This window comes from Aquarana catesbeiana, linkage group LG13 (genome assembly GCF_042186555.1).
Source record: "Aquarana catesbeiana isolate 2022-GZ linkage group LG13, ASM4218655v1, whole genome shotgun sequence".
In the NCBI taxonomy this organism is placed as follows: Eukaryota; Metazoa; Chordata; class Amphibia; order Anura; family Ranidae; genus Aquarana; species Aquarana catesbeiana.
The window spans coordinates 97,591,676-97,880,033 of NC_133336.1; the positions used below are offsets into that span (position 1 = coordinate 97,591,676).

The following is a 288,358-nucleotide window of genomic DNA, read 5'->3' on the forward strand; positions in this document are numbered from 1 at the left end:
CAACCACTGTAAGGGGGACATTCTTTTACTTACTATCACAGTAAATGGCATTCTTACTACTGACCGCCAATTAGTTGGTTTTAGCTAGGGTTCCCAGAATTTTTTTCAAGGGTTCCTCTGGGGCACGAAGGTTGAAAAAGTCTGCTCTAGAAGCTGAAAATTGCTGGGCGCCTCTCCAAGAATGTTTTGCTATCGTCTCTATAATTGTAATTGAGAAAATTGCAAAGAATTCATTGAATAATCCCTGTGCTGAGCAGCCGACCTCCTGTGTTCACAATGCAGCAGTGCAGTTGCTCAGGCATGGGACCCATAAGTTAGTGCAGATTACTAAAGTAGCAGTGTCTAAAGCTGGCCATAGACAGTTCAAATTTCGGCCAGGTCAGCAGGGATTGGCTGAGATTTGAACCATGTATGGGCAGGCTGATTGTACCCAAGTTGATCAATCAATCAACTTGGGTACATCCAGCATGTGGGGTTTTTCATGTGGCTATAGCTGCTAGCAATAATAGTGCGCCCCCCCCCCCCACTGGGAGAACACAATAGCTCCACGGAGGGTTTCCCGCATCAACACAATCACAAATCAAACATTTTTCAATCACACCATTTATGGCTGGCTTAATAAAGTGATACAGCTTCCAGAGGAATCCCACGGGTATGGTATATGCATAGCTACATTGGTCCAAGCAATGTTGTACCTTCATTAAATGTAACCATATTGCTACACTTAGAGGCTCCTCTCTTCTTTTTTATACTCAGTTGTGACATGACGCTAGTCTTATATCAAGACATTGCTTGTATATCAAGGCAAAATTTATTAAAACATTTTGCTTGTCTTGCAAAACGCTCTCAAACCAAGTTACTCTCAAACCAAGGTTTTACTGTACAGCACATCACAACACGTAGTAATTGTGCAGTGACTCTAGTGGAGGTGCTTTCTCTGCTACCGTGATAGTTGTTCATGTGTTGTGGTCAAATGCGTCATATGTGTTTGGGCCCTTAGGGCTAGTAGACAGGTATCTGGATTACCTGGTCTCAAATTGCAGTATCCAAAAGGCAAAGCTACACACAAAAAAGGACATCAGGGACTTTTCACATTATCTCTCTTTGTCACACTACTTAACTATTCAATAACAATTACTGAACTATAAAAAAAGGACATCAGGTTCTGAACCCAGATTTTGGATGAATCTGGATGGAGCGGTGGTGGCATGTTCTGTCCCATGCTTTCATTTAAAATCTTTACCATGCAAATAAGAAGAAGAAATTGAGAGGTCTAGAGTAGGAGTTCTTAACCTTGGAATCCATGGACCCCTTAAAGGTACATGGATGGGTTTCAGTGGGTCTGTGAGGGTCAGACAACATGTCTTTTGACTCATTGTTGGAGGGGGTCCATAGCTTTCATCAGGTTCTTAAAGGGGTCCGTGATTCAAAAAAGGTTAAGAACCACTGGTGTAGAGACAATCTTTTACAATATATTTACGACAAAAACAGAAGCAACTCTCCTGCCAACATAAATCTTATTAATCCCTTTGATCTTGATGTGCCCATGGCCTAGCTGAGATAATTTTGCACTGAATGCACACATCCAAAAGAGAAATGAGCTTTAAAGACAGCTCCAGCCTAATTAGAAATATCTATTGAAAATTGGTGAATATAAACAAGTAACGCTTATATTTTTAGCATCTAGGGGGTATCTATGATGCAAACATAACACCCTCACAAACCTTGAACTTGTGCCCACCCGCTCTACTATGGCGTACTGATTAATAGCTTGTGACGGTTTAGGGAAGAGAAAGCTCCCATTGCATTATGGGTATTGAGTTCTTTCTTTTATTTTTCAAAGCAGCTCAGTTATTACGTGCAGAAGAGGAAAGGCCACAAACAAGCGCTAATAATTTCTGTACTTGTGACTGGCAGATCATTAAATCATATGCTTTTAACTCAGAGCACAAAGGTGAAATATAAGCACCTAACACGAATATCATTCATATTCCATAATGCTGACTTGCATAGTGCAATCGTTTTAACACATTGCACAATCACCACCAGCTAAACTAGACAAAATTCTGCTAGGGCAGATTACTCATCATATGACTTCATGTCACTGAGTCGTAGACAATGTTTGAATCTCACCACAGAGAGCAGATGATCTGTAATTGTAGAAAATATGCTACACAGTCTCCATTCACATTTTTACATGCTCAGCAAGGTTTTGTGAATTGTTTTTAATGTGTATCACAGATGCATGTCATCTGCCATAGGAAAAAATGCCATAGACAGCAGAATGAACATTAGCAGTAGGGGTAATGTTCTTTTTCTTTTTATATGTACTAGTACTGGTCATGAATTGAAAAATAACAAACACATAATAATTGCACACTGCTGGCCATACACTAGTAGAATTATGTTTGAAATTTCTCATTTAGAGAATATTTATTTGGTTTTCTAATGTTAGGTGGGGTGAAATAAAGGTTTGTATTTGACTGCAGTGATGAGAAAATTCAAAGGATCTCACTCTATTAGGACTCTCCATAATCAAGGACGTTTTAGAATTGAAATATTACAATAAGTTTACACTTATGTTGCATTGTTAGTCTGGTTGAAAAAAGACACAAGTCCATCAACTTCAACCAAAAGAAAAAAAAAAAAGAAAAAACACACACACACAAATATAAAATCTCCATATACACAATCCTATGCCCACAGTTGATCCAAAGAAAGGCAAAAAGAACAAAAACAAAACAATAAAACATGATCCATTTTGCTCCAGTGTGGGAAATAATTCCTTCCTGATTCCCCAGAAGGCAATCCCCTGATTCAACTACCCTTGGTGTTGTTACCTGTGATGACCTTAAAGTAAATAACTCTACACCAAGTTCACTATTTGGACCCCTTATGTATTTATACATGTTGATCATATCCCCCTTAATCTCCTCTTCTCAAGAGAGAATAAATTCAATTTCTCTAAACTTTCCTCATAGCTGAGCTCCTCCATGCATCTTATCAGTTTGTTGCCCTTCTCTGCACTTTCTCCAGTTCCCTGATATCCTTTTTCTATATGCAAACAATGTGCAGCGCTTTAACAAGGTAATATAACAATGACAAATCTGTATGATACAGCTCAATAATCATAATAATGTGGAAGGTTGTGACTGAGAGCAAAAGTCCATATAAACTTAAAAAGGAAAGTTCTTTCAATGTACAGTTGACAGTAGCACTATCAGCTCACCAGAAGTAGCAGATATTAACGCATAGCAAAACATCTATCCATAAGGTGCATAAGGACATCCCCACACGTGAGCCTTCACCCAAACGATGCACTCACCAGATAAAAGAAATGAATAAGCATCAATTGGTAGTTAGGACTCAATCCTCTTCGGAAAATGCCATAGGTTGGGGGATAGTATCCAAAACACCGCACTAGGTAAAAAAGCTCACCAACCAGGAGCCCAAGAAAATGTATATAGTGCAGTATTTATTGACTTTAAAATTAAATTTGCAGCAGTATTAGAACACGCTAAAACTTTACTTTATGTTCTTAGATTGTAAGCTCTAAGGAGCAGGGCCCTCTGATTCCTACTGTATCAAATTGTATTGTACTTGTACTGTCTACCCTCAAGTTGTAAAGCGCTACGTAAACTGTTGGCGCTATATAAATACTGTATAATAATAATAATAATAATGTACTACTGTCAACAGGGCCGGCGCTTAACTATTTTGTACCCTAGGCAAGACTAACAAAGGTGGGGGGGTGCAGCGGTGTCGTTAGTCTTGCCTAGGGCCACTTGGGTAACTACAACAGGATCAGAGAGAGCAGACGCTGACCCACTGGGACAACAGCTATGTTCAGAGACGTAGCGCCCGCCTGCTCCGCTGACCTGGCGCCCGCCTCCTCCGCCTCCCCAGCTGTGCCCGCCTCCTCCGCTGACCTTGTGCCCACCTCCTTCACCACCCCAGCTGTGCCTGACTCCTCCTCTGACCTCGTGCCATCCTCCTCCGTCTCCCCAGCTGTGCCCACCTCCCTCACTGACCTCGTGCCTGCCTCCTCCACTGTCACCCTTCTCGCAGGCTGAGCTGCTGCTGACCTCCTCTGTAGCAGCTGCGACAGATGTCCTCCATGGCTGCTGCTTTCTCTGCAAAGTCAGTCAGCACCCCAGCCCTGTGCAGGGCCCCTCGTGTTCCCCGGCCAGGCTAATGGGGAAGTCAGCGGCCGTAGCTGCACCCCTAGGCAGCAGTGCGCCCTAGGCAACTGCCTAGTTTGCCTAGCGGGAGTGCCTGCCCAGACTGTCAACTGTATATTTGAAGAACTTGCCTTTATATGGACTTTTGCTCTCAATCACAACCTTCCACATTAATATGGTTATTGGGCTATATTATAAAGATTTTTCATTGTTTGAATATACTGATTACAAAGATTACCTTGGGTGCTAGCTGCTGATGTAGGTGGAGCGGTCAATATATATATAGCTGTTTCAAATACCTTTTTTGTGAATTGGTGCCCAAAACTGAACTGCATATTCCAGATGAGGTCTTACTAATGATTTGTACAATTAGAAATGTTGGAATTTGTAAGGCAAAGTGACAGTTTCCCTGTGAAGAGGACTTGAACTTTTCTTATTTGTTTTCAGTCAAATATACCATTAAAAACTTTACACAGAAGCAGACACCCCTGGGTAATGAGATACCTACAAATACACATAACTAATGTGTTTGGAGCTAAATCACAGAATACAAATATATACTAAATTTTTGCTTTAAGTAATGGAAGTAGTGGAAATGAGAAGGCCTGGTGCTTATTTAATATCCTATTTGAATGCATTACATAGAGTTTCTGCCCTTGCTGCTTTTGGAGAATATCTTTCACAACAGTGAATCATTTCAACATAAATTATGAGGTAAAACGATGAAAAGAGGTTTTCCCTCTACAGCCAAAAATATTATTTATTTATTCAGTTCTGCAACTCCATACAGATTGGTATGTAACAAATTATGCTGTTCCATCACACTTGAAGGATGCTGGGTCACATTCCTTTTTAGAAGTTATGAACTATTTTCCTCTAAAAGCTCAATGACAGCTCCATTTTTACCTCATGAATGCATATTTTATGTCTTTTTAAGGAGACTCCAATGAGCAGTGATGCCTCTAATTCTTACTGCAAAGGTAGTCCACCAGGGGCATTGCTAGACCTTGACACCAGGTTTCGAGATATGGAGATGATACATTCTATGCATTATAAAGTTTTGGAACATTGTACAATTTATCTACTTCTCAATCCAACTATTATTTATTTTTTCATCATAAGGTGACATTACAGTACTTTGTTCAGTTAAAAATATTTATATTAGTTTTGGATTTGATCCATAGCGGTCATCGTGGTATCCTACCAGCTCTTCGACAATTTAAATCAGGGTACCAAGAGGTGCCCCGGGTCTATAAGGACCCTAGAAATTCCCCTGTAGGCCACATGTGGGGAGGTGCAGCATAGTGCAGTGGCAGAAAACACTCAGAGTCCAGGTTCAGAATACAAAACTGTATTAAAATTGAACTCTGGCAATATACAACAAGCTTGGCGGAAAGGAAACCTGTCCGGGAGCACTCACAGAGTATAACAGCAATGAGTAGTAGCAGAAGGTCTCAGGTGCGCCGACATTGTCTGTCTTGAGGGGCGGAATGTGGCCTGGCCAGTCCGTAGCCAAGGGAGGAAGCTTCCAGGTAGGATGGAGTGTCCCTGCACTTTCCCTACTCGCCAGGAACCTCTCCCTGACACTAAGCAATGTTGCTGATAGACGAGTGACCTGTCCCTACTCTAGTCACGTGCAAAATGCATGACAAACCGGGGAGCAAGGGTCATAAATAGACTCTGCCTGACCCAAGATGGCCACCAAAGTCACATGGGGTGCCAGCACCCAATCGGATGCTGCCTCTCTGTGACCAAAGAAACCATAGAGGAACTAGGCAGTAGAGAAAATAGACTGCACCTTCCTACACATGGACTGGATGAGAAGTAATCAGCTGATTCCTTCATCCATGATTACAGCAAGGAAGGAGGAATCTCCACAGACGGCTATTGTGTTCAGGCAGCTACAGCACCAGTAGATACAATAGTGCTGCTGCCTGCGTCTAATAGGACATATTCACTGTTTTTCTGATAATTTTCCATGCAGCTCAGTAGGTTTTTAAATTGACTTATGTCAAGTAGATTTTTAAATCGACTTATGTCAAGCTGATTGGAGCTTGCAGGGCCACCATGGCTCAAATTTCAGCTGATTCAACAAGAATTGGCTGAAATTCAAGTCTTCTATGATCAGCTTTGGTCTTCAATCACACAACGGCATGGAGGTTTTGTGGACACTTTACAAAAACATAAACACCCAAAAAATAGAACTTCCGCTTTAAGGGAAGGTGACCCCCTGACATGCCGTGTCATTTTTGGCATGTAATTTTTTTGGGGGGAGTGGAAACCCTCTTATTAGAGAGTCCCAGCTCCCACTTCCTCCCGGGGCACCGAGGCGCTGGAAGGAAGATCACTTCTCCCCCTCCCTCTCAGCAATCATCTGGGATACGTCACAGGTCCCAGATGATTGTCCAGCCAGTCACAGTGTGCCGCGTGGCTTGCGCATGCGTAGTGCATACCCAGCTGTGAACCCAGCCGGGCGCCCACAGTGACAATGCCGGCGCCACAGAGAGGAGGGGAGACAAGCGGGGCTTCGTTTCTCCGCAACGCTGGACCCTGGGACAGGTAAGTGTTCAACTATTAAAAGTCAGCAGCTGCAGTATTTGTAGCTGCTGACTTTTATTTTTTTTTTTTTTAATCGGAACTCCGCTTTAACATTAATGGTCAAGTAAATGCGGAAAATTCAGAAGGATTTTTTTAAATTTTATTTTATCTTGCCAGCTATGCTTGCCTCAATCCAAATCTGTAAACATACACCCTGAATATGCCTAAAGCCAGCCATAGACGGAGTGAATTTCTTTCTTGCAACCACGGTTTGCATAAAAAGAAAATTGCTAGATTCCTCCATCAACACAGTCAGAGTGTTGATGAAGGAATCCCTCCAATGCAGAAATTTTGTTCTCCCCGTGGGGGGGGGGGGGGGGGGGTTGAGCCACTAGCAATAATCGCATGTAAAATCTGACAGGGTGGATGTACCCAAGTACCCAGCTGAGATTTGAACTGTCTATATCCGGCTTTAGCTTGGTGTAGCACTAGCAGAATTTCAAACACAAATTTGTATGAAAATTCTAAAGAAAATTTGTATGAAAATTCTAAAGAAAATTTGTATGAAAATTCTCAGAACATTTGAATGTCGTTCGAAAGTAGTTCAAAATTTTGTTTGGTTTGAACATTCAATGTTGGAATGAATGAACTTTACCAAATGAAAACCACATACACTGTTTGAAATTTGTCTGTTTAAGAAACATCTTACATCCTGCTCCATGAATTTTCTCATCACTGCAGTCAAAAACAAACGTTAATTTAACCACACTAATGAGTAGAAAAACAAACATAGTTTCTTACAACATTCTTACAATGAAAAATGTTGGAAAATGGAAAGCTCTTCTTTTTAACAAATTTTTGTTCCAAAAGTTGTGCCCCCCCCCAGGTATCAGCGAGTGCATTCACTGATCCATAAGTCAGTTTGATGGGGGAAACTGATGTAAGGGTGCACTTCAATACTGGCAATTGATGTAAGGGGGCATTCTGATAGGGACAATTGATGGGGCACTCTGATGGGGATAACAAATGTAAGGGAGCACTCCGATGGGGACATTTGATGTAAGAGGGCACTCTGGTGGGGATAATTGATGTAAAGGGGGAACTCTACAGGGTGGCAGTTGATGTAAGGGGGGCACTCTGATGGTCGCAATTTATGTAAAAGGGCACTCTGATGCAGGGGGACACTCTGATGAGGACAACTTATGTAAGGGAGCACTCTGATAAGGATAACTGATGTAAGGGAGCACTCTGATAAGGATAACTGATGTAAGGGAGCACTCTGATGAGGATAACTGATGTAAGGGAGCACTCTGATAAGGATAACTGATGTAAGGGAGCACTCTGATGAGGACAACTTATGTAAGGGAGCACTCTGATAAGGATAACTGATGTAAGGGAGCACTCTGATGAGGACAACTTATGTAAGGGAGCACTCTGATAAGGATAACTGATGTAAGGGAGCACTCTGATGAGGATAACTGATGTAAGGGAGCACTCTGATGAGGATAACTGATGTAAGGGAGCACTCTGATAAGGATAACTGATGTAAGGGAGCACTCTGATGAGGATAACTGATGTAAGGGAGCACTCTGATGAGGATAACTGATGTAAGGGAGCACTCTGATGAGGATAACTGATGTAAGGGAGCACTCTGATGAGGATAACTGATGTAAGGGAGCACTCTGATGAGGATAACTGATGTAAGGGAGCACTCTGATAAGGATAACTGATGTAAGGGAGCACTCTGATGAGGACAACTTATGTAAGGGAGCACTCTGATAAGGATAACTGATGTAAGGGAGCACTCTGATGAGGATAACTGATGTAAGGGAGCACTCTGATGAGGACAACTTATGTAAGGGAGCACTCTGATAAGGATAACTGATGTAAGGGAGCACTCTGATGAGGATAACTGATGTAAGGGAGCACTCTGATGAGGATAACTGATGTAAGGGAGCACTCTGATGAGGACAACTTATGTAAGGGAGCACTCTGATAAGGATAACTGATGTAAGGGAGCACTCTGATGAGGATAACTGATGTAAGGGAGCACTCTGATGAGGATAACTGATGTAAGGGAGCACTCTGATGAGGATAACTGATGTAAGGGAGCACTCTGATGAAGATAACTGATGTAAGGGAGCACTCTGATGAGGATAACTGATGTAAGGGAGCACTCTGATGAGGACAACTGATGTAAGGGAGCACTCTGATGAGGATAACTGATGTAAGGGAGCACTCTGATGAGGACAACTGATGTAAGGGAGAACTCTGATGAGGATAACTAATGTAAGGGAGCACTCTGATGAGGATAACTGATGTAAGGGAGCACTCTGATGAGGACAACTGATGTAAGGGAGCACTCTGATGAGGATAACTGATGTAAAGGAGCACTCTGATGAGGATAACTGATGTAAGGGAGCACTCTGATGAGGACAACTGATGTAAGGGAGCACTCTGATGAGGATAACTGATGTAAAGGAGGCACTCTGATGAGGATAACTAATGTAAGGGAGCACTCTGATGAGGATAACTGATGTAAAGGAGCACTCTGATGAGGATAACTGATGTAAGGGAGCACTCTGATGAGGACAACTGATGTAAGGGGGCACTCTGGTGAGGATAACTGATGTAAGGGAGCACTCTGATGAGGATAACTGATGTAAAGGAGCACTCTGATGAGGATAACTGATGTAAGGGAGCACTCTGATGAGGACAACTGATGTAAGGAGGCACCCCATGTAATGAGGGCAACTGATGTAAGGAGGCACTCTGATGAGCATAACTAATGTAAGGGAGCACTCTGATGAGGATAACTAATGTAAGGGAGCACTCTGATGAGGACAGAGTGCCCCCTTACAGAGTCCCCCCTTACATCAGTTGTCCTCATCAGAGTGCTCCCTTACATTAGTTATGCTCAACAGAGTGCCTCCTTACATCAGTTGCCCTCATTACATGGGGTACCTCCTTACATCAGTTGTCCTCATCAGAGTTCTCCCTTACATCAGTTATCCTCACCAGAGTGCCCCCTTATATCAGTTGTCCTCATCAGAGTGCTCCCTTACATTAGTCATCCTCATCAGAGTGCCTCCTTACAGGACAACTGATGTAAGGGAGCACTCTGATGAGGATAACTAATGTAAGGGAGCACTCTGATGAGGACAACTGATGCAAGGGAGCACGCCGATGGGGACAACTGATGTAAGGAGGCACTCTGATGAGGATAAATGATGTAAGGGAGCACTCTGATGAGGACAACTGATGTAAGGAGGCACTCTGATGAGGATAAATGATGTAAGGGAGCACTCTGATGGGGACAACTGATGTAAGGGAGCACTCTGATGAGGACAACTGATGTAAGGGAGCACTCTGATGAGGATAACTGAAGTAAGGGGGCACTCTGATGAGGATAACTGATGTAAGGAGGCACTCTGATGAGGGTAACTGATGGAAGGGGGCATATTCCATGTAGGGGGAAACTCTGATGAGGACTCATGATGTAAAGGGGGACTCTAATAAAGACACCAGATATACAGAAGTGAACAGGGAATACTGGTTTCCTGCATCTCAGATCAGATAGGCTAGATCCAGCTCTGGGTGACACCATGGTATCACCCTTAATTCAAACCTCAATTTTTGTCGAAGGCTAGAAATGTACAAAACTCCACTTCTCTCCAAAAAAACAAAACCTTTAACAACGCAATCTTAAAGCTTTCCAAATGACACCTAAAAGCATCAATAATGTGTTCCAGTGCTATATTTGACTCACAAATGTGTCACATGCATTATTTTTGAATGCCCATGTGAGCGGAACCTAACAGTCTTGAATGGAGCATGTACCAATGGATCCATGCCATACATAGAAGAATACATGTCTGTGTCAATCCTGAAATGACTGTTTAGGAGGGTAGGAAGGCGAGCCCAAGCCTTCCTTTCCATTTGACAGACGTGTGGCTGTAATCTGGGTGGACATTAGGACCCTGAGGAGGATGAACTCTCTCTGCAGGACTGAGCTAAAACAAACAGCTGAGTGAGAGCAGAGAGAGAGAAGGGAGGGAGAGATACAGAGAGAGAGAGAGAGAGAGAGAGGCAAGGCAAGCAATACAGGGGGAGACTGAACCCTGGAAAGAGACAGCTTGAGAGGAGGAGGAAAGCACAGGGCGCACACAGGCGCTGCTAGAATGTAAAAGGAGCAGGCAGCCTCTCGCCTCCCCCCATTCATACAAATCTCTCCATCCTGCCTGCAGCATGAGAAGGATCAGAGCTAATGCCATCGCCATCCTGACTGTAGCCTGGATCCTGGGGACCTTCTACTACCTATGGCAGGACAGCAAGCCCCATCCTGCAACATCCAGCAGATCTCCGGGCAGGAGCCGGCCACCGGTGAGGCAGGAGGTGCACAGAGAGGACAGGACCAGCCCTGAGGCTGTGAGTATCAGCTGTACATTGGGAGGAACCTGCACCTTCTCATCACTCTGAGGGGGAGGGGGTTAGGGACCGGTCCCCTGTGACTGGCGGGGATCCTTTAACAACAATAATCCATTTCAATGGATGAAACAAGAGCGTAAGCAGCTACTCCTTGCAACCATTTAGCATCCTCCTCGCCGTTACCCATAGCAACCATTCTCAGGCTTCCTCTTGTTTCCTTAGAGCATGAAAAGTGAAGCCTGATTGGTTGGAAGATTGGCTCTACTTTTTGCTCGAATGTCTTACAACATCCCCAATCCGCTCGGTTAATAAGTCATCGCTCTTCCTCCGAATAACTTCTCTTTATTTTCAGACTCCCCCAGCCTCAGCTCTCACTTCCAATACATCCTGTCCGAATTACCCATCCTGACAGCCCCATTGATTCTCATCTCGCTCTATTACAGTATGCCATCCGTCATCGGTCCCTTCATTAAAGCAATTTGTGGGAATACGGGACTGTATAAACGTGATCAATTTAGTGCGTGTCATGGGATAATAAATAGGATGGAAAGCTGAATATCAAACAGGAGATTACAGGGAAAGTTTCTGGAAAGACGTGGGATTACTGGTGCGTTGTAAAACGTGACATGCGTTTTTTCAAAGCGCATATTGCGATTTTAGTGGGTCTCTAATGTGTTGTGTTTAGTTGAATTGAACGCAGCACTTAATGTGTTTTGCATGTGTTTTCATCCCTGCTAACCTGGGAAAAAATCGACACGTGACTCAAAAAAAACACACCTAAAAAAAAACACTATGTGCTTTTTGTACATTGACTATGACAGAAGGTGCATTTTTCTGAGCATTTTTCATATAGGGCACCAAAGATGCAGCAAGCAAGACTTGCACACTTTAAAAAAAACGCAACAGATAGATGGAATTTAAAGGGAACTATTTTTCATGCACTTTTTTTGTGCTGGAAAGGTGCATTTTAGCGTGGCAAATGTGTACCAGTGTGTGCTGAGTCTTGGGGTCCTCCCATAGCATACTGCACTTAAAAACTCGAACATGCATTGGTGTGCGTTTAACATGCATTGCGTTGTGTTACGTTGCTTGGCAATGTGCATTAGCAAGCATTCTCATGCCATCCGCTGTAAATGGACAGGTCCTGTCCCTGGAACGGTCACAATACTAACAATTTATTCTTCAGATCTTTACTTTGAGTTGCATTGCATTGAAACGCGTTCATCTGCGTGGTGTTAAAATGCAGACAGGTTGCTTTTTAACACAGTACACTTCGAAGCACAACATTGCAGTGTGAACAAGGCACATAGAAAACCATTGTTTTCCATGTGCCTGCCCTTGCGGTGACCTGTGTTGATCCGGTGTGGAAAATCGCAGGTCACTAGACATCGTGCGAACGAGTCCTAAAACATACACATGTGTAGGGCAAATGAAGAGATAGCATTAGAGTAGAGCATTACACATGCTGTTTTGGGTAATCCATTCACACCTATGTGTCTGTAATTCAGCTGTGATTTATTTATGGTTTTTAAATTGCGTGCCGTAGGGTGTTATAACGTCCTATCATGCAATTCCACACATGCATATTTCTCTTTTATCTTTTGAGTATATTTTTAAGGAACATTTACCAGTCAGCTTGATAGGAACAGCAATTCATGAAAACGCATCAAAACGCACATATGCATTGCCATAGACTGGTAGTCCTCACAACTCTGTAGAAAGAAAAATTGGATAAGGTCATATTTTCCAAATCAAACTGCAAAGCAGAGCAGGGATGTGAACAGCACTTTTTTTGTTTTTTATAACATTAGGACTATGTGCTATGCGTTGTAGTTCATTACAGCACTTGCACTGAAATGATACATTGTCAATCAGCCCGTAAACATCTATGAAGAAAAAGCTACAAGAATTCTAAGAAAAAAAAAACTGATGAGGGAGGTGTGTTTGTAACTGCCATAGGGTCCCCTCTGATTCCAGCTCTTATTTTGTTAGTGCAGGTTAGAAAATGAAAGGTGACATCTGAATGGAAGCTGTAGGCAACACAGACAGTTTCTCCTCCAGTTTTAGGAAAACAGCAATGAATGTATGCAAGCCTATTGCTTACTGAATGTATTAAATTCCATATAACTGAAAACTTTCATACCTATGTAACAATATTATTATTATTATTAATAATATTTTTAATGCATTACTTTTTTTATTATTGTTGTTGTTATTATTGTTGCATGTTTTGTTGGTTGTAACCAGGGCCAGGACAAGGGGTGGGCAGGAGGGACGGCTGACTTGGGCGCAATGGTTTATTGCAGGGATGGAGGCACCCTGACTCTAACCCTAAGGGAGTGGGGGGGGGGGCATAGTTTGGCATCTTTGCCCTTGGCGCTGGATGACCTTATCCCGGCACTGGTTGTACCATATAGCCATGACCAATTTTTTTATAGTTCCTGTGTCTGTCTGCCTATAAAGGTTTGATTAAAAAATAAAAAACATTAAGGGCCTGTGTACACCAGAACATGTTGCGGGAAAGGTGCATTCTGTGCACAATAGCCACTTCACTTTTTAACAAGCTGCCCTTTTGAGACTCGCATCAGTGGCAATTAATTGTTAATGGCACCCTAAATGCATCTCACAAACGCAGCACGTCTTTGGCCACCAAACCGCATGTACCGCAGTACTATATGGTCTGGTGCAGCAAGATGTTGAAAAAGTAGTGCTTGCGCTATTTTTTCCGTGTTTGGTACATTTGGCAGCCCATTGAAATAAATGGTCTACCAAAACTGGAATGTGCGGGACCGCACAGGAACATGTGCATTCCAGTGTGAACTGACCCTACTCTAATCTTTCCAACTTTACAAATGCAATATTTCCATAGTATTGGACCTCATTAAAGAGGAACTTCACATCTCCCTCCCACATTTTTTTTTACCTTTTTCGCTGGTGTTTTACATAAATGACATACTCACCCAACCAGCAAATCCAGTGGCGGTGCCTCCATTAAGGGCGCACGGGCGCCACCCCCTCTGTCACGCCACCCCCCTCTATGAATATTGGATAGATTCATGCATTGCATGAATCTATCCATGGCGGCCACCGCCACCCCCTATTCAATCGTCTGGCCCCTTTTCAGACGCTGGGCACCTGAATTCCAGCGGCGGGGGTGCTTTTTTTAAGCACCTGATTAGAGCCATAGGGTTTAATAGGCTTCAAAAAAGGTGGACTGCGAGCATAAAGCGTTGTGCTTGCAGTCCACCCAGATGTGTTAGCAAAGCAAATGAATATTTGCTTTGCTAACACTGAACCGCTTCTCCGCCAATCAGGGAGTGCGGGTCTAATACCTGTCACCTGATTGGCTGAAGGCACAGGTGCTCCTATTGGAAGCCTAGCAGAACGAGAAGAGATGAATGGAGGACAGAATGGAGGACACAGGAGCTGTCCCACACAGCTCGCCGCCATCACCCGCTACCTGACCCACCACCAAGATGGGGTAAGTGCCGGGCAGATAGCGGGTGGGGGCACAAGTGACAGCATTTGATGGGCACAAGTGGCAGCATTTGATGGGCACAAGTGGCTGCATATAATGGGCAAAAGTGGCGGCATTTGATGGGCACAAGTGGCTGCATATGAAGGGCACAAGTGGCAGTATTTGATGGGCACAAGTGGCTGCATATGATGGGCACAAGTGGCTGTATATGATGGGCACAAGTGGCTGCATATGACAAGCACAAGTGGCTGGAGTTGATGGGCACAAGTGGCTGCATTTGATGGGCACAAGTGGCTGCATATGATGGGCACAAGTGGCGGTATTTGATGGGTACAAGTGGCTGCATATGATGGGCACAAGTGGCTGCATATGATGGGCACAAGTGGCTGCAGTTGATGGGCACAAGTGGCTGCAGTTGATGGGCACAAATGACTGCATATGACGGGCACAAGTGGCTGCATATGATGGGAACAAGTGGCTGCAGTTGATGGGCACAAGTGGCGGCATTTGATGGGCACAGTGGCTGCATATGATGGAGCACAGTGGCTGCATTTGATGGGCACAAGTGGCGGCATTTGATGGGCACAGTGGCTGCATATGATGGAGCACAGTGGCTGCATATGATGGAGCACAGTGGCTGCATTTGATGGGCCTAATGGCTGCATTTGATGGACACAGTGAGGCTGCAATTGATGTTTTTTTTCAGTATTTTTCAGTTTGTTTGCGCCCCCCCAAAAATTTTGAGCACCAGCCGCCACTGAGCAAATCCATTGCTGGGAGAGGAGTGCAATGGCAATGGATATAGAGAGTGAAGCTCCACTTTACATGTTACATAGTCCAGTCAAAGAATATGTAAACCTAACATTTCATATTTCTGATATGTGCCTGTTGTACCATGTACTTGTATGAGAAAGCATCCTGTTCTCTTTGTATTGCTTCCTTTGTGTGAAATCCCTGGTGTTCCTGCCAGTCCCTCTGCTTTCCCTTTAAAAACTGACTACATTAGGCATGGGAGGACAGCATGGTCAGTTTTTTTTAGCTGTGCTGAGAACTCCTCCAATGACCAGACTTGTCCTGAAAAGCCCCCCCCCACAGCTATTCACTAGGAAGATCATTGTGCTGCTGTTTTTCCTCCCCCGGCTCTCTGAGATCCTTATGCAGTTGAAAACAGAGGGTTTGTGATCACTTATTAAAAAGGTGATTATAATGTTTTTTATATATGTTTTGCCTTTTATTACTATTTTAAACTTCATGGGTTGTTTTACAAGGTGAGGGTTTACATATACATTAAAAAGGCTCATGTCCATGAAGTCAAAAAGTGATTGCAAATTTAAAAAATAAATAGCAAACCTTTATCCACAGAACCCTAAATGCACAGCTGATCCAAATGGTATACCATTCCTTTCCCATCATATCTGCATTATTATACAGAATGATAAGTGTGTGTTTGTGTTTCTTTTTCATATGTATTTGACTCTTGGATGGCACTGTGTCCTTTTGAAATGTCACCTTTTTAGTTTATTCAGTTGAGAAATTTTATGTGTTGATTGGGGTTGGGAGCCAGTGAAGTGGCAAATGTCTAATTTCCTCGGTTACTACATGTTTCCAGGAATGTAAATGCCATTTCAGTCTTATCACCCAGACCACGTATTTAATCATGAGAAATATACTCAGTGTTCAGCCATGCTTGAAAGAAAAATCTCTTGTTACTCATAGTCGGGATGTGTAGCTTGCTCCTATCACACAGGTTGCTGTCTGAGCAGGCTGGATGTACATAGTGGAGGGATATTTATAATCGCTAATATTATATAGTGTTCCAGTATCCATGGCAGCCAGCATTGGAGAAATGTGCACAGTTTAATGGTGCTTGTGAATGGTGGAGGTTTCATGAAATCTGGTACGGGATTTGAAACTAAAGATTGGGAATAATACTTGTTGCTAAAATAGAAATAGAAATATTTTCCATTTGGCGCCCAGTCATATTTTGCGTTTTGCACATTTGCACGTTTCTTTATATGTTTGTGGTCAACATTTTCAGACATGTTTCTGTAGTGATTCTTGTGTCCAAACTGAATACTGCCCATTGTATGCTCACAGTGCAAACACTTCAGGGAAGTTCATAAAAACCATTGTAGATGCTCATTGGAAAACCGCCTTGTAGTAGTGACGGTAATGGTGATAGAACCATCTATGTGTCCCCTCTTTGGGGAATGATCTAGCTCATCTTCGGAGACAGGTGTCAGATCTTCTTTGTTTCAAGGCTAAAGCGGCATTGCAATCTTATAGGAAGATACCATATAAATCAGGCGATAAATGTGGTAAATTACTGGCCAGGACCCTCAGGAAACAACATACGGCCTCATACGTACCCCATATAAAGGGGAGAGATGGACAGATGCTTTCTCAGAGAAAAAATATTGTTCAGGCGTTTGGGGAATTTTTCTCCTCCTTATACAATCTTTCACCATCTTCTACACCTTTTTCTTCTCTGGAGGAGTATCTTTCTTCTGAACATCTTTTGCGTTTACCTCCCCGGTCTGTCGCTAGTTAGAAGTTCCAATTACAATTGAAGGACTACATAAAGCAGTGACAATAGTGTGATCCAGTCCAATCAAATGCTGCTTCATGCAATGTGACTCATAATATCCACACAAAAAAAGTCAATTGTAGTGTGCCAATAAAGGTGACTTAGTGCTGAATTCTTCCACTTAAAAATTGGTGCAGCAAACAGGTGTTTCCCCCAGCCTCTCACCTCCAATAGCGGCCCCCAATGGGCCAAGTCAGGTAGATGGTTAGTGCTTCTATGCAGAGGATGAAGGTCCTGAGGCTATCCCCCTCCTCCAGAGGGTGTGCATGGATCGGGCTCTCTGTAGTAATCACCACCGCTCACAGGAACCCCAGAATGGTAATGTGGAAGAAGAAGATACTCCCATAGTGTAGTAATTCAATCAAAGTTTAATGTAATAAAAGTAGCAACTTACATTTACAAAACGAAAATGTGATAAAGTCACGTGGTGTGACGCAACGCGTCAGAGTAGGAGGAGCCAGGTGCCGACGCTTCCCGGGGACGGCCGAACCCAGAAGCCTTATTGTTCCTGCTGCTATTTTCGTTTTGTAAATGTAAGTTGCTACTTTTATTACATTAAACTTTGATTGAATTACTACACTATGGGAGTATCTTCTTCTTCCACATTACCATTCTGGGGTTGCTGTGAGCAGTGGTGATTACTACAGAGAGCCCGATCCATGCACACCCTCTGGAGGAGGGGGATAGCCTCAGGACCTTCATCCTCTGCATAGAAGCACTAACCATCTACCTGACTTGGCCCATTGGGGGCCGCTATTGGAGGTGAGAGGCTGGGGGAAACACCTGTTTGCTGCACCAATTTTTAAGTGGAAGAATTCAGCACTAAGTCACCTTTATTGGCACACTACAATTGACTTTTTTTGTGTGGATATTATGAGTCACATTGCATGAAGCAGCATTTGATTGGACTGGATCACACTATTGTCACAGTTTTTTGCATTTTTTGTATTGCATTGCCTTTATGTGGGAGGGGGGTCTCTTTGAGGCGTTATTGGAGTCGCATTTATGTATGCATGATTATTGCACAACTGTCACTTTGTTTTGCACTTGTTCACTTTTATATGGATGTGGGGTTCAGAGCCACATCCTTTACCGTATATATGCATTTATGATTAGTTTGCACGGTGGGATTATATATATTATACTGTATTATAATAGGTATTCAAACAAGCATTGCATCACACTTTTTATGCTTATAATATGAGGAACTGTATTTAATTTATTCACTCTTTAGTACATATTTCATTTTTTGGTTATATTTTTACATATTGTGGTTTTAGGATCATTATGTACACTGTATGATTTGTTTAATTATTTTCACTAGGAATGATAACCAGCACTAAGCACTTTAATACAGTTCATTTTTAAACAGAAGTCAGTAGTCAGTACTGAAGTGCAGTGTTCATATAAGCCACCTTGAACTCTCATGCAGTTTGCACTTGCAGGAAGTATAGTAGATTGTACTCTATGGTAACTATTTGTAGGTGCTTATTGGACGTTACACTGACTCTAGGCACTATGTGCACCGTGTATTGGAGAATTGGAAGGTTATAGATCTATGCAATTTTGAGAGGTCCTTTCCGCAATTGTGAGTGGTACATTAAGGTAGATTAGCGCCACATACTCTTTTTTACCTTTAATTACGTATCCATCAGGGTGTGTGAGGACACCTTTTTATGTTGGCAGCTTTTGTATCTGGTACTATCGTCCATGCTCTTTGAGATTGTGGTTTTGCGCACTAGTCTTTGCATTTTTAATAAAGCAGTGAAGGCCGCTAAATCTGGGAAGGCACCTGGTCCTGACAGATTTACCATACAGTATTACAAGACTCTCCTGCCCTTGTTAGGCCCACATATGATTAAAGTGTTTAATGCATTGGGACAGTCCACTATGTTACCACCGACCTCACTTTTGGCACACATATCAGTCATCCCAAAAGAGGGGAAAGACCCGCCTGATTGTGGTAGGTATCGGCCGATCTCTTTACTCAATCTGGACTTGAAGCTTTTCGCCAAACTACTTGCCTCTCGTCTTTAATCTCAGCTTCCCCAGTTGGTACATTTGGACCAAGTGGGCTTCATTCCTTCTCGTGAAGCTAGAGACAACACTATTAAAGTACTCAATTTAGTGTACCATGCTAATCGAACTGGCATTCCTTGTGTTTTTCTGAGTACCCATGCAGAAAAGGCCTTTGACAGGGTAAATTGGACCTATATGTCCACAGTTTTGAAACATATGAGTTTTGGGGGGTCAGACGCTTCAATGAATTACTAATGTATAATCGGCTCCACAGGCCTCGGTTAAGGTAAATGGGGTGTTTTCAGAACCTTTTTTTTTTCCAAATTAGTGCTCGTTTTACTAAGTTTATATGGGCTCATAAACAACCCAGGCTCTGTAGACGCCTTCTGACGTTGCCCAAATGTTATCGTGGAACGGCTGTTCCGGATGCATTTAAATACTATCAAGCTGCCCATCTTGACAGAATGATTGATTGATGCAGACATAGAGATCCTAAACTTTGGACTGGACGGCCATTGAGCAACAGTTTAGCTCTGTTCCTCTGCATAGGGCGCTGTCGTGTTATGCAGCCTTTATGGCCTCTCTTAAGACGCATTCTACTATACGTCCTATACTTTGAGTAGGCTTTATGGCTTGTCGGCCCTTTAAACTTTCTTCTATACAATCGCCACTGTTCCCTATATTGGGAAATGCCGGGCCTGTTTCGTAGTCTTTCAGAAAAGGGATGTTTTCAGGCCTCTCATTTTTTGATCTCTGATACCTGGCCTGTGGTCACCACATTGACGCAGTTAGAGAGTCGATACGGATTACGTTTTTGGCAGGCACTGCAGTTAAGCCATTATTTTCAATCACTGGGGCCCCCTGGCAAACTTTCGACGTCAGCGGACACCATTTGAATTGTATTGTGAAGATGGGGATCCTCTCAGTAACACTCTTTCTAAGATGTACACCTTGCTATTAGCCCCTCCAGACGACTTTTTGATGCCGGGCCTTAACAAATGGGAAAGAGATTTAAATAGAACATTTACATCCGTCCAGCGTCAGAACATTATTCATCTTTCCCTGAAATCATCTATTTGTGCACATATTCAGGAAACCAACTATAAACTACTAATATGATGGTATTGCAACTCGTCGGTTCTTCGCAGGTTTTTTCCAGAGGCTTCAGACCGTTGCTGAAGATGCCGTGAAGAACAGGGTACCTTATTCCATATCTTCTGGCTTTGCCCAAAGATCAAACAGTATTGGTCGGTGGTACAGAGGATCTCTCAAAAATTCACAGATTTTCCAATACCAGAGGACCCTGCCTTTTTCCTGCTCCACTGTTCACAAATGTCGCTTCAGATATATAGGAGATCGGTATTTTGCCACTTGGTTAATGCCGCCAAAGCATGTATTACTCTGCGCTGGAAGAACCCTAATCCTCCTTTCATTGCTATGTGGCTTAATAAGGTCAAGAGTATCAATGCAATGGAAGACCTAGTATTTACCGCTCAAGACAGAACGGAACAATATACCAAAACATGGTACTGGGACAAGTTTGTATATTCAGATGAGGGGAAGTTACTCCTGGAAAGTTGTTCTGGGGATTAAGGTCTCATTGTCTCTTATTAATGCACGTACACAATCCATCGGCCCTTGGGGTTGGGGGTGGGGGGGGGGGTTCCCTTTTCCCTTTTTTTGCTTTTTTTGGTTTTGTTTTAGGTTATTCTTACTTTAAAAAAGAAAAAGAAATTGAAGTGTCCATTTGAGCAAACTCAATCACATTATTTTTTTTCTTCTCTTTTAGTTTTGAAGGAGAGAAGATAGCATGGGTCTTAGTGATATTCAGTATATCGGTAACTTTCTTTATAATACCAGGTTATTTTGAAACGTCTTTGTATTAGATGAATATGGTACCTGTTTTGCGGTATACTGTATTTGATGGATACTTGGTTCTTTTGTATAAATAAAGAATTATACATGTTTTTAAGATAGCACCAACATATACTTGAGTACAGCAGTGCACAGCCATTCAGGTCCATGGGAGGCTGTACACGGCACATAGGCTTTCCTAAGGGGGATGCCGGCATTGCCATTAAATGGGTTCACGCACCCATGTGCAAAAGGCCTTATTGAATTGCCACATTTTTTGCATAAGTGATCCAAACCTGGAATAAATCCAAATCTAAAGCCTAGTACACATGGACCGAATGTTGGACGTCATCGGCCTGTTAAATAGAAACAGGCCGACATTCGGGGTGAGTGTATGGCAGCCGGTCCGACAAAAGCTGGCTGTTCGGCCGGCTTCTGTCGAAGGCTCATATCCGTAAGAGGTCTGCCGACCGGCTCCCTATCAGCGCTCTCAACACTGGAGTGTTCTGGCGGGGGCTGCCCCCCTATCAGAACACAATAGCACAGCAGGGGCGATTTCTGTACTAACATCTAAGCTGTCAGTTTTATTTCGTTCAACCCAGCGGGTTAAACAAAACAAAAGTAGGGGTGTGTATGAGGCTTAAGGGTGGCCTATAAGCAATGTGCTTTCTTTCTAGCATTGTTTGCAATTACTAAGCAAGATGTGGACCATGTATTATTAATATTATATAGGATTTATACAGTGCCAACAGCTTCCGCAGCACTTTACAATATAAAGGGGGACAGTACAATTACAGCACAGTTCAATACAGAAGGAATAGGAGGGCCCTGCTCATAGAGCTTACAATCTAACATACAGAGGAGATGATTGTTCCTTTCTCTTTGAAGTCCTATGTTCAGGCCAATAATCTGACAAATTAGGTGGTTTTAGTTGTAATCTGCTGATAAGCGGCTTTTGTATTATTTATTTTATTCTTTTATATTAGATTATTAGATATACATATTAGATATGTGTTAGATTAGGATCAGTTTAATTTTTACTAATAACTTACCAGCATTTTAGCAAGTAGGAGGAAACTGTGGCAACCAACCTAAACAAACACAGGGAGAACATACAAACTCCATGTTGAAGCTGCATCCACATGCTCCATGATGGGAAGTAAACTCTGGAGTTAGCACAAAATTGTACTTTGCCTATTCTGGCTCAATGCGCAAAATCCCCCAACAGCGGGATTCTTAGAAAACAAAGGGAGGACACATTGTTTATCCACTTGAGGGCCTTTTTCTGACATTTGTTGCTTACACATTAAAAACAGTATCTTTTGCTAGAAAATTACTTAGAACCCCCAAACAGTATGTATTTCTTTTTAGCAGAGACCCTAGAGAATGAAATGACGGTTGTTGCAATATTTTATGTCACACTATATTTGCGCAGCTGTCTTTCAAACGCAATTTTCTGAGAAAAAATACACTTAAATGAATTAAAAAAAAAAAAGTTAGCCCAATTTTTTGTATAATGTACAAGATGATGTTACGCCAAGTAAATAGATATCTAACATGTCATGATTAAAAATTGTGCACGCTTGTGGAATGGCGACAAACGAAGGTACTTAAAAATCTCCATAGGCGATGCTTTAAAAATGTTTACAGGTTACCTGTTTAGATTTAAAGAGGAGGTCTTGCGATAGAATTACTGTAATGCTCTTGCTCTAATGAATGCGGCAGTGCCTCACATGTGCAGTTTGAACACTGTTTAAAGGGAGGGAGGTAAGTATTTAGCAAGCATTTAACCCTTGCAGTGTGGGGGGAGGGAGCCCCTGCAAGACGTCTTTTTCTTGTTCCCGAATTTGAGCTTTAAGATGAACGCCAGACAAGCAGTAAAAAAATACATATATGGTGACAATGTTAATTGCCAAATAATTTGTAATCCCGTTTAGAAAGTTCTGTGATCCAGGCACCCCTGTCATAAAGCTCAGCCAGGTCCATATCCTTCACTAGAGCAGTGGTACAGCTTAGACAGGAACCCCCCCCCCCCCCGACCTGGACTGGGAAACAGCACCAGCCCCCTTATACAGGTTATCTTTCTACTTTCTCCACTTCTCAGTATATGTGGATTGTGGCAATTCACTTTTGGCTGTTAGTGTCACTGTTCCCCTTCCAGACTACTGAGGAAGACATTATACTAGGTCAATATCAATGTTTGCACAGGTAATTACACTGGGAATATTTAACACCTTTTTTATTGCTTTTAATGATTTAACTGGTGCATTTGTTTTTAATATATCTGCATGAAGTTCAGCTTTAGGGACGTAGTTGTTCACAAATGTGTAAGCATTCTTTTTCTGGCAACACTAGAAATAAATTTGGCTTTTTATAGGATCACAGATGGTGAACTGGTCATTCACTATAAGTATACTACTGTATAATGTTTTACTATAAGTATTTTTAAACTGTGATAGGAAACACATAACATATTCTGGCTCTTGTGTACTGAGCGGCGTATCTGCTGACATATGTTTCTACTAAGTGGAAAATATAATACCATGATATGGATGCAAGCTGCATCATAGGAGTATGTGATTGATATATTGATGTACTGGGCTATACTAATGCACATAGGCTACAGACACATACAATGGAAGAATATGCAGAGTAAGAATGATTTCCAGAGCTGTGTTTGCAATGCTATCCTAAACATGATTGTATTCTTTTTCTTTTCATTTGAAGCACTTTTACAATGTGTATTTAGTTATTTGATCATCTCTGTTTCCGTTTAATTATGATTCTACCTGTACATTTAAGAAGAATATTAATTCACATGTAACCTAACCATAAAACATAATCCTGCTATGGGGTTGATTTACTATAACTGGGGAGTGAAAAATCTGGTGCAGTTCTACATGGCACCCAATCAGCGTCTAACTTCAACTTGGTCAATTAAAGTGGTTCTAAAGGCAGAAGGTTTTTCTTCTGTGTGCAGCAGCCCCCTCACCTTCCTAATATTTACCTGAGCCTCATCTCGATCCAGCAATATTGCATGAGAGTCTTGGCTGTCCGGGACTCTCCCTCCTCATTGGCTGAGACAGCAGTGGGCGTCATTGGCTCCCGCTGTTGTCAATCAAAGTCAGTGAGCCAATGAGGAGAGAGAGGGGGCAGGGCTGAGCCAAACCGCAGCTCTGTGTCTGAATGGACACACAGAGCAGGGGCTCGGGTGCCCCCCATAGCAAGCTGCTTGCTGGGGGCACTTGGTAGGAAGGAGGGGCCAGGAGTGCCGGTGAGGGACCAGTGAAGAGGAGGAGCGGGGCTGCTTTTTGCAAAACCACTGCACAGGGCAGATAAGTATAACATCTTTGTTATTTTTAAGCAAAGAAAGAAAACCAAGACTTTAATATCACTTTAAAGGCGTTGTTAACCCTCACGGTTTTTCACCTTAATGCATTCTATGCATTAAGGTGAAAAAACTTTCTGTACTGCAGCTGCCCGCCAGAGCCCCCCTTTTCTTACCTGAGCCCGATCGTTCCAGAGACTGTCTCGAGTCCTCATTGGATAGATTGATAGCAGCGGGAGCCATTGGCTCCCGCTGTTGTCAATCAAATCCAGTGACACGGGAGGGGGCAGGGCCCAATCCTGCTGTCAATGGACGCAGCAGCAGGACTCGGGTTCGTGCCTGCATGAGGGCCCCCCATGGAACGCAGCTCTCCGTGGGGGACACTTGAGGAAGAGGAGGAGCAAGGAGCACCGCCGGGGGACCCCAGAAAAGGAGGATTGGGACAGCTCTGTGCAAAACCCTTGCACATGGCAGGTAAAAGAAAACAAAAACAAACCTTTACAATCACTTTAAGCGCTGACAAAAAAACTGGAAGCTGATTGGTTTCTACGCACAGCTGCACCAGATTTTGCACTCTCCAGTTTTAGTAAATCAACCCCTATATTTTCAGAAAATTTACGGACCTTTAAAGATGAGGGAATGGGAGCAATTTTCTATAACCCCTGACTCATTATGATGCATTACATGTTAGGAGGAAGGCTCCAATAGCCGAAACGCGTTAGCATTGATCCTGTTTACATGATGTTGCCAATAAAGAATATTAAAAGGAGTTATCGAGTTGCCTGCTCAAATCTTTGCTTTGCCTGACTCATTAAGCAGATATACTACAATCGCTCCATCTGCCTGACTATGATCCATACTGGTCTCCAAAGCATATGATGTGCAAGAAGTCTGTGCGCAGTCTGACGCTATTTTTCAGTGGACTTCTGCGGACTTGTAAGAGGTTGTTGTAATAGGAGAATGCTGATAAGGTTAACTGCAGATCCTCTAATCAGAAAGTAAATGTATGGATTTGCTTATCTCTCCAGCTTTTTGGATTCAATCACACCACATGAGTTGGGTTACGTTAGGGTCAACGGTCACGGACCAAGCAAAAAACCCTCCTTAGCATTGTGTCAGTTGTTCTGCTTTGATGTGCTTGAAAAAAAGCGGCAGGCACCATTATGTTGAATTGCAGTGCATAACAACCTGTTTGATAAAACAAAAAGGAATGTGTCTTTTTTTTAAAGAAAAAAACGCACTGCAACACACAATAAAAATGCATTGCAGCGTAAGCAAAAATGTACTGAAACACACTTCATCAGCTCCTATCAATGTGCAGGTCATCACTACCTGTACTTTTTGGTCATGATGATTCCATGACAGGGTTGGAGATCAGCTCATTTGCATACCAAGGAATTTTTGAAAATCGTAATTCCTAAGAATGAGGGTGGGGTGGTGGGCAGGTCTAAATTGCACTAACATTGGGAGGGGCTTAAAGGATAGGTCCTGGATTCTACAGTAAGATGCAGATAATAGGTGTTGCCAAACCTAGTACACAATGCGCTCATATAGCCAGGCACATGACATCAGTATGTCATTTATGATGTATGCATTGTGCTGATTGGCTAAAACTGCCCTTAGTGCTCAGCTCATTGCTCGCCCCTCTCCTCCCACCTCTTCTTCCCTCTCCAAATGACAGCCAGGCTATACATACACAGCATAAAAGTGAGTGGCTCACTGATGTCACTTTGTTTACAAACATACCTTGACAGACCAATCAAGAGATCTGAGGGATTCCAGAAATGATTCTAGAAATGACCTGGCAACTAAAGTGACATTCCAGCATTGATGGGTAAATTCCGGCAAGTTCCTAAGTAGGCACATTTGCCAATTAGTAGCCCTTTCTATTTCAGAGAGCATTCATTATTTAATACTGAGCTCTAAATAGTTCTACCAATGGAAACTATATGCAACGTTGTTATGCACTTATTACTAAATATTGATCTTCAGATGACTCACAGCTACATTACAAATGTCTCAAGTACTAATAAGCACTAAGCGATAAGATCCAAGCTCCTTCAATCTCAGAAGTGGTTCTTTGCTCAAGATATACACAAATGGGTGTCACTCATTTTAGTAAACTTTAAAATAGAAAACTGGCTTATTGTGCATGGAAATATGGAAAGAGAGTTAGGTGTCGATCAGCATATACCAAAAAATACGGTTGATCTCAAATATCAGATTAGGCTTTAACCGCTTCAGCCCCGGAAGATTTTACCCCCTTCCTGACCAGAGCACTTTTTGAGATTCGGCACTGCGTCGCTTTAACTGACAATTGCGCGGTCGTGCAACGTTGCACCCAAACAAAATTGACATCCTTTATTTCCCACAAATAGAGCTTTCTTTTGGTGGTATTTGATCATCTCTGCGATTTTTATTTTTTGCGCTATGAACAAAAAAAAGCGACAATTTTGAAAAAATCGCAGTATTTTTTACTTTTTGCTATAATAAATATCCCCCAAAAATATATAAAAAAACGATTTTTTCCTCAGTTTAGGCCGATATGTATTCTTCTACATATTTTTGGTAAAAAAAAATAAATAAATAAATAAAAAATCACAATAAGCGTATACTGATTGGTTTGCACAAAATTTATAGTGTCTACATAATAGGGGATAGTTTTATGGGATTTTTATTTTTATTTTTTTTAATTATTAGTAATGGCGGCGATCTGCGATTTTTATCGGGACTGCGACATTATGGCGGACAGATCGGACACTTTTGACACTATTTTGGGACCACTGTCATTTATACAGCGGTCAGTGCTATAAAAATGCATTGATTACTGTGTAAATGACACTGGCAGTGAAGGGGTTAACCACTAGGGGGCGGTGAAGGGGTTAAGTGTGTCCTAGGGAGTGATTCTAACTGTGAGGGGGCTGGGCTTCAACACACAGGACAGTGATAACAGCTCTCGATGACAGAGAGCTGTGATCTCTGTCCTGTCACTAGGCAGAACGTGGAAATACTTTGTTTACAAAAGCATCTTCCCTGTTCCTCCTCTCCGTGACACGATCGCGGGCACCCAGCGGACATCAAGTCTGAAGGAACTGCGGTCACGGAGACCGCGGCGGCGCGCGTGCGCCCACGACACCGCTTCTTAAAGGGGACGTACCTGTACGCCCTTTTGCCTACCAGTGCCATTCTGCCAAGGTAAATCGGCATGCGCTGGTTGGCAAGCTGTTAATCGCTGTAGATTTCTTTCAAAGTCTCTCTATTGGTTCTATTAAACACGGACTATGGGGTTGATTTACTAAAACTGGTTCACAAAGAATCAGCTGTGCATGATAGCCAAACAGCTTCTAACTTCAGCTTGTTCAGTTGAGCTTTGACAATAAAACCTGGAATTTGGGAGAACCATCTCACCACTTAGATTGAGGCTAGTGCCCAGATCGAGGCCTGGCTGCCGTTTTGGGACAACCTTTTTGCAACTCACATTGGTTAGTCACTGGTAGTGGTTATAAACAGCGATGGTGCAGTATGGTGCACGTGCCCCGGACAATGTCACATGGGATGAAATGCGTACATGTTGACATCATTGCATCCTTGAGTTCCCAGAAGTGCGGGTGCTGTTTTGATTCTCGTCCATGGAGGATTTTACTGTATAGCGCTATGATGACTTATTTGATGTAAGTGTGATTTTAACTCTTAATAAATCTAATAGTAAGATTTTACACTATTGGAGCATTTTTTTCCATGTCCTTGCAGTAATCCTTATGGGATGATGCTGGGTTGTGAGTTACCAATTAACCATCTGCTGTATGGGGAGAACCTTTGGAACCGCTCTTTGATGACCTGAAGCCGTGTTTCCTGGTTTTAAGCCTTGATGACCTTTCTTTAATTAGAGGGTCATATACAGTTGGTAAGCTTATATTTTTTTCCATAAGAGGTGGTGGTTTCACAAGCTGATTGGTTTCTGTGCAGAGCTGCACCAGATTTTGCACACTCTTAGTAAATCCCCCCTATGACGGCTGGACTCTTGCAGAGCTACGGCTTCTTGGCAATGTAGGTTCTAGTGGTATTTCAGTCTTTAGGTTCTAAGGCATGTTCCTCTGTATACTTCCCACACCACTAGTCACTCGCCACATTTCCTAATGTGGGGGAACATTCACAGCTTGTTTGCTTTAGGTCTTGCTCTCTTTGCTCCAGCAGCCAAGACCTTTAGGAATACCTCCCAGAAAGGGAGATCCATATATTCTTCCATTCCTAGGTCAACACCTGGGAAAAGACACAGATGAGGTAGAAGCTCGTGATGGAAGATTCAGAATAGGAAGTGTCCCAGACATTTAACAGTTCTCCCAGCATGCATCATCAGCTCCCCAAGCCTGCTGATTGGCTATGCCATCTAGTATCCATAAAAGCAAATGATGCATCTCTAGCACTCCCTGCTGGAGCAAGCTAAAACAACATGTGGCAGAGAAAATGCACTCTTACAAATGAGCAAAACTACATCCCTACATATACAAAACTAAGTGCACATAGGGCAGTTGTCCCTTTAAGGAAAATATGGGGGCTGCCATTGCTGAATTGATTCTCAATGCCTGGCTTCCATACCCTTTACCTTTTTTTACAGTCTGTGTTAGTGACCCAGAACAAAGATAGTGCAGGTTAGGTAATTACTCCTGATCTGGATACATGTTCTGGGACAATGTGACAGCAAGCAACTTTTCTCATTTTCAGAAGAAGGTTTGCAACAGCACCCTTCATGTTTCTGTAATTCCATGGCAACAGCCACCTAAGAGACTAAAATATAGTTACTTTATGCACAGCATGTTTTAATAACATTAACTGCTTTTGGGAGTAACTACATATGAACAAACTGAGATGCCTACAAGAACCATTGGTCCTGGACGCAGACTGCCTGCATCTCCGGCTGATCACTTGCATGTGATCACTGCATGAGCGATTACGTGTAAGTGGATGTGATTACCTGCAGGAGACAGCTGCCTACCATTGCTTTCAATAGGGCTGCCTCATGCAGCTAATTGCAGGAACCCCTGCTGCGGTTCTCTCATACAATCGCAGGCATGGTGCATTCACAGGTGTAAATGCACCCTAAAGGAGTCTGACCTATAGTTCTGCAATCAGCAAAGCTGCACTGATTGGAAACTTCTAGCTCTAGCTGTGTCAGGGGCAGATCCAGAGTCTAGTCTCGGGAGGGGCACTACCAGAAAATTCTTTTTTTTTGCGGGCAATTTATTGGGACAAAGTAGGTGTTGGCGCTTCAATAATCACGGCACCATGGTTGATATGGTGTCAGGATGATTGAAGCACATTATTTCTATTATTACATTGTTATATAAAATGAAATAGTTCAACTCACCATAATGGGGTTGAAAGAGAAAACAAAGCAGAGGCCTCTCCAATAGGGTCCTGCCTCTTTCACAAAAATACAGGGACTATTGCGGTACCATAAGAAAAGAAATTTGTATATAAAAATATAAGTTTATTTCAAAATTAATAATAAAAAAGTCCTACAAAGGACATATATTGTACATAGTCATGATTACACATACACAAACAATGATAATTGTTTACAACATTGTTGATACTAAATTAATATAGCTAGTGCCCATATAGAGACATGGACAGAGGTTCTATAGTGTGATACTTGCAGACGTGACCTCTACGGTTTCGCGGTCACAGCCGCTTCTTCAGGAGGCGTCTGATAGTATGTGGTCTATAAAGACGAAAGACAATACAGTATCAACATGACAAGCAAAATACATATATAATTGTCACATGGTGCATGGATGAAATTGGAGAATATAACTAGGATATTAACATTTAAAAATTGCACTCACCAAACTATAACCCTGCAGGTTCTCTGGAGCGATGTTGTGAGACGCCCTCAAAGAGGCGTTCCCCCGGGGGCGGGCCAGGGAGGCAGATTAGGGTAATACTATTGTAGAAAATTTCAATGGGGTAAGGTTATTAAAGATTAAAATGGTGTGTTCTGTGTAAAGAATCACCCGGATGTGTCAAGGTAAGGAAAAAGATAGAAAAGAGGGGAGAAAACCGAAAAAAGAGAGAAAGAAAGAAGGGGAGGAGAGGGGGGGGGGAAGGGGGGAAGAGATGGGGGGAAGATAGAGTGAGAGGTAAGAAGGAAAGGGAGGGAGAAAAGGGAAGGATAAAAAGAGAAGGAAGGGAGGGGGAGGGGGAGGGAAGGGGGGGGGGAGGGGAAGGGGGGAAAAGGGGGAAAAAGGGGAAGGGGAAGGGGGAGAAGGGAGAGGGAGGGAAGGAGGGAAAAAAAGGAGAGAAAGGGGGGAAAGGGGGGGAAAAAAGAAGAAAAGGGGGGAGGAAACAGAAGGGAAGAAGTGTGGAATGAGGGCGTCTCACAACATCGCTCCAGAGAACCTGCAGGGTTATAGTTTGGTGAGTGCAATTTTTAAATGTTAATATCCTAGTTATATTCTCCAATTTCATCCATGCACCATGTGACAATTATATATGTATTTTGCTTGTCATGTTGATACTGTATTGTCTTTCGTCTTTATAGACCACATACTATCAGACGCCTCCTGAAGAAGCGGCTGTGACCGCGAAACCGTAGAGGTCACGTCTGCAAGTATCACACTATAGAACCTCTGTCCATGTCTCTATATGGGCACTAGCTATATTAATTTAGTATCAACAATGTTGTAAACAATTATCATTGTTTGTGTATGTGTAATCATGACTATGTACAATATATGTCCTTTGTAGGACTTTTTTATTATTAATTTTGAAATAAACTTATATTTTTATATACAAATTTCTTTTCTTATGGTACCGCAATAGTCCCTGTATTTTTGTGAAAGAGGCAGGACCCTATTGGAGAGGCCTCTGCTTTGTTTTCTCTTTCAACCCCATTCCTTGTTTATATTCATAATCGGGATGATGGTACCCTTCAATGTACTTTTACTTCTTTTTGTAAACCACGTGGCATATTTGTTAATTCAACTCACCATAATGCAGAATCAGTGGGAGTCCCGAGTGTGTCACTTGCCACATCACCTGCCTTCAGATGCAGATTGCCACTTGCCACGTTGCCTGCCACCAGATGCGGATTGTCACTTGCCACGTCACCTGCCACAAGTTTCAGACTGTCACTTGCCACATCACCTGCCACACGTTGCGGATTGTCACTTGCCATGTCGCCTGCCACATGTTGCGGATTGTTAATTGCCAAGTCACCTGCCACACCTTGCAGATTGTCCCTTGCCACGTCGCCTGCCACAAGTTGTGGATTGTCACTTGCTTGCTACAAGGTGCAGATTGTCACTTGCCTGCTACAAGGTGCAGATTGTCACTTGCTGTGTCCCAGAATGAAGGCAGGCAGCAGAGAGATGATGTAATCTCTTCACTGCATGCGGCTACACACTGAGGGCAGAACTGCGGTGATGCAGGGCAGGCGGTGAGAGATGATGTCATATCTCTGCTCCCCCACCCACCGGCCCGCTGACTGGCCTGCACGCCCGCTCAACCACTGACCCGCTGACTGGCCTGCCCGCCCGCTCACCTGCCGACTGGCCTGTTCGCCTGCTCACCTGCCGACTGGCCCAACCGCTTACTCACCCACCGGCTCGCTGACTGGCCTGCCTGCTCACCCGCCGGCCTGTTACTAATTTATAGGGGGGGGGGGCAATTGCCCCCTCCTGGATACCCCCTGAGCTGTGTGAGTTTATAGTTCTACAAGTCAAAATCCCCTATATCCTCTTAACCTGTTTTTAACTAGTCCCACTGCTTTATGTGGCCTCTATTTCCTAATTCATGTTTGGTAAAATCTGTTGCAGAGATAATAATGGTCAAATGTCCCATCACCGAGATCGCTCCATTCAGCTACACGTTTTAAACCAGGTGTGGGAGTTAAAGTGTATGTAAAGGCAACCTTTTCTTTATAATCTGTTTTCATTTTTAGGTAGAGAGGGGAATGGTGAGGCCAGGTTTTTATTGTTGTTCCCACTGGAGAGATGTACCCCAGTACACATATATATATATACACAGTATCTCACAAAAGTGAGTACACCTGTCACATTTTTGCAAATATTTTATTATATCTTTTCATGTGACAACACTGAAGAAATGACACTTTGCTACAATGTAAAGTAGAGAGGGTACAGCTTGTATAACAGTGTAAATTTGCTAATTTGCTGTCCCCTCAAAATAACTCAACACACAGCCATTAATGTCTAATTAAAGCCATTAAACCCCTAAGTGAAAATGTCCGAATTGGGCCCAATCGGCCATTTTCCCTCCCCGGTGTCATGTGACTTCAGGAGTCATGTGACTTCAGGTGATATTTCTTCAGTGTTGTCACATGAAAAGATATAATAAAATATTTACAAAAATGTGAGGGGTTAACTCACTTTTGTGAGATACTGTGTGTGTGTGTATGTTTATATATAAAGTTCTCCCCCACAGCAAATTTAAAGATAAAAGGAATCATGCTTATTTTAGACAAAGAATTTTCCTGTTGCTGCGATATACATTATGTGTATTATATGACATACTGATTTATATGATAACATGTTCTGTTGGAGGCATTAAGTTGCCTGTAGAGAAATCCCTGGGAAAATCATCTAAACTTGTTGATGCAATGTTCTTTTTTTTCCATTTACTGCTATTTTTAATTCCTAATGGATAATAAAATAAGTTGTTTATCATTGCAAAGCTACTGTACTGTAATGTATTATACATAGGGTTGTATTCGGAGATCATTGTGTTCTAGAGACTCACGCAAGATGACAACCATTTGTGCAGGCTCTGCCCCTTTTACAAGCAGAAAGCACAACTGGGAACAAAATAGCATGCCATCCACTTTATAGGTAGAATTAACATAGGTAAGATGTACCCATGTCATATAGAGCCCTTGGTGTAAATGTTTCCAAAGATGGTTAGAGAAAAGCAGAAATACCCACTTAAAGGGATTTTGCCATTAGAATTAAAGGGGTTGTAAACCCTCGTTTTTAAAAAAAAATAACAAACATATCATACCTATCTCCACTGTGCAGTTCGTTTTGCACAGTGTGGCCCTGATCATCATCTTCTGGGGTCCCCCAACTGTGCTCGCGGCTCCTCCTCGCATTGGTAAACATCCTAGGAGAAGTGCTCTCCCTGGGGGTTACCCTGCGGGCGCGCTCTCGAGTCCAGCATTTGCGTCCATAGACACAGAACACCAGACTCGGCCCCGCCCCTCGTTGCCCGCGTCATTGGATTTGATTAACAGCAGCCAATGGCTGCCTGCTATCAATCTATCCATCAATCAATCTATCAAGAGCCGAGAACCCTGGGCAGAGAGGTAGAGCGCGTCTCAGCTGAGGGAACGAACGGGCTCAGGTGAGTACAACGGGGGGGGGGGGGGGGGGGGGGGGCAGGTCAGTGACAGAAGTTTTTTCACCTTAATGCATAGGATGCATTAAAGTGGAGGTCCGCCCACCGTTGCAAAGATTAAAAACCAGCAGCTGCACATACTGCAGCTCCTGAGTTTTAATAATCAGACACTTACCTGTCCTGGAGTCCAGCGATGTCGGCACTGCAGCTGATGTTTCCATCAGCTGTCGGGTGCATGCCACCTTCATTGCGAGTAAGGGAACCCGGCAGTGAAGCCATACGGCTTCACGCCGGGAACCCTACTGCGCATGTGCGAGGCTCCGCTCCTCTCTCCTACTGGCCCGGCGACTGGGGAATGAGGACGAGGGAGCACAGGCAGTGACATCAATGCCTGCGGCTGAGGCTCCCGGGAGTGGGAACAGGATACCTGTGAAAGACAGGTATCCTGTCCCCCCTCCCCCCGAAAGGTGCCAACTGTGGCACCAGAGGGGTGTAGGAGTACAACGAGTGGAAGTTCCAATTTTGGGTGGAACTCCAATTTAAGGTAAAAAAACACAAGGGTTTACAACCCCTGTAAGGAAGCTGCAATAATAAATGCTCCTTATGAGAATGCTAGTTTCCTGGTTGTAGTGTAAAAGTACTTTATAGAGGAGATTCACCCCCCCCCCAAACCTTTACAGCTGTGTTGTCCTTAAAAAACATACTCACCAGCCCAGTGAACTTAGCGTTGTCTGGTGGCAGCCGCCATATAGTCTTAGCACTGTAGGTCCCGCACCTCTATCCTCTCTTCTGACATCATCTGGAGGTCGACTGTTATTTCTAAGTTCTTTGAGCCAGTCTGACGATGCATGAGATTTTCCAGAGCATGTGCAGTGTGACCAAGATTGACCTAAAGTCTCAAGGAATGCCTAACATGAGTATCCCAGAAGGCTTCTGGTGGGGAGTTGCCATTGTTGTCTAGGCAAGAAACCCAGAAGTGCAGAACTGGGATCTCCAATTCTGTAAGGGTTGGGGTTCTTTAATTCAGGCACAGCCAGGCAACTAGCATTTTTAGGCTCCATGCACACTAGCACTTTTTTCTTTAAGCTCCTAGAAGCTGTTTTAGCATTTTTAGCATTAGCATTTTTTGTTCTGCTCCTAGAAGCTTAATAGTGTTATCCTATGTGTACAGGCACACTACTTTAGGCTATTAGTGTTTTTTGAGCTTCAGCATCTAGGAGCAGAAACAAAATAGTTTTGTAGAGTTTCCTAGAGCGTTTTGCCAGCCAAATCGCGCCTAAACACTGCTAAACACTCATCAACCTCTAGACGAGTGAGGGGAAGATGGCGCCCACTCGTCTCCATGACACTGCAGGGCAGAAGCGACGTCAAAATGCCACTTCCGCCCATATGTCTTCATGCAGTTCAGTTTTGGGCACCAGTTCTCAAAAAGGTTATCGGGGAACTGGAGAAAGTGCAGAGAAGGGCCACCAAACTGATAAGAGGCATGGAGGAGCTCAGCTATGAGGAAAGATTAGAGGAACTGAATTTATTCTCTCTTGAGAAGAGGAGAATAAGGGGGGATAGGATCCCCTGCTGTAGCAAATTGGAGCATGCTCTGCTGGGGTTTTTTGCCTTCCTGTGGGTATAGAATTGGGTCTAATGGATTGTACGATATTTTTTTTTTGTTTTTTTTTTTTTATGGTTGAACTGGATGGACTTGTGTCTTTTTTCAACCTGACTAACTATGTAACTATCTAACTATGTCTTAAATGCACATTTTTTTCAATGTCACTTTTTTTGACCCCAGATCTCATATTTAAGAGGACCTGTCATGCTTTTTTCTATTACAAGGGATGTTTACATTCCTTGTAATAGGGATAAAAGTGACACAATTTTTTTTAAAACAGTGTAAAAATAAATAAAATCATGTAAAATAAATAAGAAAAATTAAAAATTTTTTTTTAAAAACGCCCATCCCGACGAGCTTGCGCGCAGAAGTGAACGCATAAGTGAGTAGCGCCCGCATATGAAAACAGTGGTCAAACCACACATGTGAGGTATCGCTAGAGCGAGAGCAATAATTCTAGCCCTAGACCTCCTCTGTAATGCAAAACATGCAACCTGTAGAATTTTTTAAACGTGGAGATTTTTGAGGGTAAAAGTTTGACGCCATTCCACGAGCGGGCGCAATTTTGAAGCATGACATGGGTATCAATTTACTCGGCATAACATTATCTTTCACAATATAAAAAAAAATTGGGATAACTTTACTGTTGTCTTATTTTTTTATTCAAAAAAGTGAATTTTTTCCAAAAAAGCACGCTTATAAGACCGCTGCGTAAATACGGTGTGAAAAAAAGTATTGCAATGACCGCCATTTTATTCTCTAGGGTGTTAGAAAAAAACAATATATAATGTTTGGGGGTTCTAAGTAATTTTCTAGCAAAAAAACTGTTTTAAACATGTAAACACCTCAATTTTAAAACGAGGCTAGTCCTTAAACGCTGCTGAAACGCTACTACAAAAAGCTATTACTAGCGTTTTTATCCAGCTTTTTTTTAGCATTTTTTTAGCTTATAAAAAATGCTAGTGTGCATGGAGCCTTTAAAGGAGTCTAGCAATGGCAACCCCCCTAATTCTTATATGAGTGGGTCACTTTAAGACTAATCAAGTTTTCTGCTTTGGGGCTGTCCCTGTTTACACATCTGTTCTGGATCCTCAAAGGCTTGGTAAATAGCTACACAGTAAGACTTTTACAGTTTGGTAAGAAAAAAAAAACACATTGTGTTTGTCCTTTAATACAACCTGGTACTTTGTGGTTACAATAGTATCCATAGTGTTGCATGTACTGGTGACCATACCTGATGGGATTATTACAAACACATTCACAGTCTGTAAAGCTGATATAATTCTTTGCTTTACAGAGCTGTCATGGTCCTAGAGCTTTAGTAGCTTTCACAGCAGCATTTTCTGTGGATGTATACGTGCAAATAAAAGCTCCAGCCAGTTATAATGTCCCTGGGCTCCAGGAGGAACATTTTGGGGCCCCGTTTTGCTTCTGCCCCTACATGAGCTTTGGCAGCTAGCCCCAAACTCAGGAGGAACATAAGCCCCCTTTTCCTCATTTTACTCTGTGTCTATGGATATATAAGAAGACAATTGTTTGTGTCCCAATGGTTTGTCTTCAAATTGAAAACAAATGAAAGTATATCTAAAAGGAAACTTCCTGTCCCAAAGGCACAAGTGAGGGAAAATCTGCTCTTAGACATTCTTCATGGGAACGAGTCCCCACTGGACTTCATCAACTGTTCCAGTAACAACTGTAACATTTAGGGTTTCCCATTACTGTTTCTCTCTCTGTGACAGTGGTCACCAGTACAAATAGAGAAGTTGAATTTCCCAAGCGGAGACACAGAGGAGCAATTAAAACCTGTGTTAAAAATTCCAGATGCTATCCAAAGCTAAACAAAAAAAATTGGCTTTAGATACACTTAATATATGATGTTAGAATTCATTTTAGTGATTTTTCTTTTTCTTTTGAAAGCCCATAGCTTGTGAAAAACATTCAAAAACTTCACCTGGTGCCAAAAAAAGTGCACACACATAAAGAGTGAAACACAAAAAAGTGCAACGGGTACACAATCCCTCTAAAATCAGAGGGCCTTGCCCTGAATCCCCCGGGGCGTTGGGCTCCTGATGGGGACAAGGGTACTTACACTTGGCCCATCTGGCCAAAACCAGACGGACCCCTTTCTCTGGAGGGACTGCCGAAGCAGACCCCCTCAAGTACTCGGTGGGGCTCCCCCAAAGGGAGACCCCATGAGAGAGGGTGGACCAAGCCAGAAGGCCATGTCCACCCCCTCCCAAAACTTTCAGGGTAATTCATTTTAGTGATAGCTTTATACTACAAACTTTAACGGGGTCATCAGCCAATCACAGCTCCCAGGGGGTGCACTCAAGACTGACTAATGGTCTCTTGTACAATCTAGTGAGACTTTTATTTGGATATATAATATCAAAATGTTACCAGTTCTGATCTGGCATTTATCAGGCATAAAAAAAGTTTGTAACCCGGAGGAGCTGCAAATCAGCACATCAGACTCTGAATCGCTCTTTTTTTACCATCATTTGGATGCATAACTGGATCTGATATCAGCAAATCATTTTACTACAATACCTTCGAATAGCATTTACAAATATGTTTATAAAATCTATAAAATGGAAAAGTAAAGCCCCATACACACTTCATCATCAGATTTTCTGCTGAGTTTTTCCTTCAGATTTACCAATACCATGTAGTGCAAGGGCCTGCCTGATTGCATACACATTGAAACTCCTAAGGTTTGACCTCATATTGTATGGTTTTGGTAAATCTGAAGGAAAAACTCAGCAGAAAATCTGATAGTGTGTATGGGACTTTAGGCTCGATTCACAATGGCACCTAAAATGCGGTGTGGTTTTGCCGTGATGATCCTACACAGCAAACCGCAAGATGCAATGTTTGTTGCCCAAAAAGGAGCAGGAGCTTATTTTAGGATACAAGCCCTGCGTGTTGTATAGTTTACCACCATTGCCATGCAATTTATCGTGCAAAAACCACACCGTGTTTAGATGCCATTGAAAACAAATGGCACCCGAACATGCATTTTGTGATTGCAGTGCGATTTGAGATCTCTTGTGAGTCTGCCCGTGATCCCAAACACCACATTTGAATGGAGCCTTACATAACTGCCTTTTGTGTTACTTTGATGAGCATCTTGTTGTTCTATGATGCTTGGCTGAACAAGGTTAAAAAGTGACAGTTGTTTATGTCCTATGGGTTTACCAGAAGGAAAGATAAATGTTGAAAATGTTACACATAAGACATTATTAATGTCCTATAAGCTCCAAAAAGATGTTTACATTTACATTTATCAATATGTGATATTAAAGGGAAGCGAATATACATTTTAAAACTGTTTTCTTATGTCTGTTTTCTATGATTTATATAAAATATTTGTTTTATAAAGAAACATGTCATACAGGATGTACCCATCCCAATACACAAGATTCACAGAGCAATTTGGAATTTCTAAAAAAGAAAATATCTGTATGAAATATTTCATAATCACCTGCGCATGCAGAGCCCAGACCACATTTACGGTCCACTCTGTGGGCCGCAGCGATTTGACTCCTGTGCGCATGCGCAGGAGTGATGTCACTGCGGCTTGGCCATTCAAGCAACCATTCAACCTTTTTTTTAAAATGTGAACAAGCAAAGGAAAAAAAATCCAATTGGCTGGGGGGAGAGATGATGTCCTGTGCATCCAGGTGGTGAAGAACCACTTTAATAACCATGGTACATTTAAAACTGGAGAAAAAGTTTCCTGGAAAAAATAAAAAAAATTGTCCCCCTGCAGGCTTAAGTCATAATGTATTAGCATGCAGCACATCCTAGCATATTATCACAGACTTACCTACAAACAGAGCCCTCCGGTGCTGCTTTGTCATGGATCCCCCGGTCCCCAGTGCTTCCATCTTTGCCTGGTCTTCTTTATGGGTTCCATATCTTCAGCCACTTGTATAGCCGGGCCACAGTGATGTCACAAATCGCTGCCGCACACAGAGCAGGCCGTATATTTGGTCTGAGCTGCGCATGCGTGCACTGAGATCACATTATTGTTGACAGGCAGGGGAAACATTTATGACAGAAGAAACCTCTAGGGTCTCTTATGTTTCTAAAAACCCTGCCTTGTCAGCGGTTTTTACATTTTTGACTTTGCTACCTCTTTAAAAGAGACGTATGGGTTTACATGTTTTTTCCAGAATCATACTTAGCTAGGTGGATGCTGCATCTGTCCCCTGCTGGCTCTAACACTGAGAATCGAACAATCAAACATTGCTGATTGCTCGGTTCTTAGGGCTCCCTGAGCAGAGAGCTGGTAACTGTCAGTCACCAGCTCTCTGCTCTGCCTCTTCACCCCCATGCTCACTGGAGCTCTGGGCTGTGGAGGGGGCAGGAGCAGCAGACTCAGGCACTCAGTGGCTCGCCGACAGGCTGAGCCAGGTGCCAGTCCAGGCATGTGGGCGGATTGAGCCTGGACTGGCACTGCGACATCAACTGACAGCAGGCTTCAGCACTGCTGTCTGCTGAAAATGGGTCACAGGAGTGCAGAATGAACTGCACTCCTGTGATCCACAGGAGAAGTGCAGCCAAGCAAGCTTTAGCTGTACTTCTCATTTAATGTGAAAAGATACTACTTTAAAAGTTTATGTAAAACATATAAAAAATGATCTGATCAGCCAGCTTCTCAGATGCATATAAATTATTGCTGGTTGTTATGATTTGATTGGTGGCATATTTAATGGCAGAGATGATCCCGACTATTCCAACCTTTTGAAAAAATCTGGGGCATCAGCTGTGAAAACAACCCAAGGATACTGCTTAAATACTGCATTTGCTATAGCTCGAAGCTTTTCCTTGCTCGGCCTGTGATTGTAGAATCAAGTTTTGATGCAGTAACGGACCCACGTGCCCACGTTGTGCAGCAGAGTGTTGCAGAAGTTGGGAAATGCCAGCTAGCTGGTGTAGCTCAGAAGTGGATTAAGCCTACTTACATGTGGACTCTAGTCCAGGTGCAAATAGTCCCTGCAAAGGGATGGGTTGGGTCTTGGGACTCTTGTTTTTATATCAGTAGACTGCAATGGAAGGTCAGGTGCACCATAGAGTGGGGGGAGTTAACACAGCTTAATATTATCCAGGAATATTTTTTTCATTTTTTTATTTTTATTTTAATTTAATGAGTATAAATAAAATGGATTGTTTCATTTATGAAAATTGGCTGATGGGCAGAGGTTATTTTGATTTATGATGCATTGTGGCAATTTTACAAAAGAGGTAGCGACATCTATGAATTTACACTGTCTTTATGTTTGATTTTAACATTACCACAATGCACAATTTTGAATTCAGCCTAAGGGAGGGAAGCTATATCTGTCAGTTTATATAATCAACAATCCCAAGTATTCAAGATCAAATAAAAAACTATATACATATAAATATGTTATTGTTATCTTTTATCAATCCAGTTCTACTTACCCAGACTAAATGAATGCTAACATCTTTTACCATCTTTTATGCTATTCCCAAAAATCTAAAATGCCCTTGCAAGTTGTATTTAGGTGAGCCAATTTATCTTCTATGTCTTTTTGAAAGCCCAGTTTCTATGGGCCGGTTTATGTGTTTATAAACCGAAACTGCTGCAGATATAAAGTGCAGGCATCTAGAGATTTTGGAAGTTACTGCATGTGCCTGCACTTTATATCTGCAGCATTTTTTTTAAGTCTTTGACCTCCGGAAGATTTTTCTCCCCTCATGACCAGGCCATTTTTTGCGATACGGCATTGCGTTACTTTAACTGACAATTGAGCGGTCGTGCGATGCTGTACCTAAACAAAATGTATGTCCTTTTCGCCCCACAAATAAAGCTTTCTTTTGGTGGTATTTGATCACCTTTGCTGTTTTTATTTTTTGCGCTATAAACAAAAAAAGACTGATAATTTTGGAAAAAAAAAATTGTTTTTACTTTCTGCTATAAAACATATCCAATCATTTAAAAAAAAAATCTAATTTCTTCATCAATTTAGGCCAATATGTATTCTGATACATATTTTTGGCAAAAAAAAAATCCCAAAAATCGTATATTGATTGGTTTGCGCAAAAGTTATAACGTCTACAAACTATGGGATCATTTTATTTATTCATGTATTTTTACTAGTGATGCCGGTGATCAGCGACTTACAGCAGGACCGCGATTTTGCAGCGTACAGTCAGCACACTAACTGAAACTTTTGCCACTTTTTTAGGACCAGTGACATAATACAGTGATCAGCGCTAAAAAAATATGCACTGTCACTGTACTAATATAACTGACTGTGAAGGGGTTAACATCAGGGGCGATTAAAGGGTTAAATGTGTGGCCGACCAGTGCATTACTACTGTGGGTATCGAAGCATCGGCGGGTGCCGGTTGACATCCAGTCTGCTGTATTCGCCGATCAGCTTCTGCTGTGTCTAATCACAGAGGGAACGGGCCACCAGTGGCGCACGCCCCAAGCCTAGAAGTGCAGGATCACATACTAGGTACGTGATCCTGCGCAGTAGAGCCCCCTTGCCGCCATATATATATATACAGTATACAGTTGACACGCGGTTAAAGTGCATGTAAACCCTAATAATGAGCTTCTATTAAGTGCTCCTTTTTTTGTCTGTTAAATATCTAGCTGCAAGAAAATCTACTGTATGTAGTGGAGGTGTGTGATAATAGTCTACAGTATACTCTTAGAGGTATCATCCCTGGAATTACAAGAAATGGAAGAAATGGGGACTTTGATTATACCTCCAGGAGTGTAATTAAAACGCAAACAATACAGTATTAAAATATTAACACTTTTATTTGGACTTAAAATTAACTACAGAAGTTGACCGTCCATAGTTTCCTGTGTGTATGGTCTTGAGATCAAACCCCACTTTGTCAGAACTTTCCCACCCAAAAGTGGAAGTTCTGCTTTAAGGACTCCCCCCTCCTACTGCCTCATTTGGCATATCATTTTTTTTTTTTTGGGGGGGGGGGGAGTACCTAGTTTTGACAGGAACCCACAGAGCCAGGTGGGCAGAAGGGGTGCCCTGTGCCAGTTGCTTCTGTTACATGGCTGACAGGAGTAGTGACAGCGACATCACTAATAACCCTAAGGGAAGGGGGGGCACAGTTTGGCATCTTTGCCCTGGGCACTGGATGACCTTGTCGGCACTGGGTACTTGCTCCCACTTCGATCCAGGCAGAAGTTCTCCTCTCCCTCCCTGCAGTCATCTGGGACACATCACAGGTCCCAGATGACTGGCGGACCATTCAGGACACGCAGCGTGACTGAAGTCACAGCCGGGTACACACAGTTGAAATGCCGGGGAAAGAGAGCAGCGATGACTCGGGTGAGCACATCGAGGAACAGGTGAGTGTGTGTTTATTAAAAGTTACATTTTTTGTAGCAGCTGACTTTTAGTAAACATAGAAATGACTGGACCTCCTCTTTAAAGCGGAGTTCCACCCAAAAGTGGAACTTCCGCTTTAAGCACTCCTCGCCCCTTGACATGCCACATTTGGCATGTCATTTTTTTGGGGAGGGGGAGTGTGTCCCACTTCCTTCTTCCTGTTCTCAGCCACCTAGACGATTCCTCCTCTCGCCCTAGGCGGCCCCTCCCTGTCAGCGATGACTGGCCAATAGCAGAGCGCAGCGCGTCTCGCGCGTGCGCAGTGTGCGCCCGGCCGTGAAGCCGTAAGTATCAATGGAGACGCCAAGAAGAGGAAGGGGGGAGGAGCGAGGCTTCGAGCGGCCGAATCGCTGGACCATGGGACAGGTAAGTGCCGGTTTATTAAAAGTCAGCAGCTATGCTTTTTGTAGCTGCTGACTTTTATTAAAATAAAAAAAACGGGTGGAACTCCGCTTTAGGCTGCCTGATAAAATGATCTGGATGACTTCAGTGCTCCTGGTGTACACTCTGAGAACATATTGATTACTGCTTGTTAAGAATATGTAAAAACATGTGTAGCCATAGCCTAGCCACAGGCTCACTTTAAGCTTTATCGTTAAAACATTTTTCTCCCTGAAAACTACTAATAGTATGATATCAACCCTCTTTTCATTGTAGTTGTAGATTCAGTACTACTCACTCTATTACATCTACTAATTATGACCTTCACTTTTAACCAGTTAAAGACTGCCCATAGCATATATACTGCGGTAGTGCTGCTCTATTGCGTGGAACAATGTACCTGTACGATGTTTCATGCAATAGATAGTGTGAGCGCATGCCTGCTGCACGCCGGGGGAGCGTGTGCGCGCGGGTCCCGCAGACTCAATGTCTGCTAGCCACCCGCAATCACTTCACAGAGAGGCAGAATGGTGATCTGCCTATGTAAACAAGGCAGATCCCCATTCTGACGGGACAATACTGAGATCTGCTGTTCCTAGTAATTAGAATCTTCTCTGTGTTGTGCCAGTGAGCCCAACCCTCACACAGTTAGAACACACACTGAGGGAATACAGTTAACCGTCTGATCGCCCCTAGTGTTAACCCCTTCCCTGCCAGTGTCATTTTTACAGTGATCAGTGCATTTTTTTAGCACTGACCATTGTACTGGTGTCACCGGTCCCCCAAAAGTGTCAATTAAGGTCAGATTTGTCTGACGCAATGTCGCAGTCCCGCTAAAAATTGCAGCTTGCCAACATTACTAGTAAAAACAATAAAAAAATTAAAAGTCCCTAAATCTATTCCCCTATTTTGTAGACGCTATAACCTTTCCGCAAACCAATCAATATACGCTTATTGTGATTTTTTTTACCAAAAATATGTAGTAGAATACATATTGGCCTAAACTGATGAATACATTTTTTTTGGATATGAATTATAGCAGAAAGTAAAAAATATTGGGTTTTTTTCAAAATTGTCGGTCTTTTTTTGTTTATAGCGCAAAAATAAAAACCGCAGAGGCGATCAAATACACCAAAAGAAAGCTCTAGTGTATAATTGAAAAACAGAAATAACATTGCACATTTATTTTTATTTTTTTATTAACCACTTGCCGAACGGCTCACGCTGATTTACATTGGCAGAATGGCTCTGCTGGGCGAAACTCCGTATGGGTATGTTGTACCCTTTAAGAGCCTCCAGGGGGCGGGGGAGCCGATGCGTGTGGCCGGCGGGTTCGATCTACAAAAATATGCAGAATAATATATATTGCCCTAAACTGATGACGAAGTTTGTTTTTTAAAAACTTTTTTTTTTTTTCAAAATTGATGCTCTTTTTTTGTTTATAGCGCAAAAAATAAAAACCGCAGAGGCGATCAAATACCACAAAAAGAACGCTCTATTTGTGGGAAAAAAGGATGCACATTTCATTTGGGTACAGCATTGCATGACTGCGCAGTTGTCAGTTAAAGCGACACAGTGCCAAATTGTAAAAAAGTGCTCTGGTCAGGAAGGGGGTAAAATCTTCCGGGGCTGAAGTGGTTAATGTAGACTTTTATTGAATCCAACCACAAAGCCGAACAATACGAAGTAATGACAGTGATAATCAACGGTCCCATACATCCCAAATCCAAAAGGTTATCAGCATAGATAAAAAAAAATCACAAAAATTGTTTTTATTGCAGAATTTAATATATAATCATTTTGTTGATCATCAGTAACTTGTCCTTGGCAGATATTCCAAAAATTACTAATGATATAAATTAACAAGACCTGCGGTACCAGTTGCTGGGACTTGTGATAACTGTAAACAGTTGTGCAAATGTTTGCAATTAGTTGCCGCTCACAGAAACCCTTCTAGATGATTACAGCATATTCATGGCAATTTGTTGGAGAGTAGCTGCAATTTTTATCTATGCAGTAATACTGTTGGCAAACACAATAGAGCCATAAGAATTGTTCTTTTTATTACAATTAGGAGAATGCAATGTACAAAGTTTTGTAAGCTCACAAGCAATCTGAACCAATCACCATTTGTCTCAATGTGAACATCTATGGGCTTTCCATCATAATTGCCACCAATTTTATTTAGTAAATCTGTAAAGAGTTATGTTAGCTTTTAATAATATATATCATTGTTGGAGATAGCTGGGTGGGTACATGGGCATTTTTTCTTCATCTAAACCTTTGCTTTTTATTGTATATCTCATATAGCTTCTTATATTCTGTAAGAGGCCTTTTTTGATAAAAAAAGTATAAATGCTATTTATAGAGGTTGTATATATATATTGTCTTTATGATAGTCGGGATTATAAAATAAAATTTCAGAAAAATAATTGTATTTTTTTTAATCACATGAATATAAAAGACTGCAGTTGAATATTGTATTGTATTGCATCGTATTGTTCAGCCAGCTGGTGGAGCTTTAGGCTTCTTTTCACATATCTTCCAGGCTATCCTTATCTGCTTTGCTAGAGAAAAAGCCTTTTGTTTACAGAGGTCAGTAGCTCCCAAAAAAAACCCCACAGCAGGTAGCAGGAACAGGTTCAAAATATGAGTAGTTCATATCTACTGCCCAACATGTTTTGTAATTTTTAATATCTTTTCGAAGCCAGCGGCTATTACATATAAAGCTTACAATTCCCTGAGAGACCCAACTCCTTACAATGACATGCCATACAAACATGGCGGTGACTCCAAAAATGGTGGTAGACCTCTGGGCCAAGAAAAATATTTGTGCAAATCATAACTCTGATATTCCTATTTCTAGTTTACTTTTTAATTTATTTTTCTAATAAAGGGTTTAATTAGGATATAATGGAAATGGGCTTGAACCGTAAGTGTTATTGGGTCAATGAATGTGCTAAAGTTAAGTTTTAAAAAATGTAAAACATTTATTTTTTTTTTGTAAATTTAAAATACATTTAAGTTTAAGCTTTAAAACTTTATTTCAGTCAATGGCTAAATCAGTGCAGACTAAATGCTCAGCGCCCATTCTTTTCTAATGATATGCAATTTTACTAATTGTTGACCTTGCAAAAGAGCAAAAAGCATGCAATTACAAATTACACCCACTTGGGAAACAATATGCAGAGAACTTAAATTGCCTGTTTTTTTCTATCCTGCATCGGTTTTTTAAATGCTATAGAACCCAGGTGTTAAGTCTTTTGTCCACTATAATTTTTGCTGTTTTGCCATTACTTTTAGCTTCAAGCCTTGGAAAATTAGTAGACACCATTGTAATCTGTCTTCTAACACAAGTTAGTGCTCTTTCTCTATAATGCGTTACCAAGGTATCACTGGAAAAGGTTTTATATATAATTCTCAACTTCGGCGATCATAGCCTCCACTTTCCTTACAAAGTAAATCCTAATGGAGGAAAATAATATACTGTGAGTATAAGATTTGCACAAGGACATAAGCATTATATGCATAAAATAGCCATAAACTAGCCATTCCATAAATTATATGATCATGTATATTTTAAGTCCAAGTGTTGATTTTCATGAAAATGTATAATTTTTTTTGTCGCTTTATAAAAGTGAACCCGTAATACATTTTTACCCAAGTTTGTGCATGTGGAAGGCTGACATGATATAGCAATTTATGTGATCCTCTTTCATTACATTTTTAAATCACTTCATATTATTCTGTTAAGTTCTTTTATATGATGGAAGATTTCCCAGTTTATTTCTACCTACCTACAAGAAAGAAGACCTCAGGTTTGGTTTGCTTCCTCGGTGCTGATGCTGGAGAGAGATACACACTCCAAAAGTGAAATAACAGTTGCACAGACTACATGCTTGTCCAACATAAATAAAATAAAATGGAATGTACTGGACACAGTACTACAAAGAGCCATATCTAGGGAAGCCCTCCACTAATGCATTTCAGCTACGATAAGAGAAAAGTTTCTAGCTACCAGTTAAGGGAAGAAGGACTGTTCATTGTAGCGTTTTGCTATGGTCCTATAAGGAAGCTGACATACAAATAGAGCGCTTCAATATGCAGCATCACATGTCTGGCAAATTATATTTTTCCAGGCTAAACTTTTTCCAGCTTCAAAAGGAATTAGAAAAAGTTAGAACCTTTTTTTTATTTTCTGTCCTAAAAGGAGAGTCCTGAATGATTTTATAGAATATTTTGGCACATAATTATAATTGTGTCTTAGTTGAAATGTCATAAAAATGAACCTCAAATTTCACCATGCCCACTGCTTAGGATAAATTTGCCTAAAATAAAATCAGATGACTTTGTTGTCAATGCTGACATGGTAAACACATGATTTTGTTCATAAACAAAACCTACCCTAATGCTTACCCTAAAATACTAACCCCAACCCGAGGATGATATGTTAAACCAATGGAAGTCGATTTACTAAAACTGGAGAGTGCAAAATCTGATGCATCTGTGCATGGTAGCCAATCAACGTCTAACTTCAGCTTGTTCAATTAAGCTTTGACAAAAAGAAAGCTGATTGGTTTCTATGCAGAGCTGCTCCAGATTTTGCACTTGCAGCTTGCTATGGGGGCACCCGTGCCGAGCCACCACTCCCTGTGTGCATTCAGACACGGAACGGCGGCCCAGACCCATCCCCTCTCTCTCCTTATTGGCTCACTGACCTTGATTGACAGCAGTGGGAGCCAATGACACTTAATTTTACCTGACATTGTGTTGAAGCAAACAACTTAACAAAAAATAAGGAGCTTCCTTAACCCTTAGGAACGATTTAAAGCCTATTGTACCCTTAAAACACCTCAGTTTTGCCTTTCCTGGAGACTCCAATATATTTAGTCAAAATGACAAATTTTTCTAAAATATCCTGGTTTTACCTGAAATTTGGCTGAAGCAAAAATGTCACGTCTGTTCATCCATACAGTGGGAATCTCCTTTCATTTCCTGTCTTGGTGACCTCCATCACTAGGGCAGGAAATTAGGGGAAATCTTTGAAAATGGGGACACGGGCAGCAACCAAAATGTAACAGAGGCTCTTACTCTTCCTCAACTCATCCAAAATTAAATACATTTTTGAGGAATAATAATAATATACTGTATTATATCATAATGCTAAATATGCTCTTGTGTGGAAAAGTAAGGTTTGGAGTAAAGATTAGGTTTAGGGGTTGTATTGAGATCAGGGTCAGATAGTCATAGCCAGGGGCGTTGCTAGGTCTACAAAAGATCTGGGGCTAGAGCCCATAGCAGCGAAGTAAAGAAAGTCATACGCTTGGGCGGGCATACACATGTATATAGTGTGTGTGTGTATATGTGTGTATAAACACATTATATATTATCATTACATCAGGGTCCCCAAAGCCTCAGAGAGCCTACCCATTACATTGGGGTCACCTACCACCTGATGCTGATTGTAACATACAGGGAGACAGGGAGGCAGTGGTGCAGTGGGTAGCACTTTTGCCTAGCAGTAAGAAGAGTCGCTGGTTCGAATCCCAACCACGACACTACCTGCCTGGAGTTTGCATGTTCTCCCTGTGCCTGTGTGGGTTTCCTCCGGGTACTCCGGTTTCCTCCAACACTCCAAAGACATGCTGGTAAGATAATTGGATCCTGTCTAAATTGTCCCTAGTATGTATGAATGTGAGTTAGGGACCTTAGCTTGTAAACTCCTTGAGGGTAGGGACTGATGTGAATGTACAATGTATATGTAAAGGGCTGTGTAAATTGACGGCGCTATATAAGTACCTGAAATAAATAAATAAATAAGATAGACTGGGATTATACAGTAGATAGTTTGGGGATATACAGAAGATAAGCTGGGGTAGTACAGTTTTCCCCCTCCTTCATAGTCTGCACTCACCTGCTCAGGAGCTCAGTGTGAGAAAGTTCCTCCCGACTCTATGATATGGGCAGAGTAAGGTAGGAGACTCACTTTTACACTCATCTCCCTTCTCTGCCTGTCACTGAAGCACAGACCAAGTGCAGACTCAGTGAGAGTGCCAGGGCTGTGCGGGAAGCGCTGTGTCAGGAAGCCCGGGACACTCTCATGGTAGGGCCATCCCTGGACTCGGGGCTATTGGCCCCAGATTCAGGGCTCTAGCCTCAATAGCCACCCCCTAGTGATGCCACTGGTCATAGCTATCAACTTTCCATCATTAGGTGGGACTGTCCTTTTATTGGAACTGAGTCTTCTGTCTCACTTTTCTTATACATTCTTACTCACCTTGATGTGATGCATGGACTTTTTATGCATTTACCGTATATTGAAAATCCAGTATAAAAGAAAAGGAGTGGTAAAAAAAATGAGCTCTGATCTTATCAACTGTCTTTTACATGTTAATTAATTATGCTTCTTGTAGCTGGAGACATGGCAGGGGTATCTGTTGCCTACATGCTTTGTGCTGCAAAGTGTCCCTCTTTCTCATAAAAAGTTTGGGAGGTATGAGAAGTCACCGTTACTTGTTTCAGGTCTAAAATGTTTTCCAGATAGGTGCCCATGTTGTTTTACTGTGCTGCAAAAAACTGTGGGAACTGAAAATAAGCTTTATTTTGTTTGTGGTGGCAGGCTTGGTAGAACCCTAGGAATACATATAGAGAATATGGTGCCACAGTCGCAACGGTAAGCTTCGCATTGTGGCTCCTAATTATATCTGAATTCACATATGCAGAATTAATTTTATGCTAAAGGACATTTTATATGCAAATATTCAAGACAGTAATCAAAAGAATAGATGGTCCTATTAGCACAGTTTTTTCTGCCTTTCCATCTAAGAAGTGCCATCAAGCAGAAAAGACTCACATCATGCATGGTTTTACTCCAAATGACTTTGTCTTGTACATCAAATTCTATAGTGGATGTAATTTCACATACAGTATTTCCACGCTTATTTTCAAACTATTGCTCTGTAGAGCATGAAGAATTTTAACTATGCTAATTAAACAATTTTTTAAAAAACGCTAAATGAATGTGAATGAATACACAGTGAATTTTAACTCTACCTAAATAAGGTGCAATAAATGGCCACATGAAACTTGGTTTAAAGATTATGTAAACCCAACATTTCATATTCCTGACATGTGACTGCTGTACCGTGTCCCCGATCACTGCCACACCCACACCCGTTATATAATAACACTGTACTACACTGGTGACAGTATGTAAAAAAAAACAAATTGTACAAAATATATATATTTTAATTCAATATTTTTCCTCAAAAATTGTGACAAAAAAATCACAATTTCAAAAAACTCACCTTGCCTCATACTAAATACCTTGGACTGTCTACTTTCCAATAAATGGTCTTTTGGGCGGGTATTTGTACTGTCCTGGTGTTTTCAGGCCTCAAAAATTGAGGTAAGCCGTCAGTACATCTGGATTGATTGATTTTCAGATATATATACCTGAATATATATAAATATATATATATTTTGGATATTTTCACGAAAATTTTTGACAAAATTTCTGAAGAAAGATTATTTATTTGCAACATTTTATTACAGAAACTAAGAAAAACATGTTTTTTTTTTTTTAATATTTAGTTTTTTTTTTTTACATTTTTTAGCAAAAAATAAAGAACCCAGTGGTGATTAAATACCACCAAAAGACAGCTCTATTTGTGTGAAAAAAAAAGATCTGTCATATGGGTACAGTGCTGCATGACCGCGCCATTGTCAATCAAAGTGTGACAGTGCTGAAAGTTGAAAATTGCCCTGAGCAGAAAGGGGGTAAAATTCTCCCTCTTTCTCTCTCCCCCCTTTCCCTCTCTCTCCTCTCTCTCCATTTTCGCTCTCCCCCTCTCTCTTCCCCTCTCCTCCTCCCTCCCTCTCCCCCTCTCTCCCTCCCCCTCCCCTCTCTCTCGCTCCCCTCCCTCTCTCTCCCTCCCTCCCCCTCTCTCTCCTCTCTCGCTCTCCCCCTCTCTCCCTCTCTCCCCGTCCCCTCTCTCCCCCTCCCCTCTCTCTCCTCTCTCGCTCTCCCCTCCCTCTCTCCCCCTCCCCTCTCTCTGCTCTCTCGCTCTCCCTCTCCCTTCCCTCTCTCCCCCTCCCCTCTCTCTCCCCCTTCCCTCTCTCTGCTCTCTCGCTCTCCCCCCTCTCTCTCCCCCTCCCCTCTCTCTCTCCCCCTCCCCCTCCCCTCTCTCTCCCCCCTCTCTCTCCCCCTCCCCTCTCTCTCTCCCCCTCCCCTCTCTCTCTCCCCCTCCCCCTCCCCTCTCTCTCTTTTTAGTAGCACTTCTTAACGCAGTATTAAACCCAAAAGCAAACATTTATTGTATTGCATCTTACCATTTCTTAGACTTGATGGCTGGGTTCGTTTTCTTTTTAGGCTTTCTTTCCTTAATTTTCACCTGGTGATCTGGGAAGTAAGTCTCTTGTTTTTCAACAGAACAAGCTGTCCTGCAAATGTAGCAGTTTAGAGTATAAAGACAAAGCATTTACCACTGACAGGGGAGCTTCCAATGATCAGCTTTTAATAATTTATGTAAAACCTTTATCCCAAAAGAAAAAAAAAACATTGTGTAACTGCTTATGATGTGTTAGCTGGAGTCTAGCTTTAATTTGTTAGTGTATCTAAATCTGCTAGTACATCTAATACTACTATCCCCAGACTGACAATGCTGCTCTCCAAAGGTGCCGCCTGTGCCCCTTCACCCAGGGTGTAGGCACTGTTAATACAGGAGGAGTGTGACTGACCAGATCACCGGGTAAAAGAAAGGAGGGAAAAAAAACTAAAAAAAAGAAAACTAATACAGCCACCACATGATTGGTAAGCTGCAATATATCAAATTTTAGGTTTGGGTTTTAATAAAAAGCTAAAGTAAATGCAGACATGCTGCGTTTTATCGCAGTGTACAGGAAGGGATTGCATATCACTGTACAGCAAAGCACTGCACTGATGTACGGTGACATAAATGAATTGTCACTTCAAATATAATTGAGTACAAAAGGAGAACTGTGTGATGCACTGAAACGCACATCACCCGCCCCCTACTGCCGGCTGTCAGAGCAGTGTGAGCGGCCCAAAGTCTAGGGGTTAGAGGAATAAGCTGTGAAACATACCTTATTCCTTGCTTGGACAGGCTTCTTCCCAGCTGCTTAACCTGTCCCCTAAAACCTCTTCACTAAGGCGCTCATTGTCCTGTATTGTATGTGAGGATGGTGAGACTCCGCCTACAACCTGGAGGGTAGGAGAGAGGAGAGGAGAGTGCCAGAGCAAGAAAAAAAGGTAAGTATGACAACTCATTCCTCCAACTCTAGACTTAACAAGCATTTAACCATTGCAGAACAGGGTCCTCAGTAAGGCTATCTTTTTTAATAATTCCAGAGATCAACTTTAACATACAATAAGGGAGCAGTTTTGAGCAGTTTTGGATTAATGTACAATATATATATATATATATATATATATATATATATATATATATATATATATATATATATATAAACTATATTACCAATAATATTAGGACTCCTGCCTTTACCCACACATGAACTTTAATGGCATCCCAGTCTTAGCCTGTAGGCTTCAATATTGCGTTGGCCCACCCTTTGCAGCTATACCAGCTTCAACTCTGCTGGGGAGGCTGTCCACAAGGTTTAGGAGTGTGTCTATGGGAATGTTTGACCATTCTTCCAAATGCAAATTTGAGAGGTCAGGCACTGATGTGGGATGAGAAGGCCTGGCTCGCCGTCTCTGCAATAATTAATCTCAAAGGTGTTCTATCGGGTTAAGGTCAGGACTCTGTGCAGGCCAGTCAAGTTCCTCCACCACAAACTCGCTTGCTTTGTGTAATGATCCAAATTATTTGGTGGAGGGGGGATTATGGTGTGGGATTGGTCCCTTAGTTTTAGTGAAGGGAACTCTTAAGCCGTCAGCATACTAAGATATTTTGGACTATTTTATGCTCCCAACTTTGTGGGAACAGTTTGGGGATGGCCCCTTCCTGTTCCAACATGACTGCGCACCAGTGCACAAAGCAAGGTCCATAAAGACATGGATGAGCGAGTTTGGGGTGTAGGAACTTGACTGACTTGAACAGAGTCCGTATCTTAATCCCAATAGAACACCTTTGGGATGAATTACAACGAAGACTGCGAGCCAGGCCTTCTCGTCCACATCAGTGCCTGACCTCACAAATGTGCTTCTGGAAGAATGGTCAAACATTCCCATAGACACACTCCTAAACCTTGTGGACAGCCTTCCCAGAAGAGTTGAAGCTGTTATAGCTGCAAAGGGTGGGCCAATTCAATATTGAATCCTATGGACTAAGACTGGGATGCCATTAAAGTTCATGTGCGTGTAAAGGCAATTTTCAATCTATGAACCTGTGTTTTGTATGTCCATTGTGCCAGTGGATGGACACATGCACAGAATGGGATGGATGTTTGGATTGGTGGCTACTCCCTGTAAAATGCTTGCCAGATGGGAGTTACCTTTCATACAGTAGAGTACGCTCTAAGTGCAGATGTAATGGCCAGATTAAACATTATTGGCTACCATTGTTTTTTCTGAATCTTAACCACTTCAGCCCCGGACCATTTGGCTGCCCAAAGACCAGAGCGTTTTTTTGCGATACGGCACTGCGTTGCTTTAACTGACAATTGCGCGGTCGTGCGATGTGGCTCCCAAACAAAATTGACGTCCTTTTTTCCCCACAAATAGAGTTTTCTTTTGGTGGTATTTGATTACCTCTGCAGTTTTTATTTTTTGTGCTACAAACAAAAAAGAGTGACAATTTTGAAAAAAACGCAATATTTTTTACCTTATATATAAAATATATATATATATATATATATATATATATATATATCAATAAACGCTTATTGCGATTTTTTTTACCAAAAATATGTAGAAGAATATGTATCAGCTTAAACTGAGGAAAATATATATATATATTTTTTTTTTCGGGATATATATATATTTATTAAATATCCCTAAAAAATATATAAAAAAAAACATTTTTTTCCTCAGTTTAAGCTGATACATATTCTTCTACATATTTTTGGTAAAAAAAATCGCAATAAGCGTTTATTGATTGGTTTGCGCAAAATCTATAGCGTCTACAAAATAGGGGATAGTTTTATGGCATTTTTAGTAATAATTTTTTTACTAGTAATGGCGGCGATCTGCGATTTTTATCATGACTGCGACATTATGGCGAACTGATAGGACACTTTTGGCGCTATTTTGGGACCATTCACATTTATACAGCAATCAGTGCGATTAAAAATGCACTGATTACTATGTAAATGTGACTGGCAGTGAAGGGGTTAATCACTAGGAGTGCTGCAGGGGTTAAGTGTGTTTTAGGGAGTGATTCTAACTGTGGGGGGAGGGGCTATGTGTGACATGACACTGATCATCGCTCCCGATCACAGGGAGCTGTAATCAGTGTCCTGTCACTAGGAAGAATGGGGAAATGCTTGTTTACATCAGCATTTCCCCGTTCTTCTTCTCTGTGAGACGATCGCGGGTATCCCCGCGGACATCGAGTCCACGGGACCGGTGATCACACTCACGGAGGTCGCGGCAGGCGCGCGTGTGCCCACAATGCCGCATCTTAAAGGGCAACCTACAGGTACGTTAATATGCCTGTACGTGCCCTTCTGTCGACATATATCGCTGTGAGCCGGTTGGCCAGGGGTTAAAGTGAATCTATGAGGATTATAATATAAGAGCAGCCACTACCAACTTGTTTTGTTTACACCATATGTGCATGAAACCTGATGGGAAATCCGTGCAGACTTCACTCCCAGAGACATGAGTTTACATCAATTTCGAATCCATTGTAATGCACGCTTCAGTGAGTTTTTATGCATGTTGACATCAGGTTTCATACACATCAGTTATGTGCCCTGTTCACACCAATGTTGATTTCATGTCAGTTTTTTTCCTGCAGAAAACTACATGTTGCAGATTTCTGCACAGAAAAAATCTGCACGTTGTGGTGTGAACAGGGCACATAGAGAACCATTGTTTTCTTTGAGCCCTTGCAGAACACGTGCAGAAAAACTGGCATCTCTGCACATGGTCTGAACAAGGCCTTAAGGATAAGTGTAAAGGCTAGCCGGAGGCTAGCCTATATTTGTGGGAGGAGTCTGAGAGGGCTATTTAAGCCTCCTCCTCTGTCAGGCCAGGGCTCGTTTGCGTTTCTGAGTTCCCACCCACCTGTTTCCCCCAATCTTCATACCTACTCATATTACTTTTTCTTACATTTAGGGTATGCCCTCTTTTCAGGCATACTGACCAGTCAGGCCAAGACACACCTCAGGCCTTGGTGCTTAGGAGTATCACTTTCTCACTCGAAGACTCTGACTACAACTGCTATTTTAGAGAAATTACGGTTATTCTTTTGTTCTAGCCCTCTGACCGGGACGTAGCACCCCTTCCCCAAATGCATTCCTTGAATTGGAAGGCTGCATGCATACACCTATCAGCAGAGTCTCTTAGCTCGCCTGTGTATTCAATCCCTATAGACTTCAATAGGGCCTTATCCCCATATGTGATTTGTGAGTCAGGGTTTGGGCCCCTTTAAGGCTTGGAGAACACTACAAATGTTACATGTCATGTTTTCAAGCTCTGAAACAGTCGAGTGTTTTTGTCTTTGGATCTGTTCTTTGGTGGACAAACGATTTCAAGTTTCTGTTGCTATGGTGATCTAAACAGCATTGCTGTTCTGTTTAAAGTGGTCTTGACACTAATTAACATTTCCCGATTCAGCCGTGAACAAGTGCTACCTATATATCATTTCAAAACTAATCGGTTTAGCTTTTCCATGTATACTGAGGACATTTCCTAACATGTGAGAATTGTATTATTACAGCTATAGATCACCCTTTTTAGTTAGTTTAATGCAAAAGCAATATCATATTCATATTTGTATATATAATTTTTTTTTTTCATTTTTTTTTCATTTTCCTACCACATTAGCAAACTCTGTTGAGAGACTTATTCAATTTTCACATTCATTCTCTGTCTCCTTCTCGGTCTCACATCATTGTGGTATTTTGCTGGGCGTTATTATTTAGTAATTTCTTTTATTATCAAAAAAAAAAAGGAAAAAACTTCTCAAAAATGAATGTTAGCATCTTAATTGCCAACGTTACCCTTTGTACCTATCTTATAGAATTCTTATTCTTCCCTGACCCGCAATCGTCCGTCCTCCCCCTGATTCTCTCCCCCCCCCCCCCCCCATTTGGTTTGTTTTCAGCCCTCTTTCTTATTCCCAGGTCTACTCAGGCCCTGCAGCCCTCCGCCATCTTTACTAGGTATTTCTCCAAAGTTTTAAAGGTTCTCCATCTACTCCAAATACTGTTGTATTTTTCTGAATATCCTTTTTCTCTACTACATAAGTATTTCATTCTGCTACAGTATTCAATTCGCTCGAACCATTCCCTTATATCTGGTTTTTCTGTACATAACCACTTTTTTGGAATTAGTCCTTTTGCAGCATTCAGTAGGACTGGAAATAATGTTTTCCCATATTGCTTATTTGGAGCTTTAAAATCATGAAATAAACACGTCGGCAGGCTATTGATAATCTTTTCTCCAGTTATCTCTTCTATGAATTCCAGGATTTCCTGCCAATATTCCTTAATTTTTGGGCACTGCCACCAGATGTGTATCGTGGTCCTCTGTTTACATTCCCTACAGCATTGTGGGGATTTGTCCGGTTGGTATTTGTGAATTTTATCCAGTGTCAGGTACCATCTTACCAGGAACTTATAGTTCAATTCTGTTGTGTTTATATCCGCTGCATGGTTATACACTGCTCCTATCATTCTCTCGACTTGTTGATCGTCTAGTTTCATACCCATTTCTTTTTCCCATTTCCCAATATATGAGGGCGTCTCTTGTCCTTCCAAATCTGTCAAAATTAGGTACACATTAGATATTCCGTGTTTCAGTGGGGTTTGTACACCACAGAGTTTTTCCAGTGGATTTATATTCTTTCCATCTCTAATTGGTTGTGTTTTAATTGAAAATATTCCCATTCACTTATCTTCCACCCATTTATTTCCTCTAATTCCATGGTGATTTCATCTTCCCATATGTGGTGATATCCCTTGTTTGTGCATTCCCCATTCTAACACCAAAAAGGTGTCTTTTTACCTGGGGAAAAAAAATTGTTCCGGTGAGTGCAATTAATGGTGAATTATATACCCAATTTTTTTGTCGATATAATGTGTCCCAAATTTTGAGTACATTTAAAGTTCAAATCATGTGCGTCCAAATGTAATATTCTAAACTTACGTGGTAGCCATATATTTTTGTGCAATATTATTCTACTCAACGTGTTTTCCATCTTAATCCACTTTTTTTCACTTTTTTCGTTAACCCATTCTACCATTTGTGAAATAATTACTGACTTGTAATATCTATTTATATCTGGTACTGTTAACCCTCCGCGTTTTCTTTTTCCTAGTGATTAGTGCAAATTTTACTCTCTGCTTTTTATTTTGCCAGATATATTTTATCATAATTATTTTTATTATTCTGAAAAAACTCTGTGGTATAGCTATTGGCAGCATCTGGAATTTGTACATTATTTTTGGGAGGATCACCATCTTAAACGTATTTATCCTTCCCATCCATGATATTGATTGCAATGAGCTCTTACTTAATTCAACTTTGATCTCATTCAGTAATGGGATGTAATTTGCCAGGTATAACTTCTCAACAGTAGGTGTCAATTTAATTCCTAGATATGACAGTTCTCTTCTTACCCATGTGGGAATTCCCTTTGTAGTGCGAGTTCTTCATTTTTTTCTACTCCTATATTTAGTAGTCTGTTTTTATGGGATTCATTTTAAAGTTCAAGAGTTCACCGTATTTTTTTATTTCTCTGATTATATTTGGCAGTGCCACCCTTGGGTTAGTCACATACATCAGGATATCATCTGCGTATGCCGCAATTTTGTGTTCCTCTTCTCCCACTCTCACCCCTCCTATATTCCGGTTAGTCGGTAGGGTCGCAAGGAAGGGTTCCATTGACAGTAAATATAGGAGTGGTGAGAGTGGGCACCCCTTTCTTGTTTCGTTATACATCTCAAAAGCCAGCGATAGTTTCCCGTTAACTTTAACCATTGCCGTGGGACTGTTATATAGATTTTTAATTCACCACATAATTTTAGGTCCCAGTCCCAGGTGTTGAAGTGTGTCCATCATGAACAGGGCCGGTGCTAGACTATTTTGCACCCTAGGCAAGACCAGCAACTTGTGCCCCCCCCCCCAAAAAAACAAAAAAAACAAAAAAAAAAACACACTGAATGGCTTTGTGCAGTGTCATTAAATAATAGCACAACACACTCTTTGATCACAGATCCCAGTGTGTATTGTGTGACAATATGACAGTGCACTTTCTAATTATTTCACTGTGAACACCAGGCCCTGATTGCAAGTGCGACCTCTGCGACCCTGGCCGTTTGGCCTGGATTAAGAGCATCATGGGCCTGGTGCTGAGGATTTTGGTGGGCTCTGGATCATGAAGCCCCTTGTCCTGTATGATACATTAAAATTTTCTCTACAGCCCCGCCTTAACCATCACTTGTGCCTAGGCATTCTTTCCATCACCACCCACTGCACCTGGGACCCCTTTACTCATCATCTACTGTGCCTGCAGCCTCCCTTGCCTTACCACCCACTGCACCCACAGCCCTCTTCCCTCACCACCTACCATGCCTGTAGCCCTCCTTTATTGCAGAAATACTACAGGAGATGATCAGAGACTGCAGACATAATACAGGAGATGATCAGAGACTGCAGACATGATACAGGAGATGGTCAGAGACTGCAGACATAATACAGGAGATGGTCAGAGACTGCCGACATACTACAGGAGATGGTCAGAGACTGCGGACGTAGTACAGGAGATGATCAGAGACTGCAGACATAATACAGGAGATGGTCAGAGACTGCAGACGTAGTACAGGAGATGATCAGAGACTGCAGACATAGTACAGGAGATGATCAGAGACTGCAGACGTAGTACAGGAGATGATCAGAGACTGCAGACATAGTACAGGAGATGATCAGAGACTGCAGACATAATACAGGAGATGGTCAGAGACTGCAGACATAGTACAGGAGATGGTCAGAGACTGCGGACATAGTACAGGAGATGGTCAGAGACTGCGGACATAGTACAGGAGATGGTCAGAGACTGCGGACATAGTACAGGAGATGGTCAGAGACTGCAGATATAGTACAGGAGATGGTCAGAGACTGCGGACATGATACAAGTGTGTCCCAGGCTAGCAGTGACCAGTGTGGAAATACATTGATCACTGCACTGTGTAAACAGGAGTTTACAAGATATAACAATGTGGCAAAAAAACAAAAGTCATTTCTCAAGCACAGGAGGACAGTAAATGGTTAACAGGTCTGAGAAACTTCTCCCAGCTTGACTAGATAATTCCTTCAAAGATAACAAATAAAAGGTCAAACAAATCCTGGATGAACTATATAGCTATAGAAAGAGCTGAAGTTGCAGCATCTTGCAGAAGTCTAATCAGCATTCTCTTGTCCTGTGTTCAGTGTAAATAAAAACACAGATAAGAAGCAGTGTGAGAAGATGGAGGGGAGATCAGTGTGATCACCGCATATTCTACACACAGGACGGGAGAAAGAGAAAACACTAATCCATTTCTGCAGCCAGCAATGCATTGTGACATGTTTGATCTCCATACCTTCTTCATCATACTCAGGTATTTTGGATCCTCTCCATCCCGCCCTGCTCTGGCCACTAGCATCTTCTAGTCAAATGTGGCGGGCTGGGCAATCTGATTGGCTAAGGAGGTAGTGGGAGGCAGAGCAACTTAGCAGTCACGCCCTCCCACTCAGAAGAGCAGCGCTATTGGCTGCCTGCCCTGTTACACAGACGTCCCTCTCCCTCCAGCATGTGTGAAAGCCGATGGGAGGGAGAGGGGAGAAGCTGCACGCCTGCTGCACCGAACTCCTTGCTGTCTGGGTCCCCTATCAGCGGCTCTGCCGGGAGCTTGGGGGGGCGACAAGAAGGGGGAGGCAAGGGTCAGATGCGCCCCTAGGCGGCTGCCTAATTCGCCTAGTGGGTGCACCGGCCCTGATCATGAATCCCCAGTCTACCCTGCCAAACGCTATTTTTCCCCTTTTGCAGCATTAACAGTGTTTTTATACTATTATCCCTGCCCTCTCTACCAGGAACAAACGCTGTCTGGTCTGGGTCCACCCACAGTGGTATCAATTTTTTTAATCGTTATACCAAAATTTTTGCATAGATCTTCGTATCGGCATTTAATAAGGCTATAGGCCTGTAACTAAAGCAAATGGTTTTATCTTTTCCCTCTTTGGCTATTATTGTGATATGGGATAATAATGACTCTCACCTTATTTCTTCATCTTCGCCTATCTTATTCAGGTAGTCACACAGCTTTGGGATCAGTTGATTTTGAAATTTTTTGTAGTATTTAATCGTGAACCCATCTGGTCCTGGGCTTTTTTCTGAAGGGGTTTCTTTCAATGCCATTTTAAATTCATTCTGCGTGATTAATTTTTCCAGCTCTTGCAATTGTTCTGCTTTAATTTTTGGCAATTTAGCCTTTATTAAGTAGTTTTGTGGTTTTTTTTTTTTCATTTCTTTTTCTTGTTGTGTCTCTTGATTCTTTATTGCATATAGTGCACTGCAATATTGTTGAAAAGCCAATACAATATCTGTTGTCTTATTTACTGTTTCTCCTCTCTTGTTCTTTATCTTCTCTATATAATTTAAGGTCTTCTTATTTCTTAAGATTTTTGCAAGGTACTTCCCAGGCTTATTGCCCCATTTGTCTCTCTTGTGTGAAACTCTGTTGAACTCCCTCCTGGTTTCCTGTTTCATCAGCTCTTTTAATTGGTCTCTTTTTATAATAAGGGTTTGGTGGATTTCGGCTTCCGCTTGCTTTTTATGTCTTTGTTCCAATTCATATATTTCTTTTACAATTTTCACCATAGTTTTTCCTCTCTCCTTTTTTCCTGCCCCAATAGAAATCAATTTTCTCCTTATAACAGTCTTATTTGCTTCCCATATAGTTGCCTTTGTTAACTCTAGCATTTCGTTCTTCCGAAAATATTGATCTATCTCTTCTATTATGATTTTTTCTATTTCCTTATCTTCTATTAAATCTTCGTTTAATCTCCATGGACCTTTCCCAGGGGATTCCCCATATAATTTCATCTTCATCATCAGTGGAGCGTGATCTGACACTGTTTGTTGTTCCTATTGTTGTTTCCGTTACTACTTCCAAATCTCTGTGCTCCACCAGCATATAATCCAGCCTGGAGTACATTCCGTGGACAGCCATGTGAAATGTATAGTCTTTTGTACTCGGGTGTTGGATCCTCCAGATATCCACTAATTGATGTTTGAATATTTTTTTTTTTTTGATCATCCTTAATTGTTTTATTTCTCTATCCTGTGCAACTGACATATTATCTAATTTATGGTCCATGTTTATATGATTTAATCCACTGTTGTGTTTCTTTCTATAGAATTAAAAATCAATGAAATTGTTCATAAGTTACCAGCATAGTGGAAACCTTCGTTAATCAAGAGCTAGTTTGGAATTTTGCATGCAGCTGGTCAAAGTGGTCTTTTTAGTAAGCAGTTAATTCTACAGATTGCATACCCTGATCATGCCATGTATGCCCCCTTAAAAAGTAAAAAAAATAATTTAAAAAAATACAGGGGATACATAGCATGGCATGTCCTTCTCCCCCTGCTGCCTCTTCCCCTATAGATCTTGCCAGCTACTCCTGCCAGTAATTTTTTTTTTAAATGTGTTTCTATTATTCAAATCCTTATTAACCAATAGTTATCCCTAAACAGACCAATTGTTATTATTTGTCATATATATATATATATATATATATATATATATATATATATATATATATATATATATATATATCCACACATATACATTCGCTGTTTTTTGGGCTATTAATTTATTTTTATTTTTTTTCTTGTTTTGTTCATTCTTTCATGTTGCATTTGTTTTTTTTACCCACACTTTTGTCTATAGATTGCATAGACATAAATGATGATTGCAAGGCAATAACTCCAGAAGAAAGCCATGTTTGAAAACAATATATGTATTACTTTGCTATCTCAAATCATGACAAAGTTATAAATTGATAAACATGTCTACTGCAGAAATGTAAAAAGTGCTCTTGTCCATAATGTGTGTGAGAGCTGGAAGTGGATAACAGAGCATAGGAGGGGATTTACTAAAACTGGAGCGTGCAAAGTCTTGTGCAGTTCTGCATAGAAAACAATCAGCTTCCAGGGCTTATTATCAAAGCTCAAATGAACAAGCTGGTGTTAGAAGCTGATTGGCTACCATACACAGCTGCACCAGATTCTGAGTGCTCCAGTCTTAGTAAATCTCCCCAATAAAATCTGAAATCTGTCATTATATAAAAAAAAGTGCTGAAACTGTACACTTCTTCATTTCTTCATGGTGCTACGTGTATTAAGAGAGGTATGGACTCCAGAGAGAGAGATATCATTTTGCCCCTGTTCAAATCATTAGTAAGACCTCATCTGGAATATGCAGTTCAGTTTTGGGCACCAGTTCTCAAAAAGGATATCGGGGAACTGGAGAAAGTGCAGAGAAGGGCAACCAAATTGATAAGAGGCCTGGAGGAGCTCAGCTATGAGGAAAGATTAGAGAAACGGAACTTATTCACTCTTGAGAAGAGGAGAATAAGGGGGGATATGATCAACATGTTCAAATATATAAGGGGTCCATATAGTGAACTTGTTGTTGAGTTATTCACTTTACGGTTAACACAGAGGACAAGGGGGCACTCTTTACTCCTAGAGGAAAAGAGATTTCATCTCCAAATACGGAAAGGTTTCTTCACAGTAAAAGATGTGGAATAGACTCCCACCAGAGGTGGTTCTGGCCAGCTCAGTAGATTGCTTTAAGAAAGGCCTGGATTCTTTCCTAAATGTTAATAATATAACTGGGTACTAGCATTTATAGGTAAAGATGATCCATGGAAAATCCGATTGCCTCTTGGGGGATCAGGAAGGAATTTTTTCCCCTGCTGTAGCAAATTGGAGCATGCTCTGCTGGGGTTTTTTTGCCTTCCTCTGGATCAACTGTGGGTATAGAATTGGGTATATTGGTAATATTTTTTTTTGTTTGTTTGTTTTTTTATGGTTGAACTGGATGGACTTGTGTCTTTTTTCAACCTGACTAACTATGTAACTACACTTGCACGCCTCTTCCTGCCTCCTGCACTCTAAAGGAAGCCTATCAGAGTGATGGACCACTAGGAATATAGGGGGGCTTAGTGGCAACTGCTGACACTACCCAGAACTGGCCATAAGCTGGCCATTTATTAATAGATTCCTATTTTAAAAGTTTTTGACATAAGAATGTGTGTTTGATTATTTAATCATCAGTGGAGATCAAATTGACATTCACTTTTGACCACAGTAAGGGGAGAATTCAAAGGTGCCAGTTAGAATTTTTTTCTCAAACGAATGAATTTCTTACAATGTATTTGGTATTCTTTCACTAGTCCGCCTGTTCCGTAATCAAAAGATAAAAGGACATTTTGAAGCACTAGTCAAATTATCAAATGTACTGAGAATTTTTGCACACATTTTTGTATTCCTGTTTTTTTGAATGTTTGTTCAAAAATCTACTGTTTCTCCAGCTTTACCTCCTAGATCCTGATTCATCCATGACAGAAGGTGTCTGTAGATCACGTTTATAACAGTTTCTTTTTTTACATTATTTTTATGACATTATGTGTCAGTGAGCTGCATCTGTATCAGTGCAGGATATGTCTAGGACTAACTAAAATTGTACATTTTATTTTATTTTGCACACGTAGCCTAATGCAGACTATAAACTAATTATCTCCACTGACAGATTAAATAGTGCCAGTGGATGAGATCTACTCATTGACGTGACCTCTGCAACATTTTCATTCAAATTACATTTACATCCTGACACATGTTCACTTATAACTCATGTTCACCCTTTTCACATATTCTACCCCTGTCATTTATTTTATTCATTCTCTCATATTTATTTTTTTATCTTTTTTTTTTCACCCTGTTATGAATATTTATTTTCTGGCGCCCATTTTAATGATTGCCATGGTTACTCTATACAAAAGGCCCTTGTATACAAGAAAATGGCTCTCGGAGCTCAAATAATATAATTATAGCTGCCATTTGTGCACAGCAAAGTTTACAGCAACCTCAGGAGAGGAGCAATGACATGCTGTGAAACCAAATGACTTTTTTTTTTTACATTTAGCTCCATTTACATAAAAATGGTCAAAGTATCAAATCAGATGTGCCGTTTTTATATTCTGACTCTAATTTCTTATCTTTCTCTAAAGACCATATACAGTATATTATGTCACCTACTCTGGAGAAGCTTGACCTAAACCTGCCTTTAGGGAAAACCAACAAGCCACGTTGTCCATAAATATTCAGAGAATCACAGGTGAAATTAAGTTTGCATCTTTTAAATTGTAATTAAATTACCTGGAAGCTTGGAAAACATGGTTTGATATTGGGTACTGAGGACACCTCTGGAGCATTTCTGGGTTTACTGGACTATGGTCAACCAGGCAAGAGAAGACACTGGAGATTTGGTCTGCAAACAATTGTATAATAAAAGGCTTTTTGCATAGACAGATATTAAAGTCAAATAAAATGAAGGACAAATCTAGCAGACATCAGCAGAACACAATATTATTGCAGCAACAGGCCACGCTGCATTATTACACAATGATTATGATTTATGAATCACACCATGCTGAAGCCAAAACAAGGTCCTATTTCCTGAAGTTAAGCAGACCCTTTCACTCCTGTGGACAATTTGGCTGTTGATATGATGAGGCTGGCTGATTTACAGCTTCTCTCTAGATAACTATACTGGATTTTGAATCTTTAGATACTATGCCTATCCTCATCATTAGCAGTGGCTGGGTGACATCTCAGATGGCATTTCTATCTAAAAAATGTGATCTTCCTGGAATGGCTGTGAAGTAGCCAATTATTACTTGTTGCCAGGTATTGTAGCTAGACCCAATGTTGTTCTTCTTTAGTTGAGGTAGTTTTCAACACTCACAACATCCACACCAATTATTAGAACACCCAAACAGTATTGGGTATGATTATAAAGCAGGGAATCTGACATTCAACAAATAATCACTGCAGGTGAATCTTCCAGGTGTATGTGTTTGGATCACAGTGATTGAATAAACATTCTTCTATGGGTGACCCTATTGCATAACTTAGGGTGCCACGTCAAGTGCTGATGGCTGTGCTCTGTTGATCCAATGAGTCTGGGTGCCGGCGTCTGTAGTGTTCATCCCGTTCTGTTCTATAATGTAATATGCAAAGATGCCGCACATCTAACAGCCCTTGTACACACTACAGTTAGCTCCAGTCCAGTCGGAGCCGCAGTACTAACTATGCAAAGTTATTATAGTGATCTACCCTGTTGAGCTGTCATGTTCTGACAGAGGGACCCCCCCCCCCCCACCAGAACACTCCGATCAGTGCTCTCAGCCACTGAGAGCGCTGATCAGGAGTTGGTTGGCTGCTGTTTTTTTCTGCTGTTGAACAGGGTGGGATACAGAGGGGCCGAATCTCGGACGTTTTTTCTTTTTTAACCGTCTGGTGCCTCCCGACATTTGGCCCATGTGTAGGCTTAAGGATAGAAAATGGCCTCAGCCTGGGCTCATTTCAGGCCATGCCCTCTGACTCATCCCACCAAACGGGGGTTAGTAAGTCTATGACTAACCCCAATGGGTGGGGGTGAAATATGTCAGGGGTGTGTGGCCTGGGAGGAGCCTAGGCTGAGGCTGCTTTCTATCCTTACTCTGTACATGGGTTGTTAGGAGTTCCGTGTCTTTGCATCTTACATGCTTCTATGTATATTTCATAGAGGTAGCAAGGGACATACAGTATACAGATCAGGCAGACAACGTAAGCCAGAACTATATATATATATATATATATATATATATATATATATATACTGTATATATATATATATATATATATAAAATTATGAGCAAAAAAAAGCGCGGTCATTTTGTGTTTGCCCCTATTTATCAAGATCTACGACTTTTTACACAAAAGGCCTATTTCTCTCAAATATTGTTCCCAAATCCGTCTAAATCTGTGTTAGTGAGCACTTCTCCTTTGCTGAGATAATCCATCCACCTCACAGGTGTGGCATATCAAGATGCTGATTAGACATAATGATTATTGCACAGGTGTGCCTTGGGCTGGCCACAATAAAAGGCCACTCTAAGGGTATTTTCACACTGGCAGTGCCCGGGAGTCGGCGGTAAAGTGTCACTATTTTTAGCGGTGCTTTACCATCGTTTTGCAGCTCTTTTCGGTCGCTGGCGGAGCGCTTTTAACTCCCCCCGCTAACGGAAGAAAATGGGTTAAAAGCGCATACAAAGCGCCGCTGCAGTGGCGCTGCCCATTGATTTCAATGGGCAGAGATGCTTTAGGAGCTGTGTATACGCCGCTCCTACAGTGCCTCAAAGATGCTGCTTGCAGGACTTTTTTTAGCATCCTGCCAGCACACCGCTCCAGTATGAAAGCACTCGGGCTTTCACACTGGAGTGAGAGGAGAGGCGCTTTACAGGCGCGTAGCAGGCGCTATTTTTAGCGCTATAGCACCTGTAAAGTGCCTCAGTGTGAAAGCAGCCTGAAATGCGTAGTCGTAGATCCTTGAGTTCAGCTCATGATAAATAGGGCCAAACACAAAAGTGTTGCGTTTATAAACACACACTATATATAAATATTTAGTACTTTGTATATACACTCTCCTCATTGGTAGCTGAGCAGGTGTCATGACTGTGCCTAAAAGTGTGATAAATGCATTCAGTCGATGGAAAAGTGGTAAATGTCGATCACCTGTGTTTCATTATTTTTTTTTTACGTTTTATGGGCTAAAATATTCCTTTTAGCCTGTCCCCAAAATTGAGTACATCCAGGACTGGAGTGAAATAGATGAATTTCCTGTTGGAAACAGTTTTCTGTACTGAGTAGGGCATGTGGTCTGGAACTGTCTTCCTTGGAATACCATAAAAGTCTGAGTTTATTCATCAAGATTTAAGACCTTTTATCTAGCAATTTAGGGACCTCTGAATAGTTTGAAAAACATTTGGTTGCAAACTAATGTCATGATGGTCTCAACATCTGTTTTTGAAAGTCATTTGCGTGCCAAACTATGCCGTTTTATGTCCCTTGCTTAATCTTAGACATTCCAATCTAATACAATTGCATTTGCTTTGCACAATTCTTTAGGCTGGGTTCACACTATCTTCGTATGTGGCTCATAGCAGGGGTCCGGTACGTCCCCGTTCACCGTTTCAGGTCTGATTTCAGCCTGAATTTTTGGCTAAATTCAGACCTGAAATGGACCAAAAGACGCACAGGACCCCTGTGGAAATTCACACCGGAGCTCCAGCGGAGATGTGTGAACCAGCTTCATAGAGAGCCATTTAAAATCTCCTGCTATTGCAAATTGGATGCAGTGAACCAGCATCCGGTTCGCAATAGTGTGAACCCAGCCTTAATGGGCTGTATTTCTTTTTTTTGCATTTGAGATCTACAAGTGTTAGAACTTTAATTCAGTCTGCTGAAATAAGTAGGCCATTGGCAATTCAGAGTAACTGATGCAGGGGTCAACATTTCTATATGCAGCATTCCTCCTTTTGGGGCAGTTTTGGGGCAAATTTGGGGCAATTTGGAATGACCCCCCCAATTACTGTGGTACACTAAGATTTTCACTTTTTTTTTCCTAAAATTCTGATGGACCTAGAAATAGAACCTGCTCTAAATATTTCCGACAGAGCCAACTCCTATCGGGAAACCCGCTCGTCTGTATGCTGTTCCGACGAACCAAAAACGACACTTGCTCTGAAGCAAGTACGAGATGGAAGCTATTGGTTACTGGCTATTGAACTTCCATTTTCTAGTCCCGTCGTACATGCTGTATGTCACTACGTTCTAGACGGTCGGACTTTGGTCAGACTTTGAATTGACTGTGTGTATGCAAGACCGCTTGAATGGAATTCCGTCGGAGTTCCGTCAGAGAAACCTTCGGAGTTTATTCTGACGGCTAAACTTGTCGTGTGTACGCGGCATTAGGAGAGGCCTACTGGTAATTGCTGGCCCTGTGAGGGCAGCCTTACAGATCTATGACCCTATAAGTGCAGTCATAGTCTTTATCAAGTTGTTGTGGATCTCTATCTATTCAATTTGTCCCTTTACATTCTGATAGCAGTCAAAGATACCTTTATTTGCAGCCAACAAATCCTTCTTACAATGTCCAGCAGTGGCTTCTATCCAGGTTCTCAGAGACACTTTTCACAGGAAGATTCTTTACAGATGCTCCTTCTTGGCATACATCCTTTAGCCCAGGTCCCTTCAGATATACACTGCAGCAGGGCAGCTAAATTTCTTGGGCCTCCAGCATATTGCCAGGGCTGAATCAAGGCTCAAGCACAGAAGACACTTTATGCAGGCATCCTCTTAAAGCAAAAACTTAGAGACAGAACACTCTGGAAAGGTACTCCAAATATTTATATTCTCCCCAAACTATATCTTTGAACCTCAGGGATTGGTTGGGTCATGCAGATATCCAGTGATTGTTCTTCCGACTTTGAATACTTGAAGCTCCTCAACAGTAAGGCTAGGTTCACACTGCTGCGAATTCTATTGCGAATTTGAGCCGTTGCGATCGCTCAAATTCGCAAGTCATTTAAATTACATAGATTAACATTAGTGCCGTTCACATCGACGCGTTGCGAATATAACCTGTGTGAAAAAAAGGTCCTGTGCGAGTTTACTGCGTTGCGTTGCGAATTTAGTCTCCATAGACATCAATGTAAATCGTTCTTGAATCGCATTGATTGGTTCACATATGTGCGAATTCCACCACACTACTCTCCACAAAAACCAGGAAGTACACAGGAAGTTAAGACCCTTTTTTTTTTTACATTATGATTCCATTGGCTAGACTATCAATCGCAGCTATATCCAACTCCTGAAATTCGCGGTAAAATCGCGGTAAATTCGCGGTAAAATCGCGGTAAATTCGCGGTAAAATCGCGGTAAATTCGCACTGCAGCAGTGTGAACCTAGCCTTACAGAGAAGTGGTAGGTTATGTGGTCAGAGATCAGTGTCAGAATTTACATGAAATATGGCACCAACCTTCTGTTTAGACAAGTAACAGAGAAGTGTTCGACACACTGAACCTATGAGAACCAGCAGAGTCTAGAAAAATATAATCAAAGCTTGGGCTGGTTACAGCCTAGCTGCCATGCACACTTAGTTTAACTACCAGCACTTCAGCTAAGGGCAGTGTCCCTACATGTACATTAAGGAGGAACACATTTTTCTCCCAAACAAGCAATCTTTCATGCAGCGTCTTAACCACTACAAGCAAGATCACACTCAAATAATCAGGAGTCCAGCTAAAAAGTCCCATAAAAAGTATTTCACATCACGGCAGGCAGCTTTGTTACAGATAGGGAACTCTGGTGTCATATACAAATAAAAAGAAAACACAGAGTGCACTAGCCTCAAGAAGTATGAAATGCTACAGTATTTATTTAAAATAAAATGTAATGGCAGCCAAGCTGCAGCAAGAAAGGCTAGAAGGCTATTGGCATAGAAGGGTCTACTCAAGAGGTAAAGCTATTATTTCACAACTTTACAAAATCTAGTTAGACCACATCTTGAGTATGCCATCCAGCTTTGGTCACCAGTCCTCAGGAAGGATGTGTTTGAACTGGAGAGAGACCAGAGAAGGGCCAAAAAGATAATAAGGGGACTGGAGGAACTCAGTTATGGGGAATGACTACAAACAGTAAACTTATTCCCCTGGAGGAGAGAAGCTTAAGAAGGGATATGATCAAAATATACTAATTTTTAAATGGTGACACTAGCATTGGGAGGGAACTATTTAACCTAAGACCTCTAAAGAAGACACATGACCACACAATGAAGTTGGACAAGAGGCAATTCAATTTCAAAATGCTTCCAAAGGCAGAAGGTTTCTTACCCTAATACATTCAATGCATTAAGATAAAAAACCTCCTGAAAGCAGTTCCCTCCAGCCCCCAAAATATTTACCTGAGCCCAATCTCAATCCAGCAATGTGCATAAGAGCAGAGGCTCTCTTGCCTCTCTCTCTCCCCATTGGCTCAAAAACAGTAGCGAGAAATATTGACTTCTGATGCTGTCAATCACAACTAGTGAGGAGGGAGCGGGGGCAGAGCATAGCCACGCTCTGTGTGTCTTATGGACACACAGAGCCACCTCGGGAGCGAGCACTCACAAGACCCCCATAGCAAGTGGCTTGCTATGGGGGCACTCGGCTGGAGGGAGGAGCCAGGAGTGCTGGTTGGACACCTGAGAAAAGGAGGATCTGGGCTGCTCTATGCAAAACTATTGCACAGATCAGGTAAGTAAGCCATGTTTATTATTTTTTTTAAAGTTTGCCTTTACAATCACTATAGCCTCCCTGGCGGTATGATTATGTCAGATTTTTGCGTCTCAAAGTGGTACAATTGTTTTGCATAGAAATTTGGCGTTTTATATTTTTAGGCCTGTAATTCTTAGCAATAACACACTTAAATCTGTCCAAATAAGAGTCCAGTAAATATGATAAAGTTTGAAACACAAAATCGTAAATTATAATATAATAAATAACTATAAATAATTATAAAAAATAATAATATAATAATAATAAAATGAATTTCCCCATGATTCACTATCTCTCAATTTTGCAAGTGTTCTAATTTACTTTCGCTGTTTTCTAGCTTTTCTAAAACCATTTTTGACGTAAAGGGACACTTTTTGATTGTTATGGACAATCCCAAGTTTCCAGGCAGAAAGAACAGTATATATAATATAAAACTGCATGCAGGGCATTGGACAAAGCACCAGGGACAAAAGGGATGTGAAATCATTTCATACAGTAATGTAATCTGTAAGATTACAGTGTACTGTATGTGTTTTGTTTTGTGTGTGAATTTTCACTTCTTTGAATTTGCCGCCGGGCTCTGCCCCCTGTGCGTTGCGCCGCTCACAGGGAATGGAGCCCAGCACACAGGACATCAGGGCGGAGGACAAAGCCCGCAGACACAGCAGGGGGACATCGCAGGATCCTGGGGACAAGGTAAGTACACTGCACCAGGATGATGCAATGCAATCTCGAGTGTGGCTCGGGGTTACCGCTAATGGTACTGAAATTTAACCCCGAGCCACACTCGGAAAAAATGCCAGGGAGGTTAAGCTGCATAAGGGGTTGTTTACTGTGGGAGCAGTAAGGATGTTGAGCTCCCTTCCACAGTCAGTGGTGCCTTCAGGGAGTGTAGATAAATTCATAAAAAATTAAGATAGGTTTCTTAGTAAATGCAAGATACAGGGATTTGAAAGTGGTAGTGACATAAACACACACATACACGCACTCAGGTTCAACTGGATGGACTTTATGGATGTCACAAGCATAAAAAAGGTTACATCGGATGTAAAATCTGCCAACACTAATAGGCTAGAAAGTGTTCACCAGGTCACTGGGACAAAAAGAAACATTGCCAAAAGTTTTCACCTGTAACACGGTGGAAGCCAAAAGTTCATGCTTTGAATGGTTGACATCTTTCTGGGACCTGCCCCATTCCTTAGAGGCGCTGAGCCTCCGGTTCCACTTTAAGTACCTTTTTCTAATGCATAAAAGTAGATACTGTAATACCCTTTATGTCCCATAGTAGATCATGTATTGAGGTGCTCCAAATTTGCAATCAGGTTTCACACCATTTGAATCTTTTAATACATTATACCATGTAGTTCTCTTCTTTCACCTAAAGGCATAGACAAACATTCAGGGTGCATGTATAGTAAATGACAGTTGATTCACAAGTGAATGTGCGGTGAAAGTCACATTCACTACTATATAAATATTCCCTCCAGTGTTTGAAATGTTTTTCTTTTGATGTTGAGTTATTTTGCTTGTTTCATATCTTTGTTTGTACAATATCATCATGTTCATGTTTGGTTTATAGCAGCTACAGCCATGTCATCTTCCATTATGTGGATGTTCCTAAAAGCTTTTCGTATATATGACTGCAGCTGCAGCTGTGTCGTCCCCAATGTGTGTTAAAAATGCACAGTACTGCTGACCTTTCTATTAGACAGGATTACCAGCAGCGATACGTCTCATCTGGGATGATAAAAAAATAGTTTTTGGTTAGTTTGGTTAGTTTGACGTGTACACTCTGCTGTGTAGGACTGAAAAATGTTGTTTGATAATTTGCTTCGCTAAAAAAAAAAAAAAAAAAAAAAAAAAAGTTAACAGTTTTGGGTCAATTGTAATGAATTTCCTTACATTTATTTATCTGATGTTTTAAAGCATATTTTGTTATCTATATAAACATTTAAAACAAAGTACACCATGCACATTTCTGTTTTTTTTTTTTAAATAAAGGTTTAGCAGTAGACTTTCTTTTTTTTTTTTGTTTTTGTTTTTCTCTCTCTCACCAATTTAAGCTTCGAATGGCCCGAGGTCATTCGCTTCTCTGACTTAAATAAAAGAAGAGCTCCAGGCTCCTTCAGAAAAAATAAAAGTCGGCAGCTACAAATACTGCAGCTGCTGACTTTTAATATAAGGACACTTACCTGTCCAGGGATCCTGCTATGTGCTCATTCTTCAATTGGCTTTGGGTGCAAACACAGCTCTAGTAAGGGAAACAGGAAATAAAGGCTTACGGCTTCACAGTCTGTTTCCTATTGTGCATGCAGGAATCGCGATGCGTCTTGGTGAATAGTCCTGTAGTCTTCTGGGACCTCTGACGTGTCCCAGAAGACTGTGGAGGAAGTAGAGTGGAGCTTTCCTGGGTGGAGCTCCGCTTTAAGCTATATGTGAAATTTGAACTTCAGTTAGTAAACCAGCTTTTTAAGCACAGCAATTATGTTTAGCCTGGTAGACATGTGATAAGGGTCACAGAGCTCTACTTGCTGCCCGGATATAACAAATATCAAATATTCATATGACATTATTCATAATAACCTACCTAAACAAATAGAAATAGTATTTTTAGGCCCCTTTCACACAGGGCGGATCCGTTGGACGGACTTACCCGATCCTATCTGATCTGCTGGACAGATGGCGATTGTATGGCCATCCATCTGTTTTGAGCTGATCTTGCTGGATTGGGTGGCAGGCGGCTGTCAGTGGACACATATCCGCTGACATCCATCTGTCCATAGAACTCAATGGGTGGCCTGCTCGGATCTGGGTGAAAAATGGATAGGCGGGTCCGATCGGGCTGATCGTGTGAAAGGGGCCTTAAAGCTTAACACAAAACATTTATAAAATGAATCTGTTACCTGTTAGACATATGGGATCTAAGCAGGCTCTGAGAAGACCTTTCTTATTTTGAGATTTTCTAGATTGGTTACAAGTTAGACAGGCAGATACAGTATTTATCGAATTGTTATTCTTAGAGAGTTATTTGCCTGGCTATGGTCAAGTCAGGATGCTGAAAACATTAAAAGAATAAGCTCAATAATAGCAATAAAATGTGAGGGGCACCTATATGTATGTTGAGATGCATTGCAGCTCATTTATTTTGAATATGCTGTCTAACACAGTGCATCGCAATGTGCATAAATGCATGAAAACGTGGTGGTGTGAATTGGCTCTTATTGGGAGTTCCATACAGTTGCATATTCACAAAAAATAGCACCTATGGCAAGGAACTGAAAATTCAACCCCTGTCCAAATATCTGAAAACCCAGCTGGCTGATTTAGCAACTCTCATGTTTCACTCTCCCCTGTCTCTGCACTCTCTCTGAGTTGGGGAACTTTTACATCAGAGTCCTCTCTTTACATCAGGAACCCTCCTCTTTACATCAGATTACCCTCTTCATATCAGAAGCCCCCTTCACATCAGAGCTCTCAAAGCCTCTCCACATCAGAGCCCCACCATCATAGAGAGAACTTTGGGCAATCCAAGATTTTACAATAAAACGAATGTTCTTTGATCTGCTAATCTGATAGGGGTTCAAGCAGAATTTTTGGGGGTGCTATAGCACATCAAAGCACCCCATGGTACACTCCTTTTAAGTGGCACATGTATCCAGACTCTGGATACACCACTGGTTCCAAGGCTTATGCATGAACAGGCTAATCAGAAATCTTTTCTATTGAGTAGATCTCTTTCTGGAAGACATCCTGTTAAAGGGAATGACTGAGAATGGTTTTGCATAAAGGAGTTTTGAAGCCCTTAAAGGGGTTGTAAGCCCTCTGCATTTTTCACCTTAATGTACTCTATGCATTAAGGTGAAAAACCTTCTTTAGTGCAACAGCCCCACTAGCACCCCCCTATACTTACCTGAGCCCAGTAATTCCCATGACGGGAATGAGCACACCAGCTCTGGATGATGTCTCGTGTCCTGATTGGATAGTTTGATAGCAGTGCAGCCATACAAATAGACTGGCTGGACATTATAATCTCTGTGCGTCAGAAACTGTTTCTTCTTTTCCTTGCTGCAAAGGCCAGTTATAGTTGAGGGCAGTGACCATTTGTTTGTAATGTTGCAAGCAGGGCCGTCTTTAATATTGACTAGACACTGGACAAACATTTTCTTGGGCCCCTTCTTCCATGCAATTTCGCTCTCTGCATGCTTTGAGACATACAATAGTTAGACTCAAAATCAGTTTACTGAATCAGATCAGGCAGCGATTGGGATTGGTTGCCAGAAGTTACAGTGTATCATTACCGCTCACTGACTGGCTGCTAGGGGTTACAGTACACATTATGGCTCGCTGTTATTTTCTGGAGGTTATAGCACATGACTTCTGCTTGTTGATTGGTTGCTAGAGATTACTGTACATCAATACTGCTCACTGATTGAATGCTAGAGGTTACTGAACATCTATACCACTCACTAATTGGTTGTTAGAGGTTACTGCACATTATTTCTGCTCACTGATTGGTTGCAAGAGGTTACTGAACATCTATACCACTCACTGATTGGTTGCAAGAGGTTAGTGCACAGCATTACTGCTCACTGATTGGTTGCTAAAGGTTACAGCACATCATCTCCTCACTGCCTGCTTGCATATTCACATGCACCAAAATTCAGGGTGCTGTGGCACCATGTTATTTTGAAGAAGGGTTCCACCTCCAATTTTCTTACTTTTGCAGAACATGATGTTAGGCTTAATGACCACAATTGTAGACAGGACTTTCAAGCATGCTCCTTTACCTCCCCAGTATGCAGCATTCAGCAGAAGTGATGGTGGATGTGACCTCAGGGGGACATGATATATATATTAATGCCGCCTCTAATTAAATATCAATGCCGAGGTCCACGACTAGTTCCATATTAATTCAGCCTCTATTTACATGCCAGTGCAGGTTATTTACATGTAAACACAAGGTCTGCAGGTGAGTCATCTGTACATGGCAATAGGGCAGAGCTGGGCAGCAGCAGCAGATATTTACACTGAGCTATTAGGACACAGCACAGGACTAAAACTTCAAAGGAAAGTTGGCAAGTATGAGGCAGCTACTTTGGGCCCCACTACAATGATGGGGCCCAGGGCAGCTGCCCCTTTTGCCATGCCTTAAAAACAGTCCTGGTTGCAAGGTAGTCTCAGCATTCAGCATCCTGCCTTGTTTTTGGTCCCTGTACAGAAGGACCCACGTGATCAGTAATGAAGCTGAAGACCTATAGGTGTTTTCTGATGGGCCCGCTTGCACTTATTAATTAACACTATGCTTTTACATTATGTATGGTACAAACCCCTTCACACACAGAACAGCAGTGACAAAAACACTAGAGAACCCAGAGAGGAGTACTGTGAGTCATGATTACTTGTTGGAGTGTTTAAGTCCTGGAACTGCCAGCTAGTTATCTGGATTCATTTAACCAATTATGTTTAACACAGAAAAATCAGATCTGAATACACAAAAGCAGCATGTGTGCACAGAGAACAATGCTGAGCGAGTGCTGCTCCACCCGCCTTCTCGGGGCTTAAACATCTGAAAATATATAAATAGTTCCCTCCTACATCAAGTAATAGCCATTGTATACATGTTACCATTAACCAGGGTATTTAAACTTAAAGAAAAACTCCAGTTTTCTGAAAATACTTGGTATATACGCTACTCAAGGCAATCTATAATTTAAAATTAATTTACCTTTCCTTTTTTTTCTGCAGTCAGCTATTATTTTCTACAAATTAGCAATTTCTTGTCCTTGCAACTAAGGCAACACTATTCATTTTGTACAAAATTTTACAAAACTTTTAACACTACGCTCCTAAAAGTGACTTGCTTCCTACAAGACTTGAGGTGACAGTACAGACATTATTTGCAAGGTCCGTAGGTTTACTGCACTGGTATTTAATCTATGGTGAAAGGCTGCATGTCTAAGGAAATTCCAAGGGTGCATTGGCGCAATTATTGCATTGGGTGCATTGGTGCATTATTGCAAAAGTGGGACTGATCGCTAACTGAAGAGATAGTAAGCACAAGAGTAGCACATCACTCGTACCGAAAAGCCCCCCTTCAATATCTACAGTACATAAATGGGTGGAGATCTGCAGTCAAATTTGTTAGAATGTTTGCAATTTTTTTTAATGACAATTATTTGGCGTTAAAGCTCAATTCTGTACTCTTTTCTTTTCTGGACATTCACATGATGCGCTGGGTTCTCGTTGGTCATCCCCAGTGGTGGATGGTGGATGATGCATGAGCAGTGCTGATGTGATGACACCCTGGAGTGAATTTACTAAAGGCAAATAAACTATGCACGCTGAGTTCAGAAAATGAGGTGAAGCTTTTGCAAAGAATACCCAATCACATGCGCGAAAATAAAAAAACAGCATTTTTGCTTGCACATGATTGGATGATGTAAGTCAGCAGAGTTTTCCCCTAGTTACTAAGCTCTGGAGCAGATTCCCTTGCAGAGTGCAATTGCACTAGAAAGGCGCACAGCTTTTTTGCCTTTAGTAAATCAACTCCAGAATTGGGATACCCAGCCAGGGCCGGCACAAGGGGTGGGCAGGAGAGGCGGCTGTCCTGGGCACTGTGGTATCATGTGAGGTGCGGGGGCACCACAAGGAGATTGAGGGAGAGGGTATTTGTGTTGGGAGGGAGAATTTGGGGGGGCAAGAGGAGCTAAGTTCTAGAAGGGGAAATTTGGGGAGGTGTGCTAGGAGTAGTGATTTGGGGGGATTTGTGTTGAGTGGAGGGGTGCGGGGAAGAGGATTTGTGCTAGAAAGGGGCATTGGTGCTATGAGGGGAAGTTTTTTTGGAAGGGGGATTTGTGCTTGTAGGGATGTTTGGGGGGGGGCATTTGACAGAGGAGGGAAAATTTAAGTGGTAGAGGATTTGTGCTAGAAAAGGGCAATTTTTTTTGGGGGGGGGGGGTAATTGTGCTAGGAACATATGCAGAATGAGAGGATTTCAGCTGGGGGGGGGGTGAGGGGGAAAGATTTGTGCTGGGAGGAGGGGGACTTAATGCTTAGGGGGTAAGCATGCAGATTAGTGCTCGATTTTGTTTTGGGGGGGGGGGGGATTTTTGCTGGCACATAATGCTCACACATCTTGGGGTGGGGGCGCAATTTGGCATTTTCGCCTTGGGCTCTAGATGAATTTGTCCCAGAACTGTAAACATCATTCAAAGTTTTTCCTCAGTCTTCCAGGTGGAGTGACTCAGCCCATCATTCAACCTGGGAGACAGAGGACATCTTGTGGTGAAGAGGAGGTAATGCAGGGAACATCTCTGGACCTAAGTTGAGTATTACAGCCAGAGCTTTATTTTGGATTAATCTTTTTTTACCTACGCAGACACTTAAAAATATAGCCAGGAGTTGGGCTTTAAACCTCTAGCAGCATTGTATTTAGACCATTCCTTGGAACGTTTGCCCATCTTTAGGATCTGATTGTGGATATAAATACATTTTGATTAATAAACTTAAATTCAATCAGGACTTTAAACTGGCATGGAGCTTTCCACACGTGTTTAACACAAACCAGTATAATGTCTTGAGGGCATTCAGGATGGCTTCCTTCCTGTAGCATATAACAGGAAGGGGGCCAACCACGCATGATTTTTCAGAGTGTAAATGTTCTAGTTTTAGCCTTAGTTTCCACAAGTCATGAGTGACTTCTATGAATAATGTACTGTTCAGTGTCATGTAAAAGCTGCATTTACTGTAAGTGTAATGAAAATATTTCTATTCCTAACATGCTCCAAAAAGAAGAAAATGGCTGCTCCTAGGTTTTTATTGCCACGTGCAATTCTTGCTAATTATTCCCTGCAAAAAAAAGAGCTTGTTTTCTTAGGATAATATAAGCATGGCAAATGTGAAGACTGAAGACAAACTGCTCAGTAGTATCTAATGTGGGAAATTGTTTGCAATGAATAGCTTGCTTTTAGTGTATGTACTGGGGGGAATTCAGATTCTTGTGAATTTCTCTGCATTGCCATCCATTTTTCCAGACATTTGCATTAAATAATAAAATAATACAGGATTAAGTTGTTCATTGGTCACATCAGCATGACTGGACAGTCATTTTATTATCTCCTGCACAGCACCTGTCTGGACCAAACGTTTGTATAGGCTCATTTACATTTGTGGTCAGGAGGTAGTAAAAACAGGCAGTTGAGTCACATTTTTCCTGCCCCTTGACTGCCTCCCTTTAAAGGCAAAGGCAGTCGGACGGGATTGGGCAAATGCTTCTGCAAAAATGACCACTCCTGTCACGTTCAGTGGGTGGTACTGTCGTCAAAAGGGACATATTCAAGTGAATGGAGCAGCGCTGAAACTGCCCTGCAGCCATGCACACAGTTGTTTCTCGATGGTGCAGCATTTACAGATCTCTATTAATGGAGGAGGTGGTACTTTTATTAAGCTGAAAGGTCCTCCATTCATAGATAGCTTTTCAATCATGGAAGCTATAGTACAGCTTCTATGAACATCTTGATAAATGCCGGCTCTATTAACCCCACAGCACAGAAAAATTGTAGCTGTGGGGCATTGGGGGGGGGGGGGGGCGGGGTGCAAAGGACAGAGGACTTCAACTATGACAGCCACCACCAGCACAAGGGACACTTTGGTTTAAATGTATCAACCCTTGTGCTTATTTTTTTAAAACTATCCAATGTAGAGTAACAGCAAAAGACTGTCCAACTCATCCACTCATTTTTTCCTCTGAAATTATTTGTTGAAGGCTTCCCTTAAATATGCAGATCTTTCATTAGGAACAGTGGCCAGCAGATAACTGAATTGCTTTCTCTTCCACAGATCTGCCAGTCATGCATTGACCTACCTCACTGACCCAGTGTTGTGCACACTTAATAAAAGTCTGGTGTTTTCTTGTGGCTAGAATCCTGAGTCACTTGCAGAGATTTTCTAGTTTGCTTCCTTTCCAAGATTCACATATGTTATTTTATTGCTGCTCGTTTAATATACCTGGTTGATTGTAGCTAACAATCCTCCAATCTGTTACTTACAGATTTCAGATCAGCTTCTAATACAGTATTTACATACTGTGATATTTTGAAGTTGTTAACTCAAGTGTAATGCTTCCAAGTGAGTTCAGTCTATGCCAAAAGTTCTGATTTGGGGCTTGTTGGTCCACTTTTATTAAAAAGAGGGAAACATGTAAAAAAACAGGTTTCCACCATTAATTCAAATTATAAAAAGACAAATGTCCTTTAAGCCTCCAGACTTTGCTGCTCAGTCCTTACGTTAAGGCCTTTAGTATGGTCCAGCAGACCATCTCACACAGCATTATTGTTATCTCGTGCTACCCCTGCACCTCATGGCCTGTACACACAATCAGAAAATCGTACAAGATATACCAATTTCGCAGCGATCATACGATAATCTGATTGTTAGTACACAGGTTTCGAGAACCAATCATGACAATTCAAGCGGAGTTCCACCCTAAAGCGGAACTTCCGCTCATCGGATTCCTCCCCCCCTCCGGTGTCACAATTGGCACCTTTCAGGGGGGAGGGGGGTGCAGATACCTGTATAATACAGGTATCTGCACCCACTTCCGGGTATAGCTAGCCGCAGCTAGCCACAAACCCCCCGCCCACCCCCGTTGTGTTGTGGGAAATACACAGTTCCCACAACACAACGGGGACCAGTGGAGTCGCGCTGCGCGGTAGGGAACTGGGCAGTGAAGCCGCAATGCTTCACTTCCTGATTCCCTCAGGGAGAATGGCGGCGGCAGCACCCGAGGATCGAGGGACGGTACGGTCTCGGGTGCCGACATCGCTGGACCCCGGGACAGGTAAGTGTCCTTATTTTAAAAGTCAGCAGCTGCAGTATTTGCAGCTGCTGACATCTAAAAAAAATTTTTTCGCGAAACTCCGCTTTCATATGAAATTATCTGATGGAACAAGCACCAAAATTTTTCTCTTACAATACTAGATTGTACGGTTATCATTTAGTCAGTACAGTTGTCATTTGAAAATACAATACAAATACACTTCAACACATTACGTCACTTTACATCACTTTATTATTTCGTAACTTTAGTAAACTCTTCATTTTTGATATGAGACTAGCATGCAAAAAAAAAAGGAGATCATTCTTCGTGTGTATCAGGCAATTAGGCTGATATCACACTGCTGCACTGCGGTTTGGTCGCAGCACAGGTGTACCCATGTATTTTGTGCAGTAAATATACTAAAGCTCTGATATGGACCTAATTAGTGATAGAAAAAATCTGGTGCAGCTGCATCTATTTAACATGCTCTGGAAACACAAAGGTACAAAGAATTATATATATATAATAGTACGCTTAAACCTAATGACAATAATATTAAATTATTGCACAATACCAATAATCCTAGAATTACATCCACAAAAAATAAACAATTATTAAACAATTAATTAAACAAATCCTGATGAAGTGGCCACAAAGGAGCCATAAAACAGCGTATTTTACCTTCTTTTATGACCAATCAACCTACCTTTTTGAAGGTTACACTTGGTATATTCTTTCCATACAGGCTATTCTGCTGACCTCACTGGTTCCTTTTGGGGCCTGATCCTCCATACCATTGTAAACAAAAATCTGCCTTTTACAGAGTGTAGGATCACCCTGTAAACCTGACAAGCATTGAGTGCAACATTCCAACACATTGTGTGTGCAGACAGTCCTATATCCACATCTCATTATTATGTTGCTTAACCCTTAGATGGATTTCTAGCAACCCCACAGATGTGAGTACACGCATACATTTCATTTTGCTACTCTACAATCGCAAACCTTTTAAAATGTACCATTACAATCAAAGGGATCTCTGGCTTGGCTAGCTGTCCCTCTTTTTTCCCCGTCTCCTGCTTGTCTGGAGCACCTCTACATCACAGAATGTCATAATAAATTAATGACAGCCACTTTGATGTAGAAAGTTATGTCAAGAAATTTTTGGAAACCCAAATTTCTGAATGCCCTTGATTAGCAACATAATGCTATAGCCTCATTTTTAAAACTGTGTTTTCAACTACCGGTCACGAAGTGCGACTGAACATCTGCCACCTTACGTACATCTTCATCTTCTTTTTCTATTTATATGTGTGAGGTATGTGACCTGCTGTGGTAATCTTTATATGAGATACTGACATGTAATCTGTAACATTTGATTTTATTTGCACAATGATTCAAACTAAAAGTTTTGAAAAAGGGTGTTTTCAAAGTTTTATATTTCATTATTTGAATTACATAGATAATGGAACCCTTTAACAAGGAGTGTAGAACTCATAGGATTCAATTGGAATGCATCTTTTACTAATATGTCTACAACATAGCTCCCAACTGTTCCTGATTTTGAGGGACTGTCCCTGATTTGGAGCAATGTCCCTCTGTCCCTCATTCCTCCTCATTTGTCTGTCATTTTGGCCTGATCCATATAGATGTATATAAAATGCCCTTTTTATCTATCAAAAAGTGTTTTCCAGCACTAAAGCTTTCATCTGATTTCTAAATGGCTGCATTTGTAAATTCCAAGAGCCAGTATAAAGGAATAGTAGTGGTAAAAAAAAGCTTTTGTGAGTTTAATCAATCTTGTTTTTTTATACAATTCTCCTTTAAGGGGGCGTGGCAAGGGGTGTGTCCTATGTCTGCATACTTTTGCTGATAGGTGTCCCTCATTCCCGTCTCAAAAAGTTGGGAGGTATGGCCTACAGTAAATTAAAACCTGGCTGTTATGGGTTACTGTAGGTTGCATAGATCCTTACTAGTCTAGTATATAATAAAGTCAGCCATGTGCATCAGTTTGCATTTAAATGTTAGTAAATGGTGCTTGCTTCGGCAGCATATATACTAAAATTAGACAATACAGAGAAGATTAGCAAATTGACATGCAAATTTGTGAAGCGTTCCATATTTTTTGGTCTTTTTTTTTGTGCTTCACCCGATTCCATATTTCTAGTGAATACTATGCCCTGTTCTTTATTCATTTCACTACTTATTATTGTTTGGATATCTATTACATTATGGCATTGATTGGCAGTATACAGTGTTACAGTCGTGGTTAGCCTCTTGAGTTAATGTTACGTTGAACTGTGATATCTTTTGCTTTCAATTAAAGCCAAATTGATCTTTTTTGGTTCTTTAGTTAGTTCCGATGTTATTCACCAATAACCGATATATGTTGCAGATGACCAAATTGCAAGGGGGCAAATGTAACTGTTGTTCTATGCTAAAGGTAACTATAATGCCCCTATTTTTCTGTACGAGGATTTTTTAAATGATGAAATCTGTGCAGCTTACTGCCATAAGGTTTATTTTTATTGTAAATTTGTATTTCCTAATAAAAAATGTTGATTAAACAAAATGTTAGTAAATGAAATAACAGAAAGCTTAAATCTTCTCGTAGCATGCACCTAAGCATACACAATCCCTCATATAAAGCATGCAATGACTGAATCTTTCAGCAGCACCTACCAATAAACAGCTGTTAAAGGAGTTAAAGCGTTTCTATTTCTATGGAACCTTTGAAATGGTTAATGAGTACTATAAATGGTGGTGCCAAGTAATACTATTCACAGTTTATATATTTTAGGTAAGAGTCCTGACCTACATTTCAAAACAAGGGGTCACTTGTTTTCCTGACATACAGAACCTCTTTTATCCAAGTTAAGTGGCCAAGAATGATGTATGTAGGGTAAACATTTGTACATTTTGGTAGTACAGCTGTAATTTGGGGCTAAAAATAGAAAGGGCTTTGTGAAGTGGGGATGCAACTTCATGAAACCTCCAGCTGATTGTAACCATTATCCCACAAGGAAGGGTGAAGGCTATGTTGCTGTGCCTTTTCCCAAACTGGAAGTAATTGGGGTCCCCATGCAAGTTATAACTATGTGTGATCCAATTAATTAACTGGCTTCAAAATTAGGCTGCATTGCCAAAGCCTGGCATGCAATGTCTGTGCCCTCTGTTTCTCGTCTGTATATGCCACGGCTTCTTCCTCTGCTTTCAACACCTGGGCTCCAGAAAGGTTGCCAGATATAATCTCTGATCCAGCCAAAACCAACCAAAAGTAATTTAAAAAATGAAACTGTACATATAAATATCTGTTATATACACACCTAAAAATGATGCAGCCAGTAAAATTTCAACTCTGACACTTAAAAAACGAACTCCAGACAACCCACATACTTCAGTTTTTAAACAATAAGAATGGCTGCTTACCTGTGATTGGTGGAGAACCTAATGATTGGCATCATATTTTGCTATAATGCCAAAAAATTTCCTGCAATTTGACATGACCTTTTGTTTGAGGCCATGGTAAACAGGACAGCCAGGATCTGACCCAAAACTAAACACACCCCAACTAGGTGATAGTATGCCACCTATTCTGAATGCTTAAAGTGGTTGTAAAGCCACTTTGTGTACTTTATAGATTCCCCTCTGTTAAATGTTGTTATGTGCCCCAGTGTATGTTCTATATAAAAAATATGTTGCTGTATACTTTTTTTCAGGGCATCTCTCGGCACTCACATGACTGCCCGCTGCTCTCCTCTCCTGATCTGAACAGTACAGCAGGAGGGGCTGAGAATCCCTTGCTGACGTCAGTGGGGAGGAGAGAGAAGAGCAGCGGGATGACGGATGGTGGCACGTAAACTGACTACCGTATCAGGGGCTCAGAAGCCATTAAAAACGCGGTCAGTTTACAGAGGGGAGGGCAGCACCAGGAAGGATCACCCAGGTATTTTAGATGATACAAAGGGCCAAATTACACAGCACAAGCACTTGCTGTAATTCATGCTTTAAAGCAGTGGTTCTCAACCCCTCTAGTGCCATGACCCCTTGATAAAATTTCCCAAGTTGTGGGGACCCCTAACAGTAAATCTTTTTTTTCGTAGCGTGGGTTGTCAGCAGTCAAGGCAAGACAATTAACCCACGGACATTTAGTGCTCCCTGAGTCCCTTCTACTCATACAGTATTAAAACCCATTATGGTACATTTTAGGATGTACCACTCTCTCTTTTTCTTTCTCTTTTATCTCTCTCTATACTAATTTCTTGTTCTTTTCTTACCATTCCTCTCTCTAGCTGTTTTTCTTGTTCTCCTATTCTTTCCCTCCCGTTTTCATTGTTCCTCCCCCTCTTTTCCTCTTTTTCCTTTACACCTTGGTGGGGGAATGGGATGAGTGACAGTGCTGGCGGGGAGTTGGGATGAGTGACAGTGCTGGCGGGGAATTGGGATGAGTGGCAATGCTTTTGGAGTTCTGATCAGCCAACTTAGGTGCTCTTGATGAAGGTCATCTGCTGATCTGAGAACTGTAGTGGGGACTTTTAATGGCAACTATAATCACAGGTAGTGTTACTCACGGTGTCTCCGGTTTCACTGTGTCTCCAATTTTGTGTTGTCTCGTAGCAGTGACACCTATTCCGAAATCAGGAGATAGGGTCTCCACCAGCCCCTTCCACTTCACATTCCTCACCAGTCAGCTGACCTCTATTCTCTGCCCCTAGCCATGCCGTGAACTGAATGGGTGGCTGCGAAGAGGCTGAATGGGCAGCCGCGGGCTCCAGGTACAGCCCAGCTGGACGACCAAAGGCTCCAGAAACAGCCCTGCTGGGCGGCCGCAAGAAAGGCTGGAAGAGCAGTGCGGGCTTCAGGAACAGCCCAGGATTCGGGGGCCCCTGGCAAATCATCATTCGACCCCCGAGGGGGTCCCGACCCCAGGTTGAGAACCACTGCTTTAAAGGAACAGGGTCCATTTATTTTTTATTTTTGTTAGGGTTACAACCACTTTAACCTCCCTGGCGGTTTTCCCGAATGTGCCTCGGGGTTAAATTTAATTACCATTAGCGGTAACCCCGAGCCACACTCAGGATTGCATTGCAGGATCCTGGTGCAGTGTACTTACCTTGTCCCCAGGATCCTGCAATGTCCGTCCGGGGGCTCTGTCCTCCGCCCGAAACCTCTGTGTGCCGGGCTCCATTCCCTGTGAGCGTCGCGACTTATGGGGGCAGAGCCCGGCGACAAATTCGAAAAACTGAAAAATCAGAATACATACAGTACACTGTAGTCTTACTGATTACAGTACTGTATGAAATAATTTCACATCCCCTTTGTCCCCAGTGCTTTGTCCAATGCCCTGCATGCAGTTTTATATGATATATACTGTTCTTTCTGCCTGGAAACTGGAGATTGTCCATAGCAACCAAAAAGTGTCCCTTTACGTCAAAAGTGGTTTTAGACGAGCTAGAAAACAGCGATAGTAAATTAGAACACTTGCAGAATTGAGCGATAGTGAATCGTGGGGAAATTTATTTTATTATTATTATATTATTATTTTTTATAATTATTTATTTATTATATTATAATTTATTATTTTGTGTTTCAAACTTTATCATACCCGGGATATCTACTAGACTCTTGTTTGGACAGATTTAAGTGTGTTATTGCTAAGAATTACAGGCCTACAATGTAAAGCGCCAAATTTCTATGCAAAATATTTGTACCGCTTTGAGACGCAAAAATCTGACATAATCATACCGCCCGGGAGGTTATAGTATAAACCCTAACAATGAGCTTTTATTATACACTCCCTTTCAGTCTGTTAAATATACCACTTAAAGTGTTTTTTTTTTCCCCCCAGAATTCCAGTGCTGCCCTGTGCACTTTGCAGGGTTAAATGAAGTAGTCTTATCAGCCCTGCCCAATTCACCCTTTGATCCTATTAAGCTGGCCAAACATTATACACATTTCTTATTCAATTTTAGATTTACCTTCCACTATATAGTGCATAGGGCCTGCCTGATTGCATACAAATTGAAAGTGTTTCGGTTTGACCTCATAGTTACATAGTTACATAGTTAGTCAGGTTGAAAAAAGACACAAGTCCATCCAGTCCAACCATAAAAAAAAAAAAAAAAAAAAAAAAAAACGTACAATCCAATATACCCAATACTATACCCACAGTTGATCCAGAGGAAGGCAAAAAACCCCAGCAGAGCATGCTCCAATTTGCTACAGCAAGGGAAAAAATTCCTTCCTGATCCCAGAGAGGCAATCGGATTTTCCCTGGATCAACTTTACCTATAAATGTCAGTACCCAGTTATATTATGTACATTTAGGAAAGTATCCAGGCCTTTCTTAAAGCAATCTACTGAGCTGGCCAGAACCACCTCTGGAGGGAGTCTATTCCACATTTTCACAGCTCTTACTGTGAAGAAACCTTTCCGTATTTGGAGATGAAATCTCTTTTCCTCCAGTCGTAAAGAGTGCCCCCTTGTCCTCTGTGTTGACCGTAAAGTGAATAACTCAACACCAAGTTCACTATATGGACCCCTTATATATTTAAACATGTTGATCATATCCCCCCTTATTCTCCTCTTCTCAAGAGTGAACAAATTCAGTTCCTCTAATCTTTCCTCATAGCTGAGCTCCCCCATGCCTCTTATCAGTTTGGTTGCCCTTCTCTGCACTTTCTCCAGTTCCCCGATATCCTTTTTGAGAACTGGTGTCCAAAACTGAACTGCATATTCCAGATGACCTCATATTATATGGTTTTGGTAAATCTAAAATTGTACAAGTGAATTGTACAATGTATGGCCAGCCTTAGGCTCTATTCACATAGGAACAGACAGCTGCCAGAGTGCTTTAGCTGTCCGTCAACTGTTTGTTCCTGACTGCGGTAGGAGACAGTGTGGTACTCCATTTGGCGCATTACATGGCTCCCTTTTTTTTTCTTACTCAACTTTATTTAGTAAAGTGCCTTAAAATGAAAACAAATGCAGTCCACACATTTAAGTACTAGTTGGGACTGATCAGAGAACAGTAAATTAAAAGAGATATTGCGATGCGACCAAGCTGAATCAAATTAGCTGCCCTCAGTGCCATCAAGTCATGCTCAGCCCTAATCCAACCCTAATCAAGGTTACTAAGATCTTTTCTCCCCAGTACCATTACATAATATTAAACAAGCCCTGACAAAGTGGGTGTCCAGTTACCCAAAACACGGCTATTTCTGAGATTAAAGTAAACAATTAAAAGAGACCTTCAAGCGGGATGACTGTCTTTCACTAAGCATTCCTAACCGCATGCCGCGCTGCCCATTTTACAGGGCAGCACTACCACGATCTACCAGTACCATACTGGATCAGCCAAAAGAGAACATCCCTGCATCCAGGTTTTCTCTTGTGTGTTTATCATACCAATAAGAATGGGACCTTTCTCTAGACCCACTCCATACCACAGTCCTAAACTCTTCATTATACTGAGTTTAGTATTTTCCATTTTTACCAGCATAAACAATGTGTTAAAAAACTTTGTAATGTAGAAAACCATCAATCATTTCATTTTACTATGTTCTTCAATATCTTTTGGTCTCTGTTATCACCCTGTTACTGGTGAATGTCTCAATTTATTTGATGTTGTAAAGAACCTAAATACCCTATGCAGCTATGAACAAGCTCTAGCTTGTAAAGGTAATAGCTGTGGTCGGTTGGAGAATCAATGGAGCTGCTGGCTGAGTAACCATAGATACTCCACATCAAATAAAAAAGAAATATTATGCCACAGAATATAGTAAATAGAATAAAAGCCTTTCACACATAAAAAAATTTGTCTTTTTATTGTAGCTAAGCAACCATTGTTTCCCGAGACCGATACATTATAACCATTCAGGTTGTGGTGAGAGACCAAAAGGAACAGAAAAATACACTTCTTCTGAAATACTATTTCCATTGTTATAACTTCCAACCCAAATACAAATGTGCATGTAGTTGGTATAATGCCTGGTGGTTTTGATTAAACAAATTAGTTATTAACGTATTCTGTTTGTTAAGGGTCCAGTTATAAATGTTTTCACCCGAAACTCACACAACGTAATATGACCAACACCCAGAAATGATAATGCCTGGAATCTGTGGGGACATCTTCTCGTGCCCAAGTGTGTCAAGTTCTGCTCTGCATTATATGCAAACTACCATTGTCATCGTAGAGAGTTTTCTACAAAATCCTGAAGGCAAATCTTTTGGCTTGTGTTAAAGATTACTTGGTCTGTCACATTCAAACTGGGGGGGCGGTCAGAGATCTTCCTGCTAAGGGCCAGAAGAGCCCTCAAAGAAGTCCCTAAGCTCTGTTCCAATCATTCAGGACTAAGATACCTGTTTTGGGCGCTGAATTTGCTTTTAATTTGCTATGTGCTTTAAAATATTTTTCCAGGCAAGAAATTGTTGTGAACATACAATGTTACAGAAATTTTCTAATACAATTATACCTATGCAGGCAATATTTGCATAGTTCCAGAAATACATACAAGTTTAAAAAATTCTGTCATATGACCATGCTGGTCTTCCTCCTGATAGGAAGGCGGGGTTACAGGACACTGTGCAGACACAAAGGGTACCTGTATTCCATAGTCCATTCAGCCTCAGGCAAGATGCAGGCTGTGGTTGAGCAAAGGGCTTGTTCAAAAGGCAGGCTGTGATTGAGATGGAGTGTGTGCCAGTGGCAGGCTGTGATTGGTTGGGGAGGGGGTGTAGTTGCTGAACAAACTACCCAATACAGGACACTGATAATCAGGACATTGATAATCAGTGCCCTGATTAACAGTGTACTTGTCCTTTTTACACAAGCCAGTTATCGGCTCTCTTCTCTTCTCCTTGTGTTACCAGCATGAGGAAAGGAGTGCTGATAACCAGCTTCTGTTTACATCCGTGATTGGACACAGCTGATCATGTGGCAAAGAGCTGCTGATTGGCTCTTTACTTAAATCTGAGATCACAGTGTCCTCCGGACACTGCGATCACAGAGCTCGCTCCCACTCCCTGCAGCAGGCACGGCGAGCATTCTCTTGGCCTTCTATGTTGGCCTCCTAGACTTAGTCGGCCGCACTGTACACGTTATTCAGCTATAGCATGGTCAGCAAGTGATTAAAGCCCAATTGAACTTTCATTTTAAATTAACTTATTGTTTTTCAGGTGCATTAAAACAAAAGATGTTCAAAGTCTTACAGTTCATTTTCATTAGAAAGCACAGCAGCTTTCACACAGCCAAAGTAGAAGAGCCTGTCCTCTGCTAGCTGCTTGCACACTGATGCGATGAGGTTTACCCATACTGTGGGTGCAGCGTAGTGCACCTGTAGCTTTCCTGCGGGTTAGCTGCACTTTGCCATAGACTTCTACTATATCCTGCAGGTGTGGTGCACTTTCTGAAAGCTCACCAAACCTGCAGGTACTAACAGAAGTCTATGGCTCAGAGCAGGTAGCTCACAAGTGCACTGCGCTGCACCTCTGGATCAGTTTCAAAGCAGCTCAGTAACCATACCTCTCAACATTTTGAGATGGGAAACACTTTTTGAAAGATATACAACTATATAGATCAGATCAAAATGAGGGACAAATGAGGAGCAATGAGGGACAGAGGGACATTTCTCCAAATCAGGGACAGTCCCTCAAAATCAGGGACAGTTGGGAGCTATGCAGTAACCACTGCAGAACAGATATGCCCATATATACACTGTGATTTTAGTAATAAACTTACCTTGAGGCTGGGTTTACACTGCGGATGGTGTGTCCCTGTTCTCCGTTTCAGGGACAAATCAGGGCCAAATCTTTGCCTGAATTGGGCCCTGAAATGGTGCCAAAGATGCACAGGACTCCTGTGCAAGCCGCTCCGCAGCCATCCTGGAGATGTGTCAACCGACTCCATAGAGAGCCGGTCACAATCTCCTGTCATGCGAATTGGATGCGGGGAAACCCACATCCAATTCGTGTGAACCCAGCCTTAAGAACAGAGAGATCAGAAAGAAACTGCGCTTAGGACACGTCTATAGGGCCAGAAACCACAGGTTGCTGCCTACCTTACACAAAGTACCCGATGAGGTGCTTTGCAGAACGTATTGAAAATAGTGGTATGGGTATAATGGCGCTACCTAAAGACTTGACTGGGATAGCCTTAGAGGTAATAAAACCGCTACTGATGGTTATGTCTTTATGGGTATTAAGCCTCAAGGGATAGGTCCCCTTGTATAAAGAGTATTAATACAGGAGCATAGGTATGTGCACAATGATGTGTAGTTGGAAAAAAACTATATTACAACCAATCAAATGTCGCACGGCAGAGAGTTGTCCTACAGCGTCTGGTAATAGAGCCAGAGGCTATATTCCATAAAGTGCATTTAATGAGACCACGTCCCTTATGCTATGAAGTACTTTCTATATATGGATATATACCCTCATCAGTAGTTGGATATATCATGAAGTTTGCGTTAATCATATATCAATATACATGCTACGCACATAGATAACACCGCTATGATCAGAGACCTTATGTGCAATATACCATGGGTTAAAATCGCATGTATGCAAGACAAAAAATATTATTCATGCACAAATTTCCAGCAATTAAAACTCAGATCAAGTATAACAGTCCCATAAGTTGTGCTATATTTGTAAAATTCCCAATGGTGACTTTGGTGCAGCAACAGTTGTCTGGTGACTCTAGTGCTCCCCCTCTTGGTTGTCTACTCACCAGCTCCCGGAACCCCAACAGGGGTATTACGCCTGTGGTGAATGAAGCAGGGTTGCTCCGCTTGCTGCTTGCTCCGGTAGTTACCTATGATGGGATCAGCTCCCCAAGCTCCATACAGGGGTAAAGCGTTTATGCTGGAAAATGGACACTGTGCTGCTGTGTTTAGTGGTAGGTGTCTCCTATGCGTCTCGGTCCGTAACGGTGTTACATCCCCTCATAATTTAAGAAAAGAGAGCTTCCATGGCATAATAAAGTATGACTATTTTATTTAAAAACATATATGTCCAAAAACGGGGATTTTAAACAAGAAAAGAAATAGACTATAAAAAATAAAATGAAAAAATAAAAAATAAAAAGTCCAAGACTATTGTGTTCCCACCCAGTCCAGATGGGATAGGGCATCAATAGTTCCCAGGCATTTGACAAGTTTAAAAGTCCCTCCTAGAAAGCATAAAGACGAGGTGGGGGTGTGTGTGTTCACCAGCTGCTGACAGCGTTCTCCTCTCTCGTATGCCTTAGAGGTGACGTATAGAGCGTGGTGCCGTTGTGCGCGTTTCGTCACATGACGTCCTCAGCAACGTTGCTCTATACGTCACCTCTAAGGCATACGAGAGAGGAGAACGCTGTCAGCAGCTGGTGAACACACACACCCCCACCTCGTCTTTATGCTTTCTAGGAGGGACTTTTAAACTTGTCAAATGCCTGGGAACTATTGATGCCCTATCCCATCTGGACTGGGTGGGAACACAATAGTCTTGGACTTTTTATTTTTTATTTTTTCATTTTATTTTTTATAGTCTATTTCTTTTCTTGTTTAAAATCCCCGTTTTTGGACATATATGTTTTTAAATAAAATGGTCATACTTTACTATGCCATGGAAGCTCTCTTTTCTTAAATTATGAGGGGATGTAACACCGTTACGGACCGAGACGCATAGGGGACACCTACCACTAAACACAGCAGCACAGTGTCCATTTTCCAGCATAAACGCTTTACCCCTGTATGGAGCTTGGGGAGCTGATCACATCATAGGTAACTACCGGAGCAAGCAGCAAGCGGAGCAACCCTGCTTTATTCACCACAGGCGTAATACCCCTGTTGGGGTTCCGGGAGCTGGTGAGTAGACAACCAAGAGGGGGAGCACTAGAGTCACCAGACAACTGTTGCTGCACCAAAGTCACCATTGGGGATTTTACAAATATAGCACAACTTATGGGACTGTTATACTTGATCTGAGTTTTAATTGCTGGAAATTTGTGCATGAATAACATTTTTTGTCTTGCATACATGCGACTTTAACCCATGGTATATTGCACATTAGGTCTCTGATCATAGCGGTGTTATCTATGTGCGTAGCATGTATATTGATATATGATTAACGCAAACTTCATGATATATCCAACTACTGATGAGGGTATATATCCATATATAGAAAGTACTTCATAGCATAAGGGACGTGGTCTCATTAAATGCACTTTATGGAATATAGCCTCTGGCTCTATTACCAGACGCTGTAGGACAACTCTCTGCCGTGTGACATTTGATTGGTTGTAATATAGTTTTTTTCCAACTACACATCATTGTGCACATACCTATGCTCCTGTATTAATACTCTTTATACAAGGGGACCTATCTCTTGAGGCTTAATACCCATAAAGACATAACCATCAGTAGCGGTTTTATTACCTCTAAGGCTATCCCAGTCAAGTCTTTAGGTAGCGCCATTATACCCATACCACTATTTTCAATCCAGCCTTAAGAACAGTCTTACATTCAGGTATCGCTGGGTGTTGCTGTACCAGGTGGAGTGCTTATGGTATCACACTGCTTGTGACAGTAGCAAGTGCTATACAGGAAGCAGAGCAGAAGGGTATCAGCAGAAGGGTATCAGTCCCCTTCCGTCTAGGTGGAGCGGATCAGAGGGCCCATAGAGTAGAGTGGGCTTTGCTCCGCTCTAGTAGGTGTCCCTCATTCCCATCTCAAAATGTTGGGAGGTATGGTTACTGAGCTGCTTTGAAACTGATCCAGAGGTGCAGCGCAGTGCACTTGTGAGTTACTCGCTCTGAGCCATAGACTTCTGTTAGTACCTGCAGGTTTGGTGAGCTTTCAGAAAGTGCACCACACCTGCAGGATATAGTAGAAGTCTGTGGCAAAGTGCAGCTAACCCACGGGAAAGCTACAGGTGCACTACGCTGCACCCACAGTATGGGTAAACCTCATCGCATCAGTGTGCAAGCAGCCTTAGGCCCCTTTCACATGATCAGTCTGACCCAATCGGACCCTCAGTTCACCTCTATAACGGACTTGTGCCTACCTCCAATTCGATTTGCTAAAAAAACAGAAGGGTATCAGTCCCCTTCCGTCTAGGTGGATCGGATCAGAGGGCCCATAGAGTAGAGTGGGTTTTGCTCCGCAGCTGCTTGCTTCCTCTACTGCCGCCTTCATTCACAACACTTCCGCCTTCATTCACAACACTGATGCTCTGGGATAGAGGCTTGGCAACCCTCGATCTGGACTTGTTAACCCGCCATCCTAGGTGCAGGAGGACGTGAGCCACATCAGAGGGCCATTGGTTGGGCCATTGGTTGGGCACCCCTGTCATACAGCAAGGACCAGACTTTGTTTCTCAGACACTGCTTTCTAAAGAAATGAGCTGTAAAACTTTGTACACCTTTTGTTTAAAAAGCCCCTGAATTATCTTTAGCTGATTTAAACAGAATGTTCAGTTGGGCTTTTAGGTGCGATTACACTTTTGCAGCCAAGTTGAGGTAACACCTATGTTATATTTGTTACATGTTCCCAGCCAAAAACCAGAACCTAAAAATAAAAATTCAAGAAAATGCTGCTTGCCCTTTTACTCACTACCTGGCTTTCTCCTTCTATGCAATGTTGTGGGGCTGTGATGTTATGTTTACCCTAATTAACTCTGTCCATATTGTGTTGGCAGATCTCGTTATCGGTTATAAGCTGGATGTGCATACTGTGTATCCAAACTAAAAAAAAACAAAAAAAAACCCAGTACCTTATTTGCATGTTGCAAGCTATTTAAAGCTAGGTTCCCATATGTGAGGATTGGGAACATGTGCATAATAGCACACATTCCCAACCTGCATAGAAATGCACTGCTCCTTAGCATGAATTCTTAAAGCGGTGTTCCGCCCAAAAAAAATAAAAAATGAAAAGCCAGCAGCTACACATACTGCAGCTGCTGGCTTTTAATAATAGTACACTTACCTGTCCTGGAGTCCAGCGATGTCGGCACCGCAGCTGATGTTTCCATCAGCTGTCGGGTGCTGCCGCCGCCATTGCGGGTAAGGGTACCCGGCAGTGTAGCCTTACGGCTTCACACTGGGAACCCTACTGCGCATGCGCGAGGGCCTTCTCTCTCCTACTGGGCCGGCCACAGGGAGAGGAGGAGGGAGCACCGCGGTGACATCATGGGCCACGGCGTGGACTCCCAGAAGTGGGAACAGGATACCTATCAAAGACAGGTGCCAATTGTGGCACCGGAGAGGGAAGGGAGATAAATGAGCAGAAATTCCACTTTTGGGTGGAACTCCGCTTTAGTCGCACCCCCATACATTGGCACCCATGCGTGTTTTTGTGTGTGTTAGACATGTTACATGCTGCTTGATCCCTATAATTTATGATCTCCGCCGTCTGGTAAGAGGCCAACATTATTATATTTTGGAAGAGCACTTTATAAGGACCAGAGCACTTTATATACATTTGTAGCACTCAGCACTTTGGAAATACTTGAACATACATGAATCCACTTATCGTGGACTTTTTTTGATTATACGGTTATTTATTTAACACATTTATGAAAAGTTGTTGTGCACGCTAATTTACGAGACACATCTGTATGCAATTGCTGTTTATTTTATTATTTTGCACATATTTAGGCATTTAAAGGGATAGTGCACTCATTTTTTTTCCACAGCATTTTTAATCCAGTATTCAGGTATTAGCTGCAGCAATCCCATTCTTACATCGTCTAGTGCAGGGTTTACTTTTAATTTATTGACATAACAACCATATCATGGGGGTTTCTCAAGTTTGACAGCAAAAATGAAAATACACTTTAAGGAAGTACTGCTATATAAAAAAAAAATCTGTCTTTTTCAACTGCTTATCAGTCGTTATGACACCAAATAGTTTTGAGATTGCTTTGATGACAGTTAAAGTACACTTGCTTACGTAGCTTTAGCAGTCAAAGCAATGTCCCTTGCGCAAGAGACACATCCAGCCTAATCTCTATTGCCATCCTTAAATCATGGTTTATTCCATAATTCTTTGCTTGTATCCTATTCATTTATTGATCTCCTTCTAAACCTGTTTTTTCTGTGTCTGTGTGATGAGTCAGGTAAAGATAAGGGCCCAATCAATAGTAAATGTGATCTATTGGCACAGCCATAGTTAATGTGGGATCGGAGCAGTTTAGCACAGCTGGGAGTCCTGGAACATCTGCTGAGAAGGAGAAGGGCTCGGCCCAGCCAGTGATTTCACCAAGAAACTATTTGGCCAGAAGAGAAATGAGAGATGTGTTTTAATTAGACCATTTAGGACATATCTTCTCATCTTTTTAATGCTTGTATTTATGGAACATTACTTGAAGCAATATACAGAAAGGAGCCAGAGAATGTTGCCTGATGTTCTGAACTTAGGAGGAAATAGGATACAATTACATAGATTATTGTTTTTATGTTTGTTTGGCATAAAGTGTCACTTGTTACTTTGAAACCTGATTTAATCCCTTCCTGCCTGCTTTAGTATCCCTTTATAAAGTTGGCTTCTACGATTAAGGCTGCTTTTACACTGATCCGTTTTCCTTCTGCTTTTGCGTTAAAAAAAGAAAGAAGTGGATGACCGTGTATTCCTATGAAACTCTTCACACTGATCCATTCCGGGTCACGTGCATCTTTAAAAACATACTTGGTGCATTGTTGGTGCAGGTTTGGTAAAAAAACCGCACTAAAACACACTTCCCCATTGAAAACAATGGAAAATGCGGCAAAAACATGGCAAAACGCCCCGTAGTGCATTTTTGGTGTGGTTTTTTGAATTCACATGTCATGAAAGAAAACACACCACCAACACGGTAAAAACGCAGTAAGAATTCAGCAGAAGCACATACAGTCAAGTCCATAAATATTGGGACATTAACACAATTCTAATCTTTTTGGCTCTATACACCACCACAATGGATTTGAAATGAAACAAACTAGATGTGCTTTAACTGCAGACTTTCAGCTTTAATTTGAGGGTATTTACATCTAAATCAGGTGAACGGTGTAGGAATTACAACAGTTTGTATGTGTGCCTCACACTTTTTAAGGGACTAAAAGTAATAAGACAGATTAACAATCATCCATCAAACTTTCACTTTTTAATACTTGGTTGCAATCCTTTGCAGTCGATTACAGCCTGAAGTCTGGAACATATAGACATCACCAGACGCTGGGTTTCATCCCTGGTGATGCTCTGCCAGGCCTCTACTGCAACTGTCTTCAGTTCCTGCTTGTTCTTAGGAAATTTTCCCTTCGGTTTTGTCTTCAGCAAGTGAAATGCATGCTCAATCGAATTCAGGTCAGGTGATTGGCTTGGCCATTGCATAACATTCCACTTCTTTCCCTTAAAAAACTCTTTGGTTGCTTTCGCAGTATGCTTCGGGTCATTGTCCATCTGCACTGTGAAGCGCTGTCCAATGAGTTCTGAAGCATTTTGCTGAATATGAGCAGATAATATTGCCACTTCAGAAATTCAGAAGAGCTTGTGCTCTTTTCAAATAGTGACAGCAGGTACAGGGAGAAGATCCCTGGTCTGCTGTCACAAGAAGTGTGGGGATTGGCTGCAGGATTGGGAACAAGTTACATGTTCCACCCTAAAAACGGGTGGAACATGTAACATGTTACCGAAGGTGAATGTATCCTTTAAGAATGTTTGTTTGCTTTTTGAATCATAAGTGGAATTAAATTGATGCTCTTTTTTGACCTTAGTGACAAGAAAATTCAAAGGAACAGAGTGGTAAAATTGTCTCAAACAAATTTCTACAAGTAAATGTGAATGTAGTTTTTGTTTGGGAAAGTCCATTCACCCCAAAATCAAATATTAAAAACAAAAGCTTTTGGACGTAATTTCGAATTACATTCACCATATCATCGAATGTACTGATGATAATTTTTATACGAATGTTCATACAAATGTTTGCTTGAAAATCTGTATGGTCAGCTTTACTGCTTTGAGTGTGTTCTTACAGTGGCCTATCAGTAACTTTACAGTTGGCTTCACACCTGTGTTACCGTATGCACATTAATGTGCATTACGTTGCGTAAAGCATGTGCTGTAGACTATTTTTTGTGCATGGTCTGCCAATGCACCCCAACACATTTTGAATGCAGCTGATGCAGCTGACTGTTTTTTGAGAAAACGCCACCTGGCAATGCACGGTAATACATTATAGTGTGTTACAGTAAAATGTGTAGATATGTTGGACATATTGCATAAGGTGCTCTTGGTCTTGCCATAAAAATTTCTCCTACTTGGGTGTACTGCATACACATATAGTTGTTATGCACAGGATTCAGTATGTGTATTGCTGCTATTCTGGACATTTTATATTGATGATGCGCTTTTATTTTTATTTTGGTTTTTCTTTGTCATTTTGCATTGCTTTAGTGTGTCAGGGTGCCATTAAAAACAGCAGTACCCTGCAAAAATGTGAAGCTGGCCTACAAGTTTGCGTGAATAAATGACTGATGTCACAGTATACAGCAACATGAAAAAAGGCACATCTTAGGCACATATTTTGCTTATTGTACAAAGCTAGGAAGTACAAAAAAATTGCCCTTGCAATGGAGCCCCCATCACTGCAAGGATTAAATGTTCACCAACTAGGGGATAAGGAACGAGGTGTAAAACTTGCCTTACTCTTTGTACTGGCATGCACTGGTTCTCTCCTCTGCTTTGGTTTGGCCCTGCAGTTATTATGACCCTTGGACGGAATAGTGTGCCGCTCAGGCTCAGCTAGTTTGGGAAGTGGTATGAAGGATGCAAGCATCCACTACTGCGGGAGTGCTGGCGGGGGAGTGGAGCTCTTCCTGGCTCCTGTAGCAGCTGGAGAAAGAGAGGAGGAAATCCCAGATGCAGCACATCCACACAGGTGTTCAATGGTGAAGTGAAAACTTTAACCTGGGCTCCTGCCAGGCCACGCCCTGCGTTGTAAATTATTACATCATCTTGCAACAGTGGCCCAGAGCTCCTTATTGAGGAGTCTCTGGGGACCCATTTGAACGCGAACTAGAGCATCAAATAAGGTATTTCACTTTATTCTTTATTCACTTTATTCTTCATACGCTAGACCTAGTGAGCATTTAACCCCCCACTTGCAGTGGGGGACCCAACTGTAAGGTTCATTTTTTTGTAATTCCAGGAGCTCAGCTTTAAAAAGAAGCCCTTGCATGTCAATCAAATTAAGTTGCCTAGACATAAAAGAGAAAGCTAGAAAAATTGTGTCCCCCACCGGTGTTACTATGTGTAGGCCTACATGTATACACAGAGGGGGTTATTTATGAAAGGCAAATCCTCTTTCCACTACAAGTGCAAACTACAAGTGCAAAGTGCACTTGGTATTGCACTGAAAGTGCACTTGGAAATGCAGTCTCTGTAGATCCGAGGGGGATATGCAAGGAAAATAAAAAAACAGCATTTTAGCTTGCACATTATTGAATGATAAAATCAGCAGAGTTTCCCCTCATTTCAGATCTACCTCTCAGAGTTACAGTGACTGCACTTCCAAGTGCACTTTCAGTGCAATTTCAAGTGCACTTTGCACTTGTAGTTTGCACTTGTAGTGCAAAGTGGATTTGCCTTTCGTAACTAACTCCCATAGTCCGATACATAGCCAGGACTTACTTTATTATCATCCCTGTGTCAGAATCATAGTCCAGAAAGTAAATACTGACACGGATCACATGAAAAGTGGCACACTGTCTCTTTAAAGAAAATGCTGCATGTGAAAAACGATCAACAAATATTGAATATATATTACACCTAATTAAAGTGCTGTAAACTCATGAAATAATAAAGTGCCCTTACATCAATCTTTTCAAATAGCAACCAAATAATTGTAAACACAATATAAAAAAATCATAACTCAATAAAATACAATAGAGCAGAAAAAAATAAAGTGCTCTTGAGTCAATAATTTCATATAACATCCAGCAAAGATTGCAAAAACAGGTACATGTCCATGAGTGATTATGTGGCATAAAGTTCAACTGTTACCCTACTGATGCTGTGATGAATTATTCAAAGGAAGCACCTCCAAATGCAAGACCACCACCTTCAATAGAGTACGCTTACCAGAAGTCAACCTCCATATTATAAGAAGTTAAAGCAGCATGGTACTCCATTCATCCACGACACAGCAGTCAGCATCTAGTAGAATCTTTAAACATATCCACTCCCCACAGTCTCAGCAACAAGAGGAGCACCAAAAATAAAAAGACCAAGAAACCATGGCCCAATATCATCCATAAATGGGTATTTATTAATTAGTATGGTACTCACAAGTGTGGGATTGGACAGGCATATAGTACAGCATTGCTCGCCCAATGGCGGCGTGCATAATAACGTTAATAACTGTACTGTAGGGTGCTGTGATTTTTTCAGAACACTATGTACAGCACTCAGCTGGAGCCTCCCACCAGCCACGATCTGCCTGCATTGTATAGAGAAACACAGAGATGGACACGGTGATGACATAAAAAAAGAGGGTCCTAAATATTGCAAGTAATGAAAGTAGAAGGCTTTTTTTTTTTAATGCCACTAGCTTGTTGATGAGGTTTAAAGTAGGAACTATGGAAGGCAAAACAGATTAAACTTCAGCTTAATTAAATTAATTTAATTAATGAAATGATGTGTATTGTACAAGGCATAGCAAAAAAAATAACAATATGTTCACTTGTTTACATTTTTAGAGCAATGCTAGAAAAAAAATATTACATAAAATTTACAAAAACAAAATGTTTGCTCACAAAGATTAATAAAAAATAAAATAAAAATAAAAGCTGAGGAAGGAGTGCAATTAATTACAGCGAATGGTTTAGTGGTTAAACAAGACAGTCATTTATGTAAAAACAAACATGTGTGGTCTGTATGACCTAACATAAAATGTAACTCTGTTCAACTGGTTTCCTAATCCAGACACTCCTGCCAAATGCTATACCAGACCATTGACTTTTCTCCACTTTAGTCAGAGCAATACAGCTTGTTCAGAATACTGGATAATGAAGGAACATCAGCTCATTGGTCCCTGTGTTCTCTTCCCCAATTAGCAAACTGCATTTGCAGAGCTGTGCAGTGCGGTAAAGCCTGATTGGCTAACAGTGCTGCCTATTCCTCTCCCTGCCTAAACCCCAAGGGAAGGGGATTACGGGAGGCTGGCAGACTGATGCACTATTTAATATGCATTTATGTATTTTAATAAACACATAACTAGATTCAATTGGGGTCTTTTATATCTGCCAACACTTACTGCATTCTACCTACGAAGAACATTCATGGTCAGAGACTGCAGACAAGGTACAAGAGATTGTCAGAGACTGTGGACATATTGCAGGAGTCTGTCAGAGACTGTGAACATGTTATAGGAGTTGTTGGGGACTGGGAACATGCTTCAAGAGACATATTACACATAGGCGTGCGCAAGGGGTGTGCCAGTGTGCCTGGGCACACTCTAATCCTGGGGTTTGCAACCTGTCAATGGTGGGCAGATGACAGGTAAACCACAACCCTTCCTTGCCGACCCTCAGAACCTGGACAGGAGAGGTGGCGTGGGTGGAATTTAGTGGAACCGATCTGTATTTTCCTCCTGCAGCAGCTGAAAGTAGGCTTCTCCTCTCCCTTTTGTCAACATTCAGCTGCCACAGGAGAAAAATATAGGGGATTGGTACTAATATATGCCAACCCCGCCACCCCTCATTTCCCTGTTCCTCTTCCTTCTGTTTCCCGGGTCTCCCATGTGCTCCCATGCTCCCCCTTCCTCCCATTGTTTCAGGATGGAGAGTGGGGAAGAGGCCGGTAAATATGTCAAATGCATATGTGTTGGAGCTTTGAGGTGCACACCCTAATGAAATAGGCTGCGCACACCTATGATATTACATGAGATTGCCAGAAATCACTGCTATGACATGGTAGTAGGGAAACATAGATTAGTATCTGCCACTCAAAAAGTGCCATAGGGCTGTATTTGGCCCCCGGTTGGGAACCAGTGGCTTAAATAAAGTGAAATTACAAATAAAATCTGGATAACTTATTCTTTAGAGATATCTTGGTGTTGCTCTATTTACTGTTTCTGTATATTGTTCGAAAAAAGCTACAGATTCCAATCCCAACTCCGAAAGATTATTAGGCAGAAGAAGGTTAAATGGACCACCCTTGGCTGATGTACTTAGAATGACTCACAGTTCCATGCACAAGGCATTTGTACTCCGCACATCAGTTCCGAATAGAGAGTTTTAGCATGCCTTCCAACACATAATCAAGTAATTTAAGTAATTTATGTGTTTTTTACCCAAGAATTACAAAGGATGTGGCTATTTTTTTTTAATATCTTGGCATTCATAGACATAAATAAATGTTTTCCCAACACCCTATTTACTGTACTGTAAACAGCATCCACATGTTTAAAGCGCAGACATGTACAGAGGGTGTGCATGCTTATGTAAACTTCTAGCTTGCAATAACTAATTTGATACTTTCAGCCATGCTTAGAGTGAATGGGCCGAGTGCCAAGCACATTGGCTTCCAGCTGGTCATCACTTTCAATTTCCCCTGATCTCCTGACAAAGCAGTGTTGGCTAAACTGAGAGACAAAATGATACCCAGCTTAATGGTAAAACAAATTTATAGTCGTACAAAATGGTTAAGCCCTCTTGCTCAGAATGACTCAAGAGAAATGGACACATGATCATAAAGTGGATAAAGTGTATCTACGGGCAGAGTTTAACCACTTGCTTATTGGGCACATATACACCCTTCCTGTCCAGGTCAATTTTCAGCTTTTACACTTTGAATGACAATTGAGTGGTCATGCTACACTGTACACATATGAAATTTTTATAATTTTGTTTTCACACAAATAGAGATTTCTTTTGTGGTATTTAATCACCACTGGGTTTCTTTATTTTTTGCTAAACAAACAAAAAAAGACAGAAAAAAACAGGTTTTCATAGTTTGTTATAAAATAAAAAAAAAAAAAAAAAATTCTCCTTCATTGATGTGCGCTGATGAGGCTGCACTGATGGGCACTGATAGGCGGCACGGATGGGCACTGATGAGGCGGCACTGATGGGCACTGATGAGGCGGCACTGGTGGGCACTTATGAGGTGGCACTGATGAGGCTGCACTGATAGGTGGCACTGATGGGCACTGATAGGTGGCACTGAAGGGCACTGATGAGGCTGCACTGAAGGGCACTGAGAGGTGGCACTGATAGGCAGACTTGATGGGCACTGATAGGCACTGATAGGTGGCATTGAAGGGCACTGATAGGCAGCACTGAAGGGCACTGAGAGGTGGCACTGATAGGCAGCACTGATGGGCACTGATAGGCACTGGTAGGTGGCATTGAAGGGCTCTGATAGGCAGCACTGAAGGGCACTGAGAGGTGGCACTGATAGGTGGCACTGATGGACACTGATAGGGTTCAAAATTTCAAGTCCTGAGCTACTAGCCAGGCCTCAGGGGTTACTCGCCACCAGTTGCTTCACCCAACCCCTACCCTGCTCCGCCCCTAATCCCACCCCTAAACATGCCCTCATAAATTATCTCATGAAATGACACTTAAATGTTTTATGCAGAATTAAGTTACAAAAATAAATATTAACAACAACTTTATCAGTGCCAATCAGCACAGGCTCACCAGTGCCCAATGCAGGCTCACATGTGCCTATCAATGCAGCCTCGTCAGTGCCCATCAATGCAGCGTGACCTGTGCCCATTATTGCAGTGTGACCTGTGCCCACCAAAGCAGCCTCACCTGTGCCCACCATTGCAGCCTCACCTGGGCAGAGGAAGAGAGAGAGAGCAGCCTCACTGTGTCCACTATTGCAGCCTCACTGTGCCCATCATTGCAGCCTCACTGTGCCCACCATTGCAACCTCACTGTGCCCACCATTGCAGCCTCGCCTGGGCAGAGGAAGAGAGAGAGAGCAGCCAGATCATGACTGGAGAAAGAGGAAAGCCGCGGGATCAGAGAACAGGATAGCCTTACCCCGATCCTGTGATAGACAGAACACTTCCCAGCATTGGACCCGCATTCTGTCTATCACAGGCACGGGGTCAGGAGGAGGTGGGGCTGTGTGTGATGGTGAGCAGAGCAGAGGCAATTGTAATGTAAGCTGTTACAGCGGGCTATCCTCCCTCTGTGATCCCGCGGCTTTCCTCTTCCTCCACGCTCTCTTCCCCCAGAGTGATCGCTGGGAGAACGGCTCCCGATCAACCGCGCCCACTGGCGGTGCTCGCCTCCCCCCCCCCCCCACTCCCAGGCAGCCCAGCCCTTCGCCAGTCCTCACTTTCCCCTCGCAAAATGCAAGTAGGCGAGTGGAAAATTTGGTAGGTGGCACTGATAGGCAGCACTGATAGGCGGCACTAATGAGGCACTGATGGGCACTGATTGGCAGCACTGATGGACACTGATAGGTGGCACTGGTGAACACTGATTAGCAGTACTATGGGCACTGGTAAATTGCACTGGTTGGCACTGGTTAGCACACTGGTGAGCACTGTGTGGGACCGATGTCCCTTTTACAGAAGCCTGTAATCAGCTTTATTCTTTTCTCCTCACTTTGGCTGACAGCTGATCACGTGTTAAAGGGCCGTGATTGACCTTTTACTCTGATCTGTGATCAGCCGAGTCCCAAGGACTCATCGATCACAGAGCGTGCTGCACGCCGCATGGACGCCCTTCCGCCATTTTAACCCTGCGCTGTAGCTGTCTTTCCGATATAGCGCAGGCGCCAAGTGGTTACAATCATATTTTCTTTTCCACTTCGAATTTTAAATATTTATAGTCTAATCCTTGATGTTTGAAAGCATAAGCTTTTTTAAAAAATACCCCAAATTTACTTCATTGAATTCTGTGATATGAATGGGATTACTATGCCCTGTAAGTATATACTGTTGTGGCACAGAATTCACAGAGCCTGCCTTCTGAACTACAGAGGTGCTGAGAGGAGGAGTTTTGGTAGGCAGATCCAGTACAGGAATCACTGCTTGCAGGCAGCAAGGTACCATGGAATATGTAGTCCTTAGAAATTAAATGTAAATGGCATAGGGGAAACTGCAAAGTTGTGGAAAGAGATGGCCAGCAGGCAGGCATAACTCACAACATTTTAAAATTAAAAATAAATTGCTGTAACTCTATAATTAGATTGTTAGGTATATGTAAACCCCTTACCTTGTAAAACTCTTTCAGTTTAAAATAGAAACGAAATGCAAAACATTTGTGTATAGTTATAAAAAAACATTATAAATACCTTAGTTTTTTCCTCTTTTTTATAAATGATCACATAATCTCTGTTCTCAGCTGCAAAAAGAGCTCTGGGAGGAGAAACAGCATCACACTGGTCTTCCCAATGAATAGATGTGCAGGGGTCGTGTCAGGACAAGTCTAATCATTGGAGGAGAGCAGGCTGAGTTCCCAGCACAGCTAGAGAACTGACCATGCCGTTCTCTCATGCCTAGTGTGGTCACATTTTGATAGAGTGACTGGTAGGAATACCAGGGATTTTACACAAAGGAAGCAATACAAAGAGAACATGATACTTTTTCATACATGTATGGTAAAACAGGCACACTGTATCAGGAATTTGAAATGTTGGGTTTGCATGTTCTTTAAATCACACTATAAATTTCATATGGGAACTTTAGATTCCCTAGACCTATACAGTGCTAATGTGCCGTTTTAAATGTGCATATACAATATAAATAAATAAAACCAGTATCCCTTCATCCAGTCCATATGTGCACGTCCTTATTGTGAAGCTGTCTCCAATAATAAAAGTGTTCTTTTTTCACCAATCTGTAAAGTGCTGACTATAAAAGTGCTATTTCTTCACAAGCCTGTATTTCAATGTATTCCAAAGTAAAGTGCTCGTGCATAAACTCCTTCCACCTCTCCCTTTGTTCAAAACACTCACCAATAATAGGTGACCCCTTATGAAAAAAGAAGGTCTCTTAAATACAGGCTCCCTTCCATCCAAGTATCCACCTCGCACTTTTTTCCTCCAATACCACCAGCCTCCAGGCCAAACCACCAAGAGAGAAGACTTGCAATAGCATAATACATTTTTTTTTCTTTAAAACCACATAAAACAGCAGATTGACCACTCACCTATAGCTTATAGAGATTGAGCATTAATGTTTTCTTCTGGCAACTTTTTCAAAATTGTTGTGTGCTCCACCACAATGGAAGTGTAGTCACCGGAGAGACGATACTTTTGTTTTGTTCTCCACATCCACCCCCAATTGTGATCATCTCATGTCCTTTACCTTCCACACCATGCACTCAGCTTATTTTGCGACCCATAAAAATATAGGTTAGGATGCGCCTTCCCCTTCAGAGGGGTTATAGATTTCTGGCGTTGCTCGTTCCCCTCTTTCCGGGTCTGGTAATAGGTCTCCATCATACCACTGGTTCTCCATTCCCTGTCCCCATCAGTAGTGGTTATCACTTCTGTAAATAAGGCTCTTTATGTAATCCTCATCTGGTGCTCACGTTAAAAATGAATAAAAATCATAGTGTTTTTCTGTTAAATTTCCCAACTTTCTTTAAAGTGCTTGTAAAGGCTAAAGTTTTTTTAACCTCAATGCATTCTCTGCATTAAAGTGATAATAAAGGTTCAGGTTTTTTTTCTTGATAAAATAACAAACATGTCATACAACCCTGCTCTGTGCAATGGGTTTTGGCCACAGCAGCCCCAATCATCCTCTTCTCAGGTCCCCCACCAGTGCTCCTGGCTCTTTCTCCTAGCTGAATGCCCCTATACCAAGCCGCTTGCTGTGGGGGCACTTATGCATGCTCACACCTGAGCCTCATGGACACACAGAGGGGGGCCAGGCCCCACCCCCACTCCCTTGTCACTGGCTGTGATTGACAGCAGCAGGAGCCAATGGCTCCTACTGCTTTATCTGAGCCAATGAGGAGGGTGAGGGCGGAGAGAGCCTGGGCTCTCATGCACATCACTGGATTGAGAATGGGCTTGGATATGTATTCAGGGTGCAGAATGCAGTAAGGTAAAAAACCTTCTGCTTTTACAACCACTTGAAGGTAATAAAGGTTTTAGGAGCAGCTCCTCTCCAGCACCGCCTCCCTCCACCAAGTAACAACCTGATCTGGATCTCAATGCATCACTGTGCCCAGGGGCAGTGGCACTGCTCACTATCTCCCTCCTTACTGCACTCAGTGAGAGCAGCCGGTCCCATTGGCTCCTAATGCTGTCAACCAAATTCAGTGACAACTGAGCTGGGGGGGGGGGCAGGGCCAAGCTGCACTGTGCGTATGTCAATAAATGCACACAGTGAGGCTTGGGATCAAGTCTGCATGAGTGCCTCCATAGCAAGTGGCGTGCTATGGGGGCACTCAGCAAGGGGGAGGAGCCAGGAGTGGCGGCGGGGGACCCCAGGAGAGGAGGATCAGTGCTGCTCTGTTGCAAAACCATTGAACAATTGGGGATGAATGTGGAGCACAACACTTTAAATATAGAAGACACTTAATCAATATGAGACTATTATTATATCTGTGATGGCATTAATATTTAATGTAAAGAGATTCCAGTGCACAGGAATTTTTGAAAACATTTTTTTGTAATTTTTTGATTTATTTTGTTGTGTATCAGCATGCATACTGTATGATTGGTTTTATTGTGTATATTACTGAAGATTGAATGCAGCACTGCATCATAAGACTTAAAGGAGCAGCCCCTGTACATCTTAGTACAGATTCCCTTAAAAAATAAATCTATGTACAGGACACATCTACATATACTGAGGTAAGAGGAGATGGCGAAGGTATTGAATTTATTCTTCGCCTCAGTCTTCACGAGGGAATCGGGGGGCTTCAGTAACCAAAACTGCAGTGTTTATCCTCATGACACAACACAGGAAGCACCTCCATGGTTAACAGAGGACAGAATTCAAATTAGACTTGAGAAACCCCCTTCCACAGGCGGTGGTCTCAGCGGGGAGCATTGATAGCTTCAAGACACTATTAGATAATCACCTGAATGACCGCAATATACAGGGATATACAATGTAATACTGACACATAATCACACACATAGGTTGGACTTGATGGACTTGTGTCTTTTTTCAACCTCACCTACTATGCAACTATGTAAGAGGATGGAGACTGACAGTATAAATAATTGGTGGATATATAACTTGGTTGGCAGCTCCTCCCTAACCTTTTCCATTCACTCATCCCTATCCGTCATCCACATCCACTCCCTGCCTACCCTTGGAGCTCTGATCTTTCAGTATATAACTCTGATTATTAAAGCCATAGTGATCTATTAGGTAAAAGGTACCGGTATTTTATTCAAGGTGTCAGAAAACCCACCACAGTATTTCTATGACACATTTTTACAGGAATGCAGCGCCGTATTGTGTCCCAGAAAAAGATAAAAACACAAGGACAGATATTACACAATGTCCCGTGTCACTTAGCAACCTTCTTTCAGTTTGATGTTATTACAGAGATATTGCAATGAACACTTTTATACTGACACTTATATAAAGCACTCTTTGGAATGGGAACAATTGCAGCAGATAAAAAGACATAAAACTATTTGTCTAGAATAGAAGCTTATATTCACATCTGTATACACTTTATACATGTTTTGTTTAAAGCATATTAAAGCAGAACTTCACTTTTTAAATTGTCGGCGCTATATAAGTACCTGTAATAAATTAAAAAAAAAAAAAAAATATGATGATACATATCAGCAATAGAGGGCTGGATTTGGCAAAAGGCAGACTTGTTTTAAATTTTCATTAAAAAAAAAAAAAATATATATATATATATATATATATATATATATATATATATATATATATATATATATATATATATATATATATACACAGGGCTTTTTTTCAGCAGGAACTAGGGGGAACTCAGTTCCACCATCTCTGGCTCAGGTCTTCTGCTCCCCACCAGGGGCGTCGCTAGGGGGTGGCTTTTGGGGCTATAGCCCCGAATCTGGGGCCAATAGCCCCGAGTCTCTGCAGGGGTCCCCAAGGGGAGGGGAGGCTCTCTGGGAACCCCTATGTAAGTGGGGGGCTCTCTGGGGACCCTGATGCAAGGGAGAGGCACTCTGGGGACCCTGATTTTAAGGCAGAGGCATCTCTAGTGACCTAGATTTAAGGGGGATGCTCTCTAAGGACCTAGATTTAAGGGGGAGGCTCTCTGGGGACCCTAATGTAAGGGGGGCTCTCTGAGAACCCTGATGTAAGTGGGGGGCCCTCTGGGTACCCTAATGAAAGGGGGAGGCTCTCTGAGGACTCTGACGTAAGGAGGAGGCTCTCTGGGGACCCTGATGTAAGGGGGGGCTCTCTGGGGACCCTGATGTAAGGGGGGCTCTCTGGTGACCCTGGTGTAAGTGGGGGGCTCTCTGGGGATATATATATATATATATATATATATATATATACACACACACACGTATATTACTGTATATACATGTGTATGCCTGCCCAAGTGTATGACTTTCTTTACTACGCTGCTATGGTCTCTAGCCCCAGATCTTTTGTAGACCTAGCAACGCCCCTGCTCACCATTATCACTTGGTAACACTGAAATCCAGCTTCTGCATGTACAAGTGATAGCTCATCTCCCAGTAGCTCCCACAGGTCAGAACTCCTGCGCAGATCCCACTGAGTGCCGGACAGGTACAAGAAAGATACAGAACAGGTGCCCAGGGTTCAGTGCAGTCATGGGCAGGAGAGAGTGCGTGGTAGGCTGCACCCTCTGTGGTCTCCATTTTTTCCCTGGTGATCAGTTGTCGATGCTCCTACTGCATAATCTCCCTTGCAAATGACTGTAGTATCAGAGGCGTAACTAGAATCTTCAGGGCCCCGATGCAAGAAACCATGAAGGGCCCCCCTGACCCCCGGACAGGGCTCTTTTCTCTGAGCCCGATGGCGGAACACCAGGGCCCGGTCGCAAGTGGGTGGCTGCATGTAAAGGAATCGATTTCTCCTCCCCCCGCTTCTCCTCCTCTCCCTCCCACAGGCATTCAGGGGCTGCAGGAGGAAAATGGAGAGATGGGTTCCTCTATGTCGGTGTTTCTCAATCTTTTTCCAGTCAGGGCACCCTTGAAGTGGCTGCACTGCAACCACCCTGCAACTGTGTGCATTGCATGCAGTTGCAGCATAGTGATGATGCATTTAAGGGGTTAAAACAGGCGGGTTAAACCCTGTTAACCTCCCTGGCGGTATGATTATTCAGATTTTTGATGCTGAAAGCGGTACAATTATTTTGCATGGAAATTTGGCGTTTTATATTGTAGGCCTGTAATTCTTAGGAATTAATATAATAAATAACTATAAATAATTATACCAAATAATAATATTATAATAATAAAAATTATTCAATAATGTAATCAAATCAAAAACAATAAAATTTGCTCAGTTGCAGAATTGTCACTGTCATTACTTTTCAGTGTTTGATGACGGATTTCCCCACAAATCACTATCTTTCAATTATGTGAGTGATTATAATTTATTATTGCTGTTTTCTAGCTGGTCTAAAACCCCTTTTGATGTAAATGGACGGTTTTGGTTGCTATGGACAATCTCCAGTTTCCAGGCAGAAAGAACAGTTTTGATAATATAAAACTGCATGCAGGACACCGGAGAAACCACTAGGGACAAAAGGGAGGTGAAATAATTTCATACAGTAATGTAATCTGTAAGATTACAGTATACTGTATGTATTGTGTGTGTTTCACGTTTTGAATTTGGCGCCGTTCTCCGTCCCCTTGCGTCAAAACGCTCGCAGGGAACGGAGCTCGGCTCCTTGATGAATCGAGAGGAGGACGAGCCGCTCACACTGCGGGGAGACATCGCAGGATCCAGGGGACAAGGTAAGCAAGCTCTTCCTGGATCCTGCGAAGCGATCCCGAGTCTGGCTCGGAGTGGAATTTGAGAACTAAAGGCGTAACCCCGAGCCAGACTCGGGAATACCGCCAGGGAGGTTAAAATGGCAGGCCTAATGGCTTAATGTTACTGTAGGTCTCTTGACAACCTCCCTGACCAGTTTTCTTCTCGTCTTTTCATGAATTTTGGATGGACGTCCAGTTCCACTATTGTGCCATATTTTCTCCACTTGATGATTGTCTTCACTGTGTTCCATGGTATATGTAATGCCTTGGAAATTCTTTTGTACCCTTCTCCTGACTGATACCTTTTAACAATGAGATCCCTCTGATGCTTTGGAAGCTCTCTGCGGACCATGGCTTTTGCTGTAGGATGTGACTAAGAAAAAGTCGATCTAGACCTACTAGAACAGCTGAACTTTATTTGGGGTTAATCAGAGGCAATTTAAATGATGACAGGTGTGTACTGACTCCTATTTAACATCAGTTTGAATGTGATTGCTTAATTCTGAACATAACTACATCCCCAGTTATAAGAGGGTGTGCAAACTAATGCAACCATATTATTTTATTTTTTTAGTTTTACTTCTCTCCACCGAAAAGATTTCAGTTTGTTGTTCAACTGAGTTGTACAGGTTTATAGGTCACATTAAAGGTGGAAAAAATTCTGAAATTATTTATCTTTGTCTCATTTTTTTACATCACAGAAACCTGACATTTTAACAGGGGTGTGTAGACTTTTTATATCCACTGTATATGTATGTATGTACATATGACTTCACTAGACCTCTGAAGGTATGCTGTGGTATATTGCACCAAGCTGTCAGTAGTCTTGTATGTTGCAAGGTGGGGCCTCCATGCATCTAAAAAACTCACATTCGTCATTCCTAAAACCATTCTTAAATTCAGAAGACCAGGCCACCTTCTTACATTGCTCCATGGTCCAGTTCTGATGCTCACGTGCCCATTGTAGGTGCTTTTGGCTGTGGACACAGGTCAGCATGGGCACCAGACCGGTCTGTGCCTATGCTACTCCATGTGAGAAAATAAAAAATGTAAAACCTGACTAAGGCCAACCATAACACAGTGCAAATTTCTTTCCTGCAGTGAAGGAATTTGCATGATTCCCTCATCACGCGAATAGTACTGACAGGGGAATCCCTCCTGCCGAGGGTGGGTAGAGGGCGGGGGAAGCTGTCCGTGACAGGAGAAGACAGAGATTATCGCTAGTGGCTATAGCAGCCGCTAGTGATAATCGTAAGAGAGTTCAGCAGGCTGGTTGTACCCAAGTTGATTGATCGATCAACTTGATGCATTCAGCCTGCCTACTAACGGTTCAAACCTTGGCCAGTTACGAGATTCGAACTGTGTATGACCAGCCTATGGCTCAAGCCCTTTCAAAATAATTATTACCTCAAGATTCATAGGTGGAGGGGCTTGAAGGACAACTAGACACAATATCCATAGATACAGTATGTAATTCAATTGTAACAAAAAACACAAAAAATATCAAAAACCACAAGATGAAAAAATAATTGGGCAATTATAGACTAAACAACCCCCCCCCCGCAGCTGCACAAGGAAGGTCCCCTAAAAAACAGGGTATATCATCAGTTGCAAACAATATAATGAGGTCATGTGGAAAGCCTGCATAAACAAAGAATGGTAGTAGCCGGTTCCGGCTGTGCTTTTATGTGTTAGACAATATACATCTCCAACTAAATGCCTAACCCCATACAAAAAAAAACATAGAACCCAATATTTTTGTCTTTATTACACTTTTGTGAAGGACCATACACTCAGGGACCACGTGTACAACTGTTCGATAATGCTAATAGCCAGACTGCAAATACCTTGGCCTGCAGCTTAGTACGTAATATATGAAGTCAGAAAAAACCTGGCCAGACTTGATGCTACTGACAGGACATCAGATGAGCACTTCTTACAACAATGGTGCACAGAAGAGCATAGAAGAGTGTGGAATACAATTTCCAGGGTCTACTCCTATCAAGTAAACAAAAATAAGGTTACACTAAGCACAAGATAACCAAATCTTAGTATCTTTCACCATGGAATAATTGTTGGTGTTAGATATGGTGGCTTACAGCATCTCACACTGCTGACAACCTAGGAGTTTCACACACTACATCATCTGAAGTTTACATACAATGGTACAAAAAAAGCATCCAGTCAGAGGTGTGCGCAGCCTATTGCATTAGGGTGTGCACCCCAAATCTCAAACACACATGAACGCCACCTGCCGTCACAGAAAGGAGGTTCTGGTGGTGGGAGACAGTTGATAGGGAGCATATTATGTTACGCCCTAAATATGGGTGTAACGTGTTCCTAGTGTTGAACCTAGCCTTTAATATAATGAGGGCATTTACACTGGTCACTGGCACCCTCAACCACCCACCTGGTGCTGTCCCTGGATAATGCTAATGCACATGGGGTGATTAGGGTGTGCCCAGGCACACCTGGCACACCCTGTGCGCACGCCTATGCATTCAGTATATAGAAGTTCATTGACAAAAAATACCTTGCTCATGTGAGAGGTCAGAGGAGAATGGGCAGACTTACTGAAGCTGATATGAAGCCGACATGACTACTCTTTGTAACAGTAATATGCAGAAGGGCACCGAACCCTGAAGATAATGGGCTACAATGAACAAAACACAACAGGTTTCACTTCTATAAGAACAACTAAATGGGGCTTTATTTGGCACAGAAGCACAAAACTGGAAGATTGGGAATATGTTGCTTGGGCTGACACATCCTAATTTTTGCTACAGCAATAAGAATTTGGCTTTTTCAGCTTGACTTCATAGACCCATTTTTCAATTTTGTATTAATGGATCATGTTGGTGCTCGTAGTGTGCATTATTATTATAATACTTCAGCATATGTTAGATTCCTTCATACCTAGTGAGCATTATTTGAATGCCACAACAAGCTTCAGTAATCACCCTAACTAAGTGCATATCTTTATGTAAACTAGTGAGGCTTACTAAATTGCTTAAGTGACTACTGGATATACATGCAGCATTGTACTGTATACAATTTGTAAATAAACTCATAAGCTGTGACTTTCTGTTTTCTTCTATTGTTTTTAGTTTTATAGACCCTAAAGGACCGTACACACGATCAGAAAATCTGACAAAAAATACTGCTTTCAAAACGATCGTGCAATAATCTGATCGTTAGTTTACACAGCTGTCATCTGAAATTATCTGAAGGGGAAAACACGAAAATTTTTCTCATATAATACCAGATCCTACGATTTTCATTTAATCAGTACAGTTTTCATCCGAAAATACAATACAAATGCAATACAATAAATTACTTTACTTACAAATTTTTATTCTGTCATACAAGACTTTTCATACTTTAGTAACCTCTTCTTTTTAATATTGAGACTAGCGTGCAAAAAAAAAACAACAACCGGACAATCATTAGTCTGATAATCTCATTGTTTGTACCAGGCTTTAAGCCCCGTACACACAGGCAGAATGTTGGGAGACATTTGTCAGTACAAAAAATACCGACCGACATTCTGCTTGTGTGTATGTTTGTCTGTCCACAGAAGCCCGCCGTTCTGCCGGCTTCTGTCAGACGTGCATGCTGGAAAACCAGCAGCCGATCAACTCCCTATCAGCACTCTCAGCCAATGGCAGAGAGCGCTGATCTGAGTGTTCTGGTGGGGGGGATACACAACAGAACGGCTCAGCAGGGAAGATCGCTGAACTAACATTGCATGGTTAGTACAGCGGCTCCGACTGCAACTGTCAGTTTTCCTGGTTGTATGAAGAAAAACTGTAGCGCGTACCAGGCTTAACTATCCTGGCAGTACCTACAAGGATATGGCTTACCTAATTATGTCAAATGTATCCTTTAAGAATAGGCCACAATCCTTAGCTATTGTGAGAGGATAATCACATTAACAGCACAGCACCAGTAGAGGAGGAAATTTAGAAAAGAAAAAGCAGACTAGGTTTAAGCAAGCCATAGATTATGCAATTTTCTTTCCTTCAAATGTGGGTTGAAGTCGGTGTTGATGGGAGAATCCCTCCCGCCATGCTATTGACAGCTGGAGGTGTCCCCACTATCGTTATACAAAGATCACTGCTATTGGCTATAGACACCGACAGTGATCGCACAAGAAAAACCCAACAGGCTAGTTATACTGCAGTTGATTGATAGATCGACTTCAGTACAACCAACCTGCTCATTTCTGCTGAACTGAATGTATTTTGATCAGTCTATAGCTGGTCTTAGAGAAAACAGTTTATTTGTTTGATCAAATAAACATTTGAGTAAGGGCCCATAACGTACACATGCTGGTCTGCATTTTTAGATTGTACTTTATTTTGAGTGCATACCAGCACAGCGCTTTGATGTGAACTAAAACCATAGGAAATAAGGCTGCATGCACATGGTCGCATGGGGCCATATATTGTAAACTTTATGCATATTTGCCTTCCAGGGATCCACAGTTGCTGCATACAACTGCCCATAGAAATCAATTACAAGAATGCGCTGTTTCAGGGTATATGCTGGTACATGTATAAACATGCTCATGCATACGGACGTACAAATCTAGATGACGACTGTCTCTTGAGAATGATTTTGTGGCATTCTGGAAAATCAGTCATTTCAAAAATTATCAGTTTGTTTATGATACATTTTGTACAATAGATGTTATGATTATTGTGGTCATTTGTAAAATCTTCTTTAGATAAGAAATAATTTATTTTATGGCAATCTTAATAGCATTGAGTGAAATATAAGCTAGAACATATTCTTGGGGTGTGATAATCTTCGTTATAAAATTGCTTATGTTTGCTTGTAATGATGTCATTTTTGGGTATAACTGAAACAGCTAGATACAGAATGTCGTGTGTATGGAGTAGAATAGGAGGATATACAGTGCCTTAAAAAAGTATTCATATCTCTTTGACATTTGCCACATTTTGTCATGTTACATCCAAAAATGTAAATGTATTTTATTGGGATTTTATGTGATAGACCAACACAAAGTGGCACATAATTGTGAAGTGGAAGGAAAATGATAAATGGTTTTCAAAATTTATTTACAAATAAATATATGAAAAGTGTGACATGCATTTGTATTCAGCCTCCCAGACCATCACTGACCCACCACCAAACTGGTCATGCTGAATGATGGCCATGTCAGTATAACATTCTCCATGGCTTCTCCAGACCCTTTCACATCTGTCACATGTGCTCAGAGCGAACCTGCTCTCATCTGTGAAAATCACAGGGTGCCAGTGGCAGACCTGCCAATTCTGGTGTTCAATGGCAAATGCCAATCAAGCTCCACGGTGCCAGGCAGTGAGCACAGGGCCCACTAGAGGACGGTGGGCCCTCAGGCCACCCTCATGAAGTCTGTTACTGATTGTTTGGTCAGAGCCATTCACACCAGTGGCCTACTGGAGGTCATTTTGTAGGGCTCTGGCATTGCTCATCCTGTTCCTCCTTGTACAAAGGAGCAGATATTCATCCTGCTGATGGGTTAAGGACCTTCTACGGCACTGTCCAGCTCCCCTAGAGTAACTGCCCATCTCCTCGAATCTACTCCATGCTCTTGAGACTGTGCTGGGAGACACAACAAACTTTCTGTCAATGGCACGTATTAATGTGCCATCCTGGAGGAGTTAGGCTGCCTGTGCAACCTCTATAGGTCCAGGTAACGCCTCATGCTACCAGTAGTGACACTGACCCTAGCCAAATGCAAAACTAATCAAAAACAGTCAGAAAAGATGAGTAGGGAAAAAAATGTCAGTGGTCTCCACCTGTAAAGCCATTCCTGTTTTGGGGGTTGTCTCATTGTTGCCCATCTAGTGCACCTGTTGTTAATCAGTTTCACCTGCTTTGGTGTTAATGAAATTAACAACCCCCTCTGCTACATAACTGACCAGACCAATATCCCAGGAGTTTAATTGAGTTGATGCTATAGTATACTCCAATTAAAACGTGATTGGGAGTTTTTTTGCACTATGAATGCTTATACAGCCATGATAGCTATGTAAGCAATCATTCCTGACAGTTCTTCTCTGCATTCATTTAACCATTGAGTACTACTGTAATACATGTGATTGGCCACAGCTTTCACATGATACAGGGTCTCTGTGATTGGCCCTGTACCATGTTATCACTGTGACCAATCACAGAGATCACAGTAGTAAGCAGTGTTTACTACTGGACAAGTGATTGCTGTGATTGGTCACAGCCATCACATGGTACCAGGGCACAGCAACCAGGAACATCCAGCAGTGACCCAGGGGCATGCACGAGGCACAGTTCTGGGAGGACATAGAGGTACATCCCCTCCAGATGACACTTGTCCCATCCGTTTGTATATATACAGTGGCCAGGCAGTGTCAGGAACCATGAATCAGACCGAGACAGAAGTAGAGTTAAATCACACTTGTTTAATAATAAAAGTAAATAGAACAAACGTAGTCAAAACATAGCCAAAGTTTGGTAACTGGAATGGATAGTCAGACAAGGCAGAAAGTCAGTAAGCCAGGGATCAGCATAGTGGAACAGCAAGCAGGATCTGGAGCCAGAAGGAATGTCAGCCAAGCAAGTCTTTAACCGCTTCTGGACCAGCCGTACATGGTCTCGAGGGGTCCAGATAGCAGGCGTGCGCATGCCCGCTGCACAGCGGGGGTGCCGATGCTCATGGCCGACGGTCGCGATGACCGCCGGCCACGAGTGATCGTGACCAGGGGACACAGAACAGGGACGAGTGTGTGTAAACACACACTTCCCTGTTCTGTTCTGACAGGAGTGACAGATCGTGTGTTCCTATTAGCTAGGAGCTATGATCTGTCACTTCCTCTAGTTAGTCACCTCCCCCTTCAGTTAGAATCACCTCCCAGGGAACACAGTTAACCCCTTCACCGCCCCCTAGTGTTAACCCCTTCACTGCCAATGACATTCTTACAGTAATCACTGCATTTTTAATCGCACTGATCGCTGTATTAATGCCAATGGTTCTAAAAATGTGTCAAAATTGTCCGATGTGTCTGCCATAATGTCGCAGTCACAATAAAAATCGCAGATCCCCACCATCACTAGTAAAAAAAAAAAAAAATAATAAAAATGCTATAAATCTATCCCCTATTTGGTAGACGCTATAACTTTTGCGCAAACCATTCAATATACGTTTATTGCGATTTTTTTAACCAAAAATATGTAGAAGAATACATATCGGCCTAAACTGAGGAAAAAAATAGTTTTTTTATATATTTTTGGTGGATATTTATTATAGCAAAAAGTAAAAAATATTGCTTTTTTTTCAAAATTGTCGGTCTTCTTTTGTTTATAGCGCAAAAAATAAAAATTGCAGAGGTGATCAAATACCACCAAAAGAAAGCTCTGTGGGGAAAAAAAGGACGTTAATTTTGTTTGGGTGCAACGGCGCACGACCGCGCAATTGTCAGTTAAAGTAACGCCGTGCCGAATCGCAAAAACTGCTTTGGTCAGGAAGGGGGTAAAATCTTCCGGGGCTGAAGCAGTTAAACTATGCTTCATACAGCACCGATTAACCATTAGAGCCAGGCAATTATTTTTAGAAGGATTTTTTGCAATAGCCTCCCCAATTAGTTTGGTTTTCTTTAAAGGATAACTAAAAGCAACCTTTTAGATTAGAGTGGAGAGGGATTAGAACACCTGCCATGGTTTTAGTGCTGTCTGTGCCCCCGTAAGAGAGATTCACTCTATCTTTTTGTTCTGCTTATCATTATCACCAAGAGTCAAAATTAAATAAAATCTCAAATTCTGGGTTGTCACCAGAACAGGAATAGACTGGACACTGGTTCTGGCGACAGGCAGGAATTTTTCTAAGTTGTGTCTAATGGACAGGAAGTGAAGAAACATCTTATAAATGGACTACAGACGGGCAAAAAACATACAGAGGTTAAACCCACCTTTACATTATAGAAAAAGATGTATTTTTTTCAAAATTGTCGCTTTTTTTTGTTAATAGTGCAAAAAATAAAAACCGCAGAGGCGATCAAATACCACCAAAAGAATGCTCTATTTGTGGGAAAAAAAGTAAACTTTGTTTGGGTACAACGTCCCACGACCGCGCAATTGTCAGTTAAAGCAACGCAGTGCCGAATCGCAAAAAGTGCTCTGGTCAGGAAGAGGGTAAATTCTTCCAGGGCTGAAGTGGTTAACAGGAACGCAGGAGTCAGTCTCTGTGATGTTGACCAAGGCGAAGGCAGAGATCATCTGGGCTGGACGGCTTTAGTATGCAGGACTGACGAGCAGGATATCATCAACAGGTGAGTCACTGTGGAGAGCTAGGAGCTGGCAGTTAGCCAACAGCTGAGTGGCCAGCTCAGAGAAGGAAGGGCTGAGCCCAGCCCTGACAGACAGGAAGCGGTTAACAAAGAATTTGATTTACTTTGTGTGATTTGTAAATGGTAATGTTAATAACGTACATACTCCTTTCATATTCTACAGTGCTTACAGTGCAAAGCTCATTCCCATCAAACCTTGTTCCTGGAGGTCCTCAAAATTCAGTGCCCATACTACAGTCCTACAAACACAGATCCAGTCTGAGAGGGAAACAGTTAGCCTAGCAGTGTGTTTTTGGTTGTAAAAGAAACCATTAGCACCACAGGGAAGCTCATGCTAATACAGGGAAAATATACAAACTCCATACAGATAGTGAAAATCATACTCAGAGGACCCCATTACTGCAAAATAGGAATGTTGATCACGTCACTACCCTGCTGTTTAATAAAACTATTAGCACTGAACTACCTAAGATTTCCATTCGATTTGCTAATTCTGTACTTTCTCTTTAAGTCACAGCTATTAGAGCACAGTCAGTCTTGGAAAAGCTTTGTATCTCCAGTTGCTTCACCTTTTGCATCTGCCAAAAATATCCAGGCTGTGTGAACTGTATAGGGATTTGCAGGATGAAAAGCAGTCAGAGCACGTTTCATGAGATGGGTTTTGTTCCAGGTGACGTCAGTCCTCCAGACAGAGAAGGGGAAACTGAATGGCTTTGATGAGAAGACCTATCTATCCTCAAAGTATCTAAAGACTGGAGAGGATCCCTACCGTCAGCATGCTTTTAACCAGCTGGAAAGTGACAAGCTGAGTAGTGACCGGCCCATTCGGGATACAAGACATTACAGGTGAAGCGGGTCTTTTGTTACCATATACAAGTGCATAAGAGGACATTGTATTAGGGTGAAAGTAGAGGTCACTCTACTGTAAGCAAAAATCTGTTGGCCGGCCTACGTATCCAACAGCTGCATGTTTTACACTCTTTGGCTGCACTACTAAGAATTAATCATGCTGAACCTTGACCAGGACTTAGCATTACCATATCATTTCTTCCTAACTTTTGACCATTGAAGCATCAGAAAACAAAAAATTCTGCTTTATGTTCAGTGCTGCATAAACATAATCTCCTTTCTTTTTAGACCTCAGTGCTGCTGTATTAGTTTCTGATTTGATTATCACTATCTTCATGCTGAGCATACACATCCAATCACAATGACGGCAGGCAGTACAATCAATATTGAAGTTTCTGTTGCCCTAAGATGGCCTTTATGTCCAATACTAAAAGGATGGGAAAATTATTAGACATCCAGGACCAAAAAGTGTGAAGTTTGTTGATTTTAAAGATGTCTTGGATTGAGCTAGTTATAGATGGCTCGATAAAAGCAAGTAATTTGCCAGATTTCAAGCTTTGTTTGCAATTATACTTTTTGTTATGAGGTAGAAGCCATCAATAAGTGCATTAAGCAGGTGTTTGGTATTGCAGCAAGAGATTATCGATCCTTTTGGGAAAATCTTTCTGCGAGCAGGTCCTTATCCTTCATATATATGGAGGAGGATGAAGGAATGGGTAGAGCAAGTGTGCTACCCTGCCAGCATTGGGCAACTATTGGAGCTGGTTCTAGGACTCAAGCACAGTGAGGAAGTGCTCATTTCAGTGTGTTCTGGACAGACCATTAATAGTGGGCTTTTCAGTAAATTTATCCATTTCTGAAATTTCCCAATAAACGGCAGTATTGGTTTAAGAAAAGGTAGACCTTAAAAACCAGTTCTTGATCTCCAGTCAAGTGAATTAGCCTAGGCTGAGCTTATGTAATCCGTTCTCTCCAAACAAGAAGTATTCTTCTCTTCTACAGTGATCATATGCAACATTGTAACTTATGCTTTTCACAAGGTAAGAACTTGCAGCAGGGGGCTGATATGTGTTTTATATTGATGAACACAGTTAGTAACTACTTCATAAAGCAGGGGTGTCCAACCTGCGAGCCAAGACGGCCCAACACAAAATCGTAAACTTACTTAAAAAAGGAATTTTTTTTTTTTTGCTTTTCTAAAAATGCGTTTACACTTAGCGAACACAGGTGTCAGAAGAAAAATTTAACAATTTCTCTTTACTGGACTTTTATATGTTTTATCTTCCCAAAGAAAAGTATTCCCACTCTTCACAATCACGCCTTATTCATGTCATCAGTTTTTAGCAGAACCTTTATTCGTGAGTAACTATTTTCAAATATGAAGCAGACGAAAGGCAAAATTAAAAACAAAATATCTGATGAGCACCTTGAGAATTAATTGGGAAATTGCTACTACATCAATCAAACCAGATACTGATGCGTTAGTTTATCAAAAAATGTAAAGTGTAAAATATCGCACTAGTTTTCTGCTGCCCCCTTTTCACTATCAGTGATTGTTAACTTGTGATCTGCCCGACTTTTCTGCTCATTAGTTATCCTTATTGTTAGTGTATTTTATGTGTGGCCCAAGACAATTTCCCCTTTTTTCAATGTGGAAGATCAAAAGGTTGGACACCCCTGGTATACGGTCACCAGGATTTACATGATTGTGCCTTCTGTGAGCCAGCATCTCAGTACAGGAAGGAAATTCTAAGCCTTGGATGATGCCTGAATAAAATGCTGCCATTCGTATGGAGAAAAAAAAGCAGAGGAAGACATGGTCAGGGAGAGTACTGTGATCTTTGTGAGAAGTAATAAATACCTGTAAATGTTACACGTACACCTAATTGTTACACTTAGCATGCATGCAGTTAACATTAAAAAATATTTCTGAAGAAATGCATCACCCACAGTGTAGATTGGCACCAGCAGTGTTACACATCCCACGCTTTGGCAAACAAAGCCATAGAGGAATACTGAACTTAGTTATATGATTTTTATTAAACATATTAATATTTCTTGTGCAATGGTTTTATTTCTAAGCACACTCTGACTGCAAATAATCAGCCCCTCTTCCATTTTCTACCAGGTGCACCTCTCTGCATTACGATGTTGACCTTCCATCTACCAGTGTTATTATCACTTTTCACAATGAGGCTCGTTCTACTCTTCTTCGCACTATCAAAAGGTGAGAACACGCTAATGGATGATTTGTACATATCAGGAACCTTACCGTGCGTGCAAGATCAAGCATACAGTAAATCATTTAATGGGATTAGAAAAGCAAGTACCATACTGGCAAACAAGTCCCATAGAGGTATACAAGCAGCTATCTACGGAAGAGGCACCATAACAAAATTGGACAATTGTGGGTAAATCCAGCAGCAAAACATAGTGGAAGAGTACTGAAACCATGCATGACCAATCATGACATGTCCTCTTCATAGGTTCCAACAACTTGCTTGTATAACACCTTCTTCCAGAGAGTTAAGGGTTGCTGGTGGGGACTTTGCAGAGGAATGGAGGTTTTGCTTCAGGGAGAGTTTTGCTGAAGTTGGGGAGAGATTGTTGGAGGAGAGGACATTTTTGGAGGTGAATGTTTTTGCTGGGGGAGGGGGGATTTATGCTGGTGTGGGGGGGGGGATTTGGCTTCAGGGGACGGAGGGGGAATTTTTCACAATATATTGCCATATTTTCCTGTTTGTTGTCTACATGTCATGATTACAGTTTTTTGCCCTCATATATGCCTGTTTGTGCATTTGTTACCTGCATATTGTCACAATCGGCTGTTTTTGGCACAATCTTGTAATGATTGGCTATTTGCAGCCTGCGTATTGTAAATATTGACTGATTGTTGTTTGTTTATTCTATATAATTGCCAATTAGAGGCACATGCATTGTCAGGATTTCAATTGTTTCCCTCTGTATTGAGCAGTCAACACTGTTTAGAGGTTCATATTACTATAATGTAATTCCCTGTAGACCTGTCACCATCAAAGCATGCCACTATTATCCTTACGTATCGCCATGGTGCACTATGTGCACCACTATTAAGACCTTCAATCTTATATTATATTCAATCTTATATTTTTTAGCATGTGATTATTATCCCCATATTTTGCTAGAGGCATGGAATATGTGCCACTATTAAAACCTTCAATTTCATTTTATTTAGCACACAGATATTTCCCTCTTTTTTTTCACCATGGTTCATTACGTGCAGCATTATTAAAACCTTCAATTTGATTTTTTTACCAACCCCATTATTTATTAAACATTCAGGCAAAGAAAAATCTTCACTGTATCTATTTGTTTCTGCTAATTATTAGTATTTGGTTTTATAGTTATATCTTTAATTTAAGGATTACCACTGGAAATAATTTTGACATACAGAGGTACATTGAGTGGAGATGGATTTAAAAAATAATCTGCCCCGGCATTACCCACTTGCCGACTGCTGCACGCCAATATATGTCGGCACAATGGCAGCAGTGGGCAAACGGGCGTTCCTGTACGTCCCCTTTAATTGGCAGGGCTAGCGGGCACACGGGCGCCCGCCGCGTACAGCATGACCGTGCCCGCGGGACCTGCGGACTCAATGTTCGCCGTTGTGCCAGCGATCTTGTCATGGAACTGCGGAACGGGTAGATGCCTATGTAAACAAGGCATTTCCCCGTTCTGCCTTGTGACATGACAGAGATCACTGCTCTCTGTCATCGGGAGCAGTGATCACTGTCATGTGAGTTGAAGCCCACCGCCCCACAGTTAGAATCACTGGCTAGGACACACTTAACCCCTTGATTGCCCCCTAGTGTTTACCCCTTCCCTGCCAGTGTCATTTACACAGTAATCAGTTCATTTTTATAGCACAGATCGCTGTATAAGTGACAATGGTCCCAAAATAGCGTCAAAAGTGTCCAATGTGTCCGCCATAATGTCACATTCACAATAAAAATCGCAGATGGCCCCCATTACTAATAAAAAAATAATAATAACAATGCCATAAAACTATCCCCTATTTTGTAGACGCTATAACTTTTGCGCAAACCATTCAATATACGTTTATTGCGATTTTTTTAACCAAAAATATGTAGAAGAATACATATCGGCCTAAACTGAGGAAAAAAAATATTTTCTTGTATATTTTTGGTTGATATTTATTATAGCAAAAAGTAAAAAATATTGCTTTTTTTTCAAAATTGTCGGTCTTCTTTTGTTTATAGCGCAAAAAATAAAAATCGCAGAGGTGATCAAATACCACCAAAAGAAAGCTCTGTGGGGAAAAAAAGGACGTCTATTTTGTTTGGGTGCAACGTCGCACGTCCACGCAGTTGTCAGTTAAAGCGACGCAGTGCCGAATCGCAAAAAGTGCTCTGATCAGGAAGGGTGTAAAATCTTCCGGGGCTGAAGCGGTTAAACTATGCTTCATACAGCACCAATTAACCATTAGAACCAGGCAATTATTTTTAAAAGGATTTTTTTTGCAATAACAGCCTCCCCAATTAGTTTGGTTTTCTTTAAAGGATAACTAAAAGCAACATTTTAGATTAGAGTGGAGAGGGATTGGAACACCTGCCATGGTTTTAGTGCTGTCTGTGCCCCCGTAAGAGAGATTCACTCTATCTTTTTGTTCTGCTTATCATTATCACCAAGAGTCAAAATGAAATAAAATCCCAGGAATAGACTGGACACTGGTTCTGGCGACAGGCAGGAATTTTTCTAAGTTGTGTCTAATGGACAGGAAGTGAAGAGACATCTCCCAAATGGACTACAGACGGGCAAAAAACATACAGAGGTTAAACCCACCTTTACATTATAGAAAAAGATGTTTTGCCTTTAGTTCAACATTAATATTAAATTGTCATGTTCTAAATAGCAGTCAAGATTGATCAAGCAGATCACTGTCTATAAGGAATACCTCCGCCTTTTTCCTTTTTTTTTTTAAATGTGAAATTATACTTTTTAAAATTACCTTTTAAAGAGGACTTCATTGTTTTTTTCAAATGTTATTTTAATTACAGAATTAGGCACAGCCCCAGACATAGCAAACTTCTACGATAAACCTTTACATAATAGGAAACTAGTCATATCTAAGAAATATATGGTATAAAAAGTTTATGTTATTGTAGCTGAGCTAATGTCTACACTGGACCCTACCCCATTCCCTCACTATTGTATGAATTTCCTGATGTAATGTCTATTATAGTTAATTGGTGAAGTTGATAACCTTTGTATGTGTAGCAACAGTGATGCTTTAAGTTACATACTGTAGAAACACATAAACATAAAAGATTGTCAGAAGTGAAAGATCAAGTGGTCCACTAAGTCTGCCACTTTTTGGACTTTTTTTTGTTTTTTGGAGGGGGGGGGACTTAAGTTCATTGTTTTGCATTTTAAAACTTTGAACTTCAGTTTCCTTCACTGATTTGACAAGTCTCCAGCAATACCAAATCATGTTTCATGTTAGAAACTCCTCCAGTAACATCAACCCTATGGCACACCTTTGTGTCATCAGCAAGAAAACATATATTACCCACTAAAACTTTACTTATATCACTTAGCTGACATGATCTGTCCTTAGTAAAGCCATGCTGCTCTGGGTACAGCAGAGCATGTTTTTAAATCAGCATCAATCATTCTTTTTAGGAGTAATTCTCTTAATTTTAATACTACAAATGTTAATCTCACTGGCCTGGAGGTACCAGCTTCTACCTTGCTACCCTTCCTGTGGATAGGTACAATATTAGCTGCCTACCAGTCATAGGAAACTTCTCCTATTAGAAGAGATTAATTTAAAAGATGAGTTAATGGTCCAACAACTATATGTCAGAGTTCTCTTTGCTTGTCATGAATACCATCAAGACCCTCTGCCTTTAGAAACTCTGAAAATGAACCGTCACCTCTTGGACCAATATGATCCTCCATATTGTTTTTGTTAGAGTCATTTACTTGCAAGAAGCCTGAACAAGGGTAGTTGTTTAAATGGTTTGCTATATCCAGGTCTCCCTCAACATACGTTTTCATTTTTGTGATCTCATAGCATCTTTCCTTTGTGTCATTGATACAGTGCCTTGAAAAAGTGTTCATACTCCTAAAAATTTTCCACATTTTGTCATGTTACAACCAAAAATGTTAAGGAATTTTATTGGGATTTAATGTGATAGACCAACACAAAGTGGAACATAATTGTGGAGTGGAAGGAAAATTATCAATGGTTTTCTAAATTTTTTACAAATAAATATCTGAAAAGTGTGGCATGCATTTGTATTCTGCCTCCCTGAGTCAATACTTTGGAGAACCACCTTTCATTGCAATTACAGCTGCAAGTCTTTTTGGGTATGTCTCTACCAGCTTTGTACATCTAGAGAGTGAAAGTTTTGCCCATTCTTAATTGCAAAATAACTCAAGTTCTGTCAGATTGGATAAAGAGCATCTGTGAACAGCAATTTTCAGGCCTTGCCACAGATTCTCAATTGGATTTAGGTCTGGACTTTGAGTGGGCCATTCTAACACATGAATATGCTTTGATATAAACCATTCCATTGTAGTTCTGGCTGTATGTTTAGGGTCATTGTCCTGCTGGAAATTGAACATCCAACCTCTCAAGTCTTTTGTAGATGAGCGGACACACGAGCGGACTTTTCAACCGGACTGGTCCGACGGACCGAGTCTGGCGGACAATCCGATCGTGTGTGGGCCTCATCAGACCTTCAGCGGACTTTTCCAGTCGAAAATCTGACGGACTTTAGATTTGGAATGTGCTTCAAATCTTTACTTTGTAACTCCGCCGGGCCCAGAAATCCGCTTGTCTGTATGCTAGTCCGACGGACAAAAACCGACGCTAGGGCAGCTATTGGCTACTGGCTATCAACTTCCTTATTTTAGTCCGGTGTACATCATCACGTACGAATCTGTCGGACTTTGGTGTGATCATGTGTAGGCAAGTCCATTCGTTAGAAAGTCTGTCGGAAGTCCGCCAAAAGTCTGTTGAAAGTCTGTTGCTGAAAAGTCCGCCCGTGTGTACACGGCATAACAGGTTTTCTTCTAAAACTGCCCTGTATTTGGCTCCATCCATCTTCCCAGCAACTCTGACCAGCTTCCCTGGCCCTGCTGAAGAAAAGCATCCCCACAACATAATGCTACCATAACCATGTTTCACAGTGGGGTTGGCTTGTTCAGGGTGATGTGCAGTGTTAGTTTTCCACCACACATAGCATTTTGCTTTTAGGCCAAAAAGTTCAATTTTGGTCTCATCTGACCAGAGCACCTTCTTCCACATGTTTGCTGTGTCCCCCACATGGCTTCTTGCATGCTGCAAATAGGACTACTTATTGCTTCCTTTCAAAAATGGCTTTCTTGCCACTCTTTCATAAAGGCCAGATTTGTGGAGTGCATGACTGATAGTTGTCCTGTGGACAGATTCTCCCACCTGAGCTGTGGATCTCTGCTGCTCCTCGAGAGTTACCATGGGCCTTTTTACTGCTTTTCTGATTAATGCTCTCCTTGCCTGGCCTGTCAGTTTAAGTGGACGGCCATGTTTAGGTTTGCAGTTGTGCCATCAGTGGCGTCAATTATGGGCACACGGGTGCCGCCCTCTCTTTCCAGCCACCCCCCTCTATGTAGATGGATAGATTCATGCATTGCATTGCATGAATCTATCCATGGCCGCCGCGGCCATCCCCAATCCAGGCGTCCAGCCCCTTTTCAGGTGTCGGATGCCTGAATTACAGCGCGGGGGGGGGGGTTGTTTTTGAACCATCTGATTAGAGCCATAGGCTCTATTAGGTTTCAAAAAAGATGAACTGTGAGCGCAATGTGTGGTAGAAAAGCGAATGAATATTTGCTTTTCTAACACTGAACCGCCTCTCCACCAGTCAGGTAGTGCGGGTGTGATACCCATCACCTGATTGGCTGAAAGGACAGGCGCTGCGATTGGACGCCTATCAGGAGGAGGGGAGGAGATGCATGAAGGACACAGGAGCCGCTGCAAGGTCCCACAGCCCGCCGCCATCACCCACTGCCTGACCCGCCCCCGAAATAGGGGGGTCGCAGTGGCAGCATTTGATGGGCACAGTGGCGACATTTGGGGCATAGTGGCAGCATTTGACGGGGCACAGTGGCTACGTTTGATGGTCACAGTGGTTGTGTTTGATGAGCAAAGTGGCTGCGTTTGATGGCACAGTGGCTGCAATTGATGGCACAGTGGCTGCGTTTGATGGCACAGAGGCTGCAATTGTTTGTTTGCGCCCCCCCAAAAAATTTTGAGCACCAGCCGCCACTGTGTGCCATACTCTTTCCATTTTTGGATGATGGATAGATGTTCAAAGCTTGGGATATTTTTTTTATAAACTAACCCTGCTTTAAACTTCAGGAGGCTGTTTGTTCACTAAGGTTCTCTAAAAAAACCCCAGAGGGCTTCACAGAACAGCTGTATTTATACTGAGATTAAATTACACACATGTGGACTCTATTCACTAATTAGGTGACTTCTGAAGGCAATTGGTTCTGCTAGATTTTAGTTAGGGTATCACATTAAAGGGGGTTGAATACAAATGCATGCCACCATTTTCAGATATTTATTTGTACAACATTTTGAAACCCATTTATCATTTTCCTTCTACTTCACAATTATGTGCCACTTTGTGTTGGTCTGTCACATAAAATCCCAATAAAATACATTTACCTTTTTGGTTGTAACATGACAAAATGTGGAAAATGTAAAGGGGTATGAATACTTTTTTAAGGCACTTTGTATATCTATATATATAGATAGATAGATAGATATAAATATCTATCTATCTATATAGATAGATATATATAGATATATATATCTATCTATATCTATGTATAGATAGATAGATAGATAGATAGATAGATAGATAGATAGATAGATAGATAGATAGATAGATAGATAGATAGATAGATAGATAGATAGATAGATAAAGTATCTCACAAAAGTGAGCATGCCCTCACATTTTTGTAAATATTTTATTATATCTTTGGGGTGTACTCACTTTTGTTGCCAGTGGTTTACACATTAATGGCTGTGTGTTGAGTTATTTTGAGAGGACAGCAAATTTACACTGTAAATCTTTTTTTCATGGATTTAGCTGTTTCCTTCTTACTTTGTGCTTTAGCAGCACTGATAATATGTTTGGCCTACTTTTGTCTGTTTTATACACTTTGTTATTAGCAATTTCTGTTTCCTTGTATCTTGTATATACAGATTTTGTCTCCGTTACATTCTGCTTATCTCTGTAGTGAACTATAATGTTTTTTATTCCATCTATTCTTACTAATTTGCCTGACATATAATCCAGGTGCCTCCAGTGGTAGTTTTTTAGTTTAACCCATCTCATCCCCAACTTATGGTATTACATGTAACTGGAGCTGTAATTAAATCAAAGTACAGTGCAACCTCCTGGTAAAATCTCACAATTCAGGTAATAGTTCCTAGAGTATTCCATAACTGTGCAATAGTAGACAGGAAGTGACTACAGTCTACAGAAAGAGTCCACCAAAATGTATTCAGTACTTCCTCTCAGCCTCCTACAAACAGAAGTGAGGGGGGAAAGAAGGATATTACTAGGAGACAGAAAAACACATTAGGCTTCATGTGCACTACAGCTCTCAAACTTGAGTTTAGGAGCTTTTGGCATTTTTTTGCCAAAGCTCCTAAACTCAACTCCATAAAAGCCTATGTGTCCATGTACACATAAGGCTTTTAGGGTCGTTTAGGAGCTGCATTGGTTAGGGGAGGTTTACCTCCCTCAACCTCCCTCTCCTGGACGTGGAAGAATCACATTCAGGATAGGAATGTTTTGACTGCTGGCCGCAAATCACTGCAAAATTGCTTCGCAATTTTCTTCGCTGCGTTTTCATGCACCCGACGGTCAAAGTAGGCTATGTGTACATGAAGCCTAAGAAACAAAAAGTTTCATGAAAAGTAGATTTCAGGGCCATTAAGAATTGGTTGTATGGATTCTTTTTGGAGAATAAGGCTTCATGTACACTAGCAGCTCCTAAACTTGCGGACTTTTGAATGAACGGACTTGCCTACACACGATCACACCAAAGTCCGACGGATTCGTACGTGATGATGTACGACCGGACTAAAATAAGGAAGTTGATAGCCAGTAGCCAATAGCTGCCCTAGCGTTGGTTTTCGTCCGTTGGACTAGCATACAGACGAGCAGATTTTTCGACCGGACTCGAGTCCGTCGGACAAATTTGAAACATGTTTCAAATCTAAAGTCTGTCAGATTTTTGACCGAAAAAGTCCACTGCAGGTCTGATGGAGCCCAAACACGGTTGGATTGTCCGCCGGATTCGGTCCATCGCACCAGTCCGGACGAAAAGTCCACCCGTGTGTACACGGCATTAGGGTGTCATTTAGAGGTTTATTTACTAAAACTGGAAATCTGGTACAGTTGTGCATGGTAGCCAATCGGTTTCTATGGTTTTGGTTTCTATGCAGAGGTGTACCTGAGTTTGCACTCTCCAGTTTTAGTAAATCAACCCCTTAGTGGCACTTTCTAAATGCTGAGGAATATTTTTACTTTTTTTGCGCTAAAACACCTGTCATCTGTCTGAAGCACCCTGTTCACTGCTAGCTATTGGCGGCTGTTGTGTTATCACTAGCAATCCCAATGAAAAGTCTCAGAATCCTCCAAAGTCTATGATTAGTGCATCCCAGAGCTTCACTCTTCACATCACTGATGCGTTCAAAAGCTCTGCCCCTTAATTAGGGTGAGTGCTAGGATATAAACAACTACTATGGGTGTGAGTAACTGCAGTACATTAAACAACATTGATCAAGGAAATTAGCATCACAGTTAGATGCAAACCAGGCTACCTTTCATTAGCAAAGTCTCTGCAACAGATTTACAATGTATTTGGGACCCGTGCCAACTGTGACAGATTTGCAAGGCCAGCTACAGATTTATTACTGAAGATGTCCCTCTAAACAGACGCATAATTAAAAAGGAACTTAACCCTTTTATCATTTTTCTTACCCAAGTCCCCATTACCTTTTTGGGTGGATTGTCCCTCATTATCATTTTCATGCACCCAGCAAATCCAGCATTGTGCTGCAGTACCAGCCATTTCACTGCTGCTCACTCGGTCCTGTGCTGTCATCTTCCTCTCTAAGACCCCTTTCACACTGGGGCGGTTTGCAGGCGTTATTGCGCTAAAAATAGCGCCTGCAAACCTCCCCTAAACAGCCTCCGCTGTTTGTTCAGTGTGAAAGCCCGAGGGCTTTCACACTAAAGCGGTGTGCTGGCAGGAGAAGAAAAAATCTCCTGTCAGCCGCATCTTTGGAGCGGTGAAGGAGCGGTGTATTCACCGCTCCTAAACCGCTCCTGCCCTTTGAAATCAATGGGACAGCGCGGCTATACCGAGGGGTTTTAACCCTTTTTCGGCCGCCAGCGGGGGGTTAAAACCGCACTGCTAGCGGCCGAATACCGCGGTAAAATAGCGCTAAAAATAGCTCTGTTTTACCGCCGACGCCCCCTACCGCCCCAGTGTGAAAGGGGCCTTACATCATACTTCTCTTCTGGGTCACAGGAGTGCACATATTTCTGACCAAGATTCAGGTTTAACCTGATGCCAGCTGATGTCACAGAATCGATCCAGACTCTGCAGGGATCCCAACAATAATGTCGTGATCCATCCACATGCATAACTGGAATCTGGCTCAGCTTCTCAGCGCCGCTAAAAGTCTCAGCCAGCTGGTCCCGCACCCTATACAGCCCGACATTCCAGTGAGTGCTGGAGGGGCAAAGCAGAGAGCTTCTCAATGAGGAACTGAGAAATCAGGAGTCATGTGATCACTAGGTTCTCAGTCTTAGAGCTGGCGGGGGAGAGCTGTAGCATAAGACCTATGCTGCATCCACATAGGCAGGTATGTAATTGTGTTTTTTTGGTAATCCTGCAGTTCTCCTTTTAATATACCTCTGATACTTTAAAAGCTCCTGTACTCTCAGAAGTCAATAAAGTGGCAGAGGTACATTTTTTTTTTGTGCTCAGGAATAGCAGCGCCTGGCACAGATATCATATTTATGAATGAAGAAAAGTAGTGTAGTCACTTTTCAAGGACCAATTCACACAAAGGCCTTATTTATAATTTGAATGTATACATATTATAGTATATAAATACAATTGTGTTGTACTATCAAGATAAAGTGCTAGTGCACCAAAGAAAAAAAAAATCTATCAAAATGGCTTAGATAAGTATACTTAGCATCAACATGTGCAAATACTGTGTACGAATTCATAAGCACTCAAGAAAAGTCCATTAAAGAGATAAAAGTGAACAGTGCAAAAACAGTCCATCAGTGAATGCTCAGGGCAGACAGTCCATCAATAAATGTATGTGTCGCCCAAATCCAGTAATCCTGTGTGACTATACACCACTCCACACCCAGGTGCACACTCCACTCACAAGCTGCTTACCAACAGGTAAGACCTCAAAGATCGAGGTCTAGCTGCACTTTTTTGGGAGAAATCCCTACTGGAATGGATGGATGGCACAATCCAGGACTCAGGGACGGTGTTTTCAAATTAACCAGAGTAGTCCACAGATGAAGCTGAAGAAGGGATAGGGGCAAAGGAGGTACTCATAGTGTATTAGTATAACATTCCACCATTTATTAAACATGAAAAACTACTTACATAAGACAGGTAGAAAATAGCATGTAAAACAGATATGCATGATCAGCAACCCGGTGGGCTTGATTATGTCACTGCTGTAACTTCACCCAATGCGTTTCGTCCAATAGGATGTCATCCAGGGGTAAAGGAGTATCTTGATAGTGCCACAGGTTTGTATTTATATTTTTTAACTATACGTGTGTGGGTATATAGTGAGTGCAGCTATCACTATTTGGTTATTTATTTCAGATTATTTAAGATGATCTTATATATTATATATTGCACACAGTGTGAATCATCTTTAAGCCCTATAAACAGTGTAATCCCATAATGCACTGAAAACCTTAAAAAAAACTGAGAGAATAAATCACATAAATTAGGCGTAATAAAACACACCTTATTGAACCAAACATAGATATTGCATTCATATTTTACCAAAGATAGGGGTGCTCTATACACAACCATGTGAAGGGAATTCATTTTCTTCTTCATGGTTGTGTACAAAGCGCCCCTACCTTTGGTAGAATGTGAGTTCAATATTTACCTTTAATAAAATGTGTTTTTATGTGCCAGATCTGTGCACTTTCTTCTCTCTGTTTTGTTTTGTTTTTTTTTTCAAAGTTATATGCTGCCTGAAAAAGCTGCAAATTGATCTGGGACTGATGGAGGACTTTATGGTCAATAAGTAGTGGACTTTGCTAAGAAGGGCCATGCTTAGCATGGATTGATATGTTTTCTTCTAATCCCATAATGCGCATGCTCCTTTCTGTCAGCTGTTACTTGATTTGTTTTCAAATATATAGAATTGAAGAAATAAAGGTCTACCCATAAATGAGTTCACTCTGAACTTAGCAAAGGAGAGTGCATACATATTTGTGGTTTTATGAAGTACACAGAAAAATAGACCTGTTCTCACAAGCCCTGCATGTTTGGGGGGTCTCATTTATCAAAACATCTGAGAATCTCCTTCAATACTGTCTAGTTTGTTCAGTTTGTTCAGTAAGGCAAAAGCAAAGTGCTTTATTGGTATAGTAACAGCAACAGTTCTGGATCCTTATTACAATCCATGCTAACTTTTTAAATGTCATTTTAACAAATTACCATGATTTCTGTAGCAACCAAGCATTTTTTACAAGTTCCTTCAGCTTTTTTCACACTTTCATCCAATATATCAATTCTGCTAACACTAGAAGGATCTACCACTTTTTCTCTGTGTTGTCAGATATACACTTGTATACATGCTCATCAGCTAAGACTGTATTTATGTGATTAATGAGGCATAAAATGCGTACTGTTATTTTCCCAATATGGGTTTGCTATGTCATGGAATGTTCTATAATAATATTTAGTGGCTGTTACTAATGTTGAGAGATATATTTTGCAAATAAAAACTCATTGTCAAATCTATTTTAGGGCAAAATTCTAAAATCACCATCTGTTCAGGAATCGAGCGTTATAAATTAGGTCTACCTTCTGTGAAAGAAGCTTAAATTAACTTTAGGCATTATTACATTATAGAACTTGTATTCAACACAATACTTTTTGTGTGTCAGTGTTTAATTCACAGGGCTAACTGTTATCTCCTTTATTTGATACAGCGTTTTAATTCGAAGCCCTCCAAATCTAATTCAAGAGATTATTTTAGTAGATGACTACAGTGCGGACCGTAAGTACTCCTCTGCTCTTTCCCTACTTGAACTCATCACCCATAATGATGCGTGAGAGAGATGAGCTAAGTCTTCCATGTGATTAGAGGGTGTTATTTTGCACAACAGATGGCATCTATTTATGGTTTTTCACTTATCGTGTAGCTTTGAGAGTTTAAATCCCGTGTACTCTCTTCATTTCACATTAGTTAAGACGTTGATCATTATATTACCTATTATCTGTAGGCTTCCAGATTTGTGTTTTCTTGTTTCAGCATTAGGTGCAGGTTCTTGCTGGCAAGCTGCCATTTTTCAAAGCCATCAGATATAGCAGTGGACTTACTGCCTGTGACACCTTGGCGTTTGTACAGATGCTGGGTCTTTTCAGGTGCTACATGGATGTATTATGCATGAAAAATATATTTTGTTAAAAATCTTTTGTTTATTAGAATAGTCATGCATTTAAAAATGTTCATTAAACGAAAAAAAAAAGAACAAGTTTCTTATGGGAGCACACTCAGGCCTTAGTACATCGATAGATCTTGGTGTGCAGCTGGTGTATATCGATGTACTAAAGCATATGCAAGCCTCCTAGGGAAACGTATTCTTTTTTCCATAAAAAAAAAAAAAATACTAATTGTTTGATTATTCTAATAAAACAAACAATTAAATAAATATATTGTTTATGTGTAGTGCTTTCATGTTGCACCTGAAAAGATCCAGCATGCCCCCATTATATTAGAAGTACTAACAATTAGAGATGCAGTACACTAACATGGGTAGCCAGCCAAAATCTAGAATTTTGTACAGATGCCCAGAACGTCAAGGTGGTGCAAGCCACAGGAGGGAAGGTAAGGACTATTCAGAACAAGGGAGGACCTTTCTTTCTGATGCTGATTATCAAGCAGTCATTGGTTAAAGTTTTTGTCCCATTGGGGGTATTTTTCCTTACCTCTTGTTCTGAGGGCCCAAAAAAAGTTAAAACATTTTGCCAAATTTAAAGGAAAATCCCCTCTTAGTTGTCTCTAGATGTCCTATTGGAAAATTTCCCATTCTGTTCCAGCAACCATGGTCACCAGCACAAAAAAGGGTACATTATCATAGTGGGGACAAAGACAGCTATACAATTCTGACAAAGGTACCAACTGAACTGTAGTAGAAGAGTTGGAGAGCCCTTCAACTTTTGGCTGTTTTTTCTTTTTAAAGTTTTGTGTCCCCTCACTTATTGTCCCAGTGACACCCTGCACAGGAGAAAGGAGATAATGTCACTATGACAGGAGCTGAAGAGAAAACTCCCCATTTGGCAGTTGACACAGAAACTGGTGTCACCATTGGAAGAATTTCCTTCCCCTTCTGTTCCAGAGATAATGGTTACCAGGACAAATATATGTGGAACATCTGCCCAGTTGAGGCAGGGATAGACAGCATGCAGACAGCAACAAAACCTGATAGGGGTTTTAACCCTTTCCTTTTCTAACAAATGTAGCTGTTTAAAGGACCAGTCCCCCTAAAATCAATATTTCTAGGTCAGCACACCTGCAGCTGTAGTTATGAAGGGGTCCCAGTTTCCCTGCTTGGGTTTATCAAGAGTTCAGCAGAAAAAGTCCCTGTTGAACTATAATTCCAGGGTGGGTCAAGAAAGCAAAGTCCCCAGGAGATATACAAAGCCATTAAGTGAACCACGAACAAGCTGCATTTACAACTGAAGTGCCACTTTGGCAGACTAACCCTTTAACAACTGTGACATGTGATTGGATGCATTAGGGATTGTAATTCAGCACAAAGTAGCTCTGATGGTTATGGCAGTGCCAGTGAAGGTGCAGCTGGAAGGAATGGGGTATTGAATGGCAGAAAGTGGGCAGGGTACAGAAAACAGATGAGTGAATTTGTAATCACAATATTCTGTAAACGCCCAGTGATTTCTTGGTGTAGAGTGACTGGTAGCATCATGGCCATGGAACACAAGAGGGGGACCACCGATAACTATCAAAAGGGAACTCCACTCTGTGTTTTGCACATGAATATCTAGCAAGATATGTAGATGTATGCCAGTGTATTCCGCAATCTTTTTGTGAAGCCTGTCTGCTTAGAACTGTTCTAATAAAATAAATAATATGCGCACATCTCTCTGCCATAAGGTATTTACAAATGACAAGGACTGATGTATTACTTGCTCAGCTGAACAGATTGCGGAGGTGGTTCATAGTAAAAGAATGTGGAATAGACTCCCTCCAGAGGTGGTTCTGTCCAACTCAGTAGATTGCTTTAAGAAAAGCATGGATTCTTTCCTAAATGGACAAAATATAACTGGGTACTAACATTTATAAGTAAAAGTTGATCCAGGGAAAATCCGAATGCCTCTCGGGGATCAGGAAGGAATTTTTTCCCCCGCTGTAGCAAATTGGATCATGCTTTGCTGGGGTTTTTTGCCTTCCTCTGGATCAACTGTGGGTATAGGATTGGGTACATGGGACTGTAGAATATTATTTATTTATTTATTTTTATAGTTGATTTAGATGGACTTTTTTTCAACCTGACTAACTATGTAACTATGTAATATTATGATCTCACGTTTCTGTTTCATACAGATGCCAGGGAGAAAGTAGCTCAAATATTGTGCACAGTCCCCCACACTGATTATAATTAAGACATTTGACCAGTCACATTCTGTATTCTCTACAATCTCACGTTAGACCCTCAGTGCACTTGAGGTGCAATTTTTAGACCCTGCCCAAGCTAGGACCAAATTTGGGCCAAATGATGCCCTAAGCAAAGCCCAACAGTGGTGCTACCTCAGCCCTTCCATTGCCTAAAGCTGAAATCCAAATATGAATTATATTGCATAGTTACATTTGTCCACCTTGGACTTTAATAACAATGCATACGCCATACCTCTGGGATCCCTGTGGAAGCTGGAAAGCACTGTAGTAGTCTCCAGTACTACAGTGAAGACCACTCTTTTCCAGGCCTCATCACGTCACCACCCTGCCTTTCCACATAGTCCAATCAGAAAATGCCTTGCATTCATTGAGAAAAATGCAAAGTATTCTTTGATGGCACCAGTGCGAAGCGGTGAAACCCCCTGAGTTCACTATGCAGCAGGGCAGCCACTCTGCACAGGAACTGGAAGACAGTGGTGATCACTGTAGTAGTAGAGAGTACTGCACTGATTTCTACCTTCCACAGCAGTCTCACAGGTATATTAAAAGCAAACTTACATTGGTCCAAGCTGACCCAATGTAACTATACAATACAAACCATACCTGGTTATAACTAGAGAAAATTGTGCATACAAAAATGGATTGAAATCTATTTTTATTCACCTTGTCAATAATTACAGTATATGAGACAATCTGATCTTAGATTATCTCAAACCAGACGTTTTAAATTTTGGTCATTCTTTAAATGAAAAGAAAACATTTGATCAATGCAGATTAAATCCGAAAATGGCAATTAAGGACAATTACAAATAACGCGACTAAAGTCGAATGTAGTAGTGAAAGAGTTAAGAACATGATAGCTTAAAGGAAAACCTCTATAATGCCTTCTACACTTGACTCCCTAAGCACATGTTTGTTTTTTTGCTTAAAGCCCAATTGAACCTTCATTCTTCATTACTGCTGTGCAGCCAGGCTGCATACACATTATTAAATATGGGTCTATTTCAGGGGTCTCCAAAATGCAGCCCAAGGCAGCCATTTGCTAGCATTTATCTGGCCCTTTAGGCACTATTTCTCCCAATGATAAGAGGCACTATTCCTCCCACTGACACCTACTGTGGGGCACGATTTCTTCCACGGATACCAATGATGGGGCATTACTCCTCCTCCTGTTGGTCACCAACCCTCCTGCCATGTTTCTTACTGATGTTGGGCGCAGGACATCTTCTACCCCCAGTGGCCACAACCCACCCCCTAAATTCGGTAGAACAGTAAACTGCCCCTTTGTTTGAAAAGTCTGGAGACCCCTGATCTATTCTATTATTTTACACTACCTGCAGCAGCAAGGGTTTAAAACCTCTGTGATGCCAGTGCATAGGAGAGTAGGACTGTGGCTCTCTCATACAAAGCAGCCAACCAAGTCTCAAATGGTCCAATATCCTCCCCAGCCTGAACACTCATCTAATTAGCAGAGCTCTCACTTCCTGAACAGCCCTGTTGATTAGAGCAGTGTTTGGTGGGATATGGCAGACTGCTGGGACACTGCTTTGTGTGGGAGAGCTGCAGTCCAACTTTCCTATGTGCTGACTAAGGATGAGCTCAGGCGTGTTCGCAACCCACATGTGCAGAGCCCACCGGGAAGTCGGCACTGCACAGCGCTAATCACAGGCAGTGAGACATTTCTTGATTTCTGCAGCCGCGGAACGGGAAAATGTCTCACTGCCTGTGATAAGCGCTGTGCAGTGCCGACTTCCTGGTGGGCTCTGCACGTGCGGGTTGCGAACACTCCTGAGCTCATCCTTAGTGCTGACAGCACAGGGTATTTGAACTTTTGCAGCAGCAATTAGCAGTGTAAAAAAAAGGTTCCATATTGTTTTGCTGTATATGCAGTCTTACTGCATTAGGGTATTACGGGTTCAATTGGGCTGCAATGGTTAATCAAACACTGACCCAAACCTTGCCATACATAGTCCAACTACCAGAAACGGGAGCTGATTAGCAGGTGCAGCAGTACTTCACTCAGACTGACAAATATGCAGCTTTCCTGGTCTTCTGGACTAGGAAAAGTAAGAATTAGGTAGTGTTGCAAAAATCCAACAGCATTGGTAAATAGGTATTTGAATATTTTTAAAGTACAACAAATGGAGTAAATTAAAGATAAAAGCTATGTTCTCACAAGGAAATGAAATATTAAGTGCATTTTACTGTGCTGCGTGCCTAAATAATGAAGAAACAAAGTGGAAATGAGATTTCAGGCTGTCATGGAGAAAGTTTTATAAAAGCTTTGAGAAAGCTGCAGAATATGGCTTCTAACACCTATGATCATCATTATTTATTGAGACTCTTTATATAGAGCTCACACTCAATACAATTTATTTGCATCAGTCACCCCCACAAACACATGTACACTAGAGTCACTTTGGTCAAATGCCAATTTAATAGAATACATGGAGAAAACTCACTCAAGCACAGGGATAGCATATTACGTCAATGCAGACAGAAACCCTGATGGGAATTAAAGCCAGGACACAGAGCTGCAGAACACCATTGCTGACTGCTTAGCCACCAAGCTGCCCGGTGATTGAGATTATTTTAGTACATGGCTACTGTGTGCACCACAATACCATTTGTCTCTCGTTGGTTCCTCTTCCACAGAGAAGTGAATATCATGGATAAAGGTTGCCAGTAGTTTTAGAAAGGCGTCATAGAGGTATGACAGAGGTATGGAAGTTCAAGAGTTAAGTGAGTGCACGCGTGGAACCCGCGCAGAGTGCACGATGGGGCCCACTCTGCTACCGGGGATTGTAGTGGAAAAGGCTGGACAGGTGGATGTGGACATTGGCTCAGCGTGTTCCTCCAAAATGCAAGTTACTGTGAAAGTGTACATTGTCACCGGAAACCATGAGTTAACTGGGGAACATTTTCAGTGTCAGTGTACATGGTGTACTTTCATTTTTAAAAGTAGAGGCTTGCCTTAAGGTTGAGTATTCCCCCACGATGACCTCAGCCTTGTCCCAGGACATTGATTAAGATAGAACAAAGCAAAGGTAACCCATATGTGACTCAGTACTTGGCTCCCAACAAGTTAGGGAAAACATAGAAGACGGGACAAACAGCCACACTACCACCCCGCCTGCCCACAGGCTAGCCTTAGTGTAACACTGAAGACCTGTTTTAGTTCTCTTTAGAAGGGTTTTGCATTCACACACAAGTTTACAGGAATGCAAAACATGCTGGAAGCAGGGTAGAAGGAGATCAATTCCAGGTCAAATGCTACCATTAAAGTGGATGTAAACCCAATATTTTTCTTTTTTTATGTCATAATGTAGAGCAGGGATATGCAATTAGTGGACCCCCAGGTGTTGCAGAACTACAAGTCCCATCATGCCTCTGCCTCTCGGTGGTCATGCTTGTGGCTGTCAGTCTTGCTATGCCTCATGGGACTTGTAGTTCTGCAACAGCTGGAGGTCCGCTAATTGCATATCCTTGATGTAGAGTATAAGATTTCCTATTATTTGAGCCCAGTCTTGCCACAAAGAGTTAATCCAGGTCTGAGCAATCCTCTTTTATTGTTCAGTGAGATAAATCTTGACAAACAGAGAAAAACTTTGTCAAATCCTCCCCCTTGCTGTGAGTGACAGGTGATTTACATATGTCGTGCACTAGCCTAAGAGACAGGCATTATTTTTTAATTCCCTCCCCCACTCCTTTCTTCTGCTGCTCTGCCAGGATTGGATGTACAACAATTTCCAATCGTTCTGCCTCTCTGCCTCTCCTTCTCATGCTTCTTGGTCTGCACATGCACAGGAGTAACATGAGCGCGCTCTGCTTTCATCACAGAACACGCTCTGTCACTCCTGCACATGCACGCGAGTCTCACCAGGCACGAGGCTCATCCTGGCTGGCCGTGGGAGTGTAGTGGTGGGCGGAGGTGTCCTCTGACGTCACGACTCTGCCCACCGAGCGCAGAGAATTAAAACGCCCACACAATCGGGAAGATTGCAGGGCTCCTAGCAGGTGAGGGGGTAACTATTTAAATATAAGGATACATGCAGGAGGCATGTAAAGCCTTATATATATTAACTCTGCTAATGCTTTCAAATTGATGACAGTGGGTTTACATCCACTTTAATGAATTCTAAATAAGCTCAGAAGCATCTCAAATTGATGGTATCAACACAAGCCCAAAGGGCGGACATTTTGCCCTCTCTGCATCAGTAAACTTAGAACCAATGGCTAGGGTATCGGTGGTTTGGTTTAATGTGTACATATCTAGAGAGTGAACTGTATGTACACAGTATACTATTTTGCTAAAGAAAATTTGGAAGGAAGGGGCAGCAGAAATGAGCACACAGCTGGATGGCATTGTCAGGCAGGGCATCCATCTGAAACACTTTATTATTTATTGGCATGTGCTACTAACAGTAAGCAACATGTGTGGGTGGCTGTGTACCACACTATGCCACAGCTTGTGTTGGCTTTGCAGTTACCTGGCTTGGACACAGTATGAACGGAATACCAATATTATAACCTCTTTCTTCTTATTCCCCTCCTACTGCCTTCATTTAGGTATCCCATCTATAAATGATAACTAAACCCAAAATGTAAAACAGTATTTTGCAGCTTACCAGTTCTTAGATATACTGGTTGCATTATTTTGACTTCCTGTGAGCTGAATCGCAAGCAAAAACAATTGTAGCACCCTCTAGTGTGCTACTAGTGTAAGTGTAAGAAAATTTATGTTATGAAATTTGTAGAGGCTAGAGGGCGTAGGTCAGGAAGGTTGATCTGTATACTTAGGGGAGCTTGACCAATCCTCAGGCAGTGAGCCTGGTAGGGTCGTTGAGTCAGCCCATAAATATGGATGAGTCATGCCAGCAGGGGAGTTGGGTGGAAGATAGAGTGCTGAGGAGACAGGCTGGAGCTCGGGCTGGCTTGGGAGGATCCTGACCGCTGTTCGGGTGGAAAGAACCCCGATCACCTGACCTTCTCCAAATAAATACCTTCTCCCAGCATCCTCGGCGGCCCAAAAACTCCTGCTGATAGGCTGAGAAAAGTATATTCACTCATAACCTGAATCCACTATAATTAATCACACTGATGCCAAAGGTAACAGTGCCATCCATTGACAAAAGGGAGAAATCATAGTTAACACCAGGCTTAGAAGAAACCCATTTGATCAATAGACTACAAATTAGCCAGGCTAGCTACCACCTAGCACATCTAAATTTACTAGCAGCCCTGATTAGGACAAGGGTGCCACATCTATTTCCCATCCAAGTTATTACCCCCAAAAAACAACAAAAACCTAGCTCAAAGACTCTTTCTTGTGTCTGGATGAAAGTAAAAAATGCTTGTTGCCTGCCTGTGCAAGAGCGGGGAACCCAGTCATCTGCAACCCCTGTGTGGGTAGTGCTACACAATGTTATTATTCTTGTGTAAACTACTAATCTACTCCCAAACCCCATCCCCTCCTGTAATGAAAATAAACAAAAGATGACTTGTGTGGCAATAATGACTGCCTCCATAGATAAAGTAGATTGAGTTAGCAAAACCACACAGGGACAGGAAGTATGTAATTTGTAGGAAAACAAATGAATAAAAAAAAAAAAAACGAATGCACCCCCCACATCTAAAGACTGATAAGCGGCAATGTACATTATATTTAACTTTTGTTTAGATACACTTTATGAATCTAAAGGGTAAACAGAAACTAAAAACTCCTATTTGACATGAATGTGTTGGTAAAATTCACAATATTGAAAGCTAAGTTTGTTTTACTTGAGATATTGCAATTCACATTTTATTAAGAGCCCTTTCACACTGGGGCGGTTTGCAGGCGCTATTGCGCTAATAATAGCGCCTGCAAACCGACCTGAAAGTGCCGCTGCTTTCATTCCAGTGTGAAAGCCCCAAGGGCTTTCATACTGGAGCGATGTGCTGGCAGGACGGTAAAAAAAGTCCTGCTAGCAGCATCTTCGGAGCGGTGAAGGAGTGGTGTGTATACTGCTCCTTTACCGCTCCTGCCCATTGAAATCAATGGGATGGCGCGGCTATACCGCCGGCAAAGCGCCTCTGCAGAGGGGCTTTGCGGTGGTATTTAACCCTTTCTCGGCCGCTAGCGGGGGGTAAAACCGCCCCGCTAGCGGCCGCATACCGACGGTAAAACGCCGCTAATAAAATCGGCGTTTTACCACCGACGCCGCCCCCCGCCCCAGTGTGAAAGGGCTCTTAAGTATAGCATTTGTTTTATCAATATAAATAAATGCAAATAGTTCACTCCATAATCACAGCTGAGCTTCAAATAACTTCCCCATACCTGTGAGTTCAATCCATTATTATTTTTTTCAATATGCTGAATATTGTTTTAGGTTTATTGGCTTAAAATGCATAATTTACAATCCTAAGCACTATAATGAAAACAAAGTAATAAATTGCTGTTGTAAAGAAAAGATCTTGTCAAGCTTTTGAGTTTGCACATGTCATTCCTTCCAGTATATCTAAACGTTGTACAAACTACCATCTTTCACCAGCAGTGGCGGACATAGGCTTGGTTCAGATCTATGCATGTCAGGAACACGTGCAAAATTGTGCGCTTTCCCGGCATACACAGAAATGCGCTGCTCTTTAGTAGAAGAGTGGGGTGCCATTAATTCTTAATGGCACCTCCACACATCGGCAACTGTGCAATTTTACAAGACTTCTTTCACACTTTCACTTCTTTCACACTTTCACACTTCTTTTACACTTCTTTCTATGCTATGGAATCTGGGTCAGGGCTCAGTGAAGTTCAGGCTTGGGTGACTCATCCTGACAGCTCCTCTGGTGCCTCCCCCACTTTTTTATAGACCAATATGCAAGGTAAGACCACTAACACCTAAGACTTGCCTGGCCCACGTTTATTATAAATGGGCCACAAACTCCCAGAAGGCCTTTGTGTAGCTGCACGGTCTGCACCTATGGTATGTCTATTAGTTAGATCCAAGCCTGAGCTGAAAAGTGATGGTTGGAATCTAAAAGTCTGAATCTTCTTGTTAGCTGTAGGGAAATGGAAACAGTTTTAGTCCTAACTGGCTGATATACTTTGAACTTCATTAATTATAGAGATAATCACATACACTCTGTGAATATTAAAATTGTTTACTCTTCAAGCCCAAAGCTATCGATATAAATTTCTTAGGTAATTACCACAATATTCCATACACACTCAACAGCAACAATGCAATAATGGCACATCACAAGTAAAAGGAAGTTTTTATATTATTGCTGTGTTTAACTCAAAGTCATTTTTTATTTGACATATCATATTTTTTACAAGCTTGCGCTCCCATGTATTTGGTATTATATAAAATATAGAGAATTTTAGATTAGCGAATAGAGGCATTTCTCATTGGCTTAGTAAATTTGCTAAGCATCTCTAAACCCAAGAACAAAAAATGATAGTATTGCAGCTTACTGATCCTTAGATGTGGTGGCTGCATTTGTTTTTTTCACACATTTTAACTTGATAAACCTGCCAGTAACACTTCCTGACCTACGGTGATAACTGTACTGAGCAGCATTGTCACCCTAGAAAGGGGAATGTGTTAGGTCTACATAATCCTACATTACAATACTAACTGATAGCATTTCTAGGGCAGAGAGCACAGCGAGTTATTATTATTATTATTATACAGGATTTATATAGTGCCAACAGTTTACACAGCGCTTTACAACTTGAGGGTAGAGAGTACAAATACAATACACTTTAATACAGTAGGATACAGAGGGCCCTGCTGCTTAGATCTTACAATCTAAGAGGGAAGGTCAAGAGATACAAGAGGTAATAACTGTGGGGGATGTGCTGATGGAGAAAGTACATGTACAGTTGTTAGGCGGGGGCCAGATAGGCTTCTCTGAAGAGATGAGTTTTCAGGGATCGTCTGAAAGTGGACAAAGTAGGAGAAAATCAGACAGATTGGGGTAGAGCATTCCAGAGGATGGGTGAGGCTCTGGAATGCTCTACTCCCTTGTCACCTCATCCCAGGCAAGCACCTCATCCCAGGCAAGCTGGGATGAGGTGACAAGAGAGTTAGAGAGCAGGAGGTCTTGGGAGGAGCAAAGAGAACTATTTGGTTGGTATTTTGAGACTAGGTTAGTGATGTAGCTGGGGGCCAGGTTGTGGATGGCTTTGTAAGTTATTGTTAGTATCTTGAATTTAATTTGTTAGTTGAGTGGCAGCCAATGGAGGGATTGGCAGAGGGGTATAGCAGTCACTGAGCGGTTTGTGAGGTGGATGAGCCTGGCAGCAACGTTCATGATGGACTGAAGTGGGGGTAGCCTATTTAGAGGTGAGCCAATGAGGAGGGAGTTGCAGTAGTCGAGACAAGAGATGGCCAGAGAGTGGATTAGAAGCTTTGTGGTGACATTGGTTAGGAAGGGGCATATCTTGGAGATGCTGCGGAGGTTGAGGTGGCAAATTTTGGATAGCGATAGGATGTGGGGCCGAAAGGTTAGTTCAGAGTCCAGGATTACACCTAGGACCTTGGCATGGGGGGGAGAAGTTGATAGTTGAGCTGTTGATATTGACAGAGAAATCAGGGGAAGTGACACCTGGTGGAGGAAATATCATGAGCTTGGTTTGGATAGGTTGAGTTTGAGGAAGTGATGTGACATCCAGGCTGATATGTCTGCTAGTAAGTTGGTGATGCGTGAGGAGACAGGTGGAGAGAGCTGGGGGGTGGAGAGCTAGATTTGTGTGTCATCAGCTTAGAGATGATATTGAAAGCCATGTGAGGCAATCAACTGACCCAGGGAGGTGGTGTAGATTGAGAAAAGGAGAGGTCCAAGAACAGAACCTTGGGGGACCCCGACTGGGAAAGGAAGAGGAGAGGAGGAAGTAGAGTTGTAATTGACACTGAAGGAGCGATGGGATAGATAGGATGAGAACCAGTGAAGAGTACAGTCATGGAGACCAAAAGAGTGGAGTTTTTTGAGGAGGAGGGGTTGGTCCACTGTGTCAAAGGCAGCAGAAAGGTCCAGGAGAAGTAGTACAGAAAAGTGTCCATTGGTTTTAGCCGTTAGTAGGTCATTTGTGAGTTTAAGGAGAGCAGTTTCCGTGGAGTGTTGAGGGCGAAATCTGCACTGAAGGGGATCAAGAAGTTTGTTCATGGTCAGATGGTCGCTCAGCCGTTTGCAGACCAATCTTTCAAGAAGTTTGGAGGAGAATGCGAGTAAGGAGATGGGGCGTAGGTTGTTAAGATTGGTGGGATCCAGTGAGGGCTTTTTAAGTATGGGGGTGACTAGCGCATGTTTTAGAGAGTTTGGGAAGATGCCACAAGAGAGGGAGAGGTTGAAAATGTGAGTTAGAGAGTGTAGAATGGAGTCAGAGGGTGAGCGTAGCACTTGCGAGGGAGCAGGATCGAGGGGGCAGGTGGTTAGATGAGAAAGTTTAACAACCTTGTTAATACTAGCAGGGTTGAATAAGGGAAGTAATGATTGTATCTGTGGGCATGGGGTGTTGAGTGGGGGAGGTTTCTGCGCATTGGAGATCTCCTCATGAATTGTATCAATCTTATTTTTGAAGTGATTGGCGATCTCCTGGGCAGTGAGTGAATTAGAGGGTGGAGGCAGTGGAGGACAGAGTAGAGTGTTAAAGGTAGAGAAAAGTTGACGTGGACTGGATGAGAAGGTGTTAATGAGTGTGTTAATGAGTCTGTTTGGCAGTGTGGAGGCAGGAATAGTTAGGAGGACAGATTTATATTGTTTCAATTCCTCCTGGAAATTAGTCTTATGCCACAGACGCTCAAGAGCGTGGCTATGTTTTCTGAGACTTCTGTTGTCATCTGTTTTCCAGGGTTGTAGCGGTTGGGGCCTGGTTCTGTGTGTAGTGAGGGGGGCAAGCTTGTCTAGGGAGGAAGAGAGTGAGCTGTTGTAGATGAAAGTGGCTAGGTTGGGGCAGGACGGGGTGAGATTTTGTCTTAGAGGTGATCAGTAGCAGAGTAGACAAGAGAAGGGTTAAGGTGGCAAAGGTTATCAGCACAAAAGATTTCTAGCCGGATCAACAGCTATCTTTTTTTTTTTGCACTTGTCGAACAGATTAATAACACGCTTATCATGGTATATTTAACAGACCAAAAGGAAGAAAATACAAAAAAAAATATTGTTTACATACACTTTAACATCTTTAACAATTTTAAATCAATGCACTCCACACAGGGAGTGGATTGATTTCAATGAGTCAATCACTCAGCTGACTTAAAGTGGTTGCAAAGGCAAATGGTTCTTTTTTTTTCCTAATGCAGTCTATGCATTAAGATAAAAAAAACTTTTGTTTGCAGAAGTCCCATCTTAAGCCAGGGATGAAGCCCCATCTCGAGTGATCTACCTGAGCCCCATCTCGATCCAGGGATGTTGTACGAGAGACTCGGCTGTCCAAGTCTCTTCCTCCTGATTGGCTGAGACACACAGTGGGCGCCATTGGGTCCCACTGCTGTAAATCAAAGTCAGTGAGCCGATGAATGGAGAGAGGGCGCAGGACCGAGCTGTGGCTCCTTGTCTGAATGGACACACGGAGCTTGCTTTGGGGGCACCCGACAGGGGGGGCGGGTCCAGGAGCGCCGGAGAGGGATCCGAGAATAGGAGGATCTGGGCTGCTCTGTGCTAAACCACTGCACAGAGCAGGTTAGTATGACATATTTGTTATTTTTAAATTTAAAAAAAACAAGACTTTAGTATCACTTTAAAGACTTGCATTTCCTGTATTGAACTCTATTGTAACTGTACTGTCTGCCCTCATGTTGTAAAGCGCTGTGCAAACTGTTGGTGCTATATAAATCCTGTATAATAAGAAGAACAATAATTGTGAGAAGAAGCAGTAAAGCACAACCACCAAGCAGCACTGAAAAGCAGAAAGATGAGTTTCTAATGATTAAATATGGGTACACCTATGTAGATATATCTATTTACAAATTATACAAACAATACAGTAATAAAACTTTAGTTCATATTAATATGATTATTTATTGTAAGCCGATCTATTTTACATATTTACGCTTTTTTGGGGTTTTTTACATACTGTGACCAGAGCAGTACAGTGTTACCATAGTGACACTGTACTGCTCTGGGGAGGTGAATCTATTTTACATCTTAATTAATATAAAAGAAGTTGAAAAGATTCCTTTTAAAACTAAACTGACAGGTATGAAACAGGATCATAATGTTCTACAGCAGGCTGTGACAGTAGAGACAGTTTTCATTTTAAATTTAAGCTATTGTGTTATTGCCAAATATTTACAAGTAGAAAAAAAGGGTTGGTAGAAAAAAAGGGTTCACTGCAGAGAATTAGACCCCTTTCACACTCGGCGGTACACGTCAGCTATTTTTAGCACCACTTTACCGTCATTTTAGCGGCGTTATTCGGCTGCTAGCGAGGCGGTTTTAACCACCGCATAGAGGCCGGAAAAGGGTTAAATCCGCCTGTAAAACGCTGCTGCAGTGGCACTTTGCCAGCGGTATGGCAGTGCTGCCCCGTTGTTTTAAATGGGCAGGAGCGGTGGAGGAGCGCTGTATTCACCGCTCCTACGCCACTGCAAAGAAGCTGCTGGCAGGACTTTTTGTGACTTTTTAGCGCTGTAGTGCCTGAAAAACGTCTCCAGTGTGAAAGGGGTCTTAGTCAGGATCACCTTTCCTCTGATTATATTATTATGCTATAACACCAATCTGGACACTGAGGTCCAAATAAAATATTTTATTTTGTATAACTGGTGATGTGCTGCACCAAATGTTCTTTTTTTTTTAGGTGACAGGCTCTCTTTAATTGCTTCCAGTTTACAATATATTTGTATACAATGTTTGCATTTTTTAGAAAAGCACAGGAAGCCAATGTGAAAATATAGACACTCAGACACTATTTTGGTATCAATCTATATTACTGCATTAATCTAGGTATCCGCATTTAGTGAGCTGCTAAATAAATCAAAGAAGACATTCCAAACCAACATAATATTCCAATGTATTACTGCATCACGTTCAGCTCAGAAACCAAAGGGACCAGAAACACAGAACAGGAACATTTTCTGGTTTTGTGAGATGAATATTAGGGGAGCCCTTGTATAGATGACATGATAATATATATATTCGCACCACATTGCTGTGCAGATCACATGCAATGTCTGTGCAAGTTAAATTCAGCCATACAGTTGTATGGCTGAACTCGCATTGGATTCGCACAAAAAAAAGGTGCAGGAACCTTTTTTTCCCTGCACTGTAATCGGATCACATGGGTGTAATTCCTGTCCGAATTCCCAGTTCACACTGCGATCTGTGAACCGATCTGGGGGTGTCATTAACTTTGTATTGAGACCCGCAGTGGTTCGCAGAGGGCAGTGTGAACTGCCTGCGAGGGAGATGCGATGGGGGAACCTGCACTGGAATCGCACTGGTTCCCGCATTACAATAGTGTGAACCTGGGCTGAAGGTTTTTTGGGGGGGAAAAATGTATTAAAGGTTGAGGTGCTAGTGTTGTTCAGTGAATCAAAAATGCAAATACAAATAAATAGCAAGCTAAAAGTCCATATATGATAAATCCCAGCACCAAATTGTGATGCTCAAAATCGGATTCCTAGTTCTTCACCACAAGTGCGCAAGAGATGGGTGGCCACTCACCAGAGAATTATGACCCATTTTTACACGAAGGTCAAACAGCGCTTCTGGAATACCAATTGATTCCACTGACAGCACAGTTCCGCTCCACTGGCCAATCGAGATGAAACTAGGATGGGAAAAATGACTCCACAAGAGACATAGAGAAAGGTCTCACAGTGTAGTATTTTATTAGATAAAAGCAAATGACAACAACAAATGGCAATTACACTCACATGTTACAGTGCCAATCCGGGCACCAGGTGTAATCAGCATGTGCAAGTCGGCTAGTCCTAAAGGGATATCGTCCGTATCTCTCCTAATGCCAAGCCTACATAGGATGTGGGATCAGAACCTGGAATGGCGGCTCCTCTGCTCCGACATATGTTTCGGCATATTAGCGTCTTCAGGGAGTCACTGAAGTTTTTTTTTTTACCTGCATTTTATTCATTAAGGTAAAAAAAGCTTCTGTTCCAGATGATCCCCTCAGCCTCCTCTTATACTTACCGGTGTCAATTTTCAATCGAGTGCTGTTCACGAGAACAGCGTCTCTCTCCTCTCCCTCCTTCCTTACTATGCAGATTGATAGCATTGCCATTGGCTCCCACTGCTGTCAATCAAATTCTGTGACAAGGGGGTGGGGGGCAGGGCCGAGCCACACTGTTTGTGTCTATAGACAGTGCAGCTTGGGATTGAGCCCACACGAGTGTCCCCATAGAAAGCACCTTTATATGGTGGGCACTCGCTGAAGACGAGGAGCCTGGAGTGCCAGCAGGGGGGACCCCAAGAGAGGAGGATCAGGGCTACTCTGTGCAAAATCATTGCACAGAGTAGGTAAGTATGACATGTTTATTATAATAATAAAAAAAAAATCTGAAGCTTTACAATCACTTTAACCCTTTCGCTGCCATTTTTTATTTTTTTGCACACTTGTTTAAAAAAGAATTTTAGGCCTGAAGATTAATTAAAACCAGCAAACATGAAATATTTTCTGAAAATTGACACCCTGGAGTTTAAAACGGTAGTAGTTCCACTAGGTAGGTAGGTTTATCAAGTGCAAATGTTCATTAAAAAATACACTAAAATTAATTGCCCTAGAATGGCCCTAGAATTATTGCTTTCACTGTGATGTGTGTGACAATATGTAACGTGTAGCATAAGCAATATGCTCATACATGGGCACCCCGATGGATGTGTTCACATTCACATGTGTTCAGTTAGACCCCTTCACTGCCAGTGATATTTTTACAGTAATCAATGCATTTTTAATCGCACTGATCGCTATATTAATGCCAATGGTTCCAAAAATGTGTCAAAATTTTCCGATGTGTCCGCCATAATGTCGCAGTCACGATAAAAATAGCAGATCGCCGTCATTACTAGTAAAAAAAAAAAAATAAATAAAAATGCTATAAATCTATCCCCTATTTTGTAGACGCTATAACTTTTGCGCAAACCAATTCATATACGCTTATTGTGATTTTTTTTACCAAAAATATGTAGAAGAATACATATTGGCCTAAACTGAGGAAAAAAAATTGTTTTTTTATATATTTTTGGGGATATTTATTATAGCAAAAAATAAAAAAGAATGCGTTTTTTTAAAATTGACGCTTTTTTTGTTCATAGCGCAAAGAATAAAAACCGCAGAGGCTGATCAAATACCACCAAAAGAAAGCTCTATTTGTGGGAATAAAAGGACGATAATTTCGTTAGGGTACGACGTCGCACGGCCGCGCAATTGTTAGTTAAAGCGACGCAGTGACGAATCACAAAAAGTGCTCTGGTCAGGAAGGGGGTAAATTCTTCCGAGGCTGAAGTGGTTAAAGGGGTATGACTTGTATACAGTTTGAGCAGTCCGCGTGGAGAGGACTGATGTATAGTGCTCTCAGGATTGGTAAGTCCTCATTTGGAACCCAGAATTCAAGGGTTTGGCAAGACTTCTGGGTGGTAAATAGCCTCCCATCCCTAAATACAGTGTTAGGGCACCTGCAAGGCAGGCCTAAAGAGGAGCTGAAAGCTGTGGGCAGGTGTCTATAAAGTGGAGTGTGCAGCAGGACACACTACTACAGAGTCAGAGTGGTGGACTGCTTGTGGCTGAAACTCTGCATAAGGGCTGGAAACCTCTTGTTTGGGACCCTCTGAGGCAGGCGGGGACCTAACCCTGTTAGGGGATCTGTTGGTGGGCGGTGAGCCAAGGATTTGATTTTGTTATACCAGGAGTATGGGCCAGTTTTTTATTTTTGATGAAGGAAGGTGTTTTTGTTTGCCGGTTGTGCGAGTTCAATAAAGACTGTCACACACATATATAATGTTTCATTCATTAGTATATTTATGGTGTTATGGTGCAGCAGCCTCCTACTGTGCAGGAAAAGTTTGTTGATCCAATGTACCTCCAAATGATTATGGTTTCTGCATGATTGGACCTAAAGGAGAGACATGCGGCCTCTCTTCTTGTGGAGAGGTTTCTATTTGAGCAGATGAGCATGAGTGCACTTTAGTTGAGAGGATTAGTGCTGTCAGTCTGATTAATACGATAATAAGTGAAAGCAGATTCTTCCTATGGAATCACTCCTGGGAGCTCTAGCTTTTGAGGTGAATCATAATTGCAATGCACCAATTATTTGTTTTTGCCTCTTGTCTTTCCGCAGCCGATGATTGCCAGCTACTCACGAAAATTCCGAAGGTTAAATGCTTGAGAAACAGCCGGAGAGAAGGTGCGATATGGATTTCATTGTGACAGAAACTCCCCCTCGTGTTGTGATTTGTATAAAGATTTCACAATTACTCTGGAGTGGTTGTGAATCCCCAAGATAATGTCAAATGTAGTAGAAACTATTCCTACATTAAAAAAACGTAATACTGTCTTTCAACTGATGTAGAGTATATTTACAAGGCAGTAAATGTGACTTTTACCAAACATTCACTAGTGGAGAATCAATCACTGGCATGTAAAACACACCAGTAAAATACATCTGCAGTGAATGTTCGCTGAGTGTTTGGCCTCTTGCACACGATACTCCTGTTTGAGCATCAACTTTTGCAGACAGTTTTTTTTTTTGTATATATTTGCTCGCATTTTCACGCACATGTGTTCGTGCAATTTTGCGCAAATTCGCGCACGCGCGCAAAAACCTGTTCTCCTGTTTTTGTTCTGCACAATATGTAAATGGGCATCTGCACACATTTTGCACGCGATCGTGCGCATTTGCGCGCATTTGTGCATGTGAGGTGTAAATTACTGACCAAAAGTGCAGATTTTTCTATTTTGTTTTTACTGAAGAATGCATGGCTTTTGTTTACGCGCCTTTGTGCATAGGCACATTACAATTAATGGGCTGAATTTTAGCTCCGGAAAAAAAAAAGCTGTACTGAGCTTTTTCAAGCTGCAGTGTGCAAGAGGCCTTAGATTTACTGCTTTAAAAACACGTCCCTATTAATTTCCCTGCATTTGCACTGTTGACCAATATACAGTATGTGTAGACCTTCTTAATATAGCACCAAGAGAAGTATGGAAATTTTTTATTTATTTTAGAATCATACCTAGGTGGATGCAGCAGCAGTCTGCTGCTGCAGCTGTCCCCCACTGGCTCTAAAGCTGAGAACCGAATGATCAAACACAGCCGATCACTCGGTTCTCAGAGCTCCCTGAGCAGAGAGCTGGTGACTGTCAGTCACCGCTGTCTGCTCTGCCCCCTCCTTGCTCACTGGAGTGCTGGGCTGTGGAGGAGGTGGGAGCCCAGGCTCTCGGCAGTTCACTGAGAGGCTGAGCCAGGTGCAGGTCCTGGCATGTGGGCTTTAGCCCCCTGTCTGCTGAAAATGGTCACAGGAGTGCAGAATGAACTGTATTCCTGTGATCCACAGGAGAAGTACAGCCAAATAAGTGGCTGTGCTTCTCTTTTAAGGTATATCTAAAGGAATTTCTTTTTGTTTTGGTTAGACGAATAAAAGATTTCTCCTGTTCTGGTGAAAACTCAAAGTATGGATTTTCTATCATATTCTGTCACAAAGACAGCAAAACAGGACAAATAGAGAGGGTGAATCTTTACAATGGAAACAGACACAATGGAGGGGATTTACTAAAACTGGTGCACACCAAATCTATTGCAGCTGTGCATAGCAACCATTCGGCTAACTTCAGCTTGTTTAATTAAGCTTGTTCACACTGGGCTGATTTGACATGCGATTTGACAAAATGTCAATCGCAAGCCAAATTGGAGCCTATTGCTGGCAACGGCACTGTCCGAATTGGTGCGACGACGACTACCAGCAGCCCTGGTGGATGGTCACACTCAACACATAAGGAGAACCAGACTTTAGTCCCTCAGGTTGGGGTATGTCAGAAGTTGTTGATAGGATAAAAGTTCTGCAAAAAATGGTCCCAAAAAGCTCATGTTGCAGAGGCCCCCAATAATGGTGGATTTTACATATGGAGTGGCTAAGTAGAGGATTATTGGGGTTGATTTACTAAAACTGGAGAGTGCAAAATCTGGTGCAGTTGTGTATGGTAGCCAATCAGCTTCTAACTTCAGGTTGTTCAATTAAGCTTTGACAATAAAAAAAAACCTGGAAGCTGATTGGTTTCTATGCAGAGCTGCACCAGATTCTGCCAATTTTAGTAAATCAGCCCCATTGCATTTATTGTAAGGATCCATTTACACACTTGCAGTGCAGCAAACCACAATGTGTAGTTGGTGCGCTGCAGTGCCATTGGATTGTGAATAGCACCGCAACGCATCTCCAAAATGAATGCTTGCTGCATTGTGTCCTATGCATTGCAGTGCAATGCAGCCTGCCCAATTTTCATGTACATTGCAACCCATTCATTTTGAATAGGCTGTTTAATGCACTGCAACATGTGTCAACACACAATGTTGTGAATGGGCCTATAAATCTATTTTATTTGCCTAGTTAGGTTAAAATTCTATTTAACATGTTTCATGACTACTTGCCACTTCTTCAGAATAGGTGAAGTTGTCCAAATACCAGATTAGTATGACTTTGTTTACATAGACACTTCCCCTTTGCTGAAAAGCAATCCTCCCTCCCTGTACCAAAAGATACTAGTGCAATGGTACCAGCACTGGAACTCACTGCTTCATCTCAACAATGTCTCTTTGGGTTTGTATTTTACCTTATAGGACTGATTCGATCTCGTGTTCGCGGAGCGGAAGCAGCCACTACAGGAATTCTCACGTTTTTGGATAGTCACTGTGAGGTCAACAATGAATGGCTCCAGCCTTTGCTTCAGAGGGTCAAGGAGGTGAGCCAAGTCATAATCAAGCATCACCCTTTAAAGTGTTTTTAAACCCAAAAGTAAAAATATTATATATTGCAACTTACCAATCCTTAAATGCGTTAGTTTTCTTTTTTAAGCTCACACCGTCTAACACTGACAGTATTAAGCTGGGGTTAGGTTTCAATTTGTTAGTCACTTATGTAAAGTCAATTTAAATCTATTAGTCCTTCTAACACTATCCTTCCTAGACAATGCTGCTGTTCAATGGTATCTCTGTTGCTCCTTCATAGATAGAGGAGCCACCCTCTGTCTATGGATGGATTAACAGGTAACAAATAAGGAACAAAAGCCTAAAAACAGAAAACGAATGCAGCGAACACATCTAAGGATTGGAAAGCTGCAATGTATTCCGTTTTTGTTTTTCGGTTTAGATACCTTTTTGTCTTTCTGCAGATAATATGCACAGTCTGATTTTTTTTTTGGATAGTCAAAGATTTATTGATGTCAATGTGGCAGGTAGCTTAGTAATGGCTAAGCATCTTTTGAGCCCAGAAGCCATCTAGCTGCCTCTGTTATCTGCTTGGAATCAATAAATCTTGACGTGGCAGAACCTGTATCTGCCAGCACCCTTTCTTGCTTGATAGCTGATTGGGACATACAGCACTGTAAAATTTAGCTTGTTTCTCGCAAGGATTTTTATATGATCAGCAAGTTATTTTTACACTATAAGAACAAGAGGTGCTAAAATCCTTTCTGCTCATGAGCTAAAATAGTGAATCATCTGTGACGGGGCTGCCAGTATTCAAATTAAGTTTTTTTGGACGCCTTGTTTTTCTAGGATCACACCCGTGTTGTCAGTCCAATAATTGATGTCATCAGCCTGGATAACTTTGCCTATCTGGCAGCTTCTGCTGACTTAAGGGGAGGTACGTGATGCATACAAATATTTAAAGGGTCAGGCCACCTAAAACTGATATGTTTGTATTTGGCAGTTGGTGCGTCACCCACCAGCACCCTATGTCATAGACTCAAGCAGAAAGATTTTCCTGTTAAAGTCTCACTCCTACTTTATTCTCCCTAACATAAAACTTATAAAGAATTACTCAAGTAGACATAAAACAGTCTGGACAGATGGACAGACATAGGAACTCTGGATCATGCCACTGAAGTATCAAGAGACACAAGAAGTCATAGTTTCATTCAACTTGCTGCAATCTTCACCCCTGGCCCTTTAATCACTATATGATACCTCTACCTGACACCCCTCGCCCTTTAAGGTCCATCCCCTCCAAGGCATACATAAATTCCAATCAGAATTCCCTCATTGTTTTAAAACCTCGAGGAGGGAAGTCATATTTTTAATTTTTTTCTCTTCTCTCTCTCCCTCCCTCTTTTCTCTCTTCCCCCTACACTCTCCTCCTTTCATCTTCTCCATTCCTCCTCCTATCACCCCCCATTCCCACCCCACTAATGTATCCAGTTTTTAAAACCCACAGATTCTCCCTACAACTTCACTTCACATAAACCTCAGCTACGCTCTTTAGAAGCCAGGCACGGACCTAACACATAGCGAACCCCTCCCTACTACTAATCGCAACTATCTCCAAAAGGGATTAAACAATAACCATGCATCTTACTTAAAACACCTACCTTCCCTATTCTTTGCCAGAGAATCTAGTAGTCGAACTTTACATGGACACCCGTCTTAGATAAAACTCACTGATGAAATGAAGATCTTACTGAATTGAATAGTAGGTCCAGATCTACCATGTAAAGGTTTATGCTGAAGTGACAGAATCCTACATGTAATGTAATTTTGTTGTTCTAAAACTCCTTTATGTACAACTGTTGATCAAGATTTCTGTAAATGTTTATTTTCCTTCAATAAAAAATTTTCTTGGAACAAAAAAAAACTATATGATACCTCTTACATTTTATCATTTATTTCTTCTTATTCCCATTTGCTTGTGTTCACTTTCCTAGTGCCTGCTGAATAATTAAAGTTTATTACTTTATACTAATAGGTTTTGACTGGAGCCTTCATTTTAAATGGGAACAGATTCCGATTGAACAAAAGATGTCCCGCACGGATCCAACCTCCTCAATAAGGTAACAATTGCTTCTCCTCTCGCAAATAACATACAGTCATTTAATGTAGACACAAAGATAGGACTGCGCCACTCCAAGTCCCAAGTGTGTTCCTCAGGTCCCTCCATGCACTGCGTGCTGGCTTTAGAAGCTTTTTCTGCTCAAGCATATATGAAAAATATGAAGAACAAAGCAGGACTTCCATGATGTTTCTCCATAAAGTTTAATCAAAGCCAGTGGCTTCCAACATAGTCCCTGCCCTAGGCCATTCCTCACTAACACATTTTACCCCAGCCGAGCTTATTTGTAGACATTTATGAATAAGCCCAGCCAGGGTGAAACACATCAGAGGGGCATGGCCAGGAAGAGAGACTATGTTCTATGCCAACTGCTTTGTTTAAACTTTATAGTAAGACTTTATGGAAGTGCAGCTTTGTTCTTTGTTTTTGCCATATACAAGTATTTATGACATTGTGAAAATGGATGAAAGGATGCGCCAGCCAACTAAATATAACGACTGCTGCACCTAAAACTGCCTGAATATCGGGAGATAAAAATGGTGAAAAAGATATATAAAGTGCGGTGTCTCAATATAAATATATCAGTGAGTATAAATACACAAAGAAAGCAAAATATAGTGAATTAAATTAAATCAAAAACCTGTGTATAACAACACTACATATGACATGTAAAACAAATGACAAAAGTATATATAAAACTATGTGCGTAAATGCCAATGAGTGAAATCAGATGTGCAAAATTAGAAAACGCCCCAATTAAACTCCAAATAATTGCTTGATTATTCAAAACAGTCCAAAATCGTGAATGTTGAGACTCAATTGGTGCTCAATTCATAGCATTTTGTCATTTGTTTTACATGTCATATGTAGTGTTGTTATACGCAGGTTTTTGATATGCAGTAAGATCAGTGCACATGTTCATAATTTTGATTTAATGCACTATATTTTGCTTTCTTTGCGTATTTACTCACTGTTGTACAGTATTTATATTAAGACAGCTCACTTTATATATCTTTTTCACCATTTATGCCATTGTGCACTTGTGTACTACAGTTCAAAAGTTGCTTGTTGGCTGAGCATAACTCACAGATCAATATTTAAAGTGAATATCAAATCAAAAACTTTTTTCTATCTAGTTTTGGATAGAGTGGAAAAGGATTAGATCTCCTGTCGTATGTTTACGTCTATCCAGGGCACCTTTAGGGGGGCGTTTATTAAAACTGGAGCACTCAGAATTTGGTGCAGCTGTGCATGGTAGCCAATCAACTTCAGCTCATTCAATTAAGCTATGGCAATAAAACCTGGAAGCTGATTGGTGTCTGTGCAAATCTGCGCCAGATTTTGCACTCTCCAGTCTTAGTAGTAAATAACTCCCATAGAGAGATTTCCTTTCTGTTCTGTCCAACTGACAATGGTTTCACCAGACAGGAAGTGAAGAACTATCTGCAACAGGGACACAGGTAGAAATAAAAATCTTGACAGGGATTCTAGCCTTCCCTACTCTACTCAAAAAAGTAATTTTATTTGTGATGTGATGCTATTGGAAAGTTGCCCTTACTTCTTTTTTTTTTTTTTTTTTAATTATTGTTTTTATTAAGGAGTAAAAATTGGAAATACACGGTACAATGTATTACAAACAGTACAAGGAAAAAGTATATAAGTGGGGAAGCATGTTATGTCTTATTATAGCAAGTAGTTATAAGGATATTGTAACCACTAGCGTTACACAAAGTGTACAAGACTTTTAATAAGTTATCAATAGAATATTTGTCCCATCAGATATGATATGAATATTCGTGTCTTGGCCACATTATGATTATAAATTGACAGAGTACCAATACAAATCTGAAACATAATAACAGTTGAGTACCAGAAAAATAGTGTAGAAAGAGTAGAGGAAAAATAGTAGGGTTGGGTGGGGAAAAGAGGGTAGGGAGGGGAGGGGGGGGGATTATCCCAGGTCCGGGCTTCTGTTATACACTGTTAACCTACTAAAACAGTTTACTTAGGGTCTGACATAATTTCCGCAAATGCAGATGTGTATTTAAAGGCAAACCAGCAGGACCATATTTTTCTAACATAATCAGATTTATTTCTAAGGGAGAGGGTGAGATCCTCCATATAATATATGCGATCAACTTCCATTAGCCATTGGCGTAGAGTAGGTATATTTTTTTGTTTCCAGAATCTGGGGATAAGTGCTTTAGCAGCATTAAGAAGGTGAGGAGTTATAGATTTCCTATACGACCCTACTGATTTGCCTGTACAATGTAATAATACAACGAATGGATCATTAGGAACCTCATATCCTTGAATCTCTTTGATCCAGTGAAGGATGGTCAACCAAAATGGTCGTATCAGCGGGCAGGACCACCAGATGTGGGCATGGGTCGCATGTTCCCCACAGCCCCTCCAACATAGGGGGGGGATGTGGGGAAAGTATTTATGAAGAAGTGCTGGCGTATAGTGCCATCTTGTTAGGAGTTTATAGTTTACTTCAGCTGTGTTTGTGGCCGAGGAAGAAATATGAGACATTATGAGGATAGTGGACTTTTGGGTTGGAGACAGTTCTTTCTGAAGTTCCTTTTCCCAGTTATATAGGAAAGCTGGATCTTCTGCAGAGTTTTGTGTTTGCAATATTTGATAGAAATGGGAGATAGGTCTCTCTACTGGTTGTGGTTCTGCCAGAGCAGCTTCAACGGGTGTCAGTTCAGTGAGAGGCCTAATGGGTTTAGGGAGGGAGTGAACAAAGGCCGCAAGTTGCCTGTATCTCCAGTGATCCATAGGAGTAGCCACAGAGTCTTGTAAAATTGTAGTCATGGGGGTAATTCCCGTCGATGTAGTGACCTGGTGTAGCTGAGTCGCCGTTCCCAGGGACCATGTATGGGTTTTGGGGTCTGGGTTCCCCGGCGGGAAGTAGTTGTGGCCTGTCAAAAGCATGAGGGGGGAGTTATAAAGCCAATTATTTGTTTTGCAGAGAGTGTCCCACATCGCAAGGGTGGAATGAGTGAGCGGGGAGGTCTTGGATGATAAGGTTCTGCATTTCGAAGGAACCCATAGTTGCGTAAAGAGATCAGAGCCACTTAACTCAGTTTCCAGTTCCACCCAAAGCTTAGATGTTTTGTGGAATCTCCAATCAGAGATTCTGGATAAAATAATCGCCAGGAAATACTTTTTAAAGTCTGGTAAGGCCAGACCTCCCTCTCGTTTAGATCTGTTGAGAAGGAGTCTGGCAATCCTTGGGCGCTTTCTGTTCCATATATATTTGCTAACCAGCGATCTCAATATTGTAAAGAAACCTATTGGTATCCCAAATGGGATCATTTGAAATAGAAACAGCAACCTGGGTAGTATATTCATCTTAATAACCCCTATCCTCCCTAGCCAGGAATGGGCCATCTGAGACCACTTTTGTAAGTCAGTTTTAATCGTGTTTAAAAGAGGTAAAAAGTTTGAGCGGAACAGGGCGTCAGGGTTCGGGGTGAGATAAATACCTAAATATTTCATTTTATGTGCCTGCCAGCTAAAGGGAAAGGAACTTTTCAATTGGAAAGCAGTCTGTGCGGGGATAGATATGTTTAGTATTTCTGATTTGGACATATTGATTTTAAAATTGGAGATGGTTCCATACTTAGCGAATTCTGACATGAGATTAGGGAGAGATATGAGAGGTTGTTGTACGTAGAACAAAATGTCGTCTGCGTATGCGGCATATTTATGTTCGGTTGGTCCTATAGTAATCCCGTGTATAGAGGGGTTATGTCTCACCGTGGACAAAAAGGGCTCAAGCGATAGGGCGAATAAAATAGGTGAAAGAGGGCAACCCTGTCGAGTGCCGTTGTGTAAAGTAAATGGGGCGCTAAGGGTGCCGTTCACTCTCAATTGGGCCGTAGGAGAAGTATACAATGCCTTTATTTGGGACAATAAGGGGGCTCTAATGCCCAAGTGGGTCAGTGTTGCCAACAGGAAGTCCCAGTCCACCCTATCAAACGCTTTTTCAGCATCTGTTGATAATAAGAGGGTGGGCTGGGACGACCCGCGGACGTGCGTTATTAGCGATAGGGTACGAAGGGAGTTGTCCCTTGCCTCCCTACCCGGAATGAATCCCGTCTGGTCGGAAGTGACCCATTGTGGGAGCAGGGGAAGGAGTCTGTTCGCTATAGCTTTAGCATAAATTTTGGCATCAATGTTCAACAATGAAATGGGGCGATAACTGCCACATGCACTAGGATCTTTGCCAGTTTTAGGAATAACAGTTATGTGTGCATGGGTAGTTTCAGGCCTGAGGAACTCACCGTCGGGAATCGCGTTAGCATAAGAGGTTAAGTGCGGGAGTAGAATATCTGCAAATTTACGGTAGTAAGCTACAGTAAAGCCGTCCGGGCCCGGAGCCTTACCATTTGCCATGGCTTTTAATGCAATGCGTAATTCTGCAATAGTGAGCTCCCCATCCAAAGTGTCAAGTATATCAGGTGACAGCCTGGGTAGGTTAGCTTGAGCTAAGTATTCCCTAATGAGCTTAGACTTAGTGTCTTGATCTGTTACTGAGTGTTGGACGTGATATAAGTGTTGGTAAAACTCCCGAAATTCTTTGGCAATTGAAGGTGTATCATGGACCAGATCATCTGCAGAGTTTTTGATTTTAGCTATGAAGGTGGCTGTTTTCTTTTGTTGCAGTGAACGTGCCAGTAGTCTACTCGGTTTATTACCCCATTCATAGAAACTTTGGGCCACTATGCGGGCTTGTTGTTTTTGTTCCGTGTGGAAGAGGGACTTTAATTCTTCCCTTTTCAGAGTCAAGCTATGAAATACCGCTTGAGATTGGTTCGCTTTATGTAATTGTTCGAGGTCTCTAATCTCATCTAGCAACTTAGATTGTTGGAATAATTGTTCCTTCTTTTTCCTAGACCCCATTTCTATGAGCCTCCCTCTAATATGGGCCTTGTGTGCCTCCCATAGTGTGCCTGCTGAAATGTCAGGATGTTTATTTTCAGCAAAGTAAAGGGATAAACTCTCGCCTATTTGTTTTCGATCTATTTCCTCTTCAATGAGGTGCTCGTTAAGCTTCCAATTGGGGGACCTGTGAGGTAGGGAGGGGATTTTAATGGTTAGTGTGATCGGGGCATGATCTGATAGGGGTGATGAGTCTATATGAGTGTTAATAGGGAGCGAGAGATGGTGGTGATCAATGAGAAAAAAATCTATTCTAGAATAGGTGTGATGGACCTGCGAAAAATGGGTATAGTCTTTCGCCCGCGGGTGCATAATTCTCCAAATGTCAACCAACTGGGATTCGTGTAGGCGTTTGCGAATAAACAGTAAACGTTTATGTGAGATATTGGTTCTACCTTTAGATGTGTCTATGGCAGGTTCTAACGGGGTATTAAAATCGCCAGCAAGGAGGATGCACCCGCGTGCGAAATCTCTAAGTTTTGTGAGAGTGGAGGCAATGAAGCCTGCTTGGTCGCGATTAGGTGCATATAGGGTTGCCAGAGTACATGTCATACTACCCAAGCTGCCTCTAATGAACAGAAAACGTCCAAGTGGGTCGCTTAACATGGTTTCAAATGTGAACGGGGTGCCTCTGCGGAGCCCAATGGCTACACCTTTAGCTTTATGTACATCCGATAGGCTATAATACCACATGGGGTATTGTGGGGAGTAGAGTTTCACCCGTGTGGAGTGAGTAAGGTGGGTCTCCTGCAGGAAAACAATGTCTCCCCGCAGGCGCCCCAGCTCCCTGTATAAGTTGTGTCTCTTCCCCGGTGCATACAGTCCCCGTACATTAAAAGAGATAAGATTTACCTTAGCCATGGAGACCAGCGAGAGAGCCCACGTTCACTGTATTCTGAGGGGCCGGACCTGGTTGGGTAAGAGGAGTTGGAGCGGGGGATGGGCAAGGTGGGGGGGGATGGGAGAAAAAGACAGGTAAAGTTATGAGAAAGAGAAGGAATAAAGAACAAACATCATCCATTACCAAATGAAGTGTAGACCGCTCAGGGGGGTGGTCAAAAAGTGCACGCATAGAACTGCGGTGCATGGTGGGGCACACCGACGGCCGAACACCCCCACACCCGTCGCCCAAATAAGAGCTGGGGAATGGGGATGTCAGCCAACACTGCACCCCATAGACAGGGGGGTGAAGGTCTCCGTGCATATGCACACGGAGACAAAGTTTGGCGTGAACGTCATCGGATTGCTCCGGCGCCAACACAGAAACATTCCGAGGTGATAGATGCAGGCGACTAAGTACTCCTGGCGTGTCATGACCGGAGTAGCCCGGTCATGCCAGGCCGGACGCCCAGCTACCCGGAGGATTCCACATAGAACACATGTAAATTAAGAAAAATCCCATAACGGGGCAACATGGGTATATAAAAAACAAACAGGAAAAGCAAGGAAAAAAGGACCCAAAAAAAGAAGATTTAAAATATAAAGGACGTGGCAAAAAATTGTCGTTGCCACGCCGTGTAAACAAACGGCTGTGGGTCAGAACCATAATCAGCAGGGCCTGTGTTATTGCCAGGCTACATAAAACCCACTAAGAAGCAGATGTGACTCTGGTCGGTCAACTGTAAAGTGGGCCAGGAACTTGTGCCATCTTTTTCATAGTGTCAGCCCATTTCAGGCGAACCTCCAGATGCTGAAGAGCGATTTTTACGGTCGACCTTTTGCCATCTTGATTCGGCGTTCGCGGGCAGGGGTGGGATGTGATCTTGCCATCCAGGGAGCTCCGGTGGGGAGATGTTAACATCCATACAGAATTTTTCCAGTTCCTCAGGGAATCGGAGAATTGCAGTCTTACCATCCCTGTTAGCGATCAGTGCAGCCGGGAACCCCCATCTGTATTTAATCGAGGCGGATCGTAATTTCTCTGTCAAGGGGCGCAGGGCTCTGCGGCGTTCCAGAGTTTCCCTAGCAAGATCTGGGAAAAAAGATAGCATGGCGCCGTCAAAATCCAGTGAGGTAGCATCTCTAGCTTTTTTCATGATGAGTTCTTTTTCTTCATAGTAATGAATCCTGCAAATGACATCGCGGGGGACATCTGAAGAGAGATTCCGGGGTCGGAGGGCCCTGTGCACTCGATCTATTTTCAATGGGTAGTCTGCGGCCTGGCCCAGTAAGCTGTTGAATATGCCCCGAATGGAAGGGAGAAGATCTTCATCCCCAGTAGCCTCCGGTAGGCCTCTGATCCGGATATTATTCCGCCTATTGCGGTTCTCCTGATCCTCGATTTTATACAGCGCCATTCTGTGTGCTATAGTAAGTGCGCGGGTAGAGTTTTGCAAGTGTCTAATGGCCGCCGCGTGGCGATCAAGACGCTGTTCCGACTCTTCTACTCTCTCTAGGACATGTGAGAGGTCGGCGCGGACTGCGGACACCTCCTTCTTAATGGCGCGTTCTAGGCCTGATAACATGGAGGCCAGTTCAGCCTTAGTTGGGAGATCGCTTACCAGTGCCTCTACCCCTGAACGTCTGGGGGAGTCCTCCTCTCCATCCGAGCCGGCCGAGGATACCGGAGAGCGGCGTCTGTGTTCAGGCCTGCATCGGGGGGCGGATCCCGCACCAGAGCCCACGCCGCCAGGAGGGCGGCCTAGGCCGTCCATGTCCTCCGGATCCTCTGGTTCTGCGGACAGGAACCGTTTGATCGATCCCACGGCAGCTCCTTTTTTAGGTAAGGGTTTTCCGGACCTCTTCCGCATCTTTATATGAAGGCTGGGAGTGAGCAGATCAGTAAAATTGCTGATAATAGTGTGTCGGCGCCGGAGCACGAGAGAGACACGTCCTCACCGCTGCATAGCCAAACCACGCCCCCAGTTGCCCTTACTTCTGGTCTTATAGAACATTGTCTACAGAATAGGAAGTGAGGGAAAATTGCTCTTTGGGGGTCTTGCATAGCAGTAAAAACCTGACAGGGGTTTTAACCCTTTAGCACCCTGTCCAAAACTAGAAAAATATTTTTGTCTTGACATACATTTTAATTCCATTGTCACCACATAGCACTTTAAAAGTGTCACTTACTTGATGATGATTGATGAACGCTGACAATTTTCAAAGTGATATATATTGTTTATACAATGATTAAATGTGTTTTCTGTCAGTCTGCCAGCAACATAATGGTTGATAAGTCTACATTGTTGTTAGCAGATAATGATTAACGGTCCTATTAAAGTATAATTACCATTTCATTAAAAAAAAAAAAAAAAGGAGGTGATACAGTTGAATTAAATAAGAACTTAACTTCACCCCCTCTCTGTTTTTTTTAACCCCTCTTAATCTGCCATGCTAAGTTATCCTCAATACACATACAGACCTGCCCAGCGATCCCAGCATGTCTAGCTGCTTAGAGCCTGGGTCTTGTATGGTAATCATGATCATCCTCAGTCATCGGATGCCAGCTACCTCTTTCCAGTTCAGGCAGCAGCTAAAAAAAAAGGGTTAAAGACAAAGAAAAGAAGCAGTAAAAAACAGTCATTTTTATCGCAAATAGGGGTGGAAGTGCAGAGAACTAAAGTGGATCTGGGGAGTGAATTGTGAACACCTATATGTATGAAGTGATTCTTCAAACATATATCCAAAAGTCCTCTAAAGGTCCTTCTGCCAGATGTGAAGAAAGGAGGAATCCAACAATAGCAGCTGTGACACCCAAAAATTATTCACACAGGGGGGCTTACCGAATAGCCAGTGATCCCCCTTATTCAGGGAGATCAGTAAGCTCTTAAACCAAAGACTCCACTATAGATAGATGAGACACCAGCTCCAATGACTCTAAGCAGCCCATTCACAAGTCTAGTCCCCATATAATTCCAGATAGGACTATCCAATGGTTTCTCGCTCACATCAGAAGTCACATAGGCATAAAACAAAGGCTCCACATAGTGTGAAATTGTAAAAACAATCCCTTTTTATTAAAATACATTGCACTTACATGTAAACAGCAGTAATTCACGTATAACAATTGAAATACTGCAGACGCATCATTTTCCAATAGTAAAGATTGCCAAATAGTGATTGCGCATGCACTGTGGCGTGTGTGTGTGTGTGTGGCTCTGCCCTACGCGTTTCATCATAAATGACGCCCTATCCTTTAGACTTATGTAGAGTAGGCTAGCCATACATATAGTATGAGAGGAAACTATGCTACAATGTATATCTTGGTATAAACACTACCAATAAAATAAAACTGTATAAATAATAAAAAAAGGTGGTCCAGGCTCCTTAGGGATCCCAACAATATTGTCAGGATCCACCCAGATGTCTGACCCGGCAGTTGGCCTGGCTTCTCAGCGCACTGCTCAGAGCTTGAACTATTCACTCCCAGTGAGCTCTGGAGGGGCAAAGCAGGGAGCCGATGACTGACAGTCACCACATCTGCTCAGTGAAAACCGAGAGATCAGCTGTCATGTGATCACTCAGTTCTTGGTGTTAGAGCTGGCAGTGGACAGCTGCAGCATTGGACCAATGCTGCCGCCATGTACTGTAAGTGAGTATAAATGTTTGTTTATTTTTAATCCCTAAAACCAATCTCTAAATATATCAGAATATTCAGCTATCTGTACTGTGCCAAATAAAATTGTTGCAACAATGTACAGTATTGCATCTTCATAAAAAAATAACTGTTCCTTATAAAAAAAAAGAAGTTTTAATAATATTCTGCACAGCTGGTTACAAAAGAAAATTTGCATACATCCAAGATGTCATTCCATCTGTATACACACATTTTTAAGTATTAATCCATCCAGAAGCCAAAATAATCAAAGGAAAACACAGTCCAAACACTGCGTAGTATACAACCCTAGCAGGTTGTACTTATTACTGCACTGTCTATACACAACAATGGAGAAAACTGTTATCCATCTCTCATGTTCTTAAAGAATCTACTGCAATCATCTGTAGAATGTTCGCTGTCTATATTCCTATGTGTCACATTTGGTATTAATGGATAGCAGGCACCCAGGGTGTGGAGGAAACTGATCATTTTCTTTTCCACATTATAAATGTATTTCCACTTTTTTCTGTGCCATGTATGATGTATAGGCTTGTTTAAAAGCTTCAGGAATGACTCGTTTTATATTATTTCTTCTCTTTGAATTACTAATTTGTGGGTCTGGGCAGTGTAGAGCCCCACAACATTGTAGGATATTAGTAAGAATAAGTGTGGCCATACTTTTCCCAGTAAATGCAAGTGATGTAACACTTTAAAGCCCAACTCCGGTCAAAAATGTTTGCATGGGTTAGCTGCTGGGTTTATCTAGGGGTGAACACAGAGCTTATACTTACCAGATCCTTCCATTCTCCAGAAAATGACACTCACCCACATCCAGCGGTAGACTATTCCTGACATCTTCACGTCGAGAGCTGGTCTATGGATGTGATGATGTCAGGAACATTACATCACGCAAGACTGCTAGAGTTGGGCAGGCGCCACAGGGATTGGTCTTGCTCTGGGTGGATCGGAGGATTAGGTGACTATATCTTGTCTCCCCAATCCCCTAGACAAAAAACTAGCAGTTAACCCATGCAGTCTGGGCACAGCCCCACTGCATGGGAAAAAAACTGCAAATGAATGGTTCTGTACGGTGTAACAACAGAGCAGTGCTTGGAAGATTAACAGAATAGTATAGGTTACTGACCAAATGATCAAACAGGGAGTAACTGTAGCTTTCAGTTTGCTAAACAAGTGCAAAGTTAGAAGCAGATATTAATTCTCAAAGCTGCACAAACAGGGAATATTCACTGCAATTTCTTTGTGATTCATGGTCATGTGGTTGCACAGCATAATCTCTATTAGGCTCTATAAAAGCAGAGAGTCAAGCTGAGAATCACTACTTCGGTAAAACAGTACCAAACACAAACAGCTACTTATGATACAAACAGATACTGATGATTATCCTCATAAAACGTGCCCCTCACAGCAAAGTCCAGGGTAGCTCTTGCAACACAGGTGAGCAGCTGGAGGGATCCAAGGTTCAAGGACAGAATGCCTCACCACTGGAACTGGATTACTCTGGTAGCAATTGAGGAGGCTTTCCCCATAATAACTGGGTCATCCAGAGGAGCTGTTATTTCTATTAGGCTCCAGCCTGGCTAGTTTTCACAGTGGAGGGCCTCTCGTCTAGCAGTAGATCACTTCTAGCTACCTCTGCCTCACCACGTGTAGCCTGTGTGAGCTTTTGAGGGAGGAAAGTTGGGGAATTAATATTACTCAAGAATTAGCAGTTATCTAACCTGCTGTCTTTCTTCATATAAGAGCCATCAATCTACCAGTCATCTAAAGTGCTATATATTGTGTTTTGGGGTTGATTATTCTGTTAGTAAGGGAAAACTCCAATATTGGAGGTCTTTTATCAAAGGCTTCATCGTGTGGTTTTCCAGACAGATATCTACCGTTTTGCCAGCCAAATGCCCTTTACACTTATAACTTCACTGAGAGCACTTGAGCAAAAGTAATTGGCACGCTTACTAAAAATTATTTAAATGGATTTAATGGAATATACTTATCTAGATTGGCGCTGATTTACTAAAATTGGAGAGTGCAAAATCTGGTGGAGAGCCAGCTTCCAGGTTTTTGTCAAAGCTTAAAGTAAAGCCTCATACACACGGTTGGAGTTTCCGACGGGAATTGTGTGATGATAGGCTGTTGGCAGAAAATCCGACCAATTGTATGCTCCATCGGACAATTGTCGGATTTTCCGCGGACAAATGTTGGATAGCAGGCTTTAAAATTTTACGTGGACAAATGGCTGTTTGTCTGATTTTCCGAGCGTGTGTAGACAAGTCCGTCAGAGAAAAGTCCAAAGTACAAACATGCATGCTCAGAAGAAAGGATGAGCTGGAAATGGTCGGTCTTGTAAACTAGAGTTCGTAAATGGAGAATTAACATTTGTGACGTGGCAAATTATGAAATCTCAAAATGCAGCGTACAATTCTCTTCTTCTACAATGGGATAATAATGAAGCTGCTTTGCAGGTGATACTGATGGAGTTATTGCAAACAAATTTTCAAAGGCTTTTTTTTTCTAGTGATATCAAGAATAGTATTTGATGTAATCGCTGCAATATTATACAATCTAATATATCCTATATAACTATTGCATACATGTATTAATTTGTCTAGTCCCTATAGTTGCTACTCTGTAAGAGTCTGATTATGCTTTTTTTTTTGGGAAAGTTACCACATCACCATTATCCCGTAGTTTTTAAGATCAAAGATACAACTATATTGGTGTCCCTTGTCAATTTTACATACATATTTTTTAAAGCCCAGTAAATGAGGTGAAGCTCTGATGACTTCCATCACCCAATTATGTGCATGCAAAAGTGCGTTTTTTTAAATTTTGCTTACATTGGGTATTCTTTGCAAAGTGACTTTTTTTAACCACATGGTTTAGTAAATCAGCCCCATATGTGTCACAGACAATTTAAGTGTCATATGTATCATAAATTTTAAAAAGTTCAGGAATCACTAGTCTAGAGTGTACACAAGATAAGTATTTTCAATGCATGAGAGCTGTATACACACTATACAACTTTTGTTGTTTGATTCCTTTAGATTTACCTTCAACTATGTAGTGTAAGGGCCTGCTTGATTGCATACAAATTGAAAGTGCTTAGGTTTGACCTCCTTGTCGATCCAAAGAACATCAACAATGAATGAGCACACTAGACATCTGCAATTCGTTTTGGTCCCAATATAAATTTGGACGAATCTTTGGTTATTTGGAGATTCAGATGCATCCAAATCTCCAAATAAAATAGTAACGGATTTAGTTGAAATTTGTTTTGTTTTGTATATTCTTTTTCTAATGAATTATAATTTTCAGAACAATTTGAATTGATCACAATTCGAGCGATGATCCAAAGTCTATTTGAAGAATAGCTGGCTGCTAGGGAGCGGGCTGGCAAGCCCGTCATGGCATCTTTAAAAACTGATGACTCATCAGCTGTAAATGGGGTTCCCCGCTGACAGCTGCATGTAAACAAAATAATTGCCAGTAATTAAAAAATGAGAAAAAAAATGGATTTTGAGACTCCCTTAAAGTCCATAACGGACCCTTATCTGAGCATGCAGGCCAGGAAAGGGGGGGTGAGCGAGCGCCCCACCCCCCCTTTTGAACATACCAGGCCACATGACCTCAACATGGGGGGATATTTTGGGGCAGGGGGGCTCCCCCCAAAGCACGGTGCAAGCAAAGGGCCACATCTGGCCCCCAGGCCGCAGAGACCACTGTGCTAAATTATTGATTATGCTTGCAAGATTGACAAATTTGAACACTCTTTCTCTCGTTATTTCTAATACTCTGGCTCAATGTCTGCTTCCATTTTGTTATTAGGACACCTGTAATCGCCGGTGGTATATTTGTAATGGACAAATCCTGGTTTAACCAACTAGGAAAATATGATACGCAAATGGACATCTGGGGAGGAGAGAATTTTGGTGAGTCCAAAACCTGATAAAGTTACTGTAAATCCATCTAACCTTCTGAAATGATTATCTTTATATTGTAGCATAAGGGCAGTTTATGTCTGATGTCTTCACTTTAATCCATAAGAGAGGGAACAAAAGATCCAGTGTGTACAGTGAGAGTAGGTGTGAAGTTGCTTGGCAGCAGAAGAGAGTTTGTACAGCCCAGTATCTTTGAGAGCCATAGCGGTGTAGGCGTAAACAGATCACTACTGAACTCAGCCTTGTAATAAAGTGACATAACCAATTTATTTTTATCCTCTGATGCTTTCTTACATGAACATACCACAAGGCAACATTTTTACGTTGGAATATACTGTAATTTATGTACAACAAAATTGGATATCTGTTGAATCTTTGTACTTTCTCATAATGGACGTGAAGAACATGTTTTTGATTCTCTATTTAATTCTCTTTGATAGGCCTAAATTATTGTAAAATGTATCTTAACCCTAAACTTTTTTTTGTTTTGGATAAAATAGAGAAGGTTTAAAACTTCTGCCATGTTCTACTGATTTCATGAGTATCCAGGTGTGTAGCACACCCTTTGTTAGAGTATAGAATGCTAGGTAAATTTATCCTGGCTCCTCTGTAGCCAGTGGAGCAGTGGTTGATTGCTTTAGCCTGCTCAATGTTTCACAGACTGCTGGTCTGATTATTTCCCCCTGCATTTTAGAGGGTTCTGGAATAAAAGTCTAAGGAGAGGCAGAAGGGCAGTCTGAATATTGATGGGGACCCAGTCAATCCCTGGGAAGGTGTTCCCAGTAGGGGGTTAGAGAGGATTTAAATAGTCTAAAGTCTAGAGTAGGGGTTAGTTGGTCCTGGGATCCAGTCCTGCAGGAGGAGTCCCCAGCCTGAGGGGGCTCTGCCCTTAAGGGCAGTTTGCTAGAATGCTGCTGTATGCTTAGCAAGGTCCCAACTGTTGCATATCTGGGGGATATCAGGGTTTCGTATTGGATCTACAGTAGGTCCTGAGAGATCGCATAAGAGTGCCTGGTGGAAGTTGAAAGGAGGTGTCTAGCTGTCCTTTGGCATTGTGAGCCTTGTATCTCCCTCACTGAAGAGTGTCAAGTGGATATCAGAAGGATGCAGCCTGAGATCCTGTAGCATCGGGAGTACTGACCTGAACTCAAAGCCCTAGTGACTGTAGGGTTGATTTACTAAAATTGGAAAGTGCCAAATCAGCTTCTAACTTCAGCTTGTTCAATTAAAGTACTTGTTAACTCAAAAGTAGAAATCACTGCCAGCCCCTTTATTATAGGCAGGCATACCACACTGTACATGTATTTTAATAAACAAGCCATGGAAATACCTTTTAGGGCGATCTTCAGGCCAGTCACGCGACTCATGTCTGTTTTACTGCTCCGATATATGGATACTGCAGGAGGTGCCGAGATCTCCCTCTGATGTAAGTCTGGGAGGTCACGAGGCTGCTCAGCCCCTCCCGCAGAAGCCTTGTCTCAGAGATGTAAAGCGGCCGACAGTAACGTGACCGCCCTGAAGATACCTCTAAAAATGTATTTACATGTCTCATTTTTATAAAAAAACTTACACAGTGTGGTATGCCTGCCTATAATAGAGGGGCTGGCAGTGACCATTGTAGTTTTTTTATTTTTACTAATAGCGGTGGCGGTGGGGGGAAGAGACAGAGACACAGAACACAGAGCTGACAGGCAGGGAGGAGGGGGTGAGGGGGAGAGAGGAGAGCAGAGAAGACAGCTGCGGATGACGGAGGGACGTACGCTCACCACGGTGGTCAGGGCTCAACAGCCCTGATTATCGTGATCAGCACAGAGAGGGGGACACAGGAAGTAGAAGGATTAGCCAGGTTTTTTACAATTTAGAGGGGGCAGATTACACAGCAGAAGCACTCTGCTGTGTAATCTGCTTTAAGAAAACAGGATCTTAAGTTTTTTCTTTTTTTGGGAGTTAACAAACAGTTTAAGCTTTAAAAAAAAAAAAAAAACTTGGAGCTGATTGGTTTCTATTCAGAGCTGCACTAAATTTTGCACTCTCCAGTTTTAGTAAAACAACCCCTGTGTGCAGTTTCTCTTATCTTAAGAGGGCACCTTGTGACTACTCTAATGGTGCCCCTAAACAAAAACTTAGTTTCAGCTACTTTTTCTGCCCTTTGTCCAAAGACCCTCTAGAAGTTAAAGTGTCCTCTTGTTATTTAGTGTTCCTGGGGTATCCCATGCCACCCGTCTCTGCATCCAATTTCATCAGCATTAAAAATGCATAAAAGGCATCCCCTGGAATACTTATTGAGCCAGAGAGTGTGGAAAAAGTTGTGTTCCAAGCTGCCTCTGCACCAACTTCTGGGAAAGAATCAATCAAAATCTAGCGGCTTCTGCTAACGCTACACCTTAGAGAGGTTTCTCCTTACTTTCTGTTTAGGGACAAACTTTAACCAGACAGGAAGTGAGGGTAAAATAGCATCGGGGGAACAAACAACAATAAAAGCTGATGGAAATTCTAGAATACCCCTATTAACGTAGCCTCCCTGACGGTAATCCCGAGTGTGGCTCGGGGTTAAATTTCAGTCCCATTAGCGGTAACCCCGAGCCACACTCGGGATTACATTGCAGGATCCTGGTGCCGTGTTACTTACCTTGTCCCCAGGATCCTGCGATGTCCCCCGCAGTGTCCGTGGGCTCTGTCTCCTCCGAAGCCTCTCTGTGCCAGGCTCCGTTCCCTGCGAGAGGCGCGATGCAGGGGGGCGGAGCCTGGCGGCAAATTGAAAAAAATGTAAAAATCATAACACATACAGTACTGTAATCTTACAGATTACAGTACTGTATGAAATTATTTCACATCCCTTTTGTCCCCAGTTCTTTGGCCCATGCTCTGCATGCAGTTTTACATGATATACAATGTTCTTTCTGCCTGGAAACTGGAGATTGTCCATAGCAACCAAAAAGTGTCCCTTTATGTCAAAAGTGGCTTTAGATCAGCTAGAAAACAGCGATAGTAAATTAGAACACTTGCAGAATTGAGCGATAGTGAATCGTGGGGAAATTTATTTTATTATTATTATATTATTTTTTTTTGTAATTATTTATATTTATTTATTATATTATAATTTATGTTTTTGTGTTTCAAACTTCATCATACCCGGGATATCTACTAGACTCTTGTTTGGACAGATTTAAGTGTGTTATTGTTAAGAATTACAGGCCTACAATATAAAACGCCAAATTTCCATGCAAAATAATTGTACCGCTTTCAGCACCTAAAATCCGAAATAATCATACCACCAGGGAGGTTAAAGTAATTGTAAAGTCTCATTTTTTTTTCCTATAAAAATAACAAACATGTTATACTTACCTGTTCTATTGCGGGGCCCTCTTCGGCTCTCCTGGCCCCACCCTCCTGTTCAGTGCTCCCACATCAAGCAGCTTGCTATGGGGGCACCTGAGCAAAGTCACAGCTTCCTCTGTCCATTTGGACATGGAGCCCAAACCTGACACCACCCCCTCTCCACCCTGATTGGCTAGCTGACTTTGATTGACAGCAGTGACAGCCAATGGTGCTGCTGCTGTGTCTCAGCCAATCAGAAGGGAGAATCTCAGATGGCTGAAACACTTGTGGACATCGCTGGACAGAGAGGGACCTCAGGTAAGTATTAGGTGGGCTGGGGGCTGCTGCACACAGAAGGTTTTTTTATCTTAATGCATAGAATACATTAAGACAAAAAACCTTCTGCCTTTACAACCCTTTAAAGGTTAAATTCACCTTTTTCCAGGAAAATAGCTTATGCAGTCAAAGAGCCACACAATATATAAAAAACTACGAAGCTTTGTAAAAATGTTCATTAATTTTAATGCCATACCTTTAAGCCTCCTTAAAAGCCTTGCTGAGAAACCCCCACTTAACAATTCCCATGTCTTATCTTGTTGCTAGGAAGTGAAGTCTGTTGGACAGACCAGCATGTCTTTCATCCCCTAGCAACAAAGCAAGACACGGGATTCATAACTGAGTTTTTTGGCCAGGTTTCCAGTTGGGCCTAAGTGACCTACATGTATGAGATTAAAATCACAGGCATATCCCACTTTTAAGTACACAATGGGGTTTATTTACTAAAGCTGGAAAGTGCAAAATCAGGCTCACTTCTGCATAGAAACCAATGAGCTTCCAGCTTTTATTACCAAATCTTAATTGAACAAGCTGGGGTTAGAAGCTCATTGGTTTCTATGCAAAAGTGAGCCTGATTTTGCACTTTCCAGCTTTAGTAAATAAACCCCATTTTGTACTTAAAAGTGGGGTATGTCTGTAATGAACATTTTACAAAAGTACCCATTTTTTTTCTTTTTTTATATATAATAAATATTTTGCTATATGCTGGAAAAGGTAAATTTAGCCTATAAGATATTTTTACTTCTTTCTGTGATGCTGTTAGAGAGATTTTCCCTCACTTTCTGTCCTAATATTTTTACTAGAAAGGAAGTGAAAGAAAACCTGACAGCAGTTCTAATCTCTCCCTATTCTATTCAAAACTAAAAAAATAGTTTTGGGCATAAATACACTTAAAGTTTTTGTCATCTTTAGTTTCAAAATAAAATATTTAAGTTGTGGGTCATTTTTCTTGGCATTTACCAGTCAAAGGGATACCACAGATAGCTGAAAAAAATACCTGGTATAGGGAGTCCGTAGCTGTGTGACTTAGTAGAAACTCCAATAACTCATATTTTACACAAAACATTCTTCTTCCTCTAGGTGGAGGAACAAAGCAGTAGGGTAGTGAAAGGAAGGAAAGTGTAAGGCAGGCCACACACAGTTCGATTCTCAGCCAGTTCATCTGGAACCGGCCAAGATTTGAACCGTGTATGTGCAGGCCGAAAGTACCAAGTTGAATGATTGACGAACTTCGGTACAATCAGCATGCTGGGTTTTACCTGCGATTATCACTAGCGGCTGCTATAGCCGCTAGCAATAATCACTGTCTTCTCCCGACTTCCCCCGCCAAGAGAAGACAATGGCCTGGCAGGGGGGATTCCCGCATCAGCACAACCTGTGTTGATGGGGAAATCAGGCAAATTTCTTTCCTGCAACTCTTGGTTGCAGGAAAGAAATTTGCTCTGTGTGGCTGGCCTAAGCTACTGGGAAGAGGGATGGGAACATTATTATGAATCTGATGCTTTTCCCTGCATAGGCAAAGCACAGGCTCACATTAAAGTGTATCTAAAGCCAAAGCATTTTTTTTTATTTTGGATCATTACCCTTTCTATTTGTATTCACCATTATCACCTGGAAAGAAAGTGATGGAAATCCAAAATGTTTCACCTGTCACTAGAACAGGAGGTAAGGAGAAACCCAGCAGTGATGACTATACCAGTGGCAATTGTCACAATCTGGAGAGATTTTCTCTCTTTTCCTGCTGTGTCTTTGAGTAGAGTGGAGCTTCCTACTCTTCATATGGATCTCACATGGAGCCAGGTGCCAGCCTTTGAAAATCCAGGTTACAGGGCATCTCAGTGGTTCAGTCCAAACCAGTACTATCACGTGCAAAGATGGTGGCCTGAGGCCTAAACTTGCGATCCTCATGGCCCTTACAAAGTTAACCCCCCTCTTCCACAGAAGTAATCACTCACCTGGTCCACATGTGAGTTTCCAGGACCTAGATGATCAGGTTTGCACCAGTAAGCACATTACTCACTCCACCTCCCAAGCATTGGCTGTGTTAAACACTTCACCCATTAGATTATCACATAGAGGCTTCTTGGTGAAATAAACTCTTGGTGAAATAAACCCTCTGTCTTTGTGATCTCCAAAGATGGGGTAGACAACCTCAACCCCTCCCCTAAAGGGGAGAGCATGCACCCTGAAACAGGTCCCCTTAAAGTTTCTCTAACTCCTGGCCAACAACCCCAGCCCAGGACTCCACCCACCTTAAAAAAGAGACTTTCATAGTGCTCCAGGAAATAGGAGGAACAGACCTTAAAGGGAACTCCACCAGTCTGCAACCAGGATAGCAATTGAAGGCAAATCCCCCTAGTGGGCACAGAACCTTCACTACTCAAAGACTACAAAAAAAAAAGGGGTGGCTTTAAAAACAACACAGAATTTGCAGTTTGATGAATTAAGGTTTTAATTTTATAAAACAAAATACTAAATATATAAATATATGTGGAATGACACACCAATATAAAACAAGCATCAGTAGCCTGAACCTGGTATTGGTTTGGTTGCCTTAGCGACTCAAAACAGCCATTTAGAAAAGAATACAAAAGAAAATGAGAAGAATGAACCGACTTATATGGAACAAGTAATATTCCCCAGTTGTTTATGTTATTCTCTTACAGTGTAATAAAATCAGCCTGCTTGAAGAATTTTTCGAGACTAGCCTACTATGTGAATATAATTATGTTAATGCAGGATATAGCTTTATGAGTGTCCTTGGGTAAAGGGAAGGTCTGCTGTCTTTCAGTTTTATGCTACTTAATAAATTCTAATAAAGCAATTAGAGTTGAGCTCACAATGTGGTTGCAGTATGTACATAAAGGCTTGGGTACACTATGATGCATCCATGCTGATAATCTTGAATAAAAAGTCCCAGATTGAAAGAAGAAATAAGTAAGAATGGTCTTATGAATTATTGAATGTTGGCCATTATGTCAGATATCTGATTCTGTCAACGTTCCAGTACAGAAGAAGCTAGAGTATTAGTGGAGAGTCCTTTCAATGATTATATTCCTCTCCATACAAGGAAGGAGTTTTGAATCAAAGACCATTTTCAAGCCATGAAGGCCATTTGAAAAGGTCTCACAAGTAGTAATGTTACTTTTATTTTTACCTATGTCTATAATTTGTAGATATAGTTTGCTTTTACCAATCAATATGTGATGCCAGTTGCCGTTTTCATTAGCCTTTTTACATGTATACTGTATTTATTAATGTTAGTGGTGGCACTGAAGCACAGGTAAGCTGAAATCTATGTTCTGTGTGCAGGGAATGAAGGATCATACACATTTTTTTACAAACATGTGTCAGTTCTTCTGGCACTAACCTGCATTCACCTAAAAGTGTATGTCGGGGGGGGGGGGGGGGGGGGGGGGACGACACATTCAGTAGATCTCAGTAATACATGCACATTACCCCATGTTTTGTCTCTTTAAAACACTGCAAGTGCAAAAAATACCTGTTGAATTGTCAGAAATCCAGTTTTCTCCTAGGTACATACACCTAAAATACATCTGACAAAAATCTAAGTTCGCGATGATTGAATTCTAGAGCCATTTGTTGATCTGTTGCCAGTTTAAAGTTTATGTAAACCCCAAACCTTTTTAAAAGGGTTTAAAAATAGAGTTCAAGGGGTTAAAACCGCTATCATTTTATTTTTTTCTGCCTGTTTGTTGCTGCAGGAGATTTGTCTTCCCCTTCTCCAAACAGGAAATAGGAGGAACCCTCTCCAAATTGAACAAAATTCCCATATTATCATAGGAACAGGTGTCCCCTTTAGTTGATTAACCCTTTATTCCTGTACTGGTGACAACAGAAAAAGTTGGATTTACACAATAATTTCATGATAACAGTGGTAACAGGGCTAATAGAGAGAGTAAATCTCCCTAAGGCCCCATTCACACTAGCGCGTTTTTTGATGCATTTTGCATTTTGCAGAAATGCACGGGAATTTTTTAACATGGGTTCCTATGGAACATGTTCACATCAATGCTTTTTTGTATCTCAGCGTTTTTGGAAAGGGTCGGGGACTTTTTTTCATGCAAAAAGCAGCGTTTTGCATGTAATGGTTTTCAATGGACAAGCATCAAAAATGCAAGTGCTGCGTTTTTGCAGCGTTTTTGATGCGTTTTTGATGCGTTTTTGGTGCGTTTTTGCCGTTTTTTTTTTTTTTTTTTTTTGTAATTTTTTTTTAAGACTGTAAAAAAAAAGAAAAAAAAAAAAAAAACGCAAAACGCAAATCGCGGCAAAAACGCGGCAAAAACGCCGCAAAAACGCGGCAAAAACGCGGCTCAAAAACGTGGCAAGCATGAAAAAAAAACCTCCAAAAACGCTCAAAAGCAACATGCATAGGTGTGAATCGAGCCTAAGGCCATGTTCACACTGATCTGACATGAAAGTCATTGGACTATCGATCCGACTTTGCCCTGCGACTTTGATCCGACATCGACCCGACTTTAATGCACAGGATCCAACTTCAGACGAGTGCAACTTGTGTCTGGTATGGATTTCCACGCCAAATTTACAAAAAAAATGATGTGAGCCCCCCCCCAAATCCATACCAGACCCTTATCTGAGCATGCAGCCCGGCAGGCCAGGATTGGGGGGCCACATGCCCTCAACATGGGGGGTGCTTTGGGGCAGAAGGGACAAGGGTCTCTTCCCCACAACCATGGGCTGTAGTGGTCTGCAGGCAAGGGGCTTATCAGAATCTAGGAGCCTCCTTTAAGATAGGGGGCCCCCAGATCCCACCCCCACCCCATGTGAATGAGTATGTATGAGTATGAAAAGTACCCCTACCCATTCACCCAAAAAAAAAACTGTGTAGTGTAACAAAAAACATGAGGCAGTTTTTGACAAGTACTTTATTAAAAATGAATACTGTCCCCTGATGTAGATCCAACATCAATCACAATGTCTTCCACCACTGTTATCATGACTGAAATTACTGTGTAAATCCCCCCCCCCTTTCCTGGCCTGCTGGGCTGCATGCTCAGATAAGGGTCTGGTATGGATTTCGGGGGGGACCCCACACCAAAAAAAATGTTAAAAACGGAGTGGGGCCCCCGAAAATCCATACCAGACCTGAAGGGGGGACCCCACACCATTTTTTTTCCAATACATTTTGCATTGCTAACATTGACTCTGAGCACAAGTTGCATGTCACAAGTCAGATCAGTTAAGATGCTGATCCGACTTGGATGCGACTTTTATTCAATTCTATGGGCTGAAATTGAATAGAAGCCTGACCAAAGTAGTGCAGGAACCTTTTCTAAAGTCGGACCAGTTAAGACGGCTCTCAGGCTCTCATTGGGAACCATACATTTTTACATGTCATGCGACTTGTGCTCTCAAAGTTGGAGCGATTGTAGCACCAGTGTGAACTGGGCCTAAAGGAGATGCAGACAGCAAAAATAACCTGAAAGGTAAAGGAAAAATGTAGGGTGCTGGATTGTTTTGTTTTTGCTCCTATTCCAATTAGAACTCATGTCTTAGAAAGATTCCAGTTGGTATTTTGTTAATAATTAATCCACCTCTCAGGCCTATTCCCCATCCAGTAATTCCCCTCAAACTGTCAGCTAAGGTCATTATCTTTAAGTACTATTGCATGTGAATATACAGTATATATGTGCATATATGTAGTATACAGTAGCTTTTTCCCAAGTCACCTTGAGAAGAATGGGAGGTCATAGACTCTACACATGGATCAAGGTTCATTTCTTTAACAGATGAATTTGTAGTGATACCTTTCCAGGGTGATGCCTATGTGGAAAAGGGATTTAAAGGCTAAAGCACACGATCAGATTTTCCGACGGGAATTGTGTGATAACAGGCTGTTGGCAGAAAATCTGACTGCTTGTACGCTCTATCGGACAGTTGATTTTCCACAGACAAATGTTGAATGGCAGGCTTTAAAATTTTTCACGGACAAATGCCTGTTGTCGGATTTTCGGAGCGAGTGTACACAAGTCCGTCGGACAAAAGTACAAAGTACAAACATGCAGGCTCGGAAGCAAGGACCAGCCAGAAGCGGTTGGTCTTGTAAACTAGCATTCGTAATGGAGAATTAACATTCGTGACCCGGCAAATTATGAAATCTCGAAATGCAGTGCAGATTCTCTTCTTCATTATTGGGATAATAATGAAGCTGCTTTGCTGGTGATACTGATGGAGTTATTGCAAACGAATTTTCAAAGGCTTTTTTTTTATTTCTAGTGAGATCAAGAATAATATTATTATGCTTGTTATTTATTTATTTTTTTTTTGGTGCAAGTTACCACAACACCATTATCCCGTAGTTTTTAAGATCAAAGATACAACTATGTTGGTGTCCCTTGTTAATTTTACATTGTATTTTTTAAAATGTAACTGCCTACTCCCAAACTATCATTTGAAGTAAAATACATAGCCATGTATTATTCTCCACATTTTTTTTTATTGTACATTAAAAAAAGAAAACAAATAAAATTAGCCATGCTATCTGCCAATAGTACTTAACCAAAAAGTGCATTCTATGCATCCAAAAATATAGAAAATATATCAAATCAAATCAGTATTCAACCAAAAAATAAAATAAGCCTCATGTGTATGTCCTGCTTCTTAACCTCCCTGGCGGTATGATTATTTCAGATTTTTGCGTCTCAAAGCGGTACAATTATTTTGCATAGAAATTTGGCGTTTTATATTGTAGGTCTGTAATTCTTAGCAACAACACACTTATATCTGTCCACCAAGAGTCTAGTAGATATCACGGGTATGAGGAAGTTTGAAACACAAAATCATAAATTATAATATAATAAAGAAATATAAATAATTAAAAATATATATATATAATAATAATAAAATAAATTTCCCCACGATTCACTATCACTCAATTCTGCAAGTGTTCTAATTTACTATCGCTGTTTTCTAGCTGGTCTAAAGCCACTTTTGACATAAAGGGACACTTTTTGGTTGCTATGGACAATCTCAAGTTTCCAGGCAGAAAGAACAGTATATATAATATAAATATAAAACTGCATGCAGGGCATGGGCCAAAGCACTGGGGACAAAAGGGAAGTGAAATGATTTCATACAGTACTGTAATCTGTAAGATTACAGTACTGTATGTGTTATGATTTTGCCATTTTTTAAAATTTGCCGCCAGGCTCCGCCCCCATGTGTTGCGATGCTCGCAGGGAACGGAGCCTGGCACAGAGAGGCTTCGGGCAGAGGATGGAGCCCGCATACAGCTCGGGGGGACATCGCAGGATCCTGAGGACAAGGTAAGTATACCGTACCAGGATCCTGAGATGTAATCCCGAGTGTGGCTTGGGGTTATCGCTAATGGTGCTGAAATTTAACCTCAAGCCACACTGGGGAAAACCGCCAGGGAGGTTAATATAGGGGGTCAACAATGCCAATAGTTGGTGAAAGCAGGGGTCCGTGATCCGGAGATAATTCCGAAAATAATCTGGATTATTCTCCTGGAGCTCCCGCAGCAAAGGCATATGACATAATTGGTCACAATTAATAAAGCAACCAATTTTTGGTCCAAAAAATCCTCCTCCTCCTGTTCCTGGACTGGACTTGGGTCAAAGCAATAACTCCAAGGCCAATAATAAATAACACATTATCTCCTCCAATTCTGCAACATGGCTGATTGACGAACAGCCGTTCAGAAACTAACTGAAAAGCGTGAACCGAAAAGTGTAAACGGAAAAGCGTGAAATAAAAAGTGCGACTCAATATTTACCAAACTTCTACTAACACGAAATTAGCAGAAGGAGCCCCAAGGGTGGCGCTAAAGAGCTGAAAAAACACGTAGTACGTCACTAGGTTCGTGTGTGTGTTGGCCGACAATTGTGTGCCGTTTGTATGCAAGACAAGTTTGGGGCCAACGCCCTTCGGACAAAAGTCCACGGTTTTGTCTGTGGAAAATCCGATCATGTGTACGAGGCTTAAGTCTACCTTTTATACCATATTTAGGGTGTAATATGTAACAAGGTGCCAAGATGACACAGCCAACCCCACCCTCACCCCTCTCCCCCTCACGGAGTCCAGGAATTCTTCTCACTGCTGGCTCCTGTCTTTTTTTAAATTGTGCACAGCTATGTATGACTGCCCGCACAGCCACATCATTCATTCACAGAGGTCTACAAGACCCATCTACCACCATGGCAGAGGGACTTATACTTATCAATGGAATGCAAGTGTAGTGATTACCACATTGATAGTCCATTAACACTTTCTCCAGATCCAGAGCTGGAACTAGGGGAGAGACTCCAGGTGTCTGTGCATTGCACCCATGATCCACTGATTGCAATTGCAAATGCTTTTTAGGCTTATATGCAAAAAAATAATAAAGGCACTTTTTATCTCCAAAAGTTTCCAAGATAACACTATGTGGTGTGTAGGACTGTCAGTTATGGCCATGGTTAGTCTAGGCACCTGTGTGATCTGTATGTGTTTACCAAGCTTCCAAATTACAGTCCAGGGTGGTATTCTTCACCATATGGTTATTATTCTACAAGCCCTGATGAAGGGGGAGTGTTGAGCTCCTGAAGTGCATTTGCTGTTGAAAAATAAAATCTTTTAATGTAACAAACTAGAATATACAAACTAGTGTGTTGCTCCCATCTTTTGAATACTTTAGCAAACTCCTTCAAGGGTCCAACAGGACACCACGGTTTCTGATGAGCAGCCTCCTGAAACACACACCAAATATTGCATTATAACAAATCACCATAAGGTTCAGTGTTCCTATACCAAAAAAAGAAGGTATGGCCATGGAGGAAGCAGGGGACATTAACTGGGGTTTTTATGTTTCAAATCACTCTAGCAATTATTGTTGCAGAGATTAAGTTTAAAGCTTTGAAATCAGTTGTGGGCCTTAGAACAAGGGGTGGACAAGGACCATCCATAAGTTTTCATCACAGACCCTTGATTGTAGGAGTGCAGAGTGGACCAGAGCACTAGTGGTCTAAGTTGGGGAGCAGAATATAATTTAATGATGTTGGGGAATGTTATCCCCTTTGCAATATAAGGGTTGTGAGAATGGTTTTTGCAACTTTGTGAAGTCTGTGCTGCCCCAGATAAATGAAAGAAGATCCTGTAGGATTTTTTTAAGGTTAGTTAAGGGAATTTTCACTGGGATTATTTCAAACTTGTTGAGTACTTTAGGTTAAAAAGTAATTTTAATGGATGCAATTCTGCCTATCAAGGAAGTGTTGGTGCGGTGTCCAGTGGTGCAGTAATGTGATTTCCTGAAAAAAAACCGACAGCTCAGGTCGAAGCCGCTGTTCTGATTTTAGTACAGCGATCCCCCTGCCAGAACACTCCAATCAGGCATTGGCTGAGAGCTGATCAGGAGCCAGATGGCTGCTGGTTTTCCAAACAGCCGGCTTCTGTTGGACCCGCTGCCATACACACAGGCTGAATGTTGACTGGTTTTTATTGAACCAGCCAATGTCGACTCATGTGTATTAGGCTTCAGATAATTATCATTGTACAAACTTCGGGAAGTGGGTGTCAAATTATTGCCTAAATATTAAATGCTTTGTGTGTTCTAGGAAGAGCAGTATGAGGACTGAAGTATTTCTATTGCTTTTGATTTAGAGTAATTTCTTAGAACATAAAAGAGATGCAAATTCTTTGATGAAAGCATGTAAGGCGGGGGAGTGATCAGAGGTTGAGTAAAGTTGGGTACACATTAGCAGCGGGCTCAATGAAAAAAACGAAATAAAAAGAAAACAGATTACTGCATTCACACAAGCGGAGGGAGAAATGCTCCCCGCTGCCTTATTGTATGCTGACAGTAGGGATTCCTCCACTATAAAAACACTCTGATCAGCGCTGCAGTGGCTGATCAAATGCAGTTTTTCCAGCAGTCCTATTCAACAGAAGCTGATCCAACGATTGGCTTATGTCTGACAGAGAGGGTTACACACAGATTAAAATTTGGTCAGCTCCTACTAAACCCGCCTAATTATGATCTGTGTGTATCCAGTTTAAGCAATACCATTAGGTCATCAATGAAAACAGATAATTTAAAAGACTGTTTGCCGATCGAAATTCCTTGGATGTCATGAGTAGGAATAAGCAAATGTGCCTGGGATCAGTTTGTGAGGAATTCATCAAACCCATCATAGAGTTTGAAAAATGCAACCTTAAATCCAAACCCCGCAGAGTTCTGCAGTGTTGGGGGGAAATCTTTCAAATTAATTCTAGACATTTTCAAGGCTATGGAGAATTGTATTGGTCTCCAATTTGAGCACTTCTCCCATGAGAGACCATGCATGACCAGCCATCAAAACAGTATCCAGTTTACCATATATTGTATACTAAAGAATCACGCTTTATTGGTACAAAATTCCCTAAAAATATTAAAAAACACATTGCAAGGCTTGTACTCTTTATAATACTTATTATTTTTCAATGCCATATATCTTCATTATTCTTTTATACGTATAGGTATCCACAAACAAGTTAAAGCAGAACTTCAGTCAGTTTTTCATCTTTCCATCTATCAAATCTTCTGCCCTTGTTGTTTTGATTTTGGATAGTAAAACATTTTTTTTTTTTGCCAGTAAATACCTTATACAGCCCACTTCCTGGAAAAAATAGGGAAAGGGATCACCACTCCAGGTAGAAATGTGGACATAGAACTCTCCTCGGAACTGGAACACCAGGTGCCGGCTAAGCATACAGCAACATGAGGCAAAAAGGAAGTTCTGGACAGCCGCACTCCGTAATATAGCCTTTATTAGTAAAAAGTCCAACAGATACAAGCCACAGCAAAAAATGGGACAAACGAGCTGATGCTTTTCACATTTAACAGTGCTTAGTCATAGCTGCCCTACCACCAAAAACAGTGCAATATATATACTAAAATGTTTCAAATATGTGACTCCATCTGTAGTTAATTGAGTCTAATTGAGTGTATTCCCCCAACTCACACACGTTGAACATATTTGTTAATCAAGGGTTTCTTCCAATTGAAGATCTAGTTGAGTAATTATTAGGTGAGTGGTCATTGCACTAGATCAGGGATATGCAATTAGTGGACCTCCAGCTGTTGCAAAACTACTACCCATCATGCCTCTGCCTCTGGGTGTCATGCTTGTGGCTGTCAAGAGTCTTGCTATGCCTCATGGGCCTTGTAGTTCTGCAACAGCTGGAGGTCCGCTAATAGCACATCCCTGCACTAGGTGGTGGTGAAGTCACGATAAGTGGTGGATTAGAAGCACTTTTTATTGAAGAGGAACGCTATTATTGCACAGAGGTGATCATTCACTGAGGACATCCAGTGTACTGTGGTGCACACGCACATGTTGGGGACATTTTTTTGCACTGTACAATACACATATATATTGATATATAATTGTATGATTACTAAGTAATATTGGCACACTGTATATTTTCAGTTTTTATATTTTGTTAGCACTAGCACTTTAAACAGTGATTGTTAGCACCATAAGATATTTTCACTAAGATACCTAAAAATTAGGATTATCATGTGGGGAAAGATTAATTTTTTGATATAAATACAGTTGGCATAAGAAAAGCACTTTATTTTAGGACATTTTTTTCTATTTTGTACATTTTGAACATTCTACATTTCAGGAGGGAGATTTCGGCAGCATATTTGGCAAGTACAGAATCACAGTATATATAAAATAATATGCAAAGTGGTTGGAGGGAAGCGTCAGAATGGCAAAGATATTTTTATTACAAATTATGTGAGCAGACTGCAGTTCCTCTTTAAATATGGTTTATATAAAGCTAGCATAACAAAGTATCCCCTTAGGCCCCTTTCACACGATCGGACCATTCAGGTCTGCCTGTCAGTTTTGACGGCGGACCTGAACGGGCGCTCCATGTTAGTCTATGGAGCGACGGATGTCAGCGGAGACATGTCCACTGACATCCGACCCGCTACGATCCCCTAAAAGCAGACGGATGGCCCTACGTCCAGGTCCGTAGCTGGCGGATCGGATCGGGTGAGATCTGATGAAAACGGACATGCTGTCTGTTTTCATCTGATCCCTCCATAGGCGGCAGCAGCACCTGACAAGCCCCTCCCCTCTTAGTGAGCAGAGAGGGACCTGTCATCCGCCGGCTCAGCGGAGATCAACGGAAAGATCTCCCGCTGAGCCGGTGAACCGAGGCGGACTCCGCTTCCACGTGTGAAAGGGGCCTTATACTAACATTTGTTGCTAATCTACATTTACTGTTAATGAATATGGTAATATGTCATTCTGACCTGAAGACACTCTAGAAAAATGTATCAATCTTGCTGTAATCACTATAACGCCCCAACCCCCTCCCATGAGGCAAGAATATTGCATTGCACAAAATCTTGTGTGTAAAACATTTTTTAATGTAAAGCCCTTGGTGGATCCACAATATATATTTTTTCACAGCACTAAAGTTGGTAAGCAAAGTATATCTTTTCTAGCAGAAGATGCTTCACATAAATTGAGATAAGTATTCCCCCGGGTGGATGAGTTTCACACTCCGCAGTTCCATCATACAATAGTACACAAACCTGCCAAAACCATCTCTATACTGTTTGTCCAAAATCATGGGGCTAAGCTGGGGGAGACGCTCACCATTAATGTATTACATACTGCGATAAGGTTATTGGTTTCATGAGCAAGATGGTAATTCCAGTATACTGGATTCTATCAAACCATATGAATTGTAGCCATATGCATATGTATATTCTAGGGATGCACCGATACCAGAATCGGTGCTGATACCAAGCATTTGCATGAGCATCGGTACTCGCGTAAATGCTCCCGATACTGAAACCGATACTTTGTGGTGCGATTTGCATCCATACAAAATGAATAGTTGCAAATAGCACTGAAAAGAACCGCATGCGATTTGAACAGGAATGCGGTGCAACCCCTGTCTGAATCCCATGCGATTTCCTCCACCACTTCTCTGTGTGTGTATAGTAAGGGAAAAGTACCAACTAGTGGGCAGTTTATTAAAAATGTTAGAACTCACAGTACACATCCGGTTAATGCAAAATCTGCATAGTTATCCCGGTCCCACCAATGATAGCAAATCACGGCTGCTGAAGGTGCTCACATGGCTGGAGGAGATGTAGAGGCGGTCTGCCCCCAAGCTGATATCACTTCTGCCCTATACCCACGGGGTCCCGGAACTTCTCCTCCAGCCCTGTGAGCTCTCAACCGCGAGACTGGGACACCTATGCAGATTTTGCATTTGGCTAGATATGTATCTTTCTATAAACACAGGAGTAGTGGGGGAAATCGCAATTTGGACAGGAATCACACTGCATTTCTGTACAAATCACATGTGATTCTTTGCTGTGTGATTTGTGCGTACTCACCGATAAAAAAACGGTATCGGAGCAGCCTTAGTATATTCCCCTGTGCAACCACCCACAGGTCAGCCATTCAACGCAGGTCATGCATGTATTTGCTGCTTTAAGTTCCCTCCTACAGGGGTCACGCTATCCACATGCCCAATTCTGAACCTCCCAGTAAAATTAATAGGCCATTCCCCTGTACATGCTCAACGTAAGTTATTGCATGCCTTAGATGTAGTGAGCCCTACCACATATATACCAAGGGATTCAATACATGTATAATAGAGATGTACATAGTATAATGTATTGGATGGAACCTAAAGCAGCCAATACATGCATGACCTTGGCTGTTTTCATGTGATTTAATAATAGAAGACCGCATTTTGTTGACCCACCAGGGTGCCAACTTTTTCTCCAGTGGATTGTATCTTGTGAAGGTATCAGAAGCCTCATAGTCTGAGCACTGGGAGGTTTTGATTGAGAGGGTTGTAGCAGTGTTGCACCTGTTTCCATTGCTCTGAATGACTAACCCGTGGGGGGTGGCACATGGAGATATACAGTACATATGAACACGGCCACAATTCATCTGTTTTTATTGCATCCAGTATACTCCTTGGAATCACATTGCTGTGGTGCACCAGCTATTTCCAGGTCACCACAGAGGCTGCCAGGTCTGACGTGGCATCAGGCGATCCTTTGACAGCTGTCTGGTAGGAGCCTGGTGTGGCTAGAGTGAGTCCCGCAGCGTCAGGTGGGCAGATAATGCAGAGCCCCATAAGTCTTTTGTAGGAAAAGAGTGGCCAGAAATGGTACCCCAGCTGTCTGGCCACTTAAGAAAACATTCACACAGGGATTAGTGGACCTCAGATTTGGAGTTCCCTGGGGGGTTCTTGGAGGAATTTTACTTCCACATTTTAAATAGCTACAGTATGTTTTTCCATAAAAGTGGAGTGGCAGCAGAGGTCTAGAATGTGTATGTTACCAGCACAACATCCTGGTATGCCACTCTAATTTTGGACTTTACTAAATGATTCTTTTTTCTTATTACAGCAATAAAAACAAAATAGAGGTTCTCACACTTCCACACTCCATCTAAAACCAAAAAAAAAACATTGATACACTTTCATTCTAAACCATATCCTGCCAAATTTTAACATTTGTGAGCTGCAGTATGGTCATATTTGGGGCAACCAAAACCCTTTTAAGACACAATCCTTTAGGGACTAAATTAGGAGTGTATCATCAGATAAGCACATACAGTAGATATGTGTATCAGCATACAATTCTCCTTTAGAGCCAAACTTCCTTCCTACTTCTTTAGGGACACCATTCTTCTCCTCCAGCCATGCTTGTGCATCTCCCTTCTTTAACATTCATGCTTTGAGCATAGCTGGCAGATGATACAAAGCTATGCATGGAAGACCCTACCAAAACCTTTCCTGGATTTTCTGTATCTTCATCAATCACCTTTCATCTATACTGTGCCAAAGTATAATGCAATAAGTGCCAAGTGTAATCAATATTAGATATTCTTTTCTTTTTTTGCAATGGTTTAAGATCTATGGAAATTTGTCAGTTTGAACCGATTTATCTATGGCACTATTAAATGAGAATGAGTCACTTTTTAAACTATTTATCTGCCTGAGTCTTCCTATAAATCTCTTGATTTGCAGCAAGTGTGTGGGTGAGCCGGCTGTCTCCGGTGTGTGTCTGTGATTTTATGAAGCTTGATTAACTTGGCAAAAAGAGAGATTTGAAGCACTATATCCTGCAGAATATTAAATGTGCACAGTTTACTCAGTCTGTAGATAGTAAAAACAAACAGCCGAGTAACCCCTTCTGTGCCTGTGCATCTGGAAATATCAGTTTGTGCTCTACTGTGGTTTTTGGTGCCTCAGAATTTTGTTAGATATGTTACTAAATAGAGCAGTGCTTGGAATAATCAAGTATCATAGAGATAGCCTTGCAACGTATAATAAGCATGCACCAATATCAGAAGCACTCCTTAGTGTCTGAAGACATTTTCCCACATGCTGGAAGGATTATTTTATTTTCTTGATACCAAAGGTTGCTATCCTTTCACTGCATAACCACTAATGTCTCATTTGAAAGTCATGACAGGTCTTGTTTTGTGACGGGCACTATGACTATAAGCAGAACTCCCAACTCCAATTGCTGCTAACTCTTTTGGTACATTGCAGAACTTTGGGATATTTTCAACAAATGCACTGAAGTCAATTGGCGATGATTTTCACCAACATTTTGAAATGCAAACTCAGCCATCAAATTTTACAGCCCATCTTTACTGCAGAGATAAAGTATCAACTGTACAGGGAGTGCATTGCTGTCGTGAAGCAGGTTAGCACATAGACTTACACAGGGCTTTTCTTCTCAAAGTCACCCCCTGCCTACCTCCAAGTACTGTCCCTTGTTTCCACCCCATACTCACCTCCCAGTACCCAGTTTTAGAGAAAACAGTACCAAGTATCATTTTGTTGTGCTAAGTAATCTGTATGGAATTTGGTAATTATAATAAGAAAAGCAGTAAAATGGATCCCATGCAGCCAGCAACAATAGCCCCCCCCCCCCCCCCCAAGCAAAAATAGACCCGCCCCCAACAATAATAGACACCCTCAACAATAACAAATTCCCCCCAACAGCATAAGACCACTTGCAACAAAATACCGCCTTGCAACAACCGGCGCGCCCCAGGAACAATAGACCCCACTAGCAACAATAGATCTCCCAGCAGCCAGCACTAATACATCCAGCAGCCAGCAACAATAGACCCCCTCAACAGTAGATCACTCCAAGCAACAATTGACCAACAGCAACATAGGAACCCCCAGCAACAATAGACCCCTTACTCAACAATGGATCCCCCCAACAATAGATCCCCCATATAAGAATAGGAGACCCCTTGTATTATTGCATATTCACAATTACAATTAATATATTGGTTGCTTCATTTGTACATTATAGTCCAATGCCTTTTGCAGAAATAGTTCTCTGCTTCTTCAGGGAACTTCAGTGCATATCAACGTCAACCACAGTACCCACTTCTAAACCTCCCAATGTGTGAGAAGAGATAGGGACCATGAGATGACCGTTTGGCCCATAGTATATGTCCTAGGACCAAATCTGATGGACATTGGACCACATAGCCGAGGAAAGGTGGATAAAGTCTGCAACACCCACAGTGCTTCTACATGGAAGCTGACTGAATGGCAAGGTCGCCGCTGGAGCTATGTGTAGAAGCACTGTGAGTGTTGCAGAATTTATCTGCCTTTCCTTGGTTGTGTGGTCCAATGTCCATCAGATTTGGTTCTAAGACGTATACTGTGGGCCAAACAGTTGTCTCGTGGTCCCTATCTCTTCTCACACATTGGGAGGTTTAGATATGGTTGAAGTTGATATGCATTGAAGTTCCCTAAAGAAGCAGAAAACTATTTCTGAGAAACGCGTTGGCCTACAATGTACAAATGAAGCAACCAATATATTCACTGTAATTTGAATATGCAATAATACAAGTCGCTGTGCTATCATCTGTATATCATTGCATGTTTTTATACTCAACCGTTGTTTTTAAACTATTTTTGTACAATAAAATATATTTTTATCTTAAATATTGTGCATGTGCTCACCTCAGTGACAACTTTAAAGCCTTTAAAGTCCTGCTTTCCTTCTGAAGGGGTCTCCCTTTCTTATATGTGTTCTGTCATGTACCAGAATGTGGATATGGGGAGTTGTCCCTAGAACTGGTTAAATATAGATTAACAATAGATCCCCCAGCAGCCAGCAACAATAGACACCTAAGCAGCCAGAATTAATAGACCCTCCAGCAGCCAACAACAATAGACCCCTCCCCTTAACAATAGATCCCTCCCAGACAATTGACCCACTAGTAACATAAGACCCCTCAGCAACAATAGATTCCCCCAGCAACAATAGACCCCCAGACAGCCAGCATTAAAAGACCCTCGAGCAGCCAACAACAATAGACCCCTCCATCAACAGTAGATCCCTCCCAGCAACAATTGACCAACTAGTAACATAAGACCCCTCAGCAACAATAGATCCCCCAACAGCTGCCATTATTGGGCCCTCTGCATGCATTCAGTGCTGGGGGTGCCAGATCTGTGTTCCTGCTGAAAAAAGTCCTAGACTTACATTGGAGCAGTGTGCTCAACTATTGTTGTAGATCTGCAAAACAGGAAGCAAAGCCTGTATATGTGAAAAAAAAATCGGATACTCAATGCACATGTATACAGGAAGTCCCAGAGTTACGAACACAATAGGGACTGTAGGTTTGTTCGTAAGTCGAAGTTGTTTGTAAGTCGCAACACTGCATTTGTACGTGTAACTTCCGTTCGGAACACTGCATTCGTAAGTGTAACTGCTGCTTGTGCATGGATGCGGGATGTTCCAGGCGCTTGTTATGTTATCTGGGGTGTAGTACGGCAGTGTGGGATGTGTCCGGAGGTGCTCGAAAGGTATCCAGGACCAGCGTTGAGCACAAGTGGCTGGCATTTGAGGCCGTTTGTAAGTAGAAGTCGTTCGTAACTTGGGTGTTCGTAACTCGGGGACTGCCTGTAATAACAAACTTTTTAAAACATTAAAGCAGAAGCTATCATTTTTTATTGTTCTGATTCCTATGGTACATCGTACATGCAGTTCTTTGTCCCATGTTGATATATGCTTTCTAAGACTAATTATGAGGTCTAACCTGCACCCCCTCCCCTCCTGTTGCAGCTGGTCCAAAGAAAACAGCTAGGAAGGAGACGGATTATTCATAATGTTATAAACTAGCCGTCTCTCTCCTAGCTGTTGCTGTGATTGGCTGCTGCAGGAGCAAAGGAGGGGAAGGTTAGACCTCATAAGTAGACATAGAAAGCACCTATCAACATGTACATTGTCCCATTGGACAAAACAGAAAATAACAATGATGATAGATCTTTAACTTCAATCTGTAGAATGGGCTCCTTCCAAAATATATAGGTGTGTAAGACATGCCTGCACATTAGACTGCTCTCCTTCCTCCCTGTCAGCAACATACACATCATTGATCATCCACTGCTGCCATCGTCTCCACTGCTTATTCTTGGTGTCTTCCATCTTTTACCAATGGGATGCCACTAAATGATGTAACTTCTCTGTATGCATGCTGGACTTACATTATCCTGACGACCGGATCCATTCTCTTTTTATAAATTCTGGGAGTGGATGAGTGTAAACTGTATTGCACATGCCCCATAGGCAGTGTTCATTCAAAAAATATCCTGGAAGAAATGGAAAGGGATTTTTTGGTAGAGCAGACTTACGATTTACAAAAACTCTTACTAGATTTTTTTTTTTAGTTTATTTCCATGCTAACACTTATTAATAACATTAATTAAAAAAGCTTGTTTTTCATGTATATAACAAAATCATAAAAAGGACTATATATTCCTTTTACTGCCACCTTGTCAACGCAGACCTATTGTCATGGATTTTGTCATGTCTCGGTAACTGATCAGTCAGAATTTAACAAAAAATGTACTCTGATTTGTTGTCTTTCAGAGCTCTCCTTCCGCGTCTGGATGTGTGGCGGTAGCCTAGAGATTGTACCTTGCAGCCGTGTTGGACATGTTTTCAGGAAGCGACACCCATATGACTTTCCTGATGGCAATGCTTTAACCTACATCAAGTATGTAGCAACAAATAATTTCTGTTTCTGAATACAGTACATGTAGAGAATGTTCACAGTATTCAATAAGTCAGACTGGCCGTGATTATTTAGTCACTGAAAATATTCTTGCTGACAAAATGAATACTTTTTTAGTTTACTAAAATGCGACTAAAACCATTCAGATCACTAAAATATGACTAAAACTAAAATGGAATTTTAGTAAAAAGACTATGACTAATGCCACGTACACACGACCGGACTTTCCGTCAGAAAAGGTCAGACGGAATCATTCCGTCGGACATTCCAATCATGTGTGGACTTCATCTGACTTTTTCTTTCTAAAATTCTGACGGACCTAGAAATAGAACAAGTTTCAAATCTTTCTGATGGACTCAATTCCTATCGGGAAAACCGTTCGTCTGTATGCTAATCCGACGGACCAAAAACGACGCAAGGGCAGCTATTGGCTACTGAACTTCCTTTTTCTAGTCCCGTTGTACGTCATCGCGTTCTAAACCAACGGACTTTGGTGTACTCGTGTGTAGGCAGGTCCATTTCAGCGGAACTTCATCGGAACTCCGTCGGCAAGACCATCAGAGTCTATTCTGATGGAAGGTCCGGTCGTTGTGTACGTGGCATAAAACTAAATAGAAATTTGCTGTCAAAATTAACACCGGTTATATATATCGCAATGGCTAAATCTGTGTCTGTAGTGCATGTTCAACCATTAATACCATGAATCAATGTTTCTCAACTCCAGTCCTCAAGTCCCCCTAACAAGTCATGTTTTCAGGATTTCCCTCAGATGAAATGCCTGTGGTAATTACTAAGGCAGTAACACTGATCAAATCACCTGTGCAAAATAATGGAGAGCCTGAAAACATGACCTGTTGGGGGTACTTGAGGACTGGAGTTAAGAAACTTTGCCATAAATAATAATATGTTATTAGATTTTTACTCCAGGAGTGTATAATGAGTTTGGAAATTCTAGAGAAATGCTTAAAGAGGACCCCCCCAAAATAAAATAAAAGTCAGCAGCTACCAATACTGTAGCTGCTGACTTTTACTATCAGGGTACTTATCTGTTCAGGCATCCATTGGTGTCCCCACCCGAGCCAATTCTTGAATCGGCTCTCGGTTGCTGGTGCCACCATCTTGGTGCTGCCGATTTCCTAATGCCCATGCACAAAACACGCTGCGCTTTCTGAATGGGCCAGCTGCGGGGGGAAAGGCTCACTTCACCGGTGCGAACTGAGGCGAAAGTGGGAGCGGGTACCTGTCAAAACCAGGTACCTGTTCCCCCCCAAAAAGGTGCCATATGTGGCAGCGGAGGGGTGGAGGAGGCAGACAAGCGGAGCTTCTCTTTTTGAGTGGAGCTCCTCTTTAAATAATGCATTACAATCTAACTAAACCCATTCGATTTTATTCAATTAAAATGAGTTTAGTCGACTAAAATGTACTGGTGATTTTAGCCGACTACAATACGACTAAAACTATAACAATTCAGATTACTAAAATACAACTAAAACCAAAATGGCATATTAGCCAAAAGACTATGCCTAAAACTAAACTGAAATTTGAAGTCAAAATTATCATTGCAGACTAGCATTAGAGGAGAACCTGTACGAACCAGAATGCCAGATTATAGAATGGCCGTTGTATCCCAGGGGATCTGTGGGTGTATGAAGCTACAGCGGGCCATATGGTTTTATGTCCTGTTTGAATAAAACTGCAGTGTAATAAAATTTCACTGTAAAGTTTTTATATCTTGAAATGTATGTTTGCCAACATTTTACAGAACAAAAAGTGGTGCCAGTTTCTAAACTTTAATACTTTTATTGGACTTGGCAAAATGTAATCATACATGTTTGGGAAAACATGCTTCATATGCCATGGCTGCTTTTTACACCAAGTTTAATGTAACAAAAATGGAAATTGAAGCACCACACCACTGCTAAGAGATCCAGATACAACTTTCAATAAAAGTCAGAGGGACAATCCAAAAAGTAGTCAATGCCAGTATTTGGGGTCCAAAAGCACCCTCTTCATCAGGGCTTGATTGTCAACAATGTGAATAGATTAGAAGTGAACTGGACCTTTAATGTTATTTTTTTCCCGGTGTGATTGCAAGCACAGGGCTTGTCATCAGCTAGTTTAACTGCCAAACATCAATACTTGAAAATAACAATATCAGTGAGATAACCCTACAGGTTCAGCTCTATTTTTGCACTTTCCTCAACTGTTTTATTCCAGTTATAATGTTCCTCCAGACAAATATCTAGTAGTGTAGAAAATGTGGTCCTTGAGATCATCAAGGTTGAATTCCGATCGTCTTTCTCAAATTTTCCATTATATTTCTTTCATCACAATAAATAACTCTTTTATTTCCAGTGAAGAATATTTAGCAAATGCACTTTCAAGAGATATTCTGAAAACCAGAGCCCTATACAAATCAATCAGCCTTGGAGATTTTGTAAATGTAATCAGGGCCATCTTAAGAGCATTATAGGCCCCCGGGCAATACAGTGCACTTGGGCTCTGTGTACACAATCATGCACGAGAATAAAAATGCAAATTATCAATAAGGCTATATTTATTGGTACTTCCAACAAAATCAGTGTTTAAACATTAACACAACGTTTGGACAATATAACACGAGTTTGATGGGCACAGTGGCAGCGTTTGATGGGCACAGTGGCAGCGTATGGTGGGCACAGTGGCAGCTTTGATGGGCACAGTGGCAGCTTTGATAAGCACAATGGTTGCGTTTGATGGGCACAGTGGCAGCTTTGATGGGCACAGTGGCTGTGTTTGATGGGCACAGTGGCAGCTTTTGAGGGGCAAAGACAGTGGCTGTGTTTGATGCACAACTTGAACGTACTTAAGTAGACAGTGTTAGACTTACTTGAGGCCGCCGGCCTGGTGCAGTACAGTGTGTCCCTCACAACAGCAAGGCAGCGCCAGCTATCAAGGGCCGTCTTTCCACTCCGCTCTCTCTCCACACTGTCTGAAGAACATGGCAGAGGTGGGCGGAGCTTGTCCACTAGCAGCTGGGGCGGCCGCGGCACGCTATGAATGCTGGGGCAGCCGCGGCCTCTGACTGACGTCACTGGTTGCTAGCTAGACGCCGGGCGGCTGACGATTCTAGCAAGGGAGCAACCAGTGCAGTCAGTCAACTTAAGCAGCAGATTGCAGCACTGAGTATCGGCCCTGGATAGGGCCCTCCAGACAAGTGGGACCCCTGGGCAACTGCCCAGCGTGCCCAGTGGAAAAACAGCCCTGAATGTAATGTAAGATTAGATTATCCACATAGGATTTTAAGGTAGGTTACAAGGATATACAGTAAAACCTTGGATTGTGAGCATAATTCGTTCCAGAAACATGCTTGTAATTCAAAGCACTTGTATAACAAAGCGAATTTCCCCATAAGAAATAATGGAAACTCATATGATTTGTTCCACAACCATTTATTCATAGGTCCTTTAGTTTATAGCCCATATAAAAAGATTATAGCAATGTGACCAGGTTGTGTAACTATAAAATGTCCATCCACAATCGGCAGCCTCCACAAGGGGATTAGAAGCAAAATCAGTCAGGAGCTACAGAGAAGAGAGGGGCCTCTAAGTGTAGCAATATGTTGCTAAATGTTGTACCTTCATTAAATGTAACCATATTGCTACACTTAAAGGCTCCTCTCTTCTTTTTTATACGCAGTTGTGACATGACGCTACTTGTATATCAAGACATCGCTTGTATATCAAGTCAAATTTTATTAAAAAATGTTGCTTGCCTTGCAAAACACTCTCAAACAAAGTTACTCTCAAACCAAGGTTTTACTGTATAACAAAAACCTATCTTTTTTTTTTTCATATTTTTCTTATATTTTTTGTATTTAGCAAATAGGATATAAATGTATGCAGAGAACTAGTTATTCACCATTTTTGATAACTGAAAATAGTAAAACTGTTGTATTCCAGGCATTTGTCCCTGGGCGCATACTGCCCTAAATGTAAGTACTGCTTGGTGTACTGTCCAGCCCCGTCAAGTCTCAGCTGTTTTCAGCTTCTCATAGAGTTTCACAGACTGCCGGCAGTGGGACTGGATGTTCCTTCCTTCCAAAGCCAAATGGCAGAACCTCATGCATTGAGGCTAAGCATCCAGTGTGCATGGGGCCGTGAAATTACAGTAGGGTATTGTAATCTCTCCCACGGTGACAGCTGAGAGTGATGAAGACAAGTGTAGATGACAGTTGAAGATAAACATGGAATCATATGATTTTTAATGTATAGCATATGTTAAAAACTGTGCATTAGGGATGAGCTTCGAGTTAGAGTCAAACTCATGTTCGACTCGAACATCGGCTGTTCGCAGGTTCGCCGAACAGCGAACAATTTGGGGTGTTCACGTCAAATTCGAATGCCGCGGAACACCCTTTAAAAGTCTATGGGAGAAATCAAAAGTGCTAATTTTAAAGGCTTATATGCAAGTTATTGTCATAAAAAGTGTTTGGGGACCTGGGTCCTGCCCCAGGGGACATGGATCAATGCAAAAAAAAGTTTTAAAAACGGCCGTTTTTTCGGGAGCAGTGATTTTAATAATGTTTAAAGTGAAACAATAAAAGTGTAATATCTCTTTAAATTTCGTAGCTGGGGGTGTCTATAGTATGCCTGTAACGGGGCGCATGTTTCCCGTGTTTAGAACAGTCTGACAGCAAAATGACATTTCAAAGGAAAAAAAGTCATTTAAAACTACTCACGGCTATTAATGCATTGGCCCCGCCCCCCGTTATTTAAGAACCGTCAGAAGAGGAGAAGCGTCACACAGCAGGAGCCTCCCTCCATGCCAGCATGGGTGCGGAGCGGCCCGGAGAAGAAGATGAAGAAGAGAAGAAGAGAAGAAGATGAAGAAGAGAAGAAGATGAAGAGAAGAGCGGGAGCCTCCCCCCATGCCATGGGTGCGGAGCGGCACGAGGAGAAGAAGATAGAAGACGCCGCGGAGGAGATGCTGGACGAGAACACCGGAGGAAGAACCAAAAGAGCCAGAAGAACCAGAAGAAGAAGAAAAAGAAGAAAATGAAGGAAGATAGAAGAAAGAAGAAGCATTTAAATAAAGGAATTGTCAAAAACTGTCTCTTGTCATTTTTAACATTTTTGACACTTTTTTAGTGAAATGGTAGGGGTACTTTTGTACCCCCTTACCATTTCACACAGGGGGGAGGGCCGGGATCTGGGGGTCCCCTTGTTAAAGGGGGCTTTCAGATTCCGATAAGCCCCCCTCCCGCAGACCCCCACAACCACCGGCCAGGGTTGTGGGGATGAGGCCCTTGTCCTCATCAACATGGGGACAAGGTGTTTTGGGGGCTACCCCAAAGCACCCTCCCAATGTTGAGGGCATGTGGCCTGGTACGGTTCAGGAGGGGGGCTCTCTCTCGTCCCCCCCTCTTTTCCTGCGGCCTGCCAGGTTGCGTGCTCGGATAAGGGTCTGGTATGGATTTTTGGGGGGACCCCATGCCGCTTTTTTTTTTTATTTTGGTGCAGGGTTCCCCTTAATATCCATACCAGACCTGAAGGGCCTGGTATGGAATTTGGGGGGACCCCCCACATCATTTTTTTTTTTAATTTTGGTTCGGGGTTCCCCTGTAGGGAATTCCCAAGCCGTTTTTATCAATGAACTTCTATGTGTATTGTCGGACCGGCAATGCATTAATAGCCGCGAGTAGTTTTAAATGACTTTTTTTCCTTTGAAATTTCATTTTGCTGTCGGACTGTTCTAAACACGGGAAACATGCGCCCCTTTACAGGCATACTATACACACCCCCCAGGTACAAAATTTAAAGGGATATTACACTTTTATTTTTTCACTTTAAGCATTATTAAAATCACTGCTCCCGTAAAAACGGCCGTTTTTAAAACTTTTTTTTGCATTGATCCATGTCCCCTGGGGCAGGACCCAGGTCCCCAAACACTTTTTATGACAATAACTTGCATATAAGCCTTTAAAATTAGCACTTTTGATTATTCATGTTCGTGTCCCATGAACTTTAACGGTGTTCGCGTGTTCGAACTAACTTTTTTCCTGTTCTGGTGCGAACCGAACACGGGGGTGTTCGGCTCATCCCTACTGTGCATTATGTAAAAAAAAAAGAGCCTAATGGAAAAGGTTTTTTGTTTTGTTTTTTTTACATTGCAACAGATAACGAACAATGTAAAATGGCACACTGAATACAACACAGAGCATTTTGATATATGGAATCCTGTACGACTGAGCTTCATTTAGGTGGCCTCATTTATCAAAGTGTTCTTGTAAGACCCGTCTGCAGCTCCCAGCAACCAATCAGCTTCAAGCCTGCACTGGAAAGTGACATTTCTACAGTGAAACTATGGGTCTGCTTTGTTGCTTTGGGGAAATACTGACCTTATAGAGGACAATCTGATCAATGAGGATCCATTGAATAGAGATGAGCAAATCAATCAGCAGGCAATGATAGAGTGTTCTAGTAAATTGAATCTGAAAGTTTTTACTTCAGTTATTATGTAGTATTCAGATTTTGGGAAAACTGTAATGCGAAAAATATGAAGGCTGCCATTGCTAACCTTCTTCTGAAAACACTCATTCCTAGTTGTGACGGGAGGGCCCGTGGAACTCAGAATCCCTTGGAAAGTAGGGGATGCCCTTGTTTCAGCTCCCCATACACCTCTTATGTCTAAGTCACCCTGTGCTATCCTGGCACAGGGTGAGTGAGAAAATATATCTTGGACTACTTAAAATGGGACAGTAATATTTGTCCACAATATCTCCCAGGATGTATGTAGAGACTATTATTGGTTTGTTTGATTCTGAACTCAACCTGTTAATTGAGTGAGCTGATCACATTAGCCTCCAGGACTGGCTAGGAGATGAACAGTCTACTCCTACTATAGTTTGTTGATGACTAGGCTGAGGAGGAAGGAGATTGTTGTTTGTTTTGTTAATTGTAATTAGCTCCTGCTATTGTGTTTATACTACTGTGTGAAGCTTGGTGCCCACAAGTCTGTGTCCTACAGGTCATGTCTCTGAGTCATCTGGTCTGGGTAAATGATTTAGTAAACTAACTCATGTTAATTAGGTTAATTAGGTTACAGGTGTATTGTTAGAGTAATATGAGTAGGAGGGGGGAACCTCATCTTCTACTGTATATAAGACTGTATTCTGGTTCTAATAAAAAATAGTCCATGTTAGCAGTGAAACAAGTGTCGTCTTGTTTTATGCTTGGGAGCGGTTGGAATATCTGATATCTAGATTCAGACTGAGAGGAAGTGGTATACTGACGGAAGCACTCAAGCGGAGTGGGGGACGTTCCGTGACACTAGTCATTCCTCATTCCTAATCATTCCTGTCACTGGCATTAATACTTTCTAATGCACTGACCCGGAACAAGCATGCAGTTTAAGAAAGTCATACTCATAATTTGCTAGTGACTTAGAAAGTATTAAAGCCACTGGATCAACATGACAAGCCAGGGAACTAGTACTGCTATAAGAAGAGGTCAGCAGTGGCAACATCCATACTTTCTCAGCACAGGTATTTTTAGGGCCCATTTACACTTCGTTTTCAGTGGGCTCTTAACATGTATATATGAGCCTAAAAGTGCACCTGTTTTTTCCCAGCGCACTGCAAGGTTGCACATCTGCTTCTTATTGCATTTGTTGCAGTATACTGAGGACTGAGCTAAAATCAGTCTCAAAGAATTTAAATTGACTGTTTACAGCCCTGGTGCCCAGCCTGCAGCCAAATGTCGCTCTTTGGTACTTGTTGTGCTGTCCAGGGACCCCTGCAGTCTGTGGATGGGGCATTTATTTGTTAAAGCGGAAGTAAACCCATCCATAAAATAGTTTCATTTCTGGCACATGCCCAAAATGTAACACTCCCATTGGTTGTGCTCTCGACCAAGCTGTCAAGCCATCAAATGGCTGGTGTCTAAACTGGTCACAAGTGCAGAATTATGGCAGTTGTAGATTAAACAGAAGCAAAGATGGCAGCTTCCTTGGCTGAAAACGATAGGGGGGTTTACTTATACTTTAAGGGGTAATGTCAATGGGCTCCACTAAGCTAATTTTACATGTCTCCAGCTTCTCCCTGCCCTCTGCATCATGCCTTAAGTTTCCAACCACTCCTGTAGCGTGTCTTTAACCACTTGCCGACCGCCACATGTACATATACGTCGGCAGAATGGCACGGCTGCACAAATGGACGTACCTGTACGTCCCTTTGAATTTGCCTCCATGTGGTCGCGTGCACGCCGCCGTGCGACCCTGCCGCGAGCTCCGTGAGGACTCGATGTCCGTGGGTATACCCGCGATCGTCTCACGGAGCCTAGTGACACTGTCACTGATCGTAGCTCCCTGTGATCGGGAGCGGTGATCAGTGACATGTCACTCGTAGCCAAGCCCCCTAACAGTTAGAATCACTCCCTAGGACACACTTAACCCCTTCCTAGCCAGCTAGTGCTTAACCCCTTCACTGCCAGTGTCATTTTTACAGTAATCACTGCAATTTTATAGCAATTTTATAGCACTGATCGCTGTAAAAATGACAACTGTCCCAAAAATGTGTAAAAATTGTCCGATGTGTCCGCCATAATGTCGCAGTCGCGATAAAAATCACAGATTGCCGCCATTACTAGTAAAAAAAAATTATTATTAAAAATGCCATAAAGCTAACCCCTATTTTGTAGACGATATAACTTTTGCGCAAACCAATCAATAAACTCTTATTGCGATTTTTTTTTTTTTACCAAAAATATGTAGAAGAATACGTATCGGCCTAAACTGAGGAAAAACATTTTTTTTAATATATTTTTTGGGGATATTTATTATAGCAAAAAGTAAAAAATGAGTTTTTTTCAAAATTGTCACTCTATTTTTGTTTATAGCGCAAAAAATAAAAACCGCAGAGGTGATCAAATACCACCAAATGAAAGCTCTAGTTGTGGGAAAAAAGGACGTCAATTTTGTTTGGGAGCCACGTCGCACGCCCGTGAAATTGTCAGTTAAAGTGACGCAGTGCCGAATCGCAAAAAGTGCTCTGATCTTTGGCCAGCCAAATGGTCCGGGGCTTAAGTGGTTAATCTCTGACTATCATTTTATATATAGTATATTCAGCCTATGACAATCCTCTCTAGGATTACATTTACTGAACAAAATATCTGGTCCTTTGGTAAAGTTATGGCCCTCACACACGACCAGAAAATCGTACGAAAAATACAGCTTTCAAACTGATTATACGATAATCTGATCATTAGTACACAGCTTTCGAGAGCCGATCATGACAGTTCATCCGACATCTGATGGACAAGAACGAAAATTTGTCTTATACAATAACAGATCATACGATTTTAGTTTAACCACTTAATGGCAGGTTGGCTCTCCTGCGTGAACCGCCGTCATTGCATGTCGGCTCGCGCAGGCGTGCCAGAGGCAGCGTGCCCCCGGGTCGGGGGGACGCGATGTCCGCTTGCGGCCCGCGATCACCTAATACAGAGGTAGAATGGGAATCTGCCCTTGTAAACAAGGCGGATCCCTATTCTGACAGGGGACATGACAGAGATCTACTGTCCCCAGTGATCGGGAACAGTAATCTCTATCATGTCCCAGTAAGCCCATCCCCCCTACAGTTAGAACACACACTGAGGGAACACACTCCTTGATCGCCCCCTAGTGTTAACCCCTTCCCATGCCAGTGTCATTTTTACATTGATCAGTGCATTTTTATAGCACTGATCAATGTAATAATGTCACTGGTCCCCAAAAAGTGTTATTTGGGGGTCAGATTTGTCTGCTGCAATGTCGCAGTCGCAGTCTAAAAATCGCCGCTCTCCGCCATAACCAGTAGAAACAATAAAAAATAAATAAAAGACCCTAAATCTAGCCCATAGTTTGTAGACACAATAACTTTTGCGCAAACCAATCAATATACGCCTATTGCGATTTTTTTTTTTTTTTTACCAAAAATATGTAGAAGAATATATATCGGCCTAAACTGATGAATAAATTTGTTTTTTATATATTTTTTTGGATATGTATTATAGCAAAAAGTTTAAAAAATGTTTTGTTTTTTTTTCAAAATTATCGCTCTTTGTTTATAGCGCAAAAAATCAAAACCGCAGAGGTGATCAAATACCACCAAAAGAAAGCTCTATTTGTGGGCATAAAAAGATGCAATTTTGTTTGGGTACAGTGTTGCACGCCCGCTCAATTGTCAGTTGAAGCGACGCAGTGCAGTATCGTAAAAAATGGTCTGGCTATTAAGGGGGCAAATCTTTCTGGTCCTTAAGTAGTTAATCAGTACAGTTGTCATTTTAAAAATACAATGCAAATACTCTACAACACATTACATCACTTCTGAATTTTTATTCTGTCGTACAAGAATTTTCATTACTTTGGTAAACGTTTCATTTTCGATATGAGATTAGCATGCAGAAAAAACGGTCGATCCATCGTATGATTATCTCATCGTATGTACCAGGGACTGCAGCTGAGACCACCTATACCTAATAAATTGACAACCACTGGTATAAACTGTAATTTTACAGAAAACAGCAAAATAACAATTGGAATGCAAATGCTTTCTGTTTATATGTTATAGAAAAGTTTTGCAATGAGTACTTTATTCTCATTCAGATTAGAAAAGAGTAGACTGTTTATTCAAAAGTACAGAATGATCACAGACAAGCAGGATGGAACAAACCGTACATGAAATATGATCAGCTACATGTTGTATTATGAGACATGGCAAACACAGGTGTACAGAGTTTGCATTTATCGTTAATTAACATGAGGATAAAGTCAGTAGATGGGATGCAATTCTAATTAAAGAGCCCTTTAAGGCCTGTTGTACACGGACTTCAGCTTGTATATGAGTAATGTGGAATAGCAAGCTTTGACAAAGCATTTGCAGAGCTTTCGGCATGCTTTGTTGAAGCTTTTAAAGTACAGCTCAGCTCCAGTTTATAAATGTTAAACACAGAACCTAATGGGAGTGTTGATTGCCACTTTAAGCAATGGCTAGCAGGATTCAGCAGGCTTTCAACAAGCTTCAAAAGGTTCTGAAGCCTGCTAGCAGCTAGCTTAACTACCTCCTGCCCGCTGTATAGACAAACGACGGTTTTGGTTTTGGTTCTCTTTCTGGGATGACGTCATATGACATCGCCCCAGTCTCACCGCACTCACAGCGAGCGTGACCCCGATCTCTGTAAAGAGACTGTACAGTCTCTCCTCACAGGGGAGACTGTACAGATAATCATTAGTGCCCCGATTATCAGTGCAGCCCCAATAGTGCCCAACAGTGATGCTAGTCAGTGCCCAGGAGTGATGCCAAGTCTGTGCCAAGTCTGTGCCCAGAAGTGATGCCAATTTGTACCCATTAGTGATGCCAATCAGTGCCGCCCATCAGTGCCGCCTATCCGCGCCATCTATCATTGCCCATAAATGATACCTATCAGTTGTCTTTTTTTAGCAAAAAAAAAAAAAAAAAAACAGCGGTGATTAACCACTTCAATACCAGGCACTTTCGCACACTTCCTGCCCAGGCCAATTTTCAGATTTCAGTTCTGTCACTTTTTAAATGACAATTGCGCGGTCATGCTACACTGTACCCAAACTAAATTTTTATCATTTTGTTCCCACAAATAGAGCTTTCTTTTGGTGGTATTTGATCACCTCTGCGGTTTTTATTTTTTGCTAAACGAATAAAAAAAGACCGAAAATTTTGAAAAAAAAAAGGTTTTCTTTGTTTTTGTTATAAAATTTTGTAAATAAGTAAGTTTTCTCCTTCACTGATGGGCACTGATAAGCTGCACTGATAGGCACTGATAAGGCTGCACTGATGAGGTGGCACCAATGAGAAGGCACTGATGAGGTGGCACTGATGGGCACTGATATGCAGCACTGATGGGCATTGATAGGCGGCACTGATGGGCACTCATAGGTGGCACTGGTGGGCACTGGAAGGCTGCACTGATGGGTGCTTATGGGTGGCACTGATAGACGGCACTGCAGAGCACTAATAGGCGGCACTGATGCGCACTGAAAGGTGGCAGTGATGGGCACTGATGGCTGGCACTGATAGATTTCACTTATAGGCATCACTGGTGGCACTGGCACTGGCAGGCATTTTTCATTGGCACTGATTGGCAGCTGCCTGGGCACTGATTGGCATATCCCTGGTGGTCTAGGGTGGCATACCTGGTGGCCCTGTGTGGTGGCCATCCCTGGTGGTCCTGGCGGCATCCTGGTGGTCCTGGGCAGGCATCCAGGAGGGGGGCTGCACTGATAAACAATCAGCACAGACCCCCCCGTCAGGAGAGCAGCCGATCATCTCTCCTCTACTCGCATCTGTCAGATGCGAGTGAGGGAAAGTCGATAAACGGCTCTTCCTGTTTACATCGTGATCAGCTGCGATTGGACACGGCTGATCACGAGGCAAAGAGTCTCTGTCAGAGACTCTTTACCTGGATCGAATTTGAGGTTTGTCAGACTGACATACCGCAACAACGACTGCTGTGATGCGCGCCCCCACGGGCGCGCGCCTGCAGTTTTCTTACTGGACGTCATATTACGCCCAGTCAGGATAACTGAACCACTGCCCATCCGTCATTCTGCTATAGACCAGGTGGGAAGTGGTTAAAAGAAAGAAAGCTCTATTTATGTGAAAAAAAATGATAAAAGTTTCATTTGGGTACAGTGTTGCATGACCGCGCAATTGTCATTCAAAGTTAGACAGCGCTGAAAGCGGAAAATTGGTCTGGGCAGGAAGGGGATAAAAGTGCCCAGTATTGAAGCGGTTAAAGTGGCAAACAACACTCCCTTTAGGATCTGTGTTCAACACTTACAAACTGGAGCTGAATGGTACTTTAACCACTTGCTGACCGCCTACTGCAGTACTGCGGCAGGTCGGCTCTCTTGCGCTAAACGACTTACCTGTATGTCATTTCGTGCAATAGCGGGGGTGGCAATCAGTGGGCCCCACAGACTCGATATTCGCCGGCCACCCACGATCATTCCCGGGAGAGGCAGAGCGGCGATCTGACTATGTAAACAAGACAGATCGCCGTTCTAACACGGAAGAAGATGGAGATCTCGTGTTCCTGCTAAGCAGGAATACCGATCTCTGTCTTCACCCAGTCAGAACAATCCCCACACAGTTAGCAAGCACTCCCTAGGGACATATTTAACCCTGATGAACGCCGCTGATGTTAACCCCTTCTCTGCCAGTGTCATTAGTATAGTAACAGTGCATATTTTTAGCACTGATCACTGCATTCATGTCACTGGTCTCCAAAAAAGTGTCAAAATTGTCAATTAGGTTCCGATTTGTCCGCCGCAATGTCGCAGTCCTGCTAAAAATCGCTGATCACCGCCATTACTAGTAAACAAATAAATAAATAAAGATTTCATAAAAATATCTCATCGTTTGTAGACGCTATAACTTTTGCGCAAACAAATCAATATATGCTTATTGGGATTTTTTTTACCAAAAATATGTAGCTGAATACATATTGGCCTAAATTGATGAGGAAATTAGATTTTTTCAATTTTTTTATTGAATATGTATTATAGCAAAAAGTAAAACTTTTTTTTTTTTTTCAAAATTGTCCTTTTTTTTGTTTATATCGCAAAAAATAAAAACCGCAGAGGTGATCAAATACCACCAAAAGAAAGCTCTATTTGTGGGAAAAAAAGGACATCAATTTTATTTGGGTACAGCATCGCACGACCACGCAATTTTCAGTTAAAAAAAACGCAGTGCTGTATCGCAAAAAATGGGCTAACCATTAAGGGGGTAAAACCCTCCAGGGCTGAAGTGGTTAAAAGCTTCAGCTAAGCTTGCTGAAAGCTCTGCAAATGCTTTGTCATGTCTTGCTGTACACACTGCTTTTATACAAGCTGAAGCCCGTGTGAAACAGGCTTAAACATAAATCACAATCTGGTTTATGGGGGTTTAACAATAAATTCTGTGGATATTGGGAACAGTTCTATATTCAATAAAAGTACATACACATCTAGTGGTTTTGTACAACTCTTGTTCCCTTCTTTAAGCAGAACTACACTGCATCTGAGCACCACAAATAATATTCAAAGCAAACCCACTATCCATCCATGTCTCCATGCTTTAATTTGCTGGTAAATTACTTTGAAAAAACTCCATTAGCATTTCTGGCAATGGCCATCTTGAGTAAGAGCAGATGATTCATGTAGAATTTACTTCCTGGAATCCTTCTGCCCTTTGCGCAAACATGCATGCATGGGGGTGTGCTTAGCTGAGAAAGCCCCTCCTCCCCTCCTGAAGACTTCTAGGATGTATGACATAATTTTTCTAGGCCTGGAAAACAGAAAGTAACCAGAAAGTAAGAAATGTAAAAAACAGGTAAATATAATATACCTTTCTAAGTATTTTCTAATGCTAGCAGCATAAGACTTAAAAATAGTCAATATTGATTGAGAGGGTGAAATTCCACTTTATTCACAGCCAGTCTGTAAAACCCCTTCATTACCAGGCCTTTTTTCAGTTTATAGTGCTGTGATAGTTAGGCTGACCATTACTCTGTCATTCAGCACTGTACCCAAATACATTTTAGATTTTGTTTTACTTCAGAGCTTTCTGTTGGTGTTATTTAATAACCACTGGGTATTATTGACTATAAAAAGGAAAATTGACCAAACATTTCGAAAAAAAAATGTTTCTTTGTTCTGATAGAATAAAAATGCCAGGGCCATACAGACACATCAAAAATGACAATTTTTGGGAAAGTAGACACCGCAAGGTGATCTATTTTTTTTTGCCACAATTTTTTGTAAATGAAGAAACATGCTGGTGTTCAGGTGGTTAAAACTTGGAGCTTAGTAATGGTGCACTAAATACAGCAGCATTACAGGTCATACACAAAGGGAGGAGGGATGAATGAGGTTAGTGTAAAGGTCACATATAGTGGATGTATAGGAGAGTGGGGGGGGTAAAAACTTTACAAAAAAAAGTTACTTGAATCTGCTGTTGCCATAATCTGTGATGTAATCTGGAAATAATCAATAATTCATTTATTTATTGGTTCCTATTACCCTGTAAGAAAAAAGGGGAGGGCTCACAATTGTAAACACTACACTGTTTACATCTGTGATCGCTGTGATTGGTCTCTCTATGACCAATCACAGCGATTCCCAAGGTACAGAGTCACTCAGATTAGCTGTCTTTGCCGTGTATATGAACAAAAACCATCACAGGCATTAATGGGCACATTAGCTGCCCGATTTATAATTTATAAATGCCATTGGAGAAATAAGCTCCCACCACTTCACCATTTTTAGATGTAGGGCAATAAGCAAGTGGTTAAAGTGTGTCAAGTAAAAAACGTTTTTCTTCTAGTTTTGGATTAGAACTCATGTCTGGTTTGTGCTATTTTCCGAGGCTCCGTTTTCACCTGACATGAAGTGAGAGAAAATCTGCTACAGGGACATAAAAAAGCATCTGACAGGAGTTCTAGCCTTCCCCTAGTCTATGGATGTAAAACATTTTTATTACTATCTGTGCTGCTGTCAGAGAGTCCTCCACACTTCTTACCTGGTAAAGCGTTGTCAGCAGGACAAGTAGTGAGGGCCTTTCTAATAATAATTTTAAATCTTTCTTTTACTGAAATTTTATTAATGTTTTTCAATATAACAAGAGAAGTAAAGCAGTACAGAAATAAAATGTATACGTGAAATATCAGTTGCACATTATACAACTATTGCTCCCCAGATACAAAATGAGAGCGGCATCAGTCTGATACTGTGACAGAATATGTATGAGACAGGACTCACAGAACATCAATTTTTTACAAACAGGTTGAGCGTCTAAAACATAAGTCGTTTGTGCTCAAAATAAAAAATTGCCAAAAGAACAGAATCCAGGCAATCGAGGCACAATCAAGTAGTCTAAACCAGTGGTCATCAACCCTGTCCTCAGGGCCCGCTAACAGGCCAGGTTTGCAAGATAATCAGGGCCGGACTGGCCTACCGGGATACCGGGAGATTTCCCGGTAGGCTGCCTGAGTTGCGGCTGCAGTGCTCCCCTCCTGCTCCTGTGTGTCACGGAGCTGGCTGGATCTGTGTTCGGCGGCCGCGCTGTAACACGGTCCCGCCCCCCTAGACCGGCTTGTGTGATAGTGGATAGAATCAGTGTTCCGCCTATCACACGAGCCGGTCTAGGGGGGCGGGACCATGTTACAGCGCGGCCGCCGAACACAGATCCAGCCAGCTCCGTGACACACAGGAGCAGGAGAGAGGGATCCAGTAGATGCCCGCCCGTACAGTCCGCCCTGTGTGCCTGGATAGGAGGATCGGCGGGGGTGCGCATATAGAGGAAATTAGCTTTCTATATTCCTCCATGCAGCCGCTGAATACTTGCAGGAGGGAGAGGAGGAGAATCAAGTATTCAGCGGCTGCATGGAGGAATATAGAAAGCTCATTTCCTCTATATGCGCACCCCCGCCGATCCTCCTATCCAACTTCTTTTACTGGCCCCCCCAGTTTTCCTTGTGCTCCCTGGCTTCCCCCATGCTCTCCTCCCCCCACCACACTCTCCAGCCCCCCCCCCTCACAGTTCTCTCCACCCGTTTTTTTTCTGCCCCCCCTGCTCTCCAGCTCTCCCCATCCTACTCTAGCCACCATCCCAGTGCTCTTCACTCCCCCAGTGCTCTCCACCCCTGTTCTTTCTCCCCCCCCTAGTGCTCTTCAGCTCTCCCCATCACTCTCCAGCCCCCACCCCAGTGCTCTCCAGCCACCCATTCTCCGCACCCCTGTTTTCTGTCCCCCCTGGTGCTCTCAAGCTCCACCCATCGCTCTCCAGCCCCCCCCCCGTGCTCTTTGCCCCCCGTGCTCTCCACCCCTGTTTTTTTTTGGCTCCCCCTCCAGTGCTCTCAAGCTTCCCCCCCAGCACTCTCCTCTCCCCACCCCTGTACTCTCCACTCCCCCCTGCATTTTGCCCCCACCCATGTGCTCTCCAACCCCCGCCAGTGCTCTCCAGTCCCCCGTGCTTTCCACCCCTGTTCTTTCTGGCCCCCCCTGGTGCTTTCAAGCTCCCCCCCATTGCTCTCCACTCCCCCCTGCTCTTTGTACCCCCCAGTGCTCTCCACCCCTGTTTTTCTGCCCCTCCCCCACTGGTGCTTTCAAGCTCCCCCCATTGCTCTCCACTCCCCCCTGCTCTTTGTATCCCCCAGTGCTCTCCACCCCTGTTTTTCTGCCCCTCCCCCAGTGCTCTTCGCCACCCCACACTCTTAGCCCCCACAGTGCTCTCCACCTCTGTTCTTTTTGGACCCCCAGTGCTCTCAAGTCCCCCCCCCCCAGCGCTCTCCGCTCCCCATCCCTGTGATCTCCACTCCCCCCTGCTCTTTGCCCCCACCCATGTGCTCTCCAAACCCGCCAGTACTCTCTGCTCCCCCTTCTTTCCAGCTCCCACCCAGTGCTCTCCACTTCCCCAGGACCAGAGGACAGGCTGACTGGGGCCGGAAAATGAGGATGGCTAAAGGTGCAGGTGGCCAGGGACCACTCCATCTCACAGCAAACAGATCCTCTGGAAGGAGCACTGTCCCCATCCAAAACGAGAACAGACCCTGCCTGCTGTTGGCCATCATGAATATCCTGCTGGCATGCAAGGTACCGTACCGAGCATCAACAACACACCTTCCCACAGACAGGGACTGCTGACTGGGCCATGGGGCACAGGAGGGGCTGCAATGATGGGCACAGTGAAGCTGCATTCCTGGGCACAGTGAGACTGCATTCACTGGCACAGTGAGACTGCATTTGATGGGCACAGTGAGGCTGCATTGATGGGCACAGTGAAGCTGCATTGATGGGCACAGTGAAGCTGCATTGATGGGCACAGTAAGGCTGCATTGATGGGCACAGTAAGGCTGCATTGATGGGCACAGTGAGGCTGCATTTGATTGGTACTGATGAGGCTGCATTTAATGGGCTCTGGTGAGGCTGCATTTGATGGGCACTGGTGAGGCTGCATTGAGCTCCTGTATCATGTCTGCAGTCTCTGACCATCTCCTGTATCATGTCTGCAGTCTCTGAGGGAGTCTGCAGAGGACTCAAGAGTGGGAGCACCGCCGGGACGGTGCACCTGAGAGGAGGTCAGTGACAGCACCGCTAGGCCAGTCTGAAGGGGGGGGGTCACTGATGTAAGGGGGGAGTGAATACGATAATGTAAGGGGGCACCGATATAAAGCACAGCCTTATATCAGTAACCCACCCCCCCTTACCTTAGTGTATTCTTTCTGCGGAAAGGTGGTCCCCCCCCCCCACGTTCTGAGTTCCTGGGGTCCCCCTTGATGATTGATCACTTACCACTTTTAACTGGAATTTGCTTTTATTTATATATATATATATATATATATATATATATATATATAAAGCCCTATGTGATTTCATATCTGTCTTATCTATATATAATACACTCTTCAAATGTGCATTTTATGGTTTTCCCTTTCATGAACAAGAAATCAATGACGTTATGCTGTTGCGGTGGTATAATAATGCTGTGGGGCTGGTATGAAATTTTTTCCAGGGCTGGATGTTATTCCCAGTCCGGCCCTGAAGATAATTGAAATACATCTCAGGTGATATCATTTGCTGCTCAGTGATTGCAGTATTCTAGTCTGCATCTCCCCAAGGTAATACATAAAATCTGGCCTGTTAGTGGGCCCTGAGAACAGGGTTGATGACCACTGGTCTAAACCATCGATATCTTCACATCTCTAAAGGAAGGATCTAACCGAGAGGCCTAGCCAAAAAGAATAAAAAGGGCCTACCATATTCATCCGGAGCCTGACAACAATAAGAGAGGGAAATTATGTGTTAAAATTGGGGTTGTGACCTGTCCACTTATTTTTGTATATATGCACCAACATGCCTCCATCCCATAGTGTGCAGAAAAAATGAAGATAGAAAGTAGGACTTTGTGTGAGGCATGTTGGTGAATGGGTCCACATGACAAGAATTGTTGAGAGGGAATATCTGAGGTAGATCCTATATTGAGTGATGATACCCACAACATATATTACAGGAAAAATGATGTATACTTTAATACAAACAAATGAAAAACAAAATACAATATAAAAAAAGAGTACATTTGAGCTACAATGAGACATGTTAGCATACGTCAGTTTACAGACATAATTGGAATAGTAATTGTACATATACATGTCACAATAAGATGGTATAGTATATAATACAGTGGATAAGAGTATGCATCAATAGATGTTAACTCTACGCGTTTCTTGGCTTGGAACCAATCGTCAGGAGTCTGATGCAGTATAGCTACATTGAAAAAATGACTATGTGTCAATAAAAATGTGGAAAAATGGACACCAAAAATTGCAAATATGTTTTGATATACTCACAAAAAATGCATGGGTAGATGATATCCCATACATTGTGGTGCAATGTTGGCCCGGGTACATTGACTCTCCCCCGGGGTTGAGGCAGAGAGCACGCTCCGTAAGACCGTCGGCCCCGACCGACAAAATGGCCGGAGCACCTGCAAGGGCCACCAAGAGGGAAGGTGATGAGGCCCAGGGAGTGGGAAACACACTGGGAATGAAAAAAGATTATATGAGTGTAAGTGGCATGAGTGAGAGATGAATAGTGAAGGTGGAAAGAAGGACAAGGAATAGAACCCAAAGTGTGCATAGATGTGGAAATGTGACATTGCACCACAATGTATGGGATATCATCTACCCATGCATTTTTTGTGAGTATATCAAAACATATTTGCAATTTTTGGTGTCCATTTTTCCACATTTTTATTGACACATAGTCATTTTTTCAATGTAGCTATACTGCATCAGACTCCTGACGATTGGTTCCAAGCCAAGAAACGCGTAGAGTTAACATCTATTGATGCATACTCTTATCCACTGTATTATATACTATACCATCTTATTGTGACATGTATATGTACAATTACTATTCCAATTATGTCTGTAAACTGACGTATGCTAACATGTCTCATTGTAGCTCAAATGTACTCTTTTTATATTGTATTTTGTTTTTCATTTGTTTGTATTAAAGTATACATCATTTTTCCTGTAATATATGTTGTGGGTATCATCACTCAATATAGGATCTACCTCAGATATTCCCTCTCAACAATTCTTGTCATGTGGACCCATTCACCAACATGCCTCACACAAAGTCCTACTTTCTATCTTCATTTTTTCTGCACACTATGGGATGGAGGCATGTTGGTGCATATATACAAAAATAAGTGGACAGGTCACAACCCCAATTTTAACACATAATTACCAGGGTGGTAGACACCCGTTCTCTGTGACCTGATAATCCACCTGTTTAGTTCAATCCTCACAACCCTATTTATTTCTCTTGCCATACTCACCCATTCCCATTCTACTCACCCTTTACTCCCTTTCATTACTCATCCCTTATTATTGTTTTGTCTTTGTCGTCTTCCTCTTCTCCTTGGTATCTTTCTTGTTATAGAGACCGATGGTCCCCCTCTCGCCTACTGATTTATTTCAGTGCTAGAGTTACATTAACACTATTATCGATACCGCCAGCATATCCTTTTTTAGCTAAAATAATACTGATTCAATTCAGGGCTAAAAATCTATGTTGCTATTGTTCCCCCTTTAGTCAGGTAATTACTGATTCAATTCAGGGCTAAAGTTGTTCTTCTTCTTTTTTGTTTTTTGTTTTTTCTTTTTGTTTTTTGTTTTTCTTCCTTTAGTCAGACAATATAAACTGATTCAATTCAGGGCTAAAGTTGCTTTTTGTGTTTTGTTTGTTTGTTTGTTGCTTTTTTGTGTGCGTTTTTATTTATGTTCTCATCTTTATATACCTTCTTCCCATTTGTTCCCTATTCTTACCCTTTTATTTCGGTTTTCCCCTTAGTCATACCCTACAATTATTCAGAGCTATAGCTAATTATCTCCACACTCTCTTGCTCAATGATTTTCTTCATTGCAAGATTTTGTGGCCCTTATGTTATTTTCTCCGCCCACAAAGGGGAGACTACTCGCCTTTTATAAGGCTTGCTCATTTTGTTTACTTCATTTTTTCTTTCTACTTTATTATTATTTATTTTTCTTTCTTTTCTCATAATATTTACATTTTTATTCTCCTCGCTCATGCATATTATGTTTTCACTACCCCTTGATGCAGTTGGTGCCGGGACCTATCTGGTCCTCTCCCGGGGTTGCGCTGCGTCCAGCCCACGACCCGCCACCCGTCCTACCCTTGACGGGGGCGGGCCCTGGCCTCGACGCATCGGCGTCATGACTCCCAGGTCCCGCCTCCGGCTGCCAGAGGCGGAGCTCCTTTGGTGAATCACCATCTATGGCTTTGACGCTGCGGGGTTGGGAGGTTGGCCGTACGATGTTTCTGGTTGCCCGCCCCCCCTCACGTCATCACGCCTGCTCATGACGTTGGCGTGAGCACGCCCCTAGCCCTCGGCTTTAAAACGGCCGTCACTGGCCGGGCACCTCAAGCGCTCATCATGTCTCCTTGGGGGCACGTCACCTGGCCCGGCAGTCTCACTACAGGTAATTCCCCCTGCATACCTTCACAATCCTCCACTGACACCTGCAGTGGCTTCCCATTTTGCACATTCACTTTCTGCCTCACACACCCCTCCCCTTGGTCTTGGGTTACTCACATTTCCACATCTATGCACACTTTGGGTTCTATTCCTTGTCCTTCTTTCCACCTTCACTATTCATCTCTCACTCATGCCACTTACACTCATATAATCTTTTTTCATTCCCAGTGTGTTTCCCACTCCCTGGGCCTCATCACCTTCCCTCTTGGTGGCCCTTGCAGGTGCTCCGGCCATTTTGTCGGTCGGGGCCGACGGTCTTACGGAGCGTGCTCTCTGCCTCAACCCCGGGGGAGAGTCAATGTACCCGGGCCAACATTGCACCACAATGTATGGGATATCATCTACCCATGCATTTTTTGTGAGTATATCAAAACATATTTGCAATTTTTGGTGTCCATTTTTCCACATTTTTATTGACACATAGTCATTTTTTCAATGTAGCTATACTGCATCAGACTCCTGACGATTGGTTCCAAGCCAAGAAACGCGTAGAGTTAACATCTATTGATGCATACTCTTATCCACTGTATTATATACTATACCATCTTATTGTGACATGTATATGTACAATTACTATTCCAATTATGTCTGTAAACTGACGTATGCTAACATGTCTCATTGTAGCTCAAATGTACTCTTTTTATATTGTATTTTGTTTTTCATTTGTTTGTATTAAAGTATACATCATTTTTCCTGTAATATATGTTGTGGGTATCATCACTCAATATAGGATCTACCTCAGATATTCCCTCTCAACAATTCTTGTCATGTGGACCCATTCACCAACATGCCTCACACAAAGTCCTACTTTCTATCTTCATTTTTTCAATAAGAGAGGGAAGCGTGTGAAGACAGGCAACAAAGAAAACAGAGAAAGAAAGAGAGCAGGAGAGGGGAGGAAAGAAGAGAAGTGTCTTTAATCTGTAGCACATAGAACCTTTACAGTTCTAAGAATCGAGAGGTCATTTGAGAGGGTGGGAAATTATCTATCCAGGGCTGCCAAGTCCGTTGGAATTTGTCATACTTGCCCTCAAGGATCGCCATCAATCTTTCGTTGATGAGCGTACCGTGAACCCGGTTCTTAACCTCTTCCAAGCTAAACGGTGTCTTCCTTTAAATCTTTCTAACAGACCTTGTTTAGCAATTAAAATGTGACAGGGATTTTACCTTTCCCACTCTAACTCTATCCAAAACGAAACAAAGTTTGGGATTGACATATACTTTATTACCATGCTTATAAATATACCATTCTTAAAAATGTTTTATTCGCTTTTAATCAGGTAAACGTGTAATTTTGAATTTTTTTGGATTCTACATATGAGCCAGCAAGTGGAGCTGTTTTTTACAGAGTTCAGTAGCTCAAGGTGAAATTTAGCCACACAAGTAAATGAGCCTGAGCATCGACTCATCCCCATCATCTCACCCCCTCCTTCTACACAGCTCAGTGTAAGGTTTTTAAAAAAACTGAACTAAAGGGTGCGATACTTACCTTTCCTTCAGCAATCACCATCCCTCTCTGGCATCTTCTCCTAGGTGCCGGTCTTCAGCTGTCTTCAATGGCTTGCATGAGATGAGATCACTATTGCTCATGCGCATAATGTCTTCATCCTGGCACACAGGGATAGTGCAAAAGTCTGCCTGCTCGCTGTTTGTGACAGCGGAACTTTAGCCTTTCTTTAATGAGACAGAATGCTTTGGGAATCCTTTGTCATGTACTATATACAGTACATCAGTTTAAAATAATATACAGTATCTCACAAAAAGTGAGTACACCCCTAATTTTTTGTAAATATTTTATTATATCTTTTCATGTGACAATACTGAAGAAATGACACTTTGCTACAATGTAAAGTAGTGAGTGTACAGCTTGTATAACTGTGCAAATTTGCTGTCCCCTCAAAATAACTCAACCCACAGCCATTAATGTCTAAACCGCTGGCAACAAAAGTGAGTACACCCCTAAGTGAAAATGTCCAAATTGGGCCCAATTAGCCATTTTCCCTCCCTGGTGTCATGTGACTCGTTAGTGTTACAAGGTCTCAGGTGTGAATGGGTAGCAGGTGTGTTAAATTTGGTGTCATCACTCTCACTCTCTCATACTGGTCACTGGAAGTTCAACATGGCACCTCATGGCAAAGAACTCCCTGAGGATCTAAAAAAAAGAATTGCTGCTCTACATAAAGATGGCCTAGGCTATAAGAAGATTGCCAAGACCCTGAAACTGAGCCGCAGCACGGTGGCCAAGACCATACAGCGGTTTGACAGGACAGGTTCCACTAAAAACAAGAAAAAGAGCCGCTGCTCCAGGTGTATAAAGATAAGGCTGATTGGAGTATCTTGCAGAGTGCTAGCCCCGGCCTGCCTCCGTGGGAAACTTGGAAAGAAGAAAGAAATGGCTGCACATCCAGAACTTCCAATTGCCTTTTATTTGCTTCACAAAGATAACACCAAAGACACCAAACTGTGGTCACGTAGATGCGTTTCACACATACATCTTGTGCTTAATCAATACCAATATTAATCATATAGTAATGATTAAGCACAAGATGTATATGTGAAACACGTCTACGTGACCACAGTTTGGAGTCTTTGGTGTTATCTTTGTGAAGCAAATAAAAGGCAATTGGAAGTTCTGGATGTGCAGCCATTTCTTTCTTCTTTCCACTCAGAACAGGCCTCGCCATGGTCGACCAAAGAAGTTGAGTGCACGTGCTCAGCGTCATATTCAGAGGTTGTCTTTGGGAAATAGACGTATGAGTGCTGCCAGCATTTCTGCAGAGGTTGAAGGGGAGGGGGGTCAGCCTGTCAGTGCTCAGACCATACGATAAATTGGTCTGCATGGCTGCCTCTACTAAAGATAATGCACAAGAAAGCCCAAAGTTTGCTGAAGACAAGCAGACTAAGGACATGGATTACTGGAATCATGTCCTGTGGTCTGATGAGACCAAGATAAACTTATTTGGTTCATATGGTGTCAAGCGTGTGTGGCGGCAAACAGGTGAGGAATATTAAGACAAGTGTGTCTTGCCTACAGTGAAGCATGGTGGTGGGAGACTGGGCCGCAGTGCAGTATTCCAACATGATAATGACCACAAACACACCTCCAAGATGACCACTGCCTTGCTAAGAAGCTAAGGGTAAAGGTGATGGACTAGCCAAGCATGTCTCCAGACCTAAACCCTATTGAGCATCTGTGGGACATCCTCAAACGGAAGGTGGAGGAGCGCAAGGTCTCTAACATCCACCAACTTTGTGATGTCGTCATGGAGGAGTGGAAGAGGATTCAAGTGGCAACCTGTGAAGCTCTGGTGAATTCCATGCCCAAGAGGGTTAAGGCAGTGCTGAAAAATAATGGTGGCCACACAAAATATTCACACTTTGGGCCCAATTTGGACATTTTTAATTAGGGGTGTACTTACTTTTGTTGCCAGCGGTTTAAACATTAATGACTGTGTGTTTATAATTAAAATGTTTACAAAAAGGTGAGGGGTGTACTAACTTTTGTGAGATACTGTAAACTGAGAAAAATAATGAAGTAAAACTGACATAAAACCATTTTCAGTTTTTCTTTAAAGCAAAGGGAGCAATATGGCCAACTTCTGTCCTTTGATACCACGCAACATAATTACCAGCTGTCTTTTTTGTCACCTTTATGGCAGCAAGAACAATAGTCTTCATAGCACAGCAACATAAATGTTATATTTCCTAGTCCCTGTACAGGCTTAGGTCATTTTACATTTACAGTTGTAATTGCTATTAGCAGCTCTTTTACACACACTAATATTTTTGATAAATGGTCAAAAGAGAACAGCAGGCACATAAAAGGAATGTTAGCTTTTTGACAAATAGACAGATGTCCATTTTGTAATAAAAAACCTGTACAGAATAAAGCCATATAAATGTAACAACATGTTATTAATGGCTGTGCTTGCTGTAGAACATTAATTGGCCCAGCTGTCAAAGATTGCAAAACATTTGTTGATCAATCAAATCTGACTTCAGCTTTGGGAATAGAGAATTTGTAGTACTCTATTTGCATTGTAATGTAAAAGTGTTGCATGAAATAATATTTTTTAGAACACAGAGGCTCCACGTTGCTAAATAGTTTTCAGAAATCTTACTTTAGAAATATCTTTTTTTTTCTCATCGCTTGCTAGTAGTTCTAGAAGAAGAAAGTAGTAGATGTAGTTGAAGAAATATTGTAGCAGACTAAGAATTTACATTTTTTTTTTCAAATCATGTTGGCAATTTATTGATTGAATTACACCATTGTGGTTTAGGTGGAACAGGAAATTATTTTTTAATAATTTATTAGACATAAAGTTTAAAAATAAAGTCATAAAAATTGTGGTCTGCTCTTTCAGGAACACCAAGCGCACCGCTGAGGTTTGGATGGATGAATACAAGCAGTATTACTATCAGGCACGTCCCTCTGCCATTGGAAAATCATTTGGGAGGTGAGTTAAATATACACCCCTGTCTTAATCACACACCATACAACATTTATGATGTATTATATTTAAGATAATGTGGCCAATTTAATAAAGGAATATAGTATGTTCACCTTAAAAAGTGAGTTTTTACTTTGTAAGGTATTTTTCACTGAGCTTTTTGAAAGAGGTGAAAATTCACTTTGCAAAGAATACCCAATCACATGCAAAGTAGAAGTGTATTTATTGCACTTGATTAAAGCTTCTTATGCTCTATGTATATTTGGTTTCGGTACTGTCCATTCTGTGAAAGAACTGAATAAATAATTTTGCAAGAATTTACAGGATCAACATTCACTATTGACTACATTAATCAATATTGAAATAAAAAATGTATAACACCACGAAACCCTAAAAGTCAAAGAAAGTGGAGCCCCATCATATTTTGATGTCAATGGTGGAACAGCATAACTCACATCAAGTTCCCATCACTTATACTGATTTAACACTGAAGTACAAATAGTTTTTTTTTTAAAGTCTGATATAATGATCAACAGTTGGAAGAATTAAGAGATATGTGCTTCATCATACAATTTATTATTACAACTCTGAGTTGAAAGACTGAGATTGTACAATAATGTGAGTAATTGTAAGCACTTTTAATGCTGACCCAGCCTTTTTCTGACAAATTACCCCAAACATTATATATATATATATATATATATATATATATATATATATATATATTAGCAGAGATCCTAGAGAATAAAATGGTGGTTGTTGCAATATTTTATATCACACTGTATTTCAGCGGTCTTTCAAACGCAATTTTTTTGGAAAAAATACACATTAATCAGTAAAAAAAAAAAAAAAAAAAAAACACAACAGTTACCCCATTTTTTTCTATAATGTGAAAGATGATGTTACACCGAGTAAATAGATACCTAACATGTTATGCTTTAAAATTGCGCATGCACCTAGAATGGCGACAAACTACGGTACTTAAAAATCTCCATAGGTGACGCCTTAACATTTTTTTACAGGTTACCAGTTTAGAGTTACAGAGGAGGTCTAGTGCTAGAAATATTGCTCTCACTCTAACGATTGTGACAATACCTCACATTGTGGTTTGAACACCGTTTACATATGCGGGTGCCACTTACGTATGCGTTCGCTTCTGCACGTGAGCACGGAGAGATGGGACACTTTACATGATTTTATTTTTTTCTTATTTATTTTACTTTTTATTTTTTATTTTTACACTGTCCCTTTTATTTTTTATTTTTTTATCACTTTTATTCCTATTACAAGGAATCTAAACATCCCTTGTAATGGAAATAAGCATGACAGGTCAAAAAGTCCCCAGATCTCTCATTTACCTTTAAAAGCAAAAGAAAGAAAGAATAATTGGACATTTTGACTTTAAAGAAAAAGAAAAATCCTTTGTTTATTCCCAAGAACCAGAAGTGATGTCTGAGGTCGGCATAGAGCTGAGTGGGGGCCATCTTGCCCTCACTTGACTTCCTGCCCAGCAAACGGCAGCATCGCATTGTTTCTGGGCTTAATGGATGGATCTGGTAAGCTCAAAAATGACTGGGAAGCGGCAGGCGGGGGGCACCTCTCCCGTCGCCTATAAAAGTGATCTTGCGGCTGGGATCAAATCAAAAACATGACGTACATTTACAGTTAGGCAGTCGGAAAGTGGTTAATATAGTTCCTCTGGTTCAGATCACGTGACTGTATAATGCCGTGTTGTTGGTGTACCAAACCTGATATTGTTCATGTGTTTTGTGCTCCCTGCAGTATAGCAGACAGAGTGGAGCTGCGGAAGAAGTTGAGTTGTAAATCCTTTCAGTGGTATCTCCAAAATGTCTATCCTGAGCTAAAGTAAGTAAATCAAGAGGGTAAGAGCAGAAATTCATACTGGGGCATTAAAGTATTAATAGACATTCTTTATGACAGAATCGTATTCTTATGTCTTTGGAAATGTGGTTGCATGTGATAGTAGTTCTCCTAGAGCTCCATCAAATCCTGGAACAATGTATCGATAGCTCTATGAGTATATGCGCTGATTGCTTTTCCCTAGCCATCAGGGTGTCTCATAAAGGTTGACAAGGCCATAGTTCAATCATCTTTGCAGTGCCTGTGTACCGGCACCCTCTTAGTTTTATATTGCAGTCTACATTTGTATACAGTATATCTATACATAAAGAGGAACTGAACTCTGGAAGCTGTGCTCAAAATAAGGCAGACAGAGGGCAAAGAACTAGTCACTAGGATTGCATGTGGTCTCCCTGCAGATGGTCTTTCCACATTACTGACTTACCATGCCTTGTTCTGCTTTCTGTTGTGTGTAGGGTGGCCATCTTGGTCGAAGCAGGGCTTTGTTTCCCCATATCAGAGTCTCCAGCATGTAAAACAGTGACATCACCAAATTTCACTTCAAAACTCCTGAGACTAGCAGTCAGGGGCAACAGTGCCTTAGATATCACACTGCAGATATAGAGCTGTTGAAGCTGCAGGCACAGGAGTGCCTAGGCATACTCACATACCAGGAAGAACATTATTTTTTAGGAATTATAGACTTTTTCAGCGTACTGCTAAGGCACAACTAACATTGGTATATTTTCCTTATAGCACAGCAAATCTTGACTTGAGTTCAATTCCACTCTAAAACACAAGGCAGCCTTGCATGAGCATAAAACCAAAAGAGTGAATAAAAGGTTAAACTTGTAAACTTGACTCCTCATATATATCACTCTAAATCAGCCTTTCTCAAACGTTTTACCCTTGAAATAATTTTCAGGTCTCAAGGAACCCCTGGTAAGATTAGTCAATCAGGGGTCATTGGGAAAATGTCCCTTTACATTGGTTGTGGTAAGTGGGAAGAATGCCTTGCTTACAAGGGTGGCCTGAATGACACCCTTCCGGTCATGAAGCTGGCTCTTCCAAGTGGTGTTGGACCTATACAGGTACCATCAGATAGGAGGTCAGTTAGGTAGAGCTCAAGGAACCACTAGCCACCCTTGGAGGAACCTTAGTTTTCCATGAAGATACTAGAAGATCAAAGAGCAGATAGAACACAAATGGGGTTTTGGAGGCAAGATAACATTTCATTCTGTACAGAGTGATTAGAGCATGCAGCTGGTAAATAAAGGGTGGGAAATGATTGTTGAGCTTTTTGGCCCAATTGATCCAGATGCATTACCTTCTCCATCTCCTGTAGCTGTTAGCTTATTGCACAAACATTTGCTAAGATGATAAACTGTCTCTGCCGTAATAACTGGTATTGCAGCTTTTTTCTTTGCATCTACTGGGCAATATTTGTGGCATGTATGAATTCTAGGATTTTTTGATATGCAGCTAGTTTTATCATACATGTGTTTTATTCTTAAATACACTAAAGCATATCATTCTGCATGCAGGATCCCAGAGAAGGAGGTGATCACTGGGATAATAAAGCAGGGAGCAAACTGTCTGGAGTCTCAGGGACCAGATACAGCAGGGAATATTCTGGCTGGTGTGGGAGTCTGCAAGGGAACTGCAAGTAATGCACTGGCCGCACAGGTAACAGAAAAATAGCTTGTCTATCTGCGCTAAAAAAGTGTTTCATATGATGTCACTGTAGTAATGCAATAAAGTTACAGAAGATCCAAGGCCGATTTAACAAAAGGACATTTTAACCTTTGGCCACCGATAGACATGCAAGTAATAAACTGGAGAGGATATAAAAGTGTCTTTTAATCCGTAAAGTGGTAGTAAAGCCTGCTTTGTGATTTTAACCTACAGGTAAGCCTATAATAAGACTTACCTGTAGGTAAAATGAATATCTCCTAAATGTGCACTGTTTAGGAGATATTCACCCTGTATGCAGCTGATGACGTCACCGGCGCATGCGCTCTGAAGCTCCAGCATACCGTGACGGACCTTCAGAGCTTTGTGCTGGAACCGAGGGCTCCTGGAAGAAGGACTGGGGGAAGATGTCAGCCCTCTCAGTGGTGACAGCGCGCTGCTGGAGGGCTTCGTTCTAAGGTAAGTATTTCATAATGTGCTAGTATGCGATGCATACTAGCACATTATGCAATTGCCTTACAATTGTTTTTTTTTAAAACTCTGCAGCTGTTTACTACCGCTTTAAAGCGATATTAAACCCAAAACCAAAAATGTGATATATTGCTTATTGGATGTGATGGCTGCGCTAGTTTTCCTTTTTTTAGGCTTTTTTCCCCTCTGTTTTCACCTGTTGATCTGGCCAGTAGCACACCTCCTGTGTTATAGGGCGTACACACGGTCGGACTTTGTTCGGACATTCCGACAACAAAATCCTAGGATTTTTTCCGACGGATGTTGGCTCAAACTTGTTTTGTCTACACACAGTCGCACAAAGTTGTCGGAAAATCTGATCGTTCTAAACGCGGTGACGTAAAACACGTACGTCGGGACTATAAACGGGGCAGTGGCCAATAGCTTTCATCTGTTTATTTATTCTGAGCATGCGTGGCACTTTGTCCGTCGGATTTGTGTACACACGATCGGAATTTCCGACAACTGATTTTGTTGTCGGAAAATTTTATCTCCTGCTCTCCAACTTTGTGTGTCGGAAAATCCGATGGAAAATGTCCGATGGAGCCCACACACGGTCGGAATTTCCGACAACACGCTGCGATAGGACATTTTCCATCGGAAAATCCGACCGTGTGTACGGGGCATTAGAGTGCCTACATTCCCTACATTCTTTAATGAAGGAGCACAGAGATATCTTTGGACAGCAGCATTGTTAAACTGGGAGGGGGGTACACACATACTCAAATTTGGCTGGTCCATGTTCAATGGGCCGGATTTCAATTTGTGTATAGCCAGCTTAAGGCTGCTCCCTCCATATTTGGTTTATAGAACATCCCCTCTCTCCTCCATAGCATTGGGTAGATGTGTATCTTAATTCATAGACGTGAACTGGGCAGGGCTGGTAACACTACTTGAGATTTCAGGGTTGTAGAGGCAACTTGTACTGGAAGTTAGAAGATCTCTGGATTTCTGGTAGTATCAATGGGTATTTGTCTGCACTTAATAAACATGTTCATATTACATAACACTTGGTATATTTACCAGGCCAAAAGGGAACAAATAGGAGAATTTCACAGTTAGGGTTTATCAACACTTTAACTTAAATCCACTGTTCACATCCACAATGGTTTTATCAAAGGTTGATGCACCATGCTGTAATACAGATACCACCTCTTTGAACCTATCTGGGTCATCTGCTGCTGACGCTGCAAGTGTCCGGTATATGAAAGTTTTTCTTTGAAATTTTGTTCTAGGCAAAGCTAATTTTACCAAGTCACCAGAGTTCAGTATTCGTCCTCAGGGTACACTGAACAATACAGAGAGCACCAGTCTGTTCAAAGCTATTGAGCTAGGAGATTGCAGTGGCCATAATTAAATAGGAAATTGACCTGTTGACTCACTCCTGATAATGTTTCCAGACATCCTCATACACTGACAGGTGCACTCCTCATAATTTATATTTATCCCTACAATCAACAAAAGCTTGGCTCAGTTTATCCAGCAGCAGCTGGAGCAATGCAGCAGAATACAGAAATGTGCTTATATTCACAACTTTTAGAATTGTGACAGTGATAATTTGTTAACAGGAATGGGGTTAAAGGGCATTGTTGGGTGTCATCATTTGCACATGCCCAAGGCAGCACAAATTAAATAAAGCCATGGGGAAGAGACCTCTCCTGTTTTCTTTGAATCAGTGCATTGATATCTTACAGCAACTCTGCTGATAGTGATGAAAATAGCTGTCATAATCTCCCTTGCATTACCCCTTCCCCCATCTTGTCAACACTGATAAATCCTAGGCTATCTGACCGAAATAAAGCTATGCTAACATGGTTAAAATAAATGTTAGAATGTATATTTCCCTTCAATGCTATATAAGGTTTTATTTCATATTGAAGGTATATAATGATAGTATGGCTGCATCACCAATGAAAAAATGCATACTTTAGATTCAGACAATACATGGTCTGGCCACAGGGTCAGTAATACTAATCAGTGAAGTTAAAGTGTAGTTTACCTCTAATAAGATGTATTATGACATACTACACATATGAGTACTAGTAAGATGGTTTCACCCTGAACCAATGACATATTATCTCTTCATTACACTGATTCATGCCTTGGCTTGGCAGAATTTTCGAATTAATCCACATCGAACCAATTAGCTGTTTGGCGTTTAATGTTAGTTTAAAGGAGAATTCCAGTAAAAGCCATTTTATTTAAATCAATAATTTAAGCCTCCCCATTCAGAACTATCACATTTGGGTTGCAAGAAATGAGTCATTTATCTTAATGGGTCCGTCTACCCAAAAGTGGTATTTTAATCACAAGAAGTATCTAATGGATGAAGTCAGTCGGCTTTTTAACTGTCTTGTATACTCCAACAGCAAGATCTCCTTGTCATATTTCCCACCTCTATTCCACCTGGAAGTTTTGGGTGTTCCAACCCACTTTTGTGTGTTTAGCACCTCTTGTTATATTCTCCATAATAGAATTAAATACAGAATCTAGCATGATGAGTGGAGACCCCCTTATTGGTCACAGCAGAACATATAAAAAAGAAATAACCGCGCTAAATATAAGTGAAACACGTGAAGCAATCTCAAAGACTTCCGTGAGGAAGTACATATATAAATACAAAAATGTTGAAAAATATTAAAAATTAAATTATGAAAAGTACATGGGTCAACACATGTATGTATGAATCAAACATGAGTGTCCATATGTAATATTTGCGAATAAAAATAAGTGTCCATATATAGTAACAGAAAATAAAAATGTGAAGTAATGATCTGAAAACAGTCCAAGAAAGACCCCTTGGGTGAATCCAACCAGAGTCAATGGTGTAAAAAATATGAGTGACAACCCATACAGTATCCGCAAATACCCAATAATTGCGCTTACCGCAAAGCAAGCGTACACCAGCCTGTATCACGTCTTGGTGTGGAGAATCCAGATGGTGCTCTTAGAACTAGTGCATAAAGATACAGCAGGAAAAAAAGGGAACTTAGAGTGAACACTAGCAAACTCAGTAGTGAAGATGAGACCCCACACTCCGTGCAAATATTGCGCTTACCACAAGGCAAGCCAACAACAGCCAGACGACGCCATTTGTGGTGAAACGTACGTCGGGAGGTTGACGCTCTTAAGTCATCGCCATTTTCAGTGTGGACGGGTGCTCGCTATGCCGGCCGGCTGTTTGCTGTATTTTTACATACTCATGTGAGTTTTCTACCTTTATCTATTAAATCGTTTTTATCAGTATTACACTATGGCCAGTTCCTTTTTATTTACATGCTTGTGAGATGTCATTTTGGAGTCTCTGCTGTATCCCCCGGTTCCTGCCGCAAGCAGTCCAGAACGCCAATGGATCTCTCATACTGCTATTGAACATAAGCTGTGGTTGGCTTGCCTTGCGGTAAGCGCATTATTTGCCTGGTGGTGGATCACGTAGTGTGGTGTGGTTAACCAATACTGAACACAAACTGTTGTTGGCTTGCCTTGTGGTAAGCGCAATATTTGCACGGAGTGTGGGGTCTCATCTTCACTACTGAGTTTGCTAGTGTTCACTCTAAGTTCCCTTTTTTTCCTGCTGTATCTTTTTGCACTAGTTCTAAGAGCACCATCTGGATTCTCCACACCAAGACGTGATACAGGCTGGTGTACGCTTGCCTTGCATAAGCGCAATTATTGGGTATTTGCGGATACTGTATGGGTTGTCACTCATATTTTTTACACCATTGACTCTGGTTGGATTCACCCAAGGGGTCTTTCTTGGACTGTTTTCAGATCATTACTTCACATTTTTATTTTCTGTTACTATATATGGACACTTATTTTTATTCGCAAATATTACATATGGACACTCATGTTTGATTCATACATACATGTGTTGACCCATGTACTTTTCATAATTTAATTTTTAATATTTTTCAATATTTTTTATTTATATATGTCTTTGAGATTGCTTCACGTGTTTCACTTATATTTAGCGCGGTTATTTCTTTTTTATTAGTTATTTTAGTGCACATCTCACTGTTTAACTGCTGCTTTTTGGGGGGATATTTTCTATAGGTAGCGCAGTATTTTTTTTTTTTTTTTGTGTTTTCCACAGCAGAACATACATAGGAAACTGTTAGGCTGGGTTCACACTATAACACGCAGCGGCTTACAGCAGGAGTCCGGTGCGTCAACATTCACAGTTTCAGGTCCGATTTCAGCCCAAATTTTTGTCTGTATTCGTACCTGAAATGGACCAAAAGATGCTCAGGGCTCCTGTGCAAATTGCGTTGGAGCCGCTACAGAAATGTGTGAAGCGGCTCCATAGAGAGCCAGTCACAATCTCCTGCTATGCCAATTGGATGTGGGGAAAACTCGCATAGGTGTAAACCCAGCCTTAGACGGTTTAATTGTTCATAATCTGTCGATAACCAAAGCAACAGGTTTGAGGATTGGTGAGAGAAGATGATTCAGAAATATTGTGGCCATAGGAAGCAGTAATATTACATGCAGTGCTCCCAGTTTAGTGTCACAATGCTCCCAATTTTTTTAAATAATTTGACCATTTTAGCTTACATTGGAGGTCAACTAAAACCTCCATGCTGTAGGAGAGAGGTTGCAGCGTGAAAATTTTAGTTTACCTGCTGTTTAGCTTCTGTCACAGAGAAAGCAGAGAGAAGCAGAGTCCTGCTGGAGACATTCTCCTGCCTGCGTTGGACACAGCTAACCCTCCTGTCCCTGGTGCTGCAGGATTGGTCAGATGTGGAGGGATTGTGTGGGATGGGGGAGGGGGTATCTGGGGTGTGTGATCAGAGTGAAGGGATGGGGGGGGGGGGTCTGGGGGTGTAATCAGAGTGGTGGGAGCTGGTGGGGTATCTGGAGGTGTGATCAGAGTGGAGGAATTGGGGGGGGGGGGGTATATGGGGGTGTGAGCAGAGTGGGGGGTATCTGGGGGGTGTGACCAGGGTGGGGGTATATAAAAGTCCATGAGTTAGGGGGAGCAAATTACTTGCCTTGCCCCAGGTGTTGAAAACCCACGCTTTGCCACTGCTGCCAAGTGAAAAACTCAGTTCATATGCAACTGATGGTGTAACCCAATCTGCTGCTGGTGATTGGCTGGCTTTATGGGGACAATTATTTGTAGGGTTATGTGTGACCATGTCATACAAAATGGTAGTTTACTATTATACATGACAGAAAATGCCTAGAACCTGGACTCTTTTAAATACTGTACAGGACGCCGGGAATGCGTCCTGGACAGCAGGTATTTTTCCCCACTATTTGAATTGTGATCCCTTTAAGGGGGATGATTTGAAAGCAATATTGAGTATTCAAGTGTTCTCACCCATGCAGGGTGAAGAGTTCTGGGGGTAGTCCAGCTATAGAAGACAGGACTGATTTTTAGTACTCCCTGGATTTCTAAGGCCTCATTAGGGGCTCAAAATGTTGGAGGTTCAAAGAGTTTTGGGAGGGAAGAACCTCCAAACACTTTGGTCCTAAAGGGGTTAACCCAGGTGGATCAAAGTCCAGAAAATGAAGAGGAAACAGTTGGCACGTGTCTATAAGGAGATAGCATGACACACTTAAGTGAGCAGGGTGGACTAGCTTGAGACTGAGCCATGGTTGCTGAACTGTGAAAACCTCCTCTTTGGGACCCCAAGTAGACGGGAAACCCCTAAACTTCAGTGTGGAACTAGTATAGTGGTGGTGAGCCCCTCAATTGTTTTTCTGTTGCACAAGAATTATGGACTACTTTATGCTTGTTTGCTAAAAAAAGCTGTTTTGTTTTCTGGGTTGTTTGCAAATTCAAAAAACACTGTCACTTTCACAAGTCACTGGCGATGATCCTGAGCTCCCATAGCTCAATGCATATTATTCAACATGAGGATATTAAGGGAATGAGAAACGTTCTATAAGGTCTGTCAGTAAAATCATCTTTGGGATGTTGATGTGTTTTAACTTGGTGCATTACTCTGGGGTTCCTGGTTGGTAACATTTCCCATGTAGATCTAGTTTTTTTTTTTTTCCAATGCTTGTTATCTCTTGTATGCTGTCTTTTTGCTCTGTTATCTGATTCCTTTCTAACTCCAAATCTCAGGAGTGGGTCCTCAGTGATGCCTTGATTCGACAGCAAGATAAGTGTCTGTCCATCACATCATTCTCCACTGGAGCCCTCGTCATGCTTGAACACTGCAACCAGAAAGACAGCAGACAGGTAGCTATGGTTTTAAGCATGCAGTAGATATTAATAAATAATATATCTAGTACTTTTATTACATTGTGCAAGTACAGTGATGTTTTGTAAGCTATAACAGCAAATTATGTCTTTAACTGTAGCAGTTTATATTTAAGAATAATAAAAGCTAATGTGTGATTAGTTGTAATGCTTATCACCACATATCCATCCTGTTGTGAAATCATGAAATAGAGTTTTAGTCAATGTAATTGTGAAATAAGGTACAGTAATGTTCAATAAGCATGTCATCACATTTCACAGAGGTGGAAAACATTTAAATATAACAACAAACAGGATATATATATATATTTATATATATATATATATATATATATATATATATATATATATATATATATATATATATGTGTGTATTTATAGCCCTGTATTTGACTTATACTGTGGGCTGTTGCTGTCGGCAGAGGTGTAGGAGCAAAGGTCGCAGTGTGTCACTTCTGTGTCCAGACCTCTGTTCTGGCTAAATGTTAGGGGAGCTTATTCCCACTCCTTCTCACTCCTTGCCCCTAACTGCCAATAGAAAAGCATGGAGTTATGTAGATTGCACCTCTGACAATGGGAGATGTGCTGTCTAAAGGTGACAACTGTGCAGGGAAGTTGCACAGTGAAGTGAAACTCAGGAATGCTAAACCACGATTTCTTAGTACAGATCGCATGACCAAGTGACATCAATCCATGGGGAAGTATCTCTGTGTTCTGTAGTGGCCACAAAGCTCTGTTCTGGAAAATATGCATTATTCACATTATTTAGAAATGCAGGTCCCATCTCTATTGGTACTTCTTGCTACACTGCAGGTTTTATTCCTGGGCAGCAAAAGGGAGGGAGACTGGAGAGTATAAAGCTGGGGAGGAACACAATAAATGGGGTTGTGTAAAGGCAAAATGGGGTTGTGGGGTTGTGTAAAGGTTGTGTAAAGGCACCTTTAAAGTGACCTATAAACTGTACAACTCAGTTGAACGACAAACTGAAATCTTTTAGGTGGAGGGAAGTAAAAATTAAAAAAAAAAGAAAAAAAAAAAAAGGGTTGCATAAGTGTGCACATCCTTTGTTGAAGCACCTTTTGATTTTATTACAGCACTCAGTCTTTTTGGGTATGACTCTATCAGCATGGCACATCTTGACTTGGCAATATTTGCCCACTCTTCTTTGCAAAAACACTCCAAATCTGTCAGATTGCGAGGGCATCTCCTGTGCACAGCCCTCTTCAGAGCAACCCAAAGATTTTCAATCATATTCAGGGCTGGGATCTGGCTGGGCCATTCCAAAACTTTAATCTTCATCTGATGAATCCATTCCTTTGTTGATTTGGATGTATGCTTTGGGTCGTTTTCATCCTGAAAGATGAAGTTCCTCTTCATGTTCAGCTTTCTAGGAGAAGCCTGAAGTTATTGTGCCAATATTGACTGGTATTTGGAACTGTTCATAATTCCCTCTACCTTGACTAAGGCCCCTGTTCCAGCTGAAGAAAAACAGCTCCAAAGCATGATGCTGCCACCACCATGCTTCACTATGGGTATGGTGTTCTTTTGGTGATGTCCAGTGTTGTTTTTGCACCAAACATATCTTTTGGAATTATGGCAAAAAAGGTCAACCTTGGTTTCATCTGACCATAACACATTTTTCCCACATGCTTTTGGGAGACTTCAGATGTGTTTTTTCAAAATTTAGCAGGGCTTGGATGTTTTTCTTTGTAAGAAAAAGCTTCTGTCTTGCCACTCTACCCCATTGCCCAGACATATGAAGAGTACGGGAGATTGTTGGCACATGTACCACACAGCCAGTACTTGCCAGATATTCCTGCAGCTCCTTTAATGTTGCTGTAGGCCTCTTGGCACCCTCCCTGACCAGTTTCCTTCTTATCTTTTCATCAATTTTGGAGGGACGTCCAGTTCTTGGTAATGTCACTATTGTGCCATATTTTCTCCACTTGATGATGACTGTCTTCACTGTGTTCCATGGTATATCTAATGCTTTGGAATATCTTTTGTACCCTTCTTCTGACTGATACCTTTTAACAATGAGATCCCTCAGATGCTTTGGAAGCTCTCTGTGGACCATGGCTTTTGCTGTAGGATGCGACTAAGACAATATCAGGAAAGACCTACTAGATCAGATTAACTTTATTTGGGGTTAATCAGAGGCACTTTAAATGATGACAGGTGTGTACTGACTCCTGTTTAACATGAGTTTGAATGTAATTGCTTAACTCTGAACACAGCTACATCCCCAGTTATAACAGGGTGTGAACACTTATGCAACCACATTATTTTAGTTTTTTTATGTTTACTCACCCCCCCCCCCCCCCAAAGGATTTCAGTTTGTTTCTCAATTGAGTTGTATAGTTTATAGGTCACATTAAAGGTGGAAAATGTTCTGAAATGATTTATCTCTGTCTCATTTTTTTACATTACAGAAACCTGACATTTTAACAGGGTTGTGTAGACTTTTTATATCCACTGTATATGGTCTCTGTTATCAGATATAATGTAGTCTTGCTTTGTCATTGACATTCAGGTAGGCCTCATAGATTACGCAAAACGGCATCCCGTGTGTTCTGCCTGTTACAGTCAGGGGAGAAGGTATCTTCAATCAGGTCTCCGATGTAGTAACTCGGAAGCAACATTACGTCACTTCTGGTTTACTGCAGCCAACGGTGCTGCTTTAAAAAAATCCAAGGTATTCAAAAATGCAGATTTTGGGGTTTTGAATACTTTGAAGTGCAGAGGAAGGGTTTGGGGTCTTTTAGACCCCAGCCCTTCCATAAAGAGTACCTGTCACTACCTATTACTGTCACAAGGGATGTTTTTTAATTTCCTTGCGACAGCAATAAAAGTGATCATATTTTTTTTTTTTTAAAGGAACAGAAAACATAAATAAATAAATAAGAAAAAAATTCTAATTTTAAAGCGTCCCGGTCCCCGCTCGCTCGCGCACCAAAGAAAACGCATACATAAGTCATGCCCGCCAGGGGCGTTGCTAGGTGGGTAAAAGACCAGGGGCTTCAGCCCAAAGTCTGAGCCGGACAAAGGGGGAGGGGGGGGGGTTAAGCTCACCTACTGGTTGCTGCCTGGCTTACCAGTGCGCATCAATGCTGACCACTAAAAACTGACCTACCTGACCCACACTGACCTACCTGATACACACAGACCATTACACTGACCTACCTGACACACACTGACCTACCTGACACACACTGACCTACACTGACCATTACACTGACCTACCTGACACACACTGACCATTACACTGACCTACCTGACCCACACTGACCATTACACTGACTTACCTGACCATTACACTGACCTACCTAAAAAAACACTGACCTACCTGACCCACACTAACCTACCTGACACACACTGACCCACACTGACCTACCTGACCCACACTGAACATTACACTGATCCACACTGACCTACCTGACCCACACTGATCATTACACTGACCCACACTGACCTACCTGACGCACTCTGACTTACCTGACCCACACTGTTCATTACACTGACCCGCACTGACCTACCTGACGCACACTGGCCTACCTGACACACACTGACCTACCAGACATATACTGACCTACCTGACCATTACACTGACCTACCTGACCCACATTGACACACACTGACCCACACTGGCCATTACACTGACCTACCTGACCCACACTGACCTACCTGACCCACACTGACCTACCTGACCCACATTGACCTACCTGACTCACACTGATCATTACACTGACCCACACTGACCTACCTGACCCACACTGATCTACCTGACATACACTGACCATTACACTGACTGACGCACACTGACCTACCTGACGCACACTGACCTACCTGACAACATACACTGACCTACCTGACACTGACAAACACTAACCATTACACTGACCCAGACCCACACTGACCTACCTAACACACACTGACATGCACTGACCTACCTGACCTATTATAAGTGACGTCAGACTTCAGGTGACCATGACCTCCGGCTCCTCCTGCAGCTCAGCCGTAATGTGCGGCGCTGGCGCGCCCATCCCAGGAAACAGCAGGCAGCCAGAGACAGGAGAGGACGGGAGAGGAGAGCCACCCGCCTGAACGCCGAGTGGGGATCTTCTCATAGTGACGCAGCCGCATTGTAATTCCCACCTTCTGGAGCCTGCAGCGCCTATGATGGATGTCACAGCATTGGACCAGTGGGATGTTCATCATAGGCGCTGCAAGCTGCAGAAGGCAGGACCTGCTATGTCACTCGGCCGCGCTTCGAGTCAGATCGGTCCCCGCTCGGGCTCGGGGCAAATAATACATTTGTGAATGCCCGAGACCCGGGGCTTTTTGGGGGCCCACTCGAGGCTCCAGCCTCCTTAGCCCCCCCTCCAGATGCCACTGACGTCCGCAAATTTAAACAGTGTTTAAATCATACATGTGAGGTATCGCCACATTTGTTAGAGAAAGAGCAATAATTCTAGCAAAAGACATCCTCTGTAACTCTAAACTGGTAACCATTGAAAATTTTTAAAGCGTCGCCTATGGAGATTTTTAAGTACCATAGTTTGTCGCTATTCCATGAGTGCATGCAATTTTAAAGTGTAACATGTTAGGTATCTATTTACTCGGTGTAACATCATCTTTCACAATATACAAAACAATTTGGCTAACTTTACTGTTTAGTTTTTTTTTTTATTTAGTGAAGTGTATTTTTTCCAAAAAATTGCGTTTGAAAGACCGCTGCGCAAATACCGTGTGACATAAAATATTGAAACGACTGCCATTTTATTCTCTAGGGTCTTTGCTATAAAATTATATATAATGTTTGGGGGTTTGAAGTAATATTTTAGCAAAAAATACTGATTTTAACTTGTAAACAGTTTTTTTTTGTGTATAATTCTCCTTTAAAGGGGTGTGGCAGGGAATGTGTCCAATGCCTACATACTTTTGCTAATAGGTGTCCCTTGTTCCCATCTCAAAAAGTTGGGAGGTATGCCAAAGCTAGTGCAAGGGGATAAACGCATACACAAATGTAAACCCACACATATGTAAATGGTGATTGCACCGCACATGATGTATCACCATCAGCAACGGCATGAGAGCAATAATTCTAGGGCCCTAGTTCATGTTTAACTCCAAACTGATGTAAACGCTTTTAAAGCATCACCTATGAACAAATTTTGGTACCATAGTTTATTGTCATTTTCCAGACATGCATAAATGTTGAGATGTTTGACTCCATGCATCATCATCATTTATATTTTACAAAAAACAATTGTGTTTGGGTGCACTATTAAAATTAATTTAATTTAATTTGAAAGGCCAGCACAAATATTGTGTGACATAAAAATTTGCAAAAGCCACTTTTTTATTTCCTGGGACTTCGGTTTCCAGAACATATACTGTATAATATTTGGGAGTTCTAAGTACATTTTCTAGCAGAAATACTGATTTTACCTTGTGGGTAAAAAAATATCAAAATTGCCCCAAAATTGGTTAAATAAAAAGTATAAAATGCTTGTTAAATTGCATTACCGGATAGCTGATCCTCCAACCTTCTACTGCTGTCCAACAACACTGGACGAAGGAGAGAGCAGTTCTGATTGACAACTCAGAAAAAAGAGTGTGACAGAGAGTGCACATAGAGCCCATACATTCCATGCTACCCCCTCCTCTGCAGGCTGCCAGCTCTTCTTCTAAGCATACAGGCCTGTACTGCCTCTGCTTCCCTACATGTATAAAACATAGCTTGGCTGAGCCCAGACCCTCCTGCTATTTCAGAGATGAATTATCAAACTGTGAATTCTGCAGCTGCTGTAAGAAAACAAGCCAACAGCTTGATAAACTATCTCCTGCAAAATAGCACATGGGTCTGGGCTCAGTTAAGGGGGTTGTAAAGGCAGAAGGTTTTTTATCTTAATGCATTCTATGCATTAAGATAAGCCTGTTGCAGCAGCCCCCCTCAGCCCCTAACACTTACCTGAGGTCCCTCGCTATCCAGCAATGTCCAAGAGGGTCCCAGCTGTTTGAGATTATCCTTCCTGATTGGCTGAGACACAGCAGCGGTGCCATTGGCTCCCGCTGCTGTCAATCAAAGTCAGCTAGCCAATCAGGGGAGGGGAGGGGCAGGGCTGGGTCGGGCTCCGTGTCTGAATGGACACAGGGAGCTGTCACTCAGCTTGGGTGCCCCCATATCAAGCTGCTTTCTGTGGGGGCACTGAACAGGAGGGAGGGGCCAGGATCACAAAAGAGGGACCCAAGAAGTGGAGGATCCGGGCTGCTCTGTGCAAATTCACTAAAACAGAGTAGGTAAGTATAACATGTTTTTTTATTTTTACAGAAAAAAAAACAAGACTTTACAATCACTTTAAGCTAGTGTTTTATATACAAATAAGGTAGCAGAAGAGGCACAGATAGGGCTGCAATATTACAGTGATGCAGAATGTAGAGCGGTTGAGGGTTCAGTGCTGGCTGTACAGTAACTTCCAAATAGGAATGCCCATAAATTTGGCTTCAGCCTGGGGAGGTACAGCAGCCAGCCCTAAAAGTAATAACAATGACATTTTATTTCCTAACCATTGCTCAGACTGAAATGAACAAAAGTGTGATGTGCACTGGGTCCCTGGGTGATTTACAAGCAGGTTTACTTGTGATGATACTTCTTTGAACAGAACAACTTTCTACCAAGTTTACTACATGGATCTTTTATGTACAGTATATGTACAAGATAATTGTCTATGTTAAGTCTTCCAAGAGTTTTATTAGTAGACCCAATGCAAACCTCTTTAAACTTTCATCGCAAAGGAACAAGACAGAAACAGATACAGATGAAACAAGCAATCATTTATATGCAGAAATGGCATAAATACAATACAGTAATGCATACAATAGGCTATTGCAAACTCTACGATCTGGTGGTTGAGAGTCCACTTCCATTTCAAACCCGTAACCCCTAGGTAGTACAGTCCCACCCAGTAGGGGAGATGTGGATTCTGCCCGTCTGGCAGGGCTTTCCACAAGTCCTGAGATAGAAGTAGCAGCACTTTTTAAATGCTATTTGGAAAACCTTATATTTAACATATAACTGTACATAAATTAAAAAAAAAGGTAAATAAATATATTTAGGGCTTTTGTGAACGGTCTTTGGGTTTGTATTGATGGCATTCGTTAGAGACTTTTTCTATTATTACAATGAAAAGGATATTATACTTAACTGCTCTGTGCAATGGTTTTGCACAGAGCTGTCCCTTACCTCCTTTTCTGGAGTCCCTCGCTGGTGCTCTCCGCTATGGGAGCACCTATGTGGGCATTCTCCCAAGCTGGATTGTGTGCGTCAATGGACACGCACAGCATGACCTGGGCACACCCCTGCTCCCTCTTCACAGGATTTGACTGAAAAAGTGGCTATGGGGCCTGCTGCTGACTGTGTCTTCTGTGAAATCAGGAATTGAAGGGAGAAGAGCTGCAGCTGTCAGATGATGGAAGTGTTTGGGGAGGTAGGGAGAACAGTTGGGGGGGGGGGGGGGGATTTTACCTTAATGCAGCATTAAGGTAAAAAACTGTTAGACTTTAGAACCCAAAACAATCCCCACCTACCCTAAGGTGCTACCTATACTCAAAACCACATATAAACATTGTTATATATGCAATCATAAATCATATAATTAATAGGAAGTCCAAATGTGATCACATTCACTGTAAATCAATATAATCAAAGTGTTGTTCAGGTGACAGACCCACTCCTCAACTACAATCCACCAAACACAAAGATAAGGACAGAGTGTACTCCACAGTGTGTTCTCTATAGAAGATCCGGTACACAGACCTCACACAGCACTCACCGGAGGATTTTGACTCCCTGCATCAACAAGGGAGTCAAAACCAGCATGCATAGTTATCCAGGGTGTTATGGCTTCCATGTACTCCAAACGAATTTCCCCTCTGTTCCAACATAAGTAGTTGTTCCAGCTTATATCAGAAAAATTCTCCATATGCAGCATTAAGGAAGAGAAAACGACATAGTGAAAAGTACCGCTTTTTTTAATCAAAAAATATAAAAACAATGCACATGCAGAGTGAAAAATAGTGTTTGCCTTAGAAAAATATTGAATTCTAGTATTAAAAATGGATGCCGCTTATTTCCAGTGGAGGAAGCAACGTCAAACCAGAAGTAACCGTCCACTGCGCTTCCTTTTAGGAAAGGACATCATCAGGTGCTAGGAAACCTACGCCCATCATTTCAGCTTATTTATATACAACAAGGACTTCCTAGTACACCCAGATCGGTTCATCTTGGATCTCCCCTATCTTCCTAATGTTTATTATAGGCAACAACAGCCACCCAAGACACCCGGATTGACCATGTTGTCACTTCCCTATCTGCCTAATTCTCATAACGAACACTGTTAAAATTTCTATGAAACCTGGTAAATGCTCCTATCCTTCAGCAGCCACCACTAGTTGTTGTGGTTATTTCCATTAATAAATGCCACGAAGGCTTAGCCCATATCATCTATACAAAATCAATGTTGTAATATATGGATATGTAAATATAGCAGCCCCTAGTGGTCATATCTAAAAACGACATGCCCTATTATTGTTTGCCTCCTTCTGACCTGCAAATGACTTGCTTCAAGCTGGTTTTGTATGGCTATAGACCTGTATGGTAAGGAATGCAAAACCTGTTTAAAGTAAGCAAAAGCAGTGTGTCATACAAAATGTAGAATTGACTGTTTAAAAAAAAAACAGCATTCTAACACAATTAAGCCAGGCATCGCAGTTCTCTGTCCAAGGTTAATATTCTGATTTGGGTTCGATAATCCAGTTGGGATTTGCAGTTTAGTATGATTTGCAGAGCAAAGCCACTCTGTCTTTCTACAGATGATGATATATCATGTTGTGCATGTGGTCATCATGGCACCAGTTGTGTTATGTCCCATGTTCAAGTCAAACTGCTGTATATTTCTTGTACAGAAAAATACAGCCATTATGACAACATGGCCGGACCAACTTTAGGGCACATATTTTGCATGTCTAAACATTACATTTAGACTGTGGTTTAGCTATTTCTTGGTAAGGGCAATATGGAGTCTTTCCATCGACTATGGGGCTCTGTATTTTTCAATATCCAGTCAGTTTAGCCTTTGTCCAACATTATTCTTCAGCTACTTTGCTATTAAACTGACGTTAGAATGATGTTGACCGTATGTTATTTTGTCTTTTCCAGAAATGGAAGTTGAAAGGGCACTTCTTGCAGCATCTAAGCAGTGCCCTGTGTTTGGACACTCACACCTCCAGAGTTATGATCAACCCTTGCCAGTCAGATCTGGGGAGCCAACAGTGGGAAGTGATCCAGGCAACATGAATACTCAGAGCAACACTTTCTACATGGTCCACGGAGATGGGATCCTGGGACATTTCATGGACCACCAGGTTCTGAACATTAAACTCCAAGACTTTTCGCAGGTGGTTAGGCACTGCCAGTCCTTAAATGGCATCACTTGATGTCTTCATATTTGTCCCTGGGGTCCAGCTGCCTCTGGATATGGCTGACATTTGGAATTCTATTTTATCCAGTGAGATTTCTTATAAAGTGATCCAATCATGCTTTTTCATCTCTGGCTGCATTTTTCATCTCGTCCACTGCAAAGCAAGTCTTGTGGATCCTCAGTGAAGATGTATTGTGTTATCAACAGACCTGTAAAACCTCAAGCACATTTCCATTTAGATCATTCAATGACTTGATTAGTAATTTATTATCATGCAGTGTTAAAAAACTCCTATACGGTAAAGTTTCTATATGGACAAACAACATGACATCAGAAGTACGAGTTAAAGACTAATGGGCCAATAATGCTGAGTTGCATGTCACATTATTAGAAATGTTAGACTTAATTTCATATTCTTATATCTAAACTACCTTATAGCTGTCTTTCTTACATGTAGTTCTGAATGTTAGAGGCTCAATTATGCAACACTGAGCATCATGTGTCTCTCTGATATTTAGTTCTTCATGTTATCAGATGTAATGTATGTGACATGTAGCTCTGCAATCCACAGCTTTATGTTGTGCATAAATCTGATTGTGTTTCATATGGTTTCTTCATCCAAGCTTTACCCCTTACACCTGTTTCCCGTTTTAGGATTGGAAAAGGTTCATAACTATTTTTAAAATGCCTTTTCAAAACATTCCCTTATAATTATCATTTCTTTTTCATCCATTTAAGTGAATTGGGTATAAGACTTTCCTTGACAACCATTGCCGTGATGTAGTTCACAGACTACAGCTTCATCAGTGGCTTTTCTAGCTTTTCTTTATTCTATCAGTTAATGCAAACTGTACCTAATACAAGAGACTACCTAGCTGGATGTAATAAAAATCTGCTGACTAAATGAAAATGAATGAAAATTTGAAAAAAGAATAGTGGATAATCTAAACTATGATTTCATACAAGAACAGGGGCTTAAAATGTTACTAAACCCAGGACCCTGCATTCACTTTATCTGGTCTCCCACAGTACACAGAACATGGAAATGAGATTATTTTAGTAAATATAAACTGCTAAATAACTTTTCTCATCAGCAGTAAATAGTAGTCTTGTGAATTTTATTAGTGTCCGGCCGAGCACTGGTTAAAGCTTGTAGGAGGAGTTTTCATTCTCCTGTGACTGTTCTATGAGGCTACATGACCGCTCATCCTCTGTCTGGACAGTGCTGATTGGCCCTGTGCCGATCACGTGCACTCCCAAAGAAAAATAAATAAACCTCCCTAGCAATACACACCAAACTAAGCATGTGCAGAGTGCCCCCAACACTCTGTACTTTCAGAAGATGTATTGGGGACTGTGGAAAAAGGATAGGATCAAAGAAGACAGGATCAAACAGCCTTTTTACACAATGCAGAGGATTAACCCCTTAGGTTCCACAGTGAGTATAACAAGCATGCTTTACTGCATATACAGACTGATTTTACTGTTGTGGGTTTAGTAACACTTTAAAGTACATGTTCACCTTAAAAAAAAAATCTACCAGCCCCTTTCTCTACCCCTCTCATTACCCACATTGCAGGTCCGTAGTAATCTCATCTGATTACTGTGGAATCCCTCACTGTCTGCAACCCAGCCAGTAAAAATCATCACATAAACCTAAAGTGGATGTACCATAATGTGCAGGTGCAGGCAGCCCTACACTTGGCTTTTACCAGTCAGGCTGCAGACATTACAGGAGGCAGCAACTGGTGGAGGCCTTCAGGGGAAAGGGGTGATCACAACTAGTGATATTGAGGGGGATAAGAAGGAGGGCTGGGGGATTTTTTATAGGTGAACTTATTTTAAAAAATGGTCTTCTTTAAAGGAAAATATAGTACATATTGATTAAGTACACATTTTTAGTTGTTATTGTAACATTTACCTAAAAGTAATTATGTGATTTTCACATTTAGCAATAGATTGCTGGTCAGTAATTGTTGTATCTCATATACAGATATGTAAATGCTTCCTTTAGTGGTCAATGGTGTATTAGATGATGTGATACTAGCATTCTTGCTTTAGGACTGCAGGGATAAGCCCTGGCGGCCTTATAGAGAGTTCAGAGTTTACAAATAGTATATAATTTGTTTTTTAATACTATAGTTTCCTTTAAAGGAATCCTACCCAACCCCTGTAGCACAGAGCTATTGAGCTACATAAGTATTTAGGTTCTATTTAGTTTACACTATATGGCCCCATGGCTGCCAAAACACCATCTGCCTTATTCGGTAAGAGATTAAATTTTTAGGTGCATCAACCTATAGCAACCAATCAGAATTTATTCTGCTGAGGTCAGTCAAGGAGAAGATGAATTATGTTTGCTATGAGTTTTGAACCTAAATCTGAACTCCAGGCAGATATAAAAGACACATATAAATGCAGCTCTCTATTGTTGAATAAGCAGTGCTTGTACCTGAATTTGACAGACACATTAAAGGAGCCAAGAAGTTGTGGTTCAGGGCAAAAAGCATGCAGACAGAAGAGTGGTAGAGAAATGAGCTCACCAGTATGCTGCTCCTTTCACTGTCCAGTCACAGACTGGAAGGAGAGATAAGACTCTCCAAGTGTTGTGTAGCTGTGCCATGGAGCAGAGTGTTGAAAATCTCATGACCAGATAGGCAAAACTACAAATTCTTCCACAGGTAAAACAGCTCCCTTATATGCAACTTTATCTTTGTAGTTAGACATTTGGCTGGAGTTCGGCTTTAAGAATTAGAATTCTTCATTGGAAGGACCAAAGGTGACACCATCATATAGCTTCACAATATTCTGTCTCAAGTCTTGATAATTGTGTTGACTTCTGCTGAAAGGTGAAAACACGTACCAGGGAGTTCTGCAGATACCCATGTAAATGTAGTTAAAGTAATGGCCAGTGTTAGTAAGGTGGGATCAAAAGTTTGGTATTAACTGGATAAAATACAATAGCGAAATATAATTTTTACTTATATTAGAAATCAGAAATCATAAAAGCTGTTAAAATAATCTCAAAATTGAGCCGATGTATCCAACTGTGAGCAGTCAGTACTAGAATTATATGCCATTGATGCCAAGTCTTTTAAATGACCCACAGTATGAGTTAAAACTCTGTATCTGAGACCAGATATGTTATAATAATACTTTTGTTTTTGGTTATTCTGCCCCTTTATTCTACAGATGTCATATTGGATGAAAACCATTGTTGGTAATTCATTGTGACGTTAGAATGCATTCTCTGCTTGTGTATAACTGTGTAATAATTTATTCCGATTTTACAAGCTGTCTGTAGTCATTTTTTCCATATCTGTTGTGCATGAAATTACCAAATATAAAATTAATAACAGTCTACAGCAGCCCTTCACAACAAAAAGTGATTCCAAAGATAAACGTTTTAGTTTTTATAAAATAACAAACATGTTATACTTGCCTGCTCTGTGCAATGGTTTTGCACAGAGCAGCCCTGGTCCTTCTCTTCTTGGGTTCCCTGCCAGTGCTCCTGGCCCCTCTTGGCACACCGCTGTCTTCAAGAGAGCCCTGCTACAGCTGGCAGTCTCTCTCCTTGTCTGTCCCTGCACGGTGTTGATCTACTCACTGTCTCTCCTTGCTCTCTCTGCTGCCTCTCTGGTTAGGGTCCCTCCAACTGCCTCCTGTGGTGGGATCCTTCCAGGCCAGCCTCCCAAGCTCCAACCCGAGGCAAAACCCCTCAAGGTCCAACGACAGACTCCCCTCAGCACTGCTTCTCCATCTTCCACCCGACTCCCCTGCTGGCATGGCTCGTGTCTATTTAGGGGCTCCTTAGTTCCCTGCCAGGCCCCCAACCTGGGGATTGGCTAAGGGCCCCTAAATATGCAAGACAGCCCTCCTAGCCTCCACCCACTATCTTCCGGAACATTCTCCAACATTCTAGAAACAGGGGAGGCATACACAGTAATCAATTCTATAAGTAATGTTTCCATGCAATCTCAAGAGATTCAGCAAGATTTTGCACAGGCGTCATCCATGGCCGACTAAAGGAATCTGGAAAACAAAGCCGACTGCGCTTTTTTGTTTGTAATAAGTTTCTCCAATATCTCCAATAAGATTTAGGAAAATTTTGACAAATCTTGAAACGAGATATCCTGGGAGGGCAGTTATAAGGTTCCTTGAGAAATCTGGAAGTGCAGGTAAAAAACAAAAAAGTAATCTTTAAAAAAATACATCTTGTAGATGATTTTAGATCCGCATGAGGAGTTGAATGCAACAGGAGATTCTGTGTTTGAGGGGGAAAGATCCTCTGTCTTATATTGAACAAAGCCGATTAAAAAGTTGCAGGTTTTCGGCAAATAATTAGTCAGTTTACAGTAAAGAAAGGACAAAATCCCCAAGTTTTTTAAGATGTTTCAAAGACTGACTGATCACAGCAGAATTGCAAAAGAGACAAAGACATATGGAAAGTGTTTGCACAAGGCACAAGAGTGTGCTGAGAACCTTAATAATCTCTACTAGTCTTTATTCTCTGAGTCAATATTTACCGGAGGATTTCTGGCTGTGAACATGAGAATAAGAGGCTGATTTCACCAGCTCCAAATAGCTGCAGCTGTCGCATTATACTAATCTCTAATTCTTATGTTCTTGACAGTTGCTTTGGGCAACAAAACCATGGAAACTGCTGGGAAATCCAGTGAATGAACATGATGAAATATAACCATCCTGTCACCTGCTTGTGTTAACTGCTTCCTTCTAGATCATAAAACTGACCAATCTACGTTGAACTGAAATGAAAGTCCTTGTGCTCTTCCAGAACTAAGAGATTTTTTTTTATTTTTCATAAAAAAGATGGCTTAAAGCGGAGTTCTGACTAAAAAAAAATTATTAAAAGTCAGCAGCTACAAATACTGCAGCTGCTGACTTTTAATAGTCGGACACTTACCTGTCCCAGGGTCTGGCGATGTGGGTGAACGAAGCCCCACTCGTTTACCCCTCCTCTCTGCGGCACTGGCATTGTCACTTTGGCGCCTGGCTGTGGCTTCACAGCCGGGCACGCACTGCGCATGTGCGAGCCGCGCTGCGCGCTGTGACTGGCCAGGTAATCATCTGGGACCTCTGACGTGTCCCAGATGATTGACGAGAGGGAGGGGAAGAGGTGAACTTACTTCCAGCGCCGCGGTGCCTCGGAATATGACATGCCAGATGTGGCATGTCAGAGGATTACCTTCCCTTAAAGCGTAAGTTCCATTTTTGGGTGGAACTCCACTTTAAGTTACTCTTTGGGTAGGTTTACAGAAGAACCTCTTATAATAGTAATTTTATTTTAATTGCGAGCTAATGACCCCTGCATGGAAGTCAACAGGAAAAAATAAGTCGTATTTTGAGGGTCAGTTGTCTTGTCCATTAGGACTTCAGGCAGGAAAAGATCTTGGCTTATACATTAAATTGCGCTAAAAAAACAAATTCCTTACATCCCTCAAATACATGCTTTTATCAATCCTGCAAATACTTAAAAATACCTTCTGATCTGCTAAAAAAAGAGGGGTAGTGTTGGGTAAACGGTTCGAGCTGAGCAAACGTTCGGTCCGAACATCGCCTGTTCGCCTATTCAGCAAACACCCGAATTTGAGGGTCACTCGGCGGAATGTTCGCCTGCTGAGTGCCCCACAATGCATTCTAGGGCTCTAATTGGATAAAGCCTTGCACCTGAACGCTGGTCAGGTAAAAAGCTTCGCCACCTAGGGCACCAGAGCACTGTCAGAGCCCTGACTGGACAAAGTGATGATGACTTTCTCCAATCACGGCTCAGTGCTCATAGTCCCACTCCACACTATAAAAGGTAATTTCCCATAGGAAGCTTTTGCATTGTGTTGGAGTGGAGCTAGATACAGCAGAGCTCAGTTTGCTACTAGCGAGTTAGTGTGGTCACTTATTGTGACTCTGAGTGTAGAGTGTTAGTGTAGTGTTAGTATAGTGTGAGTATAGTGTAGTGTGTTAGTGTAGTGCAGTGTTTAACACAGCTTTACATAACATTTGACTCTGAGTGTAGAGTATTAGTGTAGTGTTAGTATAGTGCGTGAGTATAGTGTGTCAGTATAGTGTAGTGTCAGTGTACTGTGTTAGTGTAGTGCAGTGTTTAACACAGCATTGCATAATATTTAGTGCTGTATACAGTGCTTTTTTTTTAAACTGTCAGCTGCAGTTTTTCTGACTGCGATGCTGGTGTTTCCCCTTTTTATTTTTTTTATAGTTTTTACATTTTTGTCAGCATCAGACCTCACAGGTCGCACCAAACACCACTATTCATCCAAAAAAGGTTCATCCAAAAAAGTGCATCCAATCACACTATTTTTACAATCACATCTATTAAATTTGAGTAATAAGCTCCCCATCGTGTCTGGGAGGCCAGCAAGGAGAGGCAGAGTGTCCCATGTCACTATAAAAGGGCCAGTAGCATCTGTGTCCACTGGCAAAGGTGGACATGGTCCATCCTCAGGCAGGGCACTTTTGCCTCTGTTTAGTGATGTTGCCTGTGCTATCCACTAGACCCTAATTCTCCTGTGGTATAATTCTCACCTACGTTCAATGAATGCAACTTTTTCTCCCATGCTATTAAAAAAATCTTAGCAGTCCTAGACAATTCTTCTGCACCATTGACAGATTATTAAAACCTCACATTCCCTCCACACTACCAGCTTCAACACAGCTGTGTAACACATTCCTGGATTTTCTCTTCTCAAAAATTGACAAAATAAGTCACCAAATTCTTACCACACCATATGTTTTATCCACAGCATTTCCTGACCCACCTACTTTTTACTGGCTCTTTTCTCTCTACTTGACTTGGCATCTCTAACTAAATTGGTCTCTAATATGAAATCCTCCACCTGCATACTTGACCCTATTCCAACCCATTTATTTAAATCCTGTTTTAGTTCTCTATGCCCCATTATTCTCAATATCATAAATGACTCCCTTAGCACCGAATTTGTACCAACAATCCTCAAAACCGCCATCACCCCGGTACCAAAAAAACCCTACATTGCTCTGGACAATTTAAACAACTTTGGCCCAATATCTATCTTACCCTTTCTTGCCAAGATCCTTGAGCGGGCTGTGATTTCTCAGTTACATATTCACCTGACTGTAAAAAATCTATTTGAACCCCTCCAACCTGCTTTTTGGCAACTGCACAGCACAGAAACCACCTTGGTCAAAGTCACTAACGACCTTCTGTTAGCTTCTGATTCCGGGTCACTAACTATTCTTATTCTACTGGATCTTAGTTCTGCCAAAGGATACTGTAGACCACAATCTTTAACTCTCTCACCTTGAAACTATATTTGGAGTCTCAGAATTGGCTCTGAAATGGAATATGAAAAGTCATATCTCACTGATCGCTGTCACTTTGATTCTCTTGGCAGATTACAGTCTGAAGTTAGTCCAGTCAAGTACGGTGTTCCTCAGGATTCCATCTTGAGTTCCTTACATTTTAGCATTTATATGTTTCCACTTGGCCAACTGCTTAGATCACATGGGCTCAATTATCACTTTTATGCGGATGACACTCAGATATACATCCACACTAAACCGGATTCTGCTTTGGCTGCTTCTCTCCTATCTAACTATATTTGTGATAAAAAAACTTGGATGGCCCATAATTTCCTTCAATTAAACTGTGACAACACTGAAGTCATGCTTATTGGCACCCCCCCATAAATTACTTAAGGCCAGTCCTAATAGATTATCTATAGATGGCACTGTACTTGAGCTTCAGTCTAAATTGAAAAATGTAGGGGTGATATTTGATGCTAGTTTAACCCTTGATCCACATGTACAAAACATTGTCAGAACATCTTTTTTCCACTTGAGAAACATTGCTTGGCTGCGTCTCATGCTATCATACAATGTAGCTGAAAAGCTGATCCATACATTTGTGTTCTCCCGACTTGACTACTGCAATGCTCTACTTGCCGGTGTACCTAAATCCACTATTAATCGACTTCAATATGTCCAAAATTCTGCAGCCAGAATCCTGACTAGGCCTGGTACAAGTGATCATATTAACCCTATACTTAAGTCCTTGCACTGGCTACCTGTCAGGTTTTGCATAGACTTTAAGATCCTCTTGCTCATCTATAAGGCTCTTCATGGCTTGGCACCCCATTATCTCTTTGAACTGTATTCAACTTACTCCCCTCCTTGTAACCTCTGCTCCTCAAATTCTGGTTTGCTGTGTGTCCCCTCTACACTCAATGACAGACAGAGCCTTCTCCTGCTATGCTCCAAAACTCTGGAATTCACTTCCTAAGAACATCAGAGAGTCATCTTCTCTAAACTCATTTAAATCAAATCTAAAAATGTTTTTCTTTAGACAAGCTTTCATTTAATTGTCCATTTTTCCTATGTTATGTTATCCTGTGTATTTCTTGTGTTTTCCTTGTAAAGCGCATTGAGAAGCCACCTTTAAAAGACCTATATAAAATAAAGTTTATTATCATTATTATCCAGCCACAGCATGCAGAGGAGGTGGTAGACTGGCTTACTAAAACCCCCTCATCCTACTCATCCTCTATGACCCAAGCTGACACTAGTGTGCAGCCCACCGCAGCTGCCAGAGTGGCTTATTCTGCCTCTTGTCCACAGCTACTCCTGCCATAGCCCCACCATCATGCATGGAGGCGTCAGCTTAATTTTTTTTAACACAGCATCATGCCACTTGCTTTTTGAGGAAGCACAGACATTATTTGATTCTGATGTTGGTTCTGAGGTAGAGGAAGGGAGTAACATGAGCCTACAGAGAGGAGAGAACACTGATCAACAAATTGGCAGTTGTGTTCCCCCAGCTGCAGTGTATTGCCAAGTTGGCTTTGGTGATGATGAGGATGGAGGGGATCATGATGATGAGGTCACTGATGCAACTTGGGTGCCGGATAGAGCAGAGGAGGAAAGTGAGGGGGAGAAACAATCAAAACAAGGCCGGATGTCCTCCAGAGGCAGCCATCATGGAAGAGTAGAGAGCAGCCACCCTATGCCATCAGATTATGGAGCTGTTATCTCCGGCCCACTTCTCCCAGCGCAGCTGTGTGGGCCTTTTTTAGCACATGTGCAGCCGATCACACTGTCGCAATTTGCAATCTCTGCCGCAAGCAAATCAAGCGTGGCAAAAACTCCAGTCATTTGGGTACCACATGCTTGACAAGGCATTTAACCTCCCACCATTCAGCCCATTGGCAAGAGCACCTGAAAGCCACACAAAAGGGGCACAATTCTTTTCCTCCTCACCTTTCATGTCTACCCCTGCTATATCTCATGACCTCTCAGCGGCCTTTAATGACAGGGATGATGATATAGCAAAGGGTGTCACAGGTCCTTGCAACACGTCTGCCAGTAGTACACCACCAGCTGTAGAGTATAGCAGGCAAATTTCTCTGCCCCAGCTGCTGCATCGAAAAATAAAATACACTCCCTGCCACCCACATGCCCAGCATCTAAATTCCAGCTTATCCAAATAAAAAAAAAGCTTGCAGAGAAAATCTAAAATTTAAATATCATTTTTTCTTTATAAATTTCAGTTTTGCTGCAGCAGGTTCTATACACTGTACAGGTGCACAACTTTACAGGCAGACTAAGGGGACTCCCAGGCACTATATTTAAAGGCATTTTTCATTTTTAGTGTTTCACTTTAAGCATCATTTAAATCACTGCTTCTTTCAAAATAAAAAGTTTTTTTTGCATTGGTACATGTCCCCTAGGGCAGTAGCCCCCCATACCCTTTTTATGGCCAATAACTTGCATATAAGCCTTCAAAATGGGGACTTTTGATTTTTCAAGTTTGGGTCCCATAGATTTCAATAGGGTTTGTCGTTCGGGTCCAAACTTCTGCGATGTTCGAGAGTTCTGGCAGGAACCGGGGTATGTTTGGACCATGTCTATCCAGGTGTGCTCACAACTTCTTGATCGAGCTGAAAACCTTGCCTATATTGCACTGAAATTCCGACCAGCTTTGTCAGAACTGCCTACGGGACTACAGAACTCTGCCTATCTCCCGCCCCTCTATATTTCTTTGTGAATACATTTTGTTCTCAGCAAATCAGTGCTACTGCACTCCCGCAAGTCTGCCCACACACTGTAGGGAAAGGTAAGGGCTCTTGGAAAATGGAGTTCTGGGGAAGGTGCCAACGTCAATTGGAACTGATCGTGCCCAACAGATGCTTCTGCAAGAAGTTTACAAGCACGCCATTGGTGCAACAGGAATAATAAAAGCCATTTCTCACTACAAACAAAAAATGCTGGCACATGTGTAGCGCCACCCCCGAAGGAGCTGCTTGGTGAATTTGGATTCTCTGATCTCCGCCTCAACTCCAAGAATGACCTCAGCCCCTCTGGCTTTCTGACTATCACCATCTTTGCACCCACTATGCCTCACAACCCACTACATATTGAAGGATGTCAGCTATCTTTGGCGTTGGAGGTCCTCATTAGACTGGACAAGGTTGGAGACTTTGCTACACAACCATCCTCTGACACTAGAAAAGGGAATAGGTGTCTGCATGCAGTGTCTGTACTTTGTTAAGAAGGATGTTTTGGGCTTTAACCCGTTCACCAATCCTCTGTGCGAGGACACAATGGAAATTCAAACTGCTGGTTCAGGCTCATAGCAATGTTGTAAGGCACTGGATCACCTCCTGTCGGCCGATCAGGATGGCTGGTAGCTAAACTGGCAAGGTGACCGGACAGTGGCCAACTAAACACCTGGATGAGGATCTCCTTGAGGGTGGTAGGGAGTGGTTCTTGACTTCTGAACCTCTAACAGGTCTAACAGTCGTTTAATGAGTCTACCCTCAAAGTCTCTCCCCTGGTCAGAGTGAATACGCTGAGGTAGGCCGTAGTGGACGAAGATTCTCTACCAGAATTTTGGCGACCGTAGGTACTTGTTGGTCTTTAGTTGGAAATGCCTGAGTGAAGTGGTCGGTCACCACTAGAACATTTCCCTGTCCACTCGAGTCAGGCTCCAGACACAGAAAGTCAATACACACTAATTCCAGTGGTCCTTGACTTTGAAGATGACCCATTGGGGCAGCTCTGTGAGGCAAAGTCTCCTCTGTATACACCGTATGCAGGAGTGACAATATCCCTGAACTTTAACCCACATAGCAGGGCCAATAGAACCGGTCTCGCACCAGTTTGAATGTCCTCTCAGGTCCTAAGTGGCTGTGATTGTCATCCAAGGCAGTCAGCAAGGTCTCTCTATGCATCCTCGGCAAGAATAGCTGCGACTTATCTTCAGGATCATCTGAGGGGCCCCTTTGGTAAACCACCCCATTGCGTAACTGCAGTCGATCCCATTCCTTGTGTACTAGTAGTGCTCTTGTCTGTTAGCAGGAGATTGGGGCATTGGCCCTCCAGGGCCTTCAGTGTTAAACTACAGAGGGGATCTGCTATCTGGTCCTTTTTTAAGTCCCTATCTGAAAGCTTAGGTAGGCCATTATCCCTGACCTGGGACAAATCACAGTAGTATTTTGGGATATCTGCCACTGAGACTCCGATGGTTTCTGCCCCAGTTGTTCCTCTGGCCTGATGTTCCACTCCCTGACACAAGGCTTGTATCCCTTCTGGAGTCAGTTGAGTCCACTCTTCAGAGGAAACCCCCAAGTCATTTGGTCTCCTCGACAGGGCATCAGCATCTCTGCTCCCAATTCCTGAGCGGCATTTTAGGCTGAAGCGGAACCTTGATAGGGCGGACAACCACCTGTACCCAGTGGCATCCAGTTTTGCTGTGATGAGTATGTACATGAGTGGGTTGTTGTCAGTTTTGACTACAAAGTCTTCACCATACAAGTATTCTTTGAACTTGTCCACAACTGCCCACTTCAGAGCCAAAAATTCCAACTTGTGAGTAGAATAGTTTTTATCAGCAGGTGCAAGACTTCGGCTCACATAAGCAACATGCCGCAGGTGTCCATCGTGCTCCTAATACAGTACCCCGTCCAGCCCATTTCGACTGGCATCAACATGCAGCTCATACGGCTTGGTTGGATTGGCATAGGCCAGAACAGAAGCAGTTGTTAGACTTCACTTCAGCTGCTGAAAGGCTTGCTCACATGGGTCAGTCCACTGTTCTTGGATTGACTCCCGAGGCTTCCTGGGCCCTCCATGTTGTTTGACCAGCTTCGTTAGGTCTGGGTCGTCATCCTCGTTCTTTAGTAACTCATTAAGGGGGCGAGCTATTCTAACAAATTCCTCAAACGAATCGCCTGTAGTATGAGCAAAACCCCAGGAATGACCTAAGCTCAGTCACATTGGTAGGCCTTGGCCAGAAAGTGACAGCTTTCAACTTCTGTGGGTAAGTAGCCACTCCTTTATCAGAGACAACGTGACCAATGTAATTAACTTAAGTCTGGTAAAACTGACATTTTTACAGGGACAGCTTCAATCCCTCATCATGGAGTGACCTCAGAACCTTTTTCCCAGACGCTCTTCATGTTCTTCTAGAGTTTTGCCGAAGATGATGATATCGTCTAGATACACCAACACCTCGATTAGGTTCATGTCCCCTACTGTCTTCTCCATTAGTCTCTGGAAGTTGCTGGGGCACCGGACAGACCTTGAGGAATCCTATCACACTCAAAGAACCCTACTGGAGTGATAAAAGCTGTCTTTTCCCTGCCTCAGGGTACATGGGGATTTGATAGTACCTACTCTTCCAGCATGTGGAACCACTTTGCCCCTGATAGGCTCTGCAGGGCATCTTCTATCCTTGGAGTGGTGTACTGATCAGGGATGGCCCTCCTGTTGAGCATCCGATAATAGATGCACAGCCTCAGGAACCCATTTTTCTTCTGCACCACCACTATAGGGGAGGCATAAGGGCTCCTAGACTCCCTGATGATGCCTGAGCTCTTCAATTCTGCCAGCTGCTCACGTAAATCTTCTAGGTCTCCCAAAGGGATCAGTCTGACTCTTTCCCTGAATGGCTTGTCTTCCTGAAGGCGAATCCGGTGCTGGGCACTTTTCACACACCCCACATGAAACTCATTTTTTGAAAATATATCCTGCCATCTCAGGAGCTGGGATTTGACCTTTTCTTTCCACTCGGGTGATAGTGTGGTGTTTTGTGGGTAAAACTGCTCTATGGAGATTCTGTCCGTCTCTCCCTTCCCCAAATGGATTTACTTGTCCTAACAGCATTCGGGCTCGCAGTTTCAATGGCAAGGCCATAACATTCCGGATGCTGACAGGGATCTTGCCACAACTCCTTTGCAGAGCCTTAATTAATATGATTTCTGAGATTACCTCCACTCCTGTGTCCTCTCCCTGGCAGTCAGCTTCAAGGACAACAAATGAGCCCGGTTGTTCCCAATTGAACTTGACTGAAGCTTGTAGACACACCACCTCTCTGGTTGTAATATCTTCTCACTTCTGTAAAATCACCAAATCTTCCCCACTACTTCAGCTGAGGCTTTCTGTTCTTCGACTAGGTGCTGATACATTTGTCTCAGCATAGGATGTATGCCCTTGGTTTGGGTGTCAGACTCCAATACATGAGGAGTGAGCAGTCTTTTTAACAAGATGTGTGTTTGTTCCTATTATCAGAGAACTCTTGTTGGCTCCAATGGCTAGGGTATCAAATGTTTCTGTTTGTCTGGTCACAGAGGGGTCAAAAGTCTTGACCGGTAAGTATCCATCATATGGGAAATTTTGGGTTCCAATACCCCATATCTCCAGTTTCTCCTATGCCTGCAGTGGTAAGTGTTTCAGGTGTCGGTCTTAAAAGTCTCTATATAACAGGGTAACTTGCACATCCGTGTCCAGAAGGGCCTTCGTATAGATGCCTTCTACCTGAATTTACACGATGGGGGAAGGTCCCACTAGTTTGTCAGGGAATCTACCAAGAGTAGGGTAGTTATTTTGTCTATTTATGTCGTCTGTATTCATGCCCCCTTCTTGATGGGCCTCGGGTTTTGCTTGCATCTCTGCTGGGCCCCAGAGGGCTGATGTGCATCTACTCTCCATAACCGGGCACCTGGGGTCGAGGAGAGGGGGTTGTATGGTTGCTCAGAAACAGCAGCAGGGGACCCTTGGTAAAGATTTTGGCTTTCACTGTATTTTCTTTGTGTCCTTGATTATGGAGCTAACGGTTGTAGGTGAGCACCGGATTGGTTCCTTCACCGGGGCCCTCTAAAGATTCCCACTGGCTTTGGACGCTGGGTTTCAGACTTCAGTGGGCTTTGACAAACACGTTGGTAGTGCCCCACTCCTCCACAGTTGAAGAAAACCCCTCGATTCACTGGCTTCTCGACCTGGACAACCATAGGGTTTTCAGACTGCTTCGACTCCAAGACTTTCTCAACAGGTGAGACAGTGGTTCCGGCTGTCAGTAGAGTCATCATCTCCATCAATTGTGACACCTGGGTTTTCAAAAGCTCTATCTCTGTGTTGTCATCAGTCGCACTAGCTACTCTAACCCCAGCAACAGGCTCTGGTTTATGGGTCTTCTTTTTGCTTTCCAGCATGGCCTCCTCTTCTTGTACAACCCAGATCAAGTCAGGATATTTTAAGACTCCTCCATCTCCTCGTGTTTTCAGCTGTATTGTGAAAAGGTCTAGGGGTTGAGCCCCCCTCAAAACCTGTTGTGCCCGGACCTCATCTACCGACCTGGGATCCGAGCCCTTTTTTAGTAATACCTGGTGCATTATCTTGTCTAGACACCTCATAAAGTCAGATAGCTTCTCCCCTTTATTTTGATAGGTATGTTCGAACTGATACATAAGGTCAGAGGCCTTTTCGGTTCGCCCAAATACATCTTGCAGAATACTCAAGTAATCCTGAGCAGTACAATTACGTTTTCTGAGTTTTAAATTGTGACTGGCTTCTGAGGCAGGCCCCCTTAAGCTCTCAGTAATTCTCTGTTTTTTCTGGGCCTCGGGAACATCCCATTCATCTACAGCTTGCGTGCTTCAGCCACTCCTCAAAGCTGTCCTCTCCGGCTGGCACTGGTTGCTTTCCTGAAAAAGTCCTCAGTTTTCTATATCTGGACCCAGTGTATGTTGGGTTACTCTTTTGGCACCTTTCCACGAAGGCTCCCAAGGCAGCAATAAACTCTGGTTCTATCATTGTTACATGTGTCGGTGGGGTAGCGTCTTCTGACGATGCTGCTTGGCCCGAACTTCCTGGGCTCACATCCAATGCATTCAGCTGGATCAAATAAACTTCGACATCGCCAGTCAACTGCCCTTCGGAAATAAGTAGGGATCCCTTTCCTCCACCCAATCAGGGCATACGTGTGGGAGTTCTCTTGATCTGGCTTGATGGCTATTACCCACGTCTTCTGATCTGGGACTAGTGTCTTCACAGCTTGACTGATCCATTTCTCAGTCCAGGTCACCCCAGGGATATCGATTACACACTTGATTCCCGTTTGCCATTTTCCTCCTCACACCACTGGGTTGCAGCGGCAGGGTCCATCTTGACACTCTCTGGGATGTTTTCTTGAAAGTTTGCTAGTAGAAAAGAGGATCCCGGGTGAGCCCCCACATGTAGCGCCACCCCCCGAAGGAGCCGATTGGTAAAATTCTCTGATCTCCGCCTCAACTCCAAAAATTACCTCCTGGCACACCTAGTTAAATAAAATTACTGCAAACACATTTAAGGACACACGTGGAAAATTTTGTTATCCTGGCTGTGGATTATCACCAAAAACTGACACACACCTGGTAGTGATAAACAAATTGAATATATTATCACGGTTTAAAGCATATGGAAGATTACAACACTGTTAAACCTTTCTGCAAGGAATTAGTACGTAAGGGGGTCCTGGGTTGAAAAGTACTAGTATCTTCTGCTAGCAAAAGTTGGGGCCCTTTGAAAAGAAAGTAGGTTTAATCAAGCAAAGTGAGACAGTAATCCTCTAGGAAATCCCGTTAGGTAGTGGTTGGTAAGAACAGAATGGCTAAAAGTGGTAGCTCCAAAAAAGCATCCTCTGACACTAGAAAATGGAATAGGTGTCTGCATGCAGTGTCTGTACTGTGTTAAGACGTTTTGGGTTTCCAACCGCTTACCAATCCTCTGTGCGATGACATGATGGAAATTCCAAATGCTGGTTCAGGCTCATAGCAATGTTGTAAGGCACCGGATCACCTCCTGTCAGCCGATCAGGATAGCTGGTAGCTAAACTGGCAAGGTGACCGGACAGTGGCCGACTGAACACCTGGATGGATATTGTATGATCCCTGAAGCGGTGTGGATTGTCTCTGCTGGGTGGCACTAGGCTTAACCAAGTAGTTGTCACTGTTCCTGGCTCCCCTCAGCCTCCTGTCAGCACTCTCATAATAGTCTCAGGAAAAGCGTAGCTAGCAGGTGTCGCTAGACAGTCTGGCTCTTTCTTCTTCTTTCAGATGGTTTTTCACCATACAGTCCTGTCACCTCTCTTCAGTCTCCTGTCAGCACACTCTCTGTAGTGCTGTGTGGAAAACCTGTCTCTCTTTCTTTTTCAATCACTTCAGCACTTCCCTCTCTTCAGTCTCCTGTCAGCACTCTCTCTGTAGTGCTTTGTGGAAAACCTGTCTCTCTCTGTCTTTCATCACCTCAGTACTTCCCTCTCTTCAATCATCCCAGCACTTCCTGAAACTCCCCTTTTTCCCAGTGTGTTCTGTGTCTCTGAATTTTCTGGAAGGACAAGTCAGCATCTCTCTGTCTCCATCTTGTGGCCAAAAGGAGAAATTGCATTACAACATTGCATGTAAAATGCAAGTCGCCCCCAAAGTTGTACAGGAACCTTTTTCTAAGTCGGAGCAACTTGCGTCACTCCGATTAGAACGGTTCCATTGTACAGAACGGGACGCTACTTGTCAGGCAGCTAGGTCGCCTGACAAGTCATCCCAGTGTGAACCGAGGCTTATAGTCTTGTAGGCTTGTACCTTCAGGTGATTTTGGCAAGATTTTGAGGACTGGTCCACTAAGTGCCTCCCCTATCACTTACCCCACTCTTTGAGTCCTCTATATTGTGCTAGTGTCCTAAGGTGATAAACCTCTTGTCCTTTAATCACTCTTAACAATTTTTTTTTCTTTATTGTTTGTTATTATTTTATCTTTGAATTCTTCACTCCTCAATATCTTCTAATGTAAAAAATAGAAGCAGTGCATCTGGATCGGCACAACAAGGATGGGAACCCCGCTGACAGCTGATGACTCATCGGATATTAGGGATGCAGTGCCCAGCTTCCCCGCCCGCTCCTGAGCAACCAGCTATATACAGTGTTTAAATGGAAAAATAAAAACTGCAAAACGCAAAACACATCAAAAATCGCATCACAAACACAACACTTGCATTTCTGGTGCGATGCCATTGAAGTCTATTACACGCAAAACGTGGGTAAAAAGTCCCTAACCCTTTCCAAAAATGCACCGCCTGCAAAACGCATTGATGTGAACGTGTACCATAGAAAACCATGTTAAATGGACTGTAGTGCATTTCTGCAGACTGCAAGATGCACTAAAAAATGCATAGGTGCGAACCTAGGGTTAAAGCCTGGACAGCTGAAGCTGCCTGTAAAATACGCCTCACACGTATGCCTTTTTAAGCAAGGTGTCTATTTGGAGAGGCACCTGACCAATTCATAAACTATGTCAGAGGAAAGGCTTTACTATCACAGTGGAAGATCCCACAACCCCTCATCAGGAGCCTCTAACTCTGCAAAAAGCAGAGCACCTAATTGCTTTACTCAGGCTTCAACTTCCATACCTAAGTTCAGCCCCTCCTTTTGAAGCAAAGCTTGTGCCACACAACCCAGCGAGTCTTCCCCAAAGCCCTCTCCTTTGGAAGGAGCTGCCACAAATGCGGGTCAGACCACTGTCGACTTCACCAACTTATAACCAATGACTGGCCAAACTCACACACCACGCTGTCACTGATACGCAACAACACTCTCAGCCTCACCTTGCAACAGGCTGGGAGCGATTGTCACTGGGTTTAGGTAACTAAGCAATTGACTCTTTAAACCCCAAACTGCCACCAGATAGTATCGATCTATCACTCGTTCACAATATTAGCAATAATAATTATGAATTTAAAATAAATATCAGTTTTAAAACTTTTAAAAATATTGGTGTATAAAAAAAGGTAAAAAAATGGTGCAAATAAAATATTTACAGAAAAAATGTATTATAAAGGTAACAAAGAGACAACAATGCAACAACTAAACAAAAGGATTAAAAAAATGAAAATACTTATCAAGTCCTATTTCAGCAAACTTCAGACAATGAGCAGGATGGTACAATGGCTCTCATAAAATGTGACAGATCTTCCTTAATTTGATGGTACATGAGTACTGTTAAGTGTCGTTACAGACCCTCTTTTCTGGACATAAAGATAGATGTTGACAGAGACCATCTGACCAACCAAGAGGCTGGTGAGTGGCTGATGGAATGTCACAAGTTTACGCAGCGTGGTCATTCCTTACAGTTTTATACTGAAATTAATATCTTCAAATATGTACAGATTGCATTCTGGAAACTGTTAGATTATTGTCCAGCACTGAATTTCGTGTTCAAAGATACTAAACATGGGATCTCTCGGATAGACCTGTCGCAGCGGATTTAGGAGACTGCTGTCTCCCCTTCTGTATATGATAGCTTAGGAATGTATGACCTTGATTTTTTTTTTATGTTCTTCACCATTCAAATATGTGTCTTGGTCCTGACTGATATTATGCATGATGGGTAGATTCTGAAATTGTGAGTGACCACAAAGGGAGAATCATAACTCTTACAGTCTTGAAAGAAGCAAACCAGATCATCTCATGGACAGAAAATCACTGTCCAACGATCTCTGCGTTTTACATCCCAGGAATGGAAAACTCAAAAGCTGACTACCTCAGCTGCCACCACCTGGATCAAGGGTAATGGGCTCTTCCCCCAGACATCTTCAATCTGATATGTCAGAAAAGGGGGGGGGGGGGGGGGCTCTGGATATAGACAGCCTTCAAATTCAACAACAAAATACAGCTGTTTGTAGCCAGGGCCAAAGATAGCCTTGGATGCCCTGGTCTCAGTTCAGGCTATTCTACGCATTAATAGAAACCAAAACGTGTAGCGCTGAATGAAAGACACACCTTCAAACTAATGAGGTGAAGAGCTAGTGCTCTAAATACAATTTAACCAAAAAAGAAGAACACAGATAAAATGTCCATCATTGGAAGAGATTGAATATAAATAAAAGTCCGTGAGCATAGAGACTCTACTAGTCACCACTTGTGAGTGATGTGTAAAGTACCATCACCAGCGTATAGCCATAAAAGTCTTAGAAAGATGATGCACAGCTGGTTCCTAAGTAGTCCCACATGTATATGTTGAATAATGCGTGGATGGACCAACTCTTAAACATCACACCACAGTGTCTAAAAAATGTGCAATTCGCTCAGCCAGTGAAGATGGGGGCTTACCGGAGGGTTTGAACCCAGGACAGTATATACTGTGAGGGTCAAACCGGCTTTTATTGCTCACTAGCAATAGGGGGAAGACCTTGACAGCCTGAAGATGAAGGGATCACAGGGGGCTTCAAAGACGTGTCTTCTCCAAATGTAACGATGGATCTCCCCACATATGGCTCATACAGGATAGAAAAAGGGCCACATAGTGTGATACCGTAAACAACGTATTTTATTGTAAAAAGAAATACACTTACATTTTAAGATGATAAAAAGCGCTTGTACATAAAAAGAAGGCGGCAGTGGAGTCCTCCCGATGCGTTTCGTCTAACAAGACTTCGTCCAGGGGTACCCTCCACTGCAGCCTGACTCCCTAATATAGGTACTGTAATCCTCATGATGTGACTCCAGCCCATTCAATTCCGTAGATTGGCACTTCCGGGTTGCCCAAAATGGCGGACCCGCGTGCGTTCCAAGCCTCAATTTCATGGGTGTACTATGCGTTCCACCTCCCAGTGTTGTGGCCCAATATTCCCAATATACCAAATATTAATAAGGTTCCTATTAGTATAGTGTAACAAGGGTGATCTTAAATTATATGTCCGCTTATATCTGGTGCTAAAAGTATTGATTATCTCCTAGTGTGTACGGAGACGAATCCCGGCAAATCCCACGATATGACGTCATGACGTCACGACGCGGGAACGGAAGTGCGCTTCTATGAGCCTCGTTCTAAAATGGCTTGCGTTCCAACAGTGGTTGGCCGGAAGCTCTCAGTGCGGAAGCACGTTGAGATAAGCCTCGATCTAAAATAGCTTGCGTTCCAGTTCCAGTAGGTTAACCGGAAGCGTGCGTTCCACCGCGCGCCATACAATCGGCAAGTGCAGCTTCACATGCTTAAAGATGTATCGACACAATTACTCATAAGAGAGACACATATTTTTATATAAGATTAATTACTCGTGAAAAGAGCTTTTGTTGTTCAGTTTGAAAAATGAAAATACATGTTAAGGCACTTCAACTGCTCAGTCCTAATAACTATGGGAAATAATGAGAGTTAACCCAAATGTGTCCCCATATATATGGGTGTATGTTCTCTATATTCCCGTTTTAATAAATTGAAATCATAGATAATCTGGACAAAAAAACTGGCTATATAGATAGCCGGATGAACATAACCAGGTTATATAAAATATGTGAAATTTGAAAATATAAAACGCTACATATGTATGTAACACATACAGCATCCCAAGTACAGGGAATTCAATGAACTGGATTCACATAGGTATACATAATTCACATCTGTGGTTACTATCCAATATAGAACCTACTTATAATCGAAACATACAGATGCACCAGCGAACCATAGACTCTATACCCTATCATTGATCTAGAAAAGCGTTGACATCTATCTCCACATTTAGCCCTAAAGGGGCAAAATTCTGTAGCTCATATGCCCAGAACATTTCTAGACGAGATACCCCCCTTATTTTGGCACCCCCTCTCCATGGTGGTGTATATTTGTCAATAATGACAAACTGTGATCCATCTGGATTTCCACCATGGAATTCTTTATAATGCCTCGGGACCGTATGTTTAGGGTCTCTGCTTTTAATTAGGGCGATGTGTTCCCCCACTCTAATGGAGAATGTCCTGGTGGTACGGCCTATATATTGTTTGTGGCAGGGGCAAGTGATGAGATACACTACATATTTAGTGCTGCACGTGCAGAATGGTTTTATAGTGTATCTCCTTCCCGTCGTCGTAGAAGTGAACTCCGTCACTTTACGCGTCCTCACAGCGTTATGCTGGCATACAACACACTTCCTGCATGGAAAAAAGCCAGTCCAATCGTGAAAGAAAGAGGGACGGTTGGGGGCATTAATGATGTTAGGGGCTATCCGACCCTGTATTGATGGTGCACCCCTAAAAATAACCTGGGCTTCTTCTGGGATGAGTGGGCCCAGAATATTGTCTTGCTTGAGGACGCCCCAATGCTTCCTCATAATATTTTTGATTTGTCTATGCTGTGTTGAAAAAGCCGTCAACATGGCCCACCTAAACTTCCCGTCAGGTTCTCTCTCAGGTTTGACTTCCAGTAGAGATTTCCTATCTGTATTGGTAGCTCTTTGGATTTCGTAATCCAGGCTATTAGTATCGTAACCCTTGTCCAGGAATCTGAATTTTAGAATTTTGGCTTGTTCAAGAAATACTTCTGTATCCGTGCAATTCTGACGAAGTCTCAAAAACTGACTCCGCGGGACCGCATTCAGCCATGAGACATGATGACAACTGTCTACAGGAATGAAACCATTACGGTCTGTGGGTTTAAAATATGTGCTGAATCTAAATTGTTTATTTACTATCTCTATCTGTAAGTCCAAAAAATGGATTTTCGTTTCACTGGCTTCGTAAGATAAAGATATACCTCTATCGTTTGCGTTCAAACACTCGAAGAACTCCTCAAGTGTCTCCCTAGTTCCACTCCATAGGAGGAGGATGTCGTCTATGTACCTAGTCCATAGAACCAGGAAACTGGTTTCATGAGCATAGACGACATCCTCCTCCCACTTGGCCATGAATAGGTTCGCGAGACTAGGTGCGAATTTCGCCCCCATAGCAACTCCGCGTTGTTGGAGATAAAAGTTGTGATTAAACCAAAAGTAATTATGTTTGGCTGCGAACTCAAGTAACTCCACGAGATAGTCGCATTGAAATGACGCCAGAGAGTGTTCATGGGCTAAGAAATGTTTAACCGCTTCAATGCCCTTATCGTGTGGTATGCACGTGTACAATGATGCCACGTCGGCAGTAGCCATGATATAGCCATCTTGTATGGTGACGTTTTCGAGGAGTCTAATTGTGGAACTGGTGTCTTTCAGGTAAGAAGGTGTTTTCTTCACTATGGGCTGTAGAAAAAAATCTATATATTTGCCTACTCTAGCTGTGATGGAATTGATACCACTTACAATTGGCCTCCCGGGAGGGCAGACTGGATTTTTGTGGACTTTCGGCAGATAGTATATAGTAGGGATCCGAGGTGCTGTGGGGATCAAAAAATCTCTTTCCCTTTTGTTCAAGATATTCAATTCATAGCCTTTTGAAACCAGCTGATGGAGTTGTTGTTTATATGTATGTGTGGGATTATTGGGTAATATTTGATAGGTGCCTGGTTCATTTAGAATGCGATGCATTTCTGTTTCTTTCACGATTGGACTGGCTTTTTTCCATGCAGGAAGTGTGTTGTATGCCAGCATAACGCTGTGAGGACGCGTAAAGTGACGGACTTCACTTCTACGACGACGGGAAGGAGATACACTATAAAACCATTCTGCACGTGCAGCACTAAATATGTAGTGTATCTCATCACTTGCCCCTGCCACAAACAATATATAGGCCGTACCACCAGGACATTCTCCATTAGAGTGGGGGAACACATCGCCCTAATTAAAAGCAGAGACCCTAAACATACGGTCCCGAGGCATTATAAAGAATTCCATGGTGGAAATCCAGATGGATCAGTTTGTCATTATTGACAAATATACACCACCATGGAGAGGGGGTGCCAAAATAAGGGGGGTATCTCGTCTAGAAATGTTCTGGGCATATGAGCTACAGACATTTGCCCCTTTAGGGCTAAATGTGGAGATAGATGTCAACACTTTTCTAGATCAATCATAGGGTATAGAGTCTATGGTTCGCTGGTGCATCTGTATGTTTCGATTGTAAGTAGGTTCTATATTGGATAGTAACCACAGATGTGAATTATGTATACCTATGTGAATCCAGTTCATTGAATTCCCTGTACTTGGGATGCTGTATGTGTTACATACATATGTAGCGTTTTATATTTTCAAATTTCACATATTTTATATAACCTGGTTATGTTCATCCGGCTATCTATATAGCCAGTTTTTTTGTCCAGATTATCTATGATTTCAATTTATTAAAACGGGAATATAGAGAACATACACCCATATATATGGGGACAAATTTGGGTTAACTCTCATTATTTCCCATAGTTATTAGGACTGAGCAGTTGAAGTGCCTTAACATGTATTTTCATTTTTCAAACTGAACAACAAAAGCTCTTTTCACGAGTAATTAATCTTATATAAAAATATGTGTCTCTCTTATGAGTAATTGTGTCGATACATCTTTAAGCGTGTGAAGCTGCACTTGCCGATTGTATGGCGCGCGGTGGAACGCACGCTTCCGGTTAACCTACTGGAACTGGAACGCAAGCTATTTTAGATCGAGGCTTATCTCAACGTGCTTCCGCACTGAGAGCTTCCGGCCAACCACTGTTGGAACGCAAGCCATTTTAGAACGAGGCTCATTGAAGCGCACTTCCGTTCCCACGTCGTGACGTCATGACGTCATATCGCGGGATTTGCCGGGATTCGTCTCCGTACACACTAGGAGACAATCAATACTTTTAGCACCAGATATAAGCGGACATATAATTTAAGATCACCCTTGTTACACTATACTAATAGGAACCTTATTAATATTTGGTATATTGGGAATATTGGGCCACAACACTGGGAGCTGGAACGCATAGTACACCCATGAAATTGAGGCTTGGAACGCACGCGGGTCCGCCATTTTGGGCAACCCGGAAGTGCCAATCTACGGAATTGAATGGGCTGGAGTCACATCATGAGGATTACAGTACCTATATTAGGGAGTCAGGCTGCAGTGGAGGGTACCCCTGGACGAAGTCTTGTTAGACGAAATGCGTCGGGAGGACTCCACTGCCGCCTTCTTTTTATGTACAAGCGCTTTTTATCATCTTAAAATGTTAGTGTATTTCTTTTTACAATAAAATACGTTGTTTACGGTATCACACTATGTGGCCCTTTTTCTATCCTGTATGAGCCATATGTGGGGAGATCCATCGTTACATTTGGAGAAGACACGTCTTTGAAGCCCCCTGTGATCCCTTCATCTTCAGGCTGTCAAGGTCTTCCCCCTATTGCTAGTGAGCAATAAAAGCCGGTTTGACCCTCACAGTATATACTGTCCTGGGTTCAAACCCTCCGGTAAGCCCCCATCTTCACTGGCTGAGGGAATTGCACATTTTTTAGACACTGTGGTGTGATGTTTAAGAGTTGGTCCATCCACGCATTATTCAACATATACATGTGGGACTACTTAGGAACCAGCTGTGCATCATCTTTCTAAGACTTTTATGGCTATACGCTGGTGATGGTACTTTACACATCACTCACAAGTGGTGACTAGTAGAGTCTCTATGCTCACGGACTTTTATTTATATTCAATCTCTTCCAATGATGGACATTTTATCTGTGTTCTTCTTTTTTGGTTAAATTGTATTTAGAGCACTAGCTCTTCACCTCATTAGTTTGAAGGTGTGTCTTTCATTCAGCGCTACACGTTTTGGTTTCTATTGATTTGTTTGGCAATTATTCTATTTGCGGTGTTAGCGGCTTACTATTTGGAGCAAGCGCAATTTTACTACTGATGTGGTTTATTCTACGCATTCCTTCGAGTGCAAATTCTATCTCATCTACTCAAAATAGTAGAGAAAGAGAGGAAAATTGTCATTTTTAATGCACCAAACTGGCCCAGAAGAACCTGGTACACAGGCCAAACCTGCTATCTAAGGGTAGGTTCGTATTACATGCAGAGAAAAACATTCTGTTTTTCTCTGCGGGTAGTGATCGTAGCTGCCAGCAAAGAAGGGTCGTTCTAAGTCCACCATCGTGAGAGAGATATTAAATCAGAGCAGTAGAGCTTATACTCTTAAGGACAAATTTCCTCCTGCACTTTTACATGCCCATTCTACTAAATCTGTGGGAGTTTCTTCGGCTTTTCGAAACCAGGTCTCTGTAGCTGTGTAAGGTTACCACCTGGTCCTCTAATCATACTGTTTCAAAGTTTTACCAGGTGTACATACAAGCTTCTGCAGATGTAGCTTTCAGCTGCAAGTCTTACAGCAGCACTCTAAAGTTAAGTCTGGGAAAAACACAGAGAAGAGTAACCTAGCGCCAGTGGTAGGTCACCCAGAGAATGTAACAAACATATAAAATAGATGTATAGCCTGTACCATCCATTCAAAAATTATTAATGCATATACAGGGATGAAACAGGAAACTAGAAACTACAATAAACATAATAGTAATATCCCGTGCTGCTAGACAAACTGTAATTGGTGAAAACAGATCATACCAGGAAGCAACATATAAAATGTCCAGCGCTCAGGCTATTGTTGGAAAACAAAATACAACAAGTATAAAAGTTTATGGTTTTTAATGAACCAATAATGAGCCAGTGGTTAGCAATAGTCCAAAGTAACAATATTTACTGCAAAAGAACCAGGTTCAGAGGCTCTGTTCAAAAACAAAAAAGCACACGATAAAAACTATTCAAAAATTACAGACTCTTGGTGATGTTGTAAGTGATCAAATAGACATCAAAAAGGTGACAGAGGCATCAAACAGCAGGAGGTTACCACCGGAGATCCATCTAATGAAAGTATACGGAGACTACTGTGTAAAGTGTGAAAGCAAACATATGGGCTCAAAGCAGGTGAATGGAGGCAAGGTGGTGGAGATATGTCAAAGTACTCACAGGCAGGTAAGAGGGCTCAGAGCTGCCTCATATGGTGAAGACCTTGGCGCCATGAGGAATAACCGGGCTGAAGTAGAAGTGAAGTGGCTGCCGTGTGGAGATGTGTAGCTCCGCCGTGCGGAGAACAGCCTGGCTGGAGCTGTGTGTCGATGGAGGATGACGTCAGCACAGGGGAGCCGCTGTAGCGTCTGAGAAGTAAAACGGAACCGCTGCTAGGCTGCTTCCTAAAGTTAAGTCTGTTGACCCTTGTTGTTGGGCCTGTTGGCACAGTTCTGTTTGCCTAATTGTTGCGCCCCCCCTTCTGATACATTGCTTGGGGATGCCCCAGGGTCTATGAATAATTTTACTATCAGAATAAGAGAAGAGGAATTTTAACTTAAGCCTCATACACAATACTGACAGCTCTGGTCAGAGCCGCTGTACTAACAATCCGACGTTAGTACAGCAATCTCCCCTGCTGTGCTATTGTGTTCTGACAGGGGGACGGCCCCCCTGCCAGAACACTCTGGTCAGCTCTCTCAGCCATTGGCTGAGAGCGTTGATCAGGAGCCAATCAGCAGACCTTTTTTGGTCATGCCCCTTTGACAGAAGCCAGCTGAATGGCTAGGCTTTACCTGTAAATTCCATATCTTGGAGTACAGTACAGTACAAAGACCACCTTCCTTTCCATTCCTTGGTTACTTTGCATTTCTTGCTACAAAACAAGGACTCATAGACTGGGGTTGGGTTATAGGGAATGCGTTCAGTGGACGTGTTCTTAAAAGCTTGCCATTGTCTACTCAACTGAGGGTATGTGCCTATAACCCAGGGTCTATGAATGCTTTGCCTGAGTCCTGTAGCATACTTAAAGATAAGGATTTTACAGGTAAGTCAAAATTCTTCCTTTTCATGTTTTTAGCCTGTTACATATAAAATATTGTACGTATATATTATGTAGTCTTTTATCCAGCCAGCAGGTAGGATTTTGGTGTCTTTACAATGCTTCTTCCATCTACTACCCACTGAAAAAAGTCCATTACTTACAGAGATTAATAGACCAAGCAGGCATAAAACTAGAGAACTGAGAGCAAGTTTAGGAATGCTGTTCTAGCTTTGAGCTTGTTTTTACATTCAAAAGATTTTTATCTAACATTTTTCCAAAGAAAATAATACATCCACAAAGCCAATATCCTTTTCAACAAGGCTTTACAAAACTTTACAAGGCATAGGAACAAATCATAATGAATAGGACAAAATTTATTGCAAACATTCTATAACTAAGGAATAGGTCAGGTAGACCTTAACAAGTGTAACTTCTGATAATTAACAGACTAAATAAGCCCTGAGCCCTAGAAGGAGTTGGCAAATCTAGCCTAATCACAATAATGTATACAGGATCCATAAAAGAGAAAGCTTAAGGCCAAGCGATAGGGAAAGGTCAAAGAAAAAAAGGAGGGAAAGAAGAAGAAGGAGAAAGGAAGACCTAGGATTTTAGCGAACAAGCTAGCCAAGTGTGGGAGAAAGAGGAACCTGAACATAGTATGCCCATAGTTCCCAGGTTTGCTCAAAAAGCGTGTTTAGCATTTATCACACTAGCCACCTTCTCATGCAATATGATCCAAGACATTTTATGCTTCATGCAGCCAATAGATACAGTAGGAGTCTTCCATGCTCCAGCCATGGTAATTTTAGCCGCCAATAACATGAAATGAATCAAACTTTTCATAGGGCGCATAGTGGCCTCTGAAAGGTCGTTCAGCAGAGCTACAGAAGATGGCTTACCTACGGAGATCCCTGTGACCTCTATGACTGACTCTACGCCAGTAGCCCCCAATACATCGGCATTCCCACCATATGTGGAGCATCATACCTCATAAGGTAATCCTCTAAAGCAGTCTGCTTAAGTCGATGGGTACATCCTGGCTAGGCCAATAGGGACCAAATACCATCTTAGTACTATCTGTGAGCTTGTTTTATCCCATTGGTTACAATTAAGTATTCTGTATCCTATTGGCTACTTAGAGTAAAGTAAAGCTGTGATGTGTGATACATGTCCTTAAAAGTCAAGGGGTTACGCTGCTAAAAAATGTTACCTGAAGATACAATGTTCAGATGTGTTTTTTTGTAGGGGTAAAAACCCTGTGTGGTAGAAAAGCACGTCCAGTGTAATAATGTTTGTAGCAGCATATTACCTAGACACTGAAATAAACAAGAGTTGGAGTGGGAGCTTCCTCCTCTTCACACAGTCTGCTCATAGCTGCTTACTACAGTAAACAATAGCTCACAGACAATTTGTCTAATAAATACTTGAAATAAAGAAAGAAGTACCACCACAACTTTAAAGTTTCTTGTTGAAACCTTCAGATTGAGCACACATAGTACTTGGTGCCCGTTCTGATCAGGGCTATGGTTGCTGAACTAGCGTTGTCAACAGATATTAACATAATTAACACAAATATAATGGTTACTTAAACTGCAGCCCTAGGCAGATGTGAGTCCAACAAAGTGCAGAGAAATAGCACACACTTGAACAGCTTTGGACAGTCTTTGGACTTTGACCTACTATCCTAGTCCTGACAGTGTCTAACTTGCCAGTTGATTTAGTATATTGTTGGCCAGCGTTGGGGTCTTGTGTGTCCTTGTTGGTGCACTCATTGACTAGTATAAAATGCACTCACAACTCATGAAGGGTAGGGAGTATCCTCGTTACATGACAAATGGATCCTCAGGCTCTCTCATTGGGTCCTGGAATGCAATATCTGTCCTTCTCTGAGCTCAGGAAATACTACACCTGTCACAACTGCTCACAGTCCAGCGTCCCATGACCGTTCCTGGGGCAAATGCTCTACAGCAAAGGAAAAGGTTCTTCAGCAGCAAACAATCACAATCCAGGTTACACTGGTGTGTGGCATGCTGCTAGTCCCTTGAAGTGCCTGTGACAAGAATTTCTAATAGGGCCGAGGCAGTTATCAAATAATATATCTGCATGCATATGAAAATGAGGTGATCTGGTGGATAATGCATGTTATACAAAGTGCCCTGGGCTGCATAACATCACTATTATATTGAAGTGTGTAGAGTGCTGTAATTTTATTGAAGTACCTGTGGACAGCCCTAGTATATGCTAAGGGTTTAAAATAATAAAAGTGACGAGGTAGCTGAAAGCATAAGCTATTAGCAAACATCTCTTATACTCACCGCCTGAAACACTCCCTTTGCTTCTGCTTCACCAGTTGGCGACTTTGGGGAAATATACATGCTCCCTTACAATAGTAAACCAAGGAAAATGTTACATGCACACTTGGTCCCCTGGGAAATGCAAAAATGATTTTGAAGTTGGGGTGAAACTTCTTTAATTGTAGAAAAGCAAAAAAATATGTGAAAATATGAACAAAAAAAAAAACAGAGCTTTATTCAGCACTACTGCTGTTAACTTCTCAGGCACTGATAGTTGTCATTTTATTACAGGAAGGGCCTGAACAAGGAGAAGCATGCTAGCTAATTATTTAATAAAAGCTGGTAGCCTAAAGCCGGCCATAGATGGTTTGAATCTCAGTCAGTTCAGCCGAGATTCGAACCATGTATGGCCAGCCTGTCGGATTTTTCATGCAATTATTGCCAGCAGTATATAGCTGCTAGCAATAATCACTGTTGGTTTAATTTACTAAAACTGAAGAGTGCAAAATCTGGTGCAGCTCTGCAAAGAAACCAATCTGTTTCTAGGTTTTATTGTTAAAGCTTAATTGGAGAGGTTAGAAGTTGATTGGCTAACATGCACAGCTGCTCCAGATTTTGCACTCTACGGTTTTAATAAATTAACCCGTGTGTTTTCCGCCCACCCCCAGCTGGGAAACTCAATGGCTCCGTGGGAGGGATTCCCTCATCAACACTGACTGTGTTGATAAGAGAATCAAGTGATTTTCTTTCCTGCAACCTGTGAGGTTCATGTGAGAGGACCCTAAAAGAGATATAGTGTAGATACTATTCATGTCATTCATCTGGCCTAAAGTAGTGATATTGTAAAAGCCTGAGTAAAAAACTACAAGCACTTCATATAATGCTGTTGCCTTAGATACAAAAAAAACATGGGAAAAGCTAGGTGCATCTCATTAAATTTGAATATCATCAAAAAGTTAATTTATTTCAGTATTTCAATTGGAAAAGTGAAACTCATATATTATATAGATTCATTACGCACAATAAATTTCAAGCATTTCTTTGTTTTAGTTTTAATTTTCTTTTAACCACTTGCCGACCAGCCGCCGCAGAATGTACTGCGGCAGAATGGCACGGCTGGGTGAAACAACGTTATGTTACGTTGCTTCGCCCTGTGGCCACTAGGGGCGCACGAGCTCACCCCCGAAGCCGATGCGAGTGCCCGGCGGTCATGATCACCGCTGGGCTCCCACGATCGCTGCTGACACACGGAGAACCGGGATCTGTGTGTGTAAACACACAATTTCCGGTTCTCTGAGGGGAGAAGAGACAGATTGTCTGTTCATACAGAGTATGAACAGCGATCTGTCATCTCCCCTACACAGTCCCCCCCCTTCAGTTAGAACACACACTAGGGAACACAATTAACCCCTTGATCGCCCCCCTAGTGTTAACCCCTTCCCTGCCAGTGACATTTTTACAGTAATCAAAGCAATTTTATAGCACTGATCGCTGTATAAATGCCAATGGTCCCAAAAATGTGTCGAAATTGTCCAATGTGTCCGCCATAATGTCGCAATGAAAATATTTGCCAGCACACCATGGAACGATGCAGATAGCGTCCAAATGTGTAATTTATTGCATGATCACAAGGAGAGTGCAACGTTTTGGAGTCACGCAGGACCCCTTCATCAGGCATGTGATAAATGTGGGTAAACAGTGGAAAGTAAGGGGTCCTGCGTGACTCCGAAACGTTGCACTCTCCTTGTGATCATGCAACAAATTACACATTTGGATGCTATCTGAATCGTTCCATGGTGTGCTGGCAAATATTTTCATTGTGACTTGAACCAGTATCCAGCTGGTTGTTGCTGCAGCACCCACACTTGTGAACTCATCCAGGAATGTGTGCGATGGGAATATGAAGCATCACCATAATGTCGCAGTCCCGATAAAAATCGCAGATCACCGCCATTACTAGTAAAAAAAAAAAATAAATAATAAAAACGCCATAAAACTATCCCCTATTTTGTAGACGCTAAAACTTTTGTGCAAACCAATCAATATACGCTTATTGCTTTTTTTTTACCAAAAATATGTAGAAGAATACATATCGGCCTAAACTGAGGAAAAAATAGTTTTTTTTATATATTTTTGGGGGATATTTATTATAGCAAAAAGTAAAAAATATTGTGTTTTTTTCAAAATTGTCGCTCATTTTTTGTTTATAGCACAAAACCACAGAAGTGATCAAATACCACCAAAAGAAAGCTCTATTTGTGGGAAAAAATGGACGTCAATTTTGTTTGGGTGCAGCGTCGTGCGACCGCGCGACAGCGCAAGTTAAAACGACGCAGTGCCAAATTGCAAAAAATGCTCTGGTCAGGAAGGGGGTAAAATCTTCCGGGGCTGAAGCGGTTAATTTTGCTAATCATGGCTTACAAACCCAAAATTTTGCATCTCAGACAACTAGAATATTACATAAGACCAATAAAAAAGTAATTTTTAATACGGAAATGTTTGCTTATGTCCATGTACAGTATAGTATGCACTCAATACTTGGTCGGGGCACCTTTTGCATGAATTACTGCATAAATGTAGTGTGGAGGCGATCAGCCTGTGGCACTGCTGAGGTGTTATGGAAGCCCATGTTTCTTTGATAGCGGCCTTCAGCTCTTCTGCATTGTTGGGTCTGGTGTCTCTCATCTTCCTCTTGACAATACCCCACAAATTGTCAGACTCCCACTGCAGGCTGCAGAGCCACTGCTACCAGAGAGAAGAATACTTTAAAAAGGGCCCCTAACCTCTTATCTGTGACATCTTTAAAGACGTATACAAGTTGCTGCTCATGTGTGTCAGGTACCCATGTCTGCAAGTGCGGTGCAACTTCTTTCATATGGATCTTCAGGGTCTTTTTTATGTAGGAAATAGTCAGAGACTCGCCTCCCCTCAAGGGCTGCCCTGAACCCGTAGAGCACTCTGTTCCCTTTTGGACTGCTGGCCATAGCAACCAATCCAGCCCACCACCTCTGCCCCACCAGAGATGTATGGCAGAGGCCAGGTATTAAGGGAACAAAGTCCATGAGAGAGATCTTAACAGAGACACAGGGAGGCACTTCCATCCCTGGGGCTTCCGGGTCAGCATATGTAAAAAGAGGAATTATGATTTACCCGTAAATTCCATATCTTGGAGTACTGTGCAGGACACAGGCATAGTATTCATAGACCTTGGGTTATAGACTTGCATCTTCAGGTGACTGGACACTGGCAAAGCTTTCGTCGATACACCCCCAGTGGGCCCCCTCTATATCCCTGCCCCACGCTGTGGGGTTGATTTACAGAGCTTAGTAAATGAGGAGAAACTTCAATCATCCAATTATGTGCAAGCAAAATGCTGTTTTTTTTATTTTCCTTGCATGTGATTGGGTATTCTTTGCAAAGGGAAGTTTCACCTCATTTACTAAGCTTTGGAGTAAATGCCCCTGTAGAGTGCAATAGCACTTGCAAAGTGCACGGTCAGTTTGCCTTTAGTAAATCAACCCAGTGAGTTCTGTAGCAATCAGTACAAATTAACCACGGGAGAATGGCCTGTGTCCTGTAATGTACTCCAAGATGTGGAAATTACAGGTAAGCCAACATTCCTCTTATCTTAATCGTACAGTACAGAACACAGGCATTATATCCATAGACCCTGGGACATCCCCATGCATCGAATAAGAAGGGTGGGCAACAACAGGTAAAACAGGACTGTGTCAAATGGCCCAACTTCAGAGTGCTGCTGAAAGAGCTTGACAGAAAAAAGCTGCATCCACAGAGGATTGTACATCCATCTGGTAGAACTACCAAAAATGCCCTTCAATTTGGTGGCTTGAGCACGTAACAGTGTCTCGATGTTTGGAATGGAAGCTCATAAGGTGAGTAAACACATCCGTCTAGCGGTGGTGGATATATATGCAGGAATCCTCTAATAAGTTAGGGCATGTAGGGAGTCTTTCTTTCTTTACCTATTAGAGGATGTAGTTTGGAGGTAAACTCAGATAGGTGTACAATGTCTTCCTTGTGGTGAAAGACTGACACAAACCTAAGGAGGATAGCCTATGGTGCAAGACTATCTTGTCTTTTAGAAGTATGAGGAGGGAATCCCCACAAAAGGATGGAAAATTATTCCTCATGGTTTGAAAGGGTAGTGTCTGCAGGGCAGAGAGAACCACAGTAAGGTAATTAAGCACAGGGTGCTGAAATAGAGGTTGCTCCTGTCCTTTTTGGGTGTATAAGGCCAAGTTCTGGGTGAGTCCAGATGGGAGGACAGCCCCTGAAACCTGGGCTACTCTGTAGGAAACAGGCTTTTGTTTACAGCAGATAAAAAAGAAGAGGGATTTTTAGGTAAGTAGATATCCCTAGAGGTGGCTTTCTTTGCATGAGGCAAAGTAGGAATAAATGGACCCAGAGATTTTTTTTTGTCAGGATAATCTAGGCTTTAATGGTTTTGCTGTAAATGCCAGAGATTATGTAGCTAGGTATAATAGAGGGCTTTGTGAGAACAGAAATGATCTGTTGGGAAGGGCTCTGGGACATATCTTAGCAGATTAATTATGCCTGACCACTGGGTTCTCTTGGACCGAGTTGGTGTAGGGAGGATCTCAAGCAGATTTCTCCTGCTCTACTCTGTAGAGCAGTAGAGAAAAAAGGCTTGTCAGAGGAAAAAAAATCAAGAATTGTCCTGGGTAGATACCAAGGAGCAATTAAGGACTGTGATGCCAGTTCTATGGGATCCTTAGTTGTTTCGGATTGGATGGAGAGAACCTCCATATAAACAATCCTATATCTGCAGCTGACTCAGGGGAAGGCAAAATAAAATACAATAATGCATAATCGAATTTGCTCCAGGCAATTGGATATTTCCCTGATTCAACTACCTGTGGTGTTATTACCTACAAATGTTAAGGAATTTAGGAATGTATCTAGCTCTTTTTAAAACAATCTACTGAGCTGGCTAGAAATAGTTAGGAAGTCTATACTCCATTTTCACAGCTCTTACTGTGAAGAAGCCTTTCCGTATGTGGAGGTTAAATCTCTTTCCCACCAGATGTAAAGAGTGCCCCCCTTGTCCCCTGTGATGACCTAAAAGTGAATACCCCCCCCCCCCCCCCCGCCCTTTAATCACCTCTGCTCTCTCAAAAGGAAATACATTACGTTCAGCTAATCTTTCCACATAGCTGAGCTTCTCCATGTCTCTTATCAGTTTTGCCGCCCTTTTCTGCACTTTCTCCAATAATTTTTTTGTCAACTGTTGCCCAAAACTGAACTGCAAATTGCAGATGAGGTACATGAGCCAATGTGTCTCTTTCTTTTAATACAAGAAAGTATTGTGCTAGCTTTAGAAACTGCAGCTTGGTATTGCATTCTTTTATTAAGTTTATGATCTACCAAAACATCCAGATCCTTCTCAACCATTGCCTCTCCCAGCTGTTCTTAGAATATATGATGCATGAGTGTTTTTAATTCCAAAGTGCATGGGAACAGGCTGGAGTAAATTCTTTTAAACCTGTCCTCTAGAGGTACTAGGAAACATAAATGGAGAAAAGGCACTTTCAAGCCAGATCCATTAATATATGAGAAAAGAGGGGGCAATACTAACAGTACTACCAAAAGCGGACTTTATGGGCCAGGAAACAATGGAGAAAGGAATACTACAAAAAGAACCATCATATTTATTGAAAATTTTTTTTTACAAAATATACACAAAACAATAAAGATAAAAGCCATCGTACATATGCATAATAATATTGTACAGTGAGCCCTTGTGCATCTACGCGTTTAGCCGTTAGGCTTCTTCAGGACACGACCAAGGTTCAAAGACGCAACAGATAAGAGAAAAAAAATCTCACTATCTTGAGTTGGAGTATTCTGATATAATTGTCTCTCAAAAATTTTTTTGTAAGCGATGGATATTCACAAATCAAAATTATAGCTAGAGTAGCATAGTAGACAGCAGGGGCAAATAGCGGCTTCACTACAGAAGTTAAGAGCGGCCAACAGAGCAGACATATAAAGTGTATATCACAAAAACAGAGAACCCTTTGTGGGATTTACTGCTGCTTGGACCTGCAAAAATTGACAGACCATGCTGTGCATAGAGGTATATATTAAGGAAGCATGCCCCTGGGAGACAGCCTGTACCAGGGGTCCCAGGGGCCAGCAAACAGGGGATGTGTGTACAATAAGTAATTACTGCTTGGTCAATCCTCCCTATATAAGCTCTTATGAGGAGGATGATCCTTAGAGTAGGCAGAGTTGTGATAAATACCCTGAAAAGTGATCCTAACTGCTGTCACCCTTCTATGGGGGAGTTTGCAAATTGGTGATAAATAACCTAAAAAAGTGATCCAAACTAGTGTCACCTTAAAATGAGTGCTTTATATCCTAGGGTTAATTATACATCCTAAAGTGCACTTGAGGCCAGGTGTCACCTGCAATGGGTGCTATTAACCCTAAAGTGCATTAAATGGTATCCAATAGTTAAACATTATGTGTTAAACATCAAAATGAATAAACATCAACCTGAAAGACATAGTGTAGTAGTATAAGTGTCCTATAGTCAGACACCTGTGAGCAAAAAATACAAAGTAAATAATTGTGTTCTGTGTGCGCAAAAAAATAATATATAAGAAAAGTCAACAAGTGGGATAAAATCACAAGGGACATTGATACTGGGTAGATATGAGTTCAGCAGCAGTATCCAACATTCATACGATAAATGGAAATGGGAAAATTTAGTTTTCACTAGGTCTTCCAAAAAAGTGACATATGTGATTATCCTCGATGTCCTATGTAGATTTTATCCTCAAGTGTACAGGTCAGGGTGACTTTTGTGCTCCCCCTATGATACCCCCACTCACCAGATCCAGGTATCCCTGCAGGGGTAGTGGGCAAAAGTGAGTATGTTGGTTTTCTCTCGGTGTGGCTGTTGCTTCTCCGCTTAGACTGCTGGGCACTGAGACCAGCACTGAGATAGAAAGCACTGACACCAGCACTGAGATAAGAGAGCACTGACACCAGCACTGAGATAAGAGAGCACTGACACCAGCACTGAGATAAGAGAGCACTGACACCAGCACTGAAATAAGAGAGCACTGACACCAGCACTGAGATAAGGGAACACTGACACCAGCACTGAGATAAGAGAGCACTGACACCAGCACTGAGACAAGAGAGCACTGACACCAGCACTGAGATAAGAGAGCACTGACACCAGCACTGAGACAAGAGAGCACTGACACCAACACTGAGACAAGAGAGCACTGACACCAACACTGAGACAAGAGAGCACTGACACCAGCACTGAGACAAGAGAGCACTGACACCAGCACTGAGACAAGAGAGCACTGACACCAACACTGAGACAAGAGAGCACTGACACCAGCACTGACATAACGGAGCACTGACACAACACTTTAAAGCTCTTAATATATGTGGGTGTGGTTGTTTAACCACTTGACCACTGGGCACTTAAACCCCCTTCCTAACCAGACCAATTTTCAGCTTTCGGTGCTCTCACACTTTGAATGACAATTACTCAGTCATACAACACTTTACCCATATGAAATTTTTGTCCTTTTTTTCACACAAATAGAGCCTTCTTTTGGTGGTATTTAACCACTTCAATACCAGGCACTTAGACACCTTCCCGCCCAGACCAATTTTCAGCTTTCAGCGCTGTCGCAATTTGAATGACAATTGCGCGGTCATGCTACACTGTACCCAAACAAATTTTTTATCATTTTGTTCCCACAAATAGAGCTTTCTTTTGGTGGTATTTGATCACCTCTGCGGTTTTTATTTTTTGCGCAACAAATAAAAAAAGACCGAAAATTTTGAAAAAAAACAAGTTTTTCTTTGTTTCTGTTAAAATTTTTTTGTAAATAAGTACGTTTTCTTCTTCAACGACGGGCACTGATATGGCTGCACTGACGGGCACTGACTGGCACTGATACGGCGGCACTGATGGGCACCGATGAGGTGGCACCAATGAGGTGGCACTGATGAGGTGGCACTGACGGGCACTGATGATGGGCACTGATAGGCGGCACTGATAGGCGGCACTGATGGGCACTGATAGGTGGCACTGGTAAGTGGCACTGATGGGCACTCATAGGTGGCACAGATGGGCACTTATAGGCGGCGCTGATGGGCACTCATAGGTGGCATTGATGGGCACTCATAGGTGGCATTGATGGTTACTTATGGGTGGCACTGATAGTTGGCACAGATGGGCATGGATGGGCACTGATAGATGGGCACTGATGGGCACGGATGGGCACTGACAGGTGGCATGAATGGACACTGATGGGTGGCACTGACGGCACTGGTTGTTTGCAGTGATGCCCCTAAGGGTGGCATTGTTGGGCATCACTGCAACATAATGGTGCCAATCAGTGCCCATTTGTGGGCACTGATTGGCACTGACTGGGCACACTGGGCACATGTGGATGGCCATGAGGTACATACCTGGCCATCCACATGTTGCCCCTTCCCTGGTGGTCCTAGTGGCATCCCTGGTGGTCCAGTGTGGTGATCTGAGGGGGGGCTGCGCTGATAAACAATCAGCACAGACCCCCCCTGCCAGGAGAACCGCCGATCGGCTCTCCTCTAATCGCGTCTGTCAGACGCGAGTGAGGAAGAGCCGATCAACGGCTCTTCCTATTGACAGCGTGATCAGCCGTGATTGGACACGGCTGATCACGTGGTAAAGAGCCTCCGCCGGAGGCTTTTTACCAAGATCAGTGTAGCGGTGTGTCAGACTGACACACCGCTCCACCGATCGCCGCGATGCGCGCCCCCGGGGGCGCGCTGCGGCATGTTATCCTGCTGGACGTCATATGACGTCCAGTCAGGATAACACAACCACTTCCCGGACGTCAATCCGCTATAGGGCGGGCGGGAAGTGGTTAATCACCATTGGGTTTTTTATTTTTTGCGCTATAAAAGAAAAAAGACTGAAAATTCGGTAAAAAAATGAATTTTTCTTTGTTTCTGTTATAAAATTTAGCAAATTAGTAATTTTTCTTCGTAAATTTTGGCCAAAATTCATACTGCTACATATCTTTGGTAAAAATAAGTACAACTTGGTGTATATTATTTGGTCTTTGTGAATGTTAGAGAGTCCAAAAGCTATGGTGCCAATATCTGAAAATTGATCACACCTGAAGTACTGACGGCCTATCTAATTTCTTGAGACCCTAACATGCCAGAAAAGTACAAATACCTCCCAAATGACCCCTACTTGGAAAGAAGACATTCCAAGGTATTTAGAAAGATGCATGATGAGTTTTTTTGAAATTGTCATCTTTTCCCACAATTCTTTGCAAAATCAAGATTTTTTTTTTTCTTTTTTTTTTTCACAAAATTGTCATATTAGAAGGTTATTTCTCACACACCGCATATGCATACCACAAATTACACCCCAAAACACATTCTGCTATTACTCCCGAGTACGGCGATACCACATGTGTGAGACTTTTACACAGCGTGGCCACATACAGAGGCCCAACATGCACGGAGCACCTCCAGGCATTCTGGAGCACCCAGGCCAATTCTTATATTTCTCTCCTACATGTAAAAATAATAATTTATTTGCTAGAAAATTACATAGAACCCCAAAACATTATATATATATTTTTTTAAGCAAAGACCCTAGAGAATACAATGGCGGTTGTTGCAACTTTTTATCTCGCACGGTATTTGCGCAGCAATTTTTAGAACGCGTTTTTTTGGGAAAAAAAACAGTTTTGTGCTTTAAAAAAAAACAAAACAGTAAAGTTAGCCCAATGTTTTTGCATAATGTGAAAGATGAAGTTACGCGGAGTAAATAGATACCCAACATGTCACCCTTCAAAATTGCACACTCTCGTGGAATGGTGCCAAACGTCACTACTTAAAAGTCTCCATAGGTGACGCTTTAAAATTTTTTACTGGTTACATGTTTTGAGTTACAGAGGAGGTCTAGGGCCAAAATTATTGCTCTCGCTCCAACGTTCGCAGTGATACCTCACATGTGTGGTTTGAACACCGTTTTCATATGTGGGCGGGACTTACGTATGTGTTCGCTTCTGCATGCGAGCACACAGACATGGGCGCTTTAAAAATTTTTTTTTTTTTTTTTATTGTTTATTTTACTTTATTTATTTTAGTTTGACACTTTTTCCCCCCCAAAAAAAATTTTGATCACTTTTATTTCTATTACAAGGAATGTAAACATCCCATGTAATAGGAATATGGCATGACAGGTCCTCTTTACAGTGAGATATGGGGTCAATAAGACCTCACATCTCACCTCTAGGCTGTGCCTGAAATAAAAAAAAAAAAAAAAAACGATCTTGGCTCGGTAGAAGCACCGGAGGGTGGCGGAAAGGGGGGGGCGTCCCCTCTCGCCTCCCAAAAGAATGATCAAGCAGTGGAACAGCCACTATGATCATTCTTATGGTGTAGGAAATCGCCGGCTAAAAAAGCTGATATCTGAATGATGCCTGTAGCTGCAGGCATCATTCAGATATCCCCGCTCAAAGTCAAGGACGTCATATGACTGTGGGCGGGAACTGGTTAAAAATTGCGGAGTATTGCGGGGTATTGCAGAGTATTGCGGAGTAGTGCAGGGTATATTGCGGGGTATATTGCAGAGTATTGCGGGGTATATTGCAGAGTATTGCTGGGTATATTGCAGAGTATTGCGGAGTAATGCAGGGTATATTGCAGGGTATATTGCTGGGTATATTGCAGAGTAGTGCCGGGTATATTGCAGATTAGTGCCGGGTATATTGCAGAGTAGTGCCGGGTATATTGCAGAGTATTGCTGTGTATATTGCAGAGTAGTGCAGGGTATATTGCTGGGTATATTGCAGAGTAGTGCCGGGTATATTGCAGAGTAGTGCCGGGTATATTGCAGAGTAGTGCCGGGTATATTGCAGAGTATTGTCGGGTATATTGCAGAGTAGTGCCGGGTATATTGCAGAGTATTGCGGGGTATTATGCAGAGTATTGCGGGGTATTATGCAGAGTATTGCGGGGTATTATGCAGATTATTGCGGGGTATTATGCAGAGTATTGCAGGGTATTATGCAGAGTATTGCGGGGTATTATGCAGAGTATTGCAGGGTATTATGCAAATTATTGCGGGGTATTATGCAGAGTATTGCAGGGTATTATGCAGAGTATTGCAGGGTATTATGCAGAGTATTGCGGGGTATTATGCAGAGTATTGCGGGGTATTATGCAGAGTATTGCAGGGTATTATGCAGAGTATTGTAGGGTATTATGCAGAGTATTGCAGGGTATTATGCAGAGTATTGCGGGGTATTATGCAGAGTATTGCGGGGTATTATGCAGAGTATTGCAGGGTATTATGCAGAGTATTGTAGGGTATTATGCAGAGTATTGCAGGGTATTATGCAGAGTATTATGCAGGGATGGCTGAGCATGGAGGGATGGATGGATGTGACTGCAATTGTCACTGAGCACCGCTGTGGGCACTACACATGCAGCCCACAGCGGTGCTGCCATCCGATCCCTCCCCCTCTCCCCTCGCACTGTACCGATCGGTACAGAGAGGGGAGGGAGGAACCGCCGTCATTACATGACGCCGGTCTGTTGACATGTGATCGCTCCGTCATTTGACGGAGCGATCACATGGTAAACGGCCGCGATCAGCGGGCGTTTACCGTGATCCGTGATGCGCCGGGTCCTCTGGACCCGGCGGTCACGGAAGTTCTCGGGTGCGCGCCCCAGGGGGCGCGCGAGAGCAGTATTCTGGGAGGACGTCCATGGACGTCCACCCAGAACTAGCCGACCGCGCTGTAGCCGTCTTTCGGCTATGGCCCGGTCGGCAAGTGGTTAATGGCATTAGTTCATTTTTTTTGTGGGGTGGGGGTTTGCAGGGGGGGCCCCATACATTTTGCTATGGGGCCCTGTGATTTCTAGTTACGCCCCTGCTCCCGGTCCACTGTCCAGATCTTGTAGCACTGAGATAAGAGAGCACTGACACAAGCACTGAGACAAGAGAGCACTGACACCAGCACTGAGATAAGGGAACACTGACACCAGCACTGAGATAAGGGAACACTGACACCAGCACTGAGATAAGGGAACACTGACACCAGCACTGAGATAAGGGAACACTGACACCAGCACTGAGATAAGAGAGCACTGACACCAGCACTGAGATAAGAGAGCACTGAGATAAGAGAGCACTGACACCAGCACTGAGATAAGAGAGCACTGACACCAGCACTGAGATAAGAGAGCACTGACACCAGCACTGAGATAAGAGAGCACTGACACCAGCACAGAGATAAGAAAGCACTGATACCAGCACTGAGATAAGAGAGCACTGACAACAGCACTGAGATAAGGGAACACTGACACCAGCACTTAGATAAGGGAACACTGACACCAGCACTGAGATAAGAGAGCACTGACACCAGCACTGAGATAAGAGAGCACTGACACCAGCACTGAGATATTAGAGCACTGACACCAGCACTGAGATAAGGGAACACTGACACCAGCACTGAGATAAGAGAGCACTGACACCAGCACTGAAATAAGAGAGCACTGACACCAGCACTGAGATTAGAGAGCACTGACACCAGCACTGAGATAAGAGAGCACTGACACCAGCACTGAGATTAGAGAGCACTGACACCAGCACTGAGATAAGAGAGCACTGACACCAGCACTGAGATAAGAGAGCACTGACACCAGCACTGAGATAAGAGAGCACTGACACCAGCACTTAGATAAGGGAACACTGACACCAGCACTGAGATAAGAGAGCACTGACACCAGCACTGAGATAAGGGAACACTGACACCAGCACTTAGATAAGGGAACACTGACACCAGCACTGAGATAAGGGAACACTGACACCAGCACTGAGACAAGAGAGCACTGACACCAGCACTGACATAAGGGAGCACTGACACCAGCACTTTAAAGCTCTTAATATATGTGAGTGTGGTTGTTCAATGGCATTAGTTCTTTTTTTTTTGTGGGGTGGGGGTTTGCAGGGGGGCCCCATACAACATTTTGCTATGGGGCCCTGTGATTTCTAGTTACGCCCCTGCTCCCGGTCCACTGTCCAGATCTTGTAGCAGTACTTCGTTGCTCCTGGTGTCCTCATAAGAACAGAGAAAGATGAGCTTGCATGGTGTAATCCAGATTATTTATTTAAAAGTTCATATTGTGAACGTCACTTCCAGGTGTTGAGTGCGGAGCCGTGGAACGCACGCCGACTCATAGCCTGTAGACAGTGTGTGTTTTTTTTGATTTGCTGTTTTTATTTTTCGTTTTATCTGCACTTAAATCTGCATTTAAATGATGCGATTTGGATCGCTTTTAAACAATATGAACTTTTAAATAAATAATTGGAATTACATCATGCGAGCTTGTCTTTCTCTGGTCTTATGAGGACACCAGGAGCTGGCATGCTGGGAAAGCAGCAACGAAGTACTGCTACAAGATCACAATTATTTACTTTGTATTTTTTGCTCACAGGTGTCTGACTGTAGGGCACTTATACTACTACACTATATGTCTTTCAGGTTGATGTTTATTTATTTTGATGTTTAGCACATGATGTTTAACTATTGGGTTGCAGTATTGGATACCATTTAATGCACTTTAGGGTTAATAGCACCCATTGCAGGTGACACCTGGCCTCAAGTGCACTTTAGGATGTATAATTAACCCTAGGATATAAATCACTCATTTTAAGGTGACACTAGTTTGGATCGCTTTTTTAGGTTATTTATCACCAATTTGCAAACTCACCCATAGAAGGGTGACAGCAGTTAGGATCACTTTTCAGGGTATTTATCACAACTCTGCCTACTCTAAGGATCATCCTCCTCATAAGAGCTTATATAGGGAGGTTTGACCAAGCAGTAATTACTTATTGTACACACATCCCCTGTTTGCTGACCCCTGGGAAGAGCGACCCAAACGGGTTCAACCTGACACAATTATCAAATACAATTTTACCACTTTGGAGGGTTCACTATCACTTTGGATATAATTACCCAATAGGGAGAGGATTTTAAAATCACCCAATAGGGAGTGTATTCTAACTAATAAACATAGTATCACGTTAAACTATAAACTATCAAGTTAAACTATAGTAGGACATAAATACATCTCTACCCACATTATTATCTAATTGGAGGGCAGCGCCATCTACCCCAACACCAAACATACTTTACACAATCTAGATCCCTCTTACCAGGGATCTCCAGGGGAGGCAGCTGCCCAGGAATATTTCCTAAGCGCCGATTTAACAATCATATATGAATCCACTTAAGTGCTACAGCTTTACAAGCCAAAAATAGTGTTTCCATCAGTGAGTATGTCTTGGCCACAGTTCCTCGTCCAGGACCCCTACCAAACACACCAGTGGAGTACATGGAACAGGAACTGACAAAACTGCAGTCAATACCTCCGTCACCTGCTGACAATACCTTGCTATGACTGAATTAAGCCCCTTACGTGAGAAGTCTGCTCGTAGACAGGTAAACCTAGTGCAGGTAGAGGTAGGCAGATGATGCATTGCATGCAATCGAACTGGGGTCAGATATGATTGATGTAACATATAAAGGTGGATCAATTTATTGTTGACAGCCAGGGATACAGATAAATAGGATGAGCATGCTTTCTCCCAGTCCTTGTCAGATAAATCAGGGATAAGTTGTTGCCATTTAGTGCGTACCACCAGCGGAGCCCCGCTAGTTGTAGCAGACAACAAATGGATGTACAGTATAAAGTTGATATTAAACCCTAGGACCCTGAGATTGCAGCACCCCTGTCAGTGGGTAATCAGAAAAGTCAGTGTCATGGGTACCAAATTGAGTTTGTACCACATGTCTAACTTGAACATACCTATAAAAGGTGGTACGGGGCAGTTCATACTTCCTCTGCAATCCATCAAAAGAAGCCAATACATTTCCATCATAGATATCTTCCAGAGTAACCATCCCCCTACGTTCCCAAAAATAATAGTTTGTAAATTGCTTTAAATGAGGGAACATCGGGTTATGCCAGAGCGGAAGAGCCACAATAGTGCCTTTAAAATCTGTGATTCTCTTGGCTTCTCTCCACACCGTACGGTATATGTCTCTCACCCAGCATGGTCAAAGGTGCCTCCAGTTCCACCAACAGGTGCTTAATTTACACAGGCAAGATATGACTCAACCACCGCCAGTGTAGCCAGTATCAGCCAGTCAGTCAAGTGGCGCAGCTGCCATGCCAAATAATAGTAATATAAATTTGGCAATGCAATTCTGACATCAACCTTAAGACACTGTAGAATAGAAAATTTGAGTTTCCGCCTATTATTGGCCCAAATAATGGAAAGTAACGTGTCCAGGGTTTTAAAAAATGTCTTAGGCACTGAGATAGGCATATGAGATGTCACATATAAACACTTGGGCAAAAGAATCATCTTTACGAGATTAATTTTGTCTGCCACAGACAAGGGAAGTTTGGTCCATACATTGAGTTTAGTTTTAATCATTTGGAGTAAAGGGTCTAAATTTACCGTAAAAGCATCTGAAGGAGATAATGTATAATGATCCCCAAGTATTTAAACGAGGACACCACTTTGTGAGGGCATAGTGTATCTCTACAGGAAAGGGCCTGTGATGAAAAGGATATCAGTCCCGACTTCTGCCAATTAATTTTAAGACCAGAATAAGTGCCAAATTTATCAATTATTTGCATTGCTGTTCCTACTGAGGCAGAGGTATCGCTCATATAGAACTTAGAATAAGGTCATCTGCGTATAATCCTATGGTGTCCACTCTTTCGCCCATACTGATACCCTTTAAGAGAGGAGACTGCTGAAATCTCAGTGCCAGGGTCTTAATAGCTAGTGCAAACAGCAGTGGAGACAGAGGGAACCTCTGCCTGGTGCCTCTATGGAGCTGTATAGATGGAGATAATAGACCATTAACTAAGAGATTGGATGTAGGATCTTTATAGAGAATAGAGACCCATTTTTGGAACTTAGTGCCAAAGCCAAAAGAGCGTAACGTAGCCATAAGGAAGGGCCATTCTATCGAAGCAAAGACTTTTGCGGTATCCAACGAAGCCAGCGCACAAGACTCAGGCAGAATTTTTTTGAGCTGGACTATCATTTGCGTCCTATGAATGTTGATGGAGGTGGACTTTCCTGGGATGAAGCCAGTTTGGTCCGGATGAATTATACTAAGAATTACTGCATTGAGGCGCCTGGCCAAGAGCTTCGCTGGTATTTTGTAGTCTATATTTAATAAAGAAATTGGTCGATAAGACGCACATTCTGCTGGGTCCTTATCAGGTTTAGGTATAAGGACCACTGTGGCAAAGTATATGGATGGTGGCAGTCTCACCTACCGAAACGCTGTTGAATAAACATGTGTTAGGACAGGGGCAAGAGTATCCAGGTATCTACAATATATCTCCAAGGGTAGACCATCAGGGCCTGAAGCCGTCCTCTTAGCCATAGATGCCACTGCCTCCCTGACCTCATCTTCCATGATATCTGCATTCAATTATTCTTCCTGTTCTTGAGTCAGTGTAGGGAATATCAAATCAGAGAGGTACACTTCAATATCTTGACTGGTAAATGTGAGAGTAGAGTCATACATACTTGTCTAAAATTTGTGGAAGCAAATAAGTATATCTCTTTGTACCATCTGGACGTACTATTTTATTCACTACAGAGCTATTCGCTTGTTGTCGAGCCATATGGGTCAGCAACTGACTAGACAGATTACCACATTCAAAATATTTCTGCTGGGCATAAAATGATTTCCTTTTTGCATTAGCAGAAACATTATCTGAATACAGGCAAGACATATACTCCCAGTGTATTCGGTTTGAGGTGGTTGGTGGACTTTTCCAAGAAAGGTCTGGTATACTATCAATAGACCCAATCAGTGACAGCCAGAAGGGTTGGATTTTTAATTTTTCCCTGTGGGAGAAGAACTTTTCTTCCCATGACAAATGAAAATTGCTAGGTCTAGTACAGCGGCAAATATACATTCAAAAAATACTTACAAATAAGTCAAAAGAGATTGCTCATGGAACTTTTTTGGAGTTCATAGAAATACCAAAATATAAAAATCACCAATCTCTTTCAGAACATATAAAAAATAGACTGAATTAAAGACAAGGAAAATGCACCAGGATACATTTTTACAATTTTCCACACTTCAGTACATAATTAAGGTTCTTTATAAAGAAATCCACCAATAAATTCAATCTCAGTGCGTTTTGTGAATCATGAGAAGGTAGAAAAAGGAGGCGCCATCTAAGTGCAGTATTAGAGGATACTTTTGTAGCGCTGGTAGATTTTCAATCTACTGCTTATAGGTAAATTTAGTGGGTTATCTGTTCATACATAGTCAGATTTGCCTCTGTTCCAGCTTGGCTGAGTTGCATGTAGTCTCGCACTGTGCATGTGGGTGTCGTTGTCGCCATGGGTCAGTGTTGGAAGGGCAACACGTTGAAGCGTATGAGTGCTCCTCTGTCCCGGAGATAACTCGGTGGAGGTGGTCCTCCGAGTTGCATTCTGGGAGAGGGTATTTATGGGACAGACGCCATGTTTTGGGGTTCGTTTTCGTTCCACCTGCTGGCCCTCCTGGCTGACAGGTATGTGCTAGGAGTACTACCTCGTGGTCCTCCGACCGGGAGGCCCACGTTGCTGCGTGTGGGTGGGCCCAGAAGCCTGTCTGGGGCCTACCACAGCGGCAAGGGGATGGTCCTGGGCTGTCTGTCTTACGGGAAGAAGCTGGACAACTGAGAAGATCCCAGGGGAGGACCCGTCATGGAAGGATCATGCAGAGTGCTGGTCTGGAGAGGGGTCTGGTGACTCAGTTGGAGGACGCATCCTAAAGTAATCCTATCGTACTGCCGGGTTGGCTTAAAGGTTCTAGTGCTGTGTTTGCTATTCATCGTAAACCATTACATCCTGTGGCAGAGGATCGTACGGGTTTCTATTCCAATCAAGTCTGTGGCAGAGAATTTTGTTCGTGCTGCGTACTGGCTGCTAGGTTAGTGAGAGAAACCTATCCAGGCGGGCAAAGATTCAACACGTTTAAAGAGAGTACATTCATCTACAAGATTCCAATTCCTAATACTACGCTAAGAAAAGGTATTTGAACTTCCCTTAAACTCTTCTTCTACCTCTTTCCTACTACTTCCTTCAATTACGTTTATTAAAGCATTGGAAAAGATACTCAAGTGTCCGGTGCCTATATTGTCTGGTACTAAACTCAACGGGACCCTAGACCTGGTTCTGGTGAAATTAAGGTAACGAAGGTGACGGTAACAGCCCGCTTTAAACCAGCAGCTCCACCGAGAGTTATTGCTACACTTTAATGACAGAATAAAGGGTCACACATACAGGAAACAGAGGGTTAAAAAGGCTCATCTGCATTAAGAAGGTGGTCCATGGTGTGGTCCTCAGTTCAAGGTCCGGTGGTACTCTGTCCGGTGGTGCTGCAGAGATGTTTCTCAGCCCTAGAAACGTCCTGTGGCTGTCAGGAAGAGGCTGGGGCCAGTGTGGAACGCACATGGAGCGCACGTGACGTCATAGGTCATACGATGACTTCCGGGAGCACTTCCGGGGGAGGGCTTCAAACGAGGAGAGAGACTTGAAGGCCTATCAAGTCTCTTCTGTTCAGGAACGTCCTGGTGAGAGAGTGCTTGTGGACAATCTCTCTCAATGTGTGGTGGATGTTCTTGTGATTGCTGCTACAGAGAAAAAAGATTGCATCTGCTGATGGATCCTTGCAATTCAAAAGGAGTGCAGGAGGAGATGGCGGGAATTCAAATACATATATAAGTTCCTGCTGGCTGTTGGAACAAAAAGCAGGAGTCCTGCATGAACATTAAAACTGCAGCTCAGAAGTGCCGCATGAACACTAAGACAGCAGAAGTTTTTTTTTGAGAGGCCTTTACCTGATAATGGGACTGCAAGTAATTGTTGTCCTACCGGGAGCATGGTGAGCGGGACTACTGTGCTGGGGAAAGGCCTTAGGAGCGGGTGGTGATTAATGTGTTAAATTAAAAATCTATATAATATGTTCTGCGCCAGGAGATGAAAAATTAGCTGCAGCCCAACCTAGCTGTGTCCACATGTGTGGGATCAGTGAAGGGATAAATTAAAGGTATATGGGTGAATTGGCGCTGCTAAATGGTAACAATGTGGAAACTTGTGTTATTTAGAAAAATTTAATAATGTGATGTGCTGTCTCTTTAAAACATCATCATATAAAGTGCGAACTGTGTTCTGTGTGCATACACAATAAATAAAGTGCTCAAGTGCTGATCAATGAATATGTCCAATGTGTGTTCAATTTTTCAAAGTTTCAAAAGTGCATAAATCAGCAAAAAATCAACTCCAACGTATCAACAAAAAATATAAAAAAATGATATGTATACAAAAATCATTCAATTTTTACAATTCATAAAAAGTGACGGTGAAGTGAAAAAAGTTATTATAATCAGCGGATATGGTGACTCTTCACATGTGCTCCCCCCCTCAGGTCCACACTCACCAAAGGGATGTACCCCTGCAGGGGTGAAAGGCCTCACAATAAAGTCAGCTCTTTGTCCTGCTTTTCCTCCTTGGCATCCACGATCGTTCCATACACTCACATATAGATGGATAAGAAAAGAAGGGATCCCATCGTGTAAATCCATAATTAAAAGTTTTTTTAGGTAAAAAGTATTTAAAAAGCACAGAGTGCTACAGAGTAATACACGACTGTAAACAGAATCGTCTGGGACGCCTTGCGTTGCACAGACCGGAAACTCCAAAACCGGAAGTGACGTGGTGACACTGAAAGCTCAGCCCTAGGTGTTTTGTCTTACAGTCGTCATCAGGAACAGCGCCATCTTAGTACACCTCACGTCCATTTATACCATGCAGTTGCCCAGCTACATGACCCAGCAGCTGCCATTTTCCAGTGAAATCGAATCTATTGTAATAGACTCCGCTAACACTGATAATTAATCTCTTTCACCCGATCGGAACCTATTGTTCTCAATAATATCTGTATTCAAGTCCTCAAATAATCAGGTGGGACTTATTAGATCCAAAAGCTTTTCAGGCTTACCACATTTTACAAAGGGTTAAACAATCCCAGATATTGCAAAATGTGTAAACTTGTAAAAATGTGTAATGTGTAATTGTGTAAAACAGAAACATAGATATGTATTAACTAAATCTACCCAGGATTAGAAATTAATAGACTAACTGCAAGGACATATACTCTAATGTCATATAAAATTAATAAAAGGATGTTATAAATTAAATTATATACGCATGAAAATACATATGCGCTACATTAAACTAAACATATATAAAGAAAGGGTAAGGGTCATCGATCTCCCTTAAGTGGAGATAGTTGTAAGACCATCAAGAACCCGATATTAACTTGTAAACCTCTTAAACCTATAAACACAACATAAAATATGGAAGTTCACCAAGATTTTTTTTTTATATTTCCTTGCATATAGTCTATTAACCACTTCCCATTCAGGCCAATTCTGACATTTCTCTCCTACATGTAAAATTCATCATTTTTTTGCTAGAAAATTAAAAACAACAACAACAAAACATAGAACCTC

At 42.0% G+C, this 288,358-nt stretch overlaps 1 protein-coding gene and 1 pseudogene across 1 annotated transcript; both read left to right on the plus strand.

The window, feature by feature from the left end:
- The first annotated feature begins 10,652 nt into the window (after positions 1-10,652).
- GALNT16 (polypeptide N-acetylgalactosaminyltransferase 16) lies at positions 10,653-241,846 on the plus strand. The gene is made up of 15 exons (XM_073610151.1): positions 10,653-11,147; positions 119,428-119,603; positions 121,735-121,833; positions 133,898-133,965; positions 151,878-151,943; positions 154,368-154,489; positions 155,304-155,391; positions 156,490-156,574; positions 169,907-170,010; positions 192,599-192,725; positions 218,706-218,798; positions 220,575-220,658; positions 222,197-222,338; positions 228,934-229,050; positions 238,292-241,846. The coding sequence occupies exons 1-15, from the start codon at positions 10,968-10,970 to the stop codon at positions 238,427-238,429; spliced, it is 1,689 nt and encodes a 562-aa protein (XP_073466252.1). The 5' UTR covers positions 10,653-10,967; the 3' UTR covers positions 238,430-241,846.
- On the plus strand, positions 82,565-82,656 carry LOC141120791 (U6 spliceosomal RNA; annotated as a pseudogene).
- Positions 241,847-288,358: the final 46,512 nt, after the last annotated feature.

Excerpts from the sequence above, each read along its gene's own strand:
- GALNT16 (XM_073610151.1), top strand. The coding sequence starts at position 10,968 with ATGAGAAGGATCAGAGCTAATGCCATCGCCATCCTGACTGTAGCCTGG. Across the intron at positions 121,834-133,897 it reads CTTCTTCGCACTATCAAAAG|CGTTTTAATTCGAAGCCCTC; the intron begins GTGAGAACACGC and ends TATTTGATACAG. Across the intron at positions 229,051-238,291 it reads ACCAGAAAGACAGCAGACAG|AAATGGAAGTTGAAAGGGCA; the intron begins GTAGCTATGGTT and ends TGTCTTTTCCAG.